The 223,885-nt window shown below is 37.0% G+C and overlaps 7 protein-coding genes across 12 annotated transcripts; 4 read left to right on the forward strand and 3 right to left on the reverse strand.

Moving 5' to 3' along the window:
* Positions 1-71,159: 71,159 nt before the first annotated feature.
* smad2 (SMAD family member 2) lies at positions 71,160-97,268 on the reverse strand. 3 transcript variants are annotated; one of them, XM_038268288.1, is made up of 11 exons: positions 97,101-97,268; positions 91,196-91,671; positions 85,852-85,941; positions 82,923-83,116; positions 82,607-82,741; positions 80,831-80,893; positions 80,154-80,207; positions 79,826-80,038; positions 77,182-77,319; positions 76,465-76,609; positions 71,160-75,184 (listed from the first exon to the last, which is right to left on the reverse strand). In XM_038268288.1, exons 2-11 carry the CDS (start codon positions 91,450-91,452, stop codon positions 75,061-75,063), a joined length of 1,413 nt encoding a protein of 470 aa, XP_038124216.1. In that variant the 5' UTR covers positions 91,453-91,671; positions 97,101-97,268; the 3' UTR covers positions 71,160-75,060. The 3 variants fall into 3 exon arrangements, with proteins under 3 accessions (XP_038124216.1, XP_038124215.1, XP_038124217.1); XM_038268287.1 differs by having other exon boundaries at positions 80,819-80,893; XM_038268289.1 differs by lacking the exon at positions 85,852-85,941 and having other exon boundaries at positions 80,819-80,893.
* A 2,053-nt stretch (positions 97,269-99,321) lies between these two features.
* Positions 99,322-101,677, forward strand: LOC119772069 (N-acetyllactosaminide beta-1,3-N-acetylglucosaminyltransferase 2). 2 transcript variants are annotated; one of them, XM_038268352.1, is made up of 3 exons: positions 99,322-99,534; positions 99,680-99,781; positions 99,873-101,677. In XM_038268352.1, exon 3 carries the CDS (start codon positions 99,892-99,894, stop codon positions 101,233-101,235), a length of 1,344 nt encoding a protein of 447 aa, XP_038124280.1. In that variant the 5' UTR covers positions 99,322-99,534; positions 99,680-99,781; positions 99,873-99,891; the 3' UTR covers positions 101,236-101,677. The 2 variants fall into 2 exon arrangements, with proteins under 2 accessions (XP_038124280.1, XP_038124279.1); XM_038268351.1 differs by lacking the exon at positions 99,680-99,781.
* A 19,027-nt stretch (positions 101,678-120,704) lies between these two features.
* Positions 120,705-124,757, forward strand: LOC119772038. Its single transcript, XM_038268308.1, has 3 exons — positions 120,705-121,400; positions 122,067-122,720; positions 124,483-124,757. The coding sequence occupies exons 1-3, from the start codon at positions 120,800-120,802 to the stop codon at positions 124,755-124,757; spliced, it is 1,530 nt and encodes a 509-aa protein (XP_038124236.1). The 5' UTR covers positions 120,705-120,799.
* Positions 124,758-126,906: 2,149 nt separating this feature from the next.
* On the reverse strand, positions 126,907-131,835 carry LOC119772021 (heat shock protein 30-like). Its single transcript, XM_038268270.1, has 2 exons — positions 130,689-131,835; positions 126,907-127,055 (listed from the first exon to the last, which is right to left on the reverse strand). Exon 1 carries the CDS (start codon positions 131,394-131,396, stop codon positions 130,788-130,790), a length of 609 nt encoding a protein of 202 aa, XP_038124198.1. The 5' UTR covers positions 131,397-131,835; the 3' UTR covers positions 126,907-127,055; positions 130,689-130,787.
* A 460-nt stretch (positions 131,836-132,295) lies between these two features.
* On the reverse strand, positions 132,296-148,458 carry LOC119772019 (alpha-(1,3)-fucosyltransferase 7-like). 2 transcript variants are annotated; one of them, XM_038268269.1, is made up of 2 exons: positions 148,448-148,458; positions 132,296-134,300 (listed from the first exon to the last, which is right to left on the reverse strand). In XM_038268269.1, exon 2 carries the CDS (start codon positions 134,277-134,279, stop codon positions 133,242-133,244), a length of 1,038 nt encoding a protein of 345 aa, XP_038124197.1. In that variant the 5' UTR covers positions 134,280-134,300; positions 148,448-148,458; the 3' UTR covers positions 132,296-133,241. The 2 variants fall into 2 exon arrangements, with proteins under 2 accessions (XP_038124197.1, XP_038124194.1); XM_038268266.1 differs by lacking the exon at positions 148,448-148,458 and adding an exon at positions 137,752-137,830.
* A 6,321-nt stretch (positions 148,459-154,779) lies between these two features.
* On the forward strand, positions 154,780-158,823 carry clic3 (chloride intracellular channel 3). 2 transcript variants are annotated; one of them, XM_038268239.1, is made up of 7 exons: positions 154,780-154,865; positions 155,046-155,133; positions 155,473-155,582; positions 157,956-158,081; positions 158,156-158,262; positions 158,350-158,525; positions 158,637-158,823. In XM_038268239.1, the coding sequence occupies exons 2-7, from the start codon at positions 155,098-155,100 to the stop codon at positions 158,799-158,801; spliced, it is 720 nt and encodes a 239-aa protein (XP_038124167.1). In that variant the 5' UTR covers positions 154,780-154,865; positions 155,046-155,097; the 3' UTR covers positions 158,802-158,823. The 2 variants fall into 2 exon arrangements, with proteins under 2 accessions (XP_038124167.1, XP_038124166.1); XM_038268238.1 differs by having other exon boundaries at positions 154,804-154,960; positions 158,637-158,801.
* A 3,562-nt stretch (positions 158,824-162,385) lies between these two features.
* On the forward strand, positions 162,386-190,430 carry LOC119772003 (patatin-like phospholipase domain-containing protein 7). Its single transcript, XM_038268242.1, has 36 exons — positions 162,386-162,732; positions 163,156-163,204; positions 163,296-163,367; positions 163,583-163,670; positions 163,789-163,871; positions 164,946-165,040; positions 165,127-165,267; positions 165,357-165,516; positions 165,812-165,892; positions 169,629-169,757; positions 169,880-169,960; positions 170,325-170,454; positions 170,561-170,632; positions 170,720-170,799; positions 170,938-171,093; positions 171,791-171,868; positions 172,827-173,032; positions 173,145-173,276; positions 173,427-173,550; positions 175,576-175,689; positions 175,894-175,960; positions 176,116-176,265; positions 177,628-177,691; positions 177,895-178,063; positions 179,875-180,057; positions 180,189-180,307; positions 180,392-180,548; positions 180,968-181,084; positions 184,094-184,163; positions 185,157-185,273; positions 185,426-185,574; positions 185,718-185,870; positions 186,018-186,137; positions 187,980-188,064; positions 188,457-188,557; positions 189,576-190,430. The coding sequence occupies exons 1-36, from the start codon at positions 162,701-162,703 to the stop codon at positions 189,639-189,641; spliced, it is 3,990 nt and encodes a 1,329-aa protein (XP_038124170.1). The 5' UTR covers positions 162,386-162,700; the 3' UTR covers positions 189,642-190,430.
* The last annotated feature ends 33,455 nt before the right edge of the window (positions 190,431-223,885 follow it).

Here is a 223,885-nt window from a genome sequence, read left to right on the forward strand (position 1 = left end):
CTTTCCTAAATGCCAGGTTTTATTAGCCTGGTCATCCAGACTGACTTACACTGGACACACTGTGTAGATTAGTCTGAAGAGGAACTGGTAAAGCTGGATTTTAAAGGCGGGTTGAACAGTCAATGGATTTGGCACAAAAAAAGAAATTTATTATTACCTTTCTTTTTTTTTTTTTTTTTGCTGTTAGATTTTCTTGTTTTTTAAGAAAAACTCTTAGAGCAGCCAGTTGTTGAAATTTGAAAGATATGTCTAGCTTATCCAGGAAATAATAAAGGGCAACATTAAAACATTGCTAAATTGTAACCTTGACTATTATGTTTAGAAGTTAATTTTGCATTAGGAGTAAAACTGTGGCAAATAATAATAAAAAAAAAATCACTCCTCCTGTACTATTATTGGTCTGGTCTATTTTACATCAGAGTCTGAGTCTTATCAGACTGACTGACAGGGAATGCTGCCCAGTTATTCAACATAAAATATTTCTTAGAGCTGAAGAATAAAATATTACTAAGAAGTTTATAATCATATCTAATTATATAGTTTCTAAGTATTTATATTTCCACATTAAGTATTTCTGCAGATAAACACACACACACACACACACACACAATCCCAGACAGCACAGGGTTGACAGATCTGGGCAATGAGCTGTCAGAACAGTTTCAGTGTATCACACAGGTCATTGCCTGATCTTCGTCTGCCTTTTTTGGACCATCGTTGTGTTTTCTTTTTATTTTCTCCCAACTCGCCCTCCTCCAGGTCATACTCGTAGTCTCATTAAATACAGGATACAATTAAGGCCTCTGCATCATTGTCACACCTCCGTTATTTGCATCTCAACCTAAATGGCATTTGGCAAAGCTCTGAGTCACGGCTCAGAACAATTAGAGGCCTCAAATGCACAATCACTATCAAATTTCATAAAAATTTAGCCAGATGTTAGACAAAGCAGAATACAGCACAGCTTTACTGCCTAATAGACACCAATTTATTCTGAGAATGTGCAACTTCTTTTAGAGATAAGACACAAACTGCTGCAGAGATTAAGATTTCCTCATACTGATATATATGAGGCTCCATCCATTGCTGACCAATATCCTACTTGCAGTGAAGAAAATAAAAAAAGAGATGTTTCTCAATTTGATTGTAAAGAAAATATTTTAGAGTATATTGTTTGCGATAAAGCATTGAGTTTAACATGATCTATTAACAAAGATAAAGAAAGACTTTCCAATATACTAAATTGAGGATTGGCTTTTGAATATTTCCGCAAAAATAAAATAGCAAACAAAAACAAAAAAAACAAATGTAACGGACAATTAAATTCCTACACCCAGCTTTGAGATTTCTCGATCCAACCAACCTGTCTGACAATCCAGCAGTAAATATCTGAAATCTAAATCCTCTTTCACAACATTGCCTAATTACTCCCAACAACATGGTAGCTGATTAACTTGTAATTGCCGCTCTGAACACAGCACGTCCCTCTCTTCTCGTTAGGGTTATTACTGACTATAATTACCGCTAATGTGCAGAGAATAACACACACTCTCACACATAACCTTACAAGAACACAAACATCGGTGCAGAGAATCAAGGGGTTGGGGGGGGTGGGGGGTATATATAAACACCTGAGCTCACACATTCTCACACAATCATAGACACACCTCACCAGGAGGATACTTAGTTTCTTGGAAACTGTGACTAGAGCACAAAGCAATAACAGTGAAATTTAGGAAACCAAATTCATTTTCACCATGTTGCCTCATTTAAGCAACAACATTCACAGCAGCCAAACTGTGTAATGGTCTTCATATGTCACTTTTTTTTTCTCACAGGAGTCCCTGAAGATGTCATCAAAGCCCCACTGCATAAGCATGTCCACCCCTCTCATCTGTGAGTAATGTCTAGAACTTTTTGTGCATATGAGTGTGCAATGAGCTGAAAAATATGCCTTCATTAGCCTTAGATTAAACCCTATCTTAACAAAAAGACTTTTGATCCCTTAACAAAAGGCTGTGACTCCTTTGGGGGTTAAATTAAACCTAAATATATTTCATTCTACAGTTGAAAATTGACAAACAAATGTGATTTCTTATTGTTACCTTTCTGCTATACCTCCAAGCACATTTTAGTAGCTTTTTTTTATGTTTTTATAGAGCCAAATACCTCAGAAGTTTCAAACCATAGCTTCTAATTAAAATGTTCTCCTGCTGCACATCCCTCATTTCAAATATTTTATATATTTATATGAGAAATCATATTGTTTGCCTCAAACCATGAGGGACTTTTTTTCCCCGTCAATGTAAGCTGGGTAAGGCCTTAGCTCCAGTGAATTTATACAACCCTAAAATAAACTTTTAATCATTTTACAGCCACAAATGTGAAAATGTTTTATTGAAGGTTTTATGTGAGAGATCAAGATTTAATAATAAGGCTAATTATTGTGAGGGACAAAAAAAAGGGATACATGGCCTGAAAAAAACTTTTCATAATTAAAAAAAATCATAACTGGTCTATTTTCTCCTCAATTTTCAATGTTGGCAGGTTGAAGTTGTTGAGGCCAGATACTGCTTTTAGCACAAGAAAAAAAAAACAGATTAATAACTGTAATATCGTAGAAACTCATATTATAGGGGTTCTTCAATGAGTTTAAAGGATCTCCTGTAGTGGTCTGTCTTACAGCAGGTCTGGAGAAGCCTCTGACTAAAGACACTGTTGCTGTACAGCCGTCTGACAATCAGGGTATCCTGGGTTTTCCCACAATTCTTCATTTAAGAAGAATTCTTCTGTTGTTCCAAGATCAGAGCCAACCTTCTTTATTTGCTAGTTTGACTTCTTTAAGTCATTTGCACTGATGCTGCTTCACTAGCAGACAATGGGAGAGGAGATCATGCTCTCCACAGTAAACTTATGATATGAAGAAGATACGGAGCACCATACTGCAAACCCTAAAATACATTAGGTTGCTTAAGAAGCATTGTCTGCTCTTTCCCTTCTTGTGGATCTCCGTGGTTTTCTCTCCATTCTAGGACATGACAGGTAGGTTGTTGAAACAGGCGTACTTGTTGAACTCCAACTCCAAGGTAATACAAAAACTGGAGGGGGTCCTGATAGCCGCTTCTTAACCTACTCAGATGGGCCAACAGGAGTCTCTCTAGGACCTTCATAATGTGAGATGTCAGGGCAACAGGTATATGATTTTTGAAAAACGATGATGGAGTTTCCTACGATAAAGGAACGAGAGAGGAGGTATTCTTTGGGCATTTGAGGTATATTCTTCTGGCTTTCTTTCCTACCGTTATATTCCTATACCTTCCCTCTCTCTCTCTTCCATTAAAGACATATTTTTAAAGTGAAGGATATATGCTTCACGTTGTCCTACATATGACACAGTACATATGTAAGATTTTATAAACATAATATAAACTGTTCCCAACAACCTCAATAAGTTGTTACATTCATGCTGATTTTTGCAGTTTCTGTCTTAATCATTTAAATATCATTCTGCTGTCATTTTGTAAATTTCTGGTGTTTGCTGCTATTTTTCACATATATACTACTGTAAATATGTCCACGGCTGTATATTGATTATTTATTTTCCAAATGCAAAGTATTTATATTGTAAAAACAGTGTACAGTACAGTATTTTATTTGGTTGTTCTTTTTAAGTCTCACTTATTCTGTTGTTTTATACACTTTTTAATGTCCACATTTGTATGACTATTTTTCTATAATCTTTTGCTGCTGCTGTGACACCAAAATTTCCCTCATTGTGGGACAATAAAGGAATGTTCTATTCTATTCTATTGCTGTACATATATGGCTAATAGTGTTTCACTTCTGACAGCTATTTTAAGGGTATTTCATGTAGTGGTATCAGAGTGAGAAAGTATCATATCACTATTGTGTTTTTTATCTATAAACCATGAAACCCATTTTCTTCTACTGGGCATCAATGAGCTGCACAAAAAATCCTCCAAAATTACACTAGAATAAGTAATGATAATTGATTCAATATTTGGAAGGCATATTTTGACCCCATGATTTGTGTTTATGAAATATTCTTTGAATCATGTCTCCCAGATAAAGCTCCTGCTTAGAGATTATTATCAAAATGTATTTTCAGTGTTTTAAGTATATCCTTTCATCACAGAGATCATACTCCAAATTGTTTTGATATCCTGCAGGAAATCAGATAAGTAGCAACATATGTTAACATTTCCATAAAAGCAACATTTGGAGAATTAACTATCTGCTTGCAAAACAACCGACCATGTCTAGGAATTAAGAAGGAAAACAAACATCATCCATTGGTTTTATTTCTGTGCAGATTTTAAGTCAAATAAGATTTTAAAAAAAGAATGGTATGACATAAATTGATAGTGAATTATGTTTACAAAAAATCCTTATGGACTTTTTTTAAATAATGAGATATTTTCCAAGGTAGAAGCTCATGGCATAATATTAAAGCATTTGAATATTTATGCTTCCTCCTAAGAAAAAGGGGTCTTTGTGTCTCCTTTGCAACAAAACAACCTTTTTTGCATGCATTTAAATCTGGCTTAATCATAATTCTCCAACTAAACGTGCTGGGGAGAAAGCTACAAGCACAAAGCTCCTTTTAAGTTCATAATCACTTTCTCCTTTGGACAGAGATAATGGGAATACTTGTGAGAGATTTAGCCTGCATCTGCCTCTCTCTCTTTCCTCCTGCTACTCTGCCTCTCTCTATTTCCCCCCCAAACACACTATCTCTCTTTCTTCGGACCATTAGTGATATTGCCGGGCCGCAGACCTCTGTGTTAAGTCACTTAATCAAAAGCAATGGGTTGAAAATCTTGTTTGGTCTCTTATGTCTGATTCATTCCTGCAGACAGGAGCAAGGGAGAGACGGAGAGAGGCCCGCGGGAAATAAAAAGAGTGAGACAGATACTCATGGAGAAGAGAGAAACTGAGAAAGTGAGTGCTGATAGTAAAGTGAGATGGTGAGGCAGAATGTGTGAAAAGATGGCCCTATGTGTTATCAGCTAAGTAGCAGCATAAAGCCCTCTGGGCGACCAAGAGGCCAGTGCTCCTATAACCACTTCTGAGTACTGTGGGTGTCATGTGAGCGCACCAAACACACAAACATACAGATACACTTCCTGTCGAGATGTTATCTCTTATCTAAGAACTCCAGCACTGTTCTAAAGTTTACCAACATGCATCGATGTAAATTTTAAGTTGTTAATGAAGGTTTTGATCTATTGTCTTACCCTACAGCTTTAGGTCATGGGCCACTTCGAGCTAGATATTTTTCCCCCCTCATCAGATCTGGTAGATCTTATTGTACTGGATGTTTGCTTTTCTATTATGGACTGGCTTTTTCATTTCTATATTGTTATTTCTATTAGTTTTTTTTTAGACAGTTGCAAACATTCACACCTAATAAATCCCTGTACTACCTTCAACAGACACTAAAACTAAATAAAAAATAAACAAAAGTTGGAAACAAACATTTAAAGTGCACATCCAAGTGTCGAGGAGCAACATTTAAAAAGTAAACTAAAAGAGTCAGTAAGACACCCAAAACATCTTGAATTTAAAGAATGAATTTATGTCCAAAATGCCCGCGATCACATAGCCAGAACAAATTAAAAAGGTACATCTATTAGTCAAAAATCTAACCACAAAGACTGGAACGGTTGGGGAACATTCTATAGAGACTGATGGGAGCATAGTAAAATCTTTAAAAAAAATCTTCATATTTTATTCATGCATAGCAGTCGAAGAGCAGTAAGGGGAACATCTCCATACCGATCCTGTTTCAATCTGAAAGGCTGATTTATCACCTAAAGATTGGGCCCCCACGGCCATTTTACAAAGTCAAAACTTGAAAGAACAACGTAAGTATACATAAATCCTTTATGAGATTTGGCTGTATTCAAACTTTCTAGTAAATCTGTCATTTTTCAATGGGAAAATCTTGGGCATAAACAAAGACTCAATAAAACAGCAAATTTGAAGGTATTTAATAAGAAAATCTTAGTAAAGATGTTACCATTGGGTCTGATTTGGTAAAATTATTTTTTTAAACCAAAAATGAACAGATCCTCAAAATCTGACAGCCCAAAGAATGAACAGTTCAATGAACCTCTAACATGAACTGGCATGTCCAGATTTAGGACAGGGGGACCAAATGTAACAATGTATTTCCCGCATGTGCAGTACAGGATGCAATTACATTACAAGTAGCGAACATGCTCTGTATTTTCAGAAGTAAACATAGATGGTGGTGCTGGAGCACATCTAGTAATCTTTCATTGCTTCTTCAACTGGAGCCCATGCATTAATACTGCAATCTTTTCAAGAAGATCAAGAAAAAAGACTGCTCTCCACATCATCGTCCTCCATGGTTGTTTTTCTTCATGCTTCTGCGTTGCAAGATGCAGAATAGGGACCTCAGTTCGAATAAATGCAACCTAGCTGTTCGGACACATGTCCCATTTGATAAGATCAGATATGAGACCACATAGCCAAGTTTGCCTGGGTCACATTTGAAAAAGTTGGATCTTTGTTATTCTGGCTGTTATGAAAATATCAGATACAAGTTGGGTATGGGCAAAAGAATTGGATTTGGGTCACTTCAGGCTGCAGTGTGAACGTAGCTTTAATACCCTGAGACTTCTGAAGTGGTACTGCTCTAAAATAATAATGTTAAAGCCAGCAAACCTAACAATATTAATGAGCAATGATAAATGCATGAGGGTACAGTACAAAAATTAAATGCCACACATTAAACACACATCTGAAAGAACACACCCTCTATTGACAGAATTAAATGTTAAGTAATTTACCCCTTTCATACCCCTTTTACACTGGCTGAATAACCCATTTAAGCCCAGGAACAATTGGATTTTAGTGGCAGTGGGAACAACTCACTGATGCGTGTCTACCCGGGTCAAATGACTCAGCAAGCAACCTGCATTAAAATCGCCTCGACTCTGATCGGCATGCTGTGGGAACGTTAACTTATGTCACACCATTGAGCGCAATCTACGGACGTCAACACACCGCAGCAGTCGTTTCTGATCTAACAAGCCGAAACAACTCTGTTTACATTCGATAAAACCTGACGCGACACTGGTACGACGGATTTGGAAAGATAATAGAGCAAAACAATAAGGAATATGGACTACACTCAGGCTCCTGCCCATGTTGCTAACTATTATTTTGTTCCTTGATTTCTGCGCACTGTCGACTTTATGATCGCCCAGCTCACGTTCACCCAGCATGATGCTGTCATCAGACAGGCAGTGGTTGGGGGACAGTCGCCTTGCAGCTGGCCAGCAGGGGGGTCAGACTTCGCTTTTTGGTCAAATGGGAAGAGAGCCAAAAGCTGATGGTTAGCGAGTCAACCCTGTTTTGAAAAACCTGTGTTTTCAGTGGGAAAGCAGCTATCGTCATGCTGCATGGGGGAGCAGTTTGTAGCATTACTGCCTTTCAGTGAAAAGGTCCTGGATTCTATTCCCAGCCCAACATCTTTGTGCATGGATTTTGTATGTTCTCCCCCTGCATGGGTTCTCTCTGGGTACTCCAGCTTCCTCCCACAGTCCAAAAACATGACTTTTATAATTCTAAATTGACCTCAGGTGTGAGTGTGTGTGTGCGTTTGTGTATGGTTGTATTTCTCTGTGATGGACTGGCAACCTGCCTATAGTGTATCCCCTTTTTTGCCCATAGACTGCTGGAGATAGGTAAAGCAATTCATATCTAAAAGAAAGACAAACAAAATAACAACTTTGTGGTTGATTTTAGCACTTTTCTATTGATATTTCAACTGATTTCAACTGCCTGTATGTTTACATAAGGTCATTATTTACTGAGAAGTTCAGAATTTTAGGACCTGATTGGTTTTCAGTCTGTTACACAAAGGAAAGTCATTGGTTCCATACCACTTCCTACCCCCAGGCAATCCTTTAACAATAACAGAACAAACTCTTGTGACAAATCATTAAAATTCACTCACAAGGGAAAGAATCTGTAACCAGGGAGATGAAGCAATGTCAAATAAAATAAACACAAAATTATTTTAATTGTTGTCCTGTTGTCACAAAACAGGGCTAATGATTACTTATACGATAAGACAAAAAATAGAAAAATACTTAAATCAGTTCACATTAAAATCGGAGCACTGCACCTTAGACTGAAACATCCAAGTATTACCAGATGATAAATGCATCAATAATAAAAAAAATGAATGTCCTAGTGGGCCATCACAAATACAGAAGCACTGTGCATACAGAGAAGATGATGGGTGATGAAGTGCTTCTGTGCTCTATAGGGGGTCTTAAGGAACATATGGAGCACAAACCCCCATTTTCCCCAACACCGATATACATGCACACGCACAAAGACTTTTTTTCATTTATTAATTCAAAGCAATAAAAAAAAAAAAAGTTTGGTTCCTAGATGCAACCGCTTAAATAATCAATCACATGTCTAGAGGAGGATGTGCAACAGAAGGAGGAAACAAAGGAAAATCAGAACAAATCTACAAGAGAATCTGTGATATATGCTGATAACTATACATCTGTTCAAATGAAAGACCCAGATATAAGATTTTACATTTATTGCTGCTGTAGCAGATGGGAAAGAAGGGCAGGACTTTGATTCCCTCGCGCAAATCATCAAACCGTAAATGCACTCACAAACATTTATAAAGCTTTTAACATTAATATACTTTGGGACTTTGTCTTAGTTGCAGAAGTTATGGGATTTTCTTCCTTTCAAAGTGGACTGCTGTGTAAAGCTGAAGATCAATAAGATGGTTTAAAAGTCATAAGTGAATTGAATTTTCTTAATTATAATAAAAGTCAAAAAAGTATTGTGTGGTGAATTACACACAGTACTTCTGGGTCAGAGAGTAATCTCTCCCTTTTATGATGATCTGTAGTTTTCATTTCCTAATTGAGAAAAAGATGGATTGTAAGATGGATGGAAAACTGGTATAACTCTCTTATCTTTAGTATTTTAATAGCCTTTCATTTTATGTTATTTTCCTCTGGCTCCCTTTATTTCTTTACCCCATATGTATGAATGTTCAAAATCTTTTGGATTAAGGACATTGGATTGTGGGATTGCACAGTTAGCAGCCCTACTTAGTAGAATTAACTCCCTTTAAAAACACCCTAAAAAGCTACAGTAAATCCCCTTTAGACCAAATCTTTAAAAGCAATCAGTTTCTAACTTATTTTTGAAGTACTTTTAGTAAAGAAACTAAGACAAAAATGTGTTTCAGATTTTTCCACATAAAATAAATTAAAGCCACAGTACAGAGAACCCATGCGTATGGGGTGTAAAATAATAATGGTTTGTGTTATGCATTACCATTGCTTAAAATGTTTAACGTTTTATCGACATCCAACACCATCTATTCAATCACTAGTGAAATACCTAATTCACCTAATAATTTAGAAATTCACTCCTGCTGCAGATGGTTTTAAATTCAATTAAAAAACTCACTGAAACACTTCTTTTGATCTCAGTATTGGCTATCAGACACACACACCTGATCCTTGCAGCACTTGTGGCCTTATTGTCTGCAGCACAATGCGTCTTTGAGCTAATATCATCTGGTCAGTTGTAAAGGTTCTTATTATGCAGAAGTAATATTAAAAGAACAAAGAATTAGTTATATGCTGTAGCAGTTTGTTTTATCTTGGGGTAAATCTTTGGGATTTATAATCGTGAATCAAGCTGGCAGGCTACAGTATTTAAACAATTGTAATTTTATTTAAACTCTAATGCCTATAAAAGACGAAGATTGAAAGAGATGATTTGCAATCAACACAGTTACTTGCTTATAAAGAATTGACAGCTCTTTTTCACTTTTGTGTCACACAAACCATTATACATTAAGAGGATGGTTTGATCCTAAGATACACCTTATTCCATACCAAAGCTAGAAATAGTTGCAGCTATTAAAGCAACTGCTGGTAGTAGAAAAGCACCTGTAGCTGCATTTCCATTACAAATGTACACGTAACTATAATGATATTCTGCTAATTTTGAAAATACTAATTTTTGCAATTGTGGTATTTCCATCATAAATAATATTGCAGGGGAATCAAACTGTTCACGCAAAAACGACCTGACTGTGGTGGACGTAAACACATGGGATATCCTTATTTCAGCCACAGCTCTAGAGCTCCTCGCACTCATCAACGGCAGTCCAGCTTCTGTCAGTGAGCCCCAGGGCAGCTGTGGCTACAATGTAGCTTGCCACCATCAGTGTGTGAGTGTGTGCGTGAATGGGTGAATGAATGTAGTGTAAAGAGCTTTGGTCATGTCTCCTGACTTGAATAAAGGCGCTATATAAGTACATGCCATTTATCATTTACCATCAAAAAACTAAATGTGGAAATGCTCATGAATCTTCCCATAAATCCAAATATGCCGTGCCATCATACCCCAACTACTTCAAGTCTTCTTTGTCTTTTTACGAGGCAATAAGGTCCAGTTGCAGATAACATGACTAAAAAAAAAGTGTTTCCATTGCAGTTTTGTGAAAATAAAATAATTTCAATAATGTACGGAAAAAAAACATTGAAGCGTAAAAACGCCTTGTAGAAAAAAGTGAGTTTTGCCTGACAGGACACTGTTAAAAGAAAAATTTGAGTTTTTTTTATTGCAGTGTTTCCATTTAGATAATTTGTTTTTGGAATTAAAATTTGATAGATTTGATGGGTAAATGAAAGTCTTAGAGGGCTTGTTTGAGAATATTATTAAACCATTAGGAATACACCAGACTGGTAAGAGATAAAGCGACCAAGAAGATAAAATCTGGATTAGGTCATTTAACAGCATCCTAAGCTTTGAACATATCAGTGTTCCAACCGTCCATGTAGAATAAATTTGACACAGCTGAAAACCTAACAACATATGGCCATCCACTTAAACTGACTGAACAGACGAGGAGAACATAAATCAGATCAGCAAACAAGAGGCCCATTGTTGCTCTGGAGGAGCTGCAAAGATGCACAATTCTATTGAAGGAAAGTGTTGATAGGACAAGTATAAGCCTTTCATTAGCTTTAATTAAGAGGTACCACTTATTGTTTACCAAAACATTTAACTAGACAAAGCAAACAAGACAAAGTGTGGGATTTTAAGAAGATGAGACCACATTGATTTGTTTGCCAATCCGATCTGTAGCAGAAATTTTACTCTGCACATAATTCTCAGTGTACATTCCTGAAGCCACAGCCCTATACAATGATGAAACCTTTTTTCAGCAGGTCTTGCTGCTATAGACCTGCTGATATTTCAAATACTAACATAAAAATCTATTTAACTTTTTGTAAACAATTAGAATGCTAATACTTCTAATATTTGGAAAGGAAATGTATATATTTTGTGGTCTATATTATATACTTATTGGTGCAGCATGTGCATAAAATCTTCAAACATTTGTAATTAAAGGTTCTACTTAAAGAAGTGGAAGCACTTTTTCCCCTGCTTAAAAATAGTGGGCATGTCATTAGTGGCAAAATGACATATCTAAATGTAATACCCATATTGTGGCTCTCTGCATGAATACATAGCACAAAATTCTGCATATGTAAGGTTAAAGTGGCAAATGTCACCCCGCTTTATTCAATCCTTTAAAAGAAGACATTTCCTCTTTTCCCCTGAGTCTGTGGGGGTTGAGGTAATAGATGAGGGGCAAAATGGCATATGCATATCTGTGCATGCATATATCCATATTTGAGTGTGTGCTGGCAAAATCATTTGTGTGGATATGCATGTCTGCTACACCTTGTTCATATGAATAGTGTTTTATTTGGGAGATATTTGAAAATTAAATGCTTTTGGTCTGGAAGATTGCTCTACGTCTCTGTCATGTTGGTTTGAATGGGATGTGGCCTTTGATGCATATAAAGACTGACAGGAAATCCACCCCACCTCCCTTACAAACAGACACAAACACCACTTTATGCATGTTCACTCTTATTCCCTTCATTTTACTGTCCCAATGCTCCATACTTTGATTTATATAATTTCTCACACTGGATAAGAACTCCTTTTAAAGATACTTTAAAACCATTTCCTTCATCAGATAGGTATAAATAATAAAAACAAAGCAGAAAATCACATAGACTAGCAATGTCCTAGGATAAGGCTTTGCAGGATTTTTGATTGTTTACTACAATTAATGCAAAAGCAACATGCATCAACATCATCAACATTTCATTACTTGGAATTATGCAAACTACAATAGTAATTATTCATTTTTTTAAAAATCAAAAGGCCCAAAAGGATTTCAGTTAGGACTTTTTTGTTCCTTTTTTGTTGGCTTAGTCATGACTTGTAAGTTTATGTTGTTCTGCATTTTCTCTAGACAGCCATTTATGACATCAGTAGACTCATTTGTGCAATTCATTCTTATTTGTAAATGTAAGTAATATTTCATCTACACCTAGTTGATTTTAACTATGGTGGTCAGCCAGGTTCTGGTAATTAGGACCAATGCAAATGAGTGGCCAAAATTTAGGTGTTTAACTGATGTTTAACTGATACATTTTTGTCTTTTCAGAATTGTTTCTCTGGTTCAACACCCACAAAATAAAATTCAGCTAATCAGATTTATTAATGCATCCATGCTGCAATCAAAATTTGTTTCCCTTGTTAAACACTAACACCTCTTACGAATAAGACGTCCTTTACTTAGATTGTCTTTTTTAAGGCTCTGAAACCTGCTCCATGCTGAAAAATCGGCTTGAAAAAAGAAATAAGGGTAAGATTTTATAATAAGAAGAAACTCAAGTACTAATAATCCAGTACTAAGACACAGAATAGTGTAAAACAAAAAACCCACAGAATAATTCCAGAAACTCTATTTTTAACATGTGCAAGTTCCTCCTCTCACTCACAATATCTTATATATTTCTTTAAATGTTGTTACTGTAGACCACCTTGAGTTACGTTGAGCTTTGAAAAAACTAAAGCTAATAAACTAATAACTTAATTGTTGCTCTGTTTTCCTCAGTTCAGTTTCTTATATAATGCCCATGGAATCACTTTTTTTTTTAAACAGTGCACACTTTTGTACAGCAGTGATGGGAACAGCAGTTGTTTTGAGTGTACTGAATCACGAATTATGATCTTCAAAGAATCTAAAGAAGTAGTGATAAAATGCATAAAAAAGGATGTTCACATGCACAGAAAGTACTTTTATGTAGATTCAGCACCACATCGCTCAACTATGACACATGCATGCACCAGAGAATGTCTGGGATTGGCTGCCTCTCAGTACAGTTTGTATAGAATGCTGGGGACAAAAATACAAATTCAGTAGATGTCAACAGTTTATATAATTATAAACTTTTATATGCTAATAATACTTGTTAATCAATATATTTTTTAAACAATTTAGAGTCTAGGATGTCTGTCTTAAAATGTGAGTGTCATGAACAGAGGACAGATGGACCCAATATTCAAGGAGAGACAGTCAGTAGGAAAGTTCAAAAGGTTTATTAAATAAAAAGCAAAACTAAAAGGGGAGCTGCTAGGATCTGTGGCAAGCGGCAACAGCAGATGGGGGGGCGGGGCACCGCCCAATCTCAGATACTCTGTAGTGGGAGAAACACAGCTAAGTGACAACGATCATCTTGCAGAAGATGATTATCTGAGTTAGTCACTTACCTGGTTTAACAGTCCAGTCCAAGATGTCCCCAGCAGTCCTAGATGTCATGCAGGAAAGCCGATCCTGGAAGCGATCCAGAACAGACAGGAACAGACAGAACAGGATCCAGATCAGGCTGGAACAGTTAGGTGGCAGGATCCAGGCCTCCAGACATCATAGAGCTCCCAGGCGGGTTCAGAGTCTGAGAGAGTTCCGAAGCATGACCAGATGGTTATGCACAGGAGCAGACAGGATCAGGTGCAGATGAGCAGGCTCAGTGGAAGAGGGTAGCCAAGACAGGACGTGGAACCAGAACTTGATGCAGGACCTTTAAACTGGTCTCCTGCCTGGAGCCAGGCTTACTTGGATAAAAACTGAACCTCCCCACAAATTGAGCCAAAAACCCAGAGGGCTCCGCGGGGAGGAACAGTGGACGATCAGGAGACGAGACAAACACAAAAACCCTGTTTCCACTGGCTGCTAGGATAAAGGACATGAACCATGAAATCAAACTGAACAGATAGACTAACAAAAAGACAAGTAACGATCTGACACTGAATGCTCAGGCTGAACTGAATATAAACCAGAGGAAACAGGTGAGAGGAATAAATTATAATTGAGGCAGGGAGGGAAAACGACAGGTGAAAGGAATTACTAATTAAGGAGGAGCAAACAGGCCAGATCATGACAGTGAGTTATTTAAGGATGAAGTGGCTTACTCATTACTGTCACTAGAGCAACAATTAGCCAGAAGATGCTTTTAATTCAAATAGTTCAGTTTACCTTGAAAATTAGCTTTGTGCATGCTTAAAAGTTTGTATTTGTTTTAATACACCAAACCTTTGGAAGATCATGCCCTAAGTGTACTGTTAAAGTGGGTAATAAAGATTAGACTGACTTTTCAGACTCATTTGTTTTCCTTATTTTCAATTACTACTTTTGACATAATTTTATTTTCCATATATTTCTAGAGTGAGAGTTTATCTAATGTGGGGGGCACAACAAGGAATTTGCATTTATGGCACCTCTGTTATCATTTGATGCGATGACAGCAGAGGGCTTTAGTTTGTTTTTAGTTTAATTTGTAAATTTTAAGTTTAACATTTTTGCCATTTATCATGTTTAGTTTTGTTAAATTGTTTTCTTCTGATGCCCCTTAGTTTCATGTTGAGGTCATTTAGCGTCTCACTGCCCACTTATTAGAACTATTTTGGTCTTTCTCACTTTTAATATTCAAACAATAATTTTACTTTGTGACAACCCATGATGTATATTTTTCAAGGACTTCATATTACTGTTTAAAATAACGTTTTCATAAAGTTTCACTTTTTTTCCCCTCTATCTGCAAAGACCAAAAGTCTGCTCAAGAAAACACACACAAAGCAGTTAAGAGTCCTCAAATATCCGGCACGCATTTCCTTTACCAGAACCAATTTGTACCAAGTTGGTTTAAGAACAATATGCGAAACTTTCAGACTTCCATTAGTGTTTATTTCTGTGTGTGTTCATCAGTTATTACTAAACACAATCAGTAATGTCTGGGTTTCCTGCTCTGTGACAGTCTGCATCTGCCATCCTTGTGCATGTCATCTGTCTGCCACATGCCATACAAGCCTTAATTTCCTACCACAAATAGCATTTTGAACAGTGGGAAAACATGTTTCAGTTACATTAAGAATCTTAGATTATCATCAACTTTCTATTAAAAAATAACTAGGTTTAAGTAGCATTGTGTCGTTACCTTGAAACTTAAAACACCACAACGCTCTCTCCAATTTTTTTGAAAATGTTCACAGGATAAGAGGAAAAATATCCCCGTCAAACATTCTGGAATGTTGAGTCAACTGCTGGATAAAACATTATACTTTTGTCCTTATTTTCCTGTAAGAGAAATCTAGATTTACCCTTTTTCTGTTTAACCTTATTAGATAAGATTATCTTTATTGTACTTTGCCTTTTTCTGAAGTTTTGTCCTTCACACTTTCTTTCATAATATAATGAAATTCTCACAATCTGTATTCCAAAAAAGTTTAAAAACAAACCACTGGACTTTGTTTTCCAAGTTTGAAGACATTTTGCTTCCCATGCAGAAAGCTTTCTCAATTCAAAATGTCTCAAGTTTTTTTTTTTTTTTTTTAGAATGACTATGAGCTGGATCACTGAGAATCTTCACTATTATCATCTGTAAGTTCGATGAGGATTGTTTCACCTAAAACTTATCAAATTAAGGTGTTTAAAAATACATTTAGAAAGAAGCATGTCAGCAAATGTACATAAATGAATCCTTTAAAACCAAGCATATATTTGGTACATGAGACCTCTACATCATCAGTGTGGTATATTTGTTCTTGAAAACCCTAAATTACACATTCTGAAAAATGTAATAAACAAAATCTGTAAATTATTACACGGAAATGGCTAATGTTCCACAAATAATGAAAATTAATTATATACCTCAATAAATGTATGTTTAGTTTTCTCTTTTCATTTGTCAGAAAGTTCAATGATAATGCTAAGTTGAAAAAAAGTTATTTCAGGGATAAAATGTCTTTTAAAAGAAGTTTAAAAGTAAAACTAAAAGTAATATGTTGCTACTCCCTTCTAAATTCATTACATTAAATCAAATGTATTGAATAGATAAACATCTTTTTAGGTCCTATTTATTTATTGCACAATCATAGAATTATTGTCTCCATTTGATTGCAATCTAAATGTGTCCAAAGATAGAGTATACATAAACTAGATCTGCTTGATCGACAATGTAACACCATATGCTGCCCGTTATCATTATCTTTTCTTAAATTCACTAATATTTCTGCTTTGTTTATATTCATAATTTCGTCCATTTCACAGATTAACCTAATACACAGAACATATATGCTTATCTTTGTGGTAAAATATAAAAATGACCTAGCGGGGCTGCATCATTTCTTGCGTTCAACCCGTTGGATCAGATAAAAACATACACTTAATTATTGTACCTACTGAATATTTTAATTGTTTCGTATCATGACAATTAATGTATCATCTCTCACATTATGCTATCACATGACCAACCATATATCAGTGGTGAATTTGTATTAATTTGTCTAAGATTTTGAATTGTGTCATCTTATTTCAGATGCAAGGATGTTCTTACTATCAGCAAATGAAAGCCACTAAAGAGTAATGCAACCTCTCAGACTAGCCAGCCACTTTACAGAGTACAAATACACTTTAAACAATCACAGGAACGCCCTTAAACCACACATTTACACACAAAAGCACACACATATCCCTAAGAAATATTTGCATCTATAGTGCCACAACAGCTTGCTAGCAAGTGAGACAATTCAAGTTACACTTTAAATGAATGTAGGGTTTGTGAGCCCTGGAGAGAGAGAGAAAGGCAGAAAGAGCAGAAAGAAAATGCAAATAAGACTCCATATACAAAAGCTATTTTGCAATGATGAAATGCTTTTTATTTGGGGAGTTTGAATCAAGAATTACTTTGGCATATTTATGTGGCCCTGAATAAGTTTTGCTTATGCTAACATATTGAAAATAGCTAACTAGATAGAAAGATCATGAAACAGTCAAGACATTAATCTACAAAACATCTTAAGTACTTTTCATTCATAATAAAAAGGCATTATTAAGTAGAGGGAAAAGGAGCATTTTTGTCTTTTCAGATGAAAAACTCTTGTATGTATTAAGCCCGTCTTATTCTAATCACTCTATATAAAAATTAAGACTCAGACTCAGACATACTTTGATAATCCCAGAGGGAAATTACTTTTGTTTCACGCTCCAGCTATACAAAGATTATATATAACAAGTTCAGAACAAAAAGATCCAGTATTCGAAGTGAAGAAACAAAATTTCTCAAAATGTTTATTGAAAACTGAACTAGAGTAAGCGGTGTCAGCATCTAAGGCAGTAACCTCTGCAGGTGGAGACAGCAGGTTAGTGACTACGTCTTTCCGGAGGATGATAATGAACGCGTGAGTTACTAACTTGGCCTATAGTTCAGAGCCCAGAGAATGCGGTTGGTTGCAGCCGGCCGGCTGCCAACTATTTTTAAGAAAACAAGTTAGAAAATCATCTTTTCTTTCCACTACACAATTTTTCTTAAATATAATGCAAGGCTTTAATGTATTTGTTGAATACATTATGTATTGGTCTTCAGCAAGCCACTGTGCAAGTAAAGCACAAAAGCCACTTCAAATTTGTTCCATTCAGTTTCAACCATCATCCATGATTTACTGAAACTGAAACAAAAGTAATAACATCAGGGAATTAGAGAAGCAGAATTGCTGATAGAAAAATAATTGAGTACTTTATTTTCTGACTTTACATGTCACTGCAAAAGTGCTGATATACATCTTAGCCCACATTTACGCCACAAACTGTTGGGCAAGAAGATTATGAGAGACCAGGGAGAGATACGTAGCATGTATATATAACCTCATGTTCACCAGCAATATGAATTTAAAACATAGTTAAAATGTCATCTAGAGTCAATACCATGAAATATTCTAAAATATCCTCAGTAAAGCTCATTCTGAATCATTATTATACTTAATGCTATAACTCTGTTATACTGCTTTATTTCCAAACTGAATTTTCTGCCAATATTTTTTAAGGAAAAGCATTAAACGCTTGGTATTCTGCTTAAGCTCAGTGCAATGTCTGTAAAAGATTGAAATAACCCCAACCGTCAATTAACAGATTATATTGCAGCTGGTACAAAAAATACATTTAGATGAATTAGAACTAAAAGTCAGAGACAACCCAGTATATCTCACTAATTCAGGGTAAAATAAGCAATGAAGGGTTGAATTTTACATTTTATTAATTAGGGCTGTTAAAACCATTTTGAATGAGATTATAAGGACATGGACAGTTGTCGTTTTTCTATCATGTTTTTATCTATGACTTACACATTTTTGCTGGATGCGAGGTGAGGAAATTCAGATGTGCTCAACTCCTACCTCTTTAACATATGCATGGAGAGTGCCACTGGACTGGAGATGTGTATACCCTGCATAAAAACAAGGACCACAAGGTAAACAGTGTGTTCCAACTATATGGGATCACACTTCTCAGCCTCAGCTGGGAAGGCCTATGCCAGGGTGTTGGAGGGAAGAGTCTGGCTAAATGCTGAGTAGCATTGTGGAATACTGGACAAGCTTTACGGTCTCTTCAGGTTGCTGAGGGTGCCTCGGAGCTGCTCAACGGCTCCACGTTATTTTTGTGGACCTGAAGAAGGCATTCAACCACGTCCCTCGTAGTCTCTGTGGGGGTGTTCCAGGCATATGGAGTTGGGGCCCTTTACTAGGAGCCATCCGGTCTCTGTACATGCAGAGTAGGAGTGTGGTCCACATTGCCAGCATTAAGTTAGACATTTCCCGGTGCATGTTGGACTCAGACAGGGCTGCCCTCTTTCACCAGTCCTGTTCATAGCCTTGATAGACATGAAGTCTATGTACAGCCAAGGGCCAGGGGGGTCAGGTTTAGGGAATGAGGATCTACACCTCCTAAGCCCATGGTTCTCAAGCGGAAAAAGGAGGCTTGTCTCCTTCAGGTTGAAGGAAAGTTACTTGCCCAAGTGAAGGAGTTCAAGTATTTTGGGTACTGTTACAAGTGAGGGAAGAAAGGAGTAGGAGATTATTTGACAAATTGATGTAACCGGTCAGTTATGGTGAAGAGAGCTGTGTGGAAAGGATGACTTCTCAATTTACCAGATTCAGTTGACATTCCTACCCTCACCTATGGTCATGAAATCTAGATCACAACAGAAAGAACAAGATCACAGATACAAACGATTATAATTAGCTTTCTCCGCAGGGTGGCAGAGTAATCCCATAGAGGTGGAGTGGGGAGCCCGGTCATCCGTCAGAGGCTCGGATAAGAGCCGCTTCTTCTCCTCATCGAGAGGAGTCAGCTAAACCCTGGCGTAAACTGTGCGATTTTCGGGGTGATTTTCCAGTCATGCGACAATCTTTCAATCGGGCCGACTTTCAGCCTGATCTTGCATTATGTGTTGTGTGCTGTACAGGTGCTTACGAGCGGCGATCAGCCTCCCACGACCACCTCCTGATCATATATTGTGAGGTCGGGAGAATATCAAACATGTTTGATTTTCTCCTGACTGTCGTGGGCAAATCGTTCAGTGCGCATGCGCAAACAAGGATTCTTCTTTTTATTCCTCCTCTCAGATGTAAACACAGCAGCGTGGCAGGGATGCAAACAGTGAAATGCAGCTCCGTCTGCAAAATTGACGGACCACAGCAGCCACGCCTGCTCAGCCACGTCCTTTTTCCAAATACATCGTGGTCCTTTGTTTCTAGGACCTCAGCACAAAGTTGCACAAATTGCCAAGGCAGCGCGGTTAACTATATTGAGCTTAGGGCTGGGCGATATAGAAAAAAAGCTTATCGATAAAAAAAAATGCATATTGATCGATATCGATAATTATTGAAAAGATTTGACACCATATTTTATGTGCAGCTCTGCCTTGACTTTTATAATATTGCTAAATGATTTAATTTTAATAAAAAACACAAACACAGACTTCGAATTAAATCTTTATTTAACCAACTTTTTTAACCATAACAGAATTGTTTTAAAGAAAAATAACTTAAGAGACCTGAGTTATGTTATTAAATACTGACAAAGAATAAACTAAAGTGACCAAAATAAATATAACAAATAAATAAATGCCCCCCCCACCGCCGCCGCCCCCGTTTCCTGCTTTAACCTGAGTTATTACTTTGAAGTTTCTGGCCCCTCAGCATTTTTCTCTCAATTGTTAGAACTACGTGGGAAACTGCCCAGAACTGAAAATATATATATATTTTCCGAAGATTCCTCGGAGGAGAGCCGCGTCGGGGCCTACACAGCTCGTACTCCTGCGGGTGTGAGCGGCTAAGAGAGACGATAAAAAAAAAAAAAAAAATAAAAAGTTGGTTGTGTTATCAGACTTCGTTTTCACTGGTTCCCGACACATTTTCCAGATGACTGTGGTTTGTTTTTGGTCCGACTTGCCATGACCGAAATACTGCCAGACTGGCGAACTACAAAAACCCTTTTTTGAAACAATTTCCTCCGCCTCTCCTTGCTGCATCTTCATGTGCTCTGTGTTGTGGTTTGAGAGGGCGGCGCTTGGTGACGGCATGCCTGGGTCCGCGATTGTGATTGGTTGGGAGGAAGTAGTGACTAGCATAAACCTACATGCTAGGCTACAATGAGAAGGAAGGAAAACTGCGTTTCTTTTTTATCGAACTTTTATCGACCCTCTTTTTTTCTATTGCGCCACACGTCTATCGATCGATATATATCGTTATTGAATTATCGCCCAGCCCTAATTGAGCTTAATATCCCCCTTCTATTTGTTTGCTTTTATGATAGAGAGCTACAGAGCACCTCCATCTCACTGCAGAGTTGAGTACGACATGGTTTTTAGTTAGATAGGTAGATCACATCAGAGCGTCAGTCCGAACATAAATCGTGAGCTGCTGCTCACATTGTATGACTAAACCCTGTATTTAGTCGTACAGTGTGAGCAGCAGATGCGTGCAACGATTGAAAAACATCGCACAGTGTACGCCGGGCTTAAGGTAGCTCAAACATCTTTGTTGGATGACCCTGATAAGATGTCTTAGGCCTGTCCCACCTGGAGGAAGCTCTGGGGAAAAACCAGGACACACTGGAGGGACTATGTCTCTTGTTTGGCCTGGAAGCTTGGAGAATCTTGGGGTTCCCCAAGCATTGCTTGAGGTGGGGAGAGGAAAAGTCTGGGAGTCTCTGCTGAGATTGCCACCCCCAAGACCCTATCCCAGATCAAGCGGAAGACAGCAAGCATGAAGAACAACAACACAAACACACGCATACACACCTTGGTCCAATCTTCTTATCTTACACTATTACCTGTACATGTAAGGTTCATTCAAACCATTTTATATAATTAAGTAACAGCATCAGAATAATCACAGTGAGAATGTAATAGAAGCCAACATGGAAAATTGGAATGCAAGCTTCTTATGTGGGTGACAAACATTCACTCCCAAACTCTTAACAATTGCTAAACCACATCCATCCATCCTTCTATCCATCCACCCCCTACTATTCAGTGCTGAAGCAATCTTGCAGCAGTCACAGCCTTCGTTCTCTGCAAAATTAATTTGACAGGTTTGCATTAAGGCACCTGATCAATACCCACTTAGAGCCGTGAGGGATAAAGCCAAGAAAAATAACACAGCATCCACCCCTCCTCTCCTGCTGTACAAGATGAGAAAAAATGAATCTTGGGCACTTTTTTCTCCCGCAGCTCGCCCCTAACCCCCATACACTCAGCTGTCCTAAGCCCTGCTCTCTATCAGCCATAGAACAACACAGTAAACAACTAACACAGGCCTACAAAAGTACACAAATGGGCACAGAGGACAATACACAAAAATACTGCCCCAACATTCTCAATCACCAGACTTGCCTCCTGTCGTTGATCGTCTAATGGCAAGTTGACAGAAACCCTGGGAGGTGTGTGTCTGTGTGCGTATATGTTTGTGTCGGTTTTGATTGTCAAAAACTGTGTTTGTCAAACATAAATGAGCAAAGAGATTAAAAACAAACAAACAAACAAAAAAAACAGAAAAAGAATCCCTAAATATATAAATAGTACAATAATCCAAAGGCAACAACTAATTTAAAAAAACAGTATATCCACTGTGACAACTTAGAAGTTATTAAAATCTGACTGTAATGATTTGACTTCATTAAACTCTAGAATTACCTATTGTACCGTTCAGTCAGTAAGGAGTTCTTAGATGGCTTGATATTTGTTCCTTGATGGTGTGAGCTAATGAATTGAACAATTAAGTTGTCCTGTTGTGCTTTAGGGATAAAATCATCCAAACTGATGTCATTGTTATCTTATTACTATTGGATAAATTGGCAACAAGGGGGGGAAAAAAAACATGTAATATTTTATTAATAAATTATAAGTGAGGGTCAAGGGAAAGAACAAGAACTACACCTACACTCATTCATTTCTTTTCCTCTCATCCATCCGTCACGGAGTCTTCCAGGGCTATCCCATCTTATTCAGGCAAAAATCAATACCTGGCCCCGGAGACAGGCCCTCAATAAACAGCAGAAAGAGAAACATGGGTTGGCCTGCAGAGCTAAAGCTTCTCACTCACATCCCACTTTCAACACAACACAAATTAAATGAACTCGCTACTTTTCCCTGAACTTCATCCAACCAACGGCAGAGACCTCAGCCAAATGTTTCAGTCCTCAAGGTTGTGTCAATGCTTAAGCCCTGGCTATCTTTCACTGACATGCACTTGTATACTCCTGCAGATTTGGTAAGATACCACTGGGGGGGCAGGTATGACTGTGAGTGATCAGGTTGAACAGAGGATCACATTTCATCTCCCGATGCCTTACAAAAGTGTTCAAAACCCCTAAAGTTTCTGTTTTGATATTTTTTTATTTGAAACCACATACTTTATTATAGTTTAAGGATCTTTTGTTTTACAGATGCCCCAATGCCTCCCTTCCACCAGCAAAACCTTCATTCTTGAAACAGTTTGGGGCCCGTGTACTGAACTTCTGGGCCTCGTCACAGTACAAGCAGACGCCTGTAACGAGCACCAAGTCCTACATATCAGCAGTGGGCTGTTAAAAAATGCGGACATTACACCATAGTACTGGGATGCAGGCATGTGTCTGTCAGTCAGTGTTAATATCATCACCTTTTTTTTATTTAGACCTGATCACAATGACGAAAATAAATTTTAGTCTTAGTCATATTTAGTCATTGCCCTCCCAATTTAGTCTTAGCCTTAGTCTAAATGACGAAAATCAATTTTTGTCTTAGTCAACTTTTTGTCATTTTAATCAACACTGTAAATAATAGAACTTCTCCACACACTGCTTCTCTTTTTCTCTATTTTATTTATATAACACTGTACAGAATAAGACTTCACACACTGCTTCTCTTTTTAACGTATATCACACTGTACAAATTGAACCTATTGTTGACTTGTCTCATCTTCTCCACAAAGTCTTCATCCTCAATGGTCCTTGCAGGCAGGCCAGAACGCCCAATCCACTTTGCCATTGAGTTCTCCAGGGCTTTCTGCTCTTTGGCGTCAGGTTTGTACAGTGGGGGTGCTCCCAACATCTCTGCAATAGACTTCCTGTCCTTTCCCCACATCTGATTTGGGAGTGGTGTCAATTATTATCATGCAGGTTGTTTTGTTGTCCTTCATGTCATCAACTAAATGGCTCTATACATCCAGGCGTTGTTTTTTCACCCAGCTCCTTCAACAAACCATACACTGGTATCAGAGCCCGATGCAATGACTGCGAAGTTGAGCTAGCCACGGTTAACTAGTGACCGGTATAAGCCCTCGGCTACTACTGACTTAGAAGTGCGAGGCACTGTGGGACAGGCGCCATGTAGGGACAAACAGGGCAACAACGCATAATCTTTATGAAGTTCAAGAAACACATTAACAATTACATTTTTAAATGTTCATTCGTCCATGGCTTGTAAATTTCGTCTGTCTCTCGTCATATTTTATTTTCCGGAAATAATTTTTGTGCGTCATCCTCTCGTCAGTGTCATGGTAAAATGGGACGTTCACGAAATACTTTTCGTCATCGTCCTGGTTGACGAAATTAACACTGCTATCAATCCACCAGAGAGGAAAAGGAACAAGCCTAGCAGAGTAACACGAGCATAGAGGAGCCGGATCGTGGGCTTTGGTGCCCTGTGTTTGGTTCCCCACATTTCTATGCAGCAGAGGAGCATCAAAGTTCTCCAGGCCAGGCAGCAAAGTAAACAACAATGCTATCAAAACAGAAAACAGCTTCTTTTAAGATAAATGGTATGTAGAGGAACTACTGTTGATGTGATCCTGACGAAAGGCTAATGCAGTCAATCTGTAAAAACGTGTCAATATCTGCAGGAAATTCTGAAATAATAATAATTTCATGTATTTACCAAAAAAAAAAAAACTTTGCTAATAAACAAACCTGTGGAAACTGACGTCCGCCTTTCCTTTGTCATTGATATATTACACTCCATGCATTGTTATACTCAGAACTACATCCAGTAACACTGGATGTCATCCTTCTACAGGTTTTCTAAAAGACAAATATATCTAGTGCTGTATAGCACTGAATTACAATGACCTATCTTTAATCATTTGTACTGTGCACACCTGCTCCCCTCAGTGTTTCCACTTCTTAACATAGGAATGTGCTTTCAACAGTTCCAACAGCCTTCTCCTCCCTGGAATAACCCTTTGATGGTCCACTGTCCTCCAAACAAAAAAAAAAGAAGAAGAAGAATAACAACAAAGAAAAATGAGAATAATAACATTTGGGATTTATTGCGCTACATACGGTTTACATGAAAAAACAAAAGTCAAAATGGACTGTCAGAAGTTGGCATCTGGTTGCTGCTTCCTGTCAGAATTTGAGTCTAAAAACTATTGCTAGCACTTTTTAATAGTAGCAACATTCTAATATAGCCTTAAAATTGTGGAAGAATATATGTCATATAGAGCTTTTTGATTATGTACTCAAATAATAAAAGGGAAACAGAAACTAAAACCACACAACGACTTCATCTTATGATTTGAAACTGTAAATCTGCTCATTAAAACCCATGAAGCTCGCAACAAATTAGGTGAACATTATGGTCCACTTTTTTTTCCCCAGACTCTGAGCTGCTACGTTTTTCCCATGCTTTAAATCATGAGGCTTATGAGAAGGTGTGGCTTTTCTGGGCATTTTTTTCAAACTGCCAGGGGGCGAAAGTCAAAGTTGTAAAAGAGTTGTAAAAACAAGAATGGGATAATTTTAATTTTACACAAGCACATGCTCACAGCAGGCATGACAAATTACAAATGTCCCAAATTCACACATTTTGACATTTATTTGCTGCATTAAAGCTGTCAAACCAATGGAGAGACTGTGCGCAATTGCTGTAAAGCTGAAATAAAGAGCTGACAAAGCTCTGGAAGCTCTTACTGCTAGCCTGATTAACCAGACTAAATAAGATTAAATGTGTAATATAGTCTGGCCACGATGAATGAGACATCGGAAGATATTTGAGGAGAACAAACCGTTGTTTTTCAAACCTTGTCTGTGCCCATTGGCCAACGCTCTGAGAGAAAGCTGGTGGGGGGGGTGTAAACTAACAGCATGTGAAACGGCTGTCGGAGAGCCACTTCCTGCTCACGTTTCAATGAAAACCCAAAGTCTAATCCTTCCAAAACTTATTCCAAAGCTGAGTCAAATGAGAGCTGTTCAATAGTTGTTGCCATCTTCCTTGCTGTGCTTTGCATCCAAAAATTCAAAACACATCTCTGCATTGTGATTGGCCCATCAGTTCTAGGGCCTGGGGCATTGATCGAGGCTAGACCCACTCGAGGGCAAAAAGTTATTTTGGCAGCGGGCGGGGCTAGTTTAGTAGCTTACTGCTGCAACCCATCAATCAAATAGGAGAAATCGTTCCTGTTTGTCCCTACTCTATGGGTGAGATGTAGAGCTCCCCCTACAGGTTTTGTGGGGAACAGTTCAGAAAATATCAGAAACTTATTGCCCCATAGATATTTCAGTTTTTGTTCATTTTTTAACTTAGTTGGTGTGGCTAATAGTGAGGTGCACTCTATAATCTGGAAAATGCGTAAATAATCTTTAAGTTATAGTTGTTGTTCAGCATACGATTAAAGGAGGATTTTCGCAAATTTTTTTAATAGACCCATTCTCTCCACTTTAACATGCACAACCCCTGTCCCCGCTCCCAAGAGGGAATACCTATTAAACTTGAGCAAGAGCGTGCACAAGCCCATTTCTCCTTGTTCACACTCTGTTTCAAAGTTGCTATTTTCATCGCTCATACAAGCTTACTTTCCAAAAGAAGATATGCTATTTTTCCTCTATGTCAGACTCACCACAGCTAACTGAAAATGGGGACAAGTACATAGGACGGCCTTACGTAAACATATCACCAGAATGATTGACGATTAGGAGGACCACTTATTTTGATGATCCACCTGGAAAAAGAACATCCTCCACAATACCTTTACATTAAAAAAAAAGAAATGAATAATAATGCAAACAAACTGAATTCGCTAGGGTCCAATTGTTACTATCAGAAGTTGAATTAAATAATTGTGGCTGCTATGATCTCATACTACAGTACACCCTAAACAGCCAAAGAAGTAAGGGATATGATACAGAGCTGATAACCACAATAAACAAGAGTTGAACCCATATTGTTTACGAACAATGCGGTTACGGAAGCTAAAAAAAAAAAAATAATCACACCAAATGTGGCTTCTCATGTCTGAAACCGTACATCAGCTCATAAAACAATAAAGGTTACTAAGAACAAGCTGAAGATAAAATTGATTACTAACATCGCACAAATAAGAGATGGTAATACAGTTACATACTACCATTATCCTCCAGTTGTCTTCATCTTCTTTAGTCTGTTGTTTATCTGATCCCTTCATCTATTGAAATTCAGCCGTTGTCCATCAGCTGATCACACAGATCTATACAGTTTGTTTTTGTTTCTTTGTTCCCCCCCCTTTCTCCCTCACAGACTGCGCACAAGTGGCGCCACTGGTGACTCACCAGTTACCTCTGAAAAACCAACTACAGTATTCATCTGTGCAAGACGCGAACCAGAGTTGCAGCTCTGCAACCTCTTGTTTGGAAGAAACAGGCACAAACCATTCAAAGGGACGTTCTGAGCCATGTTGGTGCAAAAGCTCTATGAGAGAAAACCTTGTAGAACCGCCTTTTGTCAGGGCTCCAAGTTTTATAAATATGTCTCTGCTAACTTTACACATCTAGAGACAAATACTAACGCCCATATATTTATGCAAAGCTGCTTGAGCTCAGTTGGACTGAATGGAGAGTGTGAACTTCACATTTTATGCCAAGTCAAAGATTTTCAGTTAAATATAGGTCTTAACATTTTTTTTATTGGAAAGCTCTTTATTCTAAATCACAACATTATAACTCTTCTATGTTTAGGGTGAGAAGATGAAACTAAATCCCATTCTCAAGTCTTAGCAGCTTTTAATAGCCATATTTTATCTATTTTTCCGCTGTCTCAGAGACATTGCAGTGTTTGAACCGTCTTATGACCACAAACGCATATAAACCGCCTGGATCTATTTTTTTTTTTTTTTTTTTTTTTTTTTTTTTTTTTTTTACAGTTATTGTATTTTTAAAACCTGTCAGTAAGTGCTTGTAATCCTTTTCAATTTAAATTTCAACCTTGTTTAACTAAATATTGTTAGTAGTATTTGTTCTTAATAATATTTTGAAACCTCAGAATGCTGACTGTATTCAACTACAGCTTTGTGACAACAGATTCTAGGAATGCAAGACCAATAGATGTCCTGTACATGGATTCTCCAACCTAAGCTATGGATCTTTGCAGACTCCAAAAACTATCAAAGGCCTCTTGACTTTTCTAATAGATACTCTTTCTGCCTATCTGTTGCATTATGCATGTGTTGGTAGATTTTCAGTTGTGCTCTTTAAATTTTGAATTATGTACCTAACAGTGCATCTATAAGATGTCTGCTTACAGCTTTTTTGAAGGTCCACAAAAACCTTACCACTTTTCACTAACATCACTTCGCTATTTGGAGCACAAAAATTACTCTAAATAACTCGGACATACATAAATAATTTTTCACACTAGATGAGAATTCAGAGGAAGGACAGAAACCAAATAAGAAGATTTTTAGTCATTCAGGTCATAATCAGTCCAAAAAAGTAAAAAACAAAAAACAAAAAAAACATTCCACTGGACTTTGTTTCCAAGTTTGAAGACATTTCGCTTCCCATCCAAGAAGCTTTTTTCAATCAAAAATGTCAGAAATAGCGTTAAAGTTTGAGGATTTATTGGGTGGACCAAAAAATAAAAGCTTGTTTTGGCTTAGAAAACATGCAAATTGAAACAAATAAGATGTTTTATTTTTCTAAATTGTAGATTCTTATGCTACTAACTTAAGATATTAGCAGATTTCTTCTCACTTGTTGACTTTTTGTCCCTGTATTTTACTCCTTTGCTTCACTCCTGGTAGTCATTGGTGATTTACAGTGTATGCACCTGCAAAGGTATATCACTTTTCACTGTCTAGGTGAAAGCATGAGTTAGAAAGGAAAAGACAGCAATGGGATTTTATTCGTGTGAACTGAGGACAGCACATGCTGAGCTTCTGCGGTGCAATTTCGCTGCAGCGCTGCTACTTTCAAGCCTATTCATCCCTCCCTGCTGGGCTCCATTAGAAAAGATGGGCAGGTGAACAAGTGCACATGGAAAACAAGCTCCTCTAGGCGTTGCTGAGCCAACTCCCCCACCACTGCTGAGACCCATTCTCCTTCACTCTCACATGGAGCACCGGCCTCCTTAGCCAGATGCAGATTGGAACAGACATCAATAAATAATTTAGAGGTCTTGAGACTTTTAAGTAGGAATCTATGCAGTGTGAAGCACTGTTTAATCGAGAAACCTCTGACACCATATCAATCAAAGTGAGAAAAAGCTGCAAAGGTTGGCACAAAGGGGCAAGTTTTTTTCTTTTCCTTTCATTCCACCTCTCTCTCTAACATCTCAACCTACAACTTTTTAGTCAAGTTGATAAGACATTTAGTGACATCTGAATACATCAATTGACCAAGACTTAGCATCTCAACAGAGAAGAAAGAAAGTGAGTAGAAACTTAAGTAAACTCTTTGTATCTATGCAAAGAACCTGATCTAAAACAGAGTCCAGAAAAAGGCATTTCACCTTGCAATTTGAACATGCATTTGAACCGAGCCAATACCTAGTCAAAGAAGAAAAATCTACTGCTTATTCACTGGCACCAAGAACGTACTGATAAGATAAAAGACAAAAGGCTCCTTTTGACAAATATGCTGAATCAAAGTTGTCCACAGTTGAAGTGATTTCATCAGCATTTCCTCTTTTCGTGCAGTATTTGCAGTTCAATTCATGATTCCCAAATTGAAATGTTTTACATTTTGATAGCAATAAGTCCCTTGACAGATCAAACCATGGGACGAAAAGGGGTGGGGGAACAAGCTGGAAACAATGGTTTTCTATTATTTGCATCTTTTTTATCAGCTGTTTTCCACAGCTGAACAATTTCCCTACAAAAGCATACCTGCTAAATTATGACAAAATTGGAGGCTTACAAGGACATGCAAATTTCAACAGACACAACAGGATAAAAAAAGAGGTGAGCCTACAATCAGACACAAGCATGCACAGCTCTATCCTCTAGTGTCATCAGCAGATGTGTACATACCCTCGTCTCAATATAATACAGTTGAGCTAATAGCCTTAGAGGCTCCCAGCCTGTCTCTTATATCCGTAATATCTTCGCACATACACTCCAAGACAGGGAGAGCAGAATGTGCCTGCACAAATCCCATAATATCTCCATATCTGCCTGTCTGCAGGGAGTCAGCTAGACCTGGTTTACATTCAGCTACATTCAGAAGACAAATATGATCACTTAGAGACACATTCAGAGACACACTTTTATTCATGCTGCGTGATTACACATATGGGCACAAACGAGTATCTATATTCAAATGTACAAGCACATCCACATGCATGTAATATCACTTAGCTATGACTGTTTTAGGGATCTTTAGAGCTCCAGAAGAAATCCATTTTAAAACGTTTGAACTAAACAAATATTATATAAATGACACAGACCCTATTATGGCTTTTATTGGGCTGACCTGGAAAATATTTGTGAAAAATAGGATATGATGTAATTTGTGTTATCCGATAAGAAAATACATTAAAAAAGGGTAGATAGACAAATAAATGAATAGAATGATTTTCTTGTTTTAATAACAAAAAAATAAAATAAAAATAGAAATGACTAAACGCAAACTAGGGCTGCTCAGTGGGAAGCACTGCTGCCTTGCAACAAGAAGGTTGTGGGTTTGATTCCCGGCCCAGGGTATTTCTGGATGGAGTTTGCATGTTCTCCCTGAGAATGCGTGGGTTCTCTCCGGGTACTCCGACTTCCTCCCACAGTCCAAAAACATGACTGTTAAGTTGACTGGCTTCTCTAAATTATCCTTAGGTGTGAGTGTGTGTGTAAATGTCTGTTTGTCCTGTTTGCCTCTGTGTTGTCCTGCGATTGACTGGCGACCTGCGAGAGGGTGTACCCCACCTCTCTCCCGTAGATTTGGATTAAGCGTGTCAGAAAATGGATGGATGGATAAACTCAAACTAGACTAAAATGGAAAATAATAATTTTTCTGCAATTTGGGCTAAAACCATTAACACCAATTATTAGACTGTAGGCTTTAATGCTTAAATATAATAAATTTGGACCCGTCTCTTGAAATGATGTGTATCAGACATACAGTAACTGTATTTATCATTATACAAAGCACAGCGACATCTTTTCCAGAACAACCCATCTACTCTAAAAGGCACAACAAAAATATCATTCATGGATGAACAGGTGCCTCATTTATTTCTATGAGCCATCTTGTTTGTAACTTTTAAATATTACTTCTTTGTAGTTTTTTTTTTTTTGGTTTCTCGCGGACAGATTACAAGATTGTAAAAACCCATGATGCTAATCGACACACACCTAATTGATGTTGCTTTGATCACATTTTTTAGGCTCCTTTAGGAGTACCATCCTTTTTGTCCAGGTCTGTTTTAACAGCTTCTTTTTGAACAATTATTCTGTTGAAGCATAATTGAAATGCAATGTCTGACTTGCAGTCTTTTTATTTGATTGGAATTTTTATTTATCATTGCTTTTTTCAGATTTAAAAGGTATAAAGGAGAATGTTCATTTTAGAGATAGATCATCAAAATAAGTGGTCCTTCTAATTGTCAATCATTCTGGTGATATGTTTATGTAAGGCCATCCTATGTGCTTGTTCCCATTTTCACTTACCGGTCTAACATATTGGAAAAATTGTAAATCTTTTCGAAAGTAATCTTGTATGAGCAATGCAAACAGCAATTTTTAACAGATCGTGCACAAGGAGAAATGGGCTCGTGCGCGCTCTCGCACAAATAGGAGTTCCCTCTCAGGAGCAGGTACAGGATTGTGCATTTTTTTTGTGGAGATGGTCCATCTTTTCAAAAGTTCGTGAAAATCCTCCACTATTCCTTTAAGTTATTTCTGTGACTGATTTTATTTAATTAAATTAGGGGTTTCAACAAATTTGGCCATGCCCAAATCACAGAGCATGATACTTACAGGGCATCCAGGCTTTTCTGGGTGGACCGGAGCTCGGAACAGGAGACTGATGATGTCATCATCTATAACAATGTATACATTTACAAAAACCTCAAAGAATATAGCTAGATACAAGATCAGTGCGAACCACTATCAGCCGATAAGTCATTTGGTTATATGTTCGTAAAGGTGATTGCACAAAGGTGATCCTCAACAGCTCAACAGTTTTTCCAGGATTTTTCTTTCAAATATGTGTGTATGTGTGTGCATTCATGTGTTTTGTCTTCCACAGCAAGTAAATAAAAGGGAATTCAATTCAGTCCAGGGCTTTGAAAGGATCTTAGAGGATCTGATAATCATCTGTGTTGGGAGCTTCAAGACTTTTGTATGATCTCTAGTGTTGAGTGAATGCACCAGAGGGATACTACAGAGAATCCCTGGAAAAACATTTTCAAGCAGTTACACACACACACACAAAAAAACACAAAATCAACCCCAGATGTCGTCCACACATTTTTAATCCCACACACAGAAGAAATTATTGTTCAAATTTAAACAACAGGGCAATACATATAAGAAAAGTTATAATGCTCGGTAAGCAAATGTTGTGCATGTAACTAATAACTGAGGTATACCAGGTAATATAAAGAGAAAATTAAATGCTTATTTAGATAAAACAGTGAGTCTGCAACTTTCCACTATGAAAAAACAAGGACAATTTATCAAGGTTAAATCAAAACTGAGGAAAAGTAATGAGACAGGCATTAAATATAAGTAGCTGAAAATCACATCTATCCTGAATATGAGGGGAAAAAAATCAGCTCGCTCCGACAATGCATGATTGAGACAAAACTACACTTAATCTATGTTCATATTAAGAAAACTAGCTTCAATTGCTGCTGTTTTCTGAGTGCAGCTGTTAATGATAGTCAAGAAAACACGTAAAAAAATAACACATGGCTGCTGATATAAATAATTTAAAAATCCCCCCAGTGATAGAAAATAAATAATAAAAGTAATAAATACATTTTGTGGTCAAATAGTCATGACCTAATTAATCAAAACCAATTCTTGTTATTTCTTTTTGTCTGACGTGTAAGAGCAAACATTTATCAGTTAACACACACATACAAACGCCAACCAGCCAAAGGGCATTAACCTCCTATGAAGCCTTGTGGTTTGGATCAGGAGTATTGACAGCTTTCACATTAGACCCATTGAAATGCATTGTTGTCGCTGTTACAACCCAACACACACATTCACAGATCTAGCAGGTTTCACACATCCACCACTAATCAATCTAACGCCACAATCACAGTCTTTCCACATGCTTAAACTAAGAAGAACAGTCAGGCGGGTCGCTTGACTCCTAAGTGCCACCAATTTGACCCTCAACCTTGAACTTTGACTTCTAAATATAGATGCCAAAGGTTCAGAAGGAATGGAAAAGGAGAGGTGATCTGCTCTGACAGCAAAACTATCTTCAGACAATGTCTATGGCCATTGATTAGTTAAGACTCCTGTTCAATTGTAATCAATTTTCTTGGTTTCTCATGCTCTTTACCATTAGATATAGCATAGAAATAATGCATGATCAATTGTAATAGAGGGAAAAGGATTCATGATTTTCAGTTGTTGTTTTACAAATAAAAATATTATAACATAGATTTTAAAATAAATTCCAGTGCATGAAGCCATTAAATTAATAAATATTTTTTTATAAACTGATTATGAATATTTGGGATCAGATGTTTGTTTGCTAATTTTTGTGAATGGGCACCATGAAACCAGGTCAATAATAGTTATGGAGTAATTTAGTTATTAAGACAAACCCCTAAAATGTTTAGGATAAGAAAAATTAATACATTAAAACAAAAGATTGTAAAACATATGGTATTTTAAGTGTTGTAAATGTTGCATTTAAAGGAAAAAATGGGAAATCAGATTTGAATGATGCATAGGTTTATTAAGTTGCAAGAAAAATAGGGGGGAAAAAATCTGTGACTTATGTTCTTACGTTTTTGGAGGGTTTGTATTCCATTAGACTTGTACCGTTTTTCTTAGTATATTCCTCTTTGAAACATGCATGGATGAAGGACCCCTGCAGACCGAGTTTGCCAGCCACTCAGAAACAGAGACACACATCAAGTAGAACATACACACTTCAATGAGGGGTGTCTTATGCCTCGATAAAAACATCAAAACTCCCCTCCCATGCCCGTCTTTTTATTGTTTTGTATTAAATCCAGTTCCCTGAGGAGCATAGCACACCATTCAGCTCATACATGTCCTCTGCTGGCAGCTCCACACATCTATGCCTGTGTGTCTTGATGTCAGATGGGTAAAAAGGGAGTTTAAGCAGATATGTCCAAACAGCGTAAAACCTAAAAGCAGTCCCTGGAGATTGCCAAAGGGGCTTGTTTGAAATCGGGTGCTTATCAACTAAGAGGGTAAGACGAAACAAGAAGCAGCTAAAAAGGGGAGGAAGATATCGACAATGTACTTTTAGTACTGCTTAAAGTGAACATAAATTACCTTTTCTAAGACCGTTTTTCCCGCCTGAAATTATATGTTTTTTCTCCTGCATCTACTGCTCTTTTGAATTTGCCTTCTACAAAAAAAAAAACAATTATCCTGCATTAGAAATATGCATCTTTCAAACACAATTTTGTTTAAAACTCCAGACTTTTATCATTTAAAATTTACTGTGTTTTAATCACAGTTTATTAAGTTTGTGTTTGATGCCATCCATCTTCTCCTACTTACACTGTCTGGCTCGCCATGGGGCCAGTGCCTATCTACGGCACTAGTTGATAGTTAATACAGAACCTAAAAAAGAAGAAGAAAAAAAAACACAAGCTGCAAGTAAATGAATCATTAAGACAATGGAATATAAAATAAAGTGCAGAAATAGCAATATTTATCAATCCCCCCCTTTTTCCTTAAACCTGGGGCACAATTAAATGTGTGAACAATCCTCATATGCTCTCTGTTGAATTGTGTCTAAACTTGCATTAGGTATAAATCACAATATTATTGCTTCATATCAATTACACACAAAAATAAATAAAACAAGATGATAAAAAAACTAAATTTTTGTTGAATTTTTGCATTAAAAACTAAAATCTGCAGCCATAAGGCTGTTATATACACACAGCCAACCATTTGCTCCTCAGTGTAATGCTCTACTTGATTATCTCATTGTTGTCTGTAAATACAAGCCCAGATTGTATCAGTCTGTGCTCCATTGTGTCTGAAGCTGGTGTGCGTTTGCATGCGTGTAGTGGAGGTGCTGGTAATAAATGGCCAATCTAGTCCATCTAAAGACAACCTTCTCATCACAGCGCTTCCATAATTACTTGCTCTCTCTGAGAAAACTACTCTGTGCTTCATTACTTTATAACGTGGTGCAGTCAAGGCAGCGAATTGAAAAGATTGGATAAAATGTGTTCATTCTACAACTTCTCATTTTATATTGGAGTCATATACAACAAATGAAAGCAGATTTATTAGAATAGCACAAAAGACTGTGGCCAAGTATAGCATCTATTTGTCAGGTTGTGTAGAGGTTTTTAGAGGACCCAAATACAGATGGAAGCTGAGGTGGTTTCTTGCAGATTTAAGGAGAAAGAAAAAAAAACACGAGGGAGGAATAAACCATAAGAATGACGAGGACCCAACAATGAGTAACTGAACAGGAGGTATATATATGGGAGACAGAAACAATGGGAGGACTAATTAGCAGATAGGGAGCAGGTGTAGACAGAAGTAACTAGAAGGAGCTAAAGGAAAGGGGACTGACCCTACAACAGGAAGAGTGATACGAGTTAGGAACCGGGGCTATGGGCTACAATTAGGGATATTTGGACTGAGCCATAGCCCCTCCAATGTTTTCACGGCTGTCTATGAGGCATTCTTCCAGTGGAGTGTGCCTAGAATACCTCCTGATCTAAATGTCCATGAGGCATTCAAAACATATGCCATATCATCTCAGCTTCTCCCCCCTAGAGGAGGAGCAGCAGACCTACCCAAAGCCCCAAGATAGCATAAACTCTTTTCTTGTCCTATCTCTAAGGAAGTTTGCAGGTACTCGAACCGCTTCTATCTTGGATCTCCCTCCTTCAAGCATGACCCAGATTTAATGACAGTAGGTGAGGAACATAGACCAACGTGTAACTCGAGAACTTTGCCTTTCAGCTTGGCTTTTTCTTCACCACAGCGGACCTGTGCTGAAACCATATTACTGGAGCACCAAAGATAATCCCTATTTCTATCCTATTATCCCATTACACTAAAACAAGACACTGAGATAGTTGAACATATCAACATGTATGGGATAAAGCAAATATGGACATTAAGTTGGCCAGAGAGAACAAATATAAGTTTACTATTCAAATTGCAAAGTTGTCTAAAAGGCAGGAATGTAAAACTGCTCCCATTTCTGAAGAATCCCCTTTGTAACATGGTGGTGGCAGATTGCTCCTGCGGGAAAGCTCTTCTTCAGCAAAGATACTGTCAGGCAGCTGGTCAGATTAAGCTGAATAAAGTGCAGTCCTAGTAGAAAACAGTAAAAGGCTTTAAAAAAAAAAGTGTGATGGTTAAGATCAAGAATGATCATGTGTTAGATGGCCCTAGTGAAATACAAGCTTATAAGAATAAGAATATATTTAAATTAGTAAAATGATCCCTTTACTTCACAATAATGAGCTAGTTTGTGTCGGTATTCCACATAAAATCCTAAAAGGAAGGCCCACATTATTCTTATTTATGAAGAAGTTAGTGCCCTCATTCCCATTACCTTTCTTAAAATAAAATACCAAAAATGTTGTTTCGTTACCAGGGAATACTTAAGGTATTATCTAATGCAGAGATACTGTACCCTTATTTTACTACCGTATTGTATTTGGCACTTTAAATCTATTATGATTGCACCTTTGGATGAAATACTGTATATATAGTTTTTTAATTTATTTTTTATTTTTTTTTAAACCAGGGATGAATAAAAAAATCCAGGATAGCATAGAGGTGTAGAATATTAACAAAATTCAGCATCAAGGTCAAATCCAAGCACAATGAACCATGAGGTCCTAAAACATATATCTTGATGTGGGGCCATTAGGGGCTCCTTTGGTGTATTAATTTGACTGTAGTAGTAGTGATTAGTACAAACCAAGCCAGCCAAATGACAAATAGCATCAGTTACAGAGCGCTATTATGAGCGTTTATATGGGTAGAGACAGCGACAAAGTGAGTATGATGAATGAAACCTGGAGCACAGTTAGAGCTGGATCATAATTAGACCTAGATGGCATTAGTTGTGTTTCCTGGTGGGCATATGTCACAGTGAATCGGCCAGAGCTGTTAAAAAGGTACACCTTGACATTTTGGATTTGGATTCCTTTTTTTATTCCTTGTAGTTATTTATGCAAGCACAGAATAAAGCTTTAGGAAATGTAAACAAATCTAATACATTTTTGAAAATCACTAACATCTTTTAAAATGACTAATCTTAATTTTCTTTTTTTTTTACTGTGTTATGTGTTGTGCTTCTGTAGAGATATTCGTTATCTGAGTTCCAACTTTTCGGTGAGCTAAGGTAATTATTGAGAAATGTTACACTGTGTGAAGGTAAGGTAACTGAGTGGAAGGCATCAGTGTGTATCAGAGGCTCAGGTGATGCGATGGTGGTGTGAGTTTCACCTGTCTGGCCATGTACCTGAGAAGCAAGCGAAAGTCAGTCCCTGTATGTGTCAGCATGTGTAAGGGGGAAGTCTTAAATATTTTCTGTAGAAGGCGCATCAGTGCAACAACCAAAGGAAAAAGTAATCCACTTTGGAAGATACAAACAGGTTAACTTGAAAATTTTATATTTAACAATTTCCTCCTGAAAAACGTTTGTAGATTTATTAAATTATTATCTAATTAATTTGACTTAATATAAATAAAAAGCTGCCTTTGCAAGAAATAAAAAAAGGAATGATTCGAGGCTTTTATAATAAAGATTTTTATGTACCCCACAGAAGGAAAATATTTACATTAAAAAAATATTTTTATTGATTTCTTTTTCATATACTGTCACAAAAAGTACTGTATATATATATATTTTTTTTTACATATGTGAAAAGCAGGCATCCTTTTGAATTTAACTCCCTAGTATCAGCTTTTAATACACATTTCACTTCATTTATACATAGCTGTAGCTTTTGGCCTGTATCTCTATTAGCTTTTAAAATCTAAATAATTACTCTTTTTTTCATTGGAAAAATAATAGAATCTTGATCAGATTAAATGGAGTTATTCAAAATTTGCAGCTGATTTTCAATTGGATCTTTGTCAGGAAATGACTGAACCATTCTTACATGAATGCACTTTGATCTTGAACACTGTATTTAGGGGTTGTTTGTGCAAGAAGATGAATTTCCTCAGGTCATGTCTCCCCCTTCTCCTGCAGTCTCAAACAAGTTTTCTTCAAGAATAGTATTCTTCATCTCCTGATGTAGAAAATCATCCTCACAGCAAAATTATTCCACAACCATGCTCTAATGCCAGGGACGGTGGGTCATGGGTGCTGAGTAGTTATTTTTTGCTGGACACAATTCCACTCATCACCTCTGAGGGCGAGCGGTGGAGTTTACTTATGGGTATTAGGATAAAGGGGCCTGATTACCAATATATCGATTGTTTCTTTTTTTTTTTTACTCTGAAGAATATCTTTTTTTAAATTGTCCTTTTTCTTCCTCACAACAAATACGTTTTACTTTGCGCTGGCCTACATGTCAAAGAAATTTAGCATTTTTAAGTTTATTTTCATTGCATGTCAACTGTGAAATAGTTAATTGGTTAGGCAGTCTTTTTCAGGGAAAATAGAGACAGTGGTACCATCCTGATTTGACAACTAACAAGAAAAAAAAAAGTGAAAAAAAAAAAGCGAAGTAAAAACAACAACAACATCTTTGAAAAGCTGAGGGAGAAAAGGAGCATCACTGTGCGTGAAAGTGATACTGAGGGAAAAGGTGGCGTTGTTGCCTCTCTATGCCCAGAGAGGAATCAGCTTCTTCTATCCTTACGAGTCTGGCTGCTAAATTAGTCAGTCATCACATATCATGTTTCCAGTCTAGTCATTATACTGGCAGGTCAGACAGGTCAAATACCTGTTCAGATAACACACTGTGACCTGTTACTGTTATTTTACATGACCGTACCAAGAAAGGTAACACAAGCCACTCACTGCCTACTGTATCTAAAAGCCTCCTTGATTCTACAATACTTTTAAGTAGTAGGCTAATCTATCATTTAAAATTGCCCTGAGCAGATACTAAAGCACAAACATGTTTGCACTAATGCAAGTTAAAAGTTACATCTGCTTATTTTATCACAATCAAATAAAAAGAGCTTTGGCCTCAGATTATTTTCCTTCTTTGGATCCCAACACAAAAACAAATGTTGAGAACCACAGAGGCAAAAAAATTATATTGTAATAATGCAGTGTAATACAGTCTACACACACTGAGGTCAGTTAGGCAGACAGACCTTTCCTGTCAATGATGGGAAAACTGTTTTCAAAGATTGCACTCATAAGCACTTGCAGAATTGTAAAAGTCTTTTATAACCCAGCTTTTGGGATGGTTTCACCTGTGCCAAAGTCCAGCTTCTAGATTGGATCACACTGAAATTAACCTTATTTAGGACACTGATGATAAATATGCCCTTTTGCACCTATTTTAAACTGGCATCTTTTTTCTCCCACATTGTTTACATTCTGATCACTGCTGAACTTTATATTGGTAATGTTTATCTACTCAAACTGCAATGTAATTTTGTTTTGTATAAAATCAACCTTGGACCTTGAAACCAGGTCTACCCAAAAGCAGGAGGAGATGATACGACATAGGAGTATTTGAGAGGAAGAATACAAGAAAACCAATTGAAAGTGCAAATCAAGAATACCAAAGTACTGTAGTGACAGACACCCCATGAGAAAGATTTTTTTTCTTGGTCCTTTTTTTCCCCCTTCTTGATCTACGGAATACTGCAGCAATGCTACCTCTGAAAACAACTCTTGCATCTGCAAGACTTTGTTTGGCCTAGTCTAAAAACACCTCTGTACGAAAGCAAACTGTATCAACTGTTGGAGTAAATGTTCTTATTTTAGCCTTTTCCCAGATCAAACCCTGCAGAGGAATAGTAGTATGAATTAAATGGTCTGCCTTCTGCACTTTCCAAATGGCTCTTCATGTCAAGAGAAGTTCTTATCTTAACAATAATAAATGCCTTGTTTGTTGTGTTTTTTGTTTTGTTTTTTGTTACTCCAAGAGTTTTCATTAATGTTTAATATATTTTATAAAACTTTTGTTACAAAAATAAAAACTCACTTTTAAAGACATTCCAATCACAACATAATTTTGGCAACATAACACAGAATCCCATGTGTCTGTTAAATCTGTTGTTTATGAACCTTTACCCATTTTACAAATTTTTCACTTAGGTTGCATATGTGATTTAAATAAAGCACAGTTTCTTTCAAAAGACTCTGGAAGAACTGCATTGCTGGTGTTATTGGACCTCAGAACTGCATTTGAAACTGTTGAGCACTGGATTTTATTAGAGCCTCTAGAAAATTGGGTTCAGATAACACCAACAACACAACCAGTGACCATAACTATGAAGACAACACAGAGCTTTACATCACAATGTCACCAGGTGACTATGAACCCATCAGAGCATTGGTTAAATGCTTAGATGTGGGTGCACCATCATTTTCTTAAACTAAAAAAAAACAAAACTTAGGTTATAATTATCAGACCAATGCAGGAGAGATCCAGAGTTTGCGGACAGCTTCCACAGCTAGAAACCACTGATTGTGGCTGAAATATTGGTGTCATGATGGACTTAGACCTGCACCTTCATAAAGGCAGTAACTAAGTCTGCCTTTTATCACCTGAAGAACATATGCAGGATTAAAGGACTAATGTCCAAACAGCATCTAGAAAAAATAATTCATGCATTTATCTTTTGTAGAATTGATTACTGCCACTGTGTCTTTAAAGGTTTGCCTAAAAAGTCCAGACAGCTGTAGCTGATCCAAAATGTTGCTGCCCATGTTCTCACTAGAACTAAGAAAGTAGAGCACATCAGCCTGGTTCTGAAGCTCTTCCACTGGTTCTCTATAGCTCAGAGAATAGACTTCAAAATCCTTCTATTATTCTATAAATCAATGAATGAATCAGCACCTCAATACATAACAGATCTGATGTCAGTGTATCAACCTCCCAGATCACTCGGGTCTTCTAGTTTCAGCCTACTTTATTCATCTAGAACTAGAACCAAACATACAGAAGCAGCATTTAGTTCCTATACTCCACTGATATGGAACAAACTCCCAGAAGACTGTAAAATGCTGAAAGCCTGAGCTCTTTTAAGCCAAATTTAAAAATCTATTTGCTTAGAGCTGCCTTTGACTGTTGAAGTTTACATTTTAACCGAGATATTGTTAGTTTTGTTTGTTTTATTACCTGATTTTATTATGCATTTATCTTTATTTGCTTTATTCTGCTTTTATTTTTCTTCTATTTTCATGTAAAGCACTTCTTTGAATTGTCCATTTACTGAATTCTACTATATAAATACACTTGCCTTGCATCGTCTTACCTTTTTTGCTTAAATACTGTGTCATGCAGAAGCTCCAAGTGAACTTTGAGTTCTGCCTGTAATTCTATACGAAAACCTGTGGAAGGATCAGTTTTACTTTGGACACATAGCTCATTCTGGTTTTCCACCAGAAAGTGAGACAAGTTGTGAAAGAGTCTAGTTTGTGAATGTGTGTGTAACTTTCACACAGTAATTAATTTAGTTGCTTCTGATTGCCAGGGTTGCTTACTGGTTGCAGACTCCAGATCAGGGTTGTCACATGCCAGATTGACTCCACATGGTTCCTTGTAACACCAGATATACACATTTTAAAAGAGAAAACATGCAGTAAAATATATATAAAAAACTGGGAATATCCCTCTATTAAGAAAGATGAAAGGTGAAGAAAATAAAAGAAAAACAGCATGAAAAAAGTCCTCTTTTATGATTATTTTCTCTTTTAAGTCATACAAACAGATGCAGTCTGAGTGACAGAGCCTTATTGCAGGTGCAAATTGAAGCTGTGAGGTGTGTATGTTCTTCATTAGATCGGGGGTGAATCTCTATTGCTTTTCATTAAGGCACCTGACCACAGACTAAATAGTTAATCTAGACAGCTTCGCTCCTCTACTTGCACCATCTCTATTTCTCACACGAGTACACACAAATGTCCAGATTCAAACAATCCTTAAATCTGTCACCCAAAGCACACACACACACACACACACACACACACAAACCAAATTCTTATTTATTAAGCAAAGGTGACAGGTACTGAATAAGTTGTTTTCTGGTAAAAGTGGGTATGTGTGTTTTTGTCCCTGACTTTAAGGTTTATGTTCCCCTGCAAGTATTTCAGTTTAATATTTCCTCCACTGCAAATGACTATATTCAGAAAATGTGTTCATACAGGTATGTGCTTCCGCATCACACTACTGTATGTGTGTGTTTGTGTTGAAAGCGGAACAATTGGTGCCTGTGGTTATGAGGTAAGTCTAATTTCCAGGAGGCCTGTCCTGGGTAAACAGAGCTGACACACTGCTGTTCCAGCCAGTTATCTGTCACTGAGAATTAGACACTAACACACACTCTGAGATAAGCGCTACACACACAGACACACACCCCCACCACACTCACAAAACATCACACAGATGTGTCTCTTTTCTTCGACCTTATATGCAGTGCCTTACAAAAGCATTCATGCTGCTTGATTTTCTTTTCCTATATTTTTTTATGTGATAATAAAATACTTTAATGCATCTTACTGGGGTTTTACATGATATACCGACACAACAACAAACATTTTTAAAAACCAAAAGAAAATCTGAAAAGGGTGGCAGACATACAGGTACAATAAATCAACAGCCGAGAGGCCTTTAGGAGAGCTGGAGAGATTTGCAGCTCTAGTGGAAGAACCTGTAGACAGGACAACTTTTACTGGTGTTCTCAACAAATCAGGCATTTTGAAATAATGATAAAAAGAAAGCCGTTTTGAAAAGAAGCTTTGTTTCCAATTTGCCACAGGATATGTTATGCATGACGCGGACATACGGAGGAAAGTGCTCTAAAACCAGTATGCAAAAACCTATGATGGAAAATCATCCTCATGTGAAAGGTGATAGTAGCCGCATCACTGTAAGGGAATGCTTTCAATACTAAGAGTTTGAGACCAGGGCAAAGATTCAACCCTTAGCACAATGATTCCCCTAAAGGTACAGCCAGTGCAACTACAAAATATTCAAAATAAAAAATAAAATATATGTGCTAGACTGGTCCATTTAAAGTCCAGACCTGAATCTAACTGCGATTCTGCGGCAAAATGTAAAGACTGATAATCACAGCCACACCACATCCAATCAGGGGTGCAAGTTGAATACATATGCATCAACCAACAACCTATGCAGTCTATGTTTATGGATAAACACAACCAGTTCATTTCAGTAATGACCAAAGCAATTTTCTGAGCACAGCCCAAATAGTGTGGGAGAAACAATCAAGCAAATGTGTTTAAAATCATGGGAGGTTATTTACTAAAGACGTGTGTATCAGAAATAGATTCTCTTAATATGATAATTGGCCTTGAGAATAAAACAAACCAACTCCAGCTGGTGATATTATAGGTAGGAGGCTCAGATTTTTTATTTATTTTTTTGTCATTAAAACTAAATAAATAGAGCTAAACTGCTGTGAATGATTGGTCTTAAATATTGATGGTTGGAAAGAAAGTGTTGTGTTTAACAGATGGTCATAGATCAGCACTGCAAACATAGGGAGATTGTCTAAGAAGTAGATTTATTTTTTTTAAATAAACAGTTCATTATTTTCAAAAAGCAAACCATTTTTCAGTACATAGTTAATAGTTTTAGTCTATACAAAAACAATTTAGCATTCCTGTATTGTTTTACTTGATGAAGTTAGACAAACAGCGCATAGCCCAGGTGGGTGAGTTCAATGGCAATGCGTCTCAGCCTTTTTGGAATTTGTGCATAAACTGGGTCCAGATCTGGAAGATGGCATCCCGCATTTCTCTGTGCTTTCCTCACCACTCATGCAATCGCCCTCCTCTCCTGAGCTGTGCAGTTCCCGTACCATCCTGTTATGCTGAGAAGCAGGAGGCCTACAAGCATGGCCTGCTTGTTGAGGAGGTAATTCAGCAATTTGATTCAGGTGTGTAGAAGCAGAGACACATCTTAAAGATACATGATGCTTGATCTTATGCGCTGGAATTGAGCAGGTGTTAGTCACCAGTATGTTCAGTCTTTCTGAATTTCCAGTGATCCACAAGGACTTTCTTGGTTATTCATTAAGTTCAGTTGTGACTGATTATGGACTCTTGTCTGTAATGGGTCTTATTACTGTTGGATTGGAGACCCAACACCAGAGATGGAGGATCTGAAGTCAACAAGTCATCTTTATGTAATTTGTTTGTCTGCCCACTGAACCAGGTGAGTCTAATCTGCTCAGGTTAATTCACTCTGCAGATTGGACTCACCTGGTTTAGTGGCTGGGGAGAGCCAACACATGACATAGAGATGACTGGATGGCTCCAGATCCCCCATCTCTGATCAGCACTGTGGTGTCATCTGTTAAAGGCATAGCCATGTTTGTTTTGTGGACAGAAGAGCAGTATGGTGTTACAACAAGACTGGTTGAACAGGGCAGAGCTTAGAACACAACCTTGTGGTGTGCCAGTATTAAAGAGACATTTTGTTGGTGGGAACGTCTCTGGGAAAAGGCAGCCCTCCCCGGCCAAGGCCCCTCTCCCCTGAGTGCTAATTTTAGAAAGATTGTCAGCTTAATGAAGAGACCTTGGGGTTCCAACATTTTTATAATTGTGCCTAGATTTGTGCTTCAAGACGATTATGTCAGACTCTTACTTCATGCTTGAAAACAGTGCTGTGATGTGGCCAACCCCTTGTAGGACCGTATGTAAATGGGTGTGTCATTCCTAATCATGTCCAATCAAGTGAATTTAACACAGGTGGACTCCATTTAAGCTGTAAAAATATATCTACAATTTACCTCAACTTAATTTCTATATTCATGGTAAGGGTTTTGACCACTAGTCTAGATGTGATTTCTCAATTGTCTATTTGTAATAAATTTGCAAAGTTGTAACATGTGGAAAAAGTGTGGAAAAGACGCAGCGAAGTGAATACTTTCAGGTTGCAACACAAACAGGAAACATACAGAAAATATTTGCTAAAGCCATGATACAGACCTTCTGATTCAATTGTACCTTATTCTAGACTGGTTGAACAGGGCAGAGCTTAGAACACAACCTTGTGGTGTGCCAGTATTAAAGAGACATTTTGTTGGTGGGAACGTCTCTGGGAAAGGGCCGCCCCCCTTGCTAAGGCCCCTCTCCCCTGAGTGCTAATTTTAGAAAGATTGTCAGCTCAATGAAGAGACCTTGGGGTTCCAAAATTTTTATAATTGTACCTAGATTTGTGCTTCAAGATGATTATGTCAGACTCTTACTTCATGCTTGAAAACAGTGCTGTGATGTGGCCAACCCCTTGTAGGACCGTATGTAAATGGGTGTGTCATTCCTAATCATGTCCAATCAAGTGAATTTAACACAGGTGGACTCCATTTAAGCTGTAAAAATATATCTACAATTTACCTCAACTTAATTTCTATATTCATGGTAAGGGTTTTGACCACTAGTCTAGATGTGATTTCTCAATTGTCTATTTGTAATACATGTGCAAAGTTGTAACATATCTAAATGTGGAAAAAGTGTGGAAAAAGCGAAGTGAAAACTTTCAGGTTGCAACACAAAAAGGAAACCTACAGAAAATATTTGCTAAAGCCATGATACAGACCTTCTGATTGCATACCTTATTCTAAGTTTACAATACTGTGTATTGGACGTGGCAGAGTAAATGTAGTATTGCCTATTCTACTGCTGTAAAAAGCTTATAGTCAGATATTTACAAGAGATCATTAAACATGTGGATATATAGCAATATATGTGAACTGCAGCATATTTACAAGTGTCCTGTATGTTACCCTGAAATACAGCTTGTCTTTGTATCATTTCATCTTATTAGTCTCTCACGTTTGAGCCCTTAGTCTCACAGGGGACCTTTTAAGAGAGTGTAAGAAAGACGGTTTATAGAGTGATCAGAAGTATCTGGTATTGCAGATGGGATCATGGTAACAGCGTCTGATCTCAGCCTCCCATTATTCCAGTTCAGACACTCTGCCTCTTCAAGTAGTCTTGCAGCACTTTAAAGCTAAGCCTTGATGCAATCATATCAATCTATTGTGCACTCTCTGGGGCCATCTTGTCACTCTTTCAAGCTTTGAACATGCAGTACCATCCAAACACACCAACACTAATGGAGAATATAAAATTACATCTGCTGAAGAATCTTTTGTGTTGGATGAAGCAGTCTGTCACTGAAGAATGGCAGACCTACAAGTTTCAGAAGGACAAAAAAATTATTAGATGTTTTCTATGAACACAAGAGAAAGCAAGTGGATGCATCCTAAACACTCAAGGTCTCTTTTTTTAATCCAGGGAGAAAATACTAAAATGTAAAATTTATAAACAAACAATATTCTGAACCTTTCATCTATAGATTAACTTGGAACTCAAGTTCTCCCATGCAAAGTTGCCATATGGAAGGGTTTTCTTTTCAAATAAGTTAAATATTGGATATTTTTTTAATATCTTAACAAATATCCTCAGAAAAAACTCTTTCATTAATTTTCATTGACAACGAGACTATTTAATTACAGATATATTTATACAAGGTTGCATCAAACTTTAGCAAAGTCTTGATTAGCATTAAAAATGAAGCCATTGTACAAAAGGACTGTTGAAAATTTTATACCAGAAGAATAAGATTGGTTGTTTGTTATTAGTTCATTGTCATATTCGCTCTACTAGCTCTAGGAAGATAAAGTACAAAATATGCATTTTTCTTAATAAATATTCTGATCTATTTTTTTATTTCAATTATGTTACATGAATTATAGATTTAATAAATAATAAAGCTAAATAAGAAACTATTACAGAGATCACATTATGATTATGTGGTCCTTAAAATAACCAAAAACAGCAGATTTTGTTTGATAAAAGAGAGGTGTAGGCTGACATTAAAGCTCTCTGGTACAATTGTGCACCCTGAGTCAAAAGTATACAACAGTTACCAACAAATAAAAAAATAAAAATCTGTGTTGTTGTTTTTGTCTCAGCAAAGTAAAGCAATTGCAATTTCAGATATGTTTTTTATCATGGGCATGTGTCTTCAACTGTAGCCACTTAAGTCCCGTGAAGTGGTATTATTTTTGGCCTTCAGATGCTTTTTTCACTACTGTAATCAAATAAACATTCAACTTCAGAAGAAGCTATGGACTTTTATGAAGTCCTGATTCTGTAGGCCATACAGAAAATAGAATATAAAACTGCTTTTCATCTGTATGTTTGTAGCTGGGAGAACAAAGCACATAAAAACCGCTTTTACTTTCTGAATCAAAGAAGCAGGGATGTGTGTGTTGGGCTGTCGGTGCTCGGAAAGGGGGCCTGTTGGTGTGTGAGAGCGTGCATCTATGCACATGTATTCCTGGGACCTGGAAAGGCTATCAAGCAGCTATCCATCCTTTGTGACGATCAATATTTATGAATCCCTGAGGAACTGTGGTATGAAACATATAAACAAGCAATGGAGAAGCCTATAAGAGAAAACCAAACAAACATGCTACACCAACAATATTAAAGGTGTACTTTAAAGAACACAAACTGGATTAGGAATTAACAAAATACAAAAAATGTAGACCTGGCCTGGTCTCAACATAATTCTAAAACTTTATAATAATAAAGGATACTCTTAGAGCTTTCAGCAATGTTTTCCAGAGATATTTGCTTATAAACTTTAACATATTTGGTGAAACAATGAAAACTAATTTTTGCAACCTAAACAGGGTTACAAGAATTAAATACATGAATAAATAAAGCTTTTATAAGCTCCTAACCCATATTTCTAAAATACAACAAAGTACAACAAAAACTGAGCTTCAGCACACCTGATTCAGATAATTGTAGTTTAGCAAAGCCTGATAATCTGCTATCAATTGATAACAGGTGTGTGAAAGCTGGGAAACATCTAAAACATGCAGGGCAGGGGGCCTTGAGGACCAGGATTAAAAAAAACTGCTCTAAAGCGTAAAAAAATAACAAAACAACAATAATCCTAAGTACGTAAAAAGAATATAACCATTCCCTTTATCATTAATTTCTTGAATATGTTTGGCCTCTCATCCAAAGGCCTCTCAAGCTCTGAGCATTGGAATTAACGGGCTTAAAAGCTGGAGGCGGACCCATCACATTAATAATGCGAATATAGCATGACTTCAGTCATGCTATATTCTGTAGAAAAACTTTAACTTTTTATTTAATAAAACTAAATACTCCACTTATCTGTCCTGATAGTGTTTGGATAGTTATCTTTTTATATCCTAAATAGAATCCCAGCATGAAGAGCAGACATAAACAGACGTGCTGCCATTTCCTGGCAGTACCATGGAACCAAATCAGAAAGATAGATGGCAACAACCGATGCAGCTAATTGATATTGCCAGAATGTCCGGCAATGGTTCACTGAAAACGGACAACTCAGTGGTACAAGATCAACTGAAAATTAGATAAACCAATCTGCAGCATATTTGATCGCTAGGGAAGCCTTCCCAGAGCCTCCTAACAGAACATCAAGGAAGAAGGCAATGTCCGCTCTTATGAAACGCAATCAGGAACACAGTATTAAGGTAACTTTAATTTTGATTAATTGTTTAGAAGCATTTAAACATGTAAAAAAAATTACACAGTTGGTTCCATTTTCTTATATACCTACGAATAGACGGTAATAAAATCAATGTAGAAGTAAAATAATTAATCTTTAGATATTAATAAATGGCTTGGAGATGCTATATTCAGCCTGTTGGTTTTTTGGTTTTTCTTACTGATTTAATTTATTGTTTTTTTTGTCTTTCTTTGTCCTCAACCCATCCGTTAGTGTCCACATCTCCCCTCATTGTTTAGCAAAGTTAGAAAACTCTCCAGCCGACCAGAGTCCAAGTCCTGTACGGTATGAAAATTGTTGCGGGAGGAGAGAGGCTGAGCGTCTCTAAGCAGATGCAGCAAAATGTGCCTAAATACTTCAGATTAATGGGCTTTAAGCCCAACTCTATGATTTTCTGAACTTCAGCCAGGTCCTTTGTTTTCTGTCTTTCATTACTGGACAGACTGATTGATCCAGGTGTGTCTAACCTCAGTTACCATAACGATATTGGCCAAGCACACCTGGATTGATCAGTTTGTCCGGTAATGTAAGCCAGTAATAGATTTGGGCAGCTGGGACAACAGGTTGGGCATTGCTAGCAGAACCTTGTGCTTCAGAATCTGAGAAGGGAGCTTAGAAAGAGCAGGCTGTCAGTTGATAAACAGCTGGAGGTGGAGAAAGATGTCTAAATAATTCCTAACAGACTCGTTAGAACAAGCTGAAGATTTTAAAATTAATAGAATAATTTAGGAACTAAGAATATTTTAATTTGTCTGGAGCATTAGGTCTAATTTTAGACTGCTGAATGTTTTGTAAAATGGGTTATTGTATTCTATTTTATTATATTTTATCATTATATAAAAAAATGAAAATGTTAGAACTGTAAATGTACAGTCATATGTTTATATTACTGTTTTTACATTTTTTTTTTTTTACTATTTTTTAAATGCTGCGCTTTTAAAAAAGATGAAATTGTCCAGAGAGGTGTTCCAAACGAAATTTGTTTTAGTTTTACACTTGTGTAAACAACATGACAAATAAATCTGTCTAAGTCTAAGTCATATAATCCAACATAGAGCTTGTTTATATAGGAAACGGTGGAGAGCTACAGGGTGGAGATGCATTTATTTGCCTTTGTTCTCAGATACAGTGATACAGAGTTAGCACTTCCTTGTTTACCCACTGAACATATTCCCAGTATCGTTCTTCCTTTGTTATTTAATATATTTATACTCAAAGAGCTGTATTGACTAAGAAACTGATCAAAAACTAAGCGTAAAATTCAATCTTTCAGAAAAACTTTGTATGCAACCAAAGTGAGTTACTGCTGTATAAATTTGAAAAATGTCATATAACCTGATTTTAAGGTCACTAATCGGGCAAATAGGACATGTAATTCACAGGCTCCCCACACTCTTTAAATGTTATGTCTTTTAACAAGATTAAATAGAGTGCAAAAAATCTTACAGAATTTTTCATGTGATTTGATTATATTATATTCATGAATTTTATTTATCTTTTAAGTGATGTCAAAGTTAGGTGGTTGCACAGGACTTTATTTAGGAGTTTCACAGTAAATGTGAACCAAATACAAGTAAAAAAAACTTTTCTCTTTGTTAAAAAAAAGTAATTATAATTAGGAATTTTTCCACTCCATAATTGTTCTTCAAATGTGTTTTAATTGATGGTGTTATTTCACATCAATAAAATATGGTGACTACTAATTTTTATGTAACAAAATGTGGGTCTATTTACGGAGGGTAGCATTCAAACCCCTTTAAATGTTGCACTCTATTTCATTGTTTGCTCATATCAAATTAGTACATTTTATTTCCCAATAATGTACAATCAGTGCTATGCTTGTTAGAGAAAAAATAAATTGCAAAAAAATCTTTAAAAAATAAAAACAGAAATATGACATGTCCATAAGTATTCAGACTCTTTGCTGTGACACTCATATCAAACTCATATCCTGTCCATTACTTCTGATCCTCCTTGAGATGGTTCTACTACTTTATTGGAGTCCAGCTGTGCCTAATTAAACTGACTGGAGTTGATTACCCTTATGGCTCATTGAGGTCAAAGGAACTGCCCAAGCAGCTCAGACACAGAATTGAGGAAAGGCATGGGTTACAAAAGATTTTCTGCAGCACTCACTGTTCACTGAGAGCACATGGGCCTCCATAATATTCTACGGAATATCAGGAACTTTTGTCTTGACCTGGTCGCCCAGTCAAACCAAACAACCAAACAAGTAGAGCGAGTAGAGAGAGCTAAAGGGGAGAGCAAAGATCCCTGAGCTTCAGAGATGCAGTAAGGAGATGGGAGAACACATGAAAATGGCTTTTCACCAATGTTTACCATCCAACCCGACAGAAATGAAAAGGATCTAAAAGGTGAAATGGCAGAGAATCTCCCCAAATCCAGGGGTGAAAAACTTTCCAAGAAGACCTAAAGACTTAAAATGATATTTCTACTCAATATTGAACAAAGGGTCTGATTACTTATGACCATATGATATTTCAATTTAAATTAATGAATTTGTTATTGTAGTATATGGGAGGAATAAAACAAAGAGTGCAACATTTGAAAGAGGTTTGAATACTTTCCCTACCCACTGACAATATCCTGTACTTCTTTTATGTATGTGCTATAAAAGCAGTTGGAAAGACAACATGTAATTAACATGTCATAATCAGTGTGGTGGAGTTGACACCTTGTAATCACTGTGTGGAGATTAGCACCAGTAGCCTGAAGACAGCCACGACTTGAGCAGCTTGTCCACACATCTAAACAATCAACTAAAATAACACACACACATACTTAGTGTACACAAACAAATGTGTCTGAACAAGGCAGCCTTCTCAGCTGATCAGCTTTGAATACACACTGAGGAACCACACACGGACGCACACACAGAGGGTCTGTTTAATATCATTTACATAATGAGAGAGCAGCCATGGTAATAGCTTTTCCTTTCTCTTATTATCATAATTTCACCCTGGGCGCCAAATGACAGAAAAGGAGAGGGAGAAACGGAGAGCATGATGAGAGAGAGGCAGAAACATAGAAGTGTCTTGTCCTTGTTACCCTGAAACAACTCTTTGACAAAGTCAAGGCCAGATGTTCCTGTTCTAATTCCTAAGTCTTTGTTTTTAGTTACAGGGTTCGGCTTTCTATGTATTGCTGAGTTAATCGTTTATCAAATGATATTATTTTACTGACATTAAAGTTACAAAATTACAACAACAACAAAAAAAGCTGCATTACTGCTACCGTATAGATTAGTTTTTTTGCTGTGACATATTTTTTGATTAAAAAAACATTTTTAAATAAGACAAACAAATGTATTTTAAATGAATATTTTCTTTATTAAGAGATGAAAGATAACGGAATAGAAGTAAATAAATTTCAATCAATCCAACTGGAAAGACATACAAAGCTAATTCTAAGCAATAGGTATTATTTTATATTTGCGGAAATGTGAAACAGAGGTATCCCTCATCAGGATGGCTGCCTATTGGTTTAACAACCCGCATAAGAGGTTAAAAAAGGACCCGGACCCACATCAAGCATAAAAAGCCTTTTGTTACAAACATAGTTTGCACACTTTGGGGGTAAAATAAATACAATAGGGGCATTTCAGCTAAAAAAAAAAAAAGAAAATAAAACTTTCTCTTGCAAATTAAAAAAGATGATATGCAGTTATTTTTTAGAAGCATAAATGCACTATAGAATATCCAATAATGACAATTAAAACGTTTTAGGTTTATTGTGAAAATGGTTTCTTTTTCAAATGTTTATCCAAACAAACCTAAATGCTGTGTTTCACCTGTACCCAGTAGACACATAAAAATATTTAAAGAATTCACATACTGCACAATTGTTTTTTTTGTTTTTTTTTCAATTTGCACACCATAGCCAAATTATGTAAAGATTTAATAAGAAAAAAAATTTTTGAAAATCCCATGGAACCCAAGGGTCATAATCCGACAAAAGTGGTTACTGACATTTAATACATACTATTCACATTTAAATTCCTCCCTCCCTATTTAGTTTCATTCTTTTTCATTTCTTATGTAACCATATACCACAAAAACCACAGCAATCTCAAAACACAGGTGCAATTTTCAAAATCAATTTGCAAATGTTCATGAACTTCTATAAAGCCCCAGCAGGGAAGTAGGGTCATGTTCTACTGAAATCTAAAGAGTAAAAGACATATTGGACTCCTGTGTCTGTATGTCTGCTGAATGGCATTGATTTCTGACAAAAATAAAATAAAAATAGACCGTATTTCATCCTTAAAAGAGGGATCCAATGTCAGACATAGTCTTGACAGACTGAAAAACCTTACTCATCTTTATTTCTTTCCCCACATTTTCCTTACAATTCTATTCTGCATCATTGTTACAGTTGCTTATCTCTTATTTCACATTTTCTCCTCTCTTCTTTGCCATTAATCTCCATTACTCTACCTTTACTGTCCTCTTCATCTGTCTCCCTCCTTTTTCTCCACTTGCCATTCAAATCCCCCCATCCTCGTCCCTCCCCTCCTACTCGGTATCGACAGAGGAGGTATGCATTTTGCTAAAACATTGGCTGATGAATCATTGATGTTGGTGTTGAGGTTTCAGATGTGCGGGGGCAGCCGGATGTAAATAAGTGAGGACTAGACATGGGGTATAGCTAGCTGATATGCAGGCCTGTGTCTGAAACATTGATGAGATATGTTGGAGTCTGTGTGTGGATGTGTGTGTGCCAACATCACTCTGAAGGCTATTTAAGAGGGTCAGATATGACAGTTGTTTACAATATGAGAAAGACACCAAAGAACCAAGAGAGGAAACCAAGGCCAAAGAGAAGAGAGAGTGACATGGAATAAGATTCTTATGGAGAAAAAGTCGGATAGTATTACTTATGTAGGGTCAAATATTAGACTACAGACAGACCACAATGAAGCAAGGCAGGAATGGGGGGTGATGATTCATTTAAAGGAGTTTTAAATCATTTCTATTTAAATGACTATAATCAGAATTGTGTTTCTATTCACAATGTCTAACAAAAAAAGTGGAGTTTTGCATTCCAGCAGGACAGCAACACACAAAGTTAAAATAGACCAGACAAAGTTCAGGCCTAAAACCAAGCAAATTGAAACACAAAGCCATGAATCCCTTTCTTTCACAAGTATGCAATGTTTTGTTGGTCTGTCATCTGAAACCCAGATTATAAACAGCAGGGGTCTTCAATGTTTTCCAGGCCAAGGACCCCCAAACTGATGGCAAGATGGAGCGGGGACCCCCTAATTATATATATTGTATGAAATTGGTTTATATCAAACTGGTCCTATAGTCACTCTATTACAGATTGAGTCATGTGACTAAAGTAATGGGATTATTAAGGTATTTCGGATTCGGATTCCTGGTTGATGGGAGAGGTGTTGTGAATGAAACGGTGCCCAGCTTGAAAGAGCTCCTGTGTGTCGCTGAATGTGTGCATTGATGACTGATGACATTTATCTGTTTACTACAGTGAGTTGAATTCATGTTAATGTGTATTTAAAGACATTTAAATTAATGGGGAAAAATTGTAGGGGGGGGGGATACAAAAAATCAACCAAACATGTCGCGACCCCCTTGCAGTTCCTCCTTAGACTCCCTAGGGGTCACGGCCCCCTGTTGAAGATCTCCAATGTACAGTGAAGACTTTATAGATTCTCAAAAGAGGTACAATCTCAATCTCATTTTTTTTGTTCCATAAAATTATGTTATTTCAAAAATTAAGGAAGTTTAAGTTTAATTTATGCTCTAATTTTAAGCTTTTTCCACATAAATTCAATTAAATGTGGTTTATTTATAGTTTTAAATAAACTGAATACCACCGGCATGCATGCCACCAGTTAGTGACCGGTGGCATGCATGCTGAACATGGTCCTAGTGACCCCAACTTACTTTTATTCAATTAATTTCAGTTTATTTGTATAGCGCCAATTCACAACACATCTCATCTCAAGGCACTTTGCAGTTTACCAGATCATACAGTCAATTGATTCAAAGTTTTCTATCTTAGGAAAACCAGTTGATTGCATCGACTCATTGACTCGGATGCAATCCCTCACACTAAGTATGCCTGTAGTGACAGTGGAGAGGAAAAACTCCCTTTTAACAGGAAGAAACCTCCAGCAGAACCAGGCTCAGTGCGAGCGGCCATCTGCCGAGACCGACTGGGGTTCTAGGAGAGATACAAAAAGCAGCTGCAAAAGGCGGCCCCGTCCAGGAAACACACCAGGCAGACGAGCTCCAAGCCTGCTCCCATGTCAGAGGATGAAGAGAGCACATCCAGCCAGCCACGGTCAGAGAAACAGGACTACACTGGAAAACAGGCCGATCTCCAACATCTATAAACGAGCGTGTTGATGGCAGCAGCATTTACAATGTTGTGAGTACAATGGTTGAAAATAGCTGTTGTAAAATAATAAATTCCTAAAACCACAGGAAGAGTTCAGCACAACTGTTCTGATTGAATGATTGCTTATTCCTCTCTCGACAGTCGCATAAGAAAATCTCCCTTCTCTCTGGTCGCGGTCAGTACAGACCTCTTAAGAGGTTTAGCCTCACTGGAAGTGACAGAATTTTTCGTGTTGTCCAATCAGCAACCTACTTTCTCACTAGTTGTTTAAATGTATGACGGGTCAAGCTTCAACAGGAATTATGCATAGAGACTGACAGGAAACGTCCTGCTGCTCCAGAGCAGAGGGGAGATTGCCTCTGTGAGTGGACTCAACAGCTGATTAATGCAAGCACATTTTAGTAAACATTTGATGCAGTTTATTGACTACAAATATGAATTTTAAAAATGCATATTTAACTAATTATTTTACTATATATACAGGGGAGGTTTAGCATCCCTAGTATTAAAAAAAATCCCCACTGCTTGATCATCTATATTTTCAAATAAAAATCTGTCAAACGCAAAAGAAAAAGTTTATCTTTTGGTTTATCCCATTTCCTGAGGGCTAATCTTAATCCTAAAATTGGTGGAAGAGAAACCTTAACCTGAGGTCAATATGACATTAAATTTTCGTTGTGACCGATATCGATTTAGGGACCGACTTCCTGCGTCTACTTGCACTACTGGCACTGACTTTAGAAAATGGCAGCACCCTGCCCCTCAGGTGCTTAATTTTTTTTCAAATAGAAAACAACAACAACTTACAGGTATGACATTACCACAGTTGTTAAGTAAAAATTCTAAAATCATTTAAATTCTCATAACATTGTGAGCATTCAAATAATTCAAACCTACATTAATCAAATCCTAAAGAAAGAGCATGATGATGTTTAAAAGACAGAGCATTCAAAGACTTCCCCTCCCCAGCCTATTTCTACATATAGCTGGACAATTCCCTTACTTCAAATCTAAAAAAAAAAAGCTTCTAGGTTAATTATTAAAGAAAAAAAGGCCTATATATTTAAAAACAACCACCACTAATACTAAGGAGACGCTTTGTTAAAGCACAGGACTCCATTACAGCCCCAGATCAAAGCAAAAGCTGAAATTTGTCAAATAATGCTTCACTCCATATACTAGAGAAAAAACATATTTAAATTTACAAGTCTGATTTAAAACTTTATAGTTATAAGACTTACATTTTATTATTATTATTATTATTATTATTATTATTATTATTATTATTATTATTATTATTATTATTATTATTATTATTATTATTTGCTTTTGCTTTAAGAAACCTAAAACTCCAAGTACTTATTTTAATAGCTAATTCACAGTAACTCACCAACACCCAGAAACCAGATTCTGAAGCATTAAACAAATACTCAATCATGTACAAAATATAAAAACAACTGTAATATATGGTGTGTCTATGGCTGTTTTTTGAAGGAAAAATACATTTTTAAAATTCTATTTTGATGAAAGTTTGTCTACTATAGCTTTGAGATTGCACTTTTTTTTCCACAATATAGTCTTTAGTTGTACAGTAAAACCATTATAGGTAAACTATCATGCAGGTTGACCCTGATAACCTCGAATGGGAAAAAAAAGCTTAGATCAAGACTTGTGTCCTTATTTAAATAGGAGGATCAATAGAAAAAAAAAATAATAATAACCTTAAGGGGAATTCCCTTATCTTTCCAGACGTTTTAGACTCTCGATGTCTACATGTGCATACATGCACTCCAAACAACCTTTCTTCCACACCTACACTTAAAACATTTCTTTGGCCTCTTAGGCTTTTCCATCCTGCATTGAACACCATTAATACAGTCATTTAGTTCACTAATACATCAGTGCGGTCAGTGCTCCTACATTATGCATCAGTTGAGGTCAGTGCACAGTGAACTGTGCTGGTCTTGACTCTAACCACACATTGTAAAGACATTATCTGTTTTCCACTGAAAACAACACAAACAAGTAATGCATTTGGATACACTGATCAAGATTTGATGCTTCCCGATATTAACATGGTCATTTAAAATGGATTTTACAGATAGATATAGATAGATAGATAGATAGACTTTTTATAGATCAATATTTTTTAGATATATAGAGAGCTCTTTACCATGTTGAGCTTCCAATTACAGCTACAATGTCTTGCTTCTTTCTGTATCTCAGATGGCCGCTCACGCTGGGCCTGGTTCTGCTGGCGGTTTCTTCCTTTTTAATGGGAAGTTTCCCTCTCCACTGTCACCACATGCATGCTTGGTGAGAGGGATTGCTTTCAAGTCAGTGAGTCGATGCAATCAGCTGGTTTTCCTTAGAAAACTTTGGATAAATCTGACTGTATGATCTGGTTGAATTGTGAGATAACGTGTTGTGAATTGGTGCAACATTAATAAACTGAACTGAATTGACCAGTAAAGGAGCAATAACACCAAATTTTGCACACCTGTTCACTAACCACACCTAAGTTCCTGTTTATTGATTCGGTTTCTTCACCTTTGGTGGGGTCAATAGCAAGAACAATATCATGTGCAGAAAAGAAACTCTGTTCTGAGTCTGGATAGCCTTTAGCCTTACAGACGTCATTACGGAAATGCACATGGATGATCCTTGTCAAATTCGAACTAAAGCCTTTTGGAGAAAATACAATAAGATAAAAGTTGCACAAATGTAGGAAGCAACAAACTTTAAACATATGAAGGTGTATTCATTTGCATATGTCACACAGAGTACATGTGAAGAAAACATATATCTTAGATAAGACCAGGAAAAATTTACTAGTTCATTTCTAATGTCTATGACCATCATAAGGTACCCAATGGCAGATGTGGCTACACTGTAGCTTGGCACCATTATTGTGTGAATGACAGAATTGGTGCATTGTAAAGAACTTTGGAGGCTCCTAAATAGAAAAGGTGCCATGTAATTCCTGTACATTTATTCTCAAAAATCATCTGAGACCTTCACATCATAGCTATATTCTAAGATTAATTGAATTATTCAATTTCACTTTCAGTCAGCCAGTTAGTGTTTCAGATGGAAGTGGACTGAATGCAGATTTAGGTTATTTACGGTAAGTTTTTAGACTTAAACCCATGAATCCTTTTCCTCTAACATATGTGTGTGGATTTTTGAGACTCATCTGACATGAGTCTCAATCCACGCACAATTGGAGTGAAGTTCAAAGACATCTGACAGTTTATAGATCAAGATATAACTGTTTATGCATCTTGTTTGGATCTTATCCTGTGCATGTGTGGATCTTGTCCAGTGCATGAGTGGATTGGGCTGTGCATGTGTGGATCACATCTGTTAGTTTGTGAATATTGAGACTCTTCTGGCTCCATATTGGTTTGGCTTTTCGCCAAATGACAAGGCACAAACAGAAGCATTTATAAAGTTTGCTCAAACACGGTTCGCACATCGAATGACATCATGACAAACTTGTCTAATCACTTCAAGAGAAAGCACCCGAAACAGTATGTTGAAAGCAAAACAGCGAAGGAACCGCGGGCAGCATCGCAGCCAGAGGCAGTCGCTGGATAAAAACAGTGTTAACACAGGCATTTGATAAATGCATTCTGTATGACAAGACAAGCAAGAGGTGGAAAGAGGTAACAGAAGCAGTTACTTTTATCTTGTAAAAGATATGGCTCCATTCGAGACAGTAGAAAACAAGGATTCAAACGCCTAATCAAAGTAGTTGACCATCGGTGTAAGCTGCGTAGCCGAAAATACCTCTCCAATGTTTATGTCCTGCAAATTATTCTCAAAAATACATGTAAGACCAGGGATAAAACCAAAATCGTGATTTTATGATAAAATAATTTGAATATGATATTTTTACCACAGTGCCCATCAATATGCCCAATGCATAACAAACATAACACTTATGAAAATGGCAACCATAAAGTGCACCTTCTCTTTTGCAAATATACATTCAGTTAATCAATTAGCTTTCATTTCAAACAAACTTCAATCCTTTCTGTAACAAGTCAGAGTGATATAGAATTTTTTATAATATGGCAATAATTAACTGCACTTTACTTTGAAATATTTTTAGCATGTAAAGAACAACATGCACACATAAGCACATGATACACACAGCTCTTAACCACACAGTAAAACCCCATTATCTGTTAACCACAAAAAAACTCGTCATCATAACACTAAAGAAAAAAAATCCTCTCTGAGACCTGTTAGCAATTCACCGCAGGACAGAGCACTTTGGATGGTGCTTTGCTGTTTAACCACAGTTGCTAAAGCACTTTACCTTCTAACCGCAGTTTGTGAGTGTGCATCCATGTACATCCAATGACTGTCTGAAGCAGCCCGTGTGCATACTAACATGAGTATGATGGTGTTTTACAGTTTCCTGGCTCCATGGTTCTGTGCCTACATATGAAACACAAAGCTTTAATGAAAGGTAGACGTGAATAAGGAAAATGGGTGAGAAAGTAAGAAGCAAGAAGAAAAAAAGGATATAATTGAAATAAGAGATTAAAAAGTTACGTAGTTAGACCTGATATTTCTGGCAAGGGAAAAAAAAAGGTATTGCCTTAAACAATAAAACAAAGTCAGGGAAAAACGGATACAGTGCTAAATGTAAAAATTGTGGGTAAAAAAAAAAAGACACAGTTGAGTCACAACGAAAATGGGAAGGAAAAGTTAAAAAGTGAGCGAAGAGTGAAATTCAGACAGAGAAAGTGCGACGGGGCGGCAGCATTACATCTTGATCAATAGATGACTGATCATATCAGTGTTGGCCATCTTTCACCAGCCGCCGCTTGACGACACCGCATGACCCCGTGCGCACACTCAAACACACACTTACACCAGCACACTTCCACGCACATATTTATTTCCCCCGACGTACCCCGAGGCGAGAGCATCAATAACGAATGGCCTGGCCAGGGGCCCCCACTCACTCACACACACGCGCAGAGCCCCATATGTCACGGTTTCACATATTCATGCAAGCATTCAAACACACACAAGACCAGACACACAAAAGATGGTAAGGTTAGTGGTGAATAACAGGGAAAGATTGGACGCACACGCACACACATGAATACAATATGGTTATCTGCCCTCAGGCTTGAGGTCTTACCCCCTACACAGTACCCCATGCCTTTTGCTGTGCAGCTAAAGCTCCTCTGTGGTTACAGATACAAAAAGGAAAGACAAATTCTTATTAAAAATTGTTTCTGTAAAAGTAGAGCTGGAATATAAAGTTGATCAAGGAAAATGCATTAAAGAATAACCAATTAAGAAATTATTTTTGTTATGATTTTAATAAAAGATTTATGTTAGTGAACTGATCTGGAAAAAAGATATGCATATAAAGACAATAAAAGCATTTATACCTAAAGTTAAAAAAAAATGCAAAACGTTTGCCTTCATAGCAGCTATCTTTTTTTTTTCTCTCACATGAACACAGTTAACATTTTTCCATTTGTTAAATAATAAAAAACTTTGTTGTTTACCAAAAAGAATTGCCCGTTGGATTTCTTCAATTCCACAAATTTGTGAAAGTCTTGCAGATTCAGTTAATGACAGCAGCAAGGGGTTTGGTTATCAGTTTATAGGTGATACAGAACAAAATTGATCCTAAAATTCGTGATTTTTCACTCTCTATACCAATTAAATCTAAATTTTGTCCATTTTTTTTTTTTTACTTTATAGATTTTGCCCTGCGTAAAAACTAAATGTGAGACAAGAAATTAAAAGTACCATTTTGTAAATTGCAAAACTTAAACCATAGATCAAACAACCGCACAGCTTCCATCGTTAGATCCATCTTTGTGCCGCTGCTGCCCAAAAAAGCTTATTTTTAACATTTTCTGCAGAAATTGTAAAAGAAAATATGTTTAGTTGTTAGACCTGCAACTATTAAAAATGATCCAAAATTTAAAAACATTTAGCCATTTGAAAGATTATTTAAGATCATAAGAACTAATGTATCTTTTCCTTGAATCTTTCCTTTTTTGGAAACATTTCTCTTTGCAATACACCATATTTATGTTTTTTACATTAAAATCTGTGTGTGATGCTTCTTTCAAGAGACTCAATAGCATATAATAAAAATACACAGCAATATACACAGAAGAAATTAGAATTTACATAATATAATTGAATTAGTATTTTAACAATAGACGGAAAACATTACTGTCAATTTAAGTCAGCCTCTCCATCAGTTAGTTTTCAAGTGTTTCATCCGTCTATCTCTTTATAGATCAGTTTTTCCATCACTACATCTGTTCATCCATCCATCCATAAGTTTTGCCATCCATTCATTCTTTACTTCATTTATCAATCTGCCAGATTATTAAGCTACTCATACATCCCTTGTTCACCTTGTGTCTGATCTTTAGTCCATCTGTCCTTTCTGTACTTTGGCTTTAACAGATAAAGAACTCTGACAATTTCAGGATAAAAAGTAAAAAAAGGATGCAAAAAAAAAGGGAGCAGTGCCGATTGATTCAGCAGCTACTCAAATGACCTATAGTATAGATTGCACGTGCTGCATTAGAATTGAGAGTGGGATTAAAAACAGAACAAAGGAATTTAGAACATAAAATGAGAAGAAAAGAGAAGAGGTCATGAGGTGGAAAGAGGGTGGCGTTGTGTTTCAAGCCTTCTGTCTGACAAATCCTAAGTGTAATGGGAATGTACTCAGACACCTGAGTCCATCACAAGCAAGAGCACACATGTCCACATGATATCTGTGTTTTTATGGGTCTCTTTGATCTTTTGCTATCAGACTTAGTGTCTTTAGCTTGGTACCTATTTGTTCCGTTCATTGGATATTATAAACAAACACACCTGGTCTCTGATTACTCGAGGCATGCTTTTTCCTGAATTGAGTTCAAGAGCAGACCATGATGAATTCTTCACAGGTTACATCCGATGCTCTTTCAGCTCTGACTTATTACTTTTATGTATGTCTCTCTTGTTCAAAAGAGCTGGAGTCCACTTCTATTGTACTTATGAGTCCTAAGGTTCAGAGCAATGAATATGATGAAACCAATGTAGAGCATCAAATAAATTTCAATGGAGGAGCTTAAATTCAACATTCACATTTATTGGCATCGATGCAAAAGACATAAAAACATTTAAAAAAAAAACATATTTCTAAGAAAATCTTACTCAAAATTTTTTTATGTTTATTTATTCAAAAAACTTGTAAAGATAGTATAAATGTAAAGGATTTCTTTCTAACCTGTTGAAGTTGATCATAACCTCTATTCACTTTGTCTAAAAACTGCAGTTTTCCCTTAATATCCCTATAATATGGCAATGTTTATTTATTTTTTATTTGGAATTGTATTGAGAAAATGTGTTTGGTTTAATTATCCAGGAAATAGCAAGAAGAACATACATACTCATCTAAATCTCCCCTTTTAAATGAAGCTATTTATTAGGTATAGCGACATTTAGAAAAAGGATATGACAGAGGGAACTTTTACAAACAGGGATGTCTCTGCACCCACTTATTTCTGCAGAATCTTGATTTATTTATTTTTTTCATTACACTATTTATTTGTTTTAGGCAGGCTTCTAATTAGCTAAAAACAAAAAAACAAAAAAATAAAGTGTTATGTTACAACTATCATGTTTGACTATGTAATTTTGTTTTGTTTTTTCCAGTAAAACATCAAATAAACATATTGTGGCTACAACAACAAGAAGCATTTATATATTGCTTTTTACTTTTTTCCTAAGTTGCTAGCAGCCATTTTTAATTTGAAGTTAACTGCCATAAACCTACTGCAGAGAGCTGCCTTTTTCCACCTGTTGATTTTATGAAAACATCTGTTCCTAACTAATGTAGGTAATAAAAAACATTTTAAAAAGCATAACTATCTAATAATGCAGAACAATTAATCTCACTATATTTAAATATATTCATCAGCCCAAAATTCTGAAAACAGATTTGTAAAATGCATTAAAAAGAAGACGAACGTATCAAAGAATAGCATTTTTTTTATTAGAAATATTCCCAAAAAAGATATTAAAATGGATAACTTATTCAATGCAAACTTTAATATAGCTTAACTTAAAAAAAAAAGGAAACAATATCATAAATATTTAAAATACCTGTTTACCATTTATGAGACATCTGGTTTCCATCAGATGAACAGCAAACTCGTTCACATATGGCCCACTGTTGCCTCTGTAATGAGGGAAACTACTTCACTGTGCATAAAGCCGTCTCTGCTTCTTAATTGGACTTTTTAGTTATTCCTGTTAATGTTAAATACTGTCACTGAGGGTTTAAAGACTCATTAACGCACACAGATTCACACTTACACACACCTTGAGGTATCTGGGTGAACTACACACAATAGGAAGGTAATAAAAAAAAAACAACGCTTCTGAACTGCATCAGACAATCAATTGTTTACTTTGAATGCAAAAGCTTGTTTTTTCTGCCTATAATTTCTTTAAGGTTACGTTTTCGATTTAATTCATTAAAACAGCCGTCAACATACTTTAAATTAGTCCAGTATTAAAAAAAATCACTTGTGTGTGTGCAGGAAAGTGGAGGAAGTGTTTGAGTGTGTGTGTTAATAATTAGCAGGCAGTAAAGCAGCTGTGTTAATTGCATTTAGTATCCTGCCTGGGGAGAGAGAGAGAGAGAGAGGAAGGAGGAAGAGTGCAAGAAAGAGAATGAGGGAAAGAGAGGATGAGAAACAGCCAGTGAGAGACCATATCTCGTCTCTTGTTCCTGAAATAGAGAATTCCCAAGTATTTTGGGATATAAAATGGAGCGTGGAGCCCCAGGAGCAGGAACACACACACCAACCACTGCGCACACACAATTTCATTCACACTCTTCTACATGCACAGCCCCTGGGAGGATGGCGCTAACCTTAATTAGCCTAACACTGTGTTGAAATTGATTGAAATGCAGAACATCAATTATTAAGCCTAACTGTTTTCATAACCCCACACACACCCCAGCATGTAGCACATGTAGGGGGAGGGAGGAGAGGGATGTTAAGGGTGATAAGAAATGAAAGGTCTGAATACTTCTCGCTGCTACATTGTAATGTGATTCTGTGAAGACAAGGTGTACTTGTTACCCAATGAAAGCAAAAAAATCGGCTTACACAATATAAATATGTTTATTTACTTTGGAAAAGAAATAGAAATATCTAATATCACAAAATTCTTATAATGTGTTATAAAACAATCAACAATTGTTAACCCACATAACAGTGTAAACATAATTACACCTTCTTAACTCTGCTTGAAGTCTGCTGTCACCTTACGACAATATAAAATCCATTTTATAATGTGTGGTAGGTCACCTCAAACCAAGGAAGGAAGAAAAAAACATGCTTTTGTATCTTTCCTATTTAGCAACACTTACTAACCTATAGTGCAAACCATAACAGTTTACCTCTGCTGTAATCTCAGTATGGAAACAGTCAGAGGTTTGTAAAAAAAAACAAGTGTGGTTTATAAAAAAGTATCCATAGCTTTAAGCAACTCATAATGAATTGTTCAATTCATCATCTGAAATGTCAGAGATTATGAACAATCTAATAAGACGTGCCTGTTCAGCTAAACCAACAAACCGCCAAGGAAAACATTTATCAGTGAAGTAGTGCAGCTTACAGCCAGCCAGATAATAAACCAGATTATTTTTTGTCCGATGTTATCAATTTTTATTTTATCTGCATTGGCCAATACATGCATGATACGTTTGTGCATTCAGCATTAATGCCTTTAGAACATGTGAAATGCATGTATTGCTGCAGCCTCAATAAGCTATCCAGTTTTGACTTTTTCATATTTTGTTTGAATTTACTTATGTAACATTTCTTATTGTGTTTATATATATATATATATATATATATATATATATATATATATATATATATATATATATATATATATATATATATATATATATAAATATATTTATATAAAAACAGCGCATAGTGTTGCATAGTGGCAGCACTATCATGCTGTGGGGATACATGAACAAGAAAGCTGCTTAACATGTCGAGAAGATGAATGAAGCTAAACAGAATCTACTCTAAAGAAAACGTGTTTGCGGCTGAAAGACTTTCTGCCCTTCCTCAGTGGGGGTTTAAGCCAAAGAACGGAAAATGTATCTCTAAAGATCAGAGCAGCTCTGGCAGGAACAAATAAAATTAATTTTCATTGATGATGGAGGTCAATCACTGACCTTGTTAACCCAGCTAATTGCAGGTCATAATTACGTGGCAGTGTTGTAATCTTAACCACAAAAATGTCTTAATGGTTTGGTTTTATGTCCAGTTGCTTGATGAATCATTCATGATTCTATACAATTCACAGCTAACCACTAGGAGTTAAAATGCAAACTGCTACTCCCTGGACTGAGTTATTAAAAGCATAAAATAAGGGTTCTTTTTGCTGTTATAACATGTATAAGAAGCTTTTCATGTTGTTCAAAGCTAAGAAAGTTCTGTAGCATATTAAGAAGACAAATGAATGCAAATATATTATATTTGATTGAGATTGGCTAGTTCATTTGGTCATGTTTCAATCAGAATCAGGACAAACTATTTGAGAATTTCATGGACAAAAAGGGACAAGGGCCACATAACTAAAATATACAGGAAACTGTTAGAATAATTTTGTCATAAACTGATCAGAGGTATGTTAACAAGAAAAGGCCGCTATTTTGTCCATAGCTGCCTGCTTCAAATAAAGGCTATTTCTAGCTTTGCAACTGTTGCCTAAAATAGAGTGATAAACAGTAAAGAAAGGCAGTCATTTAACAACATTTTCAACAGTAGACCTTGTTTTCCTTGTAAGCAAATAATATGTATTGCACATTTTGTTACTCCAGAGAGGAAGTGTGCAGCAACAGGTGGGGAGAGGGTACGTGTGGCATCTAATCTAAAGAACAACAGACTAAAGCAAAAACCTAAAAATATTTGGATAGCAGTCACTGTGCCATGAGTGATACACATAATTGCATCTTGGCTGAGATTAACCATCGTTACAGAAGCAGCTTTATGTTGGAAATGCATGACATGCATTGTAATCTTAAGATTTCATCTAATTAAAAATGTCAACTTTTTTCCACAATTTATGGTGTAATCTCATTTCTATATTTGAATATGGATTATACCTACATTTTATCTAATGTAGCAATCACTGTCCCATAGGCGCAATACTTCAAAGCTGTTACACCAACTTGATTTTTTCCACCAGTTTTTAACTCAATTCATGTTTTAGCTTCTTTTTTTAGGACCTTTTTTATGAATATGGAAGCATTCTGCCCATATCGGCTCACCGTCCTGACAAATGTTTACCACTTGGGCCTTCGTGTTTTTCCCTGACCAAGTCAGGCTCCGTCCAACTCCATGACTGCCTGACCTTCAGCCCGTCTTTGTCCCAGTGCTGCCATGACCCACTGAGTCAGTGGAAAACTCATTTAAACCTAATTACATGGGCCCGGCTTCTACTTCTCTTACTTTCTTTCACAGAAGAGCCACTTTCTTTCTTACGTCCCTTCTCTATTCTCCTTTGCTTTCTCGCTGTCCTTTTCTCTTTGCTCTCTCGTTTCTTGTCTCCTTCTGCTCCAATTACTGGATCAACGTAGCCACGCAACACCAGTCAGCCAAAACACGCACACACAGGACATCCAACACTCTAGTGTGACCAAGAGGCCCCGACTACAAAAGCTTTTACATGGTGCATTGTTATAACCCTCGGGTCAGCAATAGGTTAGCAGCCAGTCTTAATTAGTTTACATAACTTATACCCTTCTTCATTTCTTGTGGCCATAAACATTTCCCTTTGACATGAAGGCAAACTCTAAACACACATTTATAAACAACAAGGAAAAATCCACTAATTTCCACTAACTTCAGCTGCTGGAAAAAAGTTTCAAATTAAAAGATCAAGGCAGTAAAACCGAAAGAAGCCAACAAAAAAACAGCAAAATACATCAGATGCAAAAGTCATTATTGATAGAGGACAATCTGGGATTAGCAGACTAATTCATCTCTTTCCCAGTGTCAGTAGAAACAAAAAATTGCAGACCAAATGTAAATCTGGAAACTTTTAGAAATAAATAATCATATTAAGCTCTAAAATACAAAAAATTGCTAACAGAGTATGATGCTTTGCAAAAGTTTACACACTTCTTTGACATTCTCAGATTAAAATTATGTTCATATGGGTATGTTTGATCAGATCCTGTGCAAAATTAGGAACTTTTAAAAGAAAAGAAAAAAAGAAAAGCACGGCCTACATCTGTTACTAACAACCCAAAACAGTCCTGTGTAAATGATTGTCTTACATGTGAAATGTACTTTCAGTATGTGTGGTGAATGGGCATAGCTTTGATCACGTGGTGTCAGCGGTGATTGGTAAAATCACCTGTTCTGTTCACCTGGTGTTTGTGTCAGAGAGTGGGTGATGGGGGATGTCTACATTTTGCTGACCGCTTTAAGTTTTGGAGATTATTGTTGCGCCTGATCACGGCTCCAACCTGTGGATTTGTTTGTATGCTGCCTGCATGTTTTTTTGAAGATCAATAAAAGGATCTGAACAGCATATTGGACTGAACCTTTTTGAGCGCGTCAACAAGGATTCCCCTAATCAGCCGCTCGGCGACTTAGTTGTTTTGACTGTCGCCAACAGTATGCATTCAGTGTTGCTGTGAAATCTTCAAAGGTTTATTTTGAAAACCTTAGTAGAAAAGCAGCATCATGAGGACCAAAGGAGACATCAGAGCATCACAGAGGTGAAAGTCCACAACACACCATCAACAGTGACTCAGAAGATTTAAATGATCAGAAGATTAATGGACCCAAAATACAGATTTTAAATGGATGCCAGGGTCCATGATCCTAAACCTGTAGCCATTGCTGCAATACAATGGTTTATTTAAAATATGTGCATTTCAAAGTACAGAACTAAAATCCCAGAGAAAATGCATGATGACACTAAAAAATAGATTTTTATTCCAAATAATCTTGTAGAAATTTTTTTTTAAAGTCAATATTTAAAAAAAGTAAGTTATAACCTATAACCGGCTGTAATTATAGAGGGTCCATTAGTATATTAATGCCTTTTTTCCCTAATTTTTAAGAAACAATTGTCAGTGCATTGATCATTTCCTTCCACTTTATAACTATATACCACTGTTAGTCTTTCCTAGAAAATTCAACATTTTTTTCTGAAATATCTTTTTTAAAATTCAAAATGCAGGTCAAATTTCAATCAAGATTTCAGCTTTCAAATTAGTAGGGCGTTGCTTTGACTGTAAATTAATAACCTCAACCTCTCCACTCCAAGTTCTTACAGTTTAGCATTTGCAGATACTGAATAACAGGTCATGGTCATGGTACATCTCATAAATATTAAGTCCATTAGTAGACAGCTAAAATTACAACCACTAACTGGATCGTGTCTACAAGCAAAACAACTGAATTGAAATTAGTTTTTAAACATCAACAACAACAACTGCAGAGAGATGGCAGCTGCCATTACCAGACTATATTACTCTTCCAGAAAGTTTAGGTATACTCAGGATCTGGAGGTACTTGGTTTGGGAAATCCTCACTGCTCTGCATGGTAATAGGACTCAGGGGACTGGAGGAAATCCAAGGCCGAACGATTTGAAGGGATGGTGAGGATCAACAAATGCCTAATGATGCTCTAGTAATGGAGTGGGTCTAGCTGAATGAGTATTCACTCTGGCGCATTAAAAATAAATACATAAAATTGAGGCTATCTATGCATTTAAAAAAAAAAGGAAAAAGAATGAAATAAAAAAAGGTTATTTTGATGTGTTTAAAACATACATTAAAATGCTTGTTATTGATAAAAAACATCCAAAAAGGCCAACCTGTGATAACTTTCACAACCCAGACCTTTAGCTTCTCGTATTATACTGTTTGATGCTCTAAACATGTTTTCCAAAACCACTTTAATGAAAATGCTATAGCAGAAATATTTAATGGCTTCTAATAGTATTCATTGATTATAATCTGATAAATATTTCACATTTGATTTTAAGCACTAACTCCCTAAGTCAGGAGGTCATTGTGCTTTAAAATAAATGGGGAAAATTAAGCATAAATGTCTGAATTCATCAAAGCTATGCACAGCTCTTTTATTTGGACATTTTTAGGCCCACTAGAATCATAATGCATCAGGACAACATGACTGGGAGTAGGCAATGCAGAAATATCAGAATTATACTTGGGATTATTGGTGTGACTCTGGCGCCCTCTTCTGACCAAACTAGACTATACATAAACAATTTCTCAAATTGAAAAAGTAATATTTTCATTGCAATCTCATCTTAAGAGCTAATAAACCTCTATCAACATAGATTGCCCTAATTCTGAGGGGGTTTCATTCATATTAAAACTGTTTGTAAATTGGGCTAATTTTGGAAATTAATACATTTGTTATGCCAAATCATGGTTTATAATAATGTGCTGCTTTAAACTTAGCTTTTCTTAGACGGTTAAGAGCCTATATACAGCTGGGGAAACAGAGATGAGCTTTTCTAGCTATTGCTGCCTGATTCTATTTTGGCTTTCAGTTGCTTTAATTATTTCATCTCAAGAATAATGGAGTGAATCAAGCAATAACCTTGAAGTACCACCTGATCTTGGTGTGACCTAATTAATAGGCCCTGGTGATAACCGGTCCAGGTACTAACTGACATTACAGATGTGCTTGCTATTCTTATATGACAAACTTACCCGGACTATGATTTGGTGTCATTTCACAATAAGGAAAATATATCAGATCTTTTTGATAGTCTTCTTGAAAAGAAAAAAGTTCTCAGACAGATTTCGCTTCAACAAGGTTTTAAGTGGAGATGCTTTGTTCAGGGGAACGGTATTTTCCAACCATTTTGTGTAAAGGTCTAAAAAGTAAAAAAGATTTACACACAAAAGGTCTCATAAGCACGGCAACTCCCATGCCGATAGTTCCAGGAACACTTCCAACAGCTCTCTTTTTTTCAGTCATGAATGATTTCTTTTCATCATCTGATGAGATAAATGTCTCAACAGCATCTGCAGCTCACCCAGCCTGACTGCAGACCTCCATCCTAAGCCTTCTTGCCAGTAGGCTATAGGCAGAACACCCTGTCTTGGTAGGTTTGCTGTTATGTAAAATGATTTCTGATCCGAGAGGATGTAGTAAATATCTCTAAGTGATCTGTGAGGCGCACACAGCTTAGATCGTTTTATATTTAAGCTGTTTTCAAATACTCCCCAAAGTTATCCAGTGTATCTCACCCTACACACCGTTTGTTCACCGATAACCTGAGGCCTCACCAAAGCAGCTAGATTTTATAGTCAATTACAGTCAAGTGGGTTCTATTCATTTATGCATCATTACCAAAAGTTAATGTTGTTCAACTTAAAACATATATTATTAGTGAAAAATCTAAAAAGATTAAGGGTAATGTAATTTCGCAAAGCACTGTATGGATCTGAGACAATGAAACCTGTAGACAATGAAGATCAGCTGCTTTTTTAAGAAGTATAGTGTTTGCAGCCATCTATTCTAACATTTTCTTTTCAGTTTTTATTGGAATAATGACAATGGATGAACTGCACCCCAGGTACGTAAAATTGGGCCTAACCAGAAAGATTTGGCTAATGAGTCTGCTCATCTGGGGAAAGTTTGGCTGACAACAGTTCTACAACATCACTGGGACTTAAGATGGAAAACATCTCCTAGAACAATGTATGTTAATCCAGCTTCCTTTTTTTTTTTTTTTTTTTTACTTGATTAGTTACATAGCTTTCAAATTACAAGCAAAAAAAGCACAATTTTTAGAACAAAATTATGAGAAACAAAAATAGATAATTCAATTGAAGTAAAACTGCTTTATTAGTGTACACTGTAAGAAGTCGTAAATGTTGGATAGTTGGAAAGCCTACGGAGATCATTGTTTGAGGAAAAGCAATTCTAATTCTAACAGGCTGCGTTCTAGTGAATATGCTCCGTTCATAGCAAGCAGAGGGAACATGTATGGAAAAAGAAAAACAGCTAAATAACATTATACAACATCACTAGTGACTTGTAGGAACTTCACTTTATCAAAACAAAAAGTTTGCTCGACATATGCAGAAAAGAAGCTCATTTTGAAATACACAATTGTCATCACAATAAGAAGAAAATACAATATGATCTGTAAGTAGGAATGCAAATGTCAGAATGTGTTTGTGTCCTTCACAACCTCATTTGGTTCTGCCTCGTCTCTGAAAGAGAACAGCTGGTTGGTCTGACACTTCTAACGCAAAGGCTCTAGTTGGCTCCTGGCAATATGCACATAAAAAGGTTTAACCACCAAGAATAATTCCTCCACATACAGTCCCAACACTATTAGGTCAATGCATAGAACTAACACTTGTGTTAACTGTGAAAAAAAAAGTAAACACAATTTAGTTTCAGCTTGTAAGACTTTGGCTAGTCCAGCAAAATACAAGACAGGTTTAAAAGGTACGAATCAGACAAGATATAAATGGGATGAAAGTAACAGTAAGAGGAAAATTTAGAGAAAAAAATAAAAGAAGCAAAAATGGAACTCAATCAGTTACTCTGCAGGACATGCATCTGTTCTCATGCACGCAAATCTTTCAAGTTTGTGCATTCAAATGCTGAAATTCTAGTTTCCGCAGAATCTTCGGACAAAGAAAATAACAAAACCTTCAGTGATTAAATTTAACATTTTATTTTATGTGCAACTTTCCCTTCAGTTTTTTTTGCATGCATACCAACAGAATGTGTAAGCATCAGTAAATATGTCATTTTCGCATTTAATCTATCCAATCAATTCATTTGCATGAACTAAAACATACAGCTTGTTGTGAATGTGTGCAAGAAAACAAGTCAAAATAGACAATGTGTAAGTAAGGAGTTCTGAGGCTGCTGGTGACAGTTTCTATATGCAGAACAGGTGTGAGCCAGTCGGCTTGATCAAAGGATTTTAAATCCTCTGTCATAACATTCCTTTTTAGTTTTAAGTCCCTTCAGCTAGGTGACAGAAATGCTGCAGTATCCAGGTTCTCAAACTGCATGGGGCATTGAGTAAAATCAGCTGAATGAAAAGGGTTTCCTTGTTTCCTTTTAGTTTCCCATGCTTTCTTAAATTAATTGTTTCTTTTTAAATGTTTCTGGTTGCTAAAGGTACACCTCAAAGGAAAAAAAATGGCACCCATCACTCCACATTACATGATGTTTGAAAAGTACCATAACCAAGCTATAAGCTGTAAGCCCAGCATTAATAAACAATAAACAACCCGTGGCTTTATAAACTAGATAATTTCTCCTGTTCAAATCGATTGATACTAAATAATGAGCAGGATGACCATACAAATAAATAAGTATGTTTATTTTAAGACCAATAGCACCACAATTTAGGGTTTATTTAAAAAATGTTATCATGTATGGGCAAAATTCTACCAATAATAATTAGTATACTAGTGTAACTAATGTTTAACATAAAGCCTTTATTTCTACACTGTGAAAACCGAATTCTGGCTCATACCTACAGCATATAGGAAAGTTCAGGGTTGTATGACAATTATAAATGTTTCTTCAGTGCGAAAGCATTTTGAATTACACAACAAAAACAGTTTAGTTATCTTTATTGTACTAAAAAAAAAAAAGGTAATGTGTGACTGATCAAGCCAATTTTTGAACTGCAATGGACACGTATTCTTTGGTTACACACCTACTGCTGAAAGGTTGGTTAGAACAATGTGATAAACTGCCATTTAGAAGGAAAAAAATTAAAGCACCTGAAAAAATAAAAAATAAACATCTCTTTGCTGGGATTTAAGCAACCAAATCGAGTTGAAGGGAGAAAATTTGTCTTTAAATTGAAAAGTCTTGCAATACACACAAAAAGCGAATCATCATCAAGCTGTAACTACTCAAATCAAGGTGTATTTTCTCAAGAACAAAAGAAACTCATCTAAGAAAAAGAGGAGTGAAGATTTTAAATATATTCATATACATATATTAAAAAAGTACAAAATAAATGTAGCTAAAACCTTTTGTAAAGACAATGATAAATGTGTAGTACAACTAAGCTTGTTCAACACTTAAAGCTGGAATACCTTACAGAAAATAAGATTGCTGGTTTAAGAGAGAAATAAAAAAAAAATCATAATCAAATCAAACAAAATGCGTCAAGATTATTTAGAAAAATGATTCTTTACAGTGAGACTGGAGAGGGAGGAGAAAAATGTTTGTTGACTTTAAATACAGGATTCAGAGCATATTGTATTCGACATCAAAGGCAACTTTTTTTTTTAAGGGTGCATAATTTGGGGCTGTGCAAGTACAGTATAGAAGCTATTTCATAGATTTATAAATTAAAGTCCCACTTTGGAGGACTTATTGTAATCTGTTATAATTTGAAAGTGTGCATTAGTTTATAATATGAGAAACGTGTGCATCTTTTTATACATTTGGAATCTCAGATTTAGTTATTGCGCATCGATGTGGTAGAAAATGTCATTTCTACCCTGTCTAAAGAGTGTTTGAATTTTATTTTGAGAAACCTTCTGGCTGTACTGAGTATCAAGGGTTATGGTGTGTCTTCATTATGTAAACCGCCGCTACTTGACTGCAGCGAAGTTTCCCACTGTGGGTGTTTGTTTGGTTTTAATTCTTGTCCGGTGTATCAGAGACGTGTGCGACCCTGTGTGATCAGAGCGATTCTCTGAAACTACAGAGAAAACTCTCTAGTGCATTGATGGACGCTTGTTCTCTCTTCTAAAAGGTTACGTATAAACCACTATTATAAACCACTGCTAGATTTCATACCATATCAGGGCTTAGATAATATCAACATCTTTCCCACAATGACAGAAAGAAAGTAGAAGTTCTACAGAAAGCTACAGGTACAGAGTGTAAGAGAAAGAGTAAGAGCATGCAAAGTGGGTTAAATACTGTGATATCAAAGAACTTCAGAAAAAAAATTGATTGTTTAACTGCATCTGCAGTGAGGTGACATGTTGTATGCTCTTCTTCTTGCTCTTAGAATTTCGTAATTTATCAATTTTCTGTGTTTAGCATCACTGATCTCACTGTAATTCTATTTAAATATACGCATTTCTTTTACCACCATCCAATAAAGAAACAGATCTAAGCTTGGATCCAAGTTTGAAGAGGGTGATTTGTGTCTAAAAAAGAGTGTTAGTGTTAATATATTTCTGCGCACCTTTAGGAGCACTCCAGGATAATCAGGAATAAAATCTGAATTATTGGGATTTAAAAACGGAAAGGATGACAGAAAAGCTCATGCTAAAGATTGAGTTTGACGTGTTTAACGTTAGCTGGAGAGGTGGGTGGTCATCAATGTGTAAACTGAACTAGTCACGCCTAATCAAAGAGTTGAGCAGAACCAGTGGAATGACAGCTTCTAAGATTAATCGGTGTCGTTGCTTGATCCCCGAAACTGCTGTGGTGTCCCTGAGGACAGTATAAGGCTCAGTCCTGCTTCAGGTCCTTGATCAGAGCTCAGCTGTTGTCCATGGTGAAAATCACTTTTTCTACCTCGGGTTCTCCTACTGGTTATGTCGGCCAATTCCATTTTAGTCCTTTACAGACGCTGTTGCTCTACCTTCTTCTGTATGACATGTTCTTTGTTTTTAAAACACTTTTAGTACTTTATTTAAGACTGCATGGTAGTCTCATTTAAGACAAATTGTTCTGACATTGTGGAACGCCAGTCTGACTTTGCTTCGATCTCCGTTTAGGACATACTAGAGCAGCGCACTGTAGGAGAACCCATCTGGGTCAGTACTTTATCTAACCACTGGAGAGGGCCGTTGAGATGTAGCTCAATCCAACAAGGAGTGCTGGTTACAGTCTGGCGCCTGTGTAAAGAAAAAAGAACAGAAATGGAAAAATAAAAGTAAATGAAATAAACTACATAAATTAAATTCAGATTTTAAAAATGAAATTGGCTTTTATTCCATGCAAAAAAAAACAAACAATGCATTTTCAAGTCATACCAAATTAAAGCATTTTATGCAAGACTTTGTCAAATAATATATTGTATTTTTGACTTTAATAGTTTCCGCTCAAAAAATACATTCTAAAGTAATTTAGAAATCTTAAGTCATTTCCCATCTGGGATTATTAAAGTATTTCTGATTCTAAACTCTAAAAAACATGCATAATTAGAATCCGTTTTAATAAGATTTTTACCAGTAATATAAGTTTGGCTGGTTTTTGTAACTGTACAGAAGCCAAAGAGGTTATGTGGTTGAATCTGTGGACAGGTAACTATAGATAAGTAGTAAGGTTATCCTTTGAGGTGGAAGAGAAGTTAAATTTGCCACAAGTCATTTAGGAGATGTAGCAAATATGAAAGCTGGTTAAAATAAGAACAACACTGAACTTTATAGTCTAGATGAAATTGCTCTCTAAGGGGTGATGGTGGCTTATCATGAAGGGGTTTGTCCTTTAAGCAGTGGGTGACTGGGTCGAGCTCTGTCTCTGTGTCCTTGAGCAGGACACGTTACAGATTTGCCTGCTGTTAGTAGTCAGAGGGCCTGGTTTCTGCCAATCTACCCCAGAAAAGTCACAATGCAGCTTCCTACAGTCAACATGTGAATGGGTACATGACTGAATGTGTTGTAAAGATCTTTGGGTTGTTTTGATTTGATAAAGTCCAAACAACAGATAATTTACAAGTTAAATAAATACTAGAAGAAAAATGGCGTGACTTGAGAATTGGACAGAGGGTGACAATCTAACATGCCTGCAAGTTTAGCCAGAAAGGTTCAAATTAAAGCTCATTAATGTGTTGGATTAGCATAAATGTCCAGATTTCATGTAAGTCAGAGATTAAGATCGAGGCATGGAAACAGATTTTCTATAATATCTTAATTATAAAATTTATGTTTTTATTGTAATATAACAAAATTAATAAAAAGGAGAAAAATAACTCAATGACTGTAGTGTTCTTTTTTAAAGAACGGATGAATAATTCACATTCAAATTAAAATGATTCCGAGCTCGTACTATGCATAAAAACCAGCTATCATTAAAATTTGATACACTGAGAAATCTCTATATAAACTATTCTGATCTGAATCTTAAAAGCCTAGTTATTCTGGACGACCAAATTATTGAATAGTATGTAACTCACCTGTACTCTGCTCCCCAACCCTTGACGAAGCTCATTCTGATTGTGCACATTCTGGTTAGTTGGTACACTGCTTCAAAGCCCTGATTAACTGACTGCGCTAGCAGTGCCGCAAACTCCTGGTTGTTGAAAATCTTTAGATTACAGCCTGAAAACAAAGAGAAACAAAAAGAAACAAGTAGAGAAGAGCAGTGCAGCTAACATACATCTATGATTGATGATGATTACTACACCAATTCAAAGTGTTTACATAATAAATAATGCTTGGATAGCTTTTCTTTAAAGATCACCATCAAGTGGTTTTAAAAATTGTTTGTGAATACGACAAAAACACAAACATTGCTAAGAGTAGGTGTGTTGTCAGCAATTATTCTGGAGAAGGCTGCCATGTCCCTAAACATCTGCCTCATACGTTCACTTTCTATGGTTCTAGCTGCAGTTCCCTGGATCTCACAGTCTATTCCTCCATGAGTTAACTGTTCAAACTTATATGGGTACAGATGAGTCAGTGTGTGGGTGACTGTGTGACAAATGCTGTCACATTGTGCAGGCTCTTTGTGCCTTTTTTTTCAAGCTTCAGTTTATTTGTATCAGTGAGTCATTCTGGACCAAATAGCACGGTTGTTTACTCGCTGACATTTTGATACCAGCTACCAGAAAGGACGTCAAGACTAAGATGGAGGCGAGTACAAGTAAGAACAATTTTTCCAGCGTGCTGACCTGGTGGTATCTTGCAGACAGTAGCTGGGTGCCACCCGTATCGTTGGTTACAGTTGGGACTTTGGACAAAGATGGCACTGTCACTGAGGCACTCAGCAAAGACCTCCCCACCGATGTAATACAACCTGACACCACGACCTGCAGAATTTTAGACAAAATATGAAGACAATAGGGAGGAGGGGGGAATAGAAAGTAATAAGCTCCTGGTAAAGATGAAGGAGTTAAAGATAAACAGCCTGGATCGAAAGTTTGTTAATAGAATCATTACTAATAGTTAACTTAAATAAAAGAGAAAGTTGACCGTTAAAAGTCTTAATCCCATCAATAAACCATGTGCTTTCATCAGATGAGACAACATTTTACTAAATGTTTTACTTTCTGATCTGAAAATATTTATGATGGTCCTGGCAGCATCATGCTATGAAGATTTTTTTTTTCTTCTAGGGAAGACATACTCTAACAGCTTTAATGAAATTTTTTTTTAGATCAAAGCCTTTCCACATTTTGGCCTTAACCTTTAGCTGAGCATGTTTGGCCAGATTTACACATTGCTTGCCGTTTAGCAAGTATTTTATTCCCTGAATGTGGAAAGCTGGTGGAGACAACACTAAAAAAGTTGCCTCATCAAATCTGAAAACATCTGGAATGCAAATCACAATTTTTTACTAAACTTTGAAAATCAAATTAACAATTGTCCATTTCTTTGTATCAATTTGTTTGCATAAAATCCATATAAACAACATTGAAGTTTAAAGAGGTGATCTAGGAAAACTGACAATAAATCTGATTGCAATTAATCAACTATGAAATCATGAACTGAATTAGTGATCTAATAACGGTTAAATGGTGGATAAAGACTAAAATATACCATTTAATAAAAATAAAAAAGCAACCAAGTGTGAGAAGTAATAAAGCCACAGTTTGTATACATGATGTAAAATTGCCTTTACATTCCTTTAACTGCTTCTATGGTAATTTAGCGAAGTCCCACAAATCATGAAAATTGATTCTGGAGTGTAATAAAAACAAAAAAAAAAACATTTTATTGCTTTTCTGGCAACTGAAATGAAATAAAAAATGTTCCATTTAAAAATTGGCATTTCTAGAATTTGTAAGGACTCTAATCAAATATCTTCCACAAATGTTGATGCTTTAAAGATCAGTTTTTTTAAATGATTGTACGTTTCGGGGATGAACTCAAGAAAGTGTAGGTATGACAAAGTTTTTTTTTTAAATGATTACAAACTGCCCTTCTCTTCTGACAAAAAGTAAAATGTAAAAATAAGCTGTGCCGTGTGATTTAAAAAAAAAAAAAATTGTCATTTAAATATGAAATTTACTAAATTTAATCCTCAATTTTTGGATTTTGTCATTTAGGAAGAAAAGAAAAAAGCAGAAGAAAAAAACAAAAACCTTTCCAAATATAAATATTTTTTTCCATACAACTCCAACATTGAACAATGTTAAACATAAATTCATGAAGTCTAATTTGAGCTGAAAAGAGCATACAAGAAGTTTTTAAATGACAAACAAACTCCTAATTTCACACACAAATAGCATTTGCAAGCGTGCATTCTCCTTCTCTGCATGCTTGTTGTTTGCTTTCCACACACACATAGCCTCCCTCCTACTCACTCCTTTGAACTTTATTTAGTTTGACAGTGGTAACCACCAGAGAGACAACAGCCTCCAATTGGCTACTTTTTGGAAATCCCGCTTTTTGAGACTGTACCATTTCTTTTGATTGCGGCTAATAAAGTATCAAAGCATCTTCAGGCTGGTCACTGTTAAAAAGTAGCAATTCTTAATTACTTTCTTAAATAACTTTGATTTTAACACAGTCATAAATGCAATCAGGCATCAACTGTAAAATTATTATTCACAATGATTATAAATGCACATATTCAGATGGAATCTAACAGTGCATTTGTCCTTTAGTGTCCAGCATTGTATAAAAAAATGTTCTGAAAGCAGCCATCACAGATTGTTGACTTTCTCTGGTGGGTAACATCCTACAACTGACAAAAGCTACAAAAGCAAGAAAAGGAAAAAATAAGGTCAACATAAGAGTAGAACAAAGGCTACAGATGGTAAAAAAGATAAAAAGTGTGCAGAAAATGAGCCTGCACTCATGGGCAAGTTACTGGAGCTTTGAGATACCGAATCTAAACATGTAAAAAAGTTCAAGCTATTTATGTGTAGTGAATGTGATCTAGGATAAAATCAAAATGCTCATAAGATAATTTATTGCTATTGAATTATTTTCTTTTTGGCAGAACGCTGACTGAAAACAAACTCTATACTCTACATTGGACCCTACTTTAATGAACCAGAATTGGTCGACTAAAAGGCTGTAAAAAAACAAGTTAATTATCTATTAAAAACCTCACTCCTAGAACCCTTTTGTGCACAAAGTGTCTTATAAACTACTGCTCCATTCATATGTGTATTAGGGCTGAAAAAACTAATCGGATTAATCCTGATTAATCAATTATTTAAATAGTCAACTACTTTTTCTACTTTCGAAAAAAAAAATCTTTAAGCAGCCTTTGGCTATCCGATTACTAATCAATTAATCAAAAAAAAATAATCGACAGATTGATTTGCAAAACAATGGTTAGTTGCAGCCCTAATGTGTATATACCTATATGCCTCCTTGTCATCTCCACAGTGGCATTTCTGTTAACATTGCTGAGGAGGCCTAAACAGAAGCGTTCAGAGTTGGAGGGATCGGTGAAGCCGTCTACGGTCAGAGATGGCTGGGAGGCGTGGAACGTCTCACCAACCCGCTGATTCAGCTCGTAGTAAGCTATAGAGCACCAAAAAGCTGGTTCACTGTAGGTGACAGGCTGAAGGTCTGGGAGGAGAACAGAAGAAATCGTTGTTCAGTCAGTATTTCAAAACCTTCAACTGCTTCTGTGTTGCATTAATTTCCACAGCTGAAAAAAAATCATTTTAAAAAAGAAACTCACCTAAGCTGTGACTGACAGGTGAGAGGGCGCTTGGTGACATTTCTGCTGGTGAGCCTGGTGGGAAAACCATCATATCTACTTTTATTCTTTTAAAATCAAAATATTCCAGTTAGAAATGTTGCTACTTTTAAAGGAAAATGTTGTTTTCTTCCAGCTTGAGGCTAGTTTTGCTGTTAATAAAAAAAAACATTGCCTTTATTAACTCTCTACTGGGACGTGTCAGAGTTAGCAGATATATTTAGGCCCAAACACCAAACAGCATTTTCTTTGCTTGCCCCTTTTGTTGCATCCTAAACTAATACACACTAATAGTTGTTGAGGAGATGCATTTAATTAAAAACGACCAATGGATTTTTTTTTTTATACAATTAGCATAAATGTGTATAGAGGTGCCTAAAAACTAGTTGATAGTACAGCCAGTTTGAAATATGTATTTCTAAACATTTTGACATCTTTCTATATAAGGGTAAGACCACCTATGCTACTAATACAAACTATTAATGAACATTAATGGCAGAAAAAAAAAACATAATATTGCCACAAAGTTCTGATACAAAATCTTTGAAAACCTAAACCCCATTAATATTGAGGCATATATTTCAATATACAACAATGTGTAAAATGTCTGAAAGCGTCACAGCAGCTCCCAACCACAACTAATCTACCTGATTCCATACTTTGATTCATTTGCTGGTCGCTGGTCTCTCCATCTTCACTCATGTAGCCCGGAGGAGGGGTGTCTGAAGAGCAAGTGATGAAACGCATTCATGTTTATGAAACAAGAAATCATCAAATAAAGTAATTTTAAGAGTTCTTTTGCATTAAAATGAGAAAAGGAAACCTCTCTATTTATGTAAAACAAACTGTGGACTCAATTAGTTGTAGGCTGATGTCATTTAATACATTTTATGAATTGTTTGTGTCCAAAAAGTAAAGGCAGCCTTATGACCAAAATGTAATATGAATTTATTTGAATTCAGATCCCTTAATAATTAAATTAACCATTATGATCAAAAGATGGTTTCCAAAATGTTTTCTGAGGATTATATAGGAGCAAATAGAAGAACAATGTCTTCTATGGTGTTAACACAGAAAAGGATTTTAAAATTAATTTAATCCTGTGCAAAGAGAGACATACACTATATTGCCAAAAGTATTTGCTCACCTGCCTTGACTCACATATGAGCTTAAGTGACATCCCGTTCCTAATCCATAGGGTTCAATATGACGTCGGTCCACCCTTTGCAGCTAGAACAGCTTCAACTCTTCTGGGAAGGCTGTCCACAAGGTTTAGGAGTGTGTTTATGGGAATTTTTGACCATTCTTCCAGAAGCGCATTTGTGAGGTCGCACACTGATGTTGGACGAGAAGGCCTGGCTCTCAGTCTCCGCTCTAATTCATCCCAAAGGTGTTCTATCGGGTTGAGGTCAGGACTCTGTGCAGGCCAGTCAAGTTCATCCACACCAGACTCTGTCATCCATGTCTTTATGGACCTTGCTTTGTGCACTGGTGCACAGTCATGTTGGAAGAGGAAGGGGCCAGCTCCAAACTGTTCCCACAAAGTTGGGAGCATGGAATTGTCCAAAATGTCTTGGTATGCTGAAGCATTCAGAGTTCCTTTCACTGGAACTAAGGGGCCAAGCCCAGCTCCTGAAAAACAACCCCACACCATAATCCCCCCTCCACCAAACTTTACACTTGGCACAATGCAGTCAGACAAGTACCGTTCTCCTGGCAACCGCCAAACCCAGACCCGTCCATCAGATTGCCAGATGGAGAAGCGCGATTCGTCACTCCAGAGAACGCGTCTCCACTGCTCTAGAGTCCAGTGGCGGCGTGCTTTACACCACCGCATCCGACGCTTTGCATTGCACTTGGTGATGTATGGCTTGGATGCAGCTGCTCGACCATGGAAACCCATTCCATGAAGCTCTCTGCGCACTGTTCTTGAGCTAATCTGAAGGCCACATGAAGTTTGGAGGTCTGTAGTGATTGACTCTGCAGAAAGTTGGCGACCTCTTCGCACTATGCGCGTCAGCATCCGCTGACCCCGCTCCGTCAGTTTACGTGGCCTACCTCTTCGTGGCTGAGTTGCTGTCGTTCCCAAACACTTCCATTTTCTTATAATACAGCTGACAGTTGACTGTGGAATATTTAGGAGTGAGGAAATTTCACGACTGGATTTGTTGCACAGGTGGCATCCTATCACAGTTCCACGCTGGAATTCACTGAGCTCCTGAGAGCGACCCATTCTTTCACAAATGTTTGTAAAAACAGTCTGCATGCCTAGGTGCTTGAATTTATACACCTGTGGCCATGGAAGTGATTGGAACACCTGATTCCAATAATTTGGATGGGTGAGCAAATACTTTTGGCAATATAGTGTATATAGTGACCATGTTTCATAGATCATAGAGAAAGGGGTTGAAAAGCAAACCTATTTTAACACAAACCTGGTATATAGTTGTTAGGAGGATCTATGCCTGCAGGGAAGTTGGTGTTTTCAGGGATAGAGTTTGTGAAGTCATCTAGAGGTGGAAGTTCTGTCAGAATCTCTGTGTGGCGTGGCACCAACACAGGAGGCAGCACTAAGAAGAAAAATGAAAGAATTGTATTTTCCTTTTTACAAGTCAAATGTAAGTAGACAAAAGCTACGCATTTATAAAACTTTACATAGATACTGTCAGTTTGAAACAACTGCATGAACTTCCTCTAGCATGTAATTGCTTATTTAAAAGAAAAGTCTTCTGTAATTCCACTGATCATTACCAGGCGTCTCCACTCTCTGGTAGTGGTAAGGATTGACACAAACTTCATCTTTCTTCAGATTGAATGCATATTGGCATGTGTCAATAGCCCTCAGCTCATGGTGGCTGTGAAGGTCAGGCCATCTCCACAGTCGGCAGTAGATGACATGAGGCAGGCCTTTACGATGAGAAACTTGCAGACGGCCATCAAGGGACCTGATACATTGAGGGGAGAAACAGACAAAGAGCTCTTTTTTTTTTGTCAGAAGTATGGAGGACAGTTGGAAAAAGGTTTTTGTACTGAAGTGCAAGAAACAAGACTAGTAAAAACCCCAATAACATTGGAAAAACTAACTTTTACCGTTAAAGTGTACTTAAAATTAAACTCTTCAGTTTCTGTTACTTCATTTTATAGGACATGTTGAAAGCATTGTAGAAATCTGATGTGTGCTCCGAAGCTTGCCTTAACACATCACATAGGCCTATTCTCTACATTTTTAAATCCCTTGTCAAAACCCACCTCTTTGCTTTGGCTTTTCACACCTAGCAAGACAGTCGGCTTTATTCTATCCTTTTATCCCATTTTTAATGCTTTGATTGGACTGGGTTGAATTGGAATATCGCTTAAAGAAAAGATAATTAAACCTTAAAACTAAAGTGAAGTAATTTTTACCAGTTAATATTTAGAATAGCATAAATGTGTGAAATCACACTAATCAGTTTTTTTTTTATAAAAGCAATATGTTATAAACTTTTATAACCAGGTCCCCAAAGTTAATTCATAGCATTAATTGCAATGAAAGGTGAGCCAGAAGTGTTTGCACTGAGGGGGGGTTTATTATAAATGCAGGCCACACTTTTCTGACTTTTATGTGATTTAAAAACAATACTTTTAAAACCATTTTATGAATTTTCTATTAATTAAAGTATTACGACTACAACTGTAAATGTTGTTTTAATTAATTGGTTTTGAGTAGAAATAACTAGTGATGGCCTGATCCGATATAGTTATCAGAAATCAGTTTAATATATATATAATAAATAAAAAAAAAATGACTGGAATAAATCGGCCTGCATCTAAAATCCCCTACATCAGCGAGCTGATAGAAACACTGCACCTCATTCAGTTTCTGTTTAAAGTAACCCATTAGTTAATAATAAAGGGATTAGTTACTGTTGGAGTAATAACACTTGATCAAGTCTTTTGAAATGTGATACTACAAAAAGTCAAACCTGCATCAGCCAAAAGTAAAGGCTACATCCCTACTCTCCATATCCCATGATTAAGCCTTTTATAACATTCCACACAACTAAATACGTGATAAAAGATTTTTGCAGGAATATATAATCAATAATCAAAGCTGTTATATCTATATTCGAAATACAAATAACCAAATGCCACACGTACCATTTTTAACCCTTTATAGGGCACTCAGTGAAATACTTTGAAAATTTCAAGCCAATAGTGTCATTGGAATCCAGGACAAGACCTTATTATCTTTGTAACATTCAAAAAATGTGGATCTTTTAATGGAAAAATTAATTGTCAATGTAATAACAAGAAACACCAACTTCCCCGAAAATATTAAGAAAAATAACAAAAGTGCTTCTATATGAAATTAATGAAAACACTCCGAAAGTAAAAGAAACACATTTTCATTTGGTGCAACATAACCTTAGAGGCATTAATGCTGATACTAGCACTTATATATTTAGTTTATAAACCTAAATATAATGGTTAACTAGGCTTATTGACTTTTTAAATTAGCTTTTTACTTTTTTTCTTGACTGTTACCTTTTTTAAACTTAATTTACAGTAGGTAATATATCATCCAGGGGCTCATCTAATTGTTCAAATGCCAAAATAAGATGTACAGCTATGTAGCAGTATCTTTGCTGAATGGCTAAACGGCTGGATCAAAAACGCTAACTTGCCACATAAAGGGTTAATAAACCCTTTTTCAAACCTCACAGTTGCAAGATATGCTCAATTTCAATACAGTTTAAACAGTGTGCATCTTTTACTTGCGTCTACAACTTGCACAGGGTTCATACTTTAATGAGTAACTCTTATTTAATGCTTTTTAATCCTCTTTTAATGGTCTTAGAAAAGTTTTTTACTGCCATCAACAATTACCCATGACTTTCATATGTAAATATATATATATATATATACACGGCAAAATCCTTGGTCATCTTCACAGTGGACAGGCTGCAGCCATGTCCCGAGTTCCTCGTTTTCCCGCCACTTTGGTTCAAATTTGCATTTTTCCCCCCATTCTCTTACCTTTTCTCCGCCTCAAGCTTCTTTTCCAAAGCATTTTAATGCAACGATTATCAAATTTAATGAAATTTAAAGCCAATTAAGGCCTTAATTTAAAAAATTATGATTTAATGACTTTTAATGATTTTTAATGACCCGCGGAAACCCTGTTGTAGAACTTAACTCATTTTATCATGCAGTGACAAATCCCTAAAGTTACAGCTCTTACCATTAACTTAAAATAAAGAAAGAACCTAAGTACAGAGAGATCCATTCCCCTTCAAACTCTTGAGATAACCTGAATGTGATTAGATCACTGAGAAGAAAAAAATCTTGAAAGATTCAGCAAAACAACCAACATAGTCCGATTTCCAACGTTACGTCAATAAAACCTCAGGATTTTCCAGGTGCTCTTTATCAATACCCCAACTGGTCAGAGTGCTCTGAAGATTTTGGCTGTTAAAGTGGTACAGCTGACTGGAGTTTAAAAAAACCCCAGCATATACTGGTTAGTTTTCTGTGATTAAAACAGTAAAGTCAACATAAATAATGAAAGAATAATGGTAATGAGCACACAATGCAATTTACAATGACAATGCATGTTTGTAACAGACAAGGCAACATTATACTGCATGAGGTTTGTGCAGATGAGGAAATGTATGTTGACAGTGGATGCGAGTGTATTCACCTGCTATGGTCAGGGTATCCGTACATGCCTGTAGAGTCCCACTGCTCTATCGTGTGGCCTGGGCCTAGACCCCACAGTTCTGAGCAATTGCTACAGACACACATAGACAGGACAAGTGGAAAACATGATCAAAATAAAAGCAAACAGATGGTAAACATGAGGTGTTTCAACTTAAAAATGAAAGTGCAGATGTGAACAGCTGGTCTCGTGATCAAGTATTCGCTCACCTTTTTTGTGAGCAAATACTTTTGGGTTTGGGAGTTGTAATGAGAAATGCATTGGCTGACACCTGTGTGTTCTGTGTGAAGTTTTCTGCAGAAGATTGTGGTAAGGGGCTGCCATTTCAGTTGATATAACTCTTAATCCTGACATTTTGGGCAACTTTGTGAGCAGCTGGGGATGTCCCATCATTGCAACATCAAGACATCAAGTCAAATAAATCAAGATGGAAGAAATTAAGTAGAATAAACGGCCCTGACCTAAACTGCATTGAACAACTAGAGGTTTAAGTTTCAGAGGGCCGATGAGAAGTAAACTTTTAGCATATAGACTATGTGTACCCAGAGAGAGAGACAGCAGATGGAACATGATCATGCAACAAATTCAAATCAGACAAAATGCGATGTGATGCAATCAAATGGTGGAAGAAGCTTTTATCCAAGATCACACCTAGATCATGAAAAACTTCAAGATTTTAACTTAAACAGTTAAATCTTTTTGACTCAAAAAAAATAAATAAATAATACAACCATGCAAGAGATAAATGGTTATAATCTTTCAAGTGTTTAAATTTGTAATTTTATAGCTTTTCATATTTAAAACTAATATCCTCTTAAGCTGCACACATAAAACACCGTTTATTTGAACATATTGCAAGACAAAAAAGTGAGATGGTGAAAAGTCAGACAAATTGCACAATGAGATCTCAGAGGACAAAGACATTGGAATTGTAAGACTAAATAAGAGGGGGAAAAATCTTCATGTGCATCAAAGAAAGGTTGGATTGTTGAAAGGTTCATCGCTGTATTCAGCAAAGAAAGGGAGATTTTGCAGTTTGGTTGAAATAGTTGTCTTAGCCGTCTCTACAAGTCTTTATATATTGAAACTCTTTTACTTACAGGCAAAGTACAGTCCCACTGAATGCAAATAAATTGCCAAATGCCTTTTTTTTATTTAATTGTTTAAAGCAAATATATAGTCTTCTGGTCAACAATGCTTAATCTAAAGCTCCCAGTTGATATCAAGAGGCTTAAACATTAGTTATATGATAAGTATGTATAAATGAAGGTTGATTTTAGATTCGAAAACAAGAAAATTTTTCCACTATAGCTTTAGCACACTCTTTATATGGACTACCATTTCTGTCTAAAGCTAAAAAAAGTAACAAACAAACATTAAGTAACAAAAATCTACCAAGTTTCAATGATTTCTACATGGTAAAGCTACGCTGACATTAGAAGCCTCAACAGAAATCTACAAAGCCCTTCATTTGGCATCAATTTAGCAGCCATTTAGGCACCATGCTGACAACACCCCCCAGGACCCAGCTGCTTAAGATCACAACTACAAGAACATGACTAAAGCGATCCATCTTAGATTTTATCAGACCATTTCCTCACATTCAAAGAAAAAAAAAAAAGCTGTATGCATTACAAGCCTGAATGCCATCTGCAGTAAACCAGTGTGTTCTTCTGGGTTGTACATCCTGCCATTTCAGAAAAGGGGTTGATTTTTTCTTTTTTCTAACAATATACTGACTGAAGTCAGAGAAACTGCAGGCTGTGTCTGTGACTTCAGTCCTTGAGTCCTCTTACACACCCGAATCAAAACGCTTAGTTACCTTCTTGGCACTTCAGCACCTTTTAGAAGCTCTGGGTTTTGTTTTCTCTGCTGTACAGAGTATAAAATAAAGGAGTGTTGCACACTGCCATTCAGCCGTCTAAAAACAAGCCTATTGCAGCTTCTTGCTTCTTACAACAAAATTAAATAAGACTTCCAAAAGATACTTGATAAGTAAATTAAAATCACACAAAAAATCCTTAAAACTATTCAATCTTTTTAAGATAAGTGATTTAAAAATTTGAAGCTAATTTTTTATACATCGTTTTGATGTTGAAAGTTTTATTAGAACTTTTTAAAACTTAAGTTAGAAATTTACTGCAAACTTTAGGCTTGTTTTCAGAACAAATGACGAGACTCAAAACCTAGCATGCATCAGCTGGTTAACCTGGTAATTGTTTTAAAGATTATAATTAATGCTAAAACGTATAAACACAAAAAGGGTGTGGGGCTCTTGCCTAATACGTAAAAAAAATAAAACGTATATAAAGTGCCAGTAAGGCACTTTATATATAGTTACAGTAAATGTTTATAAACCAGAAAAAAAAAATAAAAATCACACATACAAGCAAATCAGATCAGCTTTCTGGAAGAAACATTCAAATAATCTGAAATCACTGCACTGAATTTTCAGTATGCTTAAACTGTAATTTTCTGTTAGTTAGATTAGGATCTTTCCCAGCATAGGGTCAGCTTGTTGTTTACAGTAAAAGACATCATAGATCTATAGATTAAAAATACATTTTTCCTTAATCTTTTTTACTGGAACCTTGCACCATAGCAGTAACTGTGACCTGATAAGAACCTTCTTAAAGCATAACTCACCCCAATTTCAAAAACTACCCTGTTCCCCAAAAAAAGAAACGCTAACAAAGTGATCAGTGGGAGGAGTCTTACAGGCAGGGATAAAGACTGGTTTGTTATTGTCGGATCTGTAGTCTGCAGCATTTCAATTTTTGCACCTTTCCCCAATTTAATGAAGGTTTTCTACCTGTAGAAGCTAAGAACATACTTATTTCCAAAATGTTCTATGCCTCTTCATGTAATCTAAGGAGATCTTTGCAGTCTGTTGACGGTGTTGACATTTACAGGCCAATTAATAGAATGTCTGCAGATGTTTATATTTGCAAACCATTGCGAGTAAGAGCCATCACTTGCCCTCCATGTTCTTCAATGTGGAACTGGGTTGTTACAATTTTTTCCTAGGTGTGAAAATAAAACCAAATTCAGGCTGGAGCTGTTTGGCGTGGGGGGGGGGGGGGGGGGGGGGGGGGGGGGGGGGGGGGGGTTGAAGCTAAAATCACAATCTGACTGTGTGTTGCTAGGCAGAACTTGCATAAGAAAGAAGCATTAACCAGCCTAAAGTGTGAGGATGGTGAGGATGAGCAGTGGAGGTTGATCGGAGGGGTAGTAATCAGGAAATTGGCAGCTAGATAAGAAATATTGAAAGAATGATGAATGAGAAAAGTCACGTGGGTCGTTACAACAGATCAATCTTTTAAAGGTGGATGATTTTTAAATCCCCTTCGTCACCTGAGATGTAGGGGAGGCTTTGCGGAGCCTAATGGACTAGAGCAGTGGTTCTCTGCCCTGTTCTTTAGGGATCCGTCTTGCATGTTTCACACGTTCCCTTGTTGCATCACACCTGAGAAGAATAGATGATTAACAGGCTTCTGCAGCACCTGATTGCAGAGGAGGAGCCCTCATGTGAATCAGGTCTGCTGCAACAGACGTATCTAAAACTTGCAGGGCAGTGGTCCCTGAGGACCGAGGTTGAGAACCACTGGGCTAGGGCCTTTATCAGTTTGAAACACTAACTCACTATCCTGACTCAACTTTGCCCAAAGCAGGTGCAAGAGACTATGGAGGACAGGCTGAGTAAAGATGGGGTCCTGTGTCCATGTGAGTAAGTCAATTATCCGAATCTGGGGCTGTGGCGACAAAACCAAACACACATGTAGCAGTGGTGAAAGCATGTTTCATTTGAACCAATTGAAAAATTACTGCTACGCCCACTGCTCAACCTTTACAGGGCAGGACAACGATGCGTTTAGGAGAAATACTGCAGAACTAAACAAATTCACATGAAAATGTAAAAACGCTTGCATGATAACAAAGTTTCACTACACAGGCACAGTTTATACACCTAACCTGCTAGATTATACTTTAACTTTACAAGACATGGGAGCAGTGTCTAGGGTAAGGATACAACTAATCTATTTTTATCATTTAATAATAATAAACCTATTAATAACAACAACATTGATATTGCACAGAGGGAACAGGATTAAAACATTTCCGGATGAGATCACATTATCTTTGACCTGCTGCACAGGTATGGAGTTCCACGGGGAAATTGTTTCCATACCACACCGTCTAAGAAGAGTGAATCCTTTATCTTTTATTCCTTTTTACATCATGTTTCCTTGTTTCCTACGCTTTGATAGCATGAAACACATTTTAATCTAAATCTGCCAGATCTATGAATCATGCAATGTGAGTGGAAGCGAGATGCAGTAAACAACTCTGGGGAAATAAATTCTGTAGCACAACACCTGTTGCGCTGTTTTTCCCCTGCAGCTCTGGTCAGAATCAGGTCAGTAAAATAACAGATTACACAGTTTAAAAGTTTAAGTACCTGCAGAACCAAACACTGGATATTTAGTTTTTCCTACAATAAACCATAATAAACCTGAACTACCATTTAGCACTAACCCACAGATCTGACACAAAGTAAAATGCAAACTTAATTCTTCACCTTTCTTTACTGTGATGACATAATGAGAACAAAAACTGGCACCAGAAAAATAGAATAATTAAAATAGCCAACTAATGAATTATTAGTTGCAGCTATAATAGCAATACTAAAGTAAATATATTATTCTGAAGTCATCATGTGATTCGAAACTACAATCATGTTCCGACCACTGGCCAGGGATGCAGTCAAGAGTCACAATAGTCCAATTAACCAAAGTGGGTCGGATGATTGGTGGTGCTACCAGTTACACCACGTTGACCAAATGTACTAATATCATGGTGCTCGCTTTTTCTGTGAAAACGCATAAAAGGCATCACTAAACTCTCTGTTGGATTGGTAGGAACTATCAAAGGTTAACAGCAGCACTGAGTTATCTGAAAATCATTGAGATGTGATTAAATACCTAGAGGAAGTAGCCTTAGCATTTTTAAATGTCTTAACTGGTGATATTCATCAGGTCAAGTCTAGAACGGGTTCTGCTGGTGCTGTATGCAGGGCATGTGTTTCCTTTACCAGGGTTTCACTTCTGTAACCTTCTTAACCTATGGCACAACATAACAGGGAAGTGAACCTGCTGTTGCAACATGAAAACTGCACTTCCGGTGACAATCTTGATGCAGATCATCTTTTTTTGAATGATTGTTGCTTTAGATTGCACTACTGTTTATCAGCAAAGGGGGTGCAGTCACATACAAGTGATTCCAGGTATACCAGGACATTTAAATAGCAGTTATCAGGGGCTCTTACCTAGGTATTGTAACACACTTTGTGTTGCTGTTCTGTGTGCTGATTGCTTTCTCCAGCTCATCCAACTGGCCTGTCTTCTTCAGCTTCTTCACCAGGCTCTTCACAGCTTTCTCACACCATTTCTCCTCCTGCCCTCCTCCGTTCTGCTCCCCGACTCCACTGATTCCTCCACCAGCTCCTCCACTGCCAGCTGGAGTCTTCTTCCATCCCAGGAGGCGCTTCACAACCGGAGGTGTGAAGGGGAGGATGGAGGACATGGTGGCTCTTGTTTTGTTTAGCTGAAGCTTGAGGAATTCTGATGGCCTCTTTTAAACTGATGTCAAGTAAAACACTGTGAGGAAAGGGGCTCTAAAACTTAACATAAACCAGTTGTCTGCAAGTCTTGTAATCGATTATAAAGCTAAGGCATTGGTCTTAAATGATCCTGGGGAATCTTGGAACAAAATGAGGGACTGGAAGAGAACATCCAAGGAAACCTAAGAAAGAGAGAAAATGCATCAGTGGAACATAAATGCAGCTAGGAAATGTTGACAAGACAGGATTGCACATTTCTTTCCAACACATTATTTGACGCCACACAATCTCCTGATTCAAGAATCTTCATAATCATACCATCAACCAGGGTGGCAGTCAAAACATCACACACCCTTGCAGTGCTAGATCATCAATTAGCCACACTTTGTCTAGAACTGTAATCTAACCATTCATAAACATACTTATTCTGTTTCTCTACTGAATTATAAAAATCAAGCTCCTTTAAAGGTGTTCCTGTGTACAAAGGCGTTCTCCAGAGATAAAGCAAAGTGACTTATCTATTACATTTAATCAGTTGTAAGAATGATCAGTTGTTATTGAAGAATTAATGGCATCTATTAATTTTATAAGCTGGATATGCATGTAAAAAAGTATAAAATGGCCCCTTTTTTTCTCCCTAAAAGTTAGAAAAAACAGCAATGTCTGTTTACAGAGAGTCTATTTCAATTAAGGCAAAAACATTGGCCAGTTTTGCCTCAAGTGTTGCTTTCTGAGCTGAAAAAAAAAAAGAACGTCCAATTGAATACTGTACATGACCTTTAAAGATGCTCATATGCTGCTCTGTAAAAATCAATGTTAACATCTGAGGTATGCCGGTCCATTTGTGTAGTCATTGATTTTGTTCTTAATGTTGTATGACCTGCTTCCAACAGGCTTATCTTTGCCTTTTGTGTGTTATGATTCACTCAAGGAAACATGCAAACAGTTTTGTCCACAGACTGTGTGTGTTATGAGGAAAACATTTAAGATGGCAAATAAAAAGAAACCTTTTAAATCAATGTGACTTCGAAATATTTCGATACCCCTTAGACTCAGATTGTGAGCCGTAACAACCATAGGATTTAATCTAACTGGGCTAACATGACACGCCCACTTAAAGCAGTACATTCTATTAAGTCTAACAAAACTGATTAGACTCTTTTAGACAGTATTTTCATATTCAGTCCTCTTCACTATGACTAACTAAATAACTGCATATATTATAGTTTATGTTTAGTGAAATTGTATCATGGGAAAATGGGGACGGAGACAATACACTATTGGTTTTGGGTTCAGATTTTAGTTTATTTTATGAATCAGAAAATTCCAATTTACCTCAGAATTGTCCAATTTATTAACTTCACTTAGGCAAAAAATAAATAAATTCACGTATTGAGTGAACCGCTTATTGTGCAAGTTAAATAGTTAAGCCTGGCATAAAATGTGCAGTTTTTGATCATTTGAGACCAAAAACTGGTCATTTAAAACATAAAGACCATTGATGATCTCTGCATCAGGGAAATGATCATGAAAATGGTGAGCAAAAATCCCAGAATTACACTAAGCAACCTGAAAAATGACCTGCAGAGAGCTTGGACCAAAGTAACTAAGGCCACCATAGTTACACACTACACCAAGAGGGGCTCCAATCCTATAGTGCTAGACATGCCCCCCCCCGCCCTAAGCCAGCACATGTACAGACCCGTCTGAGGTTTGCTAGAGAGCTTGTGGATGATCCAGGAGACGATTGGGAGAATATGTGGTTAAACCAAAGTACAACATTTTGGCACAAATTCAACTCATTGTGTTTGGAGCGAGAAGAATGCAGAGATGCATCCTAGGAAACCCCATATCTACAGTGTCGCATAGGGGGGCGAAAATAACTAAAATACCAGCTACAGTGTGAGCAAACCTGGTGAAGACTTAAAGGGGAACACCAGTTTATTTACACTGGCCCCTTGTTTTAGGTGATTACATCATGTTCTACTCACCCATATTAGTTTTGTGTCGTTTGAAGCTGTTCCGAAGATTTTGGTAACGTCTTCCTATGGGCAGCGAGTTGAAGGCAAACTAAAGGGTTCATAATTTATTCGTTATGGTACACCTTGCATGCCGGCTAGCATTCATCCATCCTGTTCGCTGAACTGCTGCTAATTTTACTCATATGCCTGGAAGATGTCTAGTGCTACTACCACAGATGATCTCACTCTTGAAATGGAATTGAACGATTCAGATTAGCTAGCCGAATGAATAGAAGTTGTAGAGCGTAGCCGCCTGTGGCCCGGGCTGCCTGTCACAACTCCAGTCCGGCACGCAGATGACGTCATACACACTCCGATTTGTTTTTAAAAATATATAAATATAAAAAATATAACCGCAAATGTCTGTTCTTGGTGCAATAGAAAATGTGAAGTCTATAGGGATTGCCATTAATGCTCACACTTAATGCACTTATGTTTTAAAACCATGAATTGTTGCTATAAAAGTATACTATATTTGTGCCAACCACATAGGGCAGCCTCTTGTATTCAACTGTAGGAGGAGTAGTGTTAGAAACTAATAATGAATTGTATTTACATTGCACTGTGCATCTAGCTTAAATATATCACATTTCTACAATTAAAGTGTAAAAAGAAACATTAGAATTAAATAAAATAAAGGAGTTAATTAAGAGGTGGTTAAAATAAGTTTATAAAAACACACACAATTAAACAGTATGGAAGTTTACCCTCCATGGATATCTGTCTGTTTAAATAATACAGATAGTGAGCATACTTGATTTCAGGATATACTTTTTATGTTGACACAATTTGCTATTTTCCTCACTTTATTTTTAGACCTCAAACTTATAAGATGCCTTTTTAGATATATTCATACTTGTCCATAGGGAGGTATTTATTATATTCTTTAAAAAATCCACTATAATGACAATAAAGCAAAAATGGCTCTGTATCACACAAGATTTAATTATTTGGACTGAAAGTGATGGAAATGTGGATGAATCCAACACTTCTGGTAGATTAACCTACTCAAGGACAGCCTTGCATTTAGACAGCTACCCTATCCCTACAGCATGATGCTGTGACCACCGCCTGTTGCCGTAAGGATTGTCACCAGCCCTCCTGCTCCTGCAAGTTGGCAGTTTCCTCTACGTTGTTTATGATAAACTACAAATATGACTTCTTAGAAAAGAAACCCTCCCTCCCTGCATTTGTAGATTACATAACAGCTGAAATCTTAGATTTTTTTCTGGAGAGGTAGATCTTTGCAGCTCCTCAAAAGTTGCCCCAGGCCTCTTGGCTGCTTCTCTGATTAATGCTCTCCCTGTTGTGCCGGTCATTTTAGGTAAACAGCCATGTTTATTTATTCTTATAAGTTACTACTTATTTTTCTCTCCATCTATTTTTAGATGATAAAATCAGGAGCAAATATTGCCAAGAATAAATGAACCACAGGGGGAGCCCTCAGTCCAGCTCTTTGCAACTGACTTATAACTTAGGGCTATAAAGTATTAACACTTCCACCTCAAAATAACCCGTCATTTTGTGTATCCCACCCAAATTAAATAGAGAAATCAGTGTCTGTAACATAAAGTGTGGGAATAATTTCACAAGGCACTGTATGCCAAAAACAAGAAGGTCAAAACCTGAAAGCTAGAAGGATGTTTCAAATAAGCTCAGACAAAGCAAATTAGAACAGTCGTCACTAAAAGCTTTTCAGATACACAATCTCCCAAGCCTTTAGATTTGTTAAGCAACGGCACTGATCAATAAAGCTTAGAGACTGCTGTGTGAAAAGAGCGATAGCAAATTACCCCACAATACTTCAAGGAAGGAAGGGATAACCATCATTTGTGCATTACTCTGAAAGTGCCTGGTCTTTCCTAAAATTAAATCCACCTGCTTAACCTCTGGACTTCTTCCAACAGCACAGTATACACGACCTAAACGAACCAGAAAACAGCAAACTACACCATAAGTGTGACAACATTTTCCTTTAATTGCCCAAATATTTTATAAATATGTTATTATAAGTGGGTCTGTAGCCCCAAACTGTGCTTTGTTAGATTAAAACAAATCAAATTTACCAAATAACATAGGTTAAATAAGTTTCTGTTGTTTGTTAACCACCTTTATGGGGGGAAAAAACTGTTTTATAAGCACATGCCTAATCAGAATAACAACAAAACATGAAAAACAAAACACTTAATTTTAAGCATAAACTACAAAGTTTTCAATGGAGAAAAAAAAGTCGACTTAGTTTATGTTTCTAGACGGCAGGATTACAGAAGCTGGTTTTAACAGTCGCAGTGCTTGTGCTTCACACTACACTTTTACTGAATTTCTCCAACCTCTTCCTGTCCAAAATTTGGAAAAGGCCACAATTGCTACAGAGATTAAAAAAATAAACTTAAAAAAACAATAATAAACACATACACACAATAAACTGAATAATATGACTATATATTAAATCCTAATGCTACAGGGGTTTCCCTTGCTGAACTATATTTCTAAAAACATCAACTTACAACTGTGATTATAATTCACTGAAATGCAGGTGTGCATAAAGTCAAATTAATAAGCGTGGTGGTGTAAATGTTGAACTAGCTTGAAAAGTAGTGCATCACTACGACTGAAATTTAAATTAACATTTGTAATAGTCTGTCAATGTAATTCATTTTACCTTTTTTTCTTTAAATTCGCTTCAGAATTTATCTTTAAAGCCACTTTGAAAAATTGTCAAGTTTTCTGCAGATTCTGTGTTGAACATTTCATGTTGGGTCCCAGTGTTGTTGACAGGAGGGACAGCATTCTTAATCTCAAATATTATACATTTAAAATTGATGGGGGGGGGGTCTCAATGCATTTTATTACTCTATTTATTGTCATTTATAAACACACAACTCAGACTAAAACTGTGAAGGGTTTCCCTAACTGCACCTTCAGCAGCACCATGAGATGTTGCAAGAATGCATTACTGAATGCTTGAGGGAGAGGGCTTTCATGTTGTTGTTGAAATTACTTCAGCTAAAGGTTAAAACACAAATGAGGGTAACTAATTTGCTGAAACAACAGAAGCCTTTGTTGTGAGGAATCCCACAGTAACAGAGCGCACAAGGAGCCTTCAGAGTGAGGGGATAAAGTCTCAACGTTAGCCGATGAACTGAACCAGGGAAAAAGGTGATGATATGGCTACCACCTATCTCGGCTCTAGCTATCAGGGTTCTCTTGGGAATATTTGCTCAGTTGTTTTGTAAGCAGAGCCTGGTTTTTGCGTGGGAAACTATGTGTTTGGGTTACTTGGGATAGATACACACGATCTAAAGAATAAGCTAACGCTAACGGCGACTTCAAAACAACCATATGTGTAACGGCTTTCACTAAAGCCAGACATAAAAATAGTCTACTTACATGCTCGGTTAAAGAGAAAACATGGTTCTTCCCTTTTAGAATACCTGATACGATTTTCAGATTACCTTTAAAAGCAAAAAGAGTACGAAAGAAAATAGGCTAGCAAGCTTGCTACTTAGTGCCACAGACAAATAAACAGGACTGTTGCATGTTTTGTCGCTTAAAAACCCGATATCAAACAAGCTTAAAAATACACTTACCCGGCAGAAAGATGAAATGTGGTGGACTAGTCATTCAAGTACCTGTCAGAAAAACCTGACTATTTATTCGTAATACACGTAGCGAGGGTAAAAACAGTTTTCCACCTCCGAGCCACCGGAATGATGGCCCCTCATTCATAGCTCAACCAAACGTGCATCTCTTCACGCAAAACATTCACTCAAAATGGCACCCTTAAGCCCCGCCTCCTCTTAATTTCTATTGGCTGAATATTGGGAATCCGCTAATTAGAAGTTAACAACTCTTCTTTCTATTGGTTCAAATATACATCCGTCATGCTTAGGCTGGAAAACAACATTATGTTTTCTTTGTCAGGAGGAAATTTTATTATGCATCAGAGAACACCTTCAAAGTTTGCTTTATTATTTGCAGTTCAATTTGAAAGAGTGAAATCGTATTATATTTTAATTGTATTTTAAGCTTTTGCTTTAAGTACCAAAAATTGAAGTTACAAAGTCAGCACCTGTAAAAAAAAAAAAAGTTAATTTAATATGGCAACAATAATAAGTATGTTTTTGCATACTGGAAAACAACATTATGATAATTTTTTACTTTCTTTTGACAGGAAAACATTTTACTCATCCATCATAGTTTTTAATATAGCACAATAAAATAGATTGTAATCAAAAGTTTGCTTTATTCTTTATTTTTTGTTTTATTTTTTTCAGGAGGGAATTTTCTCATGCATCATAGTTTTTAATATAGCTCAATAAAATAGATTTTAATCAAAAATGTGCTTAATTATTTGCAATTCAACTGAAAAGAGTGAAATCATATTATATTCTACATGTATTTTAAGCTTTTACTTTAGTTACCAAAAATTGAAGTCACAAAGTCAGCATCTATAAAAAATGTGAATTTTCTATGGTAACAATAATATGTATGTTTTTCCATACCGCTATATTATTTTATGTTCTACACAAATAGGTAGAAGGCTGGTGATTTAAGCCACATTCACGCCTTTAAGAAAAAGGTAGGCCAATAAACGGTCATTAATAAAGAAGTTTGATGTTGACAATGTGCTAATAAAGTTTCTTTATTGTAAAGTTTTGATCAAAGAAAAAGAGTGGTTTTTTACAAGACAAAACACACACAGGGCAAAAAGGGTTAAAATACCATAGTAACAGGGGTTGTTATGTAAAGCCCATTCAAGAGTTAGGGGGAGATTCACAAAGGTGGATTGTAGGTGGAATCTGAGGTAACCATATGTTGAACTCAGGGGCACTCAAGTCAAGTCCTCAAGAGCTACCAGTAACTTTCAGATACATCTCTTCTCTAACACACCTCAGTTGAAAGGCTCAGTCCCCTCATTTAGCCCAGCAGAGGCAAGGTAACGAGCCACTCATTTGATTCAGGTATGTTAAAAATGGAAGAAGCTCTTGAGGACTGGATCAGAGCACCCCTGGTCTAACCCATAGAGATAGCCAGGAAATTAGGGCATTGCGCTTGGATCCCAGAGGTTCTGAGTTCAAGCTCCACCCCCGAAGACTGCCACTCTGGGTCCCTGAGCAAGACCCTTAACCCCCACACTGCTCCCCGGATACCACACAATGACAGCCCATTGCTCCTCAAAAGGATGGGTTAAATGCAGGGACTGAATTTTGTTGCTTTGTACTTGCAACAATGTAATGACAATAAAGTTTAATTCTATTCTTTTCTATACATGGCTATAGCTATCACATTCCATTTGAGGAGCCATTCCCAAATCAGGGATTATGTAAGAAGTGTCTTACATGAACTAAGAGGTAGAAGAATGGGACTGTTGCTTAACAGACCAAAGTCCTCTTTAGGAAGTTTTCATTTCTATAACCAAATTCCTGTATCTTCTATGAGCAAGGTTTTGGTCATAGAAAATACAAGAATGTTAAAGAGACAATGAGGGATGGCTAATTTTGCAAATCACTGTAGTGTATTTTCATATACACTTCTGTAACCTCAGGTAAATATGCTTCACATTTCATAAATCACAACAGAACGCATAGACGGCCAAGCATGTTTAGCAGGCCATTTTGCTTGGAACCATGCAAATATTCCCCAGCAGCACATGGATGCAAATCAAAATCTCCTTCTGAGAAATCACTGTGAAAGCAACCACTGTCCGCTAAAGATAATATACCCCTCCCCTGGGTGTTTTTTTCTCTCTCATTATTTAATGAGCAGTCAAAGAGGCGCATGCTCATTCCACACAGGTTGCTTCACCTGGGATGCGTTGCTTAGTTTCCTCTGGCAAGGCAATAGAGAAACACTTGTTGGATGTACAGTTAGAGGATGTCCTGTTGTGGATGTAAATGATGTTCAACAGGTTGGATCCGAAATCGCTGGCTTATAATTATATAAGATAACTGAAGATAGGAGACTGGACGTCACCTTTCTGTTTAATCTTTGTCAGCTCAACCAGCAAGATTTCAACCATTTGTAAGTAACATGTATATAAAGCTTTATCTTTCATCTCCTGTCAAGAATTGAAATATGTGACAAAGTAAGCGTAGAAAGGAAAATTTACATGTCAAATGAAAGAAAAGGGGTTGCATTTTATATTATATTTTCCTCTGGGGCTCAGGTATTAAAGATGAGGTACTGAGTGCAAACAAGAACAGATAATAACCCCCGCTGGATTGTCACCACGGAGACAGAAGCTCCTGTGCGTTAAATCTGATCCATGGTACTACAGTGTTTTGTGTTAGGGGAGATATGATATAAAGCTGTCTGTTTTGATGATATAAAACATGACAAGATACTTTTTCTTCTTGCAGGTATTTGTCTTGTAAAACAATGGGAAAATGCTGCAAATGCAATGGGAGATTACTGTGTATGTGCCTACTGCCATGTATGATGACTGGCCATCTTGTGATTTACATCATGGTGACCATATTTGTCACCATCTCCTATGCACCCCCAAAAATAACAATTCACTACATTGCTCCAGGGATTTCTGCCAATTCCTCCGCTTTGGCCTCTCATCCGACTGGCCCTTTCTGGAACCTTCGACTGGAGGAAAGCGCACTGTGGAACCAGTTGCAGCACACCTGGGACCGTCAGCACAATCCAATATTAAGAGGAAACATGACTGGGATGCAGAGAAGGCCTAATGGTCAGCCTTTTGCACAAATTGAGGACAAATGTATGTCTGACTGCATGTCACACAAGTGTTCAGTTCCTCGTGTTAATGACTTAAACAGCATGCCAGAGCAAATCAGGGCATTTATCAAGTCAATGCACTGCAGGGATTACCCCCTTCTTATCAATCAGCCTGATATGTGTCAGAGGAACAATGACAGCACTGATGTGGGGTCTTTTATGCTTCTCATTGCAATTAAATCGCAAATTGGGAACTTCGAAAACCGACAGGCCATACGTGAAACATGGGGGCGGAGCGGGCTGGTGAGGGGCGAGTTCAATAAAAAAGGGGGTCTAGTACGCACGGTTTTCTTACTTGGAAGGCAGGACTCAAGCACAGGTCCATACCCAGACCTGAATAACCTTTTGGAGCTTGAGAACGAGAAGTATGGGGATATTCTTCAGTGGGATTTCAGAGACACATTCTTTAATTTGACCTTGAAAGACTTGCTTCTCTGGAAATGGCTCCAACAGTACTGCCCTACTGCCGCTTTTGTCTTCAAAGGGGATGACGATGTTTTTGTTCGAACAGATGCCCTACTAGATTACTTGCAAAACAAGCTGGAAGAACATAACCTTTGGAGGACATATACCAATGAAACTGACATGAATTTGTTTGTTGGTGATGTGATCAGCAATGCGATGCCGAACCGAGAGCCCTCGGTGAAATACTACATACCTGAAAGTTTTTACAAAGGTGTGTACCCACCCTACGCTGGCGGAGGAGGGGTGGTGTATTCAGGTTCACTTGCTTTACGTTTGCAAGAGGTGTCTGAAAGGGTTCGCCTTTTCCCAATTGATGATGTGTACCTGGGCATGTGCCTGAACAGACTCGGGCTCTCTCCAATTCACCACCCGGGCTTCTTAACATTTGATCTCCCTGCTACAGACAGGAACAATCCATGTGCGTATAGATCTGTTCTGCTTGTTCACAGACGGAATCCAAAGGAAATGCTGACCCTGTGGAAACAGCTCAAAAACCTGCCTGCTCAATGCTGAGTCTCATTTGCAAAGCAAATAAGATTCAGTAAGTACCAGACGACTGCGGCCACTACACAAATTTGAAAAGAAATTACACACTGTGGCCAGCTGGCAGTGCATGGTAAGGTCACCTTTAATCAACCTTTCCTGTGGAGAAAATATGTTACTCCCATTAGGAGACTCATCTACCTCAAAGGGTACTTTATTACAGTAGTTTTACAAAGCAATAGCACACATTGAACTCCTGTTTCCTGATTGATTATGCAGTTTTGCGCTATTTAAAACAATATTACTTTACTATCTTAGGAAGATAAATATACGGTAGATGGATATATTTGTGCTTATGGAAAGATTTCTCCACACAGGCATAAATATAAAATAAACATTTAGGACCTTTAAAGATGCATTAGATTAAGTGAAACATCGAGTTTTAATAAATTCTAACAAGAAAAAAAAATATGCTCACAGGTTCAGATTATTAAAAAAAATACATACTATATATATATATATATATATATATATATATATATATATATATATATATATATATATATATATATATATATATATATATATATATAGTATGTATTTTATATATATATATATATATAGCAGTCTGTGGGAGTATTATATACTCCCACAGACTGCCACTCTGGGTCTCTGAGCAAGGCCCTTAACCCCACAGTGCTCCCTGGGCACCCCACAATGGCAGCCCACTGCTCCCCAAGAGGATGGGTTAAATGAAGTAAATTTAAGGTCATTAAAGTTCACCTATTAGTAAGTAAAAGGGCCATATATACAAGTTGAAATAACTCTAACCTTGTTGTTGACAACAAAAAACATTTTCTAAGGAACATTAAATAATATATTTGTGGGACTATATGTCTAACTGTCATTGTGATTCTGTTATTTGAAAAAAATACAATAAATTTAAATTTTAAATTAAATTTATCTACTGAACTTATGTTTGATTTATTGTGGTACCCTAATGGTGAAATTTAGCCCTTAAAAAGCTAACAGAACATTTATGTAAAAAAAAAAAGACCATGGTAACCAGGGCACTTCACTTGGTGCACAATGCATATTTGTTCTTTGATATATTCATTTAATTACTTGTCTTTAAAAAGAGGCTAAAGTTGCAAATTAGTTTTCTCCGACAACATGGAGACATGTGGGGACTACAAATCAGAGGAAAGTAACTAGTTCCAGTTACCTAAGCAACTTTTAAAAGAAAATGCAATTGTAATAATGGTTGTAATTTGTCTTGCTTTTAACTATTAATTAAATAATAATCATATGAGCGTATCGCTACCCTTTCCTGAGTAAACTCTCTGGTTACTCCACCCACAGTTTTTGTGAGCAGGTGAATTCAAAGTACCTAAGCAGATATTAAAGCAAGATCTTCTTTAACCTTTCATAAACTTTGCATTACCTACAGTTAGGATTGGTTTTATAAGATTATGTTTAAAACAATTAATCTGGAAAAGTTTTTCGTCTGTCCCAGTTTGTTATTTTGTAATCCTGTTATTTGTTATTTTGTAATCATGTTATTTATTTGAATTTTAGAACTTTATTTCATGACTTTGAAATACCACTTGCCCATAAATCTCTGTCTGTAACAGGGGTTCCCTACATAGGGGACGGGACCCCCTGAAGGATCGTTTATGGAGGACCAAAATCTATCATGAACATATAAATGTTAATAAAATAAATAGATATAACATTTATTTCATTTTCTAAAACAAATATTGTTATGCATTTTATGCATTTTGCAATTTGCTATTGTTCCATTAAATTGTAAAATGAAAAAATGAATAATTTAATACCCCATTCAATAAATAAATAAATAAATAAATAAATAAATAAATAAAAACATTTAAAATTATTGACAGAAATTATGAACAGCAATTTTACAAAATAAATGTACTTAAAAATGAATTACTTGACTCTCTCGCTATATATATAGATAATATAAAGTAAATGAGTGTAAAATACATTGTTGGGGGTCACCAGTCTGTTGCATTGTTATTTTTGAGGGTTGATGATCTTAATGGACCTTATGGAAGTCCTGATCTATTTAATTTGAAACAGCAAATCAGATGTTACGCGCTTATAATTAACCAGAACCAAGTACTGATTTAATCTTACTTGAGTTGTTTCTTGGAAGACTACTTTTTTTTTAACCTGTGTAGAAAAAATGTTATAGTACTACTAGTAGTACACTTTCTACTCTAGCCTCCTCCACTTTTAATAGATTATATTTCTATACATACTACTATAATCTTTAAAACAGTGTGTCTTATTTCTAACATTCACAATTGTTTATGTTAGACACTTTTATCTTTGCTGTTTTAAGGCTTTTGAAGCTTTCTGGAGTGAAGAAATAATTTGATTTGGTTCTGTCTGTTCATCTTTTATGAGTCGATGGTAACAGATGCTGGTAAGAGGAAAATACAAGAAAAGGGAGTCTTCATTTTGTCTTTGCTTTGGAATAGTGTGAAATCGTTTTTGAAGAAAGAATTATTTAGAATAAAATGCTTCTTACATTGGGATTTTAAGATGCCCCTTTATTTTTATTTTTTACACTGCTTCTAGTTCTCTGTCTTTTCTGACAAATTTCCATAATTGGATCAAAACAATTTCCTGGTTCAAAGCTATAAAAATGCTGTCTTTGCACCTCCACTCTCCTCAATCTCTCTGTCTCTGTGATATTAAATACCATACTAGTCTAGCCATAACTATTGATCACTGTACTAATATGCAGACAGTGGGGTTGAAGTAATGCACTCAAGAGATAAAAGTCCATCTAATGACCAGAGTAGAAGCATCACTGAGCTGATAAACACTCAGGAGAAAACTAAAACAAAAGGCAAGAAGCTAGGGACACATGTAACACAATTTTCTTTATTTGTTTAGTTTGCAAAGTGTTTCCTTTTCGGGACTTGAACAATCAAATAAGAATAACTGCAGTATAGGAGATAGACAGTTTAGATAATGCCTAAATTCAATAGGGGGTTTAAAATATGCTTTCAGTGACATTTGGCCATTTTTAAATACCAATTAGTCTTACAGTCATTTGGAGTGTGGAAGGAAGCCAAAGTAGCCACAAATGCACTGGCAGAATGTGAAAAGAAGGCTATGATTAAAATCTGAAACCATCATGCTGTAGGAACACAGTGCTACCATAATATAAATAATCTTAGAGGATTCTTCATTTATTAATGCAGTGTCTAACACTGATTAAAGTTATATTATTTAAAATAATTTGATTTGATTAATTACAAGTTATTTTAAGCCTTACCCTGCAGCAAGAAGGTTTCGGGTTCGATCCCCAGGCCGGGATCTTTCTGCATGGAGTTTGCATGTTCTCCCTGAGCATGCGTGGGTTCTCTCCGGGTACTCCAGCTTCCTCCTACAGTCAGAAAAACATGACTGTTAGGTTGATTGGCTTCTCTAAATTCTCCTTAGGTGTGAGTGTGTGCATGAATGGTTGTTTGTCTATGTGTTGCCCTGCGATGGAGGGTTAACAGTCCAGGGTGTACCCCACCTCTCACCTGTAGATAGCTAGAGATAGGCACCAGCACCCCTCGCAACCCGAGCTGGGATAAGCGTGACAGAAAATGTACGGATGGATTAATTAATTTAATTCGATTTTGATTAATTATAGAGAATTCACAACATGCCATCTCAAAGCACTTTACATGGATAGTTTAACTGAGTTACACAGTCAGAGTACTGGAGTTTTTTTCCTGTTAAAAGCAAGTTTTCCTCTCAATTGTCACTACATGCATGCTTCGGGTGAGGGATTGCTTTCAAGTCAAAGGGTCGATGCAATCAGCTGGTTTTCCTTTGATAGAAATAAGACTATGATCTTGTTGAATTGTCTCTGTAAAGTGCCTTAAGATGTGTTGTGAACAGGAAATTAAATATATATACAGTAAGGAAAATAAGTATAAAGATATATATATACGGTATACATATACACTGCTGTTCAAAAGTTTGGGGTCACTAAAATGTCCTTATTTTTGAAGGAAAAGCACTGTACTTTTCAATGAAGATAACTTTAAACTAGTCTTTACTTTAATGAAATACACTCTATACATTGCTAATGTGGTAAATGACTATTCTAGCAGCAAATGTCTGGTTTTTGATGCAATATCTACATTGGTGTATAGAGGCCCATTTCCAGCAAGTATCACTACAGTGTTCTAATGGTACAATGTGTTTGCTCATTGTTCAGTAATGTTCACACATCTGAAAACAGTTTAGCTTGTTACAGAAGCTACAAAACTGAGCTTCCTTTGAGCAGATTGAGTTTCTGGAGCATCACATTTGTGGGGTCAATTAAACGCTCAAAATGGCCAGAAAAAGAGAACTTTCATCTGAAACTCGACAGTCTGTTCTTGTTCTTAGGAATGAAGGCTATTCCATGCGAGAAATTGCTAAGAAATTTAAGATTTCCTACAACGGTGTGTACTACTCCCTTCAGAGGACAGGACAAACAGGCTCTATCCAGAGTAGAAAAAGAATTGGGATGCCGTGTTGCACAACTGAGCAAGAAGATAAGTACATTAGAGTCTCTAGTTTGAGAAACAGATGCCTCACAGGTCGCCAACTGGCATCTTCATTAAATAGTACCCGCAAAACACGAGTGTCAACATCTACAGTGAAGAGGCGGCTGCGGGAGTCTGGGCTTCAGGGCAGAGTGGCAAAGAAAAAGCCATATCTGAGACTGGCCAATAAAAGAAAAAGATTAAGAAGGGAAAAAGAACACAGACATCGGACAGAGGAAGACTGGAAAAAAGTGTTGTGGATGGATGAATCCAAGTTTGAGGTGTTTGCATCACATAAAAGAGAACGTTTGTGAGATGCAGAACAAATGAAAAGATGCTGGAAGAATGCCTGACGCCATCTGTTAAGCATGGTGGAGGTCATGTGATGGTCTGGGGTTGCTTTGGTGCTGGTAAGGTGGGAGATTTGTACAGGGTAAAAGGGATTCTTAATAAGGAAGGCTATCACTCCATTTTGCAACGCCATGCCATACCCAGTGGACAGCGCTTGATTGGAGCCAATTTCATCCTACAACAGGACAATGACCCTAAACACACCTCCAAATTGTGCAAGAACTATTTAGAGCAGAAGCAGGTAGGTGGTATTCTATCGGTAATGGAGTGGCCAGCACAGTCACCAGATCTGAACCCCATTGAGCTGTTGTGGGAGTAGCTTGACCATATGATACACAAGAAGTGTCTATCCAACCAATCCAACTTGTGGGAGCTGCTTCTGGAAGCTTGGGGTGCAATTTCTCCAGATTACCTTAACAAATTAACAGCTAGAATGCCAAAGGTCTGCAATGTTGTAATTGCTGCAAATGGAGGATTCTTTGACGAAAGCAAAGGTTGATTTAAAAATAATCTTATTTCAAATGCAAAACATTATTTCTAACCTTCTCAATGTCTTGACTCTATTTTTCTATTCATTTCACAACGTATGGTGGTGAATAAGTGTGACTTTTCAGGAAAACACAAAATTGTTTGGGTGACCCCAAACTTTTGAACGGTAGTGTACACCTGGATAAAATGGTTAAAAAGCCACCATGGACACAGAAATAGCTTAAATATTACAAAACTAATAATGAATAACAATACTAAGAAAATAAACTAATGGGAGGCATTGTTTCTCAACCATGCTTCAATAGAGTGGTTTGAGAAAAAAAAATACATAAAACAGGCCCGGACAAAAATGGTGGTATCTACTTAATATATTGTTGCCCAACCTTATTAAGCAATATAACAAGGTTATATATTTGGGATAAATTAAATACATTTGGTTGAATCATGGCTATTTGCTCAGATGTTTAGGTTTTTTATGTTTATAATCCTTAAAACAACTGCCGCAAAAGTAAAACAAACATGAATCTTTTAATTTTATCTGAACAAGTTATGTGTTTTACTTCCACCCAACAGCTTTACCTATTGATAGGGTGAACATGTTGAGCTGGTGATATACTGCTTTATCCAGGAGAGGGAGTGTAGACCACTTGGTTGACCGACAGCTGCCGAGGTAAGCTGGCATTGAGAAACGCTGCTTTTTTATTTATTTATTTTTATTTTATGAAAAAGAATCTAAGTAAACCGATTAGATAAATTTAACAATCCTACATTCTTGCCTAAAAAAATGTGTTTGAGGTCCTAGAGGGCATATTAAATGCTGGACAATGAAGGACACTCATGATGCATCCTTCAAATCCAACAAATACAAGATGCATTTGTTGGCTGTACTTGAAAGAGTCTTAGGAGGATTCTTAAACTTGAAAAGCCTTTAGCAGGACATAGTCAATAAACATGGTCTTCAAAGGAGACAGCACCTACTGTAAAAGGAGACACTCAGAATGTGTTTATAAGCTCCATCTGATGTAGAATGTGCTTAGTCATATTTAAGCCTGTTTTAAAGCTGCCCTATAATATCATGGCAATATCTGCTTCTTTTAAGCCTTACATATCTAACATTAAAGCAGATTAAAAAAAAAAGAAACAAAGCAAACATGGTCAACATTAGTCAAGCTTTTGCAAATGTAGAAAGCAAAGAGGCTCAGAAGCCATGCAAGGATTGGATATTTCCATCTGTACTGGTAAGTTCAAAGTTTGCTAAAGGTGTGAGGGTGCCACCTACTGGCCAAGAGGAGCTAAAGTTGTAACTATCTGTAACATTACGTTTCCGTTTGTGAGTTCAAGAAAAGGGGGAAAAGCTTTTAGGTTTCCGGCAGAAGCTCCCCAACTCCTCCAAAATACAGTTTGACAAATGCATAACAACAAAACAGAAAAGAAAACCTGGATTTTTTTCTCTCTTTCTAATCTTAATAATCACAGGTTGAATAATATTGCTTTTGCTGCACCATTACTGTGTTAACAGTATACAGAGAGAATGTATTATTTTCATGAAATTATAATGAACCAATATATTTTATTACTGAGTCAAACAGACTTATTTGAAATGCATCTAGATCGGCTAAATTTCACTTGATTTTGGCTGAGCAGTAGTTTGGTGGATAAATATTATTTGATGTTCGGGTATACATGGCTTTACTTTGTTATATTGTATAATGATCAAACATTTATTGGTTTTGATTAATTTTTGTCAACAGTTTCAGACTCTATCCTCATTAAACCATCCAACTCAACACACCAGCCTGCTTCTTGGATTTTGATTAAGAGGGTGTTTAGCTTTCTGTATAGCTGAGCGTTTGTTTAAGAGAACAACACTTAGTGAGGGCAGAACAGTAATCAAACAAAAAACATGTCAGAAGGTTGTAAAACCTCAGGCTTTACACACAGCTTAGATTAACAAAGTGGCACACCAATAAGAGCCTCACTTTTTCTATTGATATATTAGTTTCTTACAGAGGAACACACAAACTTTAGGAGTATTGCTGCACCATGTTTTTCCACTGTTTACATTTGATCACAGCTGAACTTTATAGTATGGAAATGTTCCGAAAGCTGTAAAAAAAAAACACAATCCACAGTTTATTGTTTTTTACCTTTTTTGGAATGACTATGACTTGGATGACTGAGAATCTTCACCAGCAAAACAAAATTTATTTTATCTTATTGTCATTTTATATAAAAAAAATGACAATAAAAGTTGTCTAACTCTAAAGAAAAATAGGGCTAGTAGTAAGGTTGGCCCTTAGTCTTACCATAAATTAAAAAAAAAAATAAACAAAGAAAACAAGCAAGTTGCTGGAAAAATTACCCCTCAAATTACACTTGCTTAACACTATATGCTGCTCTATTGAGCCTAACTGAGGCCATAAATTTGTTAAAAAATGAAATTAATAAAAACTGAAAAAGAAGATTAAAAATATATATATACCTGATAAAAAAGGTTTGTTCAAAAGAAAAAAAAAAACTTGCAATAAAACAAATATTAGCCTTTATCAAAATCAAATATCCTAAAAGTCTGTACAATCTCAATATATGAATTCAAATAAACAGACACTACTGCTAAGAGCAAATCATTTTAATGAAAAAAAAAGGGTGAACATGCAGACATTTTTCATAATTTTGTTGCCTGTGCATTCATCATTTTCGCATTGTTCATTTCTTTAAAGAAGGTTGTTGTTGCTACAGCATTAAGTAATGGCATGGACAATGAGGCTCTCTTACATTCTTTTGTTTGCAACAGTTAAAGATTTCAAAGGTTCCTCCTGTATCTCTCCTTTCTGCTTATCTCTCAGGACAGAGCAGACTCATGAGAACAGAACAAGCGGAAAGGAGAATGACGGAGTAGAACAGTCTTTACGGAGCTTTTTCGGAAAGCAGACAAGTTCGTGCCTCTGCTATTTGAAAATTGTGTTTTGTTAGATAGTAATTATATCGGATGTAAAACTAACTTCAAAATCTGTAACTACGGCTAAAGAAAGCTAAAGAGGGAAAAGTGAAAGGGGTTGGAGGACGAAGGGAGGTTTTTTTTTTTAACTTTCACGATTACTTGATTATTGAAATAATCCTCAACTAATTTAGTAATTGATTAATTGTTAACTGGAGTATAGACTCTAAAACATGCCATTAGCGGACAGAGCAACCCATTTAGATCAATAATTATACCAAAAAAACTATAAAACATTACCTAAAACGTTTCACGGACTTCGAAGGAGCCAGTTCAGGTAGGACACGGTCTACCTTGGAACCAGCCAATGAATTCGAACGCACCCATGGGCAAAAATTTTTGCGGCGGAAATACGTCACCAATCCGTCACTTACTCATCATTAAAGATTAAATATTTATCTTGCAAATCTAAAAAAATATAATAATATATTCTGAAATATTTACATTTTATAATTACATTTTTGTTTGTCTTAATCAAGGTCATTGGGTCAGAGGGGCGGCGGCCTAGCGCCCTCTATTGGAGACTCTATATAAGAAAGTCACTTGTATGTAAAATGTGTTATTGTCTCAGAAAATATTCCCAATCTTGCTTCCTAAGTGGAATGAATGCTTTTCAAAACAATGTTGTATATTAAATTTGCATATGCAAAGGTTGACATTTCTCTATTTTACTGAGTGGTGTTTATCCCCCCTTTAGTAAATAAAAACCCTGACAGTAACATAGCCACTAGGTAAAGAAAGGGCAAAATGCTTAAGCTGCTCTTTCTAAGTGTTTGTAAAGCACTCCAATATCCTCCATGCTGACTGTTTCAGCAGGTTGTGTTAAAAGCCGAGAATCCCACCTCCACATACAAGCAGATAACAGATGTCCCCTAGGGGCCAATAATGTATATTCTATTCTATGACATTACAGTTCATTTAAAAAAAGTGAAAATACAAAATGCTTTTATTTGATAAAGTGCCCATAAATAATAGCATTAAAAAAACAGCAAAATATTTTCATTCGTTATATTGTCCATAAATAAAAGCATAGTCTTTCCGCCAATTAAATGATCAGTGCAAAGCAATAATTTTATCTTTGTATGTTTGTGTTTATAAAACCATCTTTCAAGTCATGGTGTCTTCAGACTGGAGGCAGTGGAGCCCCACCGGTCTTCCACCACTCTGCATATCAGATATACAGTGTTTACACCCCGGACCGCATCAAAAAATTTGAAAAGGTGGAAAGTCGCCCTCAAAGTTATTGTGGACTTTCCAGACATATTTGCGGGGTTGAGTGCAGTTATGGCCCTTGTGAACATTTCTCTGAGCAGGTACCATGTGGACATTTTCCTCAGCTCCCTCATATTGCTCCCTCTGCATCCTGTCCTTCATCATCCTGGCCCTCATCATCTTGACTTTCAGCATCTTGACTGTCTGCATCTCCTTCACCATCCTTATCTCCAATATTTCTAGTGTTCTCTGGCAGCCACTGCTCATCACTGCTGTCAGTATACTCATCATCAGAGGAGTCAGAGGGAATTTCCTCAACTATTCTATAGTTTTCCTTATTCTTTGCTGCACTTGTGGTCTAAAAGTATGAGAAAATTATAATTTTACTAACACAAACTACAAATGATCAGCATAAAAAATTATATTTTTAAAACTAACATAGTTATACTCAAAATGAATTTAATTGGAAGCAAAACAGTTATAATGATAGATAAATCAACTACATGACTCATGTTAAAAATATAGTCAGCAATGCATGATGTCCACTGTGTTGGACACATGGTTAATCACAATTTCCTACTTGCGTGAAATAAAGTTTTCCAAACTAAGTTAATAATATTGTTACCTAGAAACTCCTGCATGTCAGCATACTTTTTTTACCTCTAGGATTCTCCGAGAATAGAAGGATTGAGAGGATATTCCAGGAGAGGTCATTGAGTGTGTCTGTCTTCCGGCCATCTTGGACTCCGATGACATTAACTTGTAGTTACAACAACTTGCCACTGAATTAACTTCAGTGGAGGGGAGCAGTAGAGAGCCATCTAAGGACTGATATGCAATACCACCAAACAAACCACTGCATTTAGGAAACAATGACTTCTAATATCTGTCCACTGTAGTGACCGCTATGCACCAGAGTTAATGTGGCTTCCACCCTGGATGAGCATTGAACATTACAGAAATCACAACAAAGTACAATGTGAAAAAAGAGCAAATGTGCAAAATTAGTAAAACTTTGTGTTGAATTATGGTTAATAAAAAAAAAGTATAGTAGATACTGGTATGGATGTTTAACTGTTACAATCAGCTGGCTTTGAGGACTGATTATACCAGCTCTCATGTTTGTACGAAAAATGAGGTTGCTATGGTAGCGATGCAAAAAAGGGGGTCTTTCTCAAAGATTTTTAGTTGGATATTTAACCGATTACATGCCTCCGAACAAACTAGCCGCACGGCTAAACCACACGATACGAACAATATTCCTTCAAGGTGAGTGCTAGACAGGTTTGATGATGACATGTACCAGGTACATCAAACAGTTTGGGACAGGCAGCCACTGTCTCGCCTTATTATCCTTTGCTTTATCACATGTGCGATCTTGTGCTGAACAAACGGCTATAATTCTGGCATAATTAGGTGTACTGATGTCATGCTTTCACTTTTTATTTCAGGACAGATAGGGGAACGATGTGTTAGAGCTGTTTTTGTAGAAAATATTTTTTAACGGACACGGCAAATTTGGCAAAATGTGCAAAATTTGTAAAACTTTGTGTTGAATTATGGTTAGGAAATAAAAAAATATAGTGGATACTAAAAGGGGTGTTTAGCTGTGACAATCAGGTGGTTTTGAGGAAGGGTTATACCAACTCTCATGCTTCAACATAAAATGATGTTGCCATGGTAACAATGTAAAAAAGGGGATAATTTTGAAAGATTTCAGTTGGATATTTTACTGATTATATGCCCCCGAACAAACTAGTTGCATGGCTAAACCACACATGATATCAACAATGTTCCTTCAATGTGAGTGACACATCTGATGATGAAAAGTACCAGGTTTCATGTTTGTACAAACAGTTTGAGACAGGCAGCCATGTGTTGATGAGCCACTGTCTCGCCTTATTATCCTTTGCTTTAAAAAATGTGCGATCTTGTGCCGAACAAACACCTATAATTCTGGCATAAAAAGCAGATGTGTCAAGCAACGAAGTAAAAAATACTTTGTTACTGTACTTAAGTACCCTTTTCAGGTATCTATACTTTACTCCATTACTTATTTTTCTTCCTACTTCTGACTTATACTCATTACATTTTCACACAAGTATCTGTACTTTCTATTTCTTACATTTTCAAAACAAACATTACTTGTTACTCTTGGCTTCAGTTTAATGCAGAGGTCACAGATTAGCGGACCACGGTCTGGATCCGGACCCACCTGCTGGCTAATCCGGACCCAACCTGATTTAAAACATTTATAAATTACCACATATTGTCTGACGACTGTGTCTAAACATCACTTGCGCCTCTTCTCCTGTTACCGAAAAATCCCACATCCTCTTTCACCACTCCGCACCCATCCAGACCTCCTGCACAAAGCAAAGCCTACAGCCTCCGCTGTTCCTCCTGTATTACTACGCTCCCACTTATCCTCGGAGCTCGAGGAGAGCATGCGCGATATTATCATTAAAATCATAGGAGCAAGACATTCAGAAATTAACGCTTAATTTAAGATGACATAGGCTATTAAAAAAATCTCCATCCAGCATATGTGCAGTTTCTGATGGAGATGAGAAATCTGCTACCTGGTCTGTTGAAGTACCAATAGTTTGCATCCAATCTTTTAAATAAACGGTGTTAGCTTTTTGAAATATATAAAATTATGCTCTAATTTGTAATTACCAAGCTGTTGTTACTATATTTTAATTTGACGAACCGGATCTTCTCGCCGTTCTTTTCCCTGTTTGATGCGATTGCAATAACGGATCTTGACCTGGCCGGACCGGAGCGGACCCTGCATAGTTTGAGTATGTTTGGCTCAACCTGCTGCTTTGAAGCAGGATTTTCCACCATAAACAGAATCAAAAATAAATATGGATTCAGGCTCAAAATGAGCACCTTGATATGTGCTTGAGAATGGCTTTGTCTACCTTCAAGCCCAGGTTTAAAACCTTACAGGGTAGCCTAAAGCCCACTGCTCTTATTTAAAAAAAAAATATGTGAATCAGGAAAATGAAGCTAAGGCGGAAATTCAACTGAAGAAACTCTGATTACTTCCATTCAATCTGAGGCTGATCCGCCTCCGACGCAGCCAACCCGCTTCAAGCCACTTTCCTTGATGCCCAATCATCTTCCAGCACTCTACTTAAAGCCACTCCAAATCATCTCTAGGCCTGCTCTTCAACAAGCGCAAGATCCATCGCTCCTATGTCGGACTTTGATTCAGACAACCCACCTCCATCCCCTTCTCCACCATTGTAGTAAGCTCATCCGACTCCTCCTCGATGCTCCTTCAACCTCACCTCCAGTGTGTACTCCCTCCAGACTTTCATGGAGTTCCCTGTCACTTTAAACGGTCCGGCAGAAGACCGCCACGTTGAGCCTGGTTCTGCCAGAGATTTCTTCCCAAAGGGGAGTTTTTTCTCTCCACAGTCGCTTCATGCTTGCTCTTCATGGACAGTTTATGCAAACTTTGTTCATTCAGTGACATCTAACTCAAGCATCACCCTGTATACCAGCCTCTATGGATTAACCAAACTTCACCTATCTAAACTCCACCACCAGTTTCAGGCCCGGGGGGAATATCCTTATTCTCATACATCAGTTTATCTGCATTAAAGTATAAACCAGCATTTATGTTTCCTGCCGAGGCCTGAGCGCCAAAGTTCAAACTATTGTATCAATAAACTCTTCTAATTGCATCTTTCTCTCTCTGTGAGTTTTTCAGATTGAATTCACTATATACTGAAAGATTGTTGTTCTCTAGTGCAAAAAACAATTTACATTTTAAAATGGATTTTTTTTTAATTCAATGTATAAGACCTAATTTTATTTCAGTGTTAAATTCTGTTTAAAGGAACAGATCATTGTACATGTCTCCGGACCTTTACTGGTTGATGATTTTCTTTTTCAGACCCCACTTATTTTTAATTGGTTACCCCTGGTTTAATGTTTATAAATATTTATTTCATGTCATGTGCGCCATCCAATGAAGATCATTGGCGCCATCCACACCTAGTGAAATCTAGTCTAACTGGATGGGTTGTATAATGCAAAAACACATTGGTTAGCTATTCGTCTAATTTGTACTGATGCCAAAGGAAGTCATCAGAAGCAAGCAGGTGTTCGTCAAACTGAAAACGTGAATTGTCTATGCCATGCTACAGTGTTGCATTCAGAAAAAGATGTCGAAATGTCTGAAAGGTCGGACACAGGAGAGAGCATATCGGGAGATGGAGACCAAACACCTCCCTCATCCTTGATTGATGTAATGCTTTCACTTTTCATATCAGGACAGATAGGGGAACGATGTGTTAGAGCTGCTTTTGTGCAAAATATTTTTAAACAGACATGATACTCTGTGAAAAAAGAGCAAAATTGGCAAAATGTGCATATTAGTAAAAAATGTTGTTGAATTATGGTTAAAAAATAAAAAAGTATAGTAGATACTGATATGTTGTTTAATTGTGACAATCAGCTGGCTTTGAGGAACGATTATACCAACTTTCATGTTTCTACAAAAAACTCATAAAAAGGGTCGTTTTTTCAAAGATTTCTGTTAAAAAAATTGGACGGAATAGAAGCCCCGGAACAAAGTAGCTCCAAGGCCAAACCATACATGATATCAAAAAAATCCCTTAAATGAGAGTGCTAGACAGGTCTTATGATTACATGTACCAAGTTTCATGTTTGTAAATCAAACACTTTGGAAGAGTCAGTGATGTGTTGTTTAGCCACCGTTTAATGTCTGATGTCCTGCCAAACAAATGCCTATAACTCTGGCATAGTAAGTCATACGGGTGTTATTCTTACACTTTTTAATTCACAACAGGATAGGGGAACGAATCTTTGGGGCTGTTTTTGTTCAAAATGTTTTTGTAAAGACACAGCACTCTGTGAAAAAGGAGGAAAATTGGCAAAAATTTGTACAAGTTTGTGTTGAACTATGGTTAATAGATCTAGAACCATCATAAATACAGAAATCATTTCTAGACTGTATGAATCAGCAGGCGTTAATGATCAAATTTAACAACTTTCATATTTAAAATTATGTTGCCATGGTAACAATGTAATAAAGGGGGTCAGTTTGAAAGATTTCAGCTGGAAATTTAGCGCCCCCGAACAAACTAGCTGCACGGCCCAACCATACATGATATCAAAAAATTCCTTCAAAGTGAGTGCTAAAAGTGCCTGATGATGATATCTCCAAAGTTTCATGTTTGTACATCAAACAGTTTGAGAGTGGCAGTGAGGTGTTGTTAAGCTACCCTCTGGCATTGCTTTCTAGCTTAATTGCCTGTATGATGTCCTGCAGAACAAATGCCTATAACTCTGGCATAACAAGGTGTGTCGATATGATTCTTGAATTGTTTAATTCAGGATGGATTGGGGAAAGAAGCTTTTTTTGTTCAAAATGTTTTTGAAAAGACACAGCACTCTGTGAAAAAAGAGGAAATTTGGCAAAATTTGAAAAATGGATAAAAGTATGTGTTGAGCGATAGAAGGGTCTAAAAATGTTCTTTACATAATTTTGTGTTTGTACATCAAATAGTTGAGAAGTGGCAACGATATGAAAACATTTGTTGTTTTGGATTTTCGGCTGTGAATTTTGGAAACTCTCATTGGATTTCTATTGGGGGGGAGTGTGACTTCATCGTGGTCTGGGCCAAACTGCAGGAAAACTGTAAATCCCACACAAATTAGGGTTACATTTCCTGAAAAATTAATACGTTTTGATGTATAGTTTATTTAAATTGAGTGAAAAATTAGGGAGTGAGAAGACTTTGTTAGGAAAAACCAGAACGGCTTTAAAGCTAGAGCACACACTCTGACAGTTAAAGAACTCCGCCCACAGACTTGCATTCTAAATTTAGAACTCCGACAGTTAAAGAACTCCGCCCACAGACTTGCATTCTAAATTTAGAACTCTGACAGTTAAAGAACTCCGCCCACAGACTTGCATTCTAAATTTAAAAGTCTGACAGTTAAAGAACTCCGCCCAGAGACTTGCATTCTAAATTCAGAACTCTGACAGTTAAAGAACTCCGCCCACAGACTTGAATTCTAAATTTAGAACTCTGACAGTTAAAGAACTCCACCCATAGACTTGCATTCTAAATTTAAAAGTCTGACAGTTAAAGAACTCCGCCCAGAGACTTGCATTCTAAATTCAGAACTCTGACAGTTAAAGAACTCCACCCACAGACTTGCATTCTAAAATTTAAACTGTTGGACCATACACATACAGACCGGAAGTCGGTGTGAACAGATCTTAGAAGCTTGAAGAAAGGAGTTTTTTTTTTAAATTTTTAACCATCTTAGCAATGCCTGAAAAAAACAACAAATCCTCTAAAACCTTCTTTGACTTTACTGATCAAGAGGAGTTTTCTTTGACAGATTCAAATGAAATTACGAACTCAGAAAGTGACAACACATCTCATAAGGAATCTTCTGAATTGGATTGCAGTGGACCAAGGCACAAACGTCTTATGAAGACACATCACTTTGTATTACAAAAGGATCCAAAAATTTCACAAGGAGAATCTTCATCTACCCCAGACACAAACTCACCAGATACAAAAGTTAAGAAATCAAAATGCAAACCCTCTAAAACCTTTCAAAGGAGGGAACATACACTATATTGCCAAAAGTATTTGCTCACCTGCCTTGACTCACATATGAGCTTAAGTGACATCCCGTTCCTAATCCATAGGGTTCAATATGACGTCGGTCCACCCTTTGCAGCTAGAACAGCTTCAACTCTTCTGGGAAGGCTGTCCACAAGGTTTAGGAGTGTGTTTATGGGAATTTTTGACCATTCTTCCAGAAGCGCATTTGTGAGGTCGCACACTGATGTTGGACGAGAAGGCCTGGCTCTCAGTCTCCGCTCTAATTCATCCCAAAGGTGTTCTATCGGGTTGAGGTCAGGACTCTGTGCAGGCCAGTCAAGTTCATCCACACCAGACTCTGTCATCCATGTCTTTATGGACCTTGCTTTGTGCACTGGTGCACAGTCATGTTGGAAGAGGAAGGGGCCAGCTCCAAACTGTTCCCACAAAGTTGGGAGCATGGAATTGTCCAAAATGTCTTGGTATGCTGAAGCATTCAGAGTTCCTTTCACTGGAACTAAGGGGCCAAGCCCAGCTCCTGAAAAACAACCTCACACCATAATCCCCCCTCCACCAAACTTTACACTTGGCACAATGCAGTCAGACAAGTACCGTTCTCCTGGCAACCGCCAAACCCAGACCCGTCCATCAGATTGCCAGATGGAGAAGCGCGATTCGTCACTCCAGAGAACGCGTCTCCACTGCTCTAGAGTCCAGTGGCGGCGTGCTTTACACCACCGCATCCGACGCTTTGCATTGCACTTGGTGATGTATGGCTTGGATGCAGCTGCTCGACCATGGAAACCCATTCCATGAAGCTCTCTGCGCACTGTTCTTGAGCTAATCTGAAGGCCACATGAAGTTTGGAGGTCTGTAGTGATTGACTCTGCAGAAAGTTGGCGACCTCTTCGCACTATGCGCGTCAGCATCCGCTGACCCCGCTCCGTCAGTTTACGTGGCCTACCTCTTCGTGGCTGAGTTGCTGTCGTTCCCAAACACTTCCATTTTCTTATAATACAGCTGACAGTTGACTGTGGAATATTTAGGAGCGAGGAAATTTCACGACTGGATTTGTTGCACAGGTGGCATCCTATCACAGTTCCACGCTGGAATTCACTGAGCTTCTGAGAGCGACCCATTCTTTCACAAATGTTTGTAAAAACAGTCTGCATGCCTAGGTGCTTGAATTTATACACCTGTGGCCATGGAAGTGATTGGAACACCTGATTCCAATAATTTGGATGGGTGAGCAAATACTTTTGGCAATATAGTGTATCTTTATGGGGACCAGAAAAAACATAGCTCTTGAAAAAGGAACGCAAAAAGGAGAAAATGACTCAGAAGATTTGACATCGTACAGATACAGAAGCAGTACAAGTGAATCATTAAATTCATCACTTGAGTTAAGTTCTGATTCATTTGGGAAGTCAACTATTGAAGAAACATCTCCAAGTCCATCTGCCTTTTTAAGTGATGTCTGCCCTGTTAATTTAGAGATGATTAGCAAGGTTGGAATGGATGAATCCAAATTAAAGGAGACTAAAAAACCTTCCCCTGATCTAATGTGTGGAGTTCAAGAAGATTCTTCTTTGACAGATTCAACTGAAGCTATGGACGCAGGTGAAAGCACATCTCATAAAGAATCTTCTGAATTGGATTGCAGTGGACCAAGGCACAAACGTCTAGTAAAGACACGTCATTTTGTATTACCAAAGGATCCAAAAATTTCACAAGGAGAATCTTCATCTACCCCAGACACAAACTCACCAGATACAAAAGTTAAGAAATCAAAATGCAAACCCTCTAAAACCTTTCAAAGGAGAGAACATATCTTTAAGGGGAGCAGAAAAAACATAGCTCTTGAAAAAGGAAAGCAAAAAGGAAAAAATGACTCAGAAGATGTGACATCGTACAGAAGCAGTACAATTGTATCTTTCCAGTCATCACTTGAATTAAGTTCCCAAGATAATTCCACAATACAAGATGAATGTGCTGAAATATTACCTGCTAATGAGGAAATCATCACAGAGTGTGAGATAGACCATACTTTCAACCAAAGTAATGGGCATGACACTTCTGAGACATTTGGAGAGTCAGGTATTCCAGAAATATCTTCAAGTCCATCTGCTGTTTTAAGTGATGTCTGCCCTGTTAATTTAGAGATGATTAGCAAGGGTCGAATGGATGAATTCAAATTGGAGGAGACTAAACCTTCCTCTGATCTACTGTGTGGAGTTCAAGAAGATTCTTCTTTGACAGATTCAACTGAAGCTAAGGACTCAGGTGAAAACACATCTCATAAGGAATCTTCTGAATCGGATTGCAGTGGACCAAGGCACAAACGTCTAGTAAAGACACATCATTTTGTATTACCAAAGGATCCAAAAATTTCACAAGGAGAATCTTCATCTACCCCAGACACAAACTCACCAGATACAAAAGTTAAGAAATCAAAATGCAAACCCTCTAAAACCTTTCAAAGGAGGGAACATATCTTTATGGGGAGCAGAAAAAACATAGCTCTTGAAAAAGGAACGCAAAAAGGAGAAAATGACTCAGAAGATTTGACATCGTACAGAAGCAGTACAAGTGAATCATTAAATTCATCACTTGAGTTAAGTTCTGATTCATTTGGGAAGTCAACTATTGAAGAAACATCTCCAAGTCCATCTGCCTTTTTAAGTGATGTCTGCCCTGTTAATTTAGAGATGATTAGCAAGGTTGGAATGGATGAATTCAAATTAAAGGAGACTAAAAAACCTTCCCCTGATCTAATGTGTGGAGTTCAAGAAGATTCTTCTTTGACAGATTCAACTGAAGCTACGGACGCAGGTGAAAGCACATCTCATAAAGAATCTTCTGAATTGGATTGCAGTGGACCAAGGCACAAATGTCTAGTAAAGACACGTCATTTTGTATTACCAAAGGATCCAAAAATTTCACAAGGAGAATCTTCATCTACACCAGACACAAACTCACCAGATACAAAAGTTAGGAAATCAAAATGCAAACCCTCTAAAACCTTTCAAAGGAGAGAACATATCTTTAAGGGGAGCAGAAAAAACATAGCTCTTGAAAAAGGAACGCAAAAAGGAAAAAATGACTCAGAAGATGTGACATCGTACAGAAGCAGTACAATTGTATCTTTCCAGTCATCACTTGAATTAAGTTCCCAAGATAATTCCACAATACAAGATGAATGTGCTGAAATATTACCTCCTAATGAGGAAATCATCACAGAGTGTGAGATAGACCATACTTTCAACCAAAGTAATGGGCATGACACTTCTGAGACATTTGGAGAGTCAGGTATTCCAGAAATATCTTCAAGTCCATCTGCTGTTTTAAGTGATGTCTGCCCTGTTAATTTAGAGATGATTAGCAAGGGTCGAATGGATGAATTCAAATTGGAGGAGACTAAAAAACCTTCCTCTGATCTACTGTGTGGAGTTCAAGAAGATTCTTCTTTGACAGATTCAACTGAAGCTATGGACGCAGGTGAAAGCACATCTCATAAGGAATCTTCTGAATCGGATTGCAATGGACCAAGGCACAAACGTCTAGTAAAGACACGTCATTTTGTATTACCAAAGGATCCAAAAATTTCACAAGGAGAATCATCTACCCCAGACACAAACTCCCCAGATACAAAAGTTAAGAAATCCAAACGCAAACCCTTTAAAGCCTTCTTTCAAAGGATGACATCTGTATTTAAGGACAGTACAAAAAACATAGTTCTTGAAAAAGGAACGCAAAAAAGAAAAAATGACTCAGAAGATGTGACATCGTACAGAAGCAGTACAATTGTATCTTTCCAGTCATCACTTGAATTAAGTTCCCAAGATAATTCCACAATACAAGATGAATGTGCTGAAATATTACCTGCTAATGAGGAAATCATCACAGAGTGTGAGATAGACCATACTTTCAACCAAAGTAATGGGCATGACACTTCTGAGACATTTGGAGAGTCAGGTATTCCAGAAATATCTTCAAGTCCATCTGCTGTTTTAAGTGATGTCTGCCCTGTTAATTTAGAGATGATTAGCAAGGGTCGAATGGATGAATTCAAATTGGAGGAGACTAAAAAACCTTCCTCTGATCTACTGTGTGGAGTTCAAGAAGATTCTTCTTTGACAGATTCAACTGAAGCTAAGGACTCAGGTGAAAACACATCTCATAAGGAATCTTCTGAATCGGATTGCAGTGGACCAAGGCACAAACGTCTAGTAAAGACACGTCATTTTGTATTACCAAAGGATCCAAAAATTTCACAAGGAGAATCTTCATCTACCCCGGACACAAACTCACCAGATACAAAAGTTAAGAAATCAAAATGCAAACCCTCTAAAACCTTTCAAAGGAGGGAACATATCTTTAAGGGGAGCAGAAAAAACATAGCTCTTGAAAAAGGAACGCAAAAAGGAAAAAATGACTCAGAAGATTTGACATCGTACAGAAGCAGTACAAGCGAATCTTTAAATTCATCACTTGAATTAAGTTCCCAAGATAATTCCACAACACGAGATGAATGTGCTGAAATATTACCTGCCAATGAGGAACTCATCACAGGGTCTGAGGTAGATCATACTTTCTACCAAAGTAATGGGGATGACACTTCTGAGACATTTGGACAGTCAGGTATTCCAGAAATATCCCCTCAGTCAAGTTCCCAAGCAACATCTATTTTACCAACAGCTTCAAAGCTGAATAAGACCAAGACACTGGGCACACTGATTCAAGTGAAACCTTGCAATGTGCCCTCACCACAGAATGAACTGAATAGCACAACATCGGCTGCCACAGTATCTGACCTCAGGTCTTTCAAAACAAATTCAAGGCGTGAGGATGAAATTGGACGACTGGTACCAGAGGAGATCCAAACTGTGGTTAAACTTACTGAGATGGCAAGTGGCATGCCTTCCCCAACTACTAAAGAGTTGAATTACACCGCATCAGACCAATTAATATCCAAACTCTGTCCTCTGGATGTGGATTCATCAGAACAAAGTGGAGATGAAGGGAAATTAATCAAGACCAAGACACTTGGCACACTTATTAAAGTGAAACCTTGCAATGTGCCCTCACCACAGTCTGAAGAGAATAGCACAAAATCAGCTGCAGCAGAATCAGACCTCAGTTCTTTCAGTACAAAATCAATGTGTGAGGCAGAAACTGGAGGATTTCAACCAGAGGAGATTAAAACAGAGTTTAGACCTATAAGTAAGATGGCCTTACCCATAAAAGGAGAGCATACTGGACAGAAGCGCAATCAAATGGATATGGCTGTCTACAGTGATGGGACTAACGGCGTTGAAAGTAACGACGTTACTAACGCCGTTACCTTGTTTTAGTAACGAGTAATCTAACTAATTACTTTGACTGTAACTATAACGCAGTTACCATTGCAGACACCCCGTTACTGCGCGTTACTCAGGTCGCACAATGAACCTTTTTTCATGATAGGACTCGTGCGCAGCTGCGTGAAGCTGACACCCCACCCACGTCAAAAAACTCTGCAAATAGACTGAATGGTTAGTGCAACGTTAGTGAAGATTTGTGCAGAAAAAAATATTGTTTGTGCTACTTTTGTTTAAGAGATATTAAAGATTATTTTTAGGTCATCCAGAGGTGCGCGCCTTGTCATGAGAGAGGGGAGGATGAGAAAGGCTGATGTATAGTGAGATTCCGTCTGTCAGTTGGGTAGGCGGGTGTCTCCGCTGGTGGGTGTTAACGTACAGATACACAGAGAGATGGAGAGTGAGGATGACTTCAGCAGCAAAACAGCGTTTTCCACATGGAAATACCGGCGTTAGGTCGAGCTGCGTTTCCCCATCACATACGGTTTCCCCTGCATCTCCGCACAGCGCAGGCGGCACGAATCACCGCACACGCGACAGGAAACGCGCATGCTCGCTAAAGGCGCGCAACAGTCGCCCTGTGCTCGCGCCACAGGAGAACTATGGAGAACGTGAACGATCAAATGATAGCCTATATGGAGAAAGGGAGAAATATGGATGGATGGATGGATGGATGGATGGACGGATGGATGGATGGATGGATACTCTGCCTTCTCAACCTACTGTATTTTTTATTTTAAACATTATTTGATGGCCTTTGTGGCAGGGATGGAGATCCATATTTTATGTCACACACAGAGTATAGATAGATAGATAGATAGATAGATAGATAGATAGATAGATAGATAGATAGATAGATAGATAGATAGATAGATAGATAGATAGATAGATAGATAGATAGATAGATAGATAGATAGATAGATAGATAGATAGATAGATAGATAGATAGATAGATAGATGTTGCAGTACACAGGATTTCAGAATTAGACATCCCCAGTTATTAATTCCATATACTCACCAGATCTGAATGCCCTGTTATAAAACTTCACATCGCGTTCCCCCCTGATGTCATTTACGTTGAGTTGCAATAAATGCAAAACTCTCTGCAGGTTCTTGTCTTTGTCGTTCGCTCTATTCAGCTGGCTTTGGAAAGCCAGCTGAATAGAGCGAACGTAAACGCAAAAGTAACGCAATAGTTACTTTTACTAGTAACTAGTTACTTTTATTGTGGAGTAACTCAGTTAGTAACTCAGTTACTTTTTGGGAGAAGTAACTAGTAACTATAACTAATTACTTTTTCAAAGTAACGTGCCCAACACTGGCTGTCTACAGCAAAACTGCATCTATGCCAGCTGCGCAATTTGATCTCTTTAAACAAACAACGATTAGTGAACTGGTAAGAACCTTTGACAATTTTACCAAAAAACCCATGGCAAATATTCCTGCTGAGGTCTACAAGCAATTGGATACCATCAGAGAAATAATGATTTCTCTCATAGAACTCCTCTTTGAAGACTTTACAAAAGGCAAACTTATGCTGCTTAAGAAGGGTATTCAAATGGATATGGATGTTTACAACAAAATTGCATCTATGCCAGCAGAGCAATTGGATCTCCTTAAGCAAGTAGTGATTAATGAACTGGTAAGAACCTTTGACAATTTTATCGAAAAACCATTGGCAAATATTCCTGCTGCAGTTTACCAGCAACTGGATACCATCAGAGAAACAATGATTACTGTCATAGAACTCATCTTTGAAGACCTTGCAAAACATGTGCTGCTTAAGAGCTCCTCTCAGGTATATGGGACAGCAAAAGATCCTGAGACAGTAAATCCAAGTGAAGCTTATTCAACCACCTTTTTCCCTATACTTAACGACTGCATTGAGAGATCTTGTTGTCGAATCAGAAGGTGGTGGAATATTTGCTTTAAAAAGAAAAATAAGGTTGCACCAATGGAGGACTTGCAGTAATGACAAGGGTTCTTAACTAATCTAATGTTTTTATATACATATTTTTATATTTTTTTGTTTTTATTTTATTTTTTTTTGTTTTTTTTATATATTCATATATATATATATATATATATATATATATATATATATATATATATATATATATATATACATAAAAATATATAATATATATATATAATTACACTCCTCTCAAAAAAGCAAACTCAAAGCCCTTTACATATTAATTAGGGCTTTGAGTGTGGGTTCTCTCCGGGCACTCCGGCTCCCCCCACCCTGGTAGAAAACCGTATAGCAACAAAAAAAAACATCAAAAGTTTTATAAATCCAACAAACAAAACCATTAAAAGAAATAAAAAAAAAGTTGTTTCAGTTATTATCAAAAAGCCAACCCATTGCTCAATACCAAATACTATTGGGCTGCATGGTGGAGCAGTTCTCAGCATTGCTTGTTTTCATCAAACAGTTCCACTGTACAAGGAGGGTTCACTCTGAGTGCGCAGATCCCTCCAACCATAGATATGTAGCCTACATTTATAACCTAAGCCTTTATTTTTCTTCTATCCAACTGCATTAATTTGTAAAAACAATCTACCAAACAATACCCTAAAGGCCACTGACTGTGTATAGAGAGGCCTCAAATAAGCAGGGTGAGCAGATCTGAACAATTTTATTTTTCATTTCTGTCTCTGTGCTGTACAATTTCCGACATCTGACTTGGAGAGATTATGAAAAATGATTAATAAATTGTTGTTTTTTAAAGTAAAAAAAGAAAAACAGCACTTTCTATAAACCAAAGCCCCACTTAACGAGTCTGTGCAGCATCTCAAAAAAGAACAGATAGATTAAAAACATAAAGAGATCTACATCTAAAAAAAAGAACAACACAGCAATAAACTGTCTGAGGCGGTTGATATGCTGTCTGAGGCAGAGAGAGGTGATTCTCAGAGAGAACTGAGAAGTTTATCAAAGTTTTTCTTTTTTGTTTTTTAAGAGGTGAGAGAGATATGCTGCGCTTACCTGCTCCGTCTGCCCCTGGTTATTTCTTTTTTGTGAGGCTCAAAGAGGATCTCTATTTTATTAAATCTGTTTTTCTCCTCCTTGAGCTCTTTTTTTTAATAAGATTAATAAACTGTGCTTTGTATCCCTCTGGGTTTTTGCTAGGCTCAAACAGGATCACTGCTTTATCAGTTCTCTGTCCTGCTGAATTATTGTGAAAGAAGTATTATTTTGTAATGTATTATTCATTGTTTTGCACAAGTCTGTCCCGCTTACTATATACGTGATGTGCGACTCAAAAAATTGACCTTTTTCCTGTGCAATTAACAGATTTTTTTGAATTTGTATTTTCCCCCAAAGCTGATGTGTTGTACTTTGTAACCTCGTCTCTCTTGGTGTCAGACCGATGAAATGGCGGCTAAATTGCTGTGTAGTCCAACTAAAATAGACGTAGGGTCTTTCTCAGTGGAGCCATGTAAGCCGCCTTGTGCAAAATCGTGTTAGGTGTGATTATTCCCATTGACTTTCAATGAGAGCTAAATGCTACGACCTCGTCCAACAGGATTTTCTCTTTTGGATCAGATCTGGTGATCTTAATATGAGAGGAATGTTTTCTTCAACCAATCAGATTTTGGATATTCCCCATAGGGACAGCTACAGGGCCCACCCCTACGTCACCATTTTCTCTCCTTTGTTTGGTCCATTAGAGCAAAATGTTTACAGCCAATTTAAGCTAGCAAAAATCTGCATTTTAGATTTGGTTTTTAAAAAGTTTTCTGGCCTCAATGGCTGATACTAAAAGGAGATATATCATCCTCCGTAAAGACAGAAGGATGGATTTTGTTTATAAATAATCAGCATCTATGGTGAGTGTGATATATTTCATTTTAGTGCTTTATGATCCGTCTTATCTGGTAATTACATGCATATTGATTTTTAACAATTCCTGGTGCTGTAGTTGTGGTTGAGGTTTGCCGTTGCCTTAACTGGTCAGCTTTTAATTGACCTCTGTATTCACCCTCACACTAATCTTCCTCCCAGTTATATCTACGCTTGATACAGTTCATATTTGAATACTATTGGTGGTTTCTTTTACTAAAATGTGAAAGTGGTGATAGTAACCCACTGACACTCATCCTTGCAAATATAGAACAAACCCTTTGTATTACCAAGAAAGCATGTGCACCTGAAGAACTGGTCTGCAAGGAGACTCAATAAAACACTTCTAGAACAATTTACTTTTTACATTTTATTTATTTTACATATATCATTCTTTAAAAATAAAGTACAAAATATCAACACTGCATGAAAAGTGAGATTTTCGTCCCCGTAAACCCCCGCAGATCTGCCTGATTTTCGTCAGTTTCCGACAATTTGCAACCCGTGCTTGTCCGCGTTTGTCGTGCCACAAATTGTCGGAAACGGACTCTGACGTATGTGGAGAGCGATCAGCTGTACTAATGACCCTAATTAGCATATGAATGCAGCAAACCCGCGCGGCTGGCCAGGTCTGGCTTGAATAACCTTCTCAGTATTGGCTGAAACCACTATTCTCAAACAAATGAAATCGCTCGTGATTGGCAGCAAAACCACACGTGGCCACGCCAGGCTTTAATTTTCTTACTGAGTATTGGACGGAACCACTTCTTTTTAAACAAGTAAAGTCGCTCGTGATTGGTTGGCATATATATATATTTACATATAAATTTACATATATATATTTATTCATATATATATATATTTATTCATTCATATATTTATTCATTCATATGGTGTGTATTTATGTTATCCTACACTACTACACAATTATTATGCTACCATCAAGGACATGAATGAATTTATACAGGAAATGAACATTTGCCAGGAAGCTGTTTATGCAAAGAAAGAGTTTTATTAAAACACACACAACTATATACAACGCGTATCCAAACACATGCGTTTCTAAAAATTAAAAGTCCGTGAACGGTCCGTTTGCTTCCTCGGGGTTGGAGGTAACTGGCAGCATTCCCTCCGAGGCAGGTCTGATGTGCAGACGCCTACTGTGCGTGGCCCTGTACTTCGGCATCGCTTCTAACCGGGACTGCAGCTTAACACAGAGTTCAGTGAGATCCGGCCTACGAAATGGCGGCGACCGTACAATCCATCCAGAGACACCGCAGATGACGGCGGACTTCCAGAGTTCCACTTCCTCATCTGCCAGCACACTCTGCCTCGCTTTCAGCAGCTGAAAAAAAAAACAATGAATCAGCGCACTGCGTATGGACACAACACATCTATTAATGCACCTGAAAAATAGTCACCAAATAAAGTCTTACCCTCTTTCTTCTGGCCCGACTCCGAGCAGATTGCCTCCGCACGCAGCGTGTTGGCTGGCTGCGTATATCTGAAGCTCCTGCGTACCGTCTGAAAATACGTCTTACAGGCAGCTGGAAAACAATTAAATGAGAGTGGTATAAATAAAAAATCAAACGCAAGTCACAGTAACAAGGAAGGAGAAAACATTAAAACAAGTCACTTACACACAATGTTGTCTTTATCAACATCGTGCAAATCTGGACTTGCTGATATGGCTCTGAGCAAATAGGAGGTCACCGCCTCATTGTGAGGCGACAGTAGTCTGTGAAAACAAAATGTAAAGCTATGATCGGTATCTATCCGTATCCATTGCCTTTTACCGCAGAATGAAAGCATATTCTTTAAATCTTACCCTTGCTGCGGTTCATAGCGCCTGCAATTAGTCTCCGAGTTGCAGTGGCGGCCGGCCCATAGGGGGTGCTGGGGCACCGCCCTCCCTGATAAGAAGAGAGAAACGTAAAATATATTTTTAGAAATTAACTCATAAATGTCAGTTTTACTCTCTAGACTGTGTACCTATAAGCAAAACAAATTATATAAACTACATTTCCCTATCTACTGTCATTAATTTGTGGATTTCCACAGACAGACTCCTACCGTCTCTGTTCTGGGGGCTGTGATCAGACAGCCCCACATTTGCAGAGAATCTGTCAATCATGTACTATTGCTAGGTGAATTTAATGGCCAATCAGCGTCTCGGAACTTTATGGTCTATGGGCTCTGAAAATAATGCACTTTAACAGGCTTCTGAACCCAAGCGCAGGTGCAGACAATGAGAGGGACGATGGCGAATGTAACGAACGAGATGCAGCTTCCAAAATTCGGTGAGATCCTTATTTATCTACCCGTTTGCCGGGTAGATAAATAAACACTTTAATAAAGCTTGTTCTAGCAAGGCTACTGTTAGCAGTAGCTTTAGGCTAGGCTGCTATTAGCCGTAGCTTAGGCTAGGCTGCTTTTAGCCTAGCAGGCAGTAATCGAACATATATTTACCGCTAGCATCTCTTCTTTGAGTTCGTCTTGTTCGATGCAGAGTCGCAATCGCGTCCAAGAGGAGTTTTACCCCGAAATCCAGACGCTCCAGACCGCCTGCACAAAGCAAAGCATACATCCTCCACTGTGGCTGGAGACCGCGCCGCTATGAGTTTCTTGGAGATCGTAAAGAGCATGCGCGAGATGAACCAGGGTTTTAATTAAAAAAATTATTCTTTTTTTTTTTTAAATCAAGGCCTTAATTGGCACTAAAATTATTTAAATATGTTTATCGAAGTATTTATAATTCTTTAATAAAAAAATGCTTATAAAAACAATTTCGTCAGATATATTATGTCCCTCCAGGCGGAGAAAAAGCTAGAGGATATATATATATATATATATACGTATATATGTGTGTGTGTGTGTGTTTACATACATACAGGAGTCATGGAACTCTGCTTACAGCTCCTTCATATTTCATGTACACTAATAACTTGTGTACATGGTTCTTGTTGATGGCATTAAAATCATTTCAAATAGCATTAAATTAGAGTCACTCATTCCTGTATGAACCCTGTGAGCGCTTAAATATATATTTATATTTTTGTAGATTTTTGTAACGGGGATAAGGATAATTCAAAACTGCTTTTTTTGAATGAACTTGTTCTCTTCTCCCAAACATCTCTTTTCATTCCTGTAATAAGAAGTTTCTTTTGAATGGATTTGATTAAAGTTTAAGTCCCTCGGTATAAAATAAATATTTTGATGGAGATGAGAAATCTGCTTCCTCATTGGTGAATAACCAATAGTTTGGATCCAATCATTTAAATAAACGGTGTTAGTTTTTTTTTTTTTTTATATATATATATATAAGAAATGTGCTATAATTTCTAGTCACCGATCTGTTGCTGCTATATTTTAATTTGACGAACCGGAATTTGTCGATGTTCCTTTTCCTGTTTGGTGCGATTGCAATTGCGGATCTTGACCTGGCCGGACCTTATGACCACAGTGTACCAATCTTCTGATGGCTACTTCCAACAGGATAATGCGCCATGTTATAAAGTGAATCATCTCAGACTCATTTCTTGAAACTTTTCCACTTAGGTTATTGTGAATTGAGCATATTGACAGACAACATTTTATTTTTTATCTTAAATGCAATTATTATTATTTTTTTTTATAATTACTGCTCTAAATGTATTGCTCTGTCAGCTAAAGATCTGTTTTGGTCTCTATACTTTAATTAAATAAATCAATTCAAGCTAAAATGTAAGAGGCTATACTGAGCCTGATCTCTTTGTATCAGAGATTTTCTTACCTTTTAGAAAAATGTCACTTGGAGTAAAACCCCCCCTGCAACCCTGATTTGCATTGGTATAGCTCACAGCATGTTCATTTACATGTTAAAGCCTCCCCTAGAATTCCATGGGGGGGAGGCATGGGGGGAACACTGCCTAAGAAAGTCCATGTCAATTTCTGACAATTTACGGGAGTTTTCGGCGAAGCCTGCAAATTGTTGTAAACTGCCGCTAACCTGAAGTTCCACGACAATCTACAGTGCCGCATATTGACGAAAATCCCACTTTTCATGCAGTGCAATTTATCTCCATAAGGCCATAAGTTAATAAAGAAATGAATAATCATTCTATTGGCTCATCAACATGTTTGTCAGTCCTTGTTTGCAGGTTTGTTCTATAATCAGTTGTCTGTCTCTGATTGGTTGTCTTCTGCTGGTGAACACACACTCTGCTGTGTTTCCTCCTCTGAGATCCTCTTGATAGTCAGCTCTCTCTCAGCTGGCTCCACACAAGGAACTTTAGCTGCCTGGATGTGGAGCTTGCCATCTGGAGAAAGGTAGCAGTTGACGTTATCAGGATTCACCCCTTCAGGCAGATCAAACTCCTGTCTGAACTCCTGCAGTCTGTAAGAGTAGGAGCCTTTCCCATTTTCTTCTTTCTTCTCTGTCTTCCCACTGACTCTCAGCTTCCTGCCCACCTGCCTGACTGACAGCTCTTCTGGAGAAAAGCCTTGAGTATCCAGGGTGAGGCCAAAGTGCTCTCCCTCTTTGTCCAGCTGGTAGGAGACTGGCTGCAGAGCCACGCTGCTCCTGAAAGGCTCTGTGTCCTTCAGGATCTGGTGTTGAAGTTTGTCCATCAGCTGCAGACTGTTGCATAGATCCTGGAGGTTTGGTTGAAGGAGATCCTGCTGGTAGAGCAGAGGTCTGACCTCTGGCCATAGGCTGCGTACAGGCCAGGAGAAGTCCATGAAAGGACTGAGGGCAGATGGTAATCCATGAGAGCACAGCATTTTCTCCTGTTTGCTTTGAGTGTTCTTGTTTTGAGATTAACTTCTTTTCAGGTTTCTCTTCTCTCCTGTGTTGCTTGTGTTTCTTTCTGTCAGTCAGTGGAACTGTCTCAGCTTTATATTCTAGCAGGCGGCGCTCCAGAGGCTTCAGGAAGTTTCTGGTAATTACCACAGAAGTCCACTGGGTGGAGCTCGTTCACATATTTTATTAGGTACTCCGAATTAAGCTTTCTCCAACAATCATTTCCCTATTTTTTTCTTTTTCTTTCCAATTATTCTTCAAATATAGAAAATAAAACGTGTTAAATATTTTTTCTGTGATTAACAGAACACAGTATAGTTTTAAAAGTTTCTAAATAATAACATCTATGCACCAGATTCCAAGCAATCCTTTCACTGAATGTTGTCCTGTGTTTAGGATTAAGAGGATTTTATTTTAAGATTAATCTGAATTTATAATTCTTCCAAAAGCTAATTCCACAAAACTTTCAAAATTAATTTCTATGATATGATTTTTTTTTATGATCAACTAAATTTAGTGAATTGAACATTTTATACAAGCAACATCCCGACATATATAGATATAGCAGGACATCAATTATTTCCCACTGGATAGTATTATTCTTTGTGCCTTGAAAAATTTTGTGTGTTTGTTTATTTAATCCCTCTTAGTAGAAATAATTTTTTTTTTTCGGTTTGCTTCAGGAAGTTTCCAGTAATTACCACAGAAGTCCACTGGGTGGAGCTCTTTCACACATTTTAACAGGTCTTTGTTATTTATGTTTTGCAACAATAATTGTATTATATATATATATATATATATATATATATATATATATATATATATATATATATATATATATATATATATATATATATATATATAGCATGATAACAGATGTTAAAAATTAAATGTTTGGACTCTACTGGCTTCTACACAATGTGTAATGGAAGTGACACGTAACAGGGTTATAAGCCATACATTTTAATTTAACTTAGAGAGTGACACAATTCAAATCCAGTCCCCATTTTAGTCAAATAGTACAGATGCAATGTTCATCAAGAAATTAAAAAAATGTTCTAGAAATCCAGTTAAAAAAGTAAAGAATTTAAATATATGTTTAACAAATATAAAAGAATAAATATAAACTTTATTTTTTATTATTATTCAAATCAGTTTTTGCTTCAACCATCTGATGTGAGTCGGGCTTCAATGATCTCCAGTTTAAAGTTAAACAAAAGAAATTATTACCCACATATTTCTAAAGGAGTAATTTTTTAAATATATTTAACTAGAGGTGACTTTGACAGTCTTAAAAAAGCATGATATAGATAATTTATACCATTGATTTGGGTTATATACAGCCTAACATAACTATGGAAAACATTTGAAAATATTTAGTATCAAAGGGACAAGTGGAACTTGGAATGAGTAGAATCCAGAAAGGCTAATTATTTATGACCTTTTCACAGATAGGTTTGTGGGTAAGTTTATATTGGTGTAATTTTTACCCATTTGCTAATTAATAGTGATTAGTCTTCAGTTGATGCAAACAAGATTTTATTTTTATTTAAAGTTCCAGTTAGTTCTTCTTATCATATATTTTGATTTGGTTTTTTGCTGATTTGTTTTGCCCTAATAAATATCCATGCTAAGGAAACAACATAAATACCTCCTCATCACTTGTGAACATTAACAGCATTTAAAGTTTTTATTTTTAATTTTTTAATTTTTTTATTTATTCAGTGGTAAACTGTTCTCACTTTTCATTTACCCTTTTGGTAGAGTGCGAACTTGGAAGCAATAGCTGCTGTAAAAATGTCAAATACAGCCACAGTTTCTCATAGTTATGAATAAGCTTTATCCCAGGCCTCTAAATCTGAATAAATTTTATGCTGAGGTAAATAGTTGTACTGTAAACAGATCTTGCAAAGCCTTTCCCTCCAGTCTCTATAGACTTTAACTCTCTGGTTTTGTTTCCACTTAAAATATTCCTCATATCGCTTTCTGTCCTTTGCAAGTCTTTGAAGATGCTTTCCTAGTTCTTGCACTGATGCAAAGTCATCAACGTGGATAAAAGAATGATCTGGAGCCACAGCTTTGTAGTCACTTATGGGGGGTCCCAGTACAACAGGTACAGCTCCTCCTTTGAAAGCATTATACCAAAGCTTCTCCGTGATATAATCCTTTGCCTGTGAGTTCTCAAAAGCCAGATAAAAGTAGCAGCGAGAGATTGTTGGTAAGAGGTCTGCAGAGGAGAGGAGCTTTTTATTCCAACGGCCATAAACGTTTACAGGAACTGTGGCGCTGAGCTCTTTATACACTTGTGTCCGTTTGTAGTGGTTCATGTAGTTGCTGACCACCCAACAGACCAAAGAGGTCTTATTTATGTGACTGTCATTCACCAGGGTACCTCCCGACTCCGAAGGTAGCAGTTCACCATATGGTATGCTCACATCAGCATCCCTTCTATAGGATATTGTCAAATTGAAGATATTTGCAAACTTCTGTAGGTTTCCGTTGTGAGCAGGAGATTCCAGGGACATCCAGGCCCATCTCTGGCCCTGAGGCCGTTGGAGCTCGGTGGGAAGTTTCTGGGTACCATCTTTCAGTTCTCTGTTGTGGAACACAACAACGTTGGCTGAGGGGAAAAAAGAGCGCTGGTCCACCAGTTTACAGTCTGCTATTTTGTAGAAATCCCAGCATACATCACCCTCCAGACTATAAGGATGTCCATAAGGCCAGTGCCAAAGCAGGACAGTCACATTTCCTTTGCCTCTCCAGTAGTTGCGATTACTTGCTTCAGGCCATCCATTTTGAAGACATAAAGAAAAAAGACAGATGATGCAGAAGAGAAGTCCCGGCTTCCAGGGGCAATGTTTCATCCTTTTAATATCAAAATACCCCTGTTGATAAAAAGAAACAAAACAGATTATTAATTGCTCTACAGGATGTCTCATTAAAACTCACATTTTTTTTTTATCAATTTGTATTCCTTAAATGAAAAATAGCTGTCTTGGATGTTATGGAACCGCACCATCGTAGAAAATGATCTCTGGCCATAACGGCCAGAGTGGTGTCTCAGATGTAATACGGTATTGCTCTGTCCAGCTCAACATGCCCCGCTTTAGCTTTGATATTGCAAAGTTCAGATAATCAAGACTCAAAAAAACAGATGTGATCGTTTCCCTCAGCAGCCTCCGGGAGCCAAACAATGAAAATATTTGTTGTCCTTCCTGTTTCCCAAGCCTTCAGTGCATTCCTCCAGTTCATCCACCCACTTCTCCATTGATTTGAGCCTACCCAAGGTCAGTGTTAAATCATCCTTCATAGCCTCCAAGCAAGATTTTTAAGCCTTGCAATAGCATGTCTGAAGTCAGAATAAAGGAGTTGATAAATAAAAACAAAAAAGAAAGGTAGACCTGATGACAATGAAAATATCTAACAGTTAAGTAGTTCTCATGTGCTGTACCATTTTGCTCAAGTACAACAGCAGTAGCAGAAACGGTAGAGACAAACACATTACAAAGGGCATCGATAGCACGCCTACAAGATGCCACTCTTTCTTTTGTTTATAAAACTTCATTAGTAAGTCTATCATAAAGAATCAGATGGAGTTTTTCTTCGTTTTTTTCTCCCCGCCTTGCACGTGTGTAGCTTTTCAAAATCTTGGACAGCTATACATCACGATATTCTCTGGTGACTGTGAACGCATTCAAGCACATAAAGAAATATCCACATGGATGAGCCAGTTTTCTTTAGGTGATTCATAACAAAGACAAAAAAAAAGTCTAAACCGTTGTTCAGACATTGTTTTAACAGTAAGAACACATCTTCAGTTAACAGCGCCAGAAAACCCCAATTAGCCTTGAAATCTAGGTATGGGCATGGACCTTAAACTTCAGGCAAATAAAGCCAGAAAAAAAGTTGCCCTGCTATAACCTAAAAGCATCTGCAGGATTAAATGACTCTGTATAATATCTCAGCAGGACCTTATCAAACAAACTCATTATTTTATCTTACACTTGATTACTCAAACTGTGTCTTTACAGGTATGTCTGAAAAATCAATCAGACAGTTGAAATTGATCCAGAATACTATTGCCCGGAAACTAAGAAAGCGGAGCAACTTCAGCCCAGTTCTAAAGTCATTACAATCTGAAAAACTCACACAAAGAGAAAAGACAATTAGGAAAAATTTATTGATACAATTTCTTTGTCTTTGGCGCTCAGATCTTGGCAGGAAAAAATAGTGCTTCATTTTGATAGATATATATGAACAGGAGCAAAGAATAGGGCTGTTTATCCCCAGGCCTGAAACTGGTGGTGGAGTGGAGATAGATGAAGTTGGTCAGTCTGTAGACTGCTGGTTAGCGGGACGTTATGCTGAACTTATGGGGAGATCCAGTGGATTGCATGAGCTGATACTAGAGCTTCACTGAGAGACCTGGAAGATGGAAGTCCAGTTGGATAATATAGGTTGAGAGAACCTGTCCATGATAAGCAAGCATTGAGCGACAGTGGAGAGGAAAAACTCCCCGTTGGGAAGAAATCTCTGGCAGAACCAGGCTCAACATGGCGGTCTTCTTCCGGACCGGTTAAGATGAGACATGAAACGCAGTAAGAGTCCAACAGGAATGACACTCTAATGAAGCTTAGCTATGAAGGTGAAGGAGGGGATGGAGGTGGGTTGAAACTGTGTCCTCTGAATGAAGTCACACAGCGCATCCGCCGCCCGCACACAGGAGCAGACAGGTGCGTATCGGAGGCCTTTAAGATGAACTTTGGATGCTGATTGGCTTTCGTGGAGGTGTGGTTCAAAGCTGATTGGCCCTGTCGCAGCTGGATGAAGGAAAGCAATGAGTTTCTTCAGTTGAAGTTCCACCTACGCTCCATTAGACTAGTTTGTCATACTGTATCTCAGAGAACAGGCTATACTTTAAAATCTTTTTGGACTATTAGTCTGTAAATCACTGAATAACTTATCACCAAAATACGTTAGACTTGTTATCAGTGTGTCAGCCACCCAGACCTCTCAGGTCTTCTGGCTAAAGTCTGTTCTGCATACTCAGAACCAGAATCAACACGGATTAACTGCGGCCATGTTGCCAGGTTCCCACCGGTTACCTGGCTGCCCAGGTCCCAGGAGGTTACCTAGAACTGCCTTTGTCTCTGTGGAAAGATAGGAGCCACATGCTCATCAAAGTGCCTTCCTGCGACTGTAATATACTTCTTTCATTTAAAGCACTCTGAAGGATCTTGCTAATGGTATGTGTTATATAAATAAACTTGTCTCGTCTTGCATGTGTCTCTGTCAAAAGAAAGTTTTCTGTTAATATAGAAAAAAAGGAAGTGAATATTTTTGCTTGTAGATTAACTATGCAGATTAACATTAACTCGACCCAAATGGTGCTACATTAATGTTACTGTACAAGTTTTTACATTTTCATGTTAGCTTATTTCATTCCACAACGATCATTTCCAATAATCAAGACTCCAGGTTTTTTAACCAAGCAAGTGTCCCTCTGACAGGCAAAAGTAAATGCTCTCTCTGGGCCAAATATAGCAGAGCATCAAATACCTTCCAATTCTGTTCCATGTTGGTGATACAGATGTGTACAACAAACACACACAATAAAAACACAGTTTACTGCTTAAAAGATTGTTATTTCAATGTAAAATAAAACAAAGTCTACAATGGTACACTTTGAAAACTTACAATGGTAAACAGCACATAAAAACCTTGATATCAAATTCTCCTATACCCCCATTTTTACTGCATCTTTGAGTTAGTTTGAAACAGTCAGTCATAGTCAAGGAAAGGGAAGTGCAATGAATAAAAGAAAGAAAACATTCACAGCTTAGCTTGAAATGAACTACAATATGTGCAGCCTTTTTCAAACCACAAAGTAGTCTACATTAGAATGGTGATTTTTAACAACGACAAAAAAAAAAAAAAAAAAACTTAAGGAGATTCAACCAAAAGAAAAGAAAAAAAAATCAAATTGCCTTCTGTTTAAGGCCAGTTAGGCATGAGTCATTTGAAACACTAATTTCTTGTAAATTACTTATAAATTTCTTAAAATGTTCCTAAACATCTGGTTCGTCAGGCAGTTTTTAAGAAGGACCCTAACACCAACTAAACAAGACAGTAGCAGACCAACCTACACACAAAAGAGATCAAGTTAGACGAGCAACTTAAGTAGCCAGGTAATAAGTAACTGCCTCTTCCTTCCGTAAAGTGAAACCAGTCAATGGTGATCTATACTTCACTCTCTAGAAATGTGTTACCTACAATAATCAAGAGGATGAATCAGCAATAGTTCTAAACCCAACTCACACTTGATGTCAAACATACCTCTGTGGGAATCATCAGCCTGGGATCTGATCTCCTCAGGAATCTACCCGCTTTTAAATGTAAATGCTGATTACCTTTCTCACTGACAAACCAGCTGCGCTCTGTCACAAGGTCTTCCCTCTATGGGCAAGAGGAGGAGTGCACAGCACCCTCCTTCAGGGACGAAATGCCCTGGTTAGATATATATTAGATAAAACAGCTGCTTTTTGATTTATCATGTGGCAGGACAATATCCTCACTGGTCGGTAGTGCTGGGCAATATAGAAAAAAACCATATATATGTTATTGTGATATTTTATATCACAATAACGATATATATTGCAATATGCCTGAATCTCTGAAAAATATGACAAAACGATATAATTGCTTACTTTTTCAACTTTATTTTGAAGTGACATTTATAGAACTGTCACAAATTAGAAAAATAAATTGTAGTGCAGCAATATATGCGCATAAGAAGAGGAGGAGGTAGGCTACAATATCCTTCAAATTTTTTCAAAATCCTACAGGCATTTAAATTAAATTACCCAAATAAATAAATTAAAGTGCACTAATGTTTAGTTTCTTAAGTTTCTGAGTAGAAAAGCACACATTTTTGAACAAGATAGTTACAAAAATAAATAGTTTTTCACGTTTCTGAAATCCGTAACCTTGTAGTGCAAAGATTGCATACCATAATAGCAAAATAAATGATGAAAATTAAATAAATCAGGGTTGAATATAACTGTAAACTGTTTAAGGTATCATACATCTAAAAAGTGCAAACAAAAAGGATACATTGTAATGTAGAAATCTTTTCTCGTTTCTGTCGAATTATTTATTTATTTTTCCAACTTCCTCCCGCTGTTTTACAACTTGCTTTAACTCACACTTTTTGGACCCTTATGTATTCTTTTTGTGGTTCTTCTTTAGGTGATAGAAGAGGTTTGTGGTGTTGCCGTGGGGTGAGGGAACAGTCTTGTAGCATAGTTTGCAAATGACCGTTGTCTGCATCGCGTCGGACTTCTTAAATCCCAAATGTCACATAATCACAGGCGTGTGCCCTCTTTTTGGTAAAAGTGTTTCATCTTGGGTTGCCTGTGTAGCTGTCTCTGTTTGTTTCGTCCATGGGTTTAATACTTCAGCCTCCTGTTTCCCGATCTCTCATGAGTTAAGTAACGTAAAGCATGTCACAAACCCGCATGTGAGTCAAAAGCCGTAAAGAAGCGTCATGTTGCAAAACCACAGGACGGCGCTTCTTTGTGGAATCAAAAAAAAATCTTGTTTATCATTTATAAGCTGTGTGTAGGCTACGTGGCTACACTAATACGTTCGTCGTAGTCTACCATGGGAAATATTTGCTTGAATACGAGATAAAATTGTGTTATAAACGACTGAATAGAATTAGCACTATAGACGCTTTTCTATCGTCCGTACGATATGTATCGTCCTATCGCCCAGCCCTACTGGTCGGTAAAGAAGAAAAAGTGGTTGATATTCAGCAAGTGTGAAAATAAGTAGGCCTACAGACCTTTTAAAGAAGATTAAATAATGAGGTGGATTTTTCTACAGGAAACTTTACTCCCTGAAGTGATTTTCATCAGATATTATTTTCCTCTGGTCAGAATAAACTTTTTTCTTTGGTATGCTGAAGTATACTTTAATCAGGGCACTCAGCAATGCAGCACATTCCCGGCAAACACTCTGATCAATACAGGCTTAGTGAATAATGAATGAAAATCAGGCCCATACAAATGCAAACCAGTGCACCGTTTTGGGAGAATCAAAGGCTATGGAAGAAATGTCAAAAAACAATTAAAACAGCTACAGCTTATGCAGCTTAATAGAGACCAAACATGCATTTCCTGGTGGCTCCTCAGCTTGTAGCTCCAGATTGTCCCTTAGAATAATTATCAATTTAGCCTTTTTTAGATATTCTTAGTGTAAAAATCTGCCCTATAAATTTTTCTCCAATTCAAGACTAAAGCTTAGAGTACAATTACATAATTAGAGAAGAAAATTTTAAAAACAAAAGCCCAAAGTTTCTCTAAAAAATTAACAGAAGACTCCTGTCCTGACAGGGAAAAACTGCAGAGAGATTTGAAGGCAGCAAAGAAGGTAATAGCTGCCATTTCCACTCCATTATACCTCCCTCTGCCTCAGCAGAGCCAAATCTTTCAGAGCTCCCATCATGGAACTGTTCTGTTTGGCCTCAGTTAGGCACTACAGAAACATTAGGACAAGCACAAAAAGACCAATTTTTTCCTAAAACCTTAAGAAATTCTGAACTCTGACATGCACTGATATTTACCTAATACAATCCCAAAGCATGTGCAACATTCCAACCTCTGATGGGCAATATACTCATACACATTTATCTTTATTCTACATATATTATATTTATTTCTGACAAAATTTAAAGAAATGTTTAAGACTGTACACTAGTACAGATCTCCTCGTGTTTACACTGTTTCACATATTTTTAATATTCAATATTTTTCAATTCAGTTTTTTCACTGATATTGATGGGCTTTAATCTTGTAATGTGTCTGACAAAAAAGTATTTCTGATTCAGATTCTTAGAAGCAGGGTCGTTTTTTTAGTTGGATTGAAGAGCAGTTAAAATAACAGGATGTTAGGCACTCCAGGCATCTTGGGAGTATGCTTATAACAATATTTGGAGAAAACAAAAGCTTTATCTGCAGAGAAAGATTCCTCTTTTGCCCGATTATGTCACAACTCAGAACACAGGGTATTCAGGAAAGAGAGAGAGTGGGATAGCTTCAAATAGCTTCCACTGAAACAATGATGGATCAGAGTAGCAGCGGTTAAGGCATCTGAGGAAGGACACTCTTGCCCTGCGATGTTGTCCTGCGATAGACTGGCGACCTGTCCAGGGTGTACCCCGCCTCTCGCCCATTGATTGCTGGAGATAGGCACCAGCACCCCTCGCGACCCCACTCAGGACAAGCATGTAAGATAATGGATGGATGGATGGATGGATGGATGGATGGATGGATGGATGGAAGAAAGGAAACTCTGGAGAGCGGAAACACAGGTTGGTGACCACAAAAACTATCACCACTAATGTGTAGTGGTCCTAAAAATGTATGTATCAAATTTGATACAGTTGGTATTAAAAGATTAAGACATGATAAAACATGCTGAATGAAAAGCAACTTTACTTTCTCAAGCTGGACTGAGGATCTTTACCCTTGCAATTTATTTTTTTCTTTGTTAAACTTAAAACTTCCCTTAAAAATGCAGAATATTACTGTATTTACTCCCTTTCATCCTCTGACATGGGAGCTGGCTCGGAGCTTGTCTGGGCCGCCTGTAGAGATGATTTACAGTTGCGTTTTGTATCTCTGCTTTCTTCCTGTATCTCTGCTTCTGTCTCCTTGAACCCAAGTCGGCCTAGACGGATGGCCGATCACACTGAGCCTGGTTCTGCTGGAGGTTTCTTCTTGTTAAAAGGGAGATTTTCCTCTCCAAGTTTGAAAGTTTCGAACTTGGAAACAAAGGATTGTTTTTTTACGTTTTTGGAATGCATACCTCGTATAGTTTTGCCTAATATTTTAGAGCCAATGAATAGTTTGTAGTGCCGCAGGCAATATTTAATTGGATATATGCCTATAGTTGTCTATGAAATGCTTTCTCTGCTACTCTATGTTGAACAGGAGCTATTGCAAATAAAATTTCCTATTGTTGGACAGTACGGACATATGTGACTGGTACATGCAAATGTTGTCATAGCTATGGGTTCATGCATGAAACTATCTCACTCAGAGATATATCTTGGTGGTTAGTCATTCTGTCATTCACTGGCTAAGCAGTTGTGGCTTCCAGCATTGCTCAGTCAGCCCCTTGAGCCAGCAGCTCAGACTAATAAGGCTCTGGCCCACCAGGTTCCACAACACCTCCATCAAACTCTGATGACAAGGAATTTGAAAAATCCTCATCCTCATTACATAACTTCATAACTTCCAGCCTCGCTCTGCTGTCAAATGCCCTCACTCACACGTCTAAATCAAGATAATGATTAATGATAAAAAAAATTGTCTTCTCAGAAAAGAGAAACACAATGCCCACTTTAGAATTATTAAAAATAACAACAAGACAGTTTGCAGTGCTCCCCCTACATTTTGACTGCATGCTTGTTTTTGACATGTGCTGTTTGAGTTTGCTGGATCTGGCTGCATGCTCTCAGCTCCACCCACCACTTCCTTTCAAAGATTATTTTAGATGTAGGTATTGTCTTACTGATCTTCAGATAGTAAGCTGTAAATCCTGCTTACTCATCTAAAATAGAAATATATTTTTAACGGTGTCCGTAATATATCTTAGGTCACTTATAGATCCTGTAGCCTTAGGTTAATAGTAAACCTTTTTAAATGCTTTCAAATCTTAATTCATTTCCTAATTTAGCAGCTTGTGTTTAAGCTTACATTCGCTTCCTAACAAATAAACGATTAACTAGTTTACTTTATATCTGAATCTAAATTATCAGTGCTTTTGTCAAAGCTGGCTGCACAGAAACCGTTTTTATTAAATGAGTTATTGTACTATAATTTACTTTGTGGATCAACTTTCAGTGATGTAAGCAAGAGCGATACCCCCTGATGCCACATCCCTGCGACAGAGTTTACTAAAGCATCTGACTCCATCTAAACAGTCTCTTTAACCAGTGACCTGCGGATTCTGTGAGGCAAGACAAGTGGGCTACGTCGTACCAACCAAAAACCCGTCCAGAGAAGAGTCTATGTTGGCTGGTTGAATCAGATTGCACCCTGCCTACAATTCAGAAGAGCTAAATGTAATACCTTGTTTTTTAAGGGTTTCAAACCAGATTGAACTCAGTGTTTTGTGAATTCGCCTGCTAAAGCAGTTTAGAAACTCAATTTCTGGACAACCCATGGAATAGCCAGGCCCAATTGTTGCCACACGAGTTCTGAACTGTGAAACCACCAGACCCTGTTCCATCTGTTCCACTACTGTTTGGGGCTGTGTTGTTGCTGCATGGGCTGCTGCCACAAAGCTATTCAGTGCCTTGAAGGAGCCCTCCTCTTCCAAGCCAACTGTGAGGGACAAAATTAAGCCCTGCATAATTTTATTTTGTGGTTTCCATCAGAATAATTCAAATCTCTTCTAAAGCTACCTTGATCAACCTAATCGGACCAAGCGGAACCGAACACCCCGCCTCCTCCATTACACAAAACCAACAAGTAAACATAATTTCCCCTCTTTCATCTGATGCTTAATAGATATTCTGCTTGGGAGAAAATAGGTAATCACTATATAGGGCCCTATATAGCGGTTACGCCATTTTAGGTGAGTTTCTAAACGTCTAGTGAATGAAAAAGTTCCCACAATGCACCTTGAAAAGTAGTGATCATCCATGGTCACCAAATGAGCAGATATATCCCAGAATGCTGTAAGTGGAGAGCTCTCCTCGAAAAGCATTAGTGAATTTGTTGTCACAGTGGCCCGCTGTTGCCAGAGGGCTGTCGCTACCCGTCAACCGCGACTAATAATGAAGATGCCACAGGTGGGGGAGGAGGAGTTAATTGACCAACAGGGAGTGAAAAGTAGTGATCATCTGTCCGAACCGTCAGTTAACTGTGTTCACCATAAAGGCCACTATATAGTCCCCACTCTATATAGTGATTGAGGAATCTAGAGTTTAGGGCAGATGTTCAGACACAGCCTAAGAGTTCTGAACTGAATGCTAATGCTCATTGAGCCTGACTGGATGATGCATGCTGTCTGCTTCTGCCTGCTTAATTCCTCTTTTTCATTTAATTGAAGTGTTAGGCTGGACTGGCCTAACTGGCCAAACACTACTGAAAATAGCTTTGTAGCTATTTTGTAGCTATTAAAATAGCTTTGTAGCTATTTTCAGTAGTGTTTTAGCTTTTAGCTATTTTCAGTAGTGTTTGCCTAGTAATCCGCTACGATAATACTGTGTGATTATTAGCTAATAAAGTTACCATTGTATTTTAACCTGTGGTCTTTTGGGGTTTTTTTTATGTAGTGAATGATTTATCACTTCACTAGGTGACAAAGACAGATTTCTTTGGTTGGTGATTAATAACTCTGCCGGTAGCCATATTATAAATTATAAAACTGGTGAAGGCAGCTGGATTTCAAAAGCCAATCTAGGAATCCAACCTTTCTGTAAAACAATAACAACCCTGGTGTAAGAGAAAATGTTAAAAGTTATAATCATTCAACCAATAATCATTCATAATCATTTTTACACTCAATTTAAATGATCTATAATTTACCTATAGCTTTCAGATATAGTTATCTAAGACATTCATTATCTTCTGGTGAACTTGCACAACATTTAGATGAATATTGATTATCAATACAATGTAAGATTTATTATTGAGGTGATGGTGCTAAAGAAGCACAGAAGAAAGCAGATATATGACTAGACAATTCTAGCTCTGCATTCAAATTTTAAATCCTATTCTAGTATGTCAGAAATATCTTTTAAGAAATTTTTAGGTTAATCCCTTGAATTTCTAATATAATCAATTTAAATATATCATTAATTCACAACAAATGATAAAATACTCTTTTTAATTGCTCAGGTATCTTGGTTATTGGTTGTACCCTCCTGCTTATTTGACCCAGGACTAGCTAGGCAAAGTAATCCATTTTGTTTTTTGGGCGCCAACGCCCACTTTGATCTACATTTGGAACACTAACATATATTAATAGGACATACCTTATTCTATGGTCTTGAGCTTTTTACAAACGTAAAGCATAAATTAAACCAAGAAGCAGACAGAGAGATTTCCTTCCCCTTTTTTAAAAGTTTATATGAAAACAAAATAAATATAAAATACTAGCTACCAACAAAAAAGAGAGGAGATCATAGTTTAGTCAGATCATCAAGCAGACAGATAACATTTCAAAACCCTTAAAAAGTTATTTCAGTGAGTAATATATTTCTTACAGCAAACAAATTCATAAAATTTCATTTTATATTTTCCTTTTTCTCTTCATTTCAAAAGACCTTATTTTTTATCGTGCCTTAATATTTCCTCTAACGTTTTTTCAGTAAAACCAACTCAGACCAGGAACTCATTAAAGATTTTAATCTACAAGCAAAAAGCTCCTAATCTCAAAATTGTGGTTGGAATTTTCTAATCATTTCATAAACATTATTTAAACACGGTTATTTATTTACATTAGGTTTTTTAGTACTTTAGCTTGTCACAGACGCATGCGAACAACGGAATGAACAATCATACCGCAATGACCGAAATCACACATGAAAGACAAGCTTCAACCACTTACCTCAAAAATGACGAATCGGAGAAATTGCGATAATCAGTTTAAAACCAAAATCATAATTTGGTTGCTGCTGGTAGTGAGCTATCACTGAGCGTTAGCTGGATAAATACCCAGAAAATCTTTAAGAAAACTGAATTAAGGTGTCTAAATATACTTTAGCTCTTTACATCAGATATGGAGTTTGTGTCCATAAATCATTGCCCTTCTCGACTCCTTCCCTCTATCGTAAACTGTTTTTGCTGAAATTCCTGCTCTTTTGTCGACGCTATCACCCTGCTTTGTGTGTTTTAACAATATATGTGTGCAGTAAAGAAGAAAGAGGAAGTGTGCAATGTGATTTACAGGAGAGATGGGGTAACACAAGGGGGATCATGAGCTACTGAGTCATGGAGGTGACTTTTTAACTCTAATAAAAAGGTATGGTTCATGTTTGACTCCTTAAATGGTGAGAAGTACAGCATGAGTAAAGGGTTAGGTTTGATATCTTTAAAAGTTTTTTTGTTTTGTTTTTTTGGGGGACAAAGCTGCTTGTTGTTAATGTTGTTTTTTGTTTTTGTTTTAGAGAATCTTAAATTTTCCATTCTTTAATTTCTTTCCATCCTTTACTGACAAGAAAATTAAAACCAAGGGTTGTTCAACATTCACCCAACAAGCTTGAGAAGGACCCTTAAAATCCTTTGGAAAAAACAATTTCTAAGGGCTGATGCAATGAAAGATAAACTGCATTGCTACTTGAATAAAGATATACACCATTTCAGAAAAAAACATTGTGCTGAAAACTGAACATTGTTGTTTTGATGTAATGTTCTGCGGCTGCTTTGCCACTAGACTCGAGGGCCATGTTATGATTGAACCATACATTCAGGTAGGCTTGGGTCATAACTAAACATTTGTTTTCCTTGAATTATCAGCCTTTTATTGTGAAATCTTTAGTTTAATTTCAGTTAATCACAGATCAATGTCTCAAGGGCATATTTCAACTGGTAAACTACCTGAAAACCTGAATTATAAAACATTGTTTGGTATAAACCAAGAAGAGGAAACAGGCGTAAGGGAAAAGGTGTGGGAGCTTTACTTAGTGAACAAAAAAAAACAAACTCCACCAACTGAAACAGGATGCAAAGCAACCACAAAAATCTAAAAGGAAGTGCAACCAAAGCAGCTAAAACCACTGAAAAATACAGAATAAAAGAACCTTAAAAAGATGACTAGAAATAAATGTTTAATAAAAGGCATTACCATGTTGTTATCTGTAAGCTTTGGGCTATTCAGAGAGTTTAAACTCAGTTTAATCTGTCATGATCGCAGCTCCGTTTTCTTCTCTGATTATTCACTTCATTCACCTGTCTTTCCCTCCCTGCTCTCTAGTTATCATTTATCTTATTCACCTGCTTCCCCTGCTATATAGTTCAGCCCAGCGATCGGTGCCTGATCATTATTTGTGTACTTCTCATTGTAATTGTCTATTCATTAGTATTTCTTAGTTTATTTGTGTAATCTTATTTTTTTCGTGTAAGTTATTCATGTTTGTTTTATAATTTTTGTTTGTTTGTTTTTGTTTGTTTTATAATTATTTTATAAGAGTTATTATGTTCCTGGTTCATGTCCTGACTCTTGGAGGCCAGTGGAGTGAGAGGGTTTAATGTTTGTCTCCTGTTTCCTGGCTGTGTCCCAGCTCTTCTCCACTGAGCCCTAGGGGTTTTGGCTCGGAACGCGGGGAAAGTCTGTTTTAATTCCCATAAGCCTGGCTCCAAGGTGGAGACCAGTTTAAAGTTTGGCGTTTATCCTGGAACCATGTATGGTCTATGTTCCTCTCTACCACTGAGCCTGCCTGTCTACATCTGCGTGTCTCTGTATGAGCACGCACTTGGACTGATAGAACTCTGAACCTGCCTTCACGCTCTGAGGATTCCTGGAACCCTGAATCGGCCTGTTCCTGTTCGGATCAAAACCCCTGATCGAGCTACGGACTTCTTGGAACTGTCCGGTTCTGAACTGTTTCTCTGACCTGGATCGGTCTCATGCCTGCTCTCTGGGGTTGCTGCATTTGGGATACTTTGGAAGGCTCAGAGATAAATCTGGTTTGGCAGTCCATCGGCTGGATCCTGCCATCCTCGGAGAGGATAGACTGAAATGTTAAACCAGGTAAGTGACTCACATGGATAATCATCGCCTTTCAGGACATTGCCATCACTTACCTGTGTTTCTCCCTCCAGAGTGTGTTATTGGACGGTGCCCCATCCCACTTCTTCAGCCACTGTGGTCGCTTTTCCTCAGCAGCCCGCGTCCCGTTCTATTCTGTTTTATTATTATGTTTTGAGACATCCCATTATCTGACTCGCCTTGAATGCTGGGTCCATCTGTCCCGTTTGGTGACAGAATCTTTGTAAAGTTACTTTAAAATGTTTTGTAAGTACAGCGGCTGCATTTAGGGCTGCAGCTAACGATTATTTGGCAAATCAATTAGTCTGTTTGTTTTTTTTATCAATAATCGGATAGCTACAGATTTCTTAGAGAACATTTTCAAGAATTTATTCCAGGCAAAATTCTATCTTTTCCAATTGAGTTCTGGATAGAAAATATTGACTTTTTTTTATCTTAAATGCAAGATGTTTGTATATATGTTTTTACAATCTTGGCATCATTTCTGCTGTAAGTTTGCTCTGTCAGCTATAGGCAAAGTCTCTATACTTCAGTTAACAATTAATCGATTACTAAATTAGTTGAAGATTATTTCTAAACTTGATTCATCCGATTCATTTTTTCAGCCCTGGCTGCATTTGTATTAAAACACCATACATTTTGATGTTCCTCTGTTACTGTAATGTAATTTTGTCATTTTTTCTTAGATTTTTTTCCCAAGTATAACAATGTCAATGACTGTTATGTTATCTGTTTTATAAAACTGGGAGGCTTGTTTGATATGACACGGTTAACGATAAGGACAGATAATGGGCAGAAAAAAGCCTTCCCTGGAAATGACTTTGTTTATTTAGCTATTTCCTAATGTTTTCATGTTACTCTAGTATAAATATTAAGGCATGTTAATGTAATCACCCATGTGAGGCTGCTGTTGTAAGGAGAAAAAAAGCAACAAAAAAAAGAGCAGATAAAATTATATTTTTACAGTGCTAGAGCTGAACAATAAATGTATTTTTTGCATTCATAGTTAATATCTTTAATCTATTTGTATCTGCCAGTGCTGAGATTTTCCTCTGAAACTTTGCGTTGATTTCATAGTTGCCTTATTCAGAAGCAACCACCAGGGGAAGACATTTTTCTTTACAGTTGTTAATAGAAACTTTCAACTTAGTATCTTAGTTGAATGAGGAAGTTTTGTTGGATCTGTTGTCATCTTAGTTCATCTGAAGGCCATCATGGTTGCATCTAATATAAAATTAAACCTCACCTGCTTAACTCTTTCCATCTCCCAATTATCATTCATCCACCTGCAGGTTTCCCTTATATTGGGCTCAGTTCCAGTTATCAGGGATCATTGTTTGCTGTTTTTCTGTTCCCTGTTTGATCTGTTTCTCCAGTCAGTCAGTTCTGTTAATTTTAGTTAGTTTCAGAGTTACTGTCCCTTTTCCAGTCAGGAGTTTATTCTTAGCCAGTGTCATCAGGTGAGTTATTTCACTAACCAGTGGTGAGAGAGTTTCAGCACTTTCCTAGTGATACTGTTTTCCTGATTTCGTTCCCTCTCATCCACTGGCCCTGTCTTGTCTACTGGCCTGAACTTCTGTTAGACTCCTGCTGGATTTTGCCTCCAAGGTGCGTTTCTGTCTGAGCTGGATGCTCGACGCACGGGACTCTGAACATGCCTTCGTGCTCTGGATTCCTGGAACCAAGATCTGTCTGTTCCTGAGTGTACTGTACTGTTAAACCAGGTAAGTGACTCATTCTAATTATCTTCTTCTCTTCAGATGATCGTGATCACTTACCTGTGTTTCTCTCTACAGAATCAGTGATGGGTTGCACCCCGCCACCTGCAGTCGCTGCAGTCACAGTTCCATAGCAGCGCATTTCTGTTCTGTCTGTTTTTGTTTTAATAAACATTTTGAACATTCCTATTGCATGTCTCACCTTAAATACTGCGTCCATCTGTCCCGTTTTATGACATGAACTAAATGATTCTATGTTTAGATTTCAATTTACCAAATAACTTACCCATATTCATAATCACCCCACTTTATCCTGGAGGGGGTCAATGGGACGGCGGCCTCAGCAGAGATTCTCAGACTCCCGTGTCCCCAAACACCTCCTCCAGCTCCTCTTGGAGCAGCCTGAGGTGGTCCCGGGCCAGTTGAGAGACATTGTCCCTCCATTGTGTCATCCACTAGGCCTCCTCCCAATGGGCCGTGCCTGGACATGCAAAATAAAGGAACAATATCCGTAAATATCTGCGGAATTGTTTACTTCTAGAAACGTGCACACATCTTGCAAAGTCTTTTTTTCTTTAGAACTGGTTAAATATCCACTCTGACCTCCAAGTCTGTTCAAAATTCAATTATGTCTCATGTGCTGTACCCTTTTTTTTTGACCCATGACTGATTTTTAACCACAGTCTTCAACATTTGGTACTTATTTATAAAATATTTGTCTCTCCCTTCCTTGTTGGCCTTTTAAATTTTAGAAGAGGTATAACACAATTATAATGTGTGAAGGTGGTGGAAGAGTATAGAAACCTCTGTGCTAACCTTGGTAACAGATTGGCAGGATAACCAGACAGAACACACTTGACTTCTTGAGAAAGATTAGGTCCCTCAGTGTTTGCAGTAGGATTCAGAGTGTGGAGAGTGACATTTTCTGCCATTATCTGTTGGGGTAACAGTATCAGAGCAAATTATTTATTTTTAATTAAATTGAGCTCAACAAGCTGATAGAGAATCCGGCTCTTTTCAAGGATCTCCTCCAAAACCTGTTGAGATAATTTTATCCAGAAAGCTTCCTCATAAAATTAACATTTTGGAAAATGGTGAACATCCTCTTTATCAGATAACAGTATTACTGGGGATGTCTTCAGTGAAAGACTTCTCCAAGTCCACATAAGACCAACCACTACAAAAGGTCCTTACTACCTACAGCTATTCAATTTTCTTATGGCAGTTGTCGGCAAACCAAACTATTTAAAGAGCCATAATGGGCAAAAAAAACAAATCTGTCCTGAGCCGCAAAGATGGAAAAGTCTTATATAAGCCTTGTATGGCAACATGGGCTCTAAGTGTATCAGCCCACTATAAATGCCAGGACTACGTTGGCTTACATATATAAGCATTCATAATTACATTTTTATCCTAGTGCAAATGTAACATGTGACTACTCTGCTGTACGATGTTCGGTGCTTTAAGTTTAAATTCCATCACAATATTAATGTTTTAGGTTTTGTTGTATTGAATGAAATTATAAAACACAAACAGGGAGAACATGCAAACTCCATGCAGAAAGACTCTGAGCCTGGAATTGAATGTGGAAACCTATTAATGCATGGCAGTAGTGCTACCAACTGTGTCACTAAGCAGCCCAGTTAGAAAAATTCACCGGTCAAAAGTGACTAGTGAAATTTCTTCAACTGCATAAAAGTATAGTCAGTTCAAGTGCGGGTGTCTGTTTTCAAAACTGCTTTATTGTGCAGTAAAATCATATGCATATGAAAAACACGAATCATTCTTTTGCATAAATCCATATAACTTTTAGCTGAATAACTGGTATGGAATATTTCTTCACATTGATGTGAGCCCTTGGTCGCTAACTTAGAATGATGGTCAGAAACGATCTAGTTCATCAGAATGACTTGGAAAAAAAATGTTTTGCTACGAAGAGTCCTCAGAAAAACAGGTCAACAATATTTATCTGCAGTACATAACAACAAAAGCATTGAGGTGTTGTGTCTGAAGCATGTGATCATGATGTCAAATGTTAGCATCTTAAATGTGACTTCTCACAGGTAAACAGCATGGCCAACAGTGAAACAGTCCACCGCGTGAGGTGCAAGGAAATTCCTTCTCAGTTACATATGCAGGATTACACCATCTGTTGACGCAGGAAGCACAACCCTTTTCTGTAGTTTTGCAACTGAAGCAGCCACGTGTAGTGCTAAAGAATTGTTCCATATTTTTGTCCTAGTCTGCTCTCTAAGCTTGACTCTTTTATTTGGCCATGATCACATTGTTCTGTGACATTCAAGTTAACAAATTACTTGAATTGCTTCTCATTGCCCTTAAACCAATTCTGTGTCTTAAACCCTTTATGTTTTATTTAAGATCATACTTAGAAAATGGAAATCTCCATCTGCTGCTGTCACATAACTCATCTGTTGTATCAATGGTATGTCATGACAGGGGCTATTGCTAAAACTAAACAACAGAACTGTGTGAAGCAGCTTTAAAAGGGAACATTCTTTTCAGATGGGGCTGCACGGTGGAGCAGTTTGTTGCACTGTTGCCTTGCAGCAAGAATGTTCAGGCTTTGATCCCTGGCCCGGGGTCTTTTTGCATGGAGTTTGCATGTTATCCCTGTGCAGACGTGGGTTCTGTCTGGGTACTCAGGCTTCCTCCCACGGTACAAAAAATGTTAGGTTAGCGGCATCTCTAAATTTTCCTTAGGTCTGGGTGTACCTGTCTAGCCCTCAGAGTGAGGACCATTTTTCCAATTTCACCTTCAAAGTGAGGGCCAGTTGTTGCAAAGTGAGGACATTTTGAAGGGCCTCACATGCTATTTTGCAAATGGTTAGGTTTTGGGCCAAGGTGTCAATTGGTTAGGGTTAGGGTGAGGTATGCATTGGTAATGGTTTGGTTTAGGATTAGTTTTAGGGTTAGGGCAGAGAAAGAGTTGGAAATGACTGAAAATCAATGGAAGTCAATGGGAGTCAACACGTGGTCCTCACTACGATGGCAGAACAAGTATGGCTGTGTGTGTGTGTGTATGGTTGAATGTCTTAGTGTGTCTCTGTGTACCCTGCATCTCGACCATAGACCATAGAAAGGCACCAGCCCCACCATGACCCTGACGGAATTAGGTGGGAGAACATGGATGGATAGTTTTCAGATAAAACTGACAACTCATCACTGTCCTACTGAGTGATAATATTTGTATTAGTCTTAATACAGAGTATTAATTGTTAATTAATCTATGGTTTCCTCCGCATGGCTGCGTGTAGTTTTAAACTACTTTCTTTTAACACAGCATGTTAATAAGATTAAAATGCAAACAGGTGGACTATGGTCATGAAGCATGTGTCCTCTAAGTATACTTTCTTGCATTGGATTTTTTTGAAGGGCATTAAATTATAAGTGGGTGAGTCCATATTCTGTCAATGATTCAATTTTCAGTTTTTTAAGTTTTAAGTCCAAAAACCGTCCTCATTTTCTTTGCAAATCTCAACTGCGAACTCCTTTATGCAGGTCGATCCAATTGAATTAAAGGGTAAACGATAGTTACGGTTTAATGTGATTGAAAAGTAAAAAAGAACAAAGAGCCTGAATACTTTATCAGGGTACTCTCTGCATAATATGAAAATTGGAAAGCTCTTGTGTTTTGTTTTTTCTTACAAGTTCAAGGAAAACATTTCTAACTTAGAGAATTAGTTAGAATATGTCTGTATCTTAATACACCTGTTCTATTATTTTATGCATTTAGTTGTACAAATCACATACACAGATACCCCCCCCACACCCATACACCCAAAAAAAATAAATAAAGGAAATTACCTAAGTCATCGGCCCCTCTTTCAGTAAAATAATCTTCAACACACAGTTGTCCATACTAGAGATAAACTAGGTCCTTTAAGGGCATTGAGTTTTTTGTTGTTGTTTTTTTTAACACTGTGGTTGTTTTTTCCCCTTTGAGATGTGTTGTGCTTTCTTCATCAAGAACCGAAAGCAGGAAGTTTTGTAGCAGTGCTTTATTTGGGGATTACCCCCCTGCTAAAAGGCCTGAAACGTGTGATATATTTATTCTAAATAAGCCAGTTTGCTGCTTCAACGTGTGAATTCCTGAGCTCAAAGTCACTGATCAGTGACAACCACACAAACACACACCCTCTTCACTGATGACAGTTGTCTGGGTAGTATGTTTACACCTTTTAAGGATGTTCTACTCACCCTAAACTTGCATTCTTGCTTCTTATTGAGTTGCTCTGGCTTTTTTTGTTTTTTCCTTCTTTTCCATCTCCCCCAAAAAAAACTCTGCTTCAAGTAATAGCCCCAAACATGTGCTCAGGCAGTCTTGAAAGTTTGAACAGAGTTTAAATGATCAATTAAATGGACTAAATACAGTATTAACAAATTGAACAAAGGAGTTAACTAAACCATACTAAATTAAAAAGTGAGAAAGAAAAAACTGAGATTCATTTACATTGTTTGAATAAAACTTTTATTTTTTGTTCACAAAAACATGTGCAAACAACTGAGCTGTATTTTTTGGCAGTCATTCGCAGTCATTTGACTTCTAAATGTATTCATACCTTTTGTACATTCCTCATTTATTTCACACCATGTCACAACCAAAAGCTGTGTTTTGTCGCAATCCTGCTTGGCAATTATTCTCATGCAACTTATTTTTGTTCTTAAAGTGGTGCCTAGACATAAGAAAAAATGCATGCAGGAGTTGAGCTGCAGAGTGGATTATCCTGGCTGCACCCTTGAAAAACCTGCCAGACCCTTTTTGTCTGGGACCAAACCCGAATTTCCTACTTTTCCAAGATTGCTGTTGTTGAAAGAAAGTCAAATCAAGTCCACTTTGCTCAGATTAGACCAAGATTTGGCCTACATGTGAAACATTATTTATAGCTACATAGCACATTACCCTTTAAAATGGTGGTGAAGACATCAAGTCATTTATGTGTTTCTCATCAGCAGGAGGAGGAAAGGCTGGCAAAGCTGACTAAAAGAATAATAAAACAATAAAGGTAATTTAAAAAATGGGTAATTTGAGCTTGATTTAAAATTTTGAACACTATCCTTTACCCCAACTTAAAACATTTTATTTGGTGTATGACAGAAATAAATGCATTTAAACGCATTTAACAAGCTTAATTGTTTTACTTTCTCTTTGAGAGAAAGGATTGTAACACCATTTTTATTTCCTAGTTTTGACAACTGTGATACAGTTAATCAAACATACCTTATCTATTAATCTCCAACCCCCTAATGTTGTTTTGTCTGTCTGGGCTCTCTTCATCCTCCAGAAAACAAACTCCCTTATTATTTTCATTTAAATATATTTATCTTAGTTATCCTGATTATTAAAAGAATACCTGATTTAATTTAGTTCCTTATGTAGTCTTAGACATGCAACTCAAATGTTTTTGTTTTGAGAATCAATACGGAAATTGGAAAATTGTCACTTAAATGTAAAGCACCTTTTGATTGGAACAATCTTCCAAAGGCAACTGTTGCATTTGTGTTCACTGATCTGTCGAGAAACAGCACTGGCATCAATGAGTGCATGTACTGACTACATCTTGAGTAAAATAAACATCACCGGTCATACTCTGTTTTACTGAGAGAATCACATTACCTATTAGCAGACTTATAGTTGCAACAGACTGATTAACTGTGATTCCATGTAAGTTACCAAAGTGAATCTGTAATTAAAAAGAAAAAGAAAATGTTTCAAGGCTAAAAGGGCCCAATTTCCTCCAGAGAATGTGCTGGAAGGCAGAGTCAATAGATCCTGATCTGCTGGTCCAACTGGTAAAGCCAGTGGGGGCGTAGACTGCCACTTCAAGCTTAAGAGGTGTGGTTAGAGAAGAACAAAAATATAGTAATAATAAGAACAGGTGCAGTGTAGGCTGCAGGGAGGAGAAGAAGTGGGAGAAAATAATTCAGGTAGAGTGAGTTTAAAGCTATGACTTGTACCCTTTACAGCCTTTAATTACCCATCTACTGTAGGAACGCACCTTGTTACCAGTTTTTCCAGAACCGTAAGAATACGTGTTAAAGTATGTGTCAACTGAAGGATTACCACATCTTTACAATCACAGTTTTTCCTTATCTTTGCATGAACAGCAACAAGACATCGTGAGAAAGCAACAGGGATACCAGGCAAAGAGAAAGGAAAATGGCTGAGGCTCCAAAGATTGAGCTCTTTGTTAAGGTAAGATCATGAGAACGCGTCTTTTACCGACACAAGTTGAAATAATACAACTAGCTCTGTTGAACGTTGGTCATAGAAAGTTTGTTAAATATCGATTATCTAGAGTCCTTTACTTCCATTTTTTATTTGTTTTTAGAGCTGTTGTAAAACCTCAAAACTGATCAGGCTTCATTAGGTTACCTGTACAGGTATCTCTGTTTAGTCAAATTACAGACGGTTTAGTCACATTATAGATCAAACAGGTGGCAGCTTTTCAAAGAAAATCAGCCAACATTCCATTTTAGCTTACGCTTTCACATCTATACGATTTCCCCTCACGGTGTGCTTTGTCTTCATCAGGCCAGCGATGATGCTGAAAGTGTTGGAAACTGCCCATTCTGTCAAAGGCTCTTTATGATTCTTTGGCTGAAGGGGGTTAATTTCACCCTGACCACCGTCGACATGAGGAGGTAAGAGATATATTTTCTCAAGAGCCCCATCTTTGTATGGGTGACATCACAGTCACTGCCTGAAATGCAATAAACCAAAGATTTTCTTTATGTCACTATAAAAACTGAGATATAGACTGACTGTTGTATAGAGAATCTGTCTCTGTGGTGATTTTAAGAGAAAAGAGTTTTAAAACAAAATACCATTTCCTGTTAATGGAAATGATTATTTATTAAGTTGTGGTCATGTGGGGTATCAGTCAGCATCCGAGGCAAACTGTGATAAAATGTTCTTAATACAAAGAAAGGGATTTTTTAATTTTTTCAAGGAAATCCTGTAACAATAATGCAAAAAATAATAAATGCAACCCTGGACTCTCTGTTCAAACATAATGAAATAATCCTGAAGAAATATTAGATGAGATTTAGAGAAGCTTGCTGCTACAAAGGGCACACAAGTTGAACAGAAAGAAACATTTTACAAGCCTTTCTGTTAAAAAAAAAAAACATACTTCAGATATTTGTTTATCAAAATTTTTCCATTTTGGAAGCATTTAGGTCCGTCTGCCAGTCCTTAAGGGTGTTGTCCTGCTGGTTTTAGGTGTGTCTCTGCTTAAATACACCTGGACCGAATCATTGGGATGGTGGAGAATGTGTAAAAACTAAGGCTCATTCCAAATTTGGGAAATAGTAGCTTCTACCCTGCTATCTGTTCACCCTTGAGGGGTCAACAGTAAGAGCACTATCCAGGGTAGGAGAGGAACCCAAGCCCGTTGTGCTGAATCCAGAGAGCCTCCAGCCTTATGGCGCCATTACTTGAAATATAAGAAGCTCTTCAATATAAAACCCAACACATATGAATCTGTTTACATTAACATGTGTCACACAGAGTACATGTGAGGAAATTTGTGTTTTTATTGATACACTTCTTGGATTTTTAAGCGTGCTTACCAATTTGTCTGAATCAAATAGAGCTGTATAAGAGAACTGTATACTGACAAGGCTATATTGCCTTTTGATGCAGTGACACATCTGAAGGGTCATAGGAACAATTTGAGACCCCTTATAAAGACATACATTTTGAACTTAGTTACTGTAATACAATGCATTTTTACTATAGTATTACTATTGCTGAGAATTGTCTTGCAATATTGGCAAGCATAATGATACAGTTTAATCTATCAGATCTTTGCTAAATTTCATCACTTCTCTGTTTTTGTGTCAGTGCACTTTCAAAATAAGGGAAACTAGGTCTACAAAACAAAAAGAAAAACAATCTATCGATTAGGGATATGCTCAAAGTGTTAGTATGATGGCAAAGTTTTGAAAAGCTATAAAAATGCACTATTTAAAAGATGTATGCAGAAGAAATAGGGGATGCATAAAGAGCCAGTTCATATTTTTTAAGTGAGGTTATTATCTGCAATAGTTCTTTTGTAGTAGAAAAATATCATATCTTAGGGAGCTGCCCCTGAAAAGGAAAGAAATCCCCAAAGGGCTGGAAAAAAATGCACCTTAAATCCCTCTCCTGGTAGCTAAGACTCAGAAACTGAGGCATCAGGGTCACCAAATTGAACCATTAATGACTGTAAACTTGTAGGTGCTCAGTTCCAACTGACAATCACTAAAACTCCTACACTATGTAATTATTGTTGCTTATCTGGTTCATGCCTTTATGACACGACGCATTTATCTTCTGATGGATTCATCTAGCATTATGTTGCACAGGTCTATTCAAACCTTCAAGGATATGCAGCATGTTAATCTGCAGCAACAGTAAAATGTTGTTTTCATGTTCCCTTATAGTAGTAAGTGTGCTTCCTCTGAATGAGAAGGGCTTTTCTACTCTGATTACTCCTGATCTAATAGGCCTCTGGAGTATGTTGACCATATTAATGCCAATCCCTAAGCCAAAATACATTTAAAATTTAATTGATTCAACCCCAGCAGGAATGTTCACTTATTCATTCTGAACTTCTGGATTGGTTTGTCTTACGTTTTTCTTAACATAATTTGTGAAAAATTATTTAATTTGGTGCATTTAAAAATGTGCCCAACCCAGCATCAGTACCAAAATCAAGCTATTTTTGTCGTTACAGCATCAATAAACAACAATGGCCCACTGGCCTTTGAATTATTGCTTTCCCACACTATCACGCTTTAAGTTTAAACTAGATGTATAGCCCCTAGTCTTTGTTCTGTCCATCAATCGTTGCTAAAAATGTTGTGTGTGTCCTTTAGGTTGCCAGCAGAGGGCTCACTTGTCCATATGATAACTATTGACAGTTGATTTTTGATTTATCAGCTTATATATCTGGAAATAAAAACAACATAATTTTTTTTTTCCAAGTAAGTTTTATCTTGAACTACTTTGTGGTGTTTGTCCTGTTGCAGGGCACCAGATGTTCTGAAAGATTTGGCCCCTGGATCTCAGCCTCCTTTTCTCCTATACAACGAAGAAGTCAAAACAGACACCAACAAGATTGAAGAGTTTTTGGAGGAGAAACTGGCCCCACCAGAGTAAGTAGAGTAATTTCTAAAGTATTTAGATTTTATTCTAACACTAATCAACAATTTTGTTCAAAAATGTATAGATATCCTAAACTCTGCTGCCGGTACAAGGAATCCAACACCACTGGACAAGACATCTTCCGAAAATTTTCAGCATACATTAAAAATCCCAATCCTGGGCTTAATACCAGTAAGAACATTTACTACCTGTAAAGCATTACCCCCTGATGGTAAGGATTGCAGAAAACTTAAATATAGTTTGATGCTTTTCTTCCAGTGCTAGAGAAGCAGTTTCTGTCAACTCTGGTCAAGCTGAGCATGTACCTTGAATCTTCACTCCCTCATGAACTGGATAAGAACCCAAATATCACAGAGTCTACACGCCTCTATCTGGATGGTGATTCTTTCACTTTGGCAGACTGCAACTTGCTTCCCAAACTCAACATCGTAAAGGTAAGAGAGAACACATGATCATAAGACTTCACCTTCATAACAAACATCTCCCATAGTATCAAAGGGATTTTTTTTTTTCCACTTAAAGTGAAACATTTTTTCTCTCATTAGGTGGTCTGCAAAGAGTACCGTAATTTTGACATGCCCACCCAGCTGAAAGGCCTGACACGTTACCTGGATAACGCCTACAAACAGGACGAGTTTCGTTACACCTGCCCAAATGACTCAGAGATCCTTATTGCCTACAAATCTGTGGCCAAGTACTTGACCAAATAAACCAAGATAAATGACAAACAAACAGGGTTGTCTGTATTATTGTATTTATCCGCTTAATTTGAACCCTCATTTATCTTTTGTGTCGATCGGTTCATCTGTTTGTAAATGCATTTTGTTGTACATAAGCTTGAAATTATTCTCTCTTGCCACTGGGACCTTTATAACTATATATGACCTGTATTTATGAAAAGAGGAAGCAACAATATGTCATAACAGATCCCTATGCAAATAAAACCAGATGTTTGCAAAATAAAGTTTACATTTGCAGGTTTGGAAGGTTGCTCAATATATATCAACTGTCCACCCAATGATACTGTGTCATTCTGTCTGCTTCAGGCATATAATGTGCGTATTAGTCTGTTTATGTGATATATATATCTATATATATAATAATATATATAGATATATATAGATATATAATGCCAAAAGCTGATGGTTTACAGTTACTATATTGCTGTGTTTGCATTAGACAGTATTTTGGATTTAGTTAAAAAGTCAATGTCAATTTCAAAGGTGCATAAGCTATGTTTGCCTTTGTCACAAACTGGATTTGATTGATGCATGATAAAATATAAATACCTTATTATGCTGAATATTAAAGGCTGCATTATGTGAAGAGATTGTTGTTTTAAATGATTTCATTTGTTGCATTTCCCGACAGAGAAAAATAACAATATTTGGGATACATTGAGCTGCTGTTTGGTTTATTTTTTAATAAACCGAAGAGTCATCCGATCAAATTCTAAGGTTCACAGACTCTGGATATCTGTGAAGTCCTTTTTATGAAAATCTGTAGCAAATGAAGCATAATGCAGTTGAAAGGGAAACAGATATTAAAAACAGTCTGGGGAATGATTTAAAAGATGAATGGGATTAAAAAACAGTTAGAATATCCAGTTTTACTTTTACACAACCAGTGTGAAAGCTTAACACATTTTATTAAAATTTAAATGCTGCAGGTGGTGTAAGCAACTATGGCAGGAATGTCTTCTCTTAGTACTCAGTCTGAGAAGAACCACATGGTTAGGTTTGAGGCGGTTGACATTAGCGCTGATGTTGCTGTCACTGGTCATGAAGTCCTAGAGAACTCCGGCTGAGTTACGATGAGCCCTGGTCAGGCAGACGGTCATAACCATGAAAACAACAGTAGCCAGGAGGAACAGCAGGACAATCCGTAGCCGGGGGCGAAGTCCAGGGTCAGAGCCAGGTGATCAGAAGCCCAATGATGCACTGGAGGGAAATCCAGGATCAGCTTGAGGTAAGAATTCCAGGTTAGTAAACGGGCAGGCAGACAAACAGATCAGGGTCAGGCAGAACAGGCAGGCAGTCAGATAAGACAGGGATCAGACAGGCTCAGAAACAGGGACAGATCTGGTCAGTCAAACATGCAGGAAGTCAGGAATCAGAATGCTGGAATAGATCTCTCCAGTGCCTCGAAATAATCTGGCACTGATGTTTGGTCTGAAGGCTGGTTATATACTGATAGCTGCAGGTGGATCAGATGAGTAGTAATGAAAATGGAGCAGAGCTGACCATGTGTGTCTTGTGAGGAATCAGATCAGCATCAATGCTGAGATAATTACAAGTGGAGTTTGTTAAGAATCTACTTTTTTTTTTAAATCAGGAATTGGAGAAAGTGAAAAGCTTTAAATATTGGGAATGTGGTTGGATGAAAATTTTACATGAAAGGTACATATTTAAAGAGTCTCGAAAAATATAAAAAAAGTTCTAAATATAATGGGATGTTTAGTAGGGACTAGATGAGGTGCAGATAAAGCTACTTTAAGGGCAATTCATATATAATTAATAAGGTCAGTTCTAGAATATGAGTGTTGGTATTTGCATCAGCAGCAGAAACGGTTCTTCAAAACTTAGATTTGAGACTTTGTATATGAGCATTTAGGACAACTACTGTGGCAGCTTTACAAGTAGAAATGGGTGAAATGCCATTGAGTCTAAGAAGATTACAACTGTTTCTACTGGGCAGGTCACTGGGGTCATAATCAATGTCATCCAACACAAATAACTCTAAAACCATGCTGGGTGAAGCAGAGAAAAAAAATAAAGCTTTGAATGGATACTTGAACAGAGAGCTGCAGAAATAGGAGCACATCAACTGGTTATTAGTCCACAAATTCATTTTTCATAATACAACCACATCCCTGAAGCTTAAATAAAAAAAAAAAACAGGTTGTATCTATCCTATACTAGCTTCTTTCATTGCCTTCCTGTTGAATCCAGAATAGAATTTAAAATCCTCCTTCTCACATATGACCAAGCTCCATCTTATATCAGAGATCTGAATATTCCTTATGTTCCTAACAGAGCAGTTAACTTTCAATTGGCAGGTTTACTGGTGGTTCCAAGAATTTCTAAAAGAAGAATGGGAGGCAGATCTTTTAGTTATCAGGCTCCTTTCCTATGGAACCAACTAACTTTTTTAGTCCGAGAAGCAGTCACCCTGTTTGCTTTTAAGGGTGGGCTTGACAGTTTCCTTTTTGATAAAGCTTATAGATAGAGTGCCTTAGGTTATCCTGAACTATCTGTTTAGTTATGCTGCTATAAGCTTAGACTGCTGGAGGATATAAGGACCGATTTTCATCATTCTGCTTCATTCTATCTCTATTCTCCCACTTCGCAGAATTTGTTAGTTCAATCTCTACTGTCATTCTCGCTCTGCTTTGTCTCATCATAGTAGCTTCATCTGGTCCTATTTGGCTGTGACATAATCCCAGAGAGAAGTATCAGCTTTGCTGCTTCCATCTACACCATTGTTTCTCCACCACGGTTTCTCTTGCTATGATTAAATTTATGTTCTTTATTTCATCTTCTGACATGGTAGCTGGCGCAGAGCTCGTCTGCCTGGCTGTCTTTCCTGGATGGGGCCACCTAAGGAGCTGGTCGAAAGTTAACTTTTGTATCTCTGCTTCTGTCTCCATGAGCCCCAGTCGGCCTTGGCAGACGGCCGCTCACACTGAACTTGGTTCTGCTGGAGATTTCTTCCTGTTAAAAGGGAGTTTTCTTCTCCACTGTCCCTACAAGCATGCTTGGTTTGAGGGATTGCTGTCGAGTAAACGAGTCGATGCAATCGGCTGATTTTCCTTAGATAGAAAACTTTGAATCAATTTGACTATATGATCTGGTTGAATTGTCTCTATTAAGTGCCTTGAGATGACATGTTGTGAAATGGTGCTGAAATAAAAATGCAGAAATGACGTCTGGTAAGGTGTTGAAAAGTCTTCAATAATTGAGCGAAAGTCCGACTGCCCTCCTATTTAAGCTTGTTTGTGGTTGTTATGACCCAGATGACTGAGGATTTACACAGGTATTTACAAAATTATATTTATAGTTATCGAATTTGTTCAGATTTAAACAGATGCATCAAATGTTTCAGATGACAAGATGGAGAGCATTTATTATATTCGTAGACCTTCACTTAGGGGTTTATTTAAAGCTTTTTTTTCCTTTTTCCTAACTTGGGATTTTCTGTCGGTGTGAGGAAGCTGCAGCAAACCAGCGGAACCTATATTTGTTTGCTTGTGTTTCCTCCGCCACTAATTCGCAGTTACACCCGCTGCCAAAACCAGCGAGCCTGCACTGATGCAGACTTGCTATTTAGGGGCTGAACGGTCCACTCATCCTACCCACTCGGTGGTTTGGGACGGTCCTAATGTCATAGCTTAATATGGTGGTCCCTCCGCGTGAACGCGCGAACGAAGGGTTAGTGTCTAGGGTTAGTGTTAGTGTTTAGGGGGCCGGTTTGTCCTCGTTCTGATTGGTGCCTGCCATACGCGAAACCAAGGCAACGGCACATAGGGGCGGGGCAAAGCAGTTGACAGCATAAAGAAAACTTTGTCAGCGTATTGCTCACAAATTAGCCTTTTTCAGCGATGTAAATAATGCGAAGCGGTACCTCGGATATCCACGACCAGTGAGTATTCTTGTTATTGTTTTACTCGTAAACCGTTATGGCTAAATTAAGTGTTGTATTAGGTTTTTTTTTTTCAACTAGCTAGACGATAACCCTTTGCTAGCTAATAATTCAGTGGCTAATCATAACCCGAGCTAAATATATATATTTTCTAACTACGTCAATTAAGCGTAAGTTGCCGGTGGATTTAGTTAGCTATTTACTCGTTATCATTTGGCTGTTTAACTAAGCTCGTTGCTACTGAATGCCATTAACATACAGACCCAGGTTCCTTTTTTTTATTTTCTTTTCCTCTTCTTCCAGGATACAGAAATTTCCCCGACGTGGGACTTCTTCTGTTAAAACGCTGATATCCACACTTTCAGCAGACAGCTTTCCAAATTAGTTCTGCGGCTAATCCTTCACATATTTTTTGTTGCACAGGATGTATTGTGCTGGAGACGATAGAGAGACCTGTCAACGGTCCAGCTTGGTATGCATACAGGACAGATACATGACAGAACAGACACTGGAGTCTCATCAGTTTAGCATCTTTATGCCTGTATGTATACACTTTTTTTTAGATGGCGAGCAGCAGGAGTGCTCTGAAGGCACGAGTGCAACAGTTTGTGGAAGAGAGGATGCAAACCACGATGGTATTAATTCCTAAATGTTAATTTATTGAACACACAGCTAATGGCAGTTTGGTTTCTATTTCCAATATTTTGTGCAGAACCCTTCTTTATGTTATTGCTGGGATTCAAGCAGTTTTCATGTTTTTAGTGGCAAAAATCTAATTGTTCAAGGCCTCAAGATTGACTTGGAACTAAAATGCATTATTCATCACAAAGTTTTTTTTGTGTCTGTTCAGCTTACAGGTGTACTGATTGGGGCGATAGTTGCAGTCTCACTCATTGGAATTGTGGTGCTCTTCTTTTACAGAAAATTTAAACTTGCTCGTAAGTCTCTAGATTTAGTCCCCAAATTTTATATTTTTCTTATACACGTTTTCCTATATTAATCCACTAAAGCAATAATAAATGTATCTGAATTTTGCATTTTGATTCTCTGTCTAAGGTGAACAGCAGCCGGGTGTGCCCCACTATCGATTTCGAAAGCGAGATAAAGTGCTTTTTTATGGAAGGAAGATAATGCGAAAGGTTTTATTTATTTTTTTTCTATATCCTTTTTCTTTATGTCCGAAAACAGATTTAGATTATTAGATTTGTTGTGTTTACTTTTGTCTTGTAATGCCTTTATCATCAAGTTTTTGTATTCTTAAGTAAATCACCATCAATTGTTTTCAACCCCTTCTACACAGGTAGTCCTACAATCAGTCCAAATACATAATTATAGAGAGTTTTAAGCTATAGAAAGTATCCAAAGCTTAAAGAACTTATGCACTACCTCTTAGAAATAAAAGGCAAGACTTTAAACTTCTAAGGCATGGCTGTCCACCCAATTGAGAGGGTGGGCAAGGATTGTATTAATCAGAGAAGCATTTAGGCAGTGCCTAAATCGCGGGGTGAATAACTTCTTACTCAGCCACTCCACAACTATGGCTCTAATTGAAAGCGCAGCTTGGAGAAAGCCTTTGTTTAAAGAAAGCTCTATGTTTTTGCAGGAAACGTGAGATACGGCACTTGTACTGCTTGTGAAAACACAGTATATATCCTTATTATAAAGCATTAAGGTGTCTGCATCATGGTTTGGGATGCTCTTTTTAAAAGAGAATAACTGCTGATAGTTGTTTACTAAGTTTTAGCTAACTGCAGGCCTGACAGAAAATCATTTAAGTCTTTAAAAAAACTCAGGACAGCAAGGTTTTACTATTCAGCAGGACAGTACCCCTAACCCTACAACTACAATGAAATGGTTTAGTCCACATCTATATTCCATGGTCTAAACATTAATATAAATGAAACAATGGTACACAATCTGTAAAACAGATTTTTAAAGACTAACCAATCTGACTGATCCTTTGTTTTTATTTTTATTTTCATTTTACTTCACAATAAAGCACTTGTGCATGTTTGTCACATAAAATTACAGTACATTTAGAGTCTGTAGATGTTGCATAACACGTAAAAATATAGTAAAAGTGTAAAATCAGTCGAAATGGAAGACAAAAGGTTATGGAAATTCCATCTCTACTTTGATTTAGTCTTCAGGATGTTTGTGTAAGGCCCTAAGAACAACAAACTTCATTGTGCTCTCTTCCATCTCTTTCCTAGGTTCAAACGTTGTCCTCTACTCCTCCCTCTTCCTCAGTGTCAAAAACACCACAGCGCATACGCAAACGAACCAAAGTTCTGAGCATAGCTCGCAGGTTTGCAGTATTTGGATATCTTAAATTAAGAGAATGATTGTATGGTGTTTCTTGTAAGTAGGGCTTTTATATCTTTGTTCTAATAGAATCCTGAGGATTCGTAAAGACCCTCCAACTCTGCAGCATAAGGAACCTCCTCCATCTTTGCTGGAGGCAGATCTAACAGAATTTGATGTGCAGAGCTCAAACCTTCCCTCAGAGGTCCTCTACATGCTAAAAAATGTTAGGTAAACAGCATTTCTATATATTTGTATCATGCACTGTAGTCTCCCTCATGGATGATTCTACAATTATTGTGTTCTCAAACTTCTTGTAGAGTCTTGGGTCATTTTGAGAAGCCTCTGTTCCTGGAATTGTGTCGTCATATGGTGTTTGTTGAGCTGCAAGAGGGGGAGGTACTTTTCAGACCAGGAGACGATGATGACAGTATATACGTGGTCCAGGACGGTCGACTTGAGCTCTGCGTTCAAGAGAATGTATGTGACCAGCAAGCACAATTCTCCTTTTTGATTAAGTTATCTTTTTTTACAAGTCAGTTTTTAGTAGTAAAGTACGACAATTTGCTTTCTTATATCAATTGGTATCGTAAGCTGGCAACTTGTCTTTAAACATTGACTTATAAATGACTGAGAACTGTCGTCAACATTGAACAGCAGAGGGCGCTGAAGTTGCGTTTAAATATAGATCCTAGGATATTTTAAAATGATTATACTGGCACATTCAAGTGAATATTGAATAGATACTCTGTGTTTATGCTTTTTTTTTTTTAAGGATGGCACTGAGCCAGTGGTGAAGGATGTCCACCCTGGAGACAGTGTCCACAGCCTGCTTAGCATTCTGGACATCATCACTGTGAGCTTTTAACTGATCTCTCATCTTACATCGGACTTTATTCTGTCCTCATTTGTACTTTCTCAGGTCAAATAGATCACTGATGCTATTTTGAGAGAAGAAATAAATGTATAATTATAAGATGGAGCAGTTTTACTTCCCTCCTCATGAGGAGTTTCTTTGAAAGGAACATGTTTTTATTTAAGTGGGAGATTCTGTATTCAATATTAAACTTTTAAAGGTGATATGAGATCATAAAGCACATGCAAGGGGGGTGAAATAAAGTGTAAAAAGAAAAAGGCTTAGAATAAAACAAATTAGACAATATCTTGCATGTTGCAAATTCAGAATTATTTTAATTATCTATCCCAACTAGATATGCACAACTCTTGGCAAAGTAGACATCTTTCTTGAATTTTTCTGCATTTTGCCTTGTTTCAACTGAAAACTTCAGTCTGTTTGGTGTAAAAAATTTTTGATACACAAACTGTATGCTGTGAATAATCGTAGAGGAAGATAAATTATACATGCTGTGAGAATCATTTTGAGACAGATGAATTTTGGCCATTCTTCCTTGCAAAAGTTGTATCATTGGGATGAGGACTAAAGTGAAAGTCAGTTTCCAAATCTTGCCACAGATTTTCTACTGAATTCTGATCTAGATATTTGCTTACTTTGCAGCTCTGCTATTAGGTTAACCTTTCTCCCAGTCTGAAGTTTTTTTGTTTTTTTTTAAGTTTCTCAAATCACCTCCACATGTAAATTAACATTGCGCTTTTGGGTATGACAATTAGAGGAAATAAGAACATGAACAGACCACAGTTTTAGTGAAAGAGACAGCGGAGATGAGCTTTTTTAAAATCAAGATGGAGAAAATAATGTTGACAAATGATGAAGTGGGATATGTTCTTAAGAGGTTTGTCGGTGGCTTATTAAAAAGCCGTTTTAATTTAGCATTAGAAGGACTATTTTGTGTCCTACCTACAGCGTTCTTTCCCCTTGGACTTATTCTTATTCTATCTTTTGCTGTGCTCCTTCAACGCTCCGCAGTTAGCCTAGCTAGCCTTGGTCAGCTGTAGCCTCTCCCTTGCCTGGCGTTGTTTCCCCGTCGGGCTTCCCTTATCTACCACTGTGCTCCTCCGCTATCCCCTTGAGCTGCATTGTCTCCCCGCTCTGGCGCGCTGTCTGCACAGCAGTCTCCTCCAATCTACTGCTGTGGTTTCTCAGCCTCATAGGGGAGCACAACCTAGACCTCATTGCGGTTATGGTGCCCTCTCTGTGTTTTTTTCCCGACTGCTTCTGTCTGAGCTTTTGCCATCCCTTGCCTCTGTTGTCGGATGGTTCGTCCCCCTGTTTTGGGCACTCTGACTAAAGTAAACATGGACCAAGTGCAGGGGAAATATTAGTGTCCTCTCAGAGAAAAACTAATCAACAGGACAATGTTCGCCACTAAAAATTGTTGGCCTTGATGATGATGGGCCAGTTACCGGTTGTGGCTGGTCCTGTAAAAATCGTCAGATTACTTTGCTGATTGACCTGTGCAAGTCTTAATATTACTTTTATTGAGTTGTAGGTATTTATACTGAGAATAAAAAACACATATCTAGGTAGCTGACATCAAGTTATACTTTTTTTTAGAGGTGTCAGCGTACAGAAGGCTATGGCATAATGGGAGCGTAGGATTCAGGAGTTCGTCCTTCAACTAGAGGGTCGCTGGTTCAAACCCCAGTTTTGTCTGTCAGTCTTTGTGTCTTTGGGCAAAACAATTCACTTGCATTGCCTGTTGATGGTCATCAGAGGGGCTTGTGGTGCCTTTATGGCAGCCTGACTTGTTTCTGTGACTCCCTGAAATCTAAAAACATCTCCTGGTAATGGATATGATGTTCACACCTTAACATCTGTTCAGTGATGTGTGCTGCTGCCAGTGATCGCCTGCTGTAAAACAGAAGGCTAGAAACAGAAGAGTATTATTCTTACATTACAGAGCAATGATGAGATCCACCTGTGACCAGATGATCTGATTTGAGCAGGACTGTGTGCATTTTTTAGTTGTATCCTAAGGCCCCATAAATTGAAACATTTTTCCCCATGGGACTAGGGTGAATATTAAAATGCAAAAAGGGTGTAAAAAATATATTCAACAAGCACTTTTCTTGCTTATTAACAGCAGCACTGCAGTTATTGGCACAGAAGTGTGCCTGCTGTCAATCAAAATACAAAGTTTGCTCCACATCTTGACCAACCTGCACACAAAGCTGTTAAAATAAAAAAGAACAGGTTAATTATTGATGAAAATGATTATGTTTAAAGAAAAAAAAATTGCAGCCACAGCAAAGACTATTGAATATTTATAACTGGGTGAGGCCAGTGAAAGGTGATTCTCTGAAAGCTGTTTGGGACATTTCCTGAAGTAATTTTCAGTTTCATAATTTGGGGCACAAGATGTAACGAAACGTGTATAAGTCAACCGCTCAAGAAATTTACAGCTGGAAAAAGGTGTCCCTCACTGTCCCCCATAAGCATTCTAATGTCCCACATTTGCTTTGTTTTATTAGACCTAGCCATCCTATCCACCATTTGCCTCTGTAATGCTGCTCCCTAGTCTTTTTGTTTGGCTGAAGACTATCTAAACCCCAAAATTGACCCAAATGACATAGATGCTTTTTCCTTTTGGGCTAGTATTATAGCAGGACCTCAGAGTATAGTAAAATATTTGCACGGAGAATGTATACCTTACAAATGACAGACAATTATTACATATACTACGAGGTCCCTAGGTATTTTTATGCAGTTCTTTAAATAAAGCGTTCAAGGTTATCATTAAACGTGTAAATTAACAGAGTGCAATAAAGCAGTGATTCCCAACAGAGGGTACTCGTACCCCTAGTGGTCCACCAGTGCGTTGCCAGAGGTACATGAAAATATTTTATTTCTCAAGTAATAAAGTAAAATAGGGCTGTCTGTTTTGCTTTGTGAGGACCCAACTAAAAGATAAAACAAGCTTTTATCAACCAAAAAGTAAGTTTTTCTTATATGTTTGAGTTCACCTTCAGCTTTGACACCAAACCAAGCAGAAGAACAGACTGGTTTCATCTGTTTTTCCACATCTGAGTTAATGAAAACAAGCTCAGGTGTCATTAATGATGAAAACAATGTAAAACAAATGGAGAGTCTGACTATAAATTTTGTTTAGTATTTTCTCAATTCCTCAAGTTTAAATGTGATTATAAGGGAGTTAATCTGAGAAGCTCCAGCCTCATAAAGGCAGATTGGATTTATTTTGATTACTCAATAGTTTCTGGGCAACATATTTATGTTTTTTTTTTTTTTTTTTTTTGAGTTGGAAGAATAACACACCAAATAGTAAAATATTTGAATTATAGAGATTAAATAAAATACTTTTATTTTATAATCTGTTATTTTACATTCCACTTTTGCACAGTTATCAATACATTTGACTGAGGGGGTACTCATGGTCAGACAAGACAAAATGCTCAAAGGGGTCCAAAAGTCAAAAAAGGATGGGAACCACTGCAATAGAGAAATCCCTTAACAGACCCTCAGAGTGACATGAAAGTATATAACAACAACATTTTCTGCAAATTAAGGCAGATGCATGTGGATAATAAGAAATAATACTAACAGTGAATTTGAGACTTTAAAGAAACCTTAAATATACAACATAATTCAATGTAACTGTTACTTCTGCTAGTTTGCTGTTTTTTTTAGTTAAATCTATTTTCTTTCTTATTTTCAGGGATATCCAGCTCCATATAAAACTGTATCAGTAAGAGCTGCGACTCGCTCCACCATCTTACGCTTGCCTGCTTCCGCCTTTGAGTCAGTTTTTAAGAAGTATCCTGAGACACTGGTGCGGGTCATTCAGGTACAGAACGTCTAACAGTGAATTTAATGTAAATAGACATCACAAATTAGATGTAATTATAAGTCTGTATAAAACATTTCTGGCTCTTTTTTTACCCTTTCTTAACTTTGTTGGATTTGCAGATAATTATGGTGCGACTCCAGAGGGTGACCTTTCTAGCGTTGCATAACTATCTGGGTCTAACAACTGAGCTCTTCAATCCGGTAGGAAGGAAATTAATTGGTGCATGAATATTTGTGTGTTTACACAGTCATGCTGAGAGGTTTACACTGAATACCAAAGCCTTGGCTTTGATCATATTCCAATCAACAAACAAACAAACATTTGCACACATGATCATTCAAAAGAAAGCTACTTATATAGATCCTTAAACACAACATCTCAGTTTGGTTATCCTTTCTCATCAAGGCAAAGTGAATAGAAATGTTTGAGAAACTTTTACAACAAAAAAGAAATTCTAAAAAAGAAAAATTCCTGTTTTTTTTATGTTTTTTTTTTTTAAGATCAGTTTTGTTAAATCATAGGTCTATCCACCTGGTTTACATTTTTAAAACTTATCTTTGGCAGGAGAGTCAGGCTGTTCCATTGTCCAATATAAGCAGTGTTATGGTGGAGGTAAATTCTGGAAAAATGCCACGTCGTCTCCACTTCCAAGAGGAGCTTCCAACAGGGACTGTTGAGACTACTTCAGAACCAGGTAGAACAATCTTTAATAAAATGCCTTCAAACATGCACACATTTGGGATAAATCTTTTCTTTTTTCATCCTTGATCTGCTGCCTAAACTCGTTTTCTTTTGAACAGAAGCCCTTAAGGACAGCCCCCTGAACAACAGCAGGAGGCTGCGGTCAGTCTCTGCACCCACCGATTGTACTGGTGGGTCGCTATATTAGTGTATATCTTTTCTTTCATCATTTTATAATGTTTCATGCTTGTAAACGCACTTCTTTATATGTCGCATAGCAGGAATTGACCTTAATATGGCTTGTGAACGTGCTCGTGTCACCATAGAGGAGGTACCATCCAGTCCTCTCGCTCAGAAAGTAAGAATTACCCCATCTGGTTCTCATCTCTTCTAATGTATCTCTGACAGGAAAAGCTTTTCATCATAAAGCTGCTGCTTCGTGCAGCGCTACAGGACATCATCTGACATAAACATCTTTCTTGTGTCTGTTTTATAGTCTACTCTGAGAAAGAATGTAACTATGCAGCAAACACCATCTGAAGTGTTTCATTATACCGACAGCGGAGGGCAGTCTGATGCCATCAACATTGGTAGGAGCAGCATTGTCCTTCAAGCTGCTAAAAAGGACTTGCTGGGAGTTATCCAGCTGCAGGTAACTGTTTCAATGCAAATGTATTTAATTCAGTTAGAAGAGTAGGGAACATTAGGTTAATTCCAATAAGGAATAAAGAAAAAAGATTTAAAAGGATTTAGTCACAGAGATTGTAGTTATGGTCTATATAATATCAAGGAAGACTGATTGGTCAGCAGACCACTATGGACTTTGAATCTGTAAAAGTCAAGGGTTTTCACTGCTGAAGCTCGCTAATAAATGGAGAGTTAAATGAAAGGAAAAACATGGTAGAAGAACTGTTCAAAGTGAAAGGATTGACGTTTTATTTTTTACATTTTTGAGGGAGATGTTCAAGGTATCGGCTGAAGCTTGAGTCAGTGCTTTAAAGCCCGCTCATTCAACTGCACCCAAGACAGACTCCAAGTGAAACATTCTTTGATTGTGGCTGCTCCTTAATTACAGACAAACATTAATACTCATGGTGTGCAAAATAAAAGAGCAAAGCCCATCAAAATGACTGAACTTGACATGTACTTTTTCAGAATTTTTGCATATATTTTTGTTTAAATATGTAATTTATGAGTTAATATTACACTCTTTGCTTTTCTTTTTTTTATGTCCTAACTGTGGCTTTGTTAAAAAATAAAACAACACACACTGTTTTGTATTTCCATGAAAAACATTCCTACAGGTTTTAATGAGCTTTTAAGGAAGAAATCCTCTGTTTCTTTTGTAGGACCCCAGTTTACTTGATGGCAGAGTGACCCTTCACCATGTGAAGGCTGGTTCTGTTGTGGCTCGTCAGGGAGACCAGGTTAGAGGAAAAAATCCTTAAATCACAGAGCTTTGTTTTAACATCTTTCATGTGCCGTTATTGTTTTCTACTCTCATTTTTAAATCTCAGCTGATGCCTTTAGTTTTGCTGTTTTTGTTTTTTGTTCGTCATATTCGCCTCAGAAAGTAGGGAACATTTTTGCCTTGTTGATTATTTCTGTTTTGTAGCTATGCTTCTGAGCGATACATCCTAAGATTTAGAAATTATCCACGAAAAACGTGGAAAATCCTCTCCTTTACCAGTCCACAAATATTTTTACTGACTATTATTTAATGTTGTTTTATAGCGTTAGGCTAGAAATCAGCATGAGGAGGGGATGTCAGGGTGCTATTGCTCAAATTTTAATCATCCAACCAATCCCCACGAAATAAAGTCAGTAGCAGAATATGTTTGTTTTTTTTTTTTGTTTTTTTTGTTTTTTTTTGTTTTTTTTAGTAGAGAGAATTTGGGATTTATTTTTTCCCAGTGCTCAAGAAAATGTACTCTACTTTTCTGGTCTAACCCCAGATGCATTTTTTCCTACAGGTTTGGCATCATTTTAAGTGAATAAATAGAATTTACAACAATATGAGATATAGTTCCAAGAAGCACTGTTGCAACACTCTCTCTAAAAAAGCCCCCAAAACAATCAAGTATATAGAATATACTCATATATTCATATACTTATATTTTATAAAAGATTATTGTTAAACTGCTGAATTTGAATACTTGACTTACTTATAGACTTGTGCAGCCGATTAGTCATGTAAAACGTTCATGAAACCTGGCTTTTCTGATTAAAGTGCTGAAATCAACTAATAGTTGATGCCTGCATCAGGTAGCTAAAAGTTTTTTTGGGGAACGCTTTCATTAAACTGCTCAGTATGAAAATTTGATTATCTAACCATAGATAATCAAACTGTTTAATCTTTTCCTTTTTCTTGTCTGTGTTTTCTAGGAAGTGAGCATTCAGTTTGTGATTTCCGGCCTGCTCCATGTTTATCAGCGAATGATTGACCGTGAGGAAGATACACGTCTGTTTGTGACGCATCCTGGAGAGCTGGTTGGTCAGCTCGCCGTCTTGACTGGAGAGCCGCTCATATTTACAGTTCGAGCCCAGCGAGACTGCAGCTTTCTCTCCATTTCCAAAACCCACTTCTATGAGTGAGCGACATGTCATTTACAATGTTAAACTGAAGCTATTCCGAGTGTGTTTTATTTAAATGTTTAGAACATGCTTTCATTTTCTCGTCCATTTCTTCCTTTAATTCTTCAGAATAATGCGCGTGGAACCAAATGTAGTCCTGAACGTGGCTCACACCGTTTCCAGGCGGATGTCATCTTTCATCAGACAGATCGACTTTGCACTTGATTGGATGGCTGTTGAGGCTGGCAGGGCCGTTTACAGGTATTCAGGCTCAAATTTGTTTCATTTGTAGAAACATTGCCTACTTTAGTGAGCAGAGTTGAAAATACAAGTTAACAAATTAACCTACCGTAATTAAACTAAATTGTCTTTAATTGCACAAAATGAATGTCCTTTTGTTTAATTTTCTAGGCAGGGGGAAAAATCAGACAGCACTTTTATAGTGCTGAGTGGCCGACTCCGCTCTGTGATCTTGAAAGAGGATGGCAAAAAGGAGCTGATAGGAGAGTATGGCCGGGGAGACCTGATTGGTGTGGTAAGAGATGAGGCAGAGTGACCTTTATATGGTAAATCTGGGTAAAAGCTTAGCATTGTTCTTCTTAGTATCAAATAAAAACATTCAGATTTTCCACCATGCACAATAACAAAGAGGTTAACAAGTTTACATACTGTAGTGCAGCAGCTAGAGCAAAAGGAAGTATTTTAGGGTCTCTACATCTCCGTAATCGATAACAGACACTTTTCACAAATATACCCATGTACTGAAACTGTGCGCTTTGATCATGAGTTATTTTGGCTAAACTGCATTTCATTAACAAATATATATGTTTTCATAAGCCTTTAATTTATGCCCGTTTTGAAGTATGTTGAAGAATCCTCAATGCCATCGTCTGGTTTCCCTTCCAAAGGCCATAGGAACCTTGTTAAAGGTCAGACCTTCTGCAGAGGTTGTTTAAAAAAAATAAACCAGTATCTGCCTGAAACTGTTCTTAAAAGAAATGTTTAAACATTGCTCTCTCTCTTTACCCTCTAACCTTGTAAAATGCTATTGAAAAAGACTAAGAATTGATTTTTTGTTAGAAGGGGTTTGTAAAATAGTTACATTTTTAATGTGGGAATTTCAGGCGTCTTCGAGGACAAGATTGTGGGATCAATTCCAGCTTCCTCCTGTCATGTGCTTATGCCCCTAGGCAAGGCACTCAGGCCAAGGTTTTCTATTTCAGTTTTACATATTAGTAGGTATATATGTGTGCAGTTGGGTAAATGTGGGTAACATGTGAAGCACTTTACATTTAATTTTCAATTTTTCTTTAATGACAGATGTCAACAAATTTAAAAGGAGAGGTTTTAGAATATTTATGTATACAAGTGGATTCTTTTTTTTTTAAATATGGTGGGTATCAAAGGTTAAAGTATCATTGAAAATATTTTCTTTTTCATTTATGTTATTTTAAAAAATGACATGTCGAAAAAATATGTAGATCTTTTTTCAGTAATCAATGAAAAAGCTCTATCATTATAGAAATCCCTTTTTTTTTTTTTTTTTTCTCACCAGCTTTTAACATGTTAAGCTTAACAATTATAGCTAAAGCATTAATACCAATACTATTTAAAGAGTGACACCAGGACTACTTTTCTCAAGTTAAACTCCTTGGTTACCTTTACCTTTCCTCCCACTTGCTGCTGTGACGGGCACAGCCACAGAGCTTCTAATAATACCTGAGCTGACAGATGCTATGGTTACTGCTGCTTGAAGGAGGTTAGCTGTGATTGCAGCTGTTGTGATAGTGAAAATAAGGACGCAATGAATGTGTCTAACACTAGAAGACATACTTAGCCTCACTGTGTCGACGTCAGTTTTTCTTGATGAAACTAAAGCAGCAACTTTTATAGCTTCATTTTCACCTTTTTTTTATTTCACGGTGTGATATTTCAACAACAGTCAAAAGATGTTTAAAGCTCTAACTCATTTATATCTTAACAAAGATGTTAAGATCACAAAATATAAATCCCTGTGGTCTAAATGACCTTTTTTTTGACAGTTTGCTTTGGTCCAAGCCTCTTTACGATAAAAAGGTGTAAATACTTGCCAACCTGAGAACTTAAGCACATAAGACATTTTCTAGCAATGACACTTCTGCCTATGTGGAATCAGGAAACCACAATACTAATGCTAATAATTATGACTATCTTCATTGACCCACATTATACACACTCTTCTTTTCATTTGCCATTACTTAGTTTCCCCATTAGGAGATTTTTTTAACATCTCAGTCATCAAACATTTACACCAGATATGGGGATTCAGGAGGTTTAGATTTCATCATATTTTCCAAATAGATGTATATCAGTTTATATGCATGTATCGATGATGCTTAAAATATAACATTCTATAAAGTATTGTTGCCGCTTGTGATTGCAGTATTTCCTATACTGATACTAAAATGACAACTGAGACATCTTGTTGTATATAATGCACACATTACTACAGTTGTTTTTTTTGTTAATTGTTTTTTGTAATCAGTGTAGCTGATTTAACGAGCAACAAATGTCTCTGCAGGTGGAGGCCTTGACCCACCAGAACAGAGCCACAACTGTTCACGCTGTTCGAGATTCAGAACTCGCCAAGTTACCAGAGGGGGCGCTCAACTCCATCAAGAGGAGGTTCCCTCAGGTACTCTGGATCTAAACTGTAGTTAAAGTTCAACTTCTGTTTAAAATAAAAATAAATAATATTCCTGGAGAGAAATATCTAGATGTATGGAAAGATGAGTTTTTCTCAGGGTTAGCTACTTCTGATGACGGGGATTGTACTGGGCTTGTCCACACACTGACTCGAGACTTTTCTACAGTCTAAACTAACATTCAAATCTTGTAGGTTGTCACCAGGTTGATCCATTTGCTTGGTCAGAAGATTCTTCAGCAGGTCAATGTTCCTCTTTCAGGTGTGTGATTGGTCAATAATCTTGCCTTGTTATTGTTCTACCAGTAGACATGCTGGTTGCTTTCTGTGTTTAGATTTAGTTGAGTTGTGTCAGTGCTTCTACTATTATGTAACACTCTTAGTTGACTTGCTTATGATTCTGTGATATGTCTTCAGCTCGTAGCTTGGCACTTCACACTCCAGGAAGCAAATTGGATGCAGGGAATCAAGCCTCCAACCTCTCAACTGTTACGGTTCTTCCTGTATCAGAAGAGGTGCCTTTGACTGCCTTCACCCTGGAGCTACAGCATGCCCTCCTTGCTATTGGTAAACAAAGACATTAACTTTTGTAATCTAAGGCTATTACTGATAGGCTAGTACTGGTTGATAAATGAGCACAAAGCCGATGAGAGGAAAACACAAAACCAGTCTTCTTTGAAAGGAGATCTTCTTTGTCAGCAGTCGCTGAAATTGCCGATTCAAAAGTTGGCTTATAAAAACTGGGGACCACTTCCCTAAACGCTTTTCTAAATTGTAAAGCTGAGAATTAAAAAAACTTGATCAGATCAGAATCAGAAATACTTTAATGATCCCAGGGGGAAATTATCTTCATTACACACTCCAGGTATACAAACAGCATATTTGTATATATACACAACATTCTACACAAAAAAAATGAAAATAAATAAATATATATATATATATATATATATATATATATATATATATATATATATATATATATATATATATTTATTTATTTATTTTTCATTTCATTTTTTTCTGTACACCTAGCTAATCTGACTCAGATTTAAAGAATTATTGCTATTATAAATTTTTATATATATATATATATATATATAAGTTATAATAGCAATAATTCTTTAAATCTGAGTCAGATTAGCTAGGTTTACAGATTATCTATACACTGTAAACATCCTCTGCTGTAATCTGTAGATCAGCCTTTTTATAGTATTTCCTTTTACTGCAGTTATCTTAAGTGATGTATTTTTAGGGTTGGAGTAGAGCAAAATGTGCAGTTGAGCTGTTTATCATTTAAACTAGTTGGGCAATTTGAGAAAACTGTGAGCTTAAAGGTATTGTGGAGGATTTTTTTGAAAAGACTTGCCCTCTCTACTTAAAAAAAAAAATAATGCATGTGCGCAACTCTGTACTGAAGGAACGTCTATCAAACGCATACACAAGCCAATTTCTCCTTGTACATGCTCTATTTAAAAGTTTCTGTTTGCATCGCTCATACAAGCTTTCTTTCCAAAAGAGGATTTGCAATTTTTCCACTATGTCAGACTCACTACCGGTAAGTGAAAATGGGGACGAACACGTTGGATGGCCACTTACTTTGATGATCCACACTGAAAAAGAACATCCTCCACTATACCCTTAAGTGTGCAAACTTTTAAGTTAATATTTTTTCTTTAATACTCTTTTAAATTAAAGCATTCAGTCTTTTTGCAGTTCTAAATTACTATTTTATCATAGTTGTAAAGCTGATATACAAATAGAACCTTTGTTAGTTGAATATTGCCAAGTTGTGATGAAGAATGCTGAAATATCCCTGCTGGATGGGAAGGAAGGATGGGAAGTGTTACTTAACAAAGTATTTGGGTCTGTAGACTTTGCATACTAAGTCAGACACCAGTTGAGTGAATGTGATCTGATGTCACACAGGACCAACTCTTCTGTTGACAAGTGAAATTATCAAACAAAGGCTTGGAGCTGCAGCACTGGATAGGTAAGTTTTTACGCTCAAATTTATGGGAGAGGTTCCAATATATACTTTTTATGCTTTATGTTTCCCAGAGCATATATTAGATATAGAAACATAAAGACTTCCCCCACTGTTGCTCTTTCAATTATGTTTAACTATTTTTTTAAAGGCACAAGAGAAAAATAGATCTGCAGTTCACTTTATTAATAGACTCTCATCGTCTTCAGTGTCCACGAGTACCGTCTTTCCAGCTGGCTGGGCCAACAAGAAGACATCCATCGCATAGTTCTTTATCAGACTGACTCCACATTGACCCCGTGGACTCAGCGGTGCATCCGTCAGGCTGACTGCATCATTATTGTGGGACTAGGGGAGCAAGATCCTGCTGTTGGGGAGGTGAGATGGAAAGAATGGGCAGCAAGAGATGAGCTGGAGGTCAAAGTTATATTTGTAAAAAAGTTGTTTGCACATTTTTTCTATTTTTATGGATGCATACAAGCACATTTGTATGTTATTAATATGATTTAAATAACAGTTAAATTATTTAGCAACTTCAAAGAAGTACGTAATCTAAAATTTGATATGGAGTACCAGGATAAAGGCAAATTGTGGCAAAATCCTTTTTTCCTGCAGTAATTTTGTACCGACAGCCAGAAAGGATCTAGAATTAAACTCATCCCAGTTAGAAGCTGAAATAAAAAAGATGATTCATATTTTTGTATTTTCTGAACAATTTCGGTATTTTATCCATAACATTCTGAATATATCAATCAGCTTTACCATGAATCTCTTGTCTGTGTCATGAAGGTCACTTCCAAACATTATTCAGTCGATTCAGGTTGGGCCCTTCATGTTTAAACATTGTAATGGCTGAACTGTCTCCGGGTGACATGCATTTGAACCTTTAGCAAGCTTTGAAAAATGAGCAAAGAACTGATGGATGTGAAAGAGAATCAAGGTCTCCAAGTGCACGTATGACTCATGAAGGAGAAGTGATCTCTTCTAAAGTGGAGCGGAAAAAGGAATGAGCCCTTGTTGACCAGGAAATTGAAGAATGAATCACAAGAGAGATCAATATTTACCCAAATTCAAAATGAGTTAGATCTTTGGCTTTATTTTTTCCCTCTTAGGGTAAAACACTTCTAGAAAAAAAAAAAAAATCACATTCTGCTCTTAACACTCTTAGCAGAGGAGGAAAGGGGATACCGATAATCTGATCTAAAAATAATCAGATTTCCTTTAATCAGAATGTTAAATGTTAATAGTTAATAGGATAAAGTCAGTGAGCCTAAATGCAAATATTTAGTGGAATGTATATTTTTGTTATATGTTGTAAAACATGATTATTTTACAGCTTGCTTCACAACTTGAAATTTGTTGCCCTTTGAATTAAGATCACCTCTCAGATGATTGAAATCTAAGCTAGTTTTTAAAAGCAATATATGTAAATTGCCATTTTTGTTATGAAAGTTGGTAAAGAAAAATTATGGACTAATTGGATTTGTATGGGAAAAAATCAAAGATTAGAAGCCATTTCCCCCAGAACTGTTTTTTTGAGCCAGTTCTTTGGATTCTTGGAGCTGATTCTGCTTTTCCTTTATTTACATAAGAATAACACAATAATGTAAAATGTTAAACAAGTCTCAATTTAAACTAAACAAAAATCATGTAATAATAAACTAACTAAACATTAAACATGAATAGAAAAGGCAGGGGAACAGCAATGTGTATGCTTCAGAGGGCATGGCTACTGGATTCACTATGTAAAGGGCGACTCATGCAGATATCGACCAATACCAATGCAAGAAAACAAACTGCAATATCAGCCAAAAATATTGGCCGGCCAATGTATCAGTCTATTTCTAGTTTAGATCTTTAGAAAAGCATGCTAACCTAATACGTGTGGCTTTGCCCTGAGGGACAAAATAATTCAACATCCAGAGATCACCCTTGCCATCAAAGAAGTCTCATTGATTTTTACTGTATGTTTCTTAGTTGCCCTATGTTATTTGTAGCATTTCATAGGTAGAAATACAATTTGCCTGTTTAAACCTGAGGTCCTTCCTCATTCTGTACAAATTTTATAAAAAGAAAATTTCACCCAATGCCCAAAGCATTTATAATTCCATTTGTACCAGCATCAGAAGGAAAAAAGTGTCAAACTTAAAGCTCAGAAACATCTGTGGTCTTTTCCTCTCTTCCCCCAGCTGGAGCGCATGTTAGAAGGAAGTGCAGTGCGGGCCCAGAAGCAGCTGGTGTTGTTACACCGAGAAGACGGCCCTCCTCCCCAAGGGACTGTGAACTGGCTGAATATGCGTAGCTGGATCTCCAGGCACCTCCACCTCTCCTGTCCCAGAAGGGTCTTCTCTAAAAGGAGCCTTCCCAAGCTGGTTGGAATATCTCATTTATCAAAGCTTAGTATCGCAACCACACTTTGAGCTTATAGTGTTCTCCACTTCATCCATTCCCTTTTCTTTCTTTCACTTATTTTCTCTGCTTGCATTACTTTTCTTTTCTTCAGCTAGAGCTGTACCAGCGTGTGTTTGAGAAGCCTGCAGACCGCCACTCTGACTTCTCACGTCTGGCTCGGGTTCTCACTGGTAATGCTATTGCTCTCGTCCTTGGAGGAGGAGGGGCCAGGTAAAATTATTTCTTAACTGATCTTATTACATAAACAGATGGCAGTCTGTGTCATGTTTCTTGTCGTCTCGCTCTCCTAATCAGGGGTTGCTCGCAAGTGGGGATTATGAGAGCACTCTGTGAGGCCGGTATCCCGGTGGACCTGATTGGTGGGACTTCTATTGGAGCCCTAATGGGGGCTCTGTATGCTGAGGACCGCAGCCTGAGCCGCATGAGGATTAGAGCCAGAGAATGGGCAATGGTGAGAATCACCTACATGCTGTAGATGAGCTTTGATTCATCAGTCACACAATACAATCTAAGGGTTTTCAGAGTGTTACACCTGTCTTGTGTTATCTGGCTTTAGATAAGTGAGGCTCCTCCTGTTCACATATATGTTTGGAGCACTCAAAGAATGAGATCTTAGATCAGTCCACTGCAGTCTTTTTGGCTGAGGACCACATGAGGTTCCCCCTAGGCCTCTAAAAATAGTAAAACTCACCAGTGAGCTGTGTCAAAAATATTTGTTATTTTTCTTGCTCTTATTTTTCAGTATGACGATCATCAAAGTAAAAAGAAAACTGTATTTTTATATATTTTTTTGAAGGTCCCAGTTGTATCTTTTACCACTCAGATATTTATGCTTATAACTTTATCATTTGCCTTTTACTCTGCCAATAGGAAATGACATCAACATTTAAGAAGGTTTTGGATTTCACATGTCCTGTGTCATCCATGTTTACGGGTGCTGGCTTCAACTCTAGCATCAGCAACGTGTTTCAAAGCAAACAGATTGAGGTGAGCATAATTTTATTTTTTTAAAGGAAGCATCAGGGTGTAGAGCAGAGGTCATGGATTCGCGGGCCGTGGTCCGGATCCGGACCCACCTGCTGGCTAATCTGGACCCAACCTGATTCAAAACATTTGTAAATTACCTCATGTTGTTTGACGACATTGTCTAACTTTACTTGCGTAGTTTTTCTTGTTAATATGATAAAGCCCTCCAGAGCCTCCGGGACCAGGCTACAAGTGATACAAATTAGCCAATGAGCTGCGGTCAGTCTGGGTTGCTGCTGCTGGGAAAAGTGTAGACCATGGGCGTAGGTTTGCATAGGGACCATAGGGACATGTCCCTACCAAAATTTTGAACCGACCTAATTGTCCCTACCAATAATTGGATTTGAGCAACATGTTTATAATTTACAGCAGTAGTTGTTGCAGCAGTGGCTTCTTTTCCTCTCGCAGCTCCTCTGCCTGTTCTCTCCTGTCCATTTTACGTAGCAGTGCATGGAACTGTGCTGCGCTGTTTAGCTCCACTCTCATTGGTTGTTCTGCCTTAGGTCCCGCCTTCTCTCTCTCTGATAGGCTGTTTTCTAGTCCGTCTGTGCTTGGAGCACAACATTGAAAATTTATTCACACTAGAATGCCGCGGTTACTGCAATTAATATTAGACTGCAAAACTAGTCCCAATAAAAAAAAAAATAAGGAATATCATGTGCACTAAAAAACCTTTTTCTTTTTTTTCTTTTTTAAAATGAAATATTAAAATGAAATAACCAGGAGTTCTGAAGACTGCTGGAAAAATGGGCAAATAAAGGCTGTAAGCCATCAACATTTCTGATTCTTAGCCACAGCCAATTAAGAAAGAAATTGTGAGGGTTTCCTTTTTACCGATATTTAGTTGCTATTACTGTTTTCATTTTTTGATGACTCTTTCAGGTATAATTATTAGCAGGTGTTATTTCTTTTATAGAGTAGCCTATAACAACAAGAAATGGTGCCTAAGCATCTGCTATTTTTTGTTTAAAAAGCATAATTAGGGTTCCACATAATGATAATAATTTAATTGACTTCTAGAAATAGGATAAAGACAAGAACAAACAGAGGAAGAATATTAACATTGATTTTATCTTACATAGATTTCCACACAGTCTATAAGTAAATTAGTGCAATGTCTGGTAAAAATGCTTGAATCTGACTGTTTATTTTGGATATTATTAAATTACAGATAAGATAGTGTTATATTGTCTTTTATAATTGTTAAAAGTGATTTTATATTTTAATACACTTAGGCTCATGCTCAGTGTTGTGTTTGTAGATGATGCCACTAAAAAAGAAAATAGACATAAGGAGCTATTTAAACAGTCAGACAGTAAGCAATGTAGGACAATGATAAAAGGTTGTGTTACATTATATGATTATAGGAAACACAGATATCCAGTAATAATGATGCAGGGCAGCTTGTAGAGCAGCTGGCCCTTCAGTGCTTCAGGTGATGTCTAAATAAACCAGGTGATACTAAAATATTTCCTCTTGATGAGTTCTGGATGAAGAATATTGACAGACAAAAACATTTTTTTTTTATCTTATATATTATATATATATATATATATATATATATATATATATATATATATATATATATATATATATATATATATATATATATATATGTTGTATTTTTAAAATGTTGGTATAATTACTGATCTAAGTGGGTTGCTCTGTCGGAGAAAGGCATATTTTACATTTTTATTATGTTTTAGAGTCTCTATTCTCCAGTTAATGATGAATCACTCACTAAATTAGTTGATTATTGAAATAATCAATTAATATGATTCATTTTTCCAGTCCCAGATAAAATACATGAAATGGGCTACACAGAGTAACTACAGCCCAGATGTTCCACTTTTATAGTGAAGTTAATATTTTAATGAATGTATTATTTTGCTTGATACAGAGAGAGCATAGTAGGTAAAAATATAAGAGTGGGGTTTAACTCTGCACAATTCTATATCTTCAAAAGAAAATACTGTATTTACCTTCTCTCTTAGTCGTTCAAATGAAACCATTTTCAAAGTGGAAAACAGTTCTAATTCCACATTGATCAGAGCCGGTGATACTTCAAACATTAATATCTAATTGAGCATCTAATGAGAGTAGTGCTTATACAATTTTTATTAATGTAGCAAAATTATGCTTTTCTATTTTAACAATGAATTCCTCTTATCAGTACGGATCCTCACACCATGCATAAAAAAAGGACATGCATATTGCATAGCACCAATGACAACCGACTGATACTGTCCCTACCAAAGTTCAAATCAAACCTACGCCCTTTGTGTAGACTGCTGGAAGTAGTGTGGTGAACTAGTGAAAGAAAAGTGAAATGGTGTACTCAAATATGACCCTGCACATTTTGAGTGTGTTTGGCTCAACCTACTGCTGTGAAGCAGGATTCTCCATCATGAAAATATTCAAAAATAAATGATGATCCAGGCTCAAGAATGAGCACCTTGATTTGTACTTGAGAATGGCTTTGTCTCCATTCAAACAGAGTTTTAAAAGACTTGCAGGGCAGCCTAAAGCCCACTGCTCTCATTAAGCCAGAAAAAAGAAAAACAAAATAACAAACGGTCAGTTGAGGTCTTCTATAGAATATGTGAATCAGGAAATTGTCTATTTACCAAACTGAATGATTGTTGTCCTCTACTTCAAAAAACACTTTAATTTTAACATTTTAAAATGGAAAAATGTTCTATTCTATTCTTTTATATTTTTTTATTTAAAAATTCAATGTATAACATGAATGCATAAAAACCTCCTTTTATTTCAGTGTTAAATGCTGTTTAGATTAACAGATTCTAATTAAAAATGTCTCCGGACCTTTACTGGTTGGTTTTCTTTATTCAGACCCCGCTGATTTTTAATTGGTTACCCCCAGTCTAGAGTTTCATCTGAGGACCATCCTTACCTAATTACTGTTTCACTCTTTTAATGAGTTTTTTAACTATTGTTTTTGAAATGCAGGACCTTTGGATCCCATATTTCAACATTACCACAGATATCAGTGCTTCAGCCATGAGGGTACACACTGATGGTGAGTGTTGAGTTAGTGTTGGAGTTTCTCTCTCTCCTAGTTTTTCTTTGTCTTTTAACTTAGCTCTTCTAACTGAAAATTTTCCTCCTTTGGCAATTATTTAACCCAAAAATTAAAGACTTTTTTTTTTTTTTTTTTGTGTAGTTTACCTTTATTTGAAAACATAATATGCATCTCACCTGAGTTTAGGTGCGTTTCTTTAAATATATAATGTGTTGCCTTCTCACTTACTGACACCGTATTAAAGATGTTGACAAAAACCTTTAAAGAATTGTTGTAAACCTATATTCTATTTTTATTAAAGATATTTTACATCTCTTACTGTTCCCTTCCCTGTGTGTAGTGAAAAGTTAAACCTGGATCTTTATCTCATTTTAAGCATACAATTGTTCTACTGTACTTATAAATGGTAAATATAAAAATTTAAATATATTAGTTTTATAGGAACTGGTAATAATACTTCAATTCAATTGATTTTTATAGTGTCAATTTACAACACATGTAATCTCAAGGCATTTTACAATTCAACCAGATCATCCTATCAGATTGGTTCATAGTTTTGTATCTAAGGAAAACCAGCTGATTGCATCAACTCATTCACTAAAAGGCAATCCCTCACATCAATCATGCTTGCAGCGACTGTGGAGAGGAAATACTCCCTTTTAACAGGGAGAAACCTCCAGCAGATCCAGGCTCAGTGTGAGCGTCCATCTGCTGAGGGAGCATAATGTTGGAGAATGAACTGCAGAATGGGAGAATAGATAATAAATGTAAACATGTTTTTCCTTAATTTGAAATATACAGTTTAAAAAAAAAATTCAATTGAAGTATTTGAATTGGCTTTAAAATATTTTTCAATTTGAGATTATGCTGTTTGAATGAATATTTTTTTAATATTGAGGCTTTTTACATCTCTTTAGCAGGAGGGGCAGTAAATGTACAGGGATGTAGTTTCTGAGGCAGGGTTTCTAAATGTCCTGTTTGCTGGTTAAGGTTCCCTGTGGCGGTACGTTCGAGCCAGCATGTCTCTCTCAGGATACCTGCCTCCTCTTTGTGATCCCAAAGATGGACACCTACTGATGGATGGAGGCTACATCAACAATCTGCCTGGTTTGTTAGACTCCTTCATTTATCACCATATTCAATATGTTATTCCTGTACCTTAATATATGCATTTATAGGGAATTATATCTACATATCTTTTATGTTTCCTGGTAATGTTTGTTTCTTTCTCTTTTGGGCTGCTTTCGATTTTTTTCCAGCGGATGTGGCGCGCTCCATGGGGGCCAAGGTGGTGATAGCTATTGATGTGGGCAGCCGGGATGAAACAAACCTCACTAATTATGGCGATTCGCTCTCAGGCTGGTGGGTGCTATGGAAACGCCTCAACCCCCTGGCAGAGAAAGTGAAGGTGATGAATTTATTAACGAATAAAAACGCAACAAGCTGTGGGAGGAGGTTTTGGAAAAAAAATAAATAAACCAGGTCTATGAATAACAATGAGGATTATTTGTGGCGGTGCCTTTGGTTTGATCATTAAGTCGATTTCAACAGGTGCTGAATATGGCAGAGATTCAGACGCGGCTGGCTTACGTATGCTGCGTGAGGCACCTGGAGTCTGTTAAAAGCAGCGACTACTGCGAGTATATCAGGCCCCCAATCGACAGATATCGGACCCTGGAGTTTGGAAAATTTGATGAGATAGCTGTAAGTTTTAGGCACAGTTTGCTCTCTTTAATCGAACTCTCCTCAGGTTATAGCTCCCGATGCCCCATTTTTTTTTTATTAACCTAACATTGGTGTCTTTTTATGATTTATTCTTTCAAATCTGTGCATGTTTGTGTTGTGTTGTAGGAAGTGGGCTACCAGCATGGTAAGACCGTGTTTGATGTGTGGAGGCGGAGTGGCGTAGTGGAGAAAATGATGAAAGACCGGCACCAAGAGGAGACACACAACACCCAATGCAAGAGCAATGTACGTGAGGGGATGTGATAAATATAGGCAACATACTTTACATATGTGAAAATTACACCTTAATTGGAGGTTAGGTTTTGATGCCACAGCAAGTAAGCTGCATTTTCCCACATTTAGTCTCTACAGCTAAGCTAAAGTAATTATAAAGTTTATTTAGTACAATTAAGATAACCCTCTCGCTGTTGGCAAATGATTCAAGTTTACTTTTTTATTGATCGAGCTTAAAAAAAACAGCGTTGTCTTAAAAAAATGATCAATTAATCCAGTAGAAAAAAGGCAAAATTGTGATGTAAACAAATAAAAAATGGATTCACACTTCCTTATTTTAGCTTGATTTAGTTAAGTCAATGTGTTGTTTTTAAGTGGTAAAACACCTTAGACTTGAATACTTAAACATTTAAGATCTACTGCATTTGTTTAAATGAATAAAGTGGGTAAAAGTATTAAATAGAAAATAGTTTGGAACCATAAAGCCCAACCTTTAACCTTACATTGTATAAGAAAAGAAAACTATCAGAACTTGACATGTTTTCTTTTAAAATAAAAATTAAATTATTTATAATGTGCTGCCTGCTGTAGAGGGCCACACATTTAGCTCTAAGATGCTTTTACTTATTGATCTGCTTGGCAACAAAACGTTGGGCTGCAGGCGGTCACGTCTATTCAGCATCATTAATATTAAGCTTAGAAAAGCTGCGGGAAATAGAAAGTATCTTAGCAGAACTGAGGTGTGCGTCCACAGTTCAGTTCTGTGTGGCAGGAAAAAGCTATTTAAAATAAAAGTTGACCTTTTTCTCAAGTCATCTGGAAAAATAATTGATGAAAAAAAAAATGTGATTCTCAAACAAGGCATCATGTTACATATACTTTAAGCCATCGTTTTTGTTTTCACTATTGCATTTTAACCACACAGTGACAAGTTTTTTACTTTAAATGACTTGATCTCTATTAAATTAAATATTAAATGACTGATTCACTATTTAAAAATTCATTGCCTGAAAAGGAGGTCAGCATCCTTACCAGGAAGTCATTTTAATTTTAGAACCTCTGGGAATAATGTCGGTTTTTGGGCAAAGTTTAGAGTTGACTTGGCCTGATAAAGGATTTTAGCTTTACTTAAGTCACTGTAATGCCACAAAAAATCAGGGATTACCTCCATTGTCAAATCAAATCCTTCTCTAGATTAGACTTTTAGAAATGGTTAGAAAAGCCCACATTCTTACACAATCAAATTTATTTACTTCAAATGTTAATATAAAGTGATGCAGGAACGTTAGTAAAACAAAGGGATAGAAATTGATCATGTGAAATACAGCAAAAACAAAATGGCAGAAAATATGCGCACCTGATTTAAAAATGGAAACAAGAATGAAGCTTTTGTTAGGGGTTTGAGATTTGAACAGTTTGGCTGTCTTCTGACCAACTACCATTTTTTATTCTTTAAACAACAGCCTGCCCACACAGACATTTAATGATGTCTTGCTATTTTCAGATACTCTTGTAGGATGCATCTCAAGGGAAACAATGCACGTCTTCCACTTAAAATGCATATTGTTGAACAAAATTCCAAAAAAATAACAGAAGCAAAAAAGTGAGATTTGGATGATAAAATGCATCTTTCAATTAAACCCCCTTTGAATTGAGGTGATACTCAAACTTCTGCATTAAATTTTAAATGACAGATGACGGCTTTCAGCACAAAACAAAAAGGGCATGCATTGTGCCATCAGGTTGTCGTTCCCATACATGTCACTTTAGGCTGCTAGCTGATGGCTAAATGAGTTTGAGGTTGAAGAAGTCTTGTCAAAAAATAATTTTTTGTTGAATTTGTGTCTCTCTCAGGTGATGACATGTCCAAATGCCTCCTTCACTGACCTTGCAGAAATCGTGTCTCGGATTGAGCCTGTCAAACCTGCGCTGGTGGATGGTATAACTCCTGACACACATTTCTAACAATCCTGTCCCTCAAATAGTTTTTATTTTTACTCATCAGAGGAAATCGATTGGTTACCCAGTGCATAATAATTAAATTTATAAATGTATTTTAACTGGAAATAAAGAAATGAACTGTTTTAATCTTTTAAATGCAGCATTTCTTTGAAAATAATACCAAAAAATTATCTATAAGCTTCTAAGTTCTTCTCTTGGGAGTGCTATTTTCTTACCCAGATTTTTTTGGTGCTATTTGAGTTCTTATGGGGTTATTTTCCGGGGGATTTTGAATTTGCCACATTATCTCCTTCTTAATTCACTTATTACATCCTTTTCACCCACAACCTGCTTCTGTTCTCCCCGTCCTCCACTGTTTCCCCTCATCAGAGGAGTCAGACTATCAGACTGACTATGAAGAGGAGGCATTGGAGAGTGCACTTTCTGACATGGAGATGTACAGTCACTACGGGGAGGAGACGGCTGACACGGTGTGAACCACTTGTAATGACACTGGAGGGTCTCTCTTTCTAGTCCTAATATTAAACACTGTTCCCATTTATAACCGTAGACTAAACTCTCTTAACCCAATGAATATTCATGGTTTCACCTAATCATGTTTGTAAATCTGGTCTTTTTTTCAAACATCATTAAAAATGCCTGCAGAGATTTTTAATCTCTTTTTTTTTTTTTTTCCAGAGATGTCCTGGTCCAGTACTATTATCAGAAAATCAGTCCAATATTAGCAAGATAGAAATGAATATCTGGTTCTATTGATCTGCTTCTAAAATATATAATTCCAATATAAGCAAACTGATAGAGGCACAACATTCCAGTGTTTCTATCCAGCAATGCGGCTCTAGTTCTAGTTAAAATCTGACAGACATTTCAGCTGAGTTCAGAACTAGTCATGCACAAGTTTTCTATCTTCTAATTTGGGTGTTTTTTTTCTTTTATTCAATTGTAGTCATAAGTCATATTCTTATAAGTATATAAGAACTGACCGTATAGGTAGGTTCAGTTCTTCTCATCAGTAGTATTGCCAACAACTGTTTTCAGATTAATAATACTTTAACAAGGTGTTCAACATTCCACACAACCAAACACGTAATAAAGTGTAATAATTTGAGCTGATCTTGTCATCAGTCAATAATCAGAGCTGTTCTATCAGTGTCATATTGGATATGGAAAAGTTTTTGGGGACATCTCTTCCAGCAGGTTCATTTACCAAACATAAGAGATTATTGCTTGTAACATAATGTGCAAATTAAAAGTATGTGATCCACAAAAGTGTCACCAGATTACATTATATGATGGCCGTTCTGTGAATCATAGCAGTGAATGAAAGGAACTAAAAGTCTCACTCTGCTCTGCTTGGAAAAATCAAAAAGGTTTCAACATACCTTAGTAATTTATTTTATTCTGCTCAAGTTTTCCTGTTTTTATTGCATTAAATATGTTTGTTGTATATTTACAATTTTAACCATATCTCTACCTCTTCTCTGTCAGGATGAGGAACAGGAGAGGAAAAGACTGACCCGTGGGCAGCCTTCAACCCTCTCCTCCAATTCATAGGAGCAACAAAAATGTTCCAAACAAGCCATTAAGGAAGCAGCAGTCTGAACAACACCCAAACAGGTCACAAATATTCCGCCGCATTTTACCCTCCTCTGTCCCTCACAACTCCAACATGTAATTGTGTGCAAAAAACTGCTCTAACCTCTCCAACCTGTGGTAGATGTGTTTCTGGGACTCATTGCTATTCACTAGTTTACCAGGCAGCTCCTAAACCAATCTCTCATATTGAGATAGTTGATGTGACTTCTGAAAGCTTTAAGTAAATCACAGCTTTTCAGTGGAAGGTAAGCAGACGGGTGACGACCCTATTTCCATGAAATAGTCATCACTAAGGCCAAGTTAAAAAAGTAAATAAAAAATCTTTCTTGAAACTGTGGACATTTGAAGTAGTTAGGGATTCCCAAGTCAGAGTTATGTGTTTGTTATTTTGTGCTTCCTTATAGCTGTTTTTTTTGCACAAATGTTGTCAATTGTGATTATTCACTGGAAGTATCCCCCTCTGTGGTATTGCGCAGAAACATAAACCTCAAATAAGACATTTTACATAAAGAGTAGAGGGTGAAAGGAAATAAATATAGTCATTTTTTGCCTTCATTTTTTTCTTTTCTTTCTTTTTCTTTAAGTATAAACAGTTTCAGGTCTGTATGTGTTTCAAAGTAAAGCATCTAACCCTCTGATCTGAGTGTCATGGGCACCAGTTAGATTTTTTAGGATGCTTAATGTAGCCAAAAACCTTTGGCTATACAAGCTTTCAGCTGACCTTATATAATTGTTACCAGGGTTCCCTCAGTGGGTAGGTTAGTCGTTAAGCTGTTGTCTGTTTATCATTTCCTATGACTTCAAACCTTAGCCATATGGCATCATATTACTCGAATGGATGGATCATATTGGAGTTGACCAAGAATCTGTATTTAATTCAACTGACTGTCATTAAAGTTATCTATAATATTGTTACACTTGACTGAAAATTGTGTAAAGATGAAGGGCAAATAACTCATCTAAAAACAGAGTTGATTTTGTTTAAAAGATAAAATAAGCTCTGCTTAGGAGGTTGCTTTGTGGTGACTTTTTTTTTTTTTTTTTTTAAATCACCATGAGGGGAAAAGTGCAGAAACATACAGCTGGCAGAGCAGAGAAATGTCATCTTAGTCTTACAGAACCAGTTACATTGATTTATTCATGTTAGCACTGATTGATTCACCTGCCAAACAAGCAGAGCACAAACCTTTATGGAACCTTTTTGGATTTATGTTTTTTTTTATTTTTAGGCAAATTACCGAAACTCCTAGAGCAGACTTTTTTTTTAGTTTTCCTTCTTCAAATTAATTTCAATTTAATCAGAAAGCTTATTTAGCCTGTAAATATAAAATTTATAGAATTGTCACTATTATGCATTCCAGACAAATTTATGAACACGAGCTATTGCTGCGAAGCACCTCTGCCTCAGCGTAATGTTATCCTGACATAAGCGATACAAATTCTTTGGCAAGTAGCTCTAACTTTAAGAATGCGGCAGCAAAAAAACAGCAGACTCCTCAGTGACGGCTATCAGCACTGTTCTGTTATACCCGGCAGGCCAGGGGCATGTAGGGAATTAATGATTGTGGTCCACTTCAAAGCACAACGTTCCTCATTGGCTTTAAGACAGCCTCCCCTTGTTTGTTTTTTGGCTTGAATCTATCGGCCACAGACTGAGCAGCAGACAATGTGACTTTGAAACTTGTCTTGTCTGCAGAATGGCGGAAACATTCTGCTTTTAACAAATAGTTCAGCTTGTCATTGGATGGTCACACTTTGATAGATATGTGTTAAATACTGTTTGCACACATGAACCATTATCCCAACATTCCTAACATCTGACAACCAATCAACCTCTAAGACGTTTGCATTCCAAGTATTGTGATTTGATGCTACAACCTGAAACTGTACACCATCCTGTAACACTATGTGGGATCCTTAATACTGATGCTACGAGAGCCTACAGCCATACATGTGTGAACAGTGGGTGAAAACCATTTATAAGCACTATAGATGTGTGTGAATATTGACCACACTGGAAATAGGATAAATAATGTTGCAGTTTACTGATTAGATGATTGGGTATGCACTGTTTTTTTTTTTCTTTTTTCTGTGAAGCCTGGAACAATGACTTGTACTTTGTCAGGATAGATGCTTCACTTCTTTATTAAATGGGTCATTGTGATTAATCAAGTGCTGATGTAATGTATGGGGCTCTGCCAAGAAGTTAATATAAAATGCCTTAGATGACCTATATGAGGAGAATTGTTGATTGTACTCTTGTTTTTCTCTCATGTTAACAATTGTATGAAATGTTTACTAATAAGCCTACAGCAAAGTGTTTGTGTATTGTTTTTGTTTGATAAGTTACTAATAAACCAGTTTCTCTTTGTTTTTGTTCATATCTCAGTTTCCCCTTGTTTCTATGTAAATTGATAGAGTTTATCTGCTTTAGCTGAACATAATTATCTGTAATATGCCAACAGGAACATTTTTAATTAGTCATTTAGATCATTCTTTTTGGGGCTCTAGGCTTATTTCTTCATCAGAGGTCCAAATATACCAGCTTTTAACTAGAACTCATTTGATGAAATATTTTTTTCCTGCATAAGGTTGTTAGCCATTGATTGTCTAATGGATTGCAAAATATGACGTCACCTAAACAGTCTGTAGCCTTATAAATCCTGCTTAATGCAGGGCTGTATGTACTTTTTAGCGTATTTTATAGTATAAGTCCAAATGTTCCATTTTGATTTTATTTTTTCTGGGATCAGGCTTTAAATATGAAACTCGAAATCCAGACTTCAACATATATTTGGTCCAAATGGATGCATGGATGTGCTTAAAAAGTATTTGAAAGGTTGGGTGAGATGCAGAATAGAAATATGAACAGACAAATTAAAGGAATGGATGAAACGGCTCAAATGCATAATTTGACTAAATGGAGGACTGGACTGAACAGCAGAATGAATAAACTAATGTATAAACTGCATATAGGTGCATGGATGGATTCATGGCCAAAGTGATTAAAGGATGGATAGATTTAAGAATAGATCAGTGAATGGAGAGATGGGTTTATAGATAATAAAGATGGATGAATACATGACTGGATCATGAATTTGTTTATTTAGCACAATAGCTGAGCAAAGATGATGCATGAATAGGGGGGAAAACAAAACCCATCCATCCATCCTTTTTCTATCACGCTTTTTTCCCAGCTGGGGCCGCGAGGGGTTCTGGTGCCTATCAACAGCTGTCTGGAGAGTAACGAGGTTCACCCTGGAGAGGTCGCCAGTCCATTGCAGAGCAACACAAAGACAGTCAGGACAAAAAAAACATGCACACTCACACCTAAGGAGAATTTAGAGAAGCCTATTAACCTAAGAGTCCGGTTTTTTGGACTGTGGGAGGAAGCCGGAGTACCTGGAGAGAACCCACGCATGCACAGGGAGAACATGCAACGAACAAAGGACTTTCTTGTTGCAAGGTAGCAGTGCTACCCACCGCGCCACTGAGCAGCCCTGGAAAGAAAAACTCTTCAAGAAAATGTACACAACCCAGTTTTATGATACGTAAATAGCTTATGAAAAAAAAAGAAAAATGAACGGACAAAATTTTACACAACGAGGTTAAAAAATCAGTGGTGAAATCTCTCTAATGTCCCAGAATTGTTTTGGGGGGTTTTTTGTATCCCCATACTTTTACAAATCTGGAAAATCTTTAGATTCTTTCAATTTCAAGCCTGAGGGGAAAAAAAAAAAAAAAAACTAGTAAAGAATAAATACTTTGCTGTTGCATTTGGTGAATTCTACCTTCATAAGCAATTAAAGATGTTGGTAGAAACAGTCTGTGCCATAAATATTAATATTACTAAACTAATGGAAATAGGCCTTCCTCTGTTTTTTTTTTCTTTCTTTTTTTTGGGGTGATTTGCATCAATAAGTCTTAGTGAAACACAGAAGACATGGTGTAGGTGGGAATATAAGCTTTGTTGTATGCTGGATAGTTTACTGCACTTATAAAAAGAAACATGGATCCTACATTCCGATGTTTGATCAATCCCTCCTTATTGATGGGTCTTTTAACGAGCTCTTTCATACTCCTACACTCCCTCGGGAAGGCAGACTTGCAACAGCTAATTAATGACTGGAGAGGGAGAAATTTAGGTCACAATAGGGCTTGGAAAAGGACAGCAAAGTAAGAGGCACTCGTCTGGATCGATTTATCACTTGGAAGGCAGAAACGGGGTGAAAGAGTGCAGGCTTCTTGGAAATTAGACTCCTGACAAAAAAGTCAAGGTTGACAGAGAAGAGAAGAGCCACAGTGCCAGCAGACAATGACACCATCTGGACTAAATAATTGTGACAAGCAACAAGACATTAGGAGAAGCATTTATGGGGAAAAACAAGGAGAAGCTTCTGACCTTCAACAGATTAGCTCTTCCATTTATAATTGGTCTTAAGTCCACATGCAATACATTATATTATGCATAAGGCTCTCTCCCTTCTTCCCCATGGGTTTCTTTCATCTGTCCTTTGCTGTCTACTTTATTGGAAAATGGGGACAAAAAGGGAATTTAACAGGTAAGTGGGTCATCATTTATTACTGTGGTAAAAGTGTCTCTGTGATGTAGAAAAAGAGCGTCCTTATGGGGTAGTTCGCCACAAATACAAATCATTTGAAGGGCTCCGGAACAGTCTAAATTAAATTAGTGATATTACATAAAACAGTGCTGTCATGAAGGACAGAGCCAAACTATATCCACAACCCACTCTAACAAGCCTAGCGGCCCATCTTATACCTAAAACCTTGAATTTAATTGATCAACAATAGTGTTTTTTAAGGTTATTCTGAGTTCTTCAGGATTATTAGTAACTATTAGTATCAATCAGAGATGGGAAGTAATGAAATACAAATACAGTACTTCATTACTGTACTCAAGTAGATTTTTCTGATATTTTTACTTTACTTTACTACTTATTTTTATGACGACTTTTTACTTCTACTCCTTACATTTAAAAAAATTGTTTCGTTACTTTAGTTTTGAATCATTTCAATGGAGTTACCGTTATTATTTTTCACGTCATCAATACCAAATTCAATCTAATTGGATGGGAATCTACGTTGCATTTGACGCACCACTACAAGATTAATCGACAGATTCGGCGGTATTTATTCACGGCAAATCATTGCAGCTTGGTGGCGGTGGCGTTAGCATAGTAGTATGGACGACGAGATGATTGAAAATGAACACAACGGAGATCTAGTCCTATTGGCAGACATCCATTTAAAATGTAGGCAACAGCATGAAAAAAGTGGTTTCTACTTTGACTTTTATACTTTAAGTAAATTTACAAACCTGTACTTTGTTACTTTTACTTGAGTAAAGAAGTTTAATTAGTACTTCCACTTTTACCAGAGTATTTTTTAACACAAGTATCTGTACTTTTACTCAAGTACGGAAAGTGCGTACTTTTGCCATCTCTGGTATCAATACTATTAGTAACTATTAGTATCAATAAGATTCTGTTTCCCTTAGACTATAACAATGGCTTGCTGTAGGGACTGATATTCCGAACTGGAAAGACAGGCGCTCATGCCATTAAAACATGGCAGTTGCCTAAGGCTGCATATTTCTTTAAGATTCGACTGTGAATCAGGATCTGCACATTTTTTCTCAGCCACTAAAACACAGCAAAAGGCGCAGGTAGTTGTTTGGTCTCTCCTACTCCCCACCATAACGGTCCAACAGCTTTTTCTGTGTTTCTGCTGCTAAATAACCAAAAAAAGTGCTTTGTTTTTCACTGAATAAGGTTCTCTAATCTGCAAACTAGGTAAACAACAATATAATACCAGGAGTAAAGAGGACTATAAAGATCTGTTTACTTGGCAACAGCAAAAAAAAAAAAAAAAAAAAAAACTTGACTAAAAATCTCTGCATGTCTCTTTATTTTAAACTAAGACTTAGAAGGTACTCATTTGAAGAAAAAAAATATGTAGGGAAAACAATATCATTACATCTCATTAGAAACCTTTAGTACTTCAATGGCCCAAGCTCTTGTAGCTGTTATAAAAAAAATATCTGCTTGTCTTATCAGTTTTGAGACAGTAGACATACCGGTAGATTAAGGATAAATATTTTTAAGCTTTGATCGGGAACTATGCGTTATTCTAACATTGTGACGGAATTGGTTCGGGATACAGGAGTGAGTGAAAAGGTGCAATCAATGGTAATTGTTTAGACAATGTCCTTCTCTCAAAGAGAGACAAAGATAACTTTGAGATCATGGATTGAATCACTAAAGCAAAAAAATAAGATAAATAAAGGAAAGATGTAAACAAATGAATGCTAAAATTAACTGAAACTGACACGCTTTGTTCATTTTTTATAGAATGAAGATTACAGCTTTCCTGTAAGGTTTTGAAGAGCTTAGTTTTTGTTTACAAGATGTTTGGATGTTTTACTCCATCTGGGGGATGCTGCCATGTTCCCAGATCCAGCAATTAACCGGCAAACCAGACTGCCTAACATCTGGTTGTGACTTTCTGTGAAAAAGAAAAGGCTTTGACGTTTGTCCTGGTGTGAAAGCTTCCAATTAAGATAAAACCTGTGTATAAGAAGGGTGTCCTGACTGAAGCCTTTTCTCTGGCACAATCCTTCAAATATTGCATTGCATTTCATATATTATCAAGTGTTGACTCCTATTAAATATTCAACTCTGTGAACTCACAGAAGACCTTCAGTGCACACTTCTAAAAAAAAAATAGACCATGCATTATACCAACGTTCACTTAACTAAAATGCTTGACCCTGCTGTGGACAACTGGTAGACTGTAGCGGGCATAAATAGAAATATCAATCAAAAAAGTGGTGCTCTTACTTTTTAATTGATTTCCTGACATATTGCATTAAAGAAATCTAAAGTTGCTGAAGTTAAGTCAACCAGGAAAACCAGCCAAAGCCATTAGAAGAACTAAGTACTGTAAACATCCAGAACATTTGATCACAATAACTTGCTTTTTTCTTATGTCTGTAGACTCACCCCTCTCTTTAGCGTCCATTGTAAAGCATACACTGAAAACATTTGCAAGGTTGCCTTGGGTTTTTGCCACTGGTTTGTGTTTAAAACAATTATAACAAAGATATTTTCCTCTTTGATTGGTTTACTTCTTTCTGCTATGTAAAATATAGGCTTACAAATAGAGATTAAAGGAGCAAATATTCAAATTTAACTTTAACTTGGCACCCCACTATCAGGTCACACTAAGCCAAACCTGCCATACAATGAACATAGACAACTGTATGAACATCATCCAGTTTATAGGCTTGTCTTGGTGGTTTTTGTCATCCGAGGTAAACAGTTTGGGTCCAACAGAACATATGGCTCTGTTGGATGGCCCCATAACATTAGGCAGTCTAACAGAGCCATGACCCCAAGCTCACATCTCTGTCGGATAAAGCTTTCTAATATTAGGTTATGCAGTTTGACAAGGAAATCCTCCAATTTAAATAAACTATAAACTTTATAAAGAAAAGTGGTTAAAAAAGCGGGTCAGAATCATAAAAGATCTTATCGAAGAACGTTTTCTCTGCTACTTTCTAAGAAACATTTAGCCAAGTAGTTGTACTGTAAGGGACTGTATATATTGGAGTGTAATTCTGAACCTTTGTAGATTAAGAAACTCTACAATATATTCTAGCCTTTTCTGTCAATTGTAGTTTAAAAAAAAACTGGAAGTTTTTAATTGTATAATGTGAGGAAATGAGCAAAACCAAACCCTCTGATTGGAACTATACATTACACCTATTTATCCTCATTAAATATTAGAGGTTCAATATCAAATCAGTTTTATCATCTACATATTTGATTCAATACAGAAAAGTACCCAAACCCTAACCATCCATCCATCCATCCATCCATCCATCCATCCATCCATCCATCCATCCATCCATCCATCCATCCATCCATCCATCCATCCATCCATCCATCCATCCATCCATCCATCCATCCATCCATCTTATTCCATCAGGGCTGTGGTGAGGACTGTATTTATAAATAAAAACATGTTTGTGAATTTTATGTGGGCTGAAACGCCGCTCAGTTTGTAAAACTGGAGATGCAGCTCTGGATTAGTGTGTGGGAGGGCCTCTTCCGTGTAATGGAGTGCACTGTGTGATTCTTTAACATATCTGCAGAATCAGAGGTAAGTAAAACAAAGATGGAGCCACAGCTGTTGCCTGATTAAACATATGGTTTGTGCTGAGCCGCTTTTTCTCTCAGTTCTCTGCCAGCCTCATCAAAATATCGCACCAAAACTGCTGATCTGCAGCACGAGGTGAGAACACCTCAGTGTCCAAGCACGTCACAGAGGTTCACAGCTTCTAAAAAGGAAAATATCTTTTCCCTGGATAGAAACATGTTTAATCTGAATTATTGCGGCAAAAGAAAAGTACTCCCACAGTCTTGATAGACGCACTGTGTAATGACGTAAATCAGGTTATTTTTTACACCAGGCATCAGTTTAGGTACAGAAAGGAACTAAAATAGACACAATGACTAGTGCAGTTGCTCACAGGGACAGAGGAGCACCTGCAGAGGCTTTGAGGTATGCTCTTTGAACTCTTGGAAAGTTTGGATCAGTGTGTCAGAGCTTTAAAATAATGCATCTGAATTATCTCCCACACATTTAGAAAATAGACAAATAAATAAAATAGAATGGTGAAATTCTTCTGGAACACTCAGCTTTTAAAAATATTAATCTGCGGTTTATGGGTTCACTAGAGTCTACTCAGTCTGATGGGTTGTTTGTTGAGCTGGTAGGCACTTGTAATCACAACTTACACTAGTCAGAACTCCGTAGATAACTTCAGGAATTTTTCAGGGGCACACTTCAAATGCTTGGGTACACTAATATGTAACACAGTGATTATTCTTGCACACTAAGGTTCTTAATTTCATCCTACACTGGAAAAATTATCTACAAAAATTGTCAATGGAATCAGTGTTTTTACTATTAAAATAAGATATTTAGATAAAATGCACTTGAAATAACAAATTGCTATTGTGTTTTCCTATTTTAAATGTAAATCGTCATGTTCGTTTGGCAAAATGTCTCTTTTATCTCCTCAATTCAAGAACAAATGCTTTTATTTTAAGAAAAAAATGACTTATCTAGATTTTGATTTTTTTCCAGTGTACTGTACATACCACAAATTGATCAATGCAAAAATCAAGTCATTTTTTCTTAAAATAAGTACACTTGTTCTTGAATTGAGCAGGTAAGAGTGATACTTCGCCAATGGAAAAAGACTGTTTACATTTAAAATAGGAAAAAGCGACTGCTCTCTTATTTCAAGTGCACAATATCTAATTATTCGTATTTTAAGTATAAAACATATGAATTCCATATGAAGGTTATCTTATTTACCTACTCAAATTAGGGGTAAATACATTTATTCTAAGAAATTTGTAGTACACTAGAAAAACCATCTAGAAATAAGTAACAATTTCCTAAATTAAGTGTATTTACCGTTAATTTAAGTAGATAAATTAGATAGTTTGCTAATGGAATGAGTATTTTATTCTGAAAATAAGATGATTAGATAATGTGCACTTTAAATAAGACAATGCAATTGTGTTTTCTTATTTTCAGTGTAAATGATCTTGTTCCATTGGCAAAAATTCTCTTTCACCTCCTCAATCCAAGAACAAACGCACTAACTTTAAGACAAAATGACTTATTCAGATTTCAATATTTTCCAGTGTAATTTTTAGATTCCCAGCCTTCCCAGGCTTTGAAGACATCTCCTCCTTTTTACATACCTCAGTTTAGTGGCAGAAATCCTCAAAATGATGTCAAAGATCCACAAAAGTGATCATCACAAGTGCAAATAGCATGATTTCTCTGTATCTCCAGCCACCTTTGCTTTAGTAAAAGCCAGCGGTGACTAATGAAGACATATGTGATTATTGAAGTGGTGTCCCAGTTTCTAGGATTTACCTTTCAGCCCCTACTTCTTGTAGCTCGGTTTTTTGAAGCAAGAGGTGAAATAGATTCACTATTAGTGCACAGGTTGTTACTGAATTGTGTGACCTGTAAACAGCTTATAGCTGTAAATCTATATGCAGATCTTAGAAGACGGATTTGCTCCATCACAATTAATGTTTAAATTGATGATTTCATTTATTAAGTAAAATAAAAAAAGTTAAATGCTTTTCACATTGTAAAGCAGACAACACTGGGAATAATTCCTGCTCATTTCTAATGCCTTTTTTTTTATCCTTGCCTAATATTTCTCTGAGTTTATGTTTAACAGAAAATATTTGAATTTAGTTGGACTCACTGATTGTAGGACCTCTTTACATATTAGCACAGAGCTCATAATGTAGTCCGTCCAGCACTGCAGAAAAGTTACCAATCCACAGAAGAGGTGTAGAGAGTACACTGAGACAGATACAACAACCTTCAGACGACCAAGAGGAATAACTATCAATGTTGCCTCTGACATATGCTCAGATTAACATCAAATACAGTCAATTGTCCTGAGTTTTTCAGACTAACTAGATTTGTTTCAACTATAATAAGCAAGTTTTACATTTTGTCATATTTTAAATACATAGAATTATATGTGAATCTATATAAAACAGGCCAAAGGGAATGTGAACAGTTGTTCACTTACATCTGTCTTATCAGAGAAACACTTGTAAATTGTAAGAGGTACCATTAAGGATCCCCAATCTTTAAGTGATATAAATTTCCAGCCTCCACTGACATCCTGGGTCAATGTTAAGAGTCTGTGAAAAAATGAGTGAAGGACAATTCAAAATGGCACCACTAAGTGACCTGCTGTATATGTTTTGAGCATTTTGAACTCACTGTCTTAGGACCCAATGTATAGGAGTTCCACAAACTGGTTTCAGTAGCATGTGTTTATCTAAATTTTAACTTGAGCCCATTGTAACCCTAGACTCACTTAGAATACCAGGAAAACAGCAAGTCACAAATTAATAATAAAAAAACTCCAACAAATGGAATAATTACTCATCCAAAAATTTTCTTAAAATGAGTAAACACTTCATAAAAGTATATTTTAAGTGTAATTATCCTTAATTTGAGTAGGAAAATAAAATGATCTGCCAATGGAATGAGCATTTTTACCCTTAAAATAGGATAATTAAATATTATGCAGCTGAAATAAGACAATGCAGTTGTTGTTGTTTTTTTTATTTTAAATGTAAATTGTCTTGTTCCATTGGCAGAGTGTCTCATTAACCTACTCAATTCAAGAAAAATGCACCTATTTTAATAAAAATTGACTTACTTAGATTTACGTTTTTTTTAGTGTAATGTAATAACTGAAAAATAAATGCGTACCTTGGTTTAAAAAAATCTGACCGGAGTCATTGATTTTGATATGTCATTGTGTTACCACTGATTTGACTCACATGCAGAACAAAGGAGCAGTCAGGACCGCTGCACATCGGAGGAGATAAGTGTTATTAGGTGTATGGATGATGGGTGTGGAGAGTGGAAGGAGGTGGTGCTTGCTGGAGATGAGATACTGAACCACCAGGGAGGAATGAGTGGGATCTGAGAATTGGAAGGCTCAAACTATTTGCCAAAGGAAGAGTGATCCAGGAAGGAGGTAAGTTTTGCACCGAGTAGTGGTTACGTGAGAGAGGAGTCTGATGGAGGTTGGGTCAGGTTTGTTCACAGGGGAGCCAGGTGGAACCAGTACACCACCAGTGAATGCTAATCTGAGAAGGTAACATTCAATACATGCAGGTGATCACATGAACCATTGATTGAGCTGCAGGCAACCTTGGAATGAGGAACATAAGGTGAGGTAAATGTCTGAAATACAGAGAACCCAGGGATTCAGAGGGCTAGAGCTTGACCACTCAGGAAAAAAAAGGGGCTGGTAGCAGGCTCCTTTTAAACTGCTCCCCAGGTGAGGCTGGATATTTGCATACATAGCTTCACCCAATCACCTTGCTTATCTGATGCCACCTGAGGAAGAAAAGTGAAGCATCAGCAAAATAAAAATTAAAAAAAAGTCTCCCAGACCCTGACATGATAGCCTAATTTTGTTTAAAACAATTATTCCTTACTATTGGCCACTTTTTCCTCCGGTTAAGTAAATGTTACCAATTAACATTACAATACAGTTATCTAACAAAGAGAAAAGAATAAATTTATAATACCACTATTTACAGAAGTGGAAGTGCTGCGAGCAGGACAGAAAAATGTTGTTGAACAGGATAAAAAGATGTTGTTTCGCACTTCTACTTCTTGATGTATTTTCATGCCAAACCTGGTCTCTGTGAAAAGGAAACATGGTTTCTAATATTTCATTACCCACAAACTGATTTAACTTTGAAAGTGGGTTAGTGTAAAGGTGAGTTTGAGATGCCTGGAATTGTCACACTCTTTTTTACTATTACTAATACTTACTTTACAACCATGATGCTTTAAAACCCTCTGAATCTCCCCTTTAAATACCTTTTAAGCTCAAAGGCACATTGGTTTGGGTAAACAGAGACGCGTGAGCCTCAATAATTCATCATTCAGCCTCTGGTAGGATAACCAACGCTGCCTGGGGCTTAACATTCGGATGCATTTTAATACTGCTGCTTTTCAGAGAAGCTTGAATGACACTCGTGAACTCCAGTGGAACCAGTCAAGCCAAACACACAACTGCTAACTCTGATGCACTGACAGCACAGTAAATTATTAAGGTGGAAATATGAGCGTCACATGTTGGCCTGATCCATGTCATGAAACAGAGGAGGACCTACAGACACCAGCTGCTTTTGCACAGTAACCACAAAATATATTTAAAAAAAATAAATATATTTATGAACTTGGTCTGAGGTTGCAGGAGAAAGGTTTCCATTTGACAAGAGCCTTTCGAAGGTGTTCTCAAATATCTAAAATGGAAACAACCTTCGGTTGCCAGGTTGAATATCCATAGCTCCAGCACATCCCACAGATGTTCAGTTGGACTGAGATCTGGGATATCTCAAAATCACATAAACATCCCAAACCTGATGTCCTCATCAACCCATTGCTGAAATATTTCATTTTCCTGGTGAAAGAGACAAAAACCATGAGAGAATACAGCTTTTAACCCGACTGGCCGCTTCCTAGCAGCCCCAGAAGCAACACACAGCAATATGCACTGCTTTCTTACACTGTTCTGTTATTCACATTATCCTTTGCTGGGAAATGTAAAAGGAGGAAGCCTTTGTCAGAGGCTTTTATTGGGGTTCCTTTTTTTTTTTTTGTCATGTTCCATTTTTCATGATGCCCAAAGGTGGGAGATGATATGTATACAAATCAGTAAATGAAGCGCTTCTCTCTCCTAAGGTCAGACTGGAGCAGTATCTACTTTAATGCAGATTAGACCCTAATCTGTCAAAGATAAAGATCTGAATTTGAAGCAAAGCCTGATCTGCAGCCTAAAGGGAGCAGTACGTTTTTCAGAAAACCTAACTTTGAGGAGCTGGGTTTCATCCCATGTGCCTCACATTGGGTTGGGAATTGCTGCAGTGTTTGGTGAAGGTTATGGAAAAACAGTTTTAAGTTTTAAGATTAAATGAGAAACTCGATTAAATGATTGTGTTGAAAGATTTAATCTGTACACATCAGGCATTAAATTTGATCTTGTCTGGAGAAACTAAAACCTCCTGCAAAACTCTAACGCATTGCATGTTGTTCCAGTCAAAAATATTGACACAATAGTAAAGCTGTTTATTGGGTGGATCTTGGATGGTTTCCCAGATTTTATGATGCAAATAGATTTATACCACCTTGACTAATAAATTGTCTTTCTTTTAAGCTTTCTTTTATAAATTAATGAACTTGTAACTTAAGGAAGCACCTTGTCAACTCAGAAAATGAGTTTTAGCTTGACTGTACTAAGATAAAGCAATGACCTAAATGTATATTGACAATGGCCTTTATGCTTTGTCAGAGAACTTGTTAAAACACATTTTCCTGTTAAATGCTTCATTCAAAGTGTTAAGAAATTGTATTTTTTTATATAATTGACAATACTTCAATCTTATTTAAAAGTCACAAACTATAAAGATTGTTACTATAGTTTTAGGTGTAATAATATAAAATGAAAAATTATATTTTGAGCTACTCTGGTTTTAATAATCTTACTGAAGGAACAAAAGAAAAAAAAACGTACACTTTTTTCAGCATTTTTTTTTTATTTTGATAAATAAAACAAATCACTCCTTTGCATTTCATGTAATATAAAACGGCTTTAACATTTTAGGTAATTTGCTCTAGTATAAACAACAAAATACATTTTAAAGATATTGAATGAATTTTAGAGATATTGGATAAAATATCTTTAAAATTTAGCGGTAGGAAATAAAGCTGTTCATCTGACTGAAGGTTTCTGTAAATCTATGCTATACTTAATATCTCAGTGTGTCCAGCATTTCTTGTCTTCTAGGATACAAATGTTTTTACAGCCACTCTTTAAAACGGAGAGACTAGCTTAAAGAGTTATTAATGACTACAAGAAAACGCTTATTACTTTAACTTTCCAATATATGTAGCTAGAGCAGGGAAAAAGGGGGAATTATTTAAAGAATGGAAATAGGACAGAACACACAATTCAAGTCAGGCAGGAAAAACCCGTGAGAAAATACCAGAGGTCAGAAATCCCAGTCCAGAAAGTAAAATCCCTGTCTGGTTTTTCTTGATCCTGTTCACATAACCAGGGATGTGTTTCAAGAAGCAGTTTTACCAAACTCAGATTCAAATCCTCAACTCTAAATTGATCTAGCCTAAGGTCAGGAACTCTGAATTTTTGGTTTTACAACGGCTGCTATGAATTAGTTTAATCAACTCTAAGGCTACATTCACACTGCAGCCTGAAGTGACCCAACTTCGAATTTTTTTGCCCGTATGCAATCTGTATATGATCTTTTCATGGCAGTCTAAACAACACAGATCAGATTTTTTCCAATGAGACCCAGGCCACTTGGATACGTGGTCCTGAATCCAATACGAATCCGATTTTTTTTAATGCAACGTGTGTCTGAATGCCATGTCGCATTCATCCAACCTGAACACCATTAATACTCCACAAAGGTCACTATTCTGCGTCTTGCTACACAGAGCGGGAAGAAAAACAACAACTATGGCAGACAATAATGCAGAGAGGAGTCTTTTTTTTTTTTACCATCTTGAAAAGATTGAGTTTTTAAGGTTGGAAAAGGTCGCTAGATGCACTCTAGCACTACCATCGACGTTTACTTCCGTAAAGACAGAACACGTTTGCTTGTGACATCATTGCCTCCTCTACGATTAGTAGGTCCACTCAAATTTTAACACGTGCAAAAAGCAATTATCAGTGAATTCCTGATTTGATGAGTCACCATGACAACAGGCAACAGGAATTTGTTTGAAGACAGAGCAACAGGGCTACAGCTGCAAAGGAGAGGAAGATGGCGTAGGAGAAGATTGCCACTCGAGTTGATACGTATGTTTCTGTGAAGTGACTGTGGCATTCGTTCCATTTGTAGATCGGTAAAATAGGATTCTTCCTGGTCAAACCCCATTCCTGGTCAGAACTGTAATAACAGAGGTTCTAAATTACATTTTTGCAGCAGAAACTGAATTTCAGAAAGTAAACAAAACTAAATTGTACTACCGGTAGTAAGAATTAGGTTTTATATATCTAGACATGTTTACAGTGTTTAAGTGGCTGTTTTGACAATTATCAGCTTGACTAAATATGTATTTATGGTATCTGAAATATATTTCTTATGACTACTAACAATAGGAATATGGTTATTTATCATTTATGTCTAGACATCCAGAATGTTTATTCTAGGTGCGAAGAGTGTCATTATGTTAGAATTTTTAATGTTCAACTCTGAGTGGACCTAATTTATTGAATTAATTGAACTAATTTATAGCTGCTGTTGTGAAACCTAAAACTCAGGGTTCCTGACATTAGGTTGATCAATTAATTGTTGCAGAATTGAATCTGAGTTTTTTAAACCTGCTTATTAAAACTGAACCCTGGATATACAAACGGTTAGAGCTAATCTCTGTACAGGATTTTCATTTTCTGGACCTGGATTCCCCACCTCTGAACTATGGCTCTTAACATTCTGATAGCCAGAATCGTGGTTGAATTGTTTTAAACATTGTTATTGTACAAGGCTGGACAAAAGTCCATATTTATACTGTAATGCTACCTTTCACAGTGAGCAGGATGCTAAGGGAGGTGAAACACACAAGAGTCACAGCTTCAGGGTCAGTGAGGCTCTTTACAAGCCTGCAACATATATATCTCTATATATGATATTAATAATCTTTAGTAGGCAATGTGTATTTAAATAAACTGGAGGTCAAGGATTTTAACATCTAATCCTTGTACAAATGTGGCATGGATGTTTTTACAATAACAGATCAAGCCCAAAAGATTGTGTTACTTGTCTGAGCTTTACCCTGGTGCAAGAACAGATGAACTCAGAATTTGCAACCTGTAAGTGTGAAATTGTCATGGTTAAATTGAGATTTTTGAGGACTCAAATGCAGACGTGAGGAGGCAGAGGTGAGTCTTGTAGATTTAATAAACATCCACAGGCGAAAATACAAAATACTGATAACCAAAAACAAACAAACAAACAAAAAAACAAAAACGAAGGGAAAACACACATGGAGGGCAAGGAGACCAACAAAACAACAACACGGAACCAGGACTGAGTGACTGCAGAGGTGGAGTATATAAGGGGAACAGAACAAAGAATTGACTAATGAGCTGAATATGGAGCAGGTGTGAGTGGAACTAACAAGAAGGAAGCCAAGGAGAAAGGAAACAAGCACAAGGGGGCAACAGAGAGCAACTAAAGACTACTTGAATACATGGGCGTAGGTTTGCATAGGGACCATAGGGACATGTCCCTACCAAAATTTTGAACCGACCTAATTGTCCCTACCAATAATTGGATGTGAGCAACATGTTTATAATTTACAGCAGTAGTTGTTTCAGCAGTAGCTTCTTTTCCTCTCGCAGCTCCTCTGCCTGGTCTCTCCTGTCCCTTTCGTGTAACAGAGCATGGAACTGTGCTGCACTGTTTAACTCCACTCTCATTGGTTGTTCTGCCTTAGGTTCCGCCTTCTCTCTCTCTGATTGGCTGTTTTCTAGTCCGTGTGTGGTTGGAGCACAACATTGAAAATTTATTCACACTAGAATGTAACGGTTACTACAATAAATATTAGGCTACAAAACTAGTCCCAATAAAAAAAAATGAATATCATGTACACTAAAAAAACAAAAACCTTTTTTTTTCTTTTATAAAACGAAATATTCTGAGTCAGCCAGGAGTTCTGAAGACTGCTGGAAAAATGGGCAAATAAAGGCTGTAAGCCATCAACATTTCTGATTCTTAGCCACAGCCAACTAAAAAAGAAAATGTGAGGGTTTCCTTTTTACCGATATTTAGTTGATATTACTGCTTTCATTTTTTTGTTTTTATTTTTACAATTTTGATATAATAACTGATCTAAGTGGGTTGCTCTGTGGGGAAAGGCACATTTTACATTTATATTACTGTATGTTTTAAAGTCTCTATACTCCAGTTAATGATGAATCACTTACTAAATTAGTTGACGATTATTGAAATAATTAATTAATATGATTAATTTTTTTCAGCCCCAGATGAAATACATGAAATTAGCTACACAGAGTAACTAAAGCCCAGATGTTCAACTTTTATAGTGAAGTTAATATTTTAATGAATGTATTATTTTGCTTGATACAGAGAGAGCATAGTAGGTACAAATATTAGAGTGGGGTTTAACTCTGCACAATTCTATATCTTCAAAAGAAAATACTGTATTTACCTTCTCTCTTAGTCGTTCAAATGAAAGCATTTTCAAAGTGGAAAACCGTCCTAATTCCACATTGATCAGAGCTGGTGATACTTCAAACATTGATAAACAGCATCTAATGAGTGTAGTTCTTATAACATTTTTATTAATGGAGCAAAATGTTGCTTTTCTGTTTTAACAATGAATTCCACTTATCAGTACGGATGCTCACATCGAGCATAAAAAAGGGCATGCATATTGCATAGCACCAATGACACCAGACCAATAGTGTCCCTACCAAAGTTCAATTCAAACCTACGCCCTTGCTTGAATATAATGGAAAATAAAAGGAAGATCAACAAAACAGAATAATGAATAACTAAAAACTAAGAACTCAGAGTCCTAAAAGGGGAGAACCATGACAGCAATTTCTACAGGAGGAGAATTTGGCATTACCAGTGGAAAAATCAGGGCAACAGAACCAAAACCGACTGTCTTTTTCAAAATGGCTGCTACTTGCATCAACAGCACACTTTCCTTTGACTATTTGTAGCAATTTGTAATTGTGGTTGGCTGTACGCATACTGATTTTTAATACTAATAAGACCAGATGTTCCATCGTTGTTTAAATGTGGGAAACACATAGGTTGGTGTTATCATCATTATTATTGTCATAACCGTGGCCATAAAGGAACAATAAAGAATACTAAAGCGCCCACAAGTGGCAAGCTGGATATGGTGTTCGGTGATCACGCCTCCCCAGCCTCCCAGCTCAGAGATTAATTGAACCAGCATAACTCTGCACATACTGAGTGGAGAGCTGTTCCTCTTCGACCAACTGGTTCCTCTTGTAATGAAAGCAATTAAGGATTTCTGTGAGCAAAACCTTTTTATTTAATCAGTTTAAAGCTTAGAGCACATGCCTCTAATCACTTTGTCTCTCTGTGTGAATACCTGCAGTGCTACAGACACTACAGCCTACTACGCCTTTTCAAATGCACATTTTATCCCCTTTTATCTCTGTTTCCCTTCATCTCTTTCATGTCTTCAGACCTCTTCCTCCTACCATCAGTTCTCCCTCTCTCCTAGCGGTGACTCTCAAAGAGTCAGACCACTGTTTCTCAGCCAACCAGAAAGCACGGTCAGCTGTTAGACAAAGTAGTGGAAATATGTCATCTGGGAAACGATCTTAAAACTGATGCCGAAAGACGAGAAAGTTAGAAAAGAGGAGAAATGGGGGAGTGTTGCCGTATGAAGGTGAATCAAGGTGAGGATAGTCATGATGGTCACGTACAGAGAAGGCTTTTCCACCTCACAAATGCACCCCCACCCACCCACACATAAACTGTGGCTGAATGGTTAGACACAAATACCATTAGTCTCAGCGGTGATTCTGGAGCAGTAATGAGATTGGAGGACTGCCCCGTTAGTTCACCCTTTATAACACTATAAATCCACCTGTTTACACGATAGAGGGCAAGCTAACATGACAACTCATCTCCTGTCATGTCTGCTGAAGAGTGACTCACTTTCCCTGTTATCCTTTCAGTCATGATTACTTTTAATCCTTTCTCTCTTTTTTTCCCTTAAGTCAGTATTTTATGATAGCATACAAGTAAATTAAATCTTGGCTCACATTTTAGTCTAAATGAACAAAGTTTGACATTCTTTTCATGAGACACATTTTAATGTACCTATTTTACAGCTTTTTTGTGAGTTGTTTTATATGTTCAATCTTTAAAGAGCTCTATAAATTGTACCAATAAACCACACCATATAGATAGAGCGCACTTATAGCAGGTACAATTTGAATAAATTTCAACCATATTAATGTTTTTGTCCCATCATAAATGAAAGGTTACCTTTAGTCTTAGTACTTTTGAAAAAAAAAAAAATAACCAAAAAATGTTTTTCCATAGATCAAGAAACTTAGGTTGCCATGGAGAAAGGTGAATTGTAGGATTCATTTTATGTGTTGATTTTAAGGATATATGTTTTGGATAAACATCCTTGGAAATATAAAGATCAATTTATAGTTTCTTTTTGAGTTTCAAACAGCCCATGATCACTCACTTGAATTTGGTTCTCATGACCTTGCAAAGAGAAAGAGGCCCACAGCACCCCAGATCCTCTGCTTTACTTTAGTAGAAGGCATGAGGTGGGATTATTTCCACACATTCATATTATCTTTTATATCAGATCTACCAGGAGGGATTTTTCTAAAAATCCAAATTTGAATCTTATTTGACCTCAAATAAAAATCCCAGAAGTGTTTAGCAAATCCCTATAATGTGATACCGGTACATAAAAGGTCATTATTTGGCATCTAATGGTTGCTGTTGGAGACTTTAACAACTATTTTACTTTTTGCTCAAACTGCAGGAGGGACCTGTTTAACAGAAGAAATAGTAATATGTTTATATCTATTAACATCATAAAGACACAAAGGTAATCAAAAAAGAAACGTTTTTTAAACTAAATAGCATACAGAGTAGCCACCAAGCTAAGCAATATTATTGAGGTTCCTTTGAAACTAGAAACGCTTCCTTCCAAAATAGGGCTTCCACTGCTCTAATTGCAATGTAGTATACTTCCTATTTAATATTAGGTCGGCTTTGTTATGATTCACAACAAGCCTTCGCAAACTGCTGTGATAATTTCCTGAAATGCAATTTAAACCAGTGGGACGCGCTGACAGAAGTGTAGATTATTTTTGCAAATAAATGTTTAAAGCATTTGATAGCTTAATTTCTACATTCTGCAAGCGGTGGGGACTTATTTAGAGATGCCAAATCTTTTACAAACAGTTCATGCAAATCTGAGGCAGCTGCCTTAAACAAATGCAAACAAATGTATAACTGTTTGTAAGAACATATTTATTTGATGGATATTGGTCTTCTGATGTTGATGTAAATAAGCAGTGAGTCTACATTTAAACTGACTCAAGCAAAGTACACTCAATTTGGAAACATTGTACAGTTCGAGTGTTAAAGGCTTGCGCAGAATGATGTGAGTGTTTGACCTTAAAGCTGGAGGAGCTTGTCTTCGGCCCCTGTCTGCACTGCCGTCAGAAAGAGAGACAGTTTTTGTTCAGGGCCGAGCAGATGACAGAGCTGACAGTAATAGCTGGCTTTGTAGAGCAAAAGGCTGTCTTCATCACTGCTGAGGCCATTCAGAGTAGGGCTAGTTGTTGAAGCAGCTCACTTTACTCAGACAGAAGGGAACAGATATCTGACTCAATGAATGGATCCTCTTGACATGAGAAATCAGGTCAGATACAAAACTAAGTCTGAGGAATTTAAGGCCAAATAAGCTCTAGTTGTTTTTTGAAATGAAGTGATTTGTAGATGAACAAATATCTGAAAAGCAAGACTTCCCCTTGTCCAACAAGTTTTACAGAAGAATTAGATGGAAAAAGATTCATTATTTTCCACAAACATCTAACTGTTTTTCCCTTATTCTGTGCTGAATTTAGACTACTTTGGATTACAAAACGTGATATGCCCACATTTTGACATTGGTGGCAATTTCACCCCCTATATAGACCCAAAGTAGGGTGAACAACCACATCTTAAAAGTCCATTCCCTGTGCCCTCTGGTGCCCTCCCTCCAGAGCTGCAGAGCCTGCTGGTAAACTTGTAGGGTAGAAAGCAGGGCTAGTGATGACGGCAGATAAACAGCTATGGCACAGTCACTGGTAAGGATGAAACATCAATGGTGATTAACAGTGACACACAGCTGCATCACACTGATTATCTTAAGCTTGAAAGTTGATACACACTATGCATGTAAGTGGTTTCAGCAGTGCGTACACAAGCTTGATTAACACTGCCAAGGCTCTGATTGGCTGTTTCTGACCAGGAGCTGTGAATTTTAGTAATAGACTGGAGAGGAGCCAGAGAAGCTAGATTTTTTCACAGATTTTTTGTTTCATTCAGTCAGGAGATAATGACAATATCCTTTTAAAATTATCGTACTGCACATTTAAGAGCTAGACACATGGCATGCTCCTTCTCCATTAATTTCCAATTGAACTGATGCCACGAAGTGATTATAGCTTGCCCTCCTCTAGCAAGGTAACTGGTGAAATTTGTGCATAAATTTCAAGCTTGCACATGTAAACATGCACATGCTTGCTTACAATGCCATTCAAGAAAGTTTGCATGGCACTAAAACCAGTCAGTTAGAGTTTCATGAAGCCATGAAATTGGTCTGCATGATTCCTTTTGGTTCCTCTATGTCCATATTTTTTTTAGGCTCATTGTCAAACCAGTCCCCAACATTAATGCTAATACACATGCCACCCATTTCATATCTTTACTTTAACTCACAGATATGACATGTCCTCTGTGTTCCCACTTTGTGAACAGAACATGGACAATATCACATGCTGGTATCCCACTTGGAACCCAATATCTAAGGCCCACATTCACTTTAGTTGTTCTCAAAAATGTTATTAGGTCAGTAGAGCAGTGTTCGGCTGGCTGTGTGAATGTAAATTTGTCTCTACTTACCACTTTGTACAGTGCAACTAGCAGGTGTGGGCTTGCAGCTGTTTAAATCAATCAGGTTGAGGTATGTGACAGAAGCCAGATGTTTTCCCATGTAGCACTGAAATCAGGCCAACCTTCTCTGCTTTTCTCTTGTTCTTCAGTGCTGACTGTAATCCGAGTTTTGTCCTCTGATTTTAGGAAACAAGTTCATACATTTTGTCAAGTTCTCCTGCTCCATCACTGGTTCCAACCTCTTTATCTTTGGGATATTTCTTCTCAAGCTCTCTTCGGTTGATTGCCATTCCCTCACTATACCGCTTTCTCTCCACCGCCTGCCTCATTGCCTGCATCAACGATCTATCTCTGCACAAAATCCATTGTTCAAATTTTCACCTTCAAAACAGTGGGTTCATGCCAAGTGTTTGACTAGAATTCCACCTGGCAACAAGGTAGATCCTTTCACCTGTTTATTGTATTTCATGAATCTGGTGCGCAGTGTCCATTTTTAATATTTTTTTTGCATTTACCAGAGTTAAACCCAAAACACAAATGACAGATGTGCCCTTACCATCATGGACCAAATTAAACCCTATGATCCAAACTTTGTATGTCCCCAGCTACCCAAGCACATATTGGACCCACATGTTAGGGTATCACTTGTGTCCATAGAGGCCCTGAATTTGATCTCAACTGCCCACTGCCCCACTCAAATGTATAAACATGTGAAACATGGCAACCTGGGGCCTAGGTTCACAGAAATCACTCCAGTAGATGGAAAAGAGCAAACTGTCATATATCTAGTATGGCTTGTTAAACCTTAGTCCCTTATAAGCAGTTTTTACGCAGTTTTACACAGAAAATCCTTGAAGTGGACCTGCACAGTTTATCCCACAGATCCTCTGTTGTTGAGTAATAGGGCAAAGAATTTATTCATCAGAATTTTTATCCTGTAATGCAAAACCTAAATTCTTTTGAAATTGAAGTTCCAGATGGAATCTGCTGAACAACTATTAGAGGGTTCATAAAGTCTGCTGTAGAGGTCAGAGGAGGGCGTTCAACATTATGAAAATACAAAGAGAAATAAGTTACATAACAGCTGGGTCGAGTGGTTTAATCCGCAGAGTGTTGCTTGAATTTTGTCATCCTTTTTGTTGCAGCCTCCCTCGTCATGCATCTGAATTAAGAGGTTTAATCCTCCACATCATCTCCGGGATTTTCGCAGCTCATTTGTTGCAGCCGGCTGAATGTCACAGGGGCGTGGGCAGTGGACGTGACCATGGGACTCCCGTTAGCAGAGGGAGAGTGACAATTACCGTCCTGCTGCCTTTGCCAAGCAGAAAACGGATGTGAAACAGAGCACTGGTGGATGACTCACTTAAACAGAGAGCCTTCTTTGGCTTTCCTCTAATGAAGCTACCATACACTGGTGATATATAACAAGGGCTGCCCTGAGGACAAAAAGAGGGGTCCCATGTGTGAAGCAGGTTTGCCTTTTTGGACCCCTGTTATATAGTTACTGTGTCTCACTTTGTCTGTTATCTTTTACTACATTAGTAAGTTTCATTACCTTCAATCAGTCTTTCCCATATTTGTTGCCCAATTCAAACCACTTCTCCCCATTTTTTTTTTCCTTGGACTCATTTTGGGTCAGCCATCTTTATCTCAGACTGCCAAATGATGTGTCTAGGTCATGCTCAGCATTAGTATTCACAGCAGTAATTTTGCTCCGTAGTTCTCCATTCTCATTGTGCAGAGCCTCTGGTTTCAAAGCCATAAAAGGCAGCTCTTTGAAATCCATGAACAGAGAAATCATTCCCTGCATCAAGATGCTCTATGTGAGCTTCCTTTCTCCACTTACTGGTGTCAAATTCATGTGGAACAGTTCAGTAATAGACTTATTTGATGGGATGGGCTGAACCAGTTCTTCAAAGTTCCCTGCCTTGGAAACATTTGGAAATTATAGTCAGTTCTTAAAAGATTATTTCAAAATCCATGCTTGTCAAGTTTTATGTTTTGCTCCTCGGATGAATTAGGGTTGTAAGTATTTTGAGTTGCAGAAAACAGAAGTATGCTAAGTCGGACAAGTTTATAAGTAAACTGCCTTCTCAGTCCTTTTTTTTTTTTTTCAATAACTCTAAACTTAGGCCAGAGAAATAATTCCTCTAATTGAGAACCCTTTGAAAATTAAAAGTTGAAAAGTCATCCATACATCCACCTGGTAAGCATTCCAGTCTCAGTTCCTAACACTTATAGATGCTCTGCCCTTTCACTTACATTGTGCAACACATAAAGAAAAATAAGTGGCTTAAAACCTGATTTTCTCTCTGGAACTCCTGAAAAGACACATAGAGGGATTATCTACAAGGCAAACATGCAGAAAACATGGAAAAATAGGAGAAAAAATACAGAAAAATATTCCAAGAAGGTTCCAATGACTTACTGAGGCATTACCGTAAAGGCATTAGATAAGAATCCAGATAAACACACAAAGCAATGCAGATATAATTGTCTAAGTTAAAGTCAGTGTTCATAGAATATAACAACCATTTCTTGTCACAAAATGAGGAATTAGAAAATTACAGTTTCTGATGAACAGTAACAAAGAAGACAGGCGAAAATGTTTTATGGAACAGTCCCAAGGTAAAATCTATCCATCCATCCATCCATCCATCCATCCATCCATCCATCCATCCATCCATCCATCCATCCATCCATCCATCCATCCATCCATCCCAAACTAACATTTTATCACTGAATGTTTACATTTCTACTACATATTAACAGTAATGGCAATAATATTGCCCTTTCAACATTGGCAGGCTGTGCGCTTACAAGTAGCCTGACCAAATTACGGTGACCGAAAGGGCACATGGAATTTCATTAACGACCTCAGTGACCACTGGAGCGGGAGACGGTGTTCTGAACAGCATCACAGCCAAGCGGCAAAGGCAAACGAGATTTGAGGGACCTCATTTTTAAGAAGGCAAAAACTAATGCTTCAGATAAGTCAAGAGTCAGAAGACATAACCTTTTATAAGCTTATCATTGAGCAGTGTTGTATAAAGTACTGAAGTCTCGGAGTCAAATAAAAGTATAAGTGCCTCACCAAAATATGACTTTGGTAAAAGTCCAAGTACCTGACTGAAATGTTACTTGAGTAAAAGTATCTGAAATGGCTTTTACTTAAGTATAAGAATTACTGTAAAAATAGTTGTACTCAAGTAATGTAGTGAAAAGTATAAGTAAAAAGTAGTGCAGTTTGAATGACATTTTTTTACATTTTGGTAAACTTTGAAGGTTAAATTCTCTTAAAATAATATAAACAACCAAGTGTAGGATAAATTTAGACTGGCTTTGCGAAACAGGTGTATACTATTGGTGTTGATGAACAAGCCCAGGCAAGACTCGACTTTGTAGTCAGTAGGTGGGATCAAAACACTTGCGTTTCTCTCGCTCTCTCGCTTTTTTTTTTTTTTTTTTTTTTTTACTTGGTAACTAAACCAAACATTGAAAATGTATCGCAGAAAAAGTATGCAATTAAGTTTGTAAATGTAGTGAAGTAAAAGTGAAAGTTCTCAAAAAAATGTATACTCCTGGAAGGTATAAAGCACTCCAAAATATACCTAAGTACAGTAGTGAAGTATTTTTACTTTGTTACTATACAAAACTGCCATTGAGTCACCAAATATGTAGAAGTCCTAATCTCTGGACATAGCAATAGCATGCAAGACTAGGTAAATTAATCTGAAGCGCAAATATTTTTCTTTAAAGTTGTCATGACACACGAGAGTTAGTCTAGAGTGTACATGCATTGCTGAACATTCAAAATCTGCATTTTGATTGTGAATCGAACATAAAATTAATTTGTAGACCGCTGCTATTTTGCTAGGTGACAGTCAGAATCTAGAAGATGTTGGTGAGAGAAGTAGTGCAATGGAGGAATCCTGGAGGAGAGAATCGAAGGTTTGAAAAATACATTTTATTTTAGCAAATTTACTTTAAATTAGCAAATAGAAGCAATACTTGTTTTCTGATAAACAGTCTATTTGATAAAATAAATACTTTAAATTAATATTTGAAAGGTGAATAAAATTATTCACTTATCTTATTTTATTTTCAGGTTTATTTGAATTTGTACATAGTTCTTTTCAGATTTTGAAAGTTATTTCAGCTGTTTTAATTTAATTAATTGAATTTGAATTAAAAAAAATATTTGACTTGAAAGGATTCAGATATTCATTTGCAATGTTTTGTGATGTTTTGTTCCAAATCTTAATAGATTAATTGCCAAAAGATTTTCCAAAGTAAAATCAAAGAAGTGTCCTACCATGACTATGAAGCTGATCCCCGTGGGAAATTAGTCCCTAACTGCGTAGGGGCAATGATAGCCATGCCAGTCCAGGGACTGACTGCAGTTCTACTGCAATGACCGATGTACCTGACATGTAACAACCCTACCATGCATATTGCTTTAGGTTAATAGAATATATTAATTCGGCAATGTATGCTTCCAAAAAACCATCCCCCTTCTTTTTTTTTTTTTACAACTTGATTACCGACCATTGACATATATCAAGTGGTAACTGTGCAATACGTTTTGTGTGTGTAGGGCACCTTGTTATATTCTACTCATTGTTTGCTTTATAACATTAAATGCAGCAGTGTTTTACAATAAATTGTCTCAATTGCTAACAAACCATTTTTATGCATTATTTGGACACTTTATTGTTCTTCTAGGACCAAAAGGACATATTCATTTATGAAAGGTGGCAACCCTAGACGTCACTGACAATCATTTGGAACAGCTACAAACTAGCCAAACATTTCCTACCTCAACTTTAAATGATTCAGCCCCTGTCATTTAAATATGAACAATTTGTCAGAGGCCACATTAACATAATTCCATATTACCGATTTGGACAGAGCAAGCAGCTCATTTAACCTGCCAGTGTGTCTGTTCTTTTCAGTGCAGATCGTGGAGGCGTATATGCAAAGAACTACTCTGGGTGTTGACCACAGCTCTTTGATGGGGGATCTGCTTGTTTACCAGCTTATGCAAAGTTCGCTTGCCCTTAGAAGTGTTCATTGTTAATGTATGAGATGACAATGTGTGCCTTTTTAATGTTTAAACAGAAGCATGTTGTTTTGAGCCTGATTAAGAGGGTGCATCTAATAAAAGGGGATAAATGTTTTCTGGCTGAGGCTGTTTGCTGTTTTATTTCTCATTAGCACAATTAAAACTACAGAACATTGTCAGGAAAGTGAGTATTCTATAAGGAATTAGTAACTGATGTCAAATTTGTTGCTGTAATTTGTTTAAGCTGTTTTTATTGTGTGACCTGTACTGCCTTACAGCCCATGCAGAGATCAGAAGTGTATCTGCCTTCATGATTACACCCTGCTTAAATGTGATGTGCAAACATACAGAAAAACTCACATGTTCTCAATTCCTGCACTCTGACACACAATCCATCATGCACCTCTGAAAATTCCTCTTCTTCCAGAGACCTGCTTCATTTCTGTGCCTTGCAGTCTGGCATTTACTGCTGACATCCATCTCTTTTCACTCCCTGCTGTGTCAGGTTGGCAGATTCCTCAGGTACAGGGAGATTGCAGCTCCTGCCTGGCCTGCTTTGAATAGACCAGAAAACATTTCAGAAAGTTCTCTAAAACAGAGAGGTTGTCCTCTATTTAAATATTTACTCCCCTAAATTTATTTTTTTAGGAATTTGAATTTAATTTTATCTTATCCACTAAACATCTGTACAATTTAAGCAATCAATGGTGTTATTTTAAGTAGCTATTAACCTATAACCTATTAACCTAAAAGTTAATGTTTCCCAAGTGGAAAAGGATGTTTAGCAGTTTTTAATAGTTGTGCAAGTAAAGAAGAGTTGGTTTAGTACTGAGGTGTAGCTACCATTAAAAAAATTATTAGGTAATCAGTCATCCTTCATACGTTTCGATAGTGCATAACATTAGAGGTGGATTTACCTATAGCCCAGAGAAGAAATGCTCTTTTGCCTGCCAACCTGCTAGTTTATCACACATGCTGATATTTTGGCCTAATGGTCTAAATAAGATCATCCATCAGCGGTTTTGTCTTTTGAAGCACTTCTGTACTGGCGGCGCCTTTGACAGTGGATTAATAAATCTAGCTTTAGACAAAATTTATGAACAGATGCCTGAGAATGGCTCACGCTGATGGAAACTACATTAGAAAAGGCTTGGGAAAATAATATTTTAATTAAAAAATGGCACTGACAATGTCATTGGAAGGCTTTCTGAGGGAGTAAAATTAATGCTTGAACCAAAATCCCAAGGTTTTTCTGAACAATCCTGTGCAATGTTTTTACCGCTGAGTTTTAGTCTTGCAAAGTTATACATATTTAGTAAAGACTTTATTTTTAGAATTTGAAGTTAGGATGTGTAATGTTACAGGCTTTATGATTAAAATCTGAAAAGTGTGGCACACGTGTGTGCTTTCAATTTTTTTTTATTACAAATTTATCTTCAGTTAAAATGTCATGATTATAGCACTGATGACTGGCTTAATTTTTTCATTCCGTTCACCTGTCCAACTACGCCTGGTTTCTAATCACTGCTTATGTGATCCACTTGCTCCTGCCTCTATTTAAGCGGCATGCATCCAGTTATCACGGTCAGATTGTCTTGTTCTCTTGTGCCAGTAGTGAGAGTGTTTTTAGAGTTTCTTGGTGTTTATGATTTCTTGATCTGTTCTGCCTCTCAACCACTGAGCCTTCCTGTTCCTGTCTGAGTGGTTTGACTGAACTTTCTTTGGACCCCTGGGCCTCTGAACCTGCCTGTTCTGATCTGTTTGCCTGACCAGGCTTTGGACTCCTGCTTGTTCTCTGTTCTCCGGGGCTGCAGCGTCTGGGAAACTGTGGGCAGCACCCGCCGTATCTTGTTGGCAGCACCCCGGCTGGATCCTACTTCGTTCTCAGGACATGGGCTGAACTGTTAATCTATGTTAGTGACTTGTGTTCATATCATCCTCGGTTATATTTACGTGATCGTTAACCTGTGTCTTCTTTTACAAAGATTCCTGTGATAGACGCCCTAACCACTGCTAGCCATCATTTTAATAAAAGCTTTTTAAATTATCTCATGCAAATGATTGTATGTTGGGGATTATTGTTCAGCTATATGTTAAACCTTTGCCCATTCCATATTTTTCAGCTTCTAACTCCTTTTCTATGAGGAATGTGTCGCAATTTTACTGTCAGCCCTACTGTCAAGTCAGAAAAGATTCTTTGTCACTCCTTAAGAAAAGCACAACCACAGCAGGATACTGTGCACACCATCGTCTTTATGATGATGTGATGGTCTGGGGCAGAAACAGCTCTCATTCAGGTATAAAACACAGCATTTAAGAACTAGAACATTATATCAACAGTCAAAGGCAATTAACATTTCAGAAAAAAAAAGTGGTTTTGGATTTTGTTCTGCTGGAAATAAAAATTGTCATCTGAACACTGTTTTTGTGTTTATATGGGTATATTAATGATGGTTTTAACAGGATTCTGTAATAAAACAACACTGTACACTAAGGCATTGAATTTTACTCATCATTGTTCCCAGCAATGCAAATTAACAACAAATTTCTAATGCTAAAATAATTATTGACATTTAATAAATTAGAATACTTAAAAGCAATTTTTGCAATAGGAGATTTGATGTACTAGGATTTTGTTTTAATAAAAATTGCAGTCAAAGAATACCTGAGAGCCCACAGAAAACAGCATTAACCAGCTAGTAAAAAAATAAAAATAAAAAATGGCTATGTGACTAAGATTATGACTCATCACCCACTCCATCCGTTTTCCACCATTAATGTCTCTACTCACTGGAAAATATGTGTCATCCATTTGTCTGACTTTTTGAACATAAAAATAAGTCATAATACATCACATAACATATTTATATCATATGAGTTAATTCAAACAACCGAGTTATATCATTTCAAAGTTTTATCCTGCCATTCTCTCAACTAGTAATGAGTGTGTTACTTAATTAAGCAGAGAAATACAGTAAATGAGCTTATAATGCACTATCAATGTTAATTAATGATGGACAGCATAATCCGTTTACTCTTCTGATCCTTCTCATTAAATTAAATCATAATGCTTTAAGACACCATTATTTTTTATTAGTTAAGAGTTATTAATATTGCCTTGGGGGGTTCTCAGAATTCATAAATGTCTTAATTGCAGAATTTCTAGTGTTTAGTTTTATCCACTTTTAAGATGATGACTTCTATTACATCTCGTCTATACATGCATTAATCATCCCTTTCCCCCAAAGGGCTAAAATGTCCCTATAGTGCATTCAAAAATTCCTTACTTAGTACAGTATCTCAAGCACTGCACAATGTGTGACAAAATGTAGCTTCTCTGCATGAAATGTCAGCAGGGTGGAAATAGACTCAAATGAAACAGAATGTCCTTTTTTTGTTTTTCTTACCTCTAATTTAAGAAAGAAATCTGAATGTCATCACTCCAGGGAGAACATGAAGAAACATGCTATCAGCTGATTAAAGTGTCAGACAATTTTAAAATTTCAGTGTCTTTATTGTTAATTTTCACTCTGAGAAAGACTTAGCTCTAAATAGCTGACCCAGCGTCAGGCGCAAAATTATTTCTAAATCTGGCAAGTTTGGATTCAACAGGATTTGAAATGAGAGAGGTAAATCTGTTTTACAACATTTACATTTACATTTTTGGACAAAAAAAAAGTCAGAGGTTTGAAATCTTGCACTTGTGCTAGGAATATTCCTACCTCTGTATGATTGTTTTTTTATTTTAATTTTATTTTTTTTTATCTTGTAATTCTAACAAAAGGTTGCTTCTTAAACATTTCACATTTTCAGAAGTAAGGAATAAACTGGCAGTGAGCCTTTGGTCCACAAGTTCAGCCGCCATTATACAGCTGTTAAGAGCCTGTCCAAAGAGCCTGCCTAAATCAGACTGTAGACCCAAACATGGTGGTTAAACTCTTAACGGTGAAAAGAAATTATCCTGTTGATTATATTTTTCCAACTGTTAACAATTTAACCTTTTTTTCATCTCTACTAGAGATGCATAGAGACAAAACTAAGCTTGCCAAGAACATTTTGAGGGGGAAATAAGTGCATAGACAGATTTTATTGTCATTTTGTAAACAAGTGTGTACAAAAATAAACGTTAAAGGTTGATGAAGCTCAAAGGACTTTTGGCTGCACAGAACTTCTTTGTTGTTTATCAGTGTTTCTTTGTGTTGCCAGACCTTTAGTCCGTGGCTCTATATCAGAAGCGGACTACAATATCAGGTGCCACATGCAGCAATCATGTAATCTAAACAACTCAGGAGCAAATAAGGTAGCCAGTAGGAGAAAAATACTATAGTTTATATTATTTTTATTTCCTTTTAGGAGAGACATAATGAAAAATAATGATTTAATCTTTCATGTTTTCATCTTTACCTGCTTTTCTTCTATTTCTATTTTCCTTTTATTTTATTGTTTGGTTGATGTAAAAAACTTTTAATTGCAAAATAAATTTGCCTTTTCTTGCCTTTAATTTATTTGCTTTTAGCATATAGCTTACTGGCCTGCAACAGATAAGCTGGAGATAGGTACCAAGCTCACCGTGACCCTGATGGATAAGTGGAAAAACATGAATAGATGGATGGATGGATGGATGGATGGATGGATGGATGGATGGATGGATGGATGGATGGATGGATGGGCCTTCTACAAGTCTTGGCTCTGGCACTAAAATGTGCAATTCATTCTATTTCTAAGACCCCTCTATCTTTGCAGTGTTTGGAATGGAATTCCTCTGTAGACCATGAAACTTTGCCCTTTGGGAATGTCATTCGTAATGACCAATTTCAGCATGACTCACCCTCTAGAAGCCGACAGTATTTTACTGAACACTTGTTATGAAACTCTTCATTGACTAGTGGTGAGTTCTCCCATGCCTACACTCACTTAAACCCCGGATAATACAGTCCTCACTTACTGAATATCAATCACTTAGTTATAACATCTAATGCACTGTGGGTTCACAACACTTTTATTTTAAGTAGACTCTTTCTGCAGATGTGAAAATGTTGATTTGGGATTGGAGTGTAAATGTAGCCCCTTCAAACCATTTTGGTGTTGCAGAGTCAAACATTGATTTGTTTCGCCATAAATCAAATGGACAGTGTGTTTCAGGGTCAGTGGATACACTAATACCTGGGGCAGATGTGGATTTATGCCTAAAGGTTTTCTTTTTCTCATCCTGCACATTTCATTATTTTATTTTTTTCCTTTTTAGAACGTTTTACTTCGCTGTTTCTCACGGTTAAATCCTACAGGTTTCGGTGAGATTACTGAGCACACTCCATGTGTTGTCGTATTACGAAAAACCATGTTGCACATTGATGCTTGAAAGCTCACTTATTTATTATCATGTTTGTTGTTGTGGCTTTTCTTGAAAGAAGGAAATATTTTCTGCAATGCATTTTCCAGACAATTATACCTTCTCCTGATGTGCTCATCTACAGTCTGCACACTCTTCCTCAGTCTCGTCAGAGCTGCCTGGAATTATTTACTGCCTAATGGTCTACAGCAGCTCACACCAACCCAGTGGTGCTTTGCTTTATTTATTGATTTTCATTCCTTTTGTCTTATGGTGTGTGAGAGGGACTGTCCCGGTGTATGTGCAGAACAAGGACACACCATGAAGACAAGAGAAATGACCTGTGGATTGCACAACTGATTGATCTGCTGTTTGAAGGCTAATGGCTGATTCAATAGATTCACATTCTTCCATCTGCTTATGTGACCTATGTATGTGCCATTACTTGTAAGAAAAAAAACAACATGCATCTACAGTGAAAATAGACATTTCTTTTAAGTCTGTAATCCTGATGGGACCTTAGCAACACATTTCTTTAAATTGGTGAATAATCACTTATTAGACATTGCTGGAAAGGATTTTTCAAAGTACAAAAAAAGGTGCAGATCAGAGCTTTATGTAAATCATGGGAAATTCTCAATATAGAGTAGAATTAACTGTTTTGTATTTACATTCCTCAGTGGATGTTTTTCTGACCTGAAGCATAGAAAGGTTTATTTTGTACTTGATGATGCATAAAAGGTAATATAATATTTTTTTTTTAGAAATATTCATATTCCAGTTCCTTTCCTCTCAGTCCAAATTCGTGGTTGCCAACTGGAAAAAAACAAAGGGTTTCAGTTATTTGGTGCTAAGTTCCTAAATGACAGTAAAAGAAAAAAAGGTTTATGGGGGCTCTTTCTGCACGAATGCAACCTTTGCTGCAGTCTGTTGAAACGGCATCAGTCTCCAATTTCAGGTCTCTTTCGACTAAAACCCCCAAATTTGGTATCATCATTTGCAAGGTTTCATGTGATGTTATGTTGATATTTAACCATTTAAACATTAGCTTTTTTGGCCAGAGTGGGAACCTTACAAACAAATGTTTAATGGAAGTAAAATTAATCGAATTGGAGGAATATAAAAATATATAATTAGAATTAGTTATTTGTCTCGTTAAGATTTTATACCCATGCAACTTGATATATATAATCCTACACGTATATGCTTCCAAATGCAGTTATAAATATTTCATTTTAGCTGGATCTGTTACGTGGATCTTTTTCATTTGTCTCTGAAGATGTCAGCCTACAGTAAATTTCAGAATAACAGCCGAATAAGGCTGTGCAACAGGTACACATATAATACACTGATTAATTTAAACAGGATTTTACCAAATTAAGAAGTTGCATCTCACAAATTATACATATACAAAAAAAATGTCAAGACAACTAAAAATGAAGTAACTGATTATGTAAAACCTTTGGTGTTTTTA

Source organism: Cyprinodon tularosa, unplaced genomic scaffold, assembly GCF_016077235.1.
Source record: "Cyprinodon tularosa strain WSP-4 unplaced genomic scaffold, ASM1607723v1 ctg7, whole genome shotgun sequence".
NCBI classification, from domain to species: Eukaryota; Metazoa; Chordata; class Actinopteri; order Cyprinodontiformes; family Cyprinodontidae; genus Cyprinodon; species Cyprinodon tularosa.

Coding starts and splice junctions, on each gene's coding strand:
- smad2 (XM_038268287.1), bottom strand. CDS start 91,452: ATGTCCTCCATCCTCCCCTTCACACCTCCGGTTGTGAAGCGCCTCCTG. Junction 80,894..82,606: donor TCCTAACAACTATATACCAG/GTTTGTGTTAAA, acceptor CTTGCTCTTCAG/ACACCCCTCCTCCGGGCTAC. Junction 77,320..79,825: donor GATGACAAGGAGGCATATAG/GTATATACACAT, acceptor AAAATTCTGCAG/GTCGTGGTGTCAGGTTGTAT.
- LOC119772069 (XM_038268352.1), top strand. CDS start 99,892: ATGGGAAAATGCTGCAAATGCAATGGGAGATTACTGTGTATGTGCCTA.
- LOC119772038 (XM_038268308.1), top strand. CDS start 120,800: ATGATTAGCAAGGGTCGAATGGATGAATTCAAATTGGAGGAGACTAAA. Junction 121,401..122,066: donor TGAGACATTTGGAGAGTCAG/GTATTCCAGAAA, acceptor TTGGACAGTCAG/GTATTCCAGAAATATCCCCT. Junction 122,721..124,482: donor AATGGATATGGCTGTCTACA/GTGATGGGACTA, acceptor TTCCTGCTGCAG/TTTACCAGCAACTGGATACC.
- LOC119772021 (XM_038268270.1), bottom strand. CDS start 131,396: ATGCTGTGCTCTCATGGATTACCATCTGCCCTCAGTCCTTTCATGGAC.
- clic3 (XM_038268239.1), top strand. CDS start 155,098: ATGGCTGAGGCTCCAAAGATTGAGCTCTTTGTTAAG. Junction 155,583..157,955: donor ACCACCGTCGACATGAGGAG/GTAAGAGATATA, acceptor GTCCTGTTGCAG/GGCACCAGATGTTCTGAAAG. Junction 158,082..158,155: donor GAGAAACTGGCCCCACCAGA/GTAAGTAGAGTA, acceptor AAAAATGTATAG/ATATCCTAAACTCTGCTGCC.
- LOC119772003 (XM_038268242.1), top strand. CDS start 162,701: ATGCGAAGCGGTACCTCGGATATCCACGACCA. Junction 165,893..169,628: donor GCATTCTGGACATCATCACT/GTGAGCTTTTAA, acceptor TCTTATTTTCAG/GGATATCCAGCTCCATATAA. Junction 186,138..187,979: donor ACACCCAATGCAAGAGCAAT/GTACGTGAGGGG, acceptor TGTCTCTCTCAG/GTGATGACATGTCCAAATGC.